The 273,781-nt window shown below is 47.3% G+C and overlaps 5 protein-coding genes across 6 annotated transcripts; 3 read left to right on the forward strand and 2 right to left on the reverse strand.

Moving 5' to 3' along the window:
* The first annotated feature begins 5,272 nt into the window (after positions 1–5,272).
* Positions 5,273–27,568, forward strand: RHBDF2 (rhomboid 5 homolog 2). Its single transcript, XM_065415713.1, has 17 exons — positions 5,273–5,401; positions 6,124–6,251; positions 10,639–10,831; positions 13,000–13,212; positions 14,690–14,827; positions 16,028–16,153; positions 16,468–16,667; positions 17,264–17,375; positions 18,417–18,491; positions 19,099–19,260; positions 20,822–20,928; positions 21,692–21,755; positions 22,081–22,175; positions 22,835–22,910; positions 23,580–23,680; positions 24,174–24,327; positions 27,149–27,568. Exons 1-17 carry the CDS (start codon positions 5,273–5,275, stop codon positions 27,566–27,568), a joined length of 2,493 nt encoding a protein of 830 aa, XP_065271785.1.
* Positions 27,569–34,461: 6,893 nt separating this feature from the next.
* AANAT (aralkylamine N-acetyltransferase) lies at positions 34,462–39,259 on the reverse strand. Its single transcript, XM_065416179.1, has 3 exons — positions 39,103–39,259; positions 36,154–36,308; positions 34,462–34,767 (listed from the first exon to the last, which is right to left on the reverse strand). The coding sequence occupies exons 1-3, from the start codon at positions 39,257–39,259 to the stop codon at positions 34,462–34,464; spliced, it is 618 nt and encodes a 205-aa protein (XP_065272251.1).
* Positions 39,260–62,438: 23,179 nt separating this feature from the next.
* UBE2O (ubiquitin conjugating enzyme E2 O) lies at positions 62,439–156,599 on the forward strand. Its single transcript, XM_065415723.1, has 18 exons — positions 62,439–62,771; positions 118,619–118,678; positions 129,758–129,868; positions 131,024–131,121; positions 132,188–132,251; positions 134,282–134,425; positions 134,746–134,855; positions 135,988–136,138; positions 137,238–137,743; positions 141,362–141,516; positions 144,099–144,211; positions 146,130–146,258; positions 147,812–147,901; positions 150,493–151,153; positions 152,099–152,235; positions 152,871–153,074; positions 153,993–154,050; positions 155,652–156,599. The coding sequence occupies exons 1-18, from the start codon at positions 62,439–62,441 to the stop codon at positions 156,425–156,427; spliced, it is 3,900 nt and encodes a 1,299-aa protein (XP_065271795.1). The 3' UTR covers positions 156,428–156,599.
* Positions 156,600–164,065: 7,466 nt separating this feature from the next.
* SPHK1 (sphingosine kinase 1) lies at positions 164,066–189,491 on the reverse strand. Its single transcript, XM_065415564.1, has 5 exons — positions 188,984–189,491; positions 172,204–172,353; positions 171,324–171,418; positions 170,327–170,442; positions 164,066–165,943 (listed from the first exon to the last, which is right to left on the reverse strand). The coding sequence occupies exons 1-5, from the start codon at positions 189,420–189,422 to the stop codon at positions 165,136–165,138; spliced, it is 1,608 nt and encodes a 535-aa protein (XP_065271636.1). The 5' UTR covers positions 189,423–189,491; the 3' UTR covers positions 164,066–165,135.
* Positions 189,492–226,224: 36,733 nt separating this feature from the next.
* On the forward strand, positions 226,225–268,726 carry PRPSAP1 (phosphoribosyl pyrophosphate synthetase associated protein 1). 2 transcript variants are annotated; one of them, XM_065415388.1, is made up of 11 exons: positions 226,225–226,277; positions 227,491–227,602; positions 239,322–239,374; positions 241,709–241,775; positions 249,730–249,902; positions 250,372–250,487; positions 251,899–251,954; positions 252,787–252,932; positions 262,486–262,556; positions 263,380–263,526; positions 264,973–268,726. In XM_065415388.1, the coding sequence occupies exons 2-11, from the start codon at positions 227,520–227,522 to the stop codon at positions 265,129–265,131; spliced, it is 1,071 nt and encodes a 356-aa protein (XP_065271460.1). In that variant the 5' UTR covers positions 226,225–226,277; positions 227,491–227,519; the 3' UTR covers positions 265,132–268,726. The 2 variants fall into 2 exon arrangements, with proteins under 2 accessions (XP_065271460.1, XP_065271459.1); XM_065415387.1 differs by lacking the exon at positions 226,225–226,277 and having other exon boundaries at positions 226,672–227,602.
* The last annotated feature ends 5,055 nt before the right edge of the window (positions 268,727–273,781 follow it).

A 273,781-nucleotide genomic window follows, 5' to 3' on the forward strand; every position in this document is an offset into this window, starting at 1 on the left:
TCCCTTGGAAGCCCATTCCAGACCTTAACTTCCCTTAGAGTTAGGTTTAGAAAGTTTTTCCTAATATCGAAGTCTCCCTTGCTGCAGATTAAGCCCATTGCTACTTATCCTACCTTCAATGGACATGGAGAACAATCGATCCCCATTCTCTTTATAACCGCCTTTAACACATCTGAAAACGTATCAGGTCCCTGCGCAGTCTTCTCAAACTAAACCATGCCCAGTTCTGTGGGTCTCAAACTTTTTTTTTTTTTTACTGGCGACCCCTTTCACATTGCAAGCCTCTGAATGCGACCCCCCCCATATAAATTAAAATTAAAATTTTAATTATTATAAATTAAAAACATTTTTTTAATATTTAACACCATTATAAATACTGGAGGCAAGCGGGGCTTGGGGTGGAGGTTGACAGCTCACGACCCCCCCATGTAATGACCTCGTGACCCCCTGAGGGGTCCCGACCCCCCGCTTTGAAAACCCCTGTGCTAAGGCCAGATCTATACTATAGACCTATATCCGTATAACGACGTCACCCCTGAGCAATGTAGTTACACCGCTGACCTAACCTCCTCCGCCCCCCTTCCCCCCCCCCCCAGGGTGTAGACAGCACTCTGTCGATGGGAGAGCATCTACTGGCACAGAGGCGGTAGCTCTGTCGGCAGGATAGCGCGGCATGTGAAGACAAGCCCTGACTAATGGAAGCCATTTCTGCTGGGCCTGTGCTGGTTGGTAGCTGTTACTGAGCACTTTCATCATTAGTCTTAAAGCGCTTTCACAAAAGAGGGTAAAAATCATCCCTATTTCAGAGAGGGGGAAAACGACTTGCCCAAGGCCGGGTCCTTGGCAGAGATGGTAACAGAACCCTCCTATGATACCCCAGGCAGTTCCTTTTCCATTGGACCATGCTGCCCGTTCGCCTTCAAATCCTAATTTGTGCAAACCAATGTGCTGAAGACTTTGATCAGAGGGTCTTAGTTTTTAAGACTCCTACAGTAACTGGGCTAATGTATTTCAAAGGCACCCAATCAGCTGAGCGTCCCTGCATTTGTAGCTCTGAGCGTGGGGTTTGCAAGAGGTCAGGATGGGGGTAACACACAATGGATCTGTTGGCTTTTAATTTGGTCTCTTGTCCCACCTTCCAGCTCCAACACTATTTTCTCTTCATTTCTCTTCTCACCCCTTCCCCTCCCCCCTCCCCCCCCCAGCTCCCAAATCCCTGTGCTAGAACCTTGTTTATAAACATACAAGCTAAACTCCACCCATGCTGCTGCCAGCCAGGAACAGAGCAGGCTTAGAACCCCCCTATTCGCTACATGGTCCCCACTAGCACCACTCTAGCTATAAAGAGAGAGCAAGTGATTTTTAACCCTTGCCATTCCCGCTTCAGATCGCGCTGGGCTTAGCCTGCCTGACCTAAATAGTTATGCAAGGAGACCACTTAAAAGCTGCACTGCAAATCCGGCTGACCCACTGCCCACAGCTTTCACCGCTAGTCCCTCCAGGGCATGTTTCCTTGCTTGGACTGAAGGGCCGAGGAAAGTCCCTTGTTACGACAGCTTACAGCCGGCCCGGCTGCGAGCTCTCTCATGCACCTGTGGCAGTGGGCTTACCACAGCTCTCCCTGAGCTGGCTGCTATCATTAACTGTGCTTGGGTAAGTCTGCACCAGGCTGGGATTATGGGCCTATCCTGTTTACATCAAGGGAGCCTGGGGCTAGAGGAGTGCTAGGGTAACCCTTACATCCATCGCACTTGCCCGGGTATCCCCATCGAGTGGCATTCCACCAGTACACACTGGGAGTAGTAGAGAATCCGTCCCATAGACTAGAAGATTTTGCTCTAAAGCATAGAATCCAAATACAGAAGAACGCAGTAGGGCATGGCTGTTCTAGTGCTCCGTTGTTCACAAATTGGTGCAACAGCTCAGACGGCGCTGGCACAATCTCCTGGGAGAGCTGGGGGTAATTCACTGCCCTCGTGAGCAGCTGGGACAGAGGGCTTCCATGCCTCTGGGCTCAGAAAAGGGCTAATGGGGACGATGTACTTTTCTGGCATGTTGTACCAGGATCAGAGAGGGGAGTTCTGAAGCAATGTCAGCTGGATGCTGAGTGTGCTCCCGCTCGTCAGAGGCAGAATCGCAGTGGGACCAGGCCAGAGCGGGGAAGGAGTGCTCTCGTGGGCCAGGCTTTCTCTGCTAGTGAGAACAATGAGCCAGCTGGCAATGCGGCAGCAGCAAGCTGGCAAACACCTGGCTCATGCAGAAGGCAGAGAATGCAAAATGCCTGGTCTCTAATGATCTGCTTTCAAGGCTACTGAACAGAGTTAGGATATTTGTGGGGGGAGGAGAGAGAAATGAGGGGCTGGTAGCACTGACTCCAGGGTCACTAATGCCATGTGTTCAAAAATAGTGAATCAGGCCCCCCAAAATCATGAGATTTGGGGGGGGAGGGAGGAATAAAACGCAAACTTGAGTCGTCTCTTGTCTTTTGAATTTTTAGCCTTTGGGCTCATGCTTGGGTCACGTTTTCAAGTTTTTCTCTGCAGCCAGCAAGGCTAGAAACCGTTTTTATGAATGCAGAGGTTCACAGTAATCCTGTGACTCCAGGAGCTGGGGCTTTAATTAAATCATCAAATGCCACGAGACTCCAAGAGATAACACTGTAATGCATCTCTGCTGGTGCTCCTGAGTCCTACCCAGGGCATCCTCTGCTCACCTGGTCTCTGCCCAGAAGAAGTTCAAATGAAGCAAAAGTGGGCCAGTCCCAAATGAAGGCTCCGTGTCTACTAGGCGTGTGGAGGAAACAGACTAGCTCATTTCAGTCATGTCAGGGTTTGTGTGAGGTGCATGCAGTAACCACTCCTGCTCCTCGGCCCTTTCTCGTATGCGTGTTTGATTTACAGTTCCGTAGTGTTGCTCAAAGTTCATTTTAATGCTAGAGATTTTGCTACCAAACTTCCCACTCATTGCTCTTCCTGATGCTGCTCACTTCTTAAAGTTTCCCCCACCCCGCAGTGGGAGCGTTGGCTGGTTGGTGAGTGGCCTAAATAGCTGCATATGTGCTTCTGCTCTAGGGCACAAAGAGGAGATGTGGGCCCCTGCCCCTAAGAAGCAGCTTCCAATCTAAATAGATACCCCCAGCACTGCACGAGATGGAAAGGGTGGGGGGGCAGAGAAGTGCTATTCCGTGAGTGCACTAAAGGTTTATAGATTACGGCCAGGAGGGACCATTACATCCTAGGACAGCCTGTGCTCGTTACTAGATGTCCCAAAGTCTACACCCATCCTGTGTTTCAAAAGCAAGGGATGCTGACTGCAGAACTGAAGGGCTTCCGTCATGTTGCCTTCAGAGAACAGCCTCTGCAGAGGGAAATGCTCTCTTGTCTCCCCAGACTGAACCTGAAGAGAGCTGGAGGGGACAGCACTGACCCCAGCTAATGGGGAGTTGTGCCATCCCTGTGTTTGTAGTGAATGTGAATGGGCTGCCCGGTACGATGCTGTCTACTCGGCCACCACTCCAGTGTAGCACCCACACCTGGGCTCTCCTCCTTGGGACTTCCTGAAGATGCTCTCCTAGCTGCCTTTGCTGTAGGGTTAGAGTGTCCACACACTTCCATGAGTGTCTACACACTTAGCAGCCATGGAACAGGATTAAATGGTAAATGGAAGCTGAAGCGATGGCTGGCTAAATTCTGCGGTGGTGTAGAGCTTTCTCTCCTGCCCACCCTTCTTTCCTCTTCTTCCCCCCCCCCCTCCTTTGAGAAGGGTAGGTGAGTGACCTTCACCAGCCAGTTTGCTGAGGCTTCTGTTGAGCTGGGAAGAACTTCTACTGTGCGCCCCACACACACCATGTCCCCAGTGCTAGGCTGAGTGATTTTAGCTAGACTGGGGCAGGAGAGACCATAATGTATCATGTTCTTTCACACTCGGTTGCTCCAGATAGAACCGTGGTGTAACCACTCTCACGCTCCTATCCTGACTGACTAGTCCACAGGCCTTTATGGAGATATACCTATCTCATAGAACTGGAAGGGACCCTGAAAGGTCATGGAGTCCATCCAGCCCCCTGCCTTCACTAGCAGGACCAAGTACTGATTTTTGCCCCAGATCCCTAAGTGGCCCCCTCAAGGATAGAACTCACAACCCTGGGTTTAGCAGGCCAATGCTCAAACCACATACCTTACAAACCAGAGATGGCCAAGACTTCTGATGATCCACTCCCTTTCCCTACGAGTGCGCCGGCTCATTCTCTACAGGACACTTTCTGGTGGGAATCTTGCTTTCAATGTCTGGAGAGTCCCACTGCTTCCGTGCGGAGACGATTCCAGAATGGAAATAGGTCTCATGGTCTGAAACTGTTTCTACTATTCAGCTTCAGTGTCCTTTCTTGGTTTCATCTCCTTCCACTGAGCTCAGAGCAATTGCCTAACGTGGGGGTCGTAGTTCTGGACCCACGCCAGGTTAGTTCTTTGAAAACTGGAAGTCTGCTTTGAGTGGGTGTGACTTCCGATGGCTTTCCTGCTGCTATGTTCAAGCTGCGTGTACTGTAATCTGTGCGTAGTCGTCAGCTCACGTTGCCAGGCATGTCTCTAACTCCACAAGCACCTTGGGCTGGAGGCGAACCTCTTCAAAGCCTTTGTCTTTGCTTTGTTGAGCTGCAACGTCCAACCCTCCTGGGCAGCATCGTAAGTCAAAGCGCTTGATAGGACTAGTGGTGGGAGATTTGCCGCATGGTTATGATAAAGAACAGCTTAGACCAGGGGACTAGGAGGTGGGAATCTTGGTTTTTGTTCCTATCTCTGCCACTGAATTGCTGCGTTGGGCAAGTCCGCTTGCTTTTCCCCGTCTGTTACATGGGGATAATGGTGCACGAGTCAGACGTGTTGTGATCTTTGGGTAGCACTTGAGGATCCTTGGATGGAAGTCACTGTAGAAGTGTGAAATGTTGATCTCTCTAGCAGCATATGGCTGAGGAGCAGGGGCTCCCACTGGCCCTCTGGGAAGTGGGTAAAGGAAAGGATTCTGCATGTCTCTCCTTGCAACAAGCACTTAAAGAACTAACGTGCCTCCAGGGGGTCTCCACAGTGCACAGACCCATTAGCGGGTATCTGCGATAAATCCATGAAATGACCATTACCTCACCTTCCCCCTAGAGAGGAGACTGATCAACCTCCTCCCCTGTGCAATCAGCAGTGCGGGCCAAGAAATCTAGGGTCTAACTTCTTTTTTCCCCCCTCTCCTCCCCCTTTAGCCTGAGTAACTCCTCCTGTTTGAGATGTCGTCCAGCGATAAGAATGGGGGCAGCCGGTCGAGCACCAGCAGCAGCCGCCTGCAGAGCAGGAAGCCGCCTGACCTCTCCATTACCATCCCACCGGTGGAGCTACAGGAGGAAAGCAACCCAAAAGTGGTAAGAGGGGGATCCCCGATGTCCCAATGCCTGTTAGTTCCCAGTGACCCAGGAGGGTGTGTTGGGGGAGCAGGGGCTTTCTTTGTAGCAGTGGTAAGGGACTAGGGAATGCTGCTCCACTGGGAGCATGGTCGAGCCCCAGCCCAGCACCCATCTCCTGTCCCATTCTGATTAGATTCAGCCCTGAATGCTGCCGTTTCCCAGGCTGCTGCCCATCTGGTTGCTCAGGATGATGTGCATTGACAGCCCATCTCCAAGGGGTTAGTTGTTCCCCAATTAGCTGCCCGTTATGAAGTGGCTTTACGGGGCTCCCTCCCCACAGCATTGCTCTTCATCCCTTCAGCCAAGGGTTGGGAGCAGGAGCTGTCTAAGGGTCCTGGGATGTGCCAAAGGGTAGGCGGGTGGGGTGGGGGACTCAGTTTTGGATTGGAGTTCTTGAAGCTGCTCCTTGCTTCCCCATGCTGGCAGCACATCTGAACGTGGGACCCTTCTGTCAAGCTCTTAATTTAATTTAAGGTCAAACATAGGGCGTGCCTTGCGCGAACTCGAACATGTACGTAGGGGGGTTGAGCCCTGGTGAGAAGTAGGTCAGTCTCTTGGCTGACAGCTCTGCTCCCCCCCGCCTCCCTTAACAGTGGGTTGTGGGGGGGATCCCAGCTATACACAGAAATGTGTTCCCCTCCCCAGCTCTGCTCCTAACGGCTTGGCTCCCCTTCCAGCCTCTGAAAAACCCAGTGTATCAAAAGAGCGTGAGCCTACAGGAGCCCAGAGGGAAAAGGGATGAGAACGTGTTGGAGAGACGTCCCGGCTTCCACAGACAGACCTCCCTGTCCCAGAGCATCCGCAAGTAAGGAGCATGCAGCACTGGGCGTTACGGCACCAAGTGTCGGACGCTGCAGCACCTGGGGCTGGGCTGTGGGGAGGGGAGTTGAACAGATTTGGCTCCCTGCTTTTCTGGTCTCTGCCCTGGCTGCAGACGACGCGCTGCAGGACCAGGCGTGGAGGTCAAAGCTGCGTGTGTTAGAATCAGGAAGCTGAAATAAGTTAACCAGGTCCCATGTTGGGTTTTCATCTGTTTGTGTTTTGCCCGACTGGTCGCTGTTCCAGGAACAATGCCAGTCTCCTCCATTAGAATTCAAACTTGTGTTTTTCACAGATCAGCGCCAAAAAGCAAGAGGCCGTTTCTCCGTAGTATTTACGTGGGGCTTTCACAGGCGCATTCACTTGTGCTTCTGTTTCAGCACCAAGCGAACAAGCCTGTTCCCAGTGCGGTGCAGGTACCAGCGATGTCGCCAAGAGGTCTGAATTTCTGGCATCCCCTGCTATTGCAGGCCTGGGCCCCTCCAGAGCAGAGGCTGCCAACTGAGCTAAACTATGGCAGGCTTCTGTGGGTGAAGTGGCTAGGCTAGGATCAAAGAACTCCTTTCACTTGTTGTGTGAACAGTTTGAACGTCGCATGCACCGTGTGTGTTCTTAGACCCTTAATGCCACATCCACGCTGCCATCGGGGGCGTGATTGCAGCGCAGGGATCACACTGTAATGCACGTTTGGAATGACGAGCGGTGGCGGCAGAACCTTTGGATGTGAGAGGCCACCTTCCTGGATCCATGTGCAGAGCTCTCCCCAGCCCTCCAGCGCAGGGAGCCCAGAATGAGAGCTGCATTGACAGTGGAGAAACAAGCAGCGACCACAGTCCGGAAGTTTGCAATGGGAAAGCATTTTGGCATTGGGAAATTCACAGTGGGGACCACTCTCATGCAAGTGTATAGCCCCATGAATCGTATCCTGTTACGCAGGACTGAGACTCTCGGCAACATGCAGGGGCTGCTAGTGGATGGATTTGCAGCAGTGGGGTTCCTGAGCTTCAGTAGGGTGATGGACAGCACTCGTATCCCTATTTTGGCACCAGCCCACAGCAACAGAAAGGGCTACTTTTCCGTGATGATGCAAGTGTTGGTGGATCACCAGGGACGCTTCACCAATATCCGTGTGGGTTGGTCAGGGAAGGTGCATGATGCTCACCTCTTTAAGAACGCAGGACTTTCCCAAAAGCTGCAGGCAGGGGCATTCTTTCCTAACTGGCGGATGTTGAAATGCCAGTAGTGATTCTGTGCGACGCAGCCTATCCTCTTTGCTCCCATGGCTTGTGAAGCTGTGCACCAAGGGCTTGCTGTCTGAGAAGACCCATTCTGTCCTGGTGCATTTCCTGCTCCTTGTCCTGCTGGGACTCTCATGCCTTTTTCCTGTCCTCTCTATCTTTCTCCATGCCGTTGGTCATGTTGGCTCTCCAGCCCCCTTTGTTCATGGGCGGATGCGGCATTGACTTGTAGGATCTCTCAGAACGTGTCCTCCCTAGTCCTCTTCTTTCTTCTCCACAAGGCCAGGCATTCTACGTGTGTGGATGGGTCACCCCCTCAATGCCACCAGGTCAAAATAGACCGATGTATCATTACATTTACAGTCACAACAGAAAGGGAAGAACCAACATCAAAACTCCCTCCCCTTATTCCCATAAATCCTTTTCATGAGAAATGCCCGGTGATGGTTGTGCTGTGGAGCACCTCAGCTCAGCCCCGCCCCAGCCATGGTGAGTACGGCCTGCAGGGGCGAGGAGTTGAATTTTCTGTTTCATGAAGCTACAGAATTTCAGCCCCTATTCAGCATGGGTCTGAGTACAGGGCAAGGGCAGTAAATACTGGCACTGGCTTTCACAGGCAGTGGTGGTTTTTGTCTGATATATTTCACTGGGAAGGGGCACAATAGACCAGTGAGCCCAGCTGCTCTTGGTGTCCCAAAGTCACCTGAGCCCATGAGCCTCTGGCCTGTTTCAGTGGTGCTAGTGGGACTCCTCCCAGATGGCCTGGGAAAGTGTCCTGCGGCCATGCCTAGAAACGCTAGGGAGAGGACTGCCTCCCTGACCATTGCATCGCGATCTCCAGGGACATCCCTGTGTTCATAAACAGCTCCTATCCTCCCCTCCCGCTTAACCCAGCAGAGGAATGAAAAGCAGCTGCCTGCTCTTCCCTGCTTGTTGTACTGCTACCTCTTCTCATACAACGAAAAGTCGATAACTTGGGCATGGGCCGGGCACCAGCTTTAAACTTAAACGTAGTAAAGAAAAATGCATGCGTGCACTTCCCCAAGTTCCTTTCCCCTTCATCCGTGGGCTCATCCATGCTCACATGGCGGGACTGGCTAGTCTCCAGCCGAGTATTCAACGGGTCCTGGCTAGCAGCATGGTTGGAGTTCCCTGCTGTGTCCCCTCACCCCCCATGACAGGGATTGCCATCTCAGGCTCCTCGGAGGCATTGGCAGCATTCTGTGAGGTGCTGGTGGGATCTCTGGTGAGCAAGGCATACAATTTATTGTAAAAGCATCAGATCTCCGGTGCAGCACCAACTTGACTGTTGCCCTCCCCAGCCTTGTGGTATCCCTGGCGAAGTTCCTTCACTTTCTCACTGTCCTGCTGCTGATCCCTGTCTGCGTCAGAACTCTTCGCCTGCATTCCCCGTGCAATCTGCTTGTAGATGTCCACGTGTCTGTGGCTGGTCCAAAGTTCTGCCTGCACAGTCTCTTCTCCCCACAGGCCCGGGAGATCCTGTCTACTCCAGGCACACTAGCTTGTCTACTACCTCGTGTGCATGGCGTTGGAATGGTCGTCTGGGCAGCTGCACACTGTGTGATGAAGTGGGACTTTCTGTAATATTTTTATGAATCCCTTGTGTGCCTCAGTTTCCCCTATATGCTGTGGTGTTACCTGGTGAGGGGAAAAGGACTGTTTGCTCTCAGGGCAGGCTCCGAGACATGGGTATTAATGCTGCCTGCCTGGCTGAGCTTGAAATGCGCCCTTTAAAAAAGACTGGCTGAGACCAACCTCCCGTCAATGGAGGATACGAGAGGAGGATGACAAATCCAATCACCCAGGGCATTGACCCCTAGCCACCAAGGACCCAGCAGGAGGCAGATTTCCCCACCTCTCCTCAAGGAAGCTGAGCAATGTTCCCCAGCTGGAGAACAAAGGACTGGAGAGGTGTGAGGTGAGGGGGTAAGAGCTGGCTGCTGGAAGGAGTCGGGGTTCTCATCTGGAAACTGACCCAGGAGGTCAGACCAGAGCCTGAATAATGGCGTTCACCCAGCTTGGCTGGGCTCTGGGCTAACCAGAACGGCCTATGCTTCAACCTTCCTTTCTCTGTGCTACTCTAAGGACTTCACTGTGCTGCAGTTGACTAATAAACTCAACTGGTTTTTGATACCCCTTTGTGTGTGTCCCTGTAAATGCTTGGGGAGGTGTATTAAAATCTGCAGAGTGGACAAGTCTCTAGCAGGGGTCTGTCTCGATTGGACTCGTTGAACAGAGCTCACAGTGTGAAGCTGCAGTGCTGAAGCCCAGAGGTTCAGCAGTAGAAGGCAATGAGGCCACATGGCTCACCCTGTAGGAAGAGAGAGACCCCTTGGGGGTCTGGCACGCTGAAGGGGTCCTCCGAGGATGTTCCGAAGCTGGCGGTGTAGCACTGAGTCTCTGGATCCATGATGCACCCAACAAAGGTGATCAACTAGGTTTGCTCATCCAGGTGGGAAATCAGGAAAAGTCAATTCAAAAATATGCAGTGCTTTTAAAGGGAATGTGGTGGGCTTCCAGTCTCTGAACCCCGGACAGTGGAGTTTACAATTGTGACCAGAGCAGTCACTGTTGCAGGGAATGGGGCATTGTGGGACAGCTGCTGGAGGATCGGTTAGGATCGACACAGGTCGTGCAGTATCTACACTCACTGTGTTGACCTAAGTAAGTCAATTAAGGCTCTACGCCATTCGGAGGTGGAGGGAGACGGTGGGACGGTGGTTTTACTACATTGTCATAATGGGGCACTTACATGAATCGGAGACACATTTGAGTGTAGACACTGGCATAAAGAGGTGCACTGCAAAGCGATTTATGTCAACCTAATTCTAATATTGTAGACCAGGCTCCAGGTGCAATCACACACCCCAGATGCAGTGTGGACAATATCCGAAGTTGCTTACAGCTCTGGAGGTGGTAGTGGTGGTGTCTGAGAGGTGGATGGTGTAAACAGCCCAGAGATGGTCTATGTCAGATACTATTTTGCACTCCAATTCTGTATTTAAACGACTTGCCATGTTCTCTGTCGTGTGGACTTAGTCCCTTTGCACAGCGGCCTTTACATTCCTCCAGCAGAGGTGGGCACTATGTTTCTCTCAACGCTTGCTTCTGCAGGGGGACAGCCCAGTGGTTTGGTGTCAGCAGTGACTGGGAGGGAAAGCGGGAGCACTGGCAACGCAAGAGCCGGCAGCACTGCAGCATGCGATATGGCAAGCTCAAGGCCCCCTACCGAGACATGGAGCTACCCAGTCAGGAGGTGCCCTCCTTCCAAGGCACCGAGTCACCGAAGCCATGCAAGCTGCCCAAGGTAAAACTCTCAGGGGTGTGACGGGTTACCCCCACACACACACCGGGGTGCCACCTGATGTACTGGGGTCCCACTGAGCCTGCCCGTTCCACCAGCCTGGGCTCCCTCACCCTGTCCTGTGCCAGGCCCTCAAGTCTCCTCTGGCACACACCCAGGTAGGGCCACACCCAACTGCAGAAAGACACAGACACTGAGATCAGCTCTGTGTGGGAAGACTGCTCAGGGATTGCCCAGTACTCAAGTGCACAACCCCTTTGCAATGTAAATCCCAAATTGTATTGTCTTGTGCTGCGCAGAAATCTGTACAGCGTAAGCTCATGAAAATTGCCGCCTCCCTCAATGTGGAGGAATATATGCTCTCCCCCTCCCCGTTATGAATTGCACAAACTGGGTTTTAGAAAACAAAACCAGTTTATTAACTACAAAGGATAGATTTGAAGTGATTATAAGAGATAGCAAACCAATCAAAGTAGATTACTGAGCAAATAAAGCAAACATGCAAACTAAGCTCAAGACACTAAAGAAACTGGCTACAAGTAGTAATTTCTCACCCTAAATGTTGCTTTAAGCAGGTTTCAGAGATTCTTGAAGACAAACTTCTTTTGCTTGCAGCTTAGAATTCCAGATATTCCTTTCACAGACCAGACACCCTTTAGCCTGGGTTCAGCTCAGTCTTAGGTGTTTTTAGCAGTCATCTTGGGTAGGGATTCAGTGAAGAACTAACCCTGATTAACTCATTCCTCAGCCTTAAAAAGGTTTTACATATGGTGGGAATCCTTTGTTTCCCAGTTTGACCCCCACACCCTACCAGTGGAAAAATACAGCCGTCCAAGATGGTGTCCAGTACCAGGGTGACATGATCACGTGACCCTGCAGTGTCAAAGCAGCATCCCAGGAAGGTGGGAGATTAGCATCTTCAAAGACCTATTGTTCTCCCTAATGGTTTATTGACGAACCAGCCAGACTGATTGCAAACACTTTTTTGCAATTGATACATAGTCAACGTTCTTAACTTCAGATACAGAAATGATTCATGCAGATAGGATCATCACATTCAGTAAATCATCATCTTTCCAATGACATTGCACATGACCCATCTTGCATAAAACATACCTTAGTTATGCCATATTCATATCATAACAATAACTCTATGAAGAATATGGGGCATCGTGCCACAAGAGGTTTCTCCTGTCTTAGCGCTCACTTTAAATGATTGAAATGGGGATTCCTAGTCTGAGCCTGCCTCTCTGGTCTAGCGTGCAGGGGAGCAGGTGTCTTCAGATCAGACTGTTGGAGATCACTTCAGCAAAGGATTCCCAGAAATGCTGTCTGAGCATAGAATAGCCCTATTGTATGGGACCTGGTCTTATGGCTCAGGCAGTAGAAACTCAGACTTTTAGATCCAGAGGTTCTGGGTTCAGTAGGGTTACCATATTTAAAAATTAAAAAAAGAGGACACTCCACAGGGCCCTGGCCCCGCCCCTGCCCCAACTCCGCCCCTTCCCCGCCCCCTCCCCTGAGCGCCTGCATTCCCCCTCCTCCCTCCCAGCCATGAAACAGCTGCCCGAGCGCTACCGGCTTCGGGCAGCCCCAGACCTCCGGACCCTGCACCCCCGGCCGGGCACTTCCCCTCCCAGGCTCCAGCGGCAGCTGCTGCGTGGTGCTCCCTGACTCCTCGGCTCTGTAAGAGCTGAGCTGCCCGAGCGCTACCGGCTTCGGGCAGCCCCCATGCCTCCGGACCCTGCGCCCCCGGAGCGGAAGTGCCCGGCCGGCAGCGCAGGGTCCAGAGGCATGGGGGCTGCCCGAAGCCGGTAGCGCTCGGGCAGCTCGGCTCTTACAGAGTCAGGGAGCACAGCAGCCGCTGGAGCCCGCTCTAAGGTAAGCCAGGGATGCCGGAAGCTGGGAGTATTTTTCCCGGACATGTTCGGCTTTTTGGAAATTCCCCCCGGACGGGGGTTTGATTACCAAAAAGCCGGACATGTCCGGGAAAAACCGGACGTATGGTAACCCTAGGGTTCAGTCCTGGCAGAAAACCCACTCACAACAGGGTTCACTTGCATAATGCGTATCTTTGTGTCTCCCTTTTCTCTCTTACATTCATGTGCACACGGAGCTGAAAACCGAACCTAGTTCACTAACTTCTGCCTCTCTGTCCATGTGACTCTAAGATCGTAGACCCTTTGGCCAGAGGCCGTCCATTCCGGCATCCGGATGAAGTCGATCGTCCTCGGACCCCTCACCCTGTTCTACCACCCCAGACGCCTGGAGTCCTCTCCCTGACCTCCTTCACCAGCGTGCGGTCGGGCTACACCCGTTTGCCCCGTAGGAAGCGGGAGTCTGTCGCCCACATGAGCTTCAGGGCAGCTGCGGCTATCCTCAAAGTGAGTTCTGCTTGTGAATGCGTTCCCAGCTGAGCTGCTGCCTAGTGAACCTTCCTCAGAGACTCGTCCAGAGCACCCTTATGTCCTGTCCCTTGTGTGTTCTCAAGATCTGAACTGGAGCCCTTACTAAGGTTCTCCCAGGGCTCTGCAAATGCAGTCATTTTTTCCCCCACGACACTTAATGCAAGACCATTTGCCATTGCATTCTGGGACATTTTGCAGACCCCAAAATTTTTGTTTTGATACTTTTGCAAAATGTTTTGTTTGGACAACATACGCAATGTCAATTGACATATTGCAGTGCTTTATTTTAAGTGGAATTTTAGTTAAGAAGTTAAATGGTTTGAGTGAACAATGAACTGTTTTAAGCAAATCAGCGTTGAATGGCAACCCTTAACATGTGAAGATTTTTCTGATTTCATTGCATTAAAACCTAGTCATGGGTGAGTTTCTGCTGGGGCCCATTAGCAGACCTGCTCTGTACTAGAGAATAACCTGGTTTCACAGGCAATATGAGCCAGATGTGGCTCACCTTGTAGACAGAGGTGGTTGAAAATTTTCTGACAAAAGAGTTTTCCATCAGACCATGCTAATTTGACAAAATCACAACACTTTACTGGAATGTGGTGTTTTCACTGACATTTTAAGGGGCCATGATGGAGAATGTTACATTTTGAGAAGGCCAAAATGTTTAGACAAATTTGGAGATTTTAACTTTTGGGCCCGATTTCGGATAAAACCAGATTTCAGAATCTCTCTAAATTTTCTGCAGGATGGAAAGGCCAGTTTTGATTAGCTCTAACCATCGAGTTTGGCGACACTGGCATTTTGAGCTATGTTTTTTAACATGTTCATGTACATTAATATGCAGCAAGGCAGTTAAGCTCTGGAACAGGCTTCCAAGGGAGGTTGTGAAATCCCCATCACTGGAGGTTTTCAAGAACAGGTTGGACAAACACTGTTCATGGATGGTCTCAGTTTGCTTGGTGCTGCTTCAGCACAGGTGGCTGGACCTGGTGACTCTGGAGGTCCATTCCAGCCCCACATTTTTCTGACTCTGTGACTGAGAGTTCTAGTGTGGGCAGGACACACACTTGTTGTTTTTACCTCGAGGCTGGAGTGTGATGGCTGCACTTGCCTTTTTACTGCGTGTTCTAATCTCTGATCCAACGATGAAGGTGTTTGTGTGGCTGGTGCATAATTGGGATTCTGAGGCATGTTATGGAACCATCATTGCTTATGTACTGCTGGGTGCTGGCGGAGGTGCATGCAACACTCTGCAAACCTCCCCAACAGAGATCTGAAATGCTGACGGCTTCCTTCTTTGGGAAATCTGTGTGCAGATTCCCGGCCATCAGGTTAATGCGCTTGGCCTTCAGCCCCAAAACTGCCTCCTGGTCCCCTGCTATAGTTTGGCAAGGTACAGCTTTACTAGTGCATTTCATCACCCAGTGTTTTGCCTTTTCCTCCATGAAAGGGACGTTCAGTTTTGGAGCCCTCGGCATCGAAACAGAGAGGCAACAAGCGGAGCTTCCTGTATCCCAGCATCCCGGATGAGGACATGGTGGATGCTGCAGATACGCTGGACTCCTCATTCTTCAGTAAGGCAAGCATGGTTCCATGGTCTCCTAGCTTCACCCCCTCTCCCCTGCGGCTTTTCCTTGAGGCCGAGTCACCGGGTCTTGGACCCCCTGGGGCTGGTGATGTGAGACCCCGGACTGGCTCTGCTGAGACTCCAGTCTGTGCATGTTGATGGAAACTGGGGCTTCACTTCCCTAGCTGTGAGATTTTGATTTACACCCAGTGTAAATTTCCCCTCTCTTCCCCCCTTTTATTTTAAATCTTTCTGACACTGGTGTATGGCATCCCAGGCTGTTACCTTACAGGTCCCGTGCCCCAGAGAGCTTTTACTGCTTGGGACACTGACCTTGCCTTCTATCGCCCAACACCGAATAATTCCCCCGCCCTCCCAATCACACTCTGTTAAACTTGTTGTTTTCACTGTTTTTTGGGGGGGGGGGTTGCTTAATATGCTGGGAGTGAGTTCAGTTTTGAGTAGCAGGGGGCCCAGAGGCTACAGTCTCTATTCGCAAGCAAAGGGGGAAATGCACCTTAATTATGGTCACTGGTTTCTCCCTACGTACGTCCCATCCCACAGCAGCAACACTCAGCCACATCTACGCTGCGGGGACTAGAGCAGCGTAGCTCTGGCGCGGTAGCTATGCTGGCTCAGCCTTGTCATGTAGACACAGCCCAGAGAATCCCTCTAGCAACCTAGCCACATCTGCACCACGGGCTAGGTCAGCACAGTTATGGCGCTCAGGGATCTAGACTTTCATACCCCTGAATGGTGTAGCAAAGTCAGCTTAAGCTTTAAGCGTGGCCCAGGCCTTCGGTCTGATTTAGATTGTAAGGTGTGCGAGGCTGGGACTGTTTGTACAGCACCTAGCACAAAGGAGCTTCAATCTCCGCTGGTCCTTAGACACAACTGTAATAAAAATTATTGTAATAGAGCGTCTCCAGCGCTGCAGAACCCAGATCTGCTGTAAGTTCTTGGGACAGGAACCATGGCTTTTCCTTGCCCGATTTGTAAGACCCTGTTAGTGCTCAGTGAATCAAGGATCAGATACCACGATGCTGCGCTAAGCATAAATCTCTCCATAGAATTAATGGTTGATCGTCCCCCATCATCCCACAATGGCCCTGTCCTGAAGCCAGGTCTAAGCCAGGAGCAAGTCTGGTTGGAGCACCATCTGGATCACTTCTCTGTCTGAGCTAGGCCATCACCCGTGTGTCTCTGCTGTGTCCCTCACAGATAGATGCGCACGAGGAGATGTATTCCATGCCGGACGAAGTGTTCGAATCGCCACCCCTCTCAGCCGCTTACTTCCAAGGGCTTCCTCCTCTGGACGGCGCCCGATCCTCTGAGGTGGAGCAACCTGTTCTGTGAGTATCGGTTCTGGTTCGGGGCTGTGCCGCAGAGATTTGCCTGGTGCCCCTGAGACTGGACATGTGCTGTCCTGGATATTCTGTTCCTAGGTAGCTTCTGAGCTGGCCCATTGCACTGAATGGTGCTGGGGTGGGGAGCTGGGCTAGATATCCAGCAGGGACTTGGCCCCATCCCTTTCCCTGGCAACTCCTTTCACTTCTGGCACCACTGGCCATGCTGTGATGAGGCCTTGCATGAAAGGGAGTAAAGCATTTAACTCCACCTCTTTGAAGGGAATTGAATGAAATGCTTCTCGCTGCAGGAAGGAAGGTGTCGGGGTCTCGGTGTCGGCAGTCCCCGGTCCTAAGAGAGGCAAGCGGATCGCTTCCAAAGTGAAGCACTTCGCCTTTGACCGCAAGAAGCGATACTACGGGCTGGGGGTGGTGGGCAAGTGGCTGAACAGGACGTACCGCCGGAGCATCAGCAGCGTAGTCCAGTCTCAGCTGGAGAACACAGACAGTCACAGGTGAGGGCCGAGCTCCGGCTGGATGGGGGGGATGCGGTTATAATGGGCCGGGCTGATGCTGGATCCTAGTGCTGCCCCGTATGTAAACGCTGGGCCTGGTTCTTGATGTTGGCTGGCGTGGAGTTACTCCTGATTGACGCCAGGGGAGCGAGATCAGGATCGGGGCCCACACTCAGTGGTTCCAAACATACACAGCAGGGGAGCTCTATTCGCTTAAGTTCCAGTGCCTTTGCGGGCCCCTCATCTCAGCAGATATCCTCCCAGACGAGGAGCTGCGTTGGAGAGTGGGGTGGTCAGGGAAAGGGCTCTGATGACTTGACTTCCATTTTAGTGGTCATGGATGTAAAATATGCCTTGCACTGGGGTTGTGAAATGCTAACTAAGGCAATCCCAACAGCAGCTCGGCCAATGCGCCTCCGAACCCAACCTGCGTATCCCCGTCCTGATCCCCTTCTACATCTGCCCTGCCATGTCCCCGCTGTGTCGGATGTGGGCATCTCCAGCCTGCTGGTTTAACGCGAGTGAAGGCTGGCAGGGACGGAGCTGCTCAGTCTGTGACGAGTGACCCTTGTTTGTGTTTCCCTTCCCCTCCCCAGGCCGTATTTCACCTATTGGCTCACCTTCGTCCATATCATCATCACTCTGCTGGTTATCTGCACGTATGGCATCGCGCCAATCGGGTTTGCCCAGCACGTGACGGCGGAGTTAGTAAGTTTCATCGATACTGGCTGTGCCCATTTTAGGGTCTTGGTGCTGTCTAGCCTATCGGGTCCCTTGGGCTAATGACACCTCTGGCACTGCTTGTCTCTCTGGGGAATCCTGTCTCCAATACCAGGACTCCAGTAGCTGATTTAAAGCAAGTCTGTTGCCCCAGCTCTGCTGAATGCCAGCAAAATGGGGATTATCCCATGCAGGCTTAATTCTCCAGCATCTCTCTATGCGTACAGTTAGCCAGGTGGCTCCCTTTCTCTCCTAGGTACCCAGGCACTGAAAGGAAGGCAGGAATTAAGTTTCCTGGGAAGATGGCCAACACTTATTCTTTCCTGTAATCTATTTTCTCCTCTTAACCTCACAGTCTGGAAAAAGCAGCTCCTTGTCCAGTGGGTGGTAGTACATGTACAGACAGACTTGGATTTCTTTGGGTTTTAAATGGCCTTGGGAGTGATGGGTTACCATGTTTAGCGTCTTTGTGACTCCATATCAAACGTGCTCAGTTTGTGAGCAACAGGAACGTCTTTCCCCCTCCCTGATCGCCCTGAAATCCATCCTGGGATCTTGGTAGCAAGGATGGGCCAGTGGATAAAGCACTGGACTGGGACTTGGGAGACATGAGTCAAATTCCCAGCCCTGCCACTGTCTTCCTGTGTGACCTTGGGCAAGTTACTTGATCGTCTGTTTCTCCTTCTGTAAAATGAGGTAGCACTGCCCTACCTCAGAGGGGTGCTGAGAGGCTAAAATCTAATAATGATCATGAGGTGAGGCTGCACAAGTAGAAAGACTTGAAATGAAGCTGGTCTTCCCTTGCAGGCCAAGTTATTCTCTAAATTACACCTGGGCAACACAATGAAAGCTCATGTGTCGTTAAGAACCTTCACTGTTCTATGAGCCAAAGAGAAGCCAACCTGACTCTTGGATCCCAGGCTGAGTTTGCAGGGCTGGCAGTTGGAAAAATCCATCTTGTTAAACCTTGGGGTGCTTTTTGCTGTGAATTACACCGTGTGACTTTTAAACATTGTGCCCACTTGGCAGGTGCTGAGGAACAAAGGTGTGTATGAGAGTGTGAAGTACATCCAGCAGGAGAACTTCTGGATTGGCCCGGGCTCGGTAAGGGACATGTCTAGGTTGTTTTTTTCCCTCTCCTCCTTTGCCCTGCAGGAGACAGAGGAATTTACACTTTGGTGCAGAGGGAAGGAGAAGCGAGGTTCTGACAGCTGCTGTCCAAACGTCCCCTGCACACCGTTTTATCTAGCAGGTCAGGCCTGACCTATTGCAGCCCCGTGCTGTTCCATCTCTGGGTTCTCTCTCAACTCCCATCTGTGTTGCTGGTAACTTGTTGTGATGTGGCTCAGCCCACTGAGTGCTATAGACTGTGACAGTTCTTGGGGTACCCTGGACTGAGAGCCACCTTGTTACCCCCTAGTCTTGCCTGGGTGTTAGCTCCTCACCCCACCAGACTTTCAGCCACTCGAGTGCTCTCCTCGAGGCTATCCCAGCCCCATCTGCCTTGCAGGATAACAGCAGGTGCACCCAAGTCCCTGGGAAGCACTTCCCTGGGATCCAGCCCCTGACACTGGCTACTCACAGAAATCCCAGCTCCTCTGCCCCAAAGGTGCAGTGTACCCCAGTTTTCCCTTAAACCACCACTCCTGCATAACACACAGCACTTTAATGGCACAAAAAATGGCTTGTATCAAATTGTATTGCGTTTCAGATCGACCTGATCCACCTGGGAGCCAAGTTCTCCCCTTGCATCCGCAAGGACCAGCAGGTTGAGAAGCGCATTCAAAAAGAGAGGGACCAGGAGCGTAACTCGGGCTGCTGCGTCCAAAACGACAACTCGGGCTGCATCCAGACTCAGCGAAAAGACTGTTCGGTGAGTGCGCTCGGCTGCCTAGCGCCTACGGGACCAGGAAACCTCCAGGAATCCCAAGGAGAGCTGCAAGACTAATGCAGGCAGGGCTTTGGGGTGGGTACAGTGCGGGGGAGGGGGAAGACTGACTTCTTGCTGTGATGAGGTCAGGGAAGGAACCAGGAAAGATACCCGCTAGCGAAGAACCAAGAGAGTGGTGAGGTAAGGTGGGGTTTGAGTGTAAAGTGGTGCTGACCTCTGGCCTTGTCTCGTTATAAGTGAGTGTTGTTAGGAATCAGGACCTCCCTTCTGATGGGCACCATTTGCATTTCCTTCCATCTTTGTGCCTAATGCTCTCCGCAAGCTAAGACTCTTAAGTATGAACAATGCAGGAAGCCCACTGTACTTGCCTTATTCTTATGCTTCTGCGTATTAACACTGCGGAGACTACTAGAGAGACAAATGGAAGGAAACTTAAGAGGAGCTCCTCAGATGGGAAGTTCTGATTCAGTTCACGCCATCTCAGGGACCTGATGAACCTGAAAACTAAGAAACTAGACTGGATGTTTCATACCCCTGCTTTATGCAGCTAGCGGGACATGCACCATATTGAATCACTTTCCATGATCACTGCAAGATTAATACCTGCCTAGTATGTGGCATTTTAGATCCCCTCTAATCGTGCTTCTAATTATTAACCCACATCACTTATTTCTTAATTCCTGTACCCATTTGTGTGCTGGGTTACTCTTTTCATGGAATCTTCCATGTTCGCTGCACCAGGCACGATGAGAGAGCAGCAGGTGGTCCTTCTGACCAACTCTGCACCTGGTACTGCTCTTCCTGGCTGCATGCTGCAGAGATGACTTGAAACCTTGTGCATCTACATGCATACTGGTGGTCTTGCACAGCAACTGGCAGTGTGCGGGGCTCTGCTCATTTGGGTGTCATGTCACGTTGCTATGCCACCCGGGGAGGCAAATTCAGTTGCTCTCTGAAGATGTTTTCTTCAAGTTGGCCCACTGGATGGACAGCAGCTAATGTGCTAAGCAGGTTTGTGTTGGGGTCGAACGCTGGCAACAAAGTCGTGAATGACACATGCAAGAAATTAAACACTGTATCGCTGCCATTTAAATAACATGAATTATGACTAGGGGGTGCTGCCACGGATTCTAAGACTTGTGCAATGCTTAAGGGTGATTTCTTGCATCTGATTTCTTTCTCTCACTTTTTAGAGAACATCCTAAATAAAACAAATTGATTTTTAATTCAATGGTTTTTTCCCAATGTGAGTCTTTTTAATGTTGTGATAGCTATCAGCTACAGGGTAGGGGAAAGGGAATTAGGGGGAGCTCACCCAGAGGACAGGAAGCATCTCACTAAAACAGCCATCCAGGAGGCGATATATGATGCCAGGATGGCTCTTCAGCCCAGGCGGGTGGGTGTTTGGTAGTGCAGAGAGGATTGTGAGGTCTGACTGAATAGACCCACGTTTGAATAAGCTGGTTTGAACACATCAAATTTGTGTATCTGTTTAACAACTAAAAAACCCCACTCTCCAAATTCCCGTTCTCTGGAACTGCAGGAGACGTTAGCTACTTTCACAAAGTGGCCAGACTCTAACTCCCCGACGATCCTTGGCAATTCCAGCTGGAAGCGAATGTCCGGGGCTGTATGCCATCAGGATCCCAGGTATGGGCACCTTTCCCGGGAAAGTGGAGGGAACAGGACAGGATGGGTTGTTGAATAGGAATGAGGGATTGGAGGCAGGCCGTGATATGTCTCCATGTCTGCAGGGTGGCTTGAGAACCATATACCATGGGTGGAGGTGGGTGGGTCTTGTGTTCGGTATTTCCAGCTCTACTATAAAAGGGTTGTACTAAGGGAGAATGTTCATGCCCATGGTACCTTGCATCTGAGGATCTCAAAGCACTTTTCCAAACACACGTGCTCTATTTTAAAGATAGGGAAGGAGAGACCGTTAACTGAAACAGTCTTTCCTGAGCGCTCTCAGGAAGTTGGTATCAGCTAGAAGTAGGACCCAGAAGTCCTGACTGCCAGTCTTGTGCTGTAACCATGTCTGTCTGTTTGTCGTAATTAATGGTGAGACGGAAGAGAGATGAATTTACCTATTGGATGTTTACATTTGTGTGCACGTCACCAGGGCCTCTGGGCATGTGACACGGTACACCCAAGAGCACATTAAACTGTCTGTGTTAGGCAGCGCGCAGTCCCCTTCCTTGTACTGCCGCAGTCAGCCTGGACAAGTCTGACACTCCTAGACCAAAGAGAATGAAGTGGGGACTCTGCACTGAGGTGGGAGGGGAGAGAAGCTACCCAGACCCCTACGAGTGCCCGTCAAGGACTGTCAGCGAAAGGCTCTGGGCTGTCAGAGGGTCCCAGACAAAGGGTGCACCAGCAGAACCCTTCCTCACTGATTGCTCCATTCCCACAGGACGTGCGAGGAGCCGGCCTCCACTCCGCCTCACGTCTGGCCAGATGACATTACCAAGTGGCCGGTAAGGAATCTCCAGGGAATATTTTGCTGTTTCCCTTCCCGTTCATCGCCGGAAATGCCCATAGCGTTCTGGGAGGGGCCTCCTGGCCTAGAAAGGCAGAGAAATAAAAGGCACGTGTCTTTTGGCTAAGCTGGGGAATCCTTGTGACCAGAGAAGTGCTAGCTTGGAGAGAGGAAGGCCCTGGATGTAGCATACCCCAGCGTGCTGGGTCTGGGTGGTGGAACTCCCCTTTGCCCGCTGTCCATGAGCACTTGTGCCCTCAGCTGCAGGGACCAGTATGTGCGTCTCTCCCATTCTCTAACCAGTTCTTCACTCTTCCTTTTAGATTTGCACCTATCAAGCCAAAAACAACCACACAGGCTTTTTGCACCTGGACTGTGAGATCAAAGGGAGACCGTGCTGTATCGGTACCAAAGGCAGGTAAGCTGCTCCCATGCTCCTCCAGGCAGCATTCCTGATGCGACTGGACCTTGCCATGCCAGTGGCTAAGCTCCCTATTCTACTCATCGCATTAGTCTTGTGTTACACGGGTAAAGGAGAGGGGAGAGAGCCAAGGGCTCATCTGAGACAACTGCTCTGGACCCAGTGGGGTTAAGCTCATTCCCACTGGCTTTGCATATCTGACTCTGTCGTTATCCCTCTGGGTACATGTAGGATGTCCATGTGCATGGAAACTGCTATTGGACTACTCTGCCCTTGGAGACCAGTGTCCTGGGGCTATGCCTTATCATACGAGGGTTTGCTTCTTCGGTTAACTTCCTTGGGATCTTTCTTGGAAAAGATGCTTCCTTCTGGGACATACCCATTGTTGGCCAGTCATTGACTTAAGGCCCCTGTAGGTCTGCTGTGATGGGCAGAGAGCCCTTCTTGGGAAAGGCAGAAAATGCCACAGTGCATCAAGCCGGGAGCTGAGAGTTTCAGCCAAACCCTTTAAATGCAGCTAGACTAGACTGAACCTGGATAGACTCCTCCATCTTAGCCCTGGGCGGATGGGAGAATAAACAAGGATCTGGGCTTTAAGAGTGAAGGGGAAGGGATCCCTGCATGAAGTGACCCCACCTTGTCCTCCTTTGCGCTAGCTGCGAGATCACTACGCGGGAATACTGCGAGTTCATGCACGGCTACTTCCACGAGGGGGCAACTCTCTGCTCGCAGGTGAGCCAAGCCTGGGGCCGCTGGGTTGGAGAAATGATGCGCGGGGGGGGGGCCCTAACGCTCAGCCTGTGCTTTCCTGAGCTGAATGCTTTGAGCGTTGGCCAATGGTCAGGCTGGCCGTGTATCTCCATGAGACCGCGAGGTGGGGGCCAGCTGCCTTGAAGAGCTGGGCCCGCACACAGCTCGGTGGTGGCTGGGAATAAAAAGGGGTAGATTCTTGCTGGTCCCGGGCAGAGCAATCCTAGGGACGAGGGCGTGCTCTGGGAATGACAAGAGCCTGATCAATAAAGCAGCATCCGGCCCTGAAGCAGCCTGCAATGGTATCGCAGTACCTAGCAGGCAGGAAAATGCACTGCCTGGGAATCAGCTTGGGTGCCAGAGAAGTCCACTCACCCCGTATCTGTGCTGGGCACCCATGCTGCCCTGGTGCTTTGCCCCTTAACTTGTGGGAGTCACGCTCCCCTCTGACCTGACCCATTCATGGTGGGGTTTTCGATGTATGTCGAAGCTGCTTTGCTGGACCTGATCAATAGCCTGAGAACGTGCTTTGCGATGAGTCGGCATCGCCTGTGCTTTTCCTCTCCAGCCTCCGTTCTCCCTAAAGACTCAGATGTGGCTGTGAGCCAGCACTGCTCGTTTCACCCTGTGGCGCTTTCCCTTCCGTTTCAGGTCCATTGCTTGGATGATGTGTGTGGCCTCCTCCCCTTCCTGAACCCAGAAATCCCGGATCAGTTCTACAGACTCTGGCTGTCCCTTTTCCTTCACGCCGGGTAAGAAGCAGGGTGGGTGGGGTGGGGATCCTCCGTTCGTCCAAGAGCCTCCCTTTGCAGCTTTGCCTCTGCCTCTGGCAGGCCCAGTGATGTTCACGCAATCAAACGAAGTGCCCTGGACCAGGGATGCGACTAGCGGTTGGACAGTGGCATGTCCATTGGTTGAGCCACTCTCTCGTTACTCCCTGACGTGACAGATGCTATGGGTAAAGGGTTAATGAAGAACAGCATGAAACTGCATTTCCCCCACCCAGCCTCCAAGAATGAAAATGTGCCTGTCCCTGCACCCAAACGGTCCCCTAGCGTCCTCCTGCAGCTGCCAATCCAGACTCCTCTGCCGGGACACCACTTGTAGGAAATGAGTTAGGTTTTGATTTAGATGAAGCCTGAGTAGCTCTAATCCCTGCTGTGAGTGGGTGATGGAGTGGGGTGAGAGGGAATGGGATAGGTGCAGGGGGTTGCAGACTAAGCATTTGTGTGTGTATTTCCATAGGATAGTTCACTGCCTGGTATCCGTGATCTTCCAGATGACAGTCCTCAGGGATTTGGAGAAACTGGCAGGCTGGCATAGGATCTCAATCATCTTCATCCTCAGCGGCATCACTGGCAACCTGGCCAGTGCCATCTTCCTTCCATACCGAGCAGAGGTAAGGGTGCTCTGAGACTGGGCGGTTTGCCACTGTCTCTCTAGCCCTGCCAGCTTTCGGCACTCTCGCCATCAGAGGCAAAGATCAGAGAGATGGGGCTGTGTAAGTACCCAGCCAGAGATCTAGGGCCTTGCGGGGGAGTGACCGTTAACAGCGTTGTTTAGTGCGGCTGCAAGGTGCTGGTTTGACGTCCCTGTGGGCTGAAGCCCTCTAGCTATCCACAGAGCAGGTACAGCACAGGCTCCAAGTGCACCAGCTGCCCCGCTCTGCCCTGTCGATGGGCCTCAGGCTGCCCCTTCTCTGGGGACCAGCTGTGAGGGTGAAAAAGCCAGGTCAGGCCTTGGCCTCCCTGCTCAGGCTACGAGTCCGAAGCACATGGAATAACTTGGAGACCCAGCAATGGCTTAGTGTGCGGGAACTGCCTGGCGGCTCTGCGTGGCAGGTCCCACGTACACTGGTCCATTCTACCCTCCATACAGTGTGTGATGTGGGGCTGCTCTCGGGTTGGTGGCCTGAGCTCATTTAACATTCTCCCCCGTGGGCATTCAGCCAGCAGCTGTTTTCCCTCGTACCCTTTGCCCTTTCTGTGACTGACGCTGCTCGTCACACCACCCAGCAGCTCAGGGAAGAGCTGAGAGGGCATCTCCGTCGGCTGCTTGTAACAGGCAACCTGGCCCCCGAGCTCCTGGCCCAGACCCGGAACGTGGGCTCGGTAGCCTGTGATGCAAAGGAAATGGATAACGGGATTAGCCACCGCAGCAGGATGGAGAGAGCGGGGAGAGAATTGGTGGTAGCGGTCCAGCTTTCTCGACTGCTTAAACCGATTGCTCTAGCACCTGAGCTGAGAAGGGAGGTTTTGGAGGGATTAATAAGTGACCCCAGTCTGCAAGGCAGCTGCTGCCTTTCGTTCATTCTTCCTCCTCGCTGCTTCCACCCCCCACTGCCCGACCTGTGGGGGGTCTCGCCACCGCACAGCCTTTTGCCCACTCAGAGGTACCTTCCTTCGAGCTGTCTGCCCATTTCCCCACAGGAAAGGGGTGATTACTATAGAGATCAGGTAAAACCACCCACACCTTCTAGGCTCCAAGCCCCTCCCTGGGTAAAGGGGAGAAGAGACAGCAGCATCCCTCTGAGCCATGTCCTTTTACAGCCAAGTGAGAGGTGGGGGTGCTTGGCACCTCCAACTCTAGGCCTCAGCGCCCAGTGCCCCAGTTCAGGATTGGGGCCCCACTGTGCTAGGTGCTGGAGGAGGCGCTTACAGTCGGAGGATGATGGTTTTTAAGGATGCTCTGTAGCTATCTGCTTCGGCACTGACTTTCCAGGTGTAGCTGCCCCTCCGGGGCAGGGGAGTTTATTCTTTCTACTCGGTCATGGCAGTCGGGAGTGGGGGGGGCTTCCTGAACTCTGAACTGCATTGGCGCATACATATGGGGACAGTCGCCCAAGGTGTGAACACCTAGGGTTATAGCTTAGAACTGGTTCCTTTTTAAAACCGGAGTCGACATTGAGTGTAGACTAGTCCAAGGTGAGTAAAGGGCATATTTCAGCTAAACCACACAAATCTTCATCTTTCTCCAGACTCCTTGCTAGTGGGGATCGGGCCTTGATTTCTCTCATCAGTCATAATCCAGGAGTCCTAGGTACAGTAGCCTGATTAAAGAGAGAAAGTCCAATAAAGTTTTCAGTCTGAGTTGCGGCTGACCCATGTGTCCCCTTTACTTCCCTGATGCACTGGGGGTGCAGCCTGGCCCTAATCCACTTCTGTCTCATGTGCAGGGTTTGCACGTGCCACGCCGTCCCATGTACACGCACGTGAGCGTGCATGCACCCTGCGGGTTTACGCACCAGGCAGATGGCTAATCTGTCAGCAGAATTCTGATGGGCTTTGCATCAGATCACACACACGTAATCCCCTTGATTGGGTCTCAGGGTGATTGTTTGAGTTAGCCTGCGGGGCGGGATGGAGGCCGAGCTTGCTGGGGGATGGCTGCTGAGTCACCAAAAGTACTGACTTCTCTGGAAACCAGAGTACTGAACTCTTCTTTTCTATGGCCACTTCCCAGCAGGTCTGAGCAGCCCCAGGCACCAGGGCTCTTGTCCCAAGCCGCCAATGGGAGCATTAGGTTAATTCTTCCTTCCCCGTCCTCGCTGTTCCCCTGCTTCACCTCTGTCATCCCCACCCCTCTGGTGTGCAGAGTAGGGGGAGCATGCTGGTCAGTCCCCTTTGCTGGGTCTCTTCCTGTCTCACCCACCTGCACCAGTAACAGGTTCTGCCCTTGGATGAATCAGGAGCCAGAACAGAATCCAACTCACCCTCCCGTGGCTGTTTGCTGCCTGTGATAAATTACAGGTGTCTTGGGAAAGCTGATCGCTGTGCTAGCTGGATGCACCAAAAGCTGTCTGGAGCGCCATTGGCTTGAGCTGGATATTTGTCTTTAACTTGGTGTCTCTAGCGGTAAAGCAAAAGCAAGTGACAAGACAGAGCCCAGGCCACAGGGGAGCAGTTTATTGCTGTTTCACCTCAGGATTTAAACGAAGGACAGCACGTGTCAAAATAGTTGAATGAGCCCTTGCCGGGGTTTACCTAGTCCCAGCCCTCTGTCTACACACTAGCAGACAAAGCCCGGGAGTGGAAAGAGAGGCACCAAGAGAGCAGTGACTTGCCCAAGGTCATCCAGCAAGTCAGTGGCGGAGCAGGGAATAGAGTCTGGTTCTCCTGATTCCCATGGTGCCCTAACCACTGGACCACATTGCTTTTACTCCTGTAACTGAATTAAGTTTGAGTGGGACCCACTGTAACTCCCATCTTTATCTCCCTCAGGTTGGCCCTGCTGGATCCCAGTTTGGCTTGCTGGCCTGCCTCTTTGTGGAGCTCTTTCAAAGCTGGCAGATCCTAGAGAAGCCCTGGAAGGCTTTTCTGAACCTCTTTGGGATCGTCCTCTTTCTGTTTCTGTGCGGCCTCCTGCCTTGGATCGACAATATCGCCCACATCTTCGGCTTCCTCAGCGGCCTCCTGCTGTCCTTTGCCTTCCTCCCCTACATCACCTTTGGCACCGGGGACAAGTACCGCAAGCGGGCCATGATCATTGTCTCCATGCTGGTCTTTGTGGGTCTCTTTGCGTCCCTGGTGATCTGGCTCTACGTCTACCCCATCAACTGGCACTGGATCGAGTATCTCACCTGCCTGCCCTTCACCAGCAAGTTCTGCGAGAAGTATGACCTGGACCAGGTTTTGCACTGACCCCTCAGCCTGGAGACAGGGCAGGATGGGGCAGAGGTTTTAACATGGAAAGTTGGCACCAGGTGGATTTTCTCAGTGACTGGGAAAGTGACTTCAAATCAGGGTGCAACGGAGAGGGGCGACATTGCTGTTAAGTGCCCCAGTCCTCTTCTCGGCTGTCTAAAGCCATGCAGGATGTTCACTCAGGGCTAGGCCTGCCTCAGAGCCACAGTCTGTCCCTTAGCGCTGGTGCAGGGTGCTGGGCAGGTGCTGTTATTTTGGGAACAAGGGGGGGGAGCTGCCCTGGTTGGTCACTGCTGGATGTGGGAAGGAGTGGAGCTGAACTGACCTGGTTTGCATTTCGTCCGGCCAACATGGGACAGATCTGTCACCCCACATTGAAAAGCCATAATCCCCAGTTGCAGCTGCTGGCCTGGGAGCCCAGCAGCCACTTCACCTGGGAAAGACTCGAACCAAATTGGGAACGTGGGAGACTTTGGTGCTTTTGTTCCATGCTAGGGAAAGGCCTCCAGTGGTGGGCCGTGCTCTGAGGTGATGGCCCCGTGCAGGGACTTGTGTTGCCGAACAGCCCCCTCCAGTGCCTCTCCCTCTCACCCTCCGTGAATCCTTCCATGGCAAAACTGCTGGATCCTTCCTTATGGGACTGAAGCCCCAAGAATGAGGCGTTTCAGGGCTTGCCTTGAAAGCACCTGAATGACACCCCTTGAGCTCGGTCAGCAAAATCTGCCTCTTTTCCTCCCCCTCCCCCCCGCTGCATCTTTCAATGGTCTCCCTTTCCTGACCCGCCCTTCCCTCCTTGTGCCTAATGGCGTGAGATGGGGCTTCACATCCTGTAGCCCCATCCCATCTCAGTGCCTTGCGGGTACTGTGAATCGTACTGTGAAAACGAACCCCTTTTGCAGGGGGCACTTTTTATATGCCAATATTTCTTACCTCCATAAGGCTCTAGAGAAAAACACCAGTGATCAGCCATAGCGCCTGAACCAAGTGCTCACTGGTAAGAGTCCTCAAGTGGTCATTGAGAATACCTGTCATTCTAGCGGCTGCAGTCTGAATGCTGGTGCCTGGCTCAGAGGAAACTGACCGTTTTTTAATGACACTGCTCAGGCTGATGCAGAGTCCGATTTCCAATGTGGCGCATAAGGGCTAATTCTGCCCACTTACTCAAGTTGAGCAGTGCTTTGCTGTGAAAACGGCTCTGTAGCAATCAGTCTGTTTGCATATTTAAGGTACCACTTCAGCCCAAGGAGGGGTGGTGGAATTGGGCCCTCAGCGACACTTATTTTTTCAGTCCCAATCTTCATCATCAAAGTATCCCAACCTTTTTCTGTTTGCTCTTTAAAGTAGTAAAGGCCCCCTTTTTAAAACCATTGATGCTTGGGGATTACATGCAAGGAATAGGATTTTTGAGGCTGGAGTTTTCCTTTGTAAGCACAGAGGAGCAGACTGCATTGAAGCTGGACTTGCCTCCATCTGGCTTGCTACCGGAATCAGTGTGTTCCTAGCTAGGGCGACCAGGAAACTGTCCTAAAGATGAACTAACAGAGTAACATGCTGCTGACAGTTCTGGGTCAGTGTGCATGCGTTTGCTGAGGAAGGCACAAGAAGGGGGGGCATGGATTAGTTAGCAACTGTTACAGCCCCACCTTGCTTCAGACTCTTGGGGTTTCTGAATTCTCCTCTCATATGACATGACTGTCAGAGGGTGATTCTCCACTTTTGCCACAGTATTACCTCTTTCTTTTAACCCACAAGGGGGTGGAGGGGTAGATTTTGGGTGAAAGGAACTGTCGGCTGTCCCTTCAGTGTCCAAATCCTGATCTTGGAAAAGAAAAAGCACCCAGAGAAATACCAAATCTTAGTTTTTTCCTTCTCTTCTAGGGCCCAAGTACAATAACTATCCAGTTAGTAAAAGCATGCCAGATACTATCCTATATGGTTCCATGCTATGTTCCTGTATATTAACTAGGCCATTCGACTCTTTGGGTTACTTGTTAACTTAAAGTTTAATTATCTTGTAACTAGGAGACTTTGGATCTCATGATAGAGAGAAATAACAATTAAGTTCTTAAGCATGGTATTCGGACCACATAGAACTGGGCTTCTGAAGTTACACTGCTGCATTACTGGCTGAGACCTTCTTTTAAAGAAGCAAATACAAGTTCTTTTTAAGTCCTCAATAAATTAAAATGATTCCATCCATGAACAGAAGTGGAAAGTGCCTCCTTTAACACAGACTTGGGAAGCTTTAAGCGCATGTTAATAATGGAAAGACAGAGGCATTCACCTTGGGGTCCCTAGTTCTGATACAGCCTGCGACGGACCATGTTTACCTTCTGGCGGCTGTTCAGTACGTTGCGTGTCATGTGCTGCTGGCTCGCAGCCCTGTGGATATGTATCCACATCACGTGCACCTGCTCAGCAGTGAGGCGAAGGCTTGAATAATGGGTGGAGCCCAAACTGCCATCTCCTGCACAGATGTGGGCTGGGGTTGGGTCAACAATAGAGGAAGCTTGCCCTGCTGCTGCCCATGCTGTACTTCCTCTCTGGCTAGGCAGGGATGTCAGTTAGTTTGAATAATGAATGCCTGGCGTTGCTCGTCTGAGCCATGGCAGCATGTGGGGTCCGTACCTATTGCTCTAAGCACCCTGAAGGCTTGTCTGGCTTATGATCAGCCGTCTCTGTAAACGAAGCAAGGAGATGGGCCCCTTTAGCTCCTACATTTCACAACGATCAAACAGCTTCTCCCATCACACTTGTGCATCTGGAAACCTCTCCCTGGGTTAGCAAACATGAATTGTGCTGGTGCCGGGCCACATGGTGTTCCCAGCGCACTTGGGCTGGGTGGGTGGCTACGTACAGTGTGGGGGGTTTTTTGTTTTGTTTTTTCCATACTGCCTCCAGTCCCACTCTTCTTCCCCCCCCCCCATGCTATTTTATCCAAAACCTGGAGCTCTACCCTGTCATCACTGATGCTTTTAAGTACTGTCTTTCCTTTAATAAATGTGTCTGTATTTAATGAGAAGCGCACAAAGCCCGTTTTCCGGGATCAGTCGCTGCTGCTGGATGGAGGACACTAGGTGGGGGTAGTGACACTTGTTTTGTGACCAGTTGGGGGGAGGGAGGGTGGAATAAACAGAACCAGGGTTGACTCTAAAGCCGAAGCATAAATTCAATGATGGTGAAATACAAATTGTCTAACTCTTCTTAATTAACCTGGCTGTCGTCTTAATTTGTGGCCCTTGAAGGGTCTTGGGTCAGTTACCCTGTAGCAGAACCCACCACTGCTTCCTTAGCTCTTCTCCCAAATGCAGTCATTCTCACTGGGCAGGTGCCCTCATACCACTGCCCAGTGAAGAGAGAACAATGTGGTCTCATTACGACTTGCGTAATTCCTCTCGATGGTACTTAGCAGCTGAGCACCTCTCACTCTAACGTGCCTGGGAGGTAGGGTCATGGGATTATCCCCATTTCACAGGTGGGGGAACTGAGGCACAGAGTCAGTTGCACAAGGTCTCTCAGGAAATCTGTGGTGCAAGGAACTCAACTCAAGTCTTCAAAGATCATAGGCTAGTGCTCTAACCACTGGACCCTCCTTCCTCTCTAGTGTGCTAGACCAGCCTTCCGTGCACTTTATATATGGCTAATGCTGTATCCCAACCCAAAGCTTGCTGGAGTCTCTTCATTGGTGCTACATCAGACCCCATTTAATGGCACGTGGCACTCAAAGGTGACTATCATTTATTTCTCTAGTTGTGGGTTTTCTCACTGACTTGGTCATCTGCAACGGTCTCTTACTGCAGATTCAACAAGGTTTTGCTGTCTGTGAAACTTACTAAGCTACTGAATCCTGGCGCTTGGAGACAATCAAGGGCATTCCAGTGACAAGCCCTATGAGACTTTCACGTGGTTTGTGTCGTTCCTGGACTCTCTTCGGGGGCGTTTACAGTCCCAGAACTCAAGTCTGCCTCGTGTGGTGATAAATGGAGCTGCACTGCCCATCACTGACTAGTGCCAACTGCTTTTTCCTGCTGCTGCCATCTCCCCTTTCTCACATGAAGGCTTTAAATGCTGCCTGCTTTGACTGCCACTAGCAGTCCTTGATGCTTCTGCAGCACCCTTCACGGGAGCAGTCTTCTCCTACAGTGGAAGCTGTCCCCTGTACTATTGGGATCAAGCAGTTGGCCAATTTTTGTACTGCACAGAGAGCCCGGCTTAGGTCCTGTCTGAATTCCATGCTGGTGCAAGTCCACATACAGGCTCTGTGCTTGCTTCTTGGCCAAAGGTCCTGTTATGGGATTTTAAACAAGTGCCTTCATGCGGTAACAGGCTGAGCGGCAGGAGCAGAGCTGCCCCTTAACACAGGCCTAGTTGACACTAGGAAAGATTTGCCCGTGTAGCTTACCAACCAACTCTCCTAGTGTCGACACTGCTTACACTGGCAACACATGCTTTTGCCAGTATAGCTGATACCAGGTCCCCAAACAAAATATCCTGGCGAAAGGACTCTGTCCACACTAGGGCTTTGACTGGTCTAGAAAAACACCACGCTAGGGCTTTGGCTGGTCTCTACCCGACATTACGATAACAGCAACGTTTTCTAGCATAGACCTGGGCGCAGTTTCCCTGCTAAGGACAGAGGGTGGGTTAACTCCAGACAGTGAGCAGGGTCTGGTGGGAGGGGCTGCAGCCGTGGAGCAGGAGTGGGGTGGATGGAAATAATGTCCTTCCTGATTTAAATTCAAACTGCCCCAAGGGTGAGAATGGAGCGGGCAGGCCTGGCCCTGGTGTGGGAGAGCCAGGTATGCTGGGAGCCACCGGCATCCTGCATGTGAAGTGTTACTGTAGTTGTGGTATGCTGCCAGCAGCCCGGACATATGAGAGCGCTCTGATCTGTCCTTCCTTACAAGGGATGTTCCAGAAAGGGCTGCATTTCCTCCGTCCTGCACAAAACAGCTCTCCCCTCCCTTCTGCTGTAAATTCCTAGGATGCTTGTTGGGAAAGGATTGATTTCATTCAGAACAGATTTTTAAACCAAAGTCCAGGCAGGCGAAACTGACTTTGCTTTTCTTGCAAGGGGAGGCTAGGAAGGGGAGACAGGCTGGATATCTTTGGAAAGCAGATAGGGCTTCAGAAGCCCTATGGAAAGGAATGGTGGCACAATTCTCTCCTCAACGACCGCCTCCTAGGCTGCTTCAGAGGGCCAAACAAGGGACGGCAGCAGACTCCAGAGTGAAGGGCTGTCATCCTGCAGTATCCCTGCAGCAAGGGGGTGGGGGAAGGGGGGATTACCTCTCTCCCTTTCACACTCCCTCTTAGCATTAAATGTTCCCTTGTGCCTCAGGCTGGATACTTCCAACCTTCCCTTAGCTTTTAGACTTAGCTAAAACGGCCGGGGGAAGATGCTTTGTGGCCCACTGGCTTTTTGATGTAACTTCTCAAGTGTGCAGACCAAACTCTGCACCCTTCCCTTTGTCTACCGCTGTTACCGGCTGTTGAATTGTGTTCCAGGAAAAAACACGCACACAAGAACCCCATTGGAAAACACAACAAATAAACCCTTTATTTGCTGATGAACAAAAGAACTGACAAACAGCACAGGGTGTTCCCAGGGGCTTTCATATTTCCAGTGAACTAGGATGGCATGAGCTAGTAGCTCTGGTCTATACACAGAACTGGTCCGTGGGATGAGGGAGGGAGTGCGGGCTGATGTACCCTCTTGTTCTGAAGGAATAAACCAAGTGGTGTTGCCACGTTTGGATTTTGCAAAACCCTGTGTGATTATCTGATCAATCTGATGGGAACGACTTTCATCTGTGATTCTCTGGAGCCATTCTAGCAGTGCTTTGGATTTCACTAGATAAGGACCACAAATATATCTTAAAGGGTCTGTTGAAAAAGCTACCCCTTAATAGCCATTTGGGGGTGGGAGTTGATGGGAATGTCTATCCAGTGGTGTAGCCTCCTGGCTGGGCTCTTTAGAGAGCGTTCAGTCCCATGTTATATTTTGCTCTCCCTTAGGCCTTGAGCGTGCTGTGGTTTGGGGACAGTATCTCCTATATTGGGTTGGAAGTTGGTGCCCTAGTCTGTCGGAGCAGGGGTAGCCATCACTGAGCCTACATTATTATGGGATTTCTCACACGTCTGTTGGTTGTCAACCTATAACAGCAGGAGGGCGAGGGAGGAAGGGGACTTGCTGGAGCCTAGCGTAGCTGAATGTATCTCACATATGTACAGAACATACGAGCACGGATTCCATTTAATGCATCACAGCAGAACATGGCAGTGAGCAACTAGCATGAGAAGGCGCGGACGGCTTTTCCCAGCAGAGACCCCAAGAGGTGTCTGCCACATGTTATTGGCCTTGGAGCATTTGATAAAGAAAACAAAAACAGGGAATCAATGAACTGATCCATGTGGTGCTGCTTCTCAAGCAATGTTTTTCCCCCCCTCTATAATTGCATAACATGCTCTCAGAGCTTTATTACTCCCACTGCTGCTTTTAAAGCCAGGGGCTAAAGGGAAGGCTTGCGCTAGCCAGAATTGATGTACCCCTGTCCTGGGGAGGTCAAACTCAACAGCTGTAGCCTTATGGAGCCTGCCTGTTGAGCTCTGGACCGAAGAGGCAAGGGTGCTTACTGTGGTTCTGCTGCCTTTCGCTCCGTATCTGTAAGCTCGATGGCTGGGTCAGCGCTAGGACCAGTTAAGAGGCAAGTGGGCTGGGCCTGGAGCTACTAGTTAAAAGGCAGCCAGCTGGAATACCAGGCAGGCACAAAAGTAAGCAGTGAGCATGGATGCTGCTTGTAAGGAGAGCAGCAGCTCTGTCTCCCTGTATGTGGCTGCCCACCCCTAACATTGCCTGAGAAGCGTCGAAGCTGGGGGAAGGCGCCATCTCAGCAGCCGCTGTTTCTGCGCATGAAGGCGTGGCCGCGCACGGGGTACTGCATCTCGACAAACGCCAGCGAGCCCACGGTGACCTCGCAGGGGCCCCGCACCTTGAAGCCGCACTTCCGGTAGAAGGGGATGAGGAAGTCCTCGCACATCAGCATGGCCCGCCGCACGTAGGGCAGGCAGCGGAGGTACTGCAGGTAGCGCCACATCAGGATGGAGCCCTTGCCCTGCTGGCGGAAGGTGCGGTGCACGGCCAGCGCGTGGATGTGCACGGTGGTGCCACCGGGCTTGTGCAGAGTCAGTGCGTCCTGCCGGGGGAGGGGAGACAGGAAAGCGTGTCAGCTGGCGGTTCGCCCACTGCCGCAGTGCCCTCTCATTCTGTGTCGAGAGCGCTCATTTGACTGGGCTGCAGATGTAATGGGCCAGATCCTCAGCTGGTGTGAATGAGCAGCTTCCATGGGAGTAGGCAGATGCACACCAGCTGCGGCTCTCCCCTGATCTACTGGAGGTGTTGTCCAAGTACAAAGTGCTTTGCAGACAGTACCCAAAGGCTCATGACACCCCTGAATAGATGAAGTCATCCCCATTTCACAGAGGGGGAAACTGAGGCACGAAGCAGTTAGGGCCTGATTGTTCAGTGTTGAGCTCCCAGTCCCCACCCCCCAATCTCCATCTCCAAATGACTATAATTGGAGCTGTGGTTGCTCAGCCCTTCCTGAAAATCAGGTCCTACGTGACTTGCCCAGGGTGCCAGAGAGGCCGTGACAGAGCCAGGCATACGCCCCAGGAGTCCAGCCACCTAGTTTCCTGCTCTAACTGATTAGAGGGTGCTCCTTCCCCTGCAAAGGCTTACAGAACCCTTTCCCTTTTAATTACTTGTAATTGTAAAGAGGTTTTTTTTTTTTAATATTAAACACATTTTAATACCAAAGCAATAACTCTGTTCTACTTATTTTTGTCCTGTAGCAATTAATACTGCAAGAGAGCTCTCTCCAGGAGTGAACTCACTCCAGGATGCTTGTAGAAATCGATTAGCTTGTAAAGTGCTTTGCAGAAGAGAGGCTGAATCAGCAGGAAGTATATTTGTCCCTAGGAGAATGGCCCTGTTTGTATTGCAGTTAATAGTCTGATGGAGTTAACAGTGGGTTGAGTTTGGGCTTTCAATAGTAGCCACGTTGTGAATGAAAGGTGCCGAGGGGGAATTTTTTACCTCTCCGTTTCTAGTCTGTAAGGTGGCAGCCCCTTAGAACAGAGAAGAGGGGATTTGCATATGCAGGGAGCAATACAGAGCCTGCCTTACTCTGGCACTTAGCCAAAGCCCTGTTGCCCCAAGAGTTGTGGATGTCTCTGAAATGGAAAAGCCCTCTTGGCAGATGGGGCTGAACCGTGGCTGCAAAGCTGGAGGGCATTGGAGAAGGGAGTCTCCCCCGCCCCTTTGAAATAAATATAAAAAGGGTGTCTTACAAACTGAACTAATTAGGTACCTGGAGCAGCCCCTGCCCTCCTTCCCTGCACTTGGGTGCTCAGCTCAGCACCCGGGTCACATGCTCCCTTGGAGTAACCCCCAATAACTACAGTCATGCCTATGCGCATTGGACTTCACCCTCTTGTCTCAAAGCTCTGTCGTCGTCCTCTTCATCCCTAGCATGGAAAGGAAATGGAGACAAGATGCAGTAACAGGAGCTGGTTCTTACCTGGCTGAGTTTTTCTTGGTCCCAAAGGGATCCTATAATGAAAGCCACCAGTCGGCCTTCTTCAAACCAGCCAAGCGACAGCTCAGGGCACAGGTTCAGAAAGTGGCGGATCTCATCCAGGTGAAGGGGGCAGTCGCCCGAAACGGAGATAAATGCTAGAGAAGAATAAAAACAAGGCAATGTCAAGAGGGAACAGCCTCTCCTCCCCTAGGCTGGGAGAACCTCAGACTAATTGATGATGGGCTGGGAATTGGAGCTTAACAAACATGAGGGGTGTGAACCAAAGTCCTGGATCCAGGTGCTCATGAACTTTGGGGAAGTTTGAATCCAGATCTGAACTTTGTGGCTCAAGTCAATCTCTCCTTCCAGGAGAAGCCAGAAAGGACTGGGATTCCCCTTCTCACCCATACATCTTCTGTAAGTTACTTCCTTTTAGAAGATGGGCACTTCACACTTGAGAAAGCAAAGCCCTCGGCTCTCCCAAGCCGGAGAACTGTTCTAGGAAGCTGTGCCTGCTCTGTTCTCTGATCAGTACATCTCTGATCTGGGACATTGCTTTAAGGCTCGCTAGTTCACTGTGCTCTCCCTGCGGGTTTTCTGAGTCACTCCTACAGCATTTAGCACGCAATTTAAAACCAGCCACAGATATTTATATAGTTTCAAAGTTCCTGCTAATTGATTTGGAAAACACTGGTCTTGAAATGTTATGATTATCTCTACAGCTTGGGAAATGATCAATAAAAGGGAAAGCTGGTTAGAGGTAAAAGCAGTTTGGGTGGGATATACAAAGGGACTTAGAGGTTGCAACACTGACCCTCCCAGCACCTAACTTTTAGGTGCATCGAAAATCAGAGGCACACCTGGCAATCCACAAAGCCGAGTTAGGCACCGAGATTCCCTATATAATGAACAGGGAGAGCCAGGCGCCCTAGACTGGGATCCACAAAGCCAGCATGCTCAGAGCGGAGCTGCCTAACGTAGTCAATGGGCGATTCCGATGAGAGAAGTGTGCGCTAAGCCCCACTCCTCTTGGACATAGGTGCTCTGCAGCCCTGAGGTAGGTGCCTATCTCTGCTGGTGATCCCCGAACAGCAACGGGGCACCTGCCTCGCCCAATACCAAACAGCTGGAGGTCCCTACCTCTCGGGAGCGCTCTAACCACTGGGCTACAGAATCATTGTCTCTCTCTGGCCCAAGACTGAGAGAATGATTCTGCAGTCCAGTTATACGGTGGTCAGTATGATCACCATTACCTCTTCCAGCTGGATTTTGAATGGGACCAGATCTGGGAGGCAGCCTCTGAGCACGCCTACTGGATTGGGTGCCGAATGCCTGTCCTCCCTTGATTCATGAATTGCTCTGGGGCTTAGGCAGGACATGCCTGGAGGAACACAGCAGTGCACATGCTTAGAGGCAGAAACAGGTGCCTAGGGAACTTTTGCTCTGAAAACATAGGCCCTGAGTGAATTTAGGGAGTTTTGTGCATCACAGGGAAGCCAAAACTGGGATTTAGGTGCCTAAGTCTTGAGTTTAGGTACGTCAGTATCTGTGGCTCTGAGCCTTTGTGTTTAGGGTTTGAGAATGCGGGAAGTATATATTGCCTTCTGGTAAGAGCTATGGTAGTTATCTCCCTCTGCTCTGGGCTCCTCCCAGCTTTGATTTCCAGGCCTGGTTCTCTGTTGTCCTGTATCTCGTGCAGGCATTTACACCTGTGCAAAGGAGATCAGCATGGAAGTATTTACATCCACTTTGTTCTCCCTTTGCACGGGTGTAAATGACACGATGGAGAATCTGGTCTTGTCGTCACTAGTAGAAACCCCTCCCTTCTACACGGCAGGTGGCAAGTTCTCATTGGAACATTACAGGCTTATGCCAGGATGTCTCTTGCCGTTGGCCATTGCTGACTGTTGCATGGAAATTACTCCCCCTTCTCTAGCAGGTTTGCTGGCTTTCCTTTGAAATTTATCGCAAGAGGGAACAAAGGGCCAAACTCAGCCCAGACCCGAGTGGTGATGGGGTCCATGGTTTGCAGGTCTTGCAGACCCAGAGAAATCTCATGAGAAGAACTAGGCTAGCTACAAATGCTCTTGGCTCCAATGAGCACTTGATCTGTAACTCTCGGGTTCGAAGACTGAAAAATTGATTCTGACTAATCTGTTTGTATCCCAGCTGGCTTCAGTGTTCAGTGTCGGAAGCGCACAGCAAGGAGAGAACACCCCACTTGGAGGAAAAGGGTTATTTGTTCCCAGTGGAATCTGGCCCTACTGACCCTGCTATGGTGAAAAGCCCTTCCTAGGGCAGGATAAGAGGGCCAAGTGCTTTCTAATGTACCCCAAGGCGCATGCTGCTTTCCTTGCTGCAGGGAGCCTCTCTGCACAGTGGTGCTGGTATGTGAATAAACGTGACTTCAGTGTGGCTCTGTGGAGTCTAGGAATTTTGCTATTGACTCCACTGGGACCAGGAACAGCCCTTAAGTGGGTTCCACCCTATAACACCTGGCTTCCAGCACACCTAAAGCTGCCTCCACCTCTGATTCTCCCTGTCCTTGTGGGAAGACGGGGGAGTGCTGGCTGGCTTTATCGGGGGAAGGTGAGTTTTCAAATACCCTCGCAAACAGATTGACTGACTGGGGCTTGTAACAGATCTGACACTAAAGACGCTGGGGGAGAGGTAAACGGGTCACTCATTCTCTCTTTCCATTTGTGTCTCCATTGCTACTTGGTTAGCTCTGTAAAGCACTTTGGGCCCCAGCTTCTAAGACAGATGCTATAACGACTCTCCGCTGTTCCTGCCTGCGGTGCTAAGCCCTGGTCCCCTGCAGAAGGAGGGACATTTCCACTTGCACGCCAGCGCCAGGTGTATTTCTGAATTAAGGCCTGGGGCAGTACTGTGGTTTCTTTGGCTGAGCAGGACTGAGGCAGATAGCTAGTGGGGAAGGAGGGCTCTTACCTTCTCTCTCAATCTCAAATACGCTGATTGCATCCTCGGGAGTGAGGCACCGGAACTCGCTGGCGGGAAGCGTGTGGCGGCGTTGGCGTCCGGGCGAGCTCCGCGGAGGCCTCAGGTGAATGGGCTTCAGGAAAGGCAAGGCGCTGATCACGGACATCCTCCGTTATTTCTGGTGTCCTCCGTAAACTTCTCCTCCGTTTGGCCACCGGTGTCGTCAGCGAGTCACTATTTCAGTAAATATGCTCCAGCGGGATCAGCCAACCGGCCAAAAATACCTGCCAAGCACATACTGGATTAGGCAGCCTGCCTCCCTCGCTATATATGCACGCCGTGCCCTGCATGAGCCTGCACGGCCACCCAGCCTGTCAGCGCAAACGCGCTCGGGTTCTCAGACATAATCGCCGCCACAATGCAAATGCGGGGCCTGCGCTCACGGCAATGGGGCTCTGGCATGGGACAGGTCACAAAAACAACTCCCACCTGCCAGGCAGCTGAAGCGTAGGAACAAAAGCCAGCCACCTGGCTGCTGAGGCGCTGAGCGCTAATGACAGAGCGGAGGGATGAGAAAGGGCTTTTACAGCCTGGGGCCCAGCCAGCGGGGTTAAGTGGTGAGACGGGCGGGGTTATGCGCTGACGTGAGCGGGGGGAGGGAAAGTGGCTCTAAGGTCACCAAAAAGCTGGATCTGGTGACTCAACAAAGCACGCTTAGGGCCTGATCCTGCCTGGCGCTGAGTCTCTCCTGCTGAGTGTTGAGCACCCACAACTCTCTGGCTTGCGTTGGAGTTCAACCCCTCGCAGGAGACCCTGAGCAGCTTGCAGGATTGGGCCCTTAATGCTGTCAAGCCAATCTTCTGCTTTCTGGGAAGCTCTTATGGTAATCGTGTAATTAACGAGCTGAGTGGAGGGGCTCAGAGCCCAATGCTTTTTCCCCTTTGAGAAGAGGAGGAAGTGGGGTCAAGGCAGGGGGCGAGGGGGGTGGGGAGTGACCCACAATGTGAATGAACTCTGGAGGCACTTGGTCTGGGAGAGAACTTGAGGGTGAACTTTGGAGAGGGTGTCGCTGAAAGAAGGAACCCCCTTCAGCCTATCAGAAAAACCCCTTAGCAGGACAGAGCTCCTGCAAGCAGCTTTCTTAGCTTCAGCAGCTACTGGCAGAAAAATTGCCTATCTGGAGTGTCCATGCCTGGATGAGAAGAGCCACCCCCAAGCAACTGCCTCTTCCTGGAAGTATAGGGCTGGCATTGCCTTCTCTCTTCTCAGGCACACACATTCTGATCTCTGCCCTCTCCTGGGCAGTGCTGCTGAGTGCCCTTTTGTGGGGCAGGTTTGCCCACCTGCTTCCAGACTGCCCCCAGCCTCCTGTGTGCTCCAGTCTGGATTAGTTAAGATGGAGGAAATGCATTTCCTATGGTACAAATGAGCTGCAGATGGAGTGCATATAAAGGCGTGGGCAAATGTCATGTGAATGGGCAGAGAATACACTGGGAAGGGAACAGTATGCACCGGTACAGGCTGTCTTTTGAATCCCCCCAGGCTAGAGGTGACTGTAACTTTTCCAGCATCTGGCCTGTACAGTGTCTGTGTTAGCAGGTTCCCTGGGTAGATTGTCAGGGGCAAGCGGAGTCCACAAGTGACTCCATTAGTGAGGGCAGGTTGAGATGCTGGCATTAGGTCTGTGGCTCTCAGTTGCCAGAGATAAATGGCTGATGGGAAGCTTCAGCTGTTGCTCAGACTTTGGGAGAAATGCTGGAATTTATCTGCAGATGCTGTGTAGCACTGTCTGTAATTATACAGCAGCGGCTACAGGGCCTGCCACTGGAATGCACTGTGGGTTAGCAACAGACGAAAAATCTCCAGCCAATGGTTCCTGTGGCTTCCTGGATTCTCTCCAAAGCTCCTCGGAGTTTGCTCAGCTTTACAGATCGGTTTATCTATCTACACAGATTTCTCTCTCCAGAGATTGCTGAGGTTCTCTAGCGTATACACAGTAGACAATCTGGGCCAAATTCAGGGATGAGCCTAAGCTGTTGTGATGTACATCTATTTCTAGCCCCTTCAGCAGATAACTTACACCAGCGTCGACTCTGCTGTACTTTCTCTGGCTGTGTCTAGACTAGGAAGAACCTGTGGTTTACAACCAGAGAGTTAACACACATTAGCTAAGATGGTGCAACATCCTAATGTAGAGAGGACAAGTTGTAGTATTTTGATGTAGCTGGTTGAGGTGAACCTTAGACACGTCTTTACTCCTCACCTTTGTTTCCCTGCCTGAGAGTCTAATTTAGATGCCAAGGGGTGGGAAGGGAGGAGTGCAGCAGGAAATGCATCTAACTGGTGGGTATAAGTGGAGGTAGATATCATGTAGATATCGGGCCTGGACTAGTAAATTCCTAGGATGGTTTTACAAGGCAGCTTCAGTGAGAGAGCAAATGCTACATGTGTGACTGAGCTATGCAAGGAATAGCAGAGCAGTGAGCGCCCAGCTGGCGGGAGATTAGAAAAGCACAGCACTGCTGGCCGTAGGACCCCAGGTGACGATGTGGTAGGACCTCCCAGCAGTGTGAATCTCCACTCAGACAGGGAGATTTTGAGAATATATTTAAAAGTGATTTCTGTTCCCTTCCAGAGATGAGGCCCTAAACTCAGTCCATCCAAACTCTGAGGAAGTTGGGAGCTGGCTGCAGACACGGATTTGAACTTTGCCACTGGCCCCCAACCCTTTTTATGGGCTTGTAGTGTCCCTCCTAGAGAGGAGACAGGCCTTGGCAGTGGTGAATACAAAGGGAATTCTTTGATGAGGCTGCTGAACTCAGAGCTTGTGGTTATCTCTAGCTCCCAAGTGACTAAACACAGCCAGTTCTGCCTGACTTATCAGGCAGGGTGTACTCTATATAGCCCAACCAAATCCCTAGTTTGGAATAGCCCCAAACTTGTGTGTGTGTGTGTGAGAGAGAGAGATATCAAACCAAATCAATAAAACTATTTGTCAGATCGTTGTACACTAGATACAAGTGTGCAGGAAGTTTGAGCAAATGTCTGATAAATCACTTCTCCCTCAGGCAGAGATCATAGGTAATATTTCCTGAGAGCTGACCCTGTGTAATGCACTTCTGTGCATTCTGAATTATTTGCCAGCTGAATATTATAACGGATTGCTACAACTCTAGTGATAAATATGAGACCAGGTCACTGACTATTATTGTTCGACAGGTGCTGGCCTCCCCTGCCGATTATAGGCTGGCAACAAGCTAATAGGATTTGCAGAAATAACAAAACAAACAAAAGCGCTGCCAGCAGCCACAGTGCATCCAAAATAGGACTGCATGGTGTTATTAGCCAAGTGCTGCTATTTTCTCTAGTTACGGTGAATTGCTATATTTACTATGCGGGGCCTGGGGTGTCTGTGGTGGTTGTTTAATGCAGTCTCTCCACAAATATGCCAGCATCTGAGCTCTGGAAGCAAACTCTGACGACGTGACATTCGTGTGTGTGTGTGTGTGTGTGTGTGTGTGTGTGTGTGTGTGTGTGTGTGTGTGTGTGTGTGTGCGTGCAGTGAGTGTGCTTTGCAGAGCGAAAGAAGAACTGGAGGAGAGATCCGATGAGAGAGCGATTAGGACATTAACTCTCTTAAATCCTGGAGGTCTTTTTACACGTGACGGGAGATTGCTGTGCGGAAGCCTGCAGTGATACCCTTACCACTCTGACTGCTGTGGACAAAGGGTGAAATCCAGGCTCTCTGGAAATCAATGGCAAAACTCCCATGGACTTCAATGAGGCCAGAATTTCACCCTCTGAATTTATAGTAAGAGAACTGCAAAAATGTTCGTGTGCCATTGTCCTTTGTCTAATAGTCACAACCATTTAACACTTGACCCAGGCTATGAACAGACAGACAATGTCTTCTCTAAGCACCCCAGATCTTTTAACTGTGCTTGTTTAAGCCAGGTGCGATCAGGTTTTATTTAAACACTCATTTTATTCCAATGTTCACCTGATTATCATTTTATTTATTATTGTCCTGATCAGCTTGTGAGTTCAATCCTTGAGGGGGCCATTTAGGAATCTGTGGGGGGGGGTGACTTTATTTTTTATTTTTATTTATTTATTTATTTTTTGGTCGGGGACAGTACTTGGTCCTGCTAGTGAAGGCAGGGGACTGGACTAGATGACCTTTCAAGGTCCCTTCCAGTTCTATGAGCTAGGTATATTTCTATCAGTGAGAGTTATTTTCTGTGTATAAATGCAGCTAATTATTTAATGCCTCTGTTGTACATGTCTTTAGAAGTTACTTCTGTTCATCAAGATGTGAGTGTAATAAGGACTGTGAGCCTCTTTGTCCTAATTTAATTCACTCCAAAGATAATTTTAGAAATGGATATTTCATGTTCCTTTGGATCATAGACTAAGTGTAAAATATAGCAATGGCCAAACTACTAGGAGAGGTTACAATGTCTATGGTTTTAATAGTATTTGTAAGATTTACTATTGAATTTTATGGAGTCAATTGTACTGATTGGATTAACCATTTATGGTGATTAATGGTCCAATCAGATATACCCCAGAGGATGCAATAAGAGTTTCTTTAGACTGAAATATACACACCAATGGCTTCATCCTGTGAGGTGCTGAGCTCCTGGAGCAGGTTCTCAGCGCACCCCCAGATCAAGCCCTAGAAAAATATGTAAGTAAATATATAAAGCTAGAGTCTCATCCCCTTACTCACAGTAAGTAACACCTTATTCCATGAGTGGTCCCATTGACATCAGTGGGATTTTTTTGTAGAACAAGGAACTATTTAACGTGAGTAAGGGTTTCAAAATATGGCCCAACGAATCATTAATATTGTATTGGGCCAATTTTGCAGCAGTCATAGGGACTATGGATGTGGGAATTCACTCCCTGTTAATATCTCTCAGTATTTGTGTCATGATAAATTAATTTGTCAATTATTGGTCAGCTCATGCAAGGAACCACTCCATCAGAAATCTTTCCAGCAGTTCTCTGCCCAGTACAGTAGAACCTCAGAGTTACGAACCCCTAGGGAATAAAGGTTGTTCGTAACTCTGAAATGTTCATAACTCCGAAAAAAATGTTCTGGTTGTTCTTTCAAAAGTTTACAACTGAACATTGATTTAATACAGCTTTGAAACTTTACTATGCAGGAGAAAAATGCTGATTTTAACCATCTTAATTTAAATGAAACAAGAACAGAAGCAGTTTTCTTACTTTGTCAATTTTTTTTAACTTTCCCTTTATTTTTTAGTAATTTACGTTTAACACAGTACTGTGCTGTATCTGTGGTTTTTAGTTTGGGGGGTGTGGTGTTTTTTTTTTTTGGGGGGGGGGGGGTTGGTCTCTGTTGCTGCCTGATTGTGTACTTCCAGTTCCAAATGAGATGTGTGGTTGACCGGTCAGTTTGTAACTCTGAGATTTTACTGTACCATATAAAGACACATACAGTATCGCTAATGTTAGGATGTCTGAGGTGGAGACTTTTATAGACAAGGGGTGGGATTTTTCAAAACCACCTAAGGGATTTGGACACTCAATTTTCAATAGAAATTAATGGGAATTCAGCATCTAAATCTGCCAGGCAGCTTTGGAAAGCCCGCCCAAGATCACTACTGGGGACCGTCTAGGACAAAAGTCAGTGATACTGAGAAAAGGCTGCCCTTTTTTTGCTTTCCTTTTCATTCTCTGGTTTGAAATGACATTTTTTGTTTTGAAATGTAAGTTAATTAGTGTAAATGGCTTTTGATCATTTCAAAATGTTTTGACCATTTTTTAATTTAAAAAGTGAAACATTTCAATTTTTTTAAGGACTTCCAGTTTGCTAAAATTGTCAAGATTTTGACTTTTTTGTTAAAATTCAGGCTGGGAAAATTTGTCAATCTCAAATGTTCATGGGATGGGGAAACCATTTCCCACCCAGCTCTATCATTATCCCATTTCAAACTTGGGGAAACTGAGGCATGCAGCAGTGACATGACTTGCCCAAGGCTGAACATGTAAATATTATCTCTTACTTACATTCATGTACTGAAGGAATCTAAACGTTCATATAGTACATGGAGATGCATGTGCCCATGCATAAATAAACCAGCATGCTCATAATACACACTGACAGGCAACTCAAGCCAATGTTTTCTTTATTCTATTGTGTACATCTATTTGGATTGGGGTTTGAATGCTCAGACCTTTTAGAAACCTTGAGGGTTTGTTTGCATGGCAAACCACAATTTTAGGTCTGAAAATTCTGTGACGTTGTGCAGTCTACATGGTTTTATAAAAACATGATAATAAGTGAATATAATGTAACTGGGATAGTTTTATAAAAAAATTGATAATAAGTGACTATAATGCAAATGGGATATGCTTTGTGCAAAAGGTCTCTTGTAAGGTATCATTACAAAGTTCATAAGCTACTGAGTGTGATCATCCTATTTGTAGAAATGTACCACTCTTGTATCTAAAACTAGAAATATAAAATGTAACTCTGAGGGCCTATTGTAATTATGTAAAGTGTGGGCCATTAATGATGGTTTGGAATCTTGATGACTCCCATTGTCTGCAGATGGCTGTTTACCTGTGAGTCTCCCTGTATATGTGTGTGCTGGCAAGTGAGTAATGAAGTCTTGCAGTGACATGTGATCATGTCACCTGAACTGGAATCCATCTTTAACCTGGTGCTTTTCCAGTGAGGGGAGGGGGTGGAAACCCAGAGGGACAAAGGGTTCCCGCCTTATGCAAAAGATATATAAAGGGGTGGAAGAGAACGGAGAGGGAGAGGAGCCATCATGGAGAATCCCCTAGATAACACCTAAGCTGGAACAAAAGCTGTACCAGGGGAAAGAATTGTGCCCAGGCCTGGAAGGTGTCCAGTCTGAGAAAAACTTACTGAAGCATCTCTGAGGGTGAGATTATCTGTATTTAGTTTGATTAGGCATAGATTTGCGCATTTTATTTTATTTTGCTTGTGACTTACTTTGTTCTGTCTGTTACTACTTTGAACCACTTAAATCCTACTGTCTGTATTTAATAAAATCACTTTTTATTTAGTAATTTACTCAGAGTATGTATTAATACCTGGGGGAGCAAACAACTGTGCATATCTCTCTATCAGTGTTATAGAGGGCGAACAATTTGAGTTTGCCCTGCATAAACTTTATGCAGGGTAAAACGGATTTATCTGGGTTTAGACCCCATTGGGAGTTGGGCATCTGAGTGCTAAAGACAAGCACACTCCTGTGAGCTGGTTTTCAGGTAAACTTGCAGCTTTGGGACAAGCGATCCAGACCCTGAGTCTTTGTTAGAGCAGACTGGAGTGTCTGGCTCAGCAAGACAGGGTGCTGGAATCCTGAGCTGGCAGGGAAAACAGAAGCAGGGGTAGTCTTTGCACATTGGGTGGCAGCTCCCAAGGGGGTTTCTGTGATCCAACCCGTCACAGTGGCGTAGTCGAGCAGGATCTGTGCACAGCTGATTGCTTTGAGATACTGGTAGTGATTTTAAGTGAGTTTTAAGTGTGGTGGCTGGAGAACAGACAAAGTGGTTACTGGTATTTTCTGTTTGCTTATTTCGGGAAAGGAAATTAGGGACAGAAAAGGAAGCAAAATAAGTAAGAATGAAGATCAAAAGAAGCTAAAACTACACAAGTTGCAAATTGCCCAGAAAGACTGAACAATGGGCGCTGGAAATGTCTCTGTTAACTAAGAAGCCCCTGAGCTGAGTACATCTCAGTTTCAGTGAACTGCAGATGGGTGTGGCCCAACCTCTGTCTGTGCTGAAGCTGACTGGAGTGTCTAACCTAGCAAGACAGGAGGGGAGGGGTGCCTGTTATGGCAGGAGGGTGTTCTCTGTGGTATCCCAGCTCATCAAGTGATGGTCTCAAGGGAAAACAAATGGAAATTGATGTACAATTTGCCTGGAAAAAGGCTGACCTGGAAAAAGAAAAGGCTGCCCACCAGCCTGGACTTAAGAGACAAAGCAAGTAAGACCCAGAAGCATGACCTGGCTGTAATGGAGTGGAAGAGGTGCACAGAGACATGTATCCTGGAGCTGGAAGTTGGGGTCCTGGTGACTGCTGCGGTGGGAACAAACCCCAAGGACTCTAGCTGGAAGCAAACCCAACCTGAGTGAAAGGGGGGGGATTTTGCTGGCCAGCGAAAGGTCCCTCATAGCTGGTAGCTGTGAGCCTACAGCTGGGTCAGGGTCTCTTTCCCTTTTGGGGGACACAGGAGTGTCTGCCCAGTAGGGGAGCCCAAAAACGAATTTTAGGTATACTGCCTCCGCCATGGTCAGTGTCCAAGTCTCTGGCAGTAAGTTCAGGAGGAGGGTGTGACGTTGTGCAGTCTACATGGTTTTATAAAAACATGATAATAAGTGAATATAATGTAACTGGGATAGTTTTATAAAAAAATTGATAATAAGTGACTATAATGCAAATGGGATATGCTTTGTGCAAAAGGTCTCTTGTAAGGTATCATTACAAAGCTCATAAGCTACTGAGTGTGATCATCCTATTTGTAGAAATGTACCACTCTTGTATCTAAAACTAGAAATATAAAATGTAACTCTGAGGGCCTATTGTAATTATGTAAAGTGTGGGCCATTAATGATGGTTTGGAATCTTGATGACTCCCATTGTCTGCAGATGGCTGTTTACCTGTGAGTCTCCCTGTATATGTGTGTGCTGGCAAGTGAGTAATGAAGTCTTGCAGTGACATGTGATCATGTCACCTGAACTGGAATCCATCTTTAACCTGGTGCTTTTCCAGTGAGGGGAGGGGGTGGAAACCCAGAGGGACAAAGGGTTCCCGCCTTATGCAAAAGATAAATAAAGGGGTGGAAGAGAACGGAGAGGGAGAGGAGCCATCATGGAGAATCCCCTAGATAACACCTAAGCTGGAACAAAAGCTGTACCAGGGGAAAGAATTGTGCCCAGGCCTGGAAGGTGTCCAGTCTGAGAAAAACTTACTGAAGCATCTCTGAGGGTGAGATTATCTGTATTTAGTTTGATTAGGCATAGATTTGCGCATTTTATTTTATTTTGCTTGTGACTGACTTTGTTCTGTCTGTTACTACTTTGAACCACTTAAATCCTACTGTCTGTATTTAATAAAATCACTTTTTATTTAGTAATTTACTCAGAGTATGTATTAATACCTGGGGGAGCAAACAACTGTGCATATCTCTCTATCAGTGTTATAGAGGGCGAACAATTTATGAGTTTGCCCTGCATAAACTTTATGCAGGGTAAAACGGATTTATCTGGGTTTAGACCCCATTGGGAGTTGGGCATCTGAGTGCTAAAGACAAGCACACTCCTGTGAGCTGGTTTTCAGGTAAACTTGCAGCTTTGGGACAAGCGATCCAGACCCTGAGTCTTTGTTAGAGCAGACTGGAGTGTCTGGCTCAGCAAGACAGGGTGCTGGAATCCTGAGCTGGCAGGGAAAACAGAAGCAGGGGTAGTCTTTGCACATTGGGTGGCAGCTCCCAAGGGGGTTTCTGTGATCCAACCCGTCACAAATTCTTCTTCCAGTAAAGCCCTGTCTATTCCCAGATCTAAAATGTGGAGTTTTCACTGCAAAGACTCATCACACTCAGATTTTAAAAGTGTGTGTGTGCGGGGGGGGGGGGGGGGGGGAGAGTATGGTGGGATCCACATTCTAATCAAAGTCTATGCAAGCAAATTTTAATTTAACAAAGCTCCATGCTCTACAAGACAATGCACCATGTGCAATTATAGGAAAGTAGGATGGCCTCTTTAAAGGCTGCTTTCCACTCTAGAAAATCAGTACCCCACGTATTACAATAGAAATGCAGACAATTACCTGTAGGTGTGTGTGGAATACGGTTTCTTGTAAGAACTCCGAAAGTTGTTCTTCTGGATGGCGTGGTCTGGTCTTGCAGTCTTCCTGCCAGTGGAGAGAGGAGAAAACAGACAGCAGTGAATTTTGACCTGCCTACTGCTTTTAGTCTGCTGTGACTTACAAAGCTCTTGCTTATATATTTGTTATTTATAGAGCACGTGATGAAATTTTAAGAAGTTTATAAACCCTGATGAGTCACAGAGAAAGGTGAGAGGCTTTAAGGTGACATGCCAGCAAAAGCATCCTATGAGGCTTTTCTTTCCTGGCGTGATTGTCTGCAGGGGGATAAAGCATTTTAGCTGATTGCTAGATACTCAGTGCTGCTTGCATGTCTCAGGTAGATAGAGCCAATGACTAGATGCATAGCTAGAAAACATGAAATAATACATCAATATGTAATACAATTAGGGTCTGATCTAGATTCATTTGAAGTCACTTTACATTTATTTAAACAGGCTTCGCACCCTTAAATGAGCTAAATTCAGCCAGGGTGAAAGCGGATGTAACTTCATTGCTTTTGGTGCAATCACAGACTGCAGCTGCATCACAGACTGGGGCTGCATTTGACCCAGTGGGTTTAAGAAAAGTAGTGTTCTTTGCAGAGCTTTTAGCCATCAGGCAATCGCTGTGTTTTGGCTGTAGGCAAATACAGGTAGAATAGTTTATCAATCCCCAGCAAAGCAAGAAATGGACTAGTGTGACTTACAAAATGAAATACAGGGAGTCCAAGTTTACTCTGACTTACGTGAAAAGATAACACTATTGAAGCCATGGCAGTCATGCTGCTGTAAAACCAGCATGAGAGAGATCAGAATTTGGTCCAGTCCTAGGAAAGCAGAACCATGAACATGTTACCAGGCTTGGATTGTGAAAAGAGAAGCATCAGGAAATTAGTAGCACTTAGGGGCAGGAGGGTTGTTTTCAGACTAAAACTACTTATACAGCAGCATCAGTCTGCAAGATGCTTTACAAAACACACAGACAAATGGCCAGACGTGGCTCTCGACGCTGGTGTCAACCTGGAGTAACTCGAATGATGTCAATAGAGTTACAATGATGTAAAATTTGTGAAATCAGAATCAGACTTAAGGATTCTGCCCTAAGGAGCTTACAATTTAAGGAGCAAGGCTGCAGTGAGATTTATTGCATGAGTAAAGTCATCAGGATTTTGCCCTCCTAGAGGCAAGACAAGGTAGCATAAAGGAAGGTACCTGCAAGTAGATCAGCAACAACTCATGGGCCAGATCCTGTTTGGAATTAGTTGATGTAAAAATGAAGTGACTCCATTAAAGTCAATAGTGTAACACTAATGTAAAACAGGAGTAATGGAGAGCAGAACTTGGCTCCATAGGTGCCTAAAGAAAAGCTGGAGGAGGTCAGGATGTGTTTAACTTCCAAGTCTCAATCAAAGTGACCCCCAGCATAAACCATTTTTCTCTTTTAGTATTTTTGATAGAATCCAAACAGAAATACAACCCAACCCACACCCAACCAGTAGAAAACAAAATGTTCAGCAACTAGCACTAAAAATAACCAACCTACCCCCATTACAAATAAACAGAACAGGGCATGTTGGAAGGTGGTTAAAGCCATCCTGCTTTCCATGGTACAGAGACAGTTTGTATTTTACCAGGGTGTTTTGAATCAGTCCCTTTCTCCCTGTTGCTATCTAGCAGCTGTGGAGGGGTCAAAAACTCTATTAGAATCGGAGCACTGGAAATTTACAGAGATTTACATATTTAGCAGCTCCCACAGCGTCTTCAAAGGGCCCAGAGATGTTATTTTTGCATCTGTTTGCAACCATTCTTTGTCCATTGGTCCAGCCACTTAGCCAGCCGGCAGTTTTGTTTATAATTTGGGGTTGCGGGGGAGAAGGAAAGAATTACGTCACTTTTATTGTCATCACTTTGGAATTAACTGACCTATAAATTCAGCCTCCAGTCTCCAAGGGGTCTCATCTGCCATAATGATCTATGCACCTTTCTTCCCTTCTCTGCTGTAATGCATTATGATACCCATGAGGATTTAAGCAGCTTTTAAGATTTGCAGTGTAACAGTATCTTGCTGTAACAGGGCAGATCTGCCACTGAGAGGGGTTCCGATGATGTAATATTTCTACTTTGCGTTTCATTGGCCAGCGTGTTTTTACTTTATAACCTGCGCAGATACAGAGAGTATAGTTGGAATGAACCAACTATCCAGCTTTCCTGCTTGTGTAATTGAATTTAGCACCTAATAAAGCTGTAGGCTAAATTTTCTGCTGGTGTAAACCGATGCAGTAGCATTGATGCCAATGATGTGCCAGTTTATGCCAGTGGAGAATTTGCTCTAATGATTGTTTTTCTAACTCTCCTCCAGACTTTTAATGACCATTTCTCCAAAACACAGCATGGGGTTGTCAGTATCACTTGATTGCTTGTTACTGCAATAAATTCACAGCAGCACACCAGGCTTGGAGTGTATTCAATGCATTTAAAGATTCCCTAGGATTGCTGCTTAGTAGTTGAAGAGGCTGCCCCATGCCTGTATGCTTTTTTTTTTCTGGGCAGCACAACTGAAGCAGTCAAACAACGTATTTGATGCAGGAAAGTCAGAACTTCATTGGTCCATATCTTTGGAGTCCTATTTGCTTAGCTGGATTCCACTTTCCAAAAGCTGCTTTCCTGCAGGCAAAAGGGGGGAGGGAGGTATGCACCCCACAAATCATTGTGCAGGGCACAGCTGAAGATCAGCCTAGAGAAGAGTCCCACTAGGTTTGTCAGTCCCTGTCTCCATTATTCTGGCTCAGCCTATGAGATGTGGTGGCAGGCTCAGTTCTGGGTCTTGAAAGTTTGGTTGTAAGATGTTTTTTAAGAATTTTTTCTGGCTTGGAAATCCCTCCCTACCTCTTCCCTCTCTTTCAGTGGCCTGATTCACCATCTAATGCTCCAGGGCAAATTCCTAAGGAAGCCAACCCTAGTGGGGAAAGGGCAATTCAGTGGCTGGGCTATGTACCATTGTGCAGGAGACCCCTGGGTGGTCTCTGCATAGGCAGAGACTGAGCTCTGTCCTGACCGATGGCCAGTTAAAGGGTGGTACTGATGAACTAGAGACAAGCCCATCCTGTCATCATTAACTGATCCAACGATGGTCATGATTCAGGGACAAGGGCCCAAAAATCGGGACAGTTTTGTCCATTTCTGCCTAAACTAAGCAAGGGAAGCCGCTTCAACACAAACCAATATCCAGTCCAGGTATCCTCCTTTACAGGGCCCCAGTGAACTGGAGTGAGCGCCTCTTTCTCTTCTCCCCAGGGCCCGGGCACCAACCGATTGGCCTCATTTGCTTTTCTCTCCCAGGCCAGAGTAGTTGAACTAGGTCATAGTGAACTCAAGGTACAACCTAGGTAGTTGAGGAGGAGAGGGGTTGCTGCAGGCTGAAGAGGAGCCCCTGGAGGGAAAGTAGAGAAGGGTTTGCAGGAGAGCTGGGCCATAAACCAAAACTCTGAATCTGAGCCCCCAAAACTTCAGGACAATTTGGTTTTAAGTTAAAACTTTGGGACATGGGCTTGGCTCTAATTATTACTGGGTCATCCTGCATCTTATACAAGCAGAGCAGGTCACCTGCGACTAGTGCCTGGGCCCAGTGTCAATGCACGTATTACTTTGAGTGAGCTCGATGCTAGAAGGAGGCAGATGAACTGGTACAGAGCGCCACCTACTGAGGAAGCTAAATTCACCAGCAGGATTAAAACCAGTGAATATCCCCAGTGACCCCATTTCCAGGAGTTTGTTTTATAAACTTTTCATCAGGTGTGCACATGCGCGCACACACACAAAAGTGTGTGTTTAAATCTATCCCTGGCCACGCATGAAGTAATACCCAACTGGGGAGACTCGGCTTTTATAATAAATGTAGTCAGTGACTCAGGCTGGTAGAAGGTATCTGGTTGCAGGGGTGTCAGTGTGAGTCTTCGAAACAAGCAAAGCATGAGCAGTGAAGTAAAGGCAGCCTACTACCCCTGCATCCCTCAACCAAGGCTCTCAGGGCCTTCAACCCTGACCCACAAGGGTCGCTCTAACTGCAAGAGAAGAAATCTGTTCCATTGTCCACGTGGTTTGAGCATTGGCCTGCTAAACCCAGGGTTGTGAGTTCAATTCTTGAGGGGGCCATTTAGGGATCAGGGGGGGGAAATAGTTGGGGGGTTGGTCCTGGTTTGAGCAGGGGGTTAGACTAGATGACCTCCTGAGGTCCCTTCCAACCCTGATATTCTATGATTGATTGAGTCTTGGAGCATTCTGCTGAGCCTGCCAACCTGGTGCTAATGGTTTTCATACGTAACAGTGTGTAGTTCTGCTCACCTCACAGTAGTTCTGTCCTCGGCTACAGATCTGAACCAGAGTCATAAGCGCCTGCTAAGCCAGTGCTTGTAAGTTGTGATGACTGTGAGCCCATCAGTGCAGGAGTGGGGATGTTTATAATTTGCTTATATATGCCAAAATCCTCCCCTCTCTTCCACTTTCATATCAGCTATGCAGCGGGAGTTGGACAGAAAACACCAGCAGGCAGTGCAGCATGTGCGTGCCACAGAGTACAGGTCCTTGCAGGTTCCTGGTGCAGTGGTCCTTGGGGATGGAGCCAGGGCTCTATGTAGCAGTAGAGCCTCCAGTTCATCCCCCTCCTATGGAGATTTCTCCAGCCATTAGGATGGAGTAGGGATGCAGAGCAACTCTGCATCCTGGCATGGGACCCTTGTCATGTCCAGAATGTCACCATGATCAGCCCAGCTACTCAGGCTGGCACTGGGAAGACAAGTTGGGCCATGGCTATGCATAGTGCTTTACAGGCATGGACCACAACAAAGTCCTTGCACCAAAGAGCTTCACAGTTGTGTGGGCCTGTCTCTACTTCTATGAAGTCAATGAAAGTTGAATCACTTACTTCAATAGGAGCAAAATCAGACCCTAAACTACACCTGCGACAATCCACCCTTTAACATGTGTCAAACACAGTGAACAGGTCCTGGCTGGGATGCTCTCTCATAGGTGGCAATTTGAAGTTAAATGCCTGTCATCCTTTCTGTAAGTGGGGATCCCTGTCCTCTGACATTCTCTTAAAATGCAGGCAATGGAACAGCCAGGCAGGCAGATAATGTGACCTGTTATCTCTGATCACTATTTATCCTACTACATTTTCCTGTATGGCTAGAGGTGGCCATTGTAGATACACCTCTACCCCGATATAACGCGACCCAATATAACATGAATTCGGATATAACGCAGTAAAGCAGCGCTCCGGGGGGGGCAGGGCTGTGCACTCTGGTAGATCAAAGCAAGTTCGATATAACGTGGTTTCACCCCTATAACATGGTAAGATTTTTTGGCTCCTGAGGACAGCGTTATATCTAGGTAGAGGTGTAGTTACAATGAGCTGCCAATTTACATTGGCCACAAGATGGCACAAGAGTGTTTTTTATGGTACAGAAGATGTCAACATAAGTTGCTCAGCAAGAGAAATAAGGAACAAAATCTTGGCAAACATAAATTGGCTTTTCATTGCCTCCTTATTATGCTCTTCATAATAAGGCTGCCCATTGATATCAGACTCCCACTGCCATCAGGGTCCATTGTAAATTTCTCCTGTGAAATGCATCCCTTGCTGTAACACACACACACAAGCCTGATTCCCATGAGCAGCCTTATCGAGGAAGCCCTGGCCTTTGTACACAGCCATTAATTTGACCTGGGGAACCAACACTCAAAGTAATACTGTATTAAGTCTGGGTCAGTTTCTCTACTGGTGCAAACTGGAGCAGCTCCACTGAAGTCAGTTTACACCAGCAATGTGCCAATTTACACCAACGGGGAATTGACCCACTTCCTAATGGTAAATAAACTTGGCATTTACTTAACTCTATGTAACTATCTGCATTTCTAATGCACTCGTCAGTGTAGTATCCAGGCTCCAGAAATATGAAGCCTGTCTTGATTTTACGTCACCTTTGTGCAGAGGCCAAGGATGGTGATAGCTTATATGCAAGGATCCAACAGCACTTTAAAAACATTAGTCAACCACACCTTGACACCACCCCCATTACAGTAGGTAAGTATTTTAATAGGCGTGGGCGTTTTGAGCCACAATGAGGTTCTGGCCACCATTTTCTAAAATGGCTACTGATTTCAAGGTGTCTCCATGTTTCGATGCCCAGCTTTACGTGCTTCATTTTCAGAAATGCTGAGTGATCACAACTCCAGCTGAGGTACATGGGCATTGCAGGTCCTCAGCTGTTCTGAAAATTGGTCCTGAAATGTTTTAATGTGGGTACCTACAAAAGTGACAAGCCCAAAATCAGTGGCCATTTTTTACCACATTGATCTGACTTACCCAAGATTCTCCAGTAAGTCATTGGCAGAGTTAGGAATTGAGCCCAGGAGTCCTAATGCCCACTCCCCTAATCTACTAGTGGAACATCCTTCTTGCACTGTTCTAGGACCAAGGATGCTATGCAGCTGCATGCCATCTTTGACGCAGCTCAAACACTGGACTGTAGAGTCACAAACCAAAGGGGAGCTGCTCTTTACTGACATGAGAAGTTCAATTCCAACTAAGAGCACCTCAGAGGCACACTTAAAAGTACAGTGCAGAAATATGCATAGCACTCAACTACTATGTACATAAGTAAATTGTCCTGATTTGGTCCCTTTAAAATGCACGTCTTGCTACTCTGGTTAGTTGCATAATTTGACGACTTGACTCAAACGGCTATTTGCAACCTGAAGTCCAAAATCTGCTCTCCAGAATGTAATCACTCAGCATAAGGGCAGAGTCCAAACAGACTCAAGATTTATGTCTATTAATTATTTTTTGTGTAATACAGCCCTCAGTATGTGCGGTCAATGGAAGCTGGGAAGTGTCCCTGGAGTGGATAAAATGTTGCAACATGAAAACCTTTGCTGCAAGGGCAAGAAGAATGTAAGCACTAACTGGAGTGCAAACCCCTAACTAGGCCAGCAAGAGGGCATTTTTCACTCTTTAAAGGGCCTCATCCTGCTTCCTCTCTGACATCAAAGGCAACCCACCCTGCTAATTTCAAAGGGAGCAGGATTGTCCCATAATTGTTCCATCTATGTGCCCATTAAGGGGTGGCAAGTGGTCATGCTCAGAAGATGGCTGCACTGTATATACAAGCCAGCAATACACTCCACTCCATTCCCTTTCCCACCGCTATCACAATGGAGTGATCTATATGGGGCACTGTCCGCTCAAAGTGAGAGGCTTGGGAATGTCCAAGATCTGACTGAGCATCATCTCTGAGTGTTTTATCACTGAGTTTATACCGGCTTCCCACCCACCTTGCTCTGTGTGCAAATAATTAGCAATTTTCTCACTCTCATAGATCTCTAGGCATGTCCCTGCCCTCCACAGTACATAGATGGAAGTTCCACGTGGTTAGCAGGCTCTGAGCCCACCTTGTCCATATTATGAACATTTTGTATCAACATGACATATACAAGAGAGTTAAAATTTCTTTCCCAATTGGTGCTGTCCTTTCCCACTCAGAAAACAATGATTCCCTCCATCTTCTCTCTGTTCATGATGGAATCAAGATTAATGCTGAAAGCTCAGAGTCGCTCCTAGGAGCTACAACAACAGAACTATACCCCACCTTGTTAAAATGCTACATTCCTTCACTTTAGGGGACAGAAATTAGGCCCGAGTTTGGGGCCAGCAGAACTTGGCACAGGCCTTGGCACAGGACCTGAGGGGAGGTGGCTTTCCATCTTTGCAGCGCCCTGATTTTGAGATAACTGGGGATCATTTTGTCCCCAGGCATAAACTAGAGCAGCCCAAATGTAGTGGTGGTTATTATGACTGTTATCTGTTTGTATTATTGGAGCACTTAGAAGACCTAGTCGTGGCCAGGACCCCACGGTGCTAGATGCTGTACAGAACAAAAAGCCAGTCCCTGCCTCAAAAGGCTTACCTTGCAGCCCATGCCCCCAGGGGCCATGCTGGCAGCTGGCAATAGCTGACACAGCAATGCTCTGGCTATGCCCTTTTCACCCCCAACCACACCCAGGGGAATTCCCGGGTGGCGGGTTAAAACGGCTTTATGGACACCTTGCATTGCCAGAGCTGTGCAAAAGAATCCTGATGGACCTGAGAACTGGGCCCAGAGGGTTGGAGTGCTGATCTCAGTCACGTTGTGGTAAATCCAGAGGAACGCTGGCAATGATTATTCCACATTTACGGTAGTCTGACCGGGAGCAGAATGTGCCCCAAAGCCTCTAGAACAAACGTGCACACAAAGTTACGTTCCATCAATAGAATCTGTTTGCGCAACCTCAAAAAGTGCACAGTCAGTCCCTGGGCCTGATGATGTCAGGGGGTCCTGCTCTCCTGCCGGGGGCACTAGAAACATGGAGGAGACTGGCAGCGTTGATTTTATTTTTAAAGCTACGTTTCTAGCCCTTTTCTTTGGTACAACTCTTGGAAATGTAAACCAATCACTCCAGTTGAAGAGCTGGGCTTCACTCCGCAGCAGGCGGCACAATGAGTCGGTCAGATGTGGAGTGTATCCCAAAGATTCATCTCACTAACCCTTCCCACCATCCTTCAGTCAGCCCTGCACATACCGGTGTGATTCTGCTGCACAGAAATTGGTTCTGTCTGAGTAAGGAGCAGACAAAATAGTTTTGCAAGCCTGCCCAAATATTCTAAAGCCACATTGGCAAGTGGAAACTTTTACACCTTCCACAGTTAGGCCATTAAAATCCTTTAAGGACCTATTTAGCAGCGATCCCAATGAGCTCAGAGAAGACCTAGTTAAAGACATTGAATCCAAATATTGAACTCATAATGAGACTTCTAAGAGCCATTAAACAACATAATGCTTCCGCATTGACTGGGGAGCTTCTGACCACCTGTTAATGGCACATGAAAGCCCCAGAGGGCTCTGGACTCACACAGAGCTATTCTATTCTATTCTATGCAGGGTCTTACTGTAGTAGCTGTACAGCATTAAGCAATGTGACTAACATCTCCCATGTTTTTTCTCTCAACCTCTCTTCAGGGAGAGAAATATGTACAGTGGAGAGTTTTGGTTTGGAATGTATTGACTTACTTTATGTATATGTTTTATGTTAGAGAAGGCAAGGTCAAAGAAACGTGCCGGCATTTGGAGCAGAAGATGGTGAGGTTTGGGATGGCCATTAGTCCCTGAGGGGAGTTAATTCCACAGACTTTGGCCGGCCGATAAGAATGCTCTGTCTCCTGCACAGACAAGTTTAAACTAGGTGTAGGGAGTGCCCTTGTGCCAGAGAAGCAACCACAGTCTTCATCCCAGAGCTGTCAGCAAACTTTTAGATACCCTGAGCCCAGCCCACTGAGCACCTGGAAGTTAAGAGCCTGATTTAATTTCCTTTACAGTCAATGGAAAGACTCCCATTAGGCAGGCACTGTGGACTTGTGGATAAGAGTGAGGAGACCTAGTTCTCATCCCAGCTCTGCTATCTGACCTCTCTATACCTCCCACCCTTTGTCTACCTTGTCTAATTAGATAGTAAGCTCTGGGAGGAGGGGCTGTCTCTCACAATGTGTTTGTACAGCACCTAGCATCATGGGGCCTGGATCGCAGCTGTAGCCTCTAAATACTCATGTAATACAAATAATAGATAATAATTACGTTGGTGGGCTTTGCCTTGCTTCTGCAGGATCTGAGCAACCTCCTAACCCAGATGCCACTAGGAGGCTGAGTGGTGGATAGGTCAGCTATAGCAGGGGCTAATGTACAGAACATGGCTTTCTGGGAGAACCTCAAGAGCTGGGCTGGGGTGGGAAGGGTGGCTCTAAGCAAATTTAACATACACTCGCAGAAAAAAATAAAACCTGCAGCCGCTCCTCACACCCACTCCTCAAAATAGAGAGCTCCCAACACCTGTCCTGCTCACAAACACCAGCCCTTGTCAACCCCCTTTCTCCCCCCAAACCCAGATAAGCTTCATAGTGCTGCTGAGGGTCAACAGATTTGGGATACTGCAGCTCAATGTGCAGAGTAAATTCCAAAGGTGAGGGCTCCTCCTGGGGAACACCCTGCTCGGAGCTCCCGCAATTAACTTGTGGCTCATCCGGCTGGCCCACCGCCATTAGCGTATCAGGGGCAGTAATGCCCATGGAGAGAGGCAGGCTCTCAAGCAGGAAGGTCCCAAGCTGTTTAGTGCGTTATAGCTCAAACGTAACCCGTAAAGCTGCTCCCAGAGACCCAGAGTCAGTCACACACCTCCTACAGTACTGGCCTCAGGAGCTCACAGCGATTTGGAGAAGAGTAGCCATAGTCCAGCAGGCGAACCCAAGAGCTGGGTGCACCAGAGGCACAACACACCAGCCAGCCACAGATGACAAGAAAGCCTGCTTAGTGGAGGAGATGGGGCACTGACTACAATGGTGTGCAGAGAGAGGGGAGGTGAGAAGAGGACAAGGATTGTAGAGCCCTGACTGATCGCATCTCCCCTGCTGTCTGTAGGCTGGGAAGCAGCAGGGGTAGGGAAGCTGCACATCAGGAGGTCGGGCCGATAGTGGAGAAGGACAGATAGGGTGCACAGAGGAGCTCTTTGCATAGTGGTGGGCCAGCAGCAAGAAGCAGCTATCCTCATAGGTAGGAGAGCACAGTATGCTGGTACACAGCAGGACTGACCAGGAAAGGGCTAGAAAGGTGAGCGGGGCGGAGGACATAGATACACCTACCCACCCATGTCTCATTTTCCCACCCTGTTTCCCTTCTGTATTTGTGTTGCCAGTCTTTTTTATTTCCTTTTCCATTCAGTGCCATATATATACAGATGCAGCATCAACATCTGAGTCTGTACAAGCCTTACAATGGGGCTGCAAGGTGATGCCACAGATACCCAGGGACGCTTCCTTAGCTCTCGTCCCCTAATGCCCCTACTCTACTTGCGCTACATTGATGACATCTTCATCATCTGGACCCATGGAAAAGAAGCCCTTGAGGAATTCCACCATGATTTCAATAATTTCCATCCCACCATCAACCTCAGCCTAGATCAATCCACACAAGCGGTCCATTTCCTGGACACTACTGTGCTAATAAGCGATGGTCACATAAATACCACCCTATACCGGAAACCTACTGACCGCTACACTTACCTACATGCCTCTAGCTTCCATCCAGGACGCACCACACGATCCATTGTCTACAGCCAAGCTCTAAGATATAACCGCATTTGCTCCAATCCCTCAGATAGAGACAAGCACCTCCAAGATCTCTATCAAGCATTCTTAAAACTACAATACCCACCTGCTGAAGTGAAAAAACAGATTGACAGAGCCAGACGAGTACCCAGAAGTCACCTCCTACAAGACAGGGCCAACAAAGAAAATAACAGAACACCACTAGCTGTCACCTTCAGCCCCCAACTAAAACCTCTCCAGCGCATCATCAGAGATCTACAACCTATCCTGAAAGATGATCCTTTACTCTCACAGATCTTGGGAGACAGACCTGTCCTCGCTTACAGACAACCCCCCAACCTAAAGCAAATACTCACCAGCAACCACACATCACTGAACAAAAACACTGACCCAGGAACCTATCCTTGTAACAAAGCCCGATGCCAACTCTGTCCACATATCTATTCAAGTGACATCATCATAGGGTCTAATCACATCAGCCATACCATCAGGGGCTCGTTCACCTGCACATCTACCAATGTGATATATGCCATCATGTGCCAGCAATGCCCCTCTGCCATGTACATTGGCCAAACCGGACAGTCTCTACGCAAAAGAATTAATGGACACAAATCTGATATCAGGAATCATAATACTCAAAAACCAGTGGGAGAACACTTTAACCTGTCTGGCCATTCTATGACAGACCTGCGGGTGGCTATCTTAAAACAGAAAAACTTCAAAAACAGACTCCAACGAGAGACTGCTGAGCTGGAATTGATATGCAAACTAGACACAATCAACACAGGATTAAATAAAGACTGGGAATGGCTGAGCCATTGCAAACATTGAATCTATCTCCCCTTGTAAGTATTTTCACACTTGCTTCTTATCAAACTGTCTGTACTGAGCTATCTTGATTATCACTTCAAAAGTTTTTTTTCTCTTACTTAATTGGCCTCTCAGAGTTGGTAAGACAACTCCCACCTGTTCATGCTCTCTGTATGTGTGTATATATATCTCCTCAATATATGTTCCATTCTATATGCATCCGAAGAAGTGGGCTGTAGCCCATGAAAGCTTATGCTCTAATAAATTTGTTAGTCTCTAAGGTGCCACAAGTACTCCTGTTCTTTTTCCAGGGACCAAAGTGACCAGATAAAAAGACCCAGAGCTGCTCCCTTGACAACTTAGCTGAGGCCCTTTTCCTGCTTGAAACAAAATCTTAAGAACACTGAATTAGGAAAAGCAAAAAAATGCATATGAAGCCAATAGGTATAAGTGCTGCTTCCCCGAGGAACAGCAGGGCAAGGAGAGAAGGAAATGGGAACTTTGAAGTAGACCCTAAAGCTAGAGTTACTCAGTTTCACTGGAATGCATTTAAACTGTGTGTGCTGGGTGCCCTGGTATCTGGAAACTAGATGATTTTCCTCTGAGAAGCAGCATGGTTTTGAGGCCTTGCTCATGGGGTTGGTGACTAGAGGCCTGGGCTCTATTCCTGCCTCTGCCACTGACTTGCTGTGTAACCTTAGACAAGTCACTTCAGGCCTTTGTTTCCCTTCTTGCCCTTTGTCTGTCTTTTCTATTGAGAGTGTGAACTCTTTTAGGCCAGGCACTGTCTCTCACCACGTGTACATACAGCATCTAGCACAAGGGGGCTTCAATCTTGGTTGGGGCCTCGAGAGATAATTGATAATAATTAATCCCCGGGAAGGCGGAGGAGAGGGTTAATTAGCCCTTTGGAAAGCACCTTGAAACTATCCTTAGCAGCACCATCATCTTTCTTCCTCTCCTCTTCTTCCCATTCTTTCCCTTCACTCCTCCCACACTTTCCCTTTCCCTCTCCACTGCCTTCCCTCTGTCCCTCCCTCCTCTCCCATCCCCTCCTGCTTTTCCCTCCTCTCCCATCCCCTTATTTCTCCTCCTCATCCCTCCATCCTCTCATCTTCTTTCCTCACCTCCTCTCCCTCCATCCCTCCCACCCTCCTCTCCCTCCATCCTCTCATCTTCTTTCCTCTCCTCCTCTCCCCTCCATCCCTCCCACCCTCCTCTCCCTCCATCCTCTCATCTTCTTTCCTCTCCTCCTCTCCCCTCCATCCCATCCTTCTCTCCCTGCATCCCTCCCTCCTTTCGCCGCCCCGCCCCCGCAGCATCCGGCTCCCCGGCGGTGGGCGGGGCCAAGGTGCCGGACCCCGCCCCCGGGCAGTGACTGCGCCTCGGCTCGGGCCTCCTCCCTCCCTGCCTGTCCGCTGCCGGCGGCCGCTCGCTCGCTCGCTCTCCCCGCGCCGCTGCCCGAGAGCCATGGCGGACCAGCCCGCAGAGCCGGCCCCGGCCCCGGGGCCCCCCGCCCCCGCCGGCGGCTCGCAGCGCCTGCTCTTCTCTCACGACCTGGTGTCGGGCCGCTACCGGGGCTCGGTGCGCTTCGGCCTGGTGCGCCTCATCCACGGCGAGGACTCCGACTCGGAGGAGGACGAGGGCGGCCGCGGCGCCGGGGCCGGCAGCTCGGGGGGCTCGGAGTGCGGGGGCCCCGGGGCCGGCGGGGCCGAGGAGAGCCGGGCCAGCCCCCTGCGCCGCGGCTACGTGCGGGTCCAGTGGTACCCGGAGGGCATCAAGCAGCACGTCAAGGAGACCAAGGTGAGCGGCTCATCTGCATCTCATTTGCATGCGCGAGGGGCCGCCGGGCTCGGCCGCGCCCACCCGGGCTCGCCCGCGCCCACCCGGGCTCGCCCCCCGCGTGGAAACGGTGCAGCCCAGGGCCTGGCCCGGCAGCTGCACCCCGCGCCTTCGTGCTCTGCCCCCCTGCAGCCGCCAGCCCCCCTCGGGAATCCCCGGACCTCTGCACTGGCTTCCCGGGGCTGCCGGTCCTCGCGATCATCGCCCCTAACCTTGATGGCTCCATGGAGCTCCTCAGTCATGTGCGCCCTCTGCCCCGCATGCAGCCGCTCATGCGGGGGTGCTGAGAGCCGTTGAGCCAAACTGCAAATCCTGTATAGGATGGAAACCACTGCAAGCCAGCGCCTGCTGCAGCACCCCTAGTTCCAGCACCTATGCGCTCATGACATTTGGCATAATTGCATAGCATACTCTGCTCAGGGACGCCGGTTGTAACAACAAAGGGATTGTGACTTCCTAGGGGCAGGGGCCTTATCCACCAATTGCCATGCTAGCCTGTGGGGTTATGCAGATGGTAAGATGCCAAAGGCACAGCTGTCTCTTAATGGGAAAACGTATCTTGCAATTATTCCTAATCTCAAAAGGCACTTTAGTATGGGATTGATATTATTCCTTATTACTATAATCTGTTCTCTCTTGTTGGACATTTCATTGGCCTCTTATGTATGCTAATTTTGTTGGGATTGAAATATATTTCCCTTCTTTCAGGAGGCTTTAAAGGCAGTAATTAAATCTCCTTGCCTCTCTAACCTGGAGAGGCTACAGCTGTTATCTGCATAGAGGAGATCAAAATGTAGCTGTTTCATTTGGATTTTGGTTTAAATTTAAAATAATCCTAAAAAGTCCAGAAAACTGGTAAAGGCATTGTCTGTGAAGGTGAATTAAACAGTGCCTGGTAATAGATTCTCTCTTCTTTGGGGAGAAGTGGGTGCACTATGTATTTTTTAAAAACCTCAACATAGGGGAGTTAACTGCTAAGTACAATAGCTTTGGACAGTTAAAGATTTCAGTGTGACATAGTGGTGTACAGACATGAAGTGGATTCATGGATTTGCACTTTTTTTCTGAATGATTATTCCTATCAGTCTTGCACATGTTAATTTGTGACCTTTCATTATCATTCAAAGGCTGCAAGGTGTGAGTGTTTGAGGTCTGGTTTAGAATACTCCCACTTCCCAAAGTTAGTCTAGTGCTGGGTTTTACGCACAGTGACTGACAATACTTGGGAGACAAAAGAGAGAGAGGGCAGTCTAACATAATACAAAGGGGCCTGGGATGAATGGGTGTCACACAGAACAGAAGGCCTGTGCTATCATCAAAACAGAAAGAGGCTGCATGTTATTTTATGGTGGTAAGTGAAGATATGAGTCTCTTAGCACAATCTTTTACCCGCCTCCTCAAAAATCATGCAACAGAAGTCTGTTGAAGAAAACAATGCATTTGTAATTCCAGTAGAAATTGGTAGGATCACACAACACTAATAAGTAGAGCCAAATGTAGATTGTATTGTCACTAGGCATGTTGAATCTTGTTTAAAATATATGAAAAATGAATAAGGTATATCCACAATATCTCTTTTAAAAAAATAAAAATAAAAAAAATCCCAAACCCTCATTTTGGATTTGTGGTCCTTAAGTGAGAGTGATTGCTTTTCAAATAAAATCTTCGGCCAAAATTTTTAAATTCGGTGCCTAAAGTTAACCTTTCAAATTCATTTGGAAACTCCTTAAATCAGGGCTCTTGGAATATGTAAATATGGATTTAGGAGTCTAACATTAAGCTCTCAGATTTCAAAATGTTAGCCTTGTTATATTTATATCACATTGCAATATGGAAAACACAGAAGTCCTGAAAGTAACAGAATTCAAAGGAGACCACTTAAATGAGTAGCTCCTTTCCTTTTCCTTTTATAGTCATATAGCTTCAGTGAGGGTGTAAGACTATACAGGTAATATGCAGAAGTGCCCAGATTGTCCTATTGACTTTCCATTTGAAAATCTGCCCCAATGACAAAATTGATGGGAACGTCAGGTACAAGATGGACTGCAATTTAATTTTGGTTAAAAACAGTATCTTACATAAACCTGAGACCAATAGAAGTATAGCCATGAAATAATTTTTTTTGCTATAAACAGTTTTTAAAATAATCTTCCCAGTATTTCTTCTAACTCAAACATTGCACTGTTAATAGGTGAGAACTGAAATGTTAAACTGACACATCAACTCTTCGTTGTCTAAGCTAAGAGAGATGCAAAATGTAAACGCCACATAATTGTTGTTGGGAGGAGAACATTAATTGCCATTTTAATAGTTTATGATGTTAGTAACCAACTGTAGGCAAGGGTATCTAATTTTTAATACAACGTTGAGTCTGACTCTTGCAAAGGTACCTCTAGCTGTGAGGTTGCAAATTTCACTTTCTTTGAAAGTATTTGACTTGATTACCTAAAGCCTGATAACATTAAATCATGGATTTGAGATTAAAATTCTTCTCCACTCTCCTCCCAGTTCTTTTGAAAGCCTACTTTTCTTACTGTTGGTCAGTTTTGCAACGGAGAGGGACTAGAGATAGTCTCAAGGCTTAGAGTCAGCAGACTGGATTCTTTATTCCAGCTCTGCCATTGACCACTTATGACCATGAGCAAGTCACTTGGGGGATGTCTGCATGGAGTAGCTGTGAGCAGTAGGGAGTTGTTTGAAACAGCACTACGTAAAAGTGCACTAGGGAAGTTTTAACGGGCAGTAGCAGGGTCTGAATGGTCGGATTAATGCACAGTGTAATAGTGTGCTTGAGAAATCATGTCCCCATAGTGCATTACCCTAGCATGTAGAACTGCTTTTGGTTTATGCCTCAGTGTCCTTATGTGGAAATGTGGACACTCCTCTACCTCACACAGATGTTGTGAGGTTTAATTAATTGATGTGTGTAAAGCACTTTAAGATCTTTAGATAGGAGCTCTTTCAGTGTAAAATAATATTACTGGCAAGTGCACGCATTTAGCACCAGAGAGGGCAGAAATCCAGAAAAGGCTCTTGTAGCAACATATAAGGATAGCAGAAAATAAATAACCACTAACTTCTTATGCAAATGTGGAAAGTTGCAATGCTGTTCTCTAAACTACATAACCAGGCAACCTGAATTAGAAGCCTACCACCATTCCTAACTTGTTAGGGAATAGACAGTGATAACAAACTAATCTTTTCCATTCCTGATCCTAGCTAGGTTGGCTTTCCTGTGCTTACATTTTGTGGCAGTAAATGTTGCAGACCAGTGTTTGCTTGGATTTAAATGATTTCCTGCATTAATACCAAGTTTAGTAAAATTATCCTTTTACAACAGAATGTGAATTTAGGACCTATGGTAACGAATGAAGACCCTTTGGCCTCACCATTGGAACAAGTACATTAAGCTTGCTTATTACTTATTTGATTCCTAAATATGGTTATTTTCCTAAATCGGTTTCGTGAGTAGTATCAGTAGCAAGGTTCTTCTCTGGTGGCATAGACTCTGGCATTCACACCAGATTTTTATATTTTACCTCTTCCTGCTCCTTTCAAGCCTGCCTTCCTGTCCTCTGCACGTAATCTCAGGCACTGAAACAATTTAAAAATCTTCGTTGCTGAATAGCCAAAAAATCTCCGGTGTTGGGAGCATGCATCTTATCTGTGTCCTGGCTTATCGTCAACCCCTTCTTAAAATCATGTAGCAAAACTTGAATTGCCCTCCTTGCTGATTTAAGCTGCACATGCACTGTCTTCACATTGAACGTAATTCTTGCTCTGTGTACATTATATTTAATTTGCCATCCTAAAGAGAGAGAGCCATTGCTGACTGGCATCAGTGTCTGAAAGTTGCAGCAGCCACTTTCCTAGCAAAGTAATCACAAACATTTTGAATCCAGTCTAACTTTCATTTCAAGAGTTTCTCCCCCAATAAGAACATAAGAATGGCCCTACTGGGTCAGACCAAGGGTCCATCTAGCCCAGTATCCTGTCTTCCGACAGTGGCCAGCACCAGGTGCCCCAGCGGGAATGAACAGAACAGGTAATGATCAAGTGATCCATCCCCTGTCGCCCATTCCCACCTTCTGGCAAACAGAGGCTAGGGATACCATTCCTGCCCATCCTGGCTAATAGCCATTGATGGACCTATCCTCTATGAATTTATCTAGTTCTTTTTTGAACCCTGTTATGGTCTTGGCCTTCACAACATCCTCTGGCAAGGAGTTCCACAGGTTGACTGTGCATTGTGTGAAGAAATACTTCCTTTTATTTGTTTTAAACCTGCTGCCTATTAATTTCATTTGGTGATCCCTAGTTCTTGTGTTATGAGAAGTGATAAACAACACTTCCTTATTTACTTTCTCTGTACCAGTCATGATTTTATAGACCTCAATCATATCTCCCCTTAGCCATCTCTTTTCCAAGGTGAAAAGTCTGTCTTATTAATCGCACCTCATACGGAAGCCGTTCCATACCCTAATCATTTTTGTGCCCTTTTCTGAACCTTTTCCAATTCCAATATATCTTTTTTGGGATGGGGCGACCACATCTGCACACAGTACTCAAGATTCAGAGTGGTAGCCGTGTTAGTCTGTATCAGCAAAAAGGAGGAGGAGTACTTGTGGCACCTTAGAGACTAACAAATTTATTAACTAACTTGTTTGTTATTTACTAACAAATTTGTTAGTCTCTAAGGTGCCACAAATATTCAAGATGTGGGCCTGCCATGGATTTATATAGAGGCAACCTGGTATTTTCTGTCCTATTATCTATCCCTTTCTTAATTATTCCCAGCATTCTGTTCGCTTTTTGGACTGCCGCTGCACATTGAGTGGATGTTTTCAGAGAACTATCCACAATGACTCCAAGATCTTTCTTGAGTGGTAACAGCTAATTTAGACCCCATCATTTTATATGTATAGTTGGGATTATGCTTTCCAATGTGCATTACTTTGCATTTATCAACATTGAATTTCATCTGCCATTTTGTTGCCCAGTCACACAGTTTTGAGAGATCCTTTTGTATGCATTTAGGAAAGGTAGTGAGCGAAAATGCATAAGTGTATTTAATGTTAATAAGTACTTCGTGATCCATTTAAAAATACTTTCCCCTTCTCTTATCATCTTTCATCCCAGAATCTCAAAGCTCTTTTCACCCTCTGATCTTCACAAAGCCTGGTATTCCTGTTTTCTAGATGGGGAAAATGAGGCTGAGTTCACAGGAGGTCTGATCTCCTGACTTCCAGTTCTGTGCTCTAATCACTAGACAATGCCTACTCCACAGTAGTAAAAGAGGCATACAACTGTCTTACTGCATCTACCTTCATGCCAAGGGAGATGGGTTAGTGCTGTTCTAGATTCCCCCCCCCCCCCCCCCCTCAAGTGACAAATAATAGTGCTAGTTTGTTTTTTCAATTATCATGCTCAGCATGGGTTATTGGCAATGAAAAAAAATCCATTCCAATATTGCCTCGTAATAGCACTGGTACTGCATGTCCTTATTGTGTAGGTCAGGAGTATGCTGATAGAGTAGCTTTTCGCAAAAATTTATGGGGATCCAGGACTGGAACAGCAGGGTCCAGGTACAGTGACAGAACTGTGTTGGAAGTTTGTGTTCTGGTGCTAGTGAAGCTAACGAGTTAGTACTGCAATTTGCTCTAAGTTTTTTATTGTTGCTGCTGTTCCATTCAGAACTGCACTGGAAACAGATTCTAGCTAGCAAGCCTCTTCAGTGTTAATTCAGTGACTGTTCAGTCTTGTTGACGTCAGATAACTTCTTGTTTTCTTTAGTTACCCCTGAAGTCTCATTGCAGATCCAACTCTGCTTCCATCCCACACAGTTCTCCTGTACCCTCCCACTATTTATTACTATAATTTCTTGACCTCAAATGCTGTCATGAATATGAGGCAGGAAAACTTTTTTTAAAGAAATGAGTCTGATTTATTTCAAAACTTCTTTTTGTTTGGATTCTGTCCCTTAGTTATCTGTTTTGATTTAAACTTTTAAACTACCATGGTTCCGTATTTGCACTGTGAGGAATAAAAGTTTCCTATTTAGTGGAGGTCTATGCTGTCGCTTCTCTTTATCCCTCTTGTAGTTGGTATCAAACTTATCTTTTGAGACCCAAATATATAAGAATGGCCATACAGGTTCAGATTAATAGTCTATCCATCTAGCCCAGTATCCTGTTTTCCGACAGTGGCCAGTGCCAGATGCTTCAGAGGGAGTGAACAGAACAGGGCAGCTTATCAAGCGATCCATCCCTGAAGTCTGGAATCTGTACTTCTTATTGTAAATGAGTCGGTGGTAATGGTCTGGTCCTGTGAGGTTATGGGGTGCCATAGCTTCAACAGGAATTAAGGCTGCAGAGTATGGAACAGCCCTTGTGAGCTGCATCCTAAATTCTGAGTAATGTGGCTAGTTGTAGAAAATGTACTTGCCATCCATTAGCAAGGGGCAACATGATGAGAAGGTGCCCACCGCTTCTTCTAGGATAAACGTGCAGCAACCCTCTTCCCCCCAACCCCTTTCCCTCCCCGCACTCTGTGCTTTGCAGTTTTTCTCTCCAGTCTAATTCAGATCATGCAGTATGGGTTATTTAGGTGTTAATCGTGGCTAGAGTGTTGGTATGTGATACATAACCATGATTGATGGATAAAAAATTAAGAGCCTGCGAAACCTTCCATCTTCAAAGGCAGCCGGCATGTTTTTCTGTTTAGAAATTCATAGATGTAGAGTATTTTAGCTTTTAACAGGTAAAGATGGATGGTTCTGGGTCACATACGTATGATTTCTTGTCAGGCACCATGAATAAATGCTGATCGCTGTGCTGAATTGTAGTTTTGATGCGGTACGCAAATGTAATACCCCATAACCATTATTACTGGTTTTTATTGAGCAGGGAAAGCTGTATCTAACCCTCTCTTGCTTCTGACATTTCAGTTGGTCTCTCTGGGGATTTCGGAGGAACCACCTGACATTCACAGTGGTTAGAGAAGAGGAGAAGGCTTACTGGAATTTTTGCAGTTCTGGGAAAAATTGATTCACTTTAGTGGATAGCTTGTTCCAACCCTCTGAATATCTATTACAAAGTTATTTGCAATTGACTTGAGTGTCCATTTTGCTCTGCAAGTTGAAGACTTTGATTCATTTGACTCTGGCTATATAGACAAAAGGTATGTCTACACTATGGAGACTATGGCTGTGTCAACGCTACGGCATAGCTATGTCTGCATAACTAGGCGGGCATAACTCCATTGTGTAGATGCAATTTTGCTGACAGAAGGGTTTTTCCTGTGGTGTACGAACATCACATCCCCAAATGAAGTTAGCTATGTCGACAGACGCCCTCTTCAATAGCTGCTGTGGTCAGGACTGTGTGGTCAGGGGTGTAGTTTTTTTGACTGATGTAGCTATGCTGATACAATCTTTCAGTGTAGACCAGGCCTCGGGGATCATCACAAGTATTTTATAATAAAAATGAAACCGTGTGTAGCCTGCAATATCAAAACCACTTAAATAACAGCTAGCATTTTTCCATGAGGGGTTATTTTGAGACATTAAGGATAGGAAAATAATATAGTATGAAGTGCATGGAAGTGGTGGAATTATAGGCAACCCAAGAAATCCATACATAATTATGCCAAACTGCATCCATTTTTTTTTTTTTTAATATTTATAAAATCTTTCATCAGGGAAATGCATTGAAATGCAGCATCTCTTTTCTAGTGTTGATTCTGCAGCAAATCAGCTGCATTCACCACGACATACAGTTAACTGAAAAATAATATCCATTTGTTAAGTTCCCATAACTACTAAAAATGAAAAATAACTTCAACATTTGTTAAATGTCCAATGAGACAAGAGAATGAAAATCCAGTCCAGCCGTTAAAGTACTTTCCTACGTGAATGAGGCTTTTGCTGCAACTCTCATAAGAAATCCTCCTTCATTTACATTATGCAAGTCAGAGAGCAGGCTGCCACCGACAAGCAGTTTAAAGCAGCTCTGAAAATTTAATTTTGTCATCTCTCCTGGAGAATCTGCATTGAATTCAAACTGCAGAATTTTTCTGACAGATGCTTTTGAGGACAAGATTTCACTTGTTTTCCTCCCCTTCCACCACCTTTCCGTATCCCTCCCTCAGATCCCCCTTCTTGTCAAAAAAAAGAGACATAATTTTAATGTTTGGTGTCTGTGTTGGCGCTAGGAGCAATGTTAATAACTGACATTTGCAAAGCTAAAAGCCTCATCCCACTTGACTGTTTAATTACTTGAGGGATTTCAAAGGCTCTGAAGGTTGACAACACCTTCCTGAAATGCTGGCTAGGAAGAACCTGCTTCATTGTTTCCACTCTGCCTGTTCCCTCCCCACCATGTGCTTCTTTTTTCTTAAAATGGAACATCATCATCTTAGAAAACAACATTCTTCTCTGAAATCTTTGTACCTACTATTACACAGTACATTTACAGTTACTAGAACTGAAAGACGAGAGAGACTAGCTTTTTCAGTTTTGCTTTGTGCATTTGCCAGAATTTGAATGTGTAATTCAGTTTTGCTGTTTCCCCAGTACAGTTTTTCTCCCATTTGTGGAGGTCTGTCTTTAACATAGTCATAAAGAGGGAAGAAAAACACTTTTAAAAATAGTATTATGTGATTCTGAAACCACAATAATTGTTAGGAGGCTCCTTAAAAAAAAAAAAAAAAAAAAAAAAAAAGATTTCAAGTTGACAGTTTAAATAGCAAATAAATGTAAATATAAATAAATACATAAAAATCCTACTTGCCATTTCCCATCGCCATTTCACCTACATGTACGTTCACAGCTTTTTGCCTGGATGTTTGCTTTATATTTATCAGAGACTTCATTCTTTGACAAGTCAGGATATTACAGCAGTTTAAAAGGGACTCTACCAACTTGACTTTTGTGAAATTGACTAACTCCAGAAAAAGTCATTTCCCCATATTTCACTCCCGTTAAATACTGTTGTCCTTTTAAAATTCCATCTTTTTTGAGATGTATAAGGGTTTTTCTTCTCTCCTGTTGATGGTTATAACTAGGGCCCTACCAAATTCGTGGTCCATTTTGGTCAATGTCACAGTCAATGGACTTTAAAAATCGTAAATTTCATGATTTCAGATATTTAAATCAGAAATGTCATGGTGTTGTAACTGTAGGAGTCCTGACCCAACTCTGAAGGCAGGAGTGCAGAAGTAAGGGTGGCATCATATGGTATTGCCACCTTTACTTCTCCACTGCTGCTGGCAGGGCGCTGCCTTCAGAGCTGGGTGCCTGGCCAGCAGCCGCAGCTCTCCAGCCACCCTGCTCTGAAGGCAGCGCAGAAGTAAGGGTGGCAATACCGCGACCCTCCTACAATAACCTTCCAGCCCTTCTCCCCCCCCCCCCCCCCCATGACCCTCTTTTGGATCAGGACCCCAAGTTTGAGAAACGCTGGTTCCCCCTGTGAAATCTGTATAGTATAGTGTAAAAGTACACAAAAGACCAGATTTCACAGTCCGTGATGCATTTTTCACGGTGGTGAATTTGGTGGGGCCCTAGTTATAATGGTATTTTCAGAAAGAGAGAAGCTGACTATTTAGGGGCTACAGCGAAATTGGCTATAAAGGAAGTACTGTCAAATGCACCAAATAAACTGAAAAAATAAGGTTTGTTTTTGCTAACTTCTTTCAGCTATAGTGTTCTTGGAGGTTACGGATAACTATAGTAGGTACAGGTTTCAGAGGGATAGCCGTGTTAGTCTTTATCAGCATAAACAACGAGGAGTCCTTGTGGCACCTTAGAGACTAACAAATTTATTTGGGCATAAGCTTTCGTGGGCTATAACCCACTTCCTCAGATGCATGGAGTGAAAAATACAGTAGGCAGGTATAAATTTAATGCATATGAAAAGATAGGAGTTGCCTTACCAAGTGAGGGGTCCAGTGCTAACGAGGCCAATTCAATCCGTGTGGATGTGCCCCATTCCCAACAGTTGACAAGAAGGGGTGAATATCAACAGGGAAAATTACTTTTTGCAGTGATCCAGCCACTCCCAGTCTTTATTCAGGCCTAATTTGATGGTGTCCAGTTTGCAAATTAATTCCAGTTCTTCAGTTTCTCGTTGAAGTCTGCTTTTGAAGTCTTTTTGTTGAAGAATGGTCACTTTTAAGTCTGTTATTGAGTGTTCGGGGAGATTGAAGTGCTCTCCTACTGGTTTTTGAATGTTACAATTCTTGATGTCTGATTTGTGTCCATTTATTCTTTTGCGTAGAGACTGTCCGGTTTGGCCAGTGTACCTAGCAGAGGGGCATTGCTGGCACATGATGGCATATACAACATTTTCAGAAAAATGTGATTTCCTCTCCCCCTCCCCCACCCCACGATTGGCAGGTTTCTCTTGAAAGGATTAATGCATTTAAATCATAAGTGCTTTATATACTATACATGCAAGGATCACTGCAGCTACCTCATGGGTAAAGCATGTTAGTTGTTTAACAGCAATACTCCAACAATTCAGGGAAAGAAGTGACAAATAATACCTGATTTAACACAAAACTGTGAAGGGGGATTTCTACTATGTTGCATGTAATTACCCTGGCCAGAAAGTAGGGTACCAGTTGGAATTTAAGAACTGAGTGAAAATTTGTTCAAGTACAGCAGTGCTGACATTTTCACATGGTGACTCTGAAAGTCCCTATGACAGCCATGAGGCACAACCAGGATGTGACTGTGCCACTTACGTATTGTAGTACAGGAATCTAATGTCCTTGGTGTGTGTGGTTACCTTCATTCCTGACTTGAATGCAGAGTCAGAACTGGTTTCTGGGTTTGCTTTCTCCATCTTAGCTTGTTTTGGATCTTCCTTCAGAACCTAGCTGTGTATTGAAACAAATAGGCCATAAAGCTATAATAATAACAAAGTTACGGTGTGTTGGCTATGTCTGTACAGCAATAAAAGCTGCACTGAGCCTTGTCTCCGGACTGCAGAGTTACGGGCTCATTGCTTTAAGACATTGTCAGATTCTCTGTGGAGCTTGAGCAAAGTGAAACCCTCATTGAAAGTTTAACCACTGGATGAAAATCTTCTCTATAAAAATACTGGAATAGACACCTCTATAACTCCTACAAATCCATTTTGGACACTGACAAACCAATTTGTAGTGGGGAAGAATGTAGAAATTTGGCTTTTGTTATGTGCAGTTCAGCTACTCTAAAGGAGATATGCCGGGTAAGCACTGAATTCAATATTTTTTCCCCTTTCACAGGATAGCCATTCTTACAAATAGGAAGGTTAAAAGCACAAGGCCAAGAGGGTCAGATTTTAAAAATCTGTTAAAACTACAGATTTTTTCCAAAGAAATCATCCATTTTATGTCTAATTTGTTTTCACTGTGGGCGCACATAGGTAAGTGTACGTACATGCTATTAACTTTAAATACGTTAAGAGCATTCATGTGTTCAGCATTATTGGCATCCTCTAGCGAAAGGAATAATAACCTGTTGGAATGGGGACATTTATTGGCTAGTAAGCCAATTGAGGCAGTGACCTCATCTCCTTCTGTGTCTTATACAAGGCCAGGCATTGGCATTTAATAACAAATGAATAATTAGAAACGCAATCAAATACTGCTTTGTCCTCTGTATACCTTTCTTTATAGGACCTGCAGACTTTTATGAGGTTTTTACCCTTTGTGTGTCTAGTTTCCAGCACTTGTGTACCCCAGATTAATTATATGTAGGTGTATTGAGGGACAGATGAACACAAAGCTGGAAAGCTCATTTGTCTTGTGTATTTTTCAGCATTTGGCCAAGACTTTCAAAATTGGGTGCCTACGGTTAGGCTCCTAAACAAGTGGCCCAGTTTTTAAAGGTTTTGAGCAGCCACCCACCCTTGGGGATCACACGGTGCTGCTGGGTGCTGAGCCCTTTTGAAAATTGTGCCATTTATTTAGGGTCCTAAATATGGATTTAGTCCCAATTTTAGGCCTCCAGTTCTAAAAATCATGGCCTTTGTTTTCTTTGTCGCAGTTCTGGGTGCCGCTGCCCGGTATGAAATGGCCGAACACGGTATGAAGATCAGGAACTGTGGGAAAGCTGGGGAGGGGAAGGGAGAGTAATCAGTATCACACTAAACCTTCTGTTAAGTCTGTGAGCTTTTTCCCCCCAGTACACCTCTACCCCGATATAACGCGATCCGATATAACACTAATTCGGATATAATGTGGTAAAGCAGTGCTCGGGGGGGGGGGGGGGGGTGCGCACTCCGGCGGATCAAAGCAAGTTCGATATAATGTGGTTTCACCTATAACGCGGTAAGATTTTTTGGCTCCCGAGGACAGCGTTATATTGGAGTAGAGGTGTAGTAAATTTTAAACAGAAAACTCTCTTCAGTTTGCATTTGCGATGCTATCATTTCACAGCCTCCGTTCATGTCTCTTTTCTGAGATGAACAGAAACCAAATGGCTCTGGCATTGCTCCATTAAGCAGCAGCTATTTTATAGCATAAAAATTGCACCACTTGCAGTTCCTTATTCAGCACACATCAGACACTGCTTAGGTGATAAGTTCTTATCGCTTCTTGTGATGTTGATGCTCCTTTTATGAAGGATGGGGCTCTGACTGGTAAAGAGGCTAGATAGGGAGAAGCAAAGACCAGGAGGGAAGAGGGCTAATTAATTGCCAGGTAAAAGAGAAGGTCTCAACTCTGTTCTTTAGATTGAAGCAGGGGATTTTTTACTGGCTTAGTTCATCATTTTTATTAAAAATAACTGGGCAGTATTTCCATCACATTCAGTGGAAGATGAAGCTCCTGCTTAGAGTAAAATACATTAGTGCTAGAAGGAGCTGGAATTAGTTCCATCATGACTTCTTTTTAACCTACTTTTCAAAAGACACTATTCTAATTTTCTTGAGAATGAAAGAGGATTATATGTACGAATCATTTTTGTTTTAAGAAATAGGGTTCTGTTTCTCTGCTGATAATGATACTTAGTGCTTACTTAGCACTTTTAATCTTCAAAGCATTTTCCAAACACTAATATCGCAGGACCTCTGTGGCCATTTCTCCATTTGGGAAACGTGGCAAAAATGTCCCAGTATTGCTCACACTACTTCTGTCAGGTGGTATTAGCGATATTGGGAGCCCTAATGAAGCTGGGCTGCTCTTGTGTTAAGTACTCTGTTCATTAGACCTGCTCTAAGCGGGTTAGACAGCATGGTAATAAAAACACCTGCAAACTGCACCTGAGCTGTATTAATTTCAGGAAACTTTTTGAAAATCCTCAGTGCAGAGACAGCCAGAGACTTCTGTTCTGGACATATTATCCCTCCTCCATGACTTCCATAGCACATCGGATCACATGCTGTGTAGGTGCAGCCTGTTGCCACTACACAATCACAGTCTACGTTCAGGTTTTAGGGGTTATCCTTACTGATTCTGGAGCTCAGATCACCTTTGCAAAGGTCTGTTCTTTTGCTGTGATGAGTAACTTTTTAAGACTAGCAAGTAAACGCTCGTGATGATTGGTAATGGGGAAAAATGCTAAAGAATAGGCAAGGATACTTTTGTGTGGTCTAGAAAACTTTTATGACAATTTTGGAAGGCTGTCTCAAACATTTTGTATTAGAAATGTATTCAGTAATGTGTAATAGGCCGTTAACTTCTGGAAGGATGTTTAATACCTTCAAGGTCTTTTATAGAATCCAAGAGGTATTAAGAATCTATCTTAGTCACTAGTTAAATGAACTGATTGTAGAGCTTAGCCCTGAGTGTAAGTGTGGTGAAGCACAATCATAACTAACATATCTACGATGACTTCTCTGACCAGAATGGACACTATTATTTTTCTTCAGCATGCTAAGGTCCACAGATCTGTTACAATGGGGTGTTCAGCTTGCTTGCCATGTGAAGGCAGAATCAAACCGGTCAGTCATGGGCAGCAGGGGAATGCCCCACCCTCTTGACATCCTTGTCTCCTCCTTCTCCCTCCGCCCCCAGCAGTTCTGTCTCCCCAGCATCAGGCAGCTCAGCCAGAACTTTACTAAAGGAAAGGTCAACATTTTATTTTAAATATCCAACTTAACATTTTGCCTCATCATTTATCTGTCTAATTCCCAGCAGCGTCCCAGACTGCGTTTGCCTTTTACGGAGATTGTCCTCTCATCTCTGCTTCCCCTTCTGTTTTTGAAGTTAGGAGCTTTCTCTGAGATCCAGTATTGTACTCAGGACAGAGTAGTCATGTCTCCAGTACTGAGATCAGCCATGTAGCTACCATCTATAAATTCACCAAATTTGAAATTTGGGTCATCCAATATTTAGCCAGTGCCATTTTTGTTGGAAGTCTTCTCCACATCCTAATCCCCAGGGGAAGATAGAGGATGTATATTGTATGTAAACATTCACAAATACAGTATATAAGGAACGATTCTGCTTCCCATCCTGAAGTCATACTGCTGTGAAAATCCTGTTGTAACAGATCTGTGGACCTTAGCATGAATAACAGTGGGAAAAGAGGTGTGCTTACCAGAAAATGTCCTTACTTTGAGTAACAATGTCCACAGGTGCAGCCCACCCCGGAGACAAATGGATCATCCAGAATAAAGAGGGAAATTGACATCCAAAGATTTGGGTTTGGTTTGTTTGGGGGGGATTTCCCATGCTTTGTAATAAGAGAAATCATTGTGCTTTTTTTCTCAATGTATATTTAACACAAATTCTGTAGTTAGGGAAAGTAGATCTGAATGGTCCTGGCTGTGGAAATTATCTGAACTTGGAGAAACTCCAGGGGCAGGCCATTCCCCTGCTGCCAGTGGCTCACAGGTCTGGTTCTGGCCCTGAGCTGCAAGCTGGCTAAAGTACCCATTGTGATGAATCTGTGGACCTTTATTTCTCAAAGAGGTGAAATTTTCATGTAAGCTGAGATGAAATTTTCCTATTCCGAACCATAGTTTGTAGCCTGGTTTGCTGAGCATTCTTCAAAGGGGAAAAAAAATCCCTGTCCATACTGGTCAGAGAAACTACTAGAACTCTACTTGACTAGCACTTGACTAACATTCAAGTCCAACATTTGATAATACCTAAACAAGCAATCTGCTCTCTCTCATACAATAACCACTGAGTGTTGGGAAGGTGTGAGGAGCTGCAGATTAGCTGCAGAAGTGGGAATTCTGAGAAAATAATAGTTGTTGACATATGTGCTCTTCATTTGTCTGCTCATCTTTGGGTACGATGAGCTCAGAGGGTATGCGTGTGTGTGACTCCTCTTCCCTATCCTCTAGTCGTTTCCCAGTTCTGGTGTAATTAAAAAGGAGATGGCAAAATGATCATGAAAGAAGGGAGTTAGCCATAAAGGATTACCCAAATGCATGGGTAACTGGTGAGGTACCATGCAGCATCGGAATGGGAGAGAATAATCAAACCCAATGCACAAATATTTACCCCATACCTTAAGCATCTGCGTCCTAAACCATCTTCTTAATACATTTGTTTAATTAAGATATCAAACTAATCTGCTAATCCTAGCTAAAAGATGTTTGGTGTCTCTTTGCATATCCACCAAAGCTGTGAACCTGTTGCCATCTATCGTTGTTTCCATGAAAGCTACACAGATTTTTGTTTTTGTAGTGGCTTATTGTATTGGTCGTACAGTTTTACAATAACCATCTATTCGCCCAGAACATCTACTGACGCATGTTGCTGAATTAGTTTATCACCTGCTCTTTGGTCTCCCAGACTAGAAAGTTCCTGTTTAGTTTTATGTGGGGTTAGAAATTTGTCCTGTACCAACACAAGATGTCCTTTAGTTCACAAAGTAAATCTGCCCTGTAATGGCTATCGTGGTAAAGTGTTAAGCCCTGGATAGGTTATTCTGCTGTAACAAAATGATGAAAAGGGCTGCATTTTTTTTTTTTAATTTTTTTTTTTGGTTGTGAATAATGGGTTGTCTTAATGCCTGATTCTCTGCTGCCTTCCACCTTGTATAAACATGAATACCAGTGGAAAATGGGCGTTAAATGCTACAGTGGATATAAATGAATGGAGAATTTCTGATTTGATAGCATTTCGCATCCTCTCTGCATTTGTAAGGCCGAGTAGAATTGGTCTATTAAAGTATAAAGCTCAAATCATTGAGATAGTTGATGCCACAGGGACTTGTGCAGCCTTTCATTTCCTGCACTTCTTTTCCTTTTGTCTAAGAACAAGTTGTTTCCAGTTCAGTATTCAACACCACTTCTGTCAGGGTAATATATCTTTATCGTCAAGAGGGATTGATTCGATGATCTAATAGATTTTGTGTGACTGTGCTCTTAATGGAGGACTCTAATAACTAATATGGTAATAAATAACAGGAACATGCTACCGCTTCAGAAACTCTTATCCTTGTTTGTATATCTAAAGCTCCTTAATTAGGTGAGAGAAGAAAAATGCAAAAAGTGTGAGAGAAACAGTCTCTTCAAAATCTTTCAGCATTGATGCTTTTAAGGTTTGGGAAAAGTTCTGGCCTTTCCTTAATCAAGCTGTGGCTGTTTTCTCCATTCTCCATGGCATAAGTTAAAGCCAAAGAGTCAGCCCTATATATTAGTCTCAATTTACTGGCTTTTTTTCACAGTTGAATTATGTCTTTCATTAGCATAGTGAACGTGGCATTAGTTCAATGTCCTGTTAATTCAACATATTCTGTTATTTAATTGGCGTTCCTATGGAAAAAACGCAATGTGCATTTAGACTTAATTTAATCTCTTCCACTGTGATGCTTTGGCTTCCCCTTTGTTTTTGCCCCACGCAGCTGCTTTTTCTTCAGATTATTGCAGTCTTTGTGATTAAGGCATGCATGACCATGAAAGCAAGGCGGTTTTACAGAGAAAATACTCTTATCTTTGAACTCCCATAGCGGGCTTATTCAGCGCAAAGCAGCTGGAATGAGGCTGGACTTTTTGTCATCCTGGGAGAGACCGTCAGGAGTTGCAGATGCAGTCAAAAAGGTTGTGATAGCCCTACCTGCCTAAATCTGGAAAGTATCTGACAGCCCTAGCAACAGCCAATGTGGTATACGCCACAGATCACTCACCCTGTCTAGAGGAGTACAGTTGGTGTATGTGGCTCATCGCTTAAAGAGAGATGCAATCAGCATACATTTTGACTTTTTTGCCCTTTTTTTTTTCTCTCTAATTTGTTTGCCTTGATCTCCTCTTAATCTGTCATTGATGGGTAGTGCTGGTCGCTACCTGCTGGCAGGAGAACTGCAGTGAGAAACTCTCAGTGAAAGTACTGAATGGGGCTGGCCACTAGAGGTGATTACATGGCTGACTCCTTATTCCTGCTGCCATCCCAAGAAAATCCACTGAAAACGATCACTATTTTACTTTTTGAATGGTGTACGTTTCCAGCTAAGTGTGGCTCATGGATTCAGTTGACCAGAGAGGGGTCACAAAAGCAGTGGAGAGAGCTCTTTCTCTAGAGACTTGAGAGCTCTCCAACATGAGTCTCCACAATTGGTGAGGGCATTTTGTAATAACACTAAGCAGATATTCATGCAGCCTCACTTCTGTGCACTGCAGATCAATCTCTCCTCTATGCCAAAAGCAATGTGTTGGCTTAATGGATTTATGTAACAGCCACAGGAATGAAAGGTCCCAAGACCTTTGTAAGACATTCTGTTTGTGCTGGAGGTTTTCTATGAGCTTTGCGGGAGAGCTGCATTTATGAGATTCTGTCCATTGATGCCAAGAACATTCCCTGAAAGGTTGGAATTGATCGGATCCAGTGTTCCAAAGTTATCGCGTTGCATCGAAATGGACAAATGCCATCAAGGTGAACATAGGGCTTTGGATCACTGGCCATTGAGGAGGCGTTGGTATGTGCAATCGGGCAATTCAATGAACAAATGTCCTTTTGGTTATTTTTCCTAATATATTTCCAGTCGTCTGGGTGAACTCTGCTTTCAAGTGTAGCAGAATTCAGGTAAACTTTGTTGTTCTTGGACAAGGTAAAAGTGGGGAATTTTTCATATGCTTCCCTGTTGGGGCAGATGCTGTTCTGGGCAAGCTTCCCACACACTGCTGCTGTATCTCACTCATCCCTGACTCTCAGCATTGCTTCTGTTCCCATCCTGGGCCTTTCTGGAGAAGAGACTGCCTGTCATGTTAAGTTGTGCAGTGGTTTTGCAATATGAACAAATGTCCGCTAGGGACTAGGATGAAACAGTTGCATGTATTTTCATTTATGACCTAAAAGCCATGATTTAAACTCTGGCCTTTAGAGGTGAAACATTAGTACATTAACCCATCTTGGCATCAGTACATTTTAACAAGGGTGTGTGTTGGGGGGAGGGAGTGAAGGACACACCACTGAAACATCAATTGTGTGTAAACAGCATACAGAGTGTTTGAGAAGCTATAATGTGGCAGGAGCTGACCATCTATATCTTTTGTCAGATCAAGGTGTTACCTTGCTTTGCATCATAGGTCTTTCAGACTATGCAACTATTGATCAGTCTTCCTTTATGGATTCTGTTTTGAAACGTAAATGCTTTCTTCATGCATTTAAAGCCCTGCACGGATACAAAATTTGTATCTGCATCCGATCCGTGATCCGGAAACACAGTGCGTGGATATCTGCGGATGTAAAGTGGATATCTGCAGATTTGCAGGACTCTACATGCAGTTGAAGCATCTGTGTTCCTTTCCCAAAAAATGCTTTTGTGCATTGCACTGCTGGATATGGATTGATTTCCTCTAATAGAATGACTTGTATTCTCAGGGAAAGCTAAACTTCTCCAATTCCACTACTTTGTGGTAAGTTCTAGGTTTTTTGTGAATCATGGAAGTGTGGTCTCTTTGCGTGCTCAGATTGTCAGTAATATCTGATGGTGTGCTTTTCAATTCAGTATTATTTTCCATAATTCTTCATCATTTCACAATTGCTCTCTGAAAATGGGTGCCAGGGTTTTACGTTTATTCCTTACCAAAATATTTTTTCCTCCATCCTGTGTGCGCACTGTGGGCGTGGGCTACAGATGGTCAATTTCCTTTTTTTTTTCCTCCCCCAGAATGAGACTTGTAATGTGCCTTGGTTCATTCTACAATTCAGGTGTTGGACTTTGCAAAAATATCCATGTGGTTAGTGTGTGTGGTGGAAGAGGAGGGGGACTGAGTTTTTCGGTTTTTTTGTTTCTATAGCTTTCTGAAATTACTAAAATACTTCAAGACAGAAGAGAAGGGTGCTATCATTTACAACAATAAACAATATTAGAGGAAAAATAATGGCTTCAAATTGATAATGTCACATTTAAAGTTGCCTCATCAAAAGCTTCATCTGCTTAAAGTAACTTAGTTGTTGGGGTTTTTTAAGATACAGGTTTCAGCTTTAAGCAAAATGTTGGTTTTGATTTTCAGGGTACTGCTGTTCAAACATACTGTGCTAGCCTCGGTACTGTGGACGCACTCCGCCGAATTCACGTGCTTTATACACCGAATGTATAAAATTGCTTCCGAAAATTCGAATAGAATAATTTCGAATTAATTTCGTACTGTAGACGTACCCTTAGATATATTTTGTGTCTCAGGGAGCTAGAGGAGAACTTCATTGCGTGAAGCATCTTTCTTCGATTGCAGTGATGGCAGGTGGTCTTATTAAACAGGCTGATAAGATACTAGCAAAGTCTCCAATGGGCTAAGCTAATTCATTTATGAAAATGTTTAGAAGTGTTTATGTTGTCCTAGTTGTGACTTATCAAGAAAACTTACCACTGACCTCTGTGCATATAGTGACCATAGAATTTAAATATGATTCTGAAACATTGCTATGGCAGACGATTTAACTTTGTGATTCAAACACTGACGGACGATCGTATTCTGTATGGCCAGTGTTTCTTTTTATGTGTAGCTGAATCATAATGGGAGTCCAATTATTTCTGTTAATAACAAGTTATCTGTAGAAATTAACTCTGAACTGAAACTACCTCTAGAGGAATTACGAACTTACTGTCAAAACAAACATTTTTTTGCATGGAGCGCCTAAAAAGGATAAGAGTAGATTTGGAGGCTGCTTATTTTCACAGTGGCAAAGAAATTCAACACTTCTTGAAAGGCAGCTCAGCCAGACAGCTTGCTCTTTGGTAGGTAGAGAGTACAGCTCTTCCCTTAGAAATCTGTAAGACAGCGACTCCATGCTCAGTTCATAGTTTTGCTAACTGGTATTCAAACGTCAATTGATGCAGTGCTTTGAAGAGGGGTGATAAAGGTGGCTGAGAGGTGCTACTGGTAATCTTCCCTAACCTTTCCAAGGTCCCAATTGATGACGGTGTCGTCGGTCATAGATCAAACAGAGAAGGAGAAATTTTCCTTACTATGTCAATTTAAATTTGCCCCCAAATTTATATATTTTTAAAAGCTTGCTTTACAGCCTTATGGCCAATAGAATATTACAGTGGATTTAAAAATTTTTTTTTTAACATTCTGCTGTAGTTGATTGGAAACCAAATGTTGCAAGGTTGAGAGCCTGAAAGTGAAATTAACTTTGCATTTCAGTGGGACCATGCTGAAGGAAATGCAAAATGTAAACAAGCATAAATAGCAACTAGTAAATTTGGCTTAAAAAACTTCCACCTCTCTTGCTTTAAGATGGTGGTGTCTTGTAAATGCGTTCGATCACACTGTGGTTAAGTTGACAGTGGCCCTTGAATATGTTCCACACCAATTCAAGCTTCATTCCACAAAGTCTTCTCTAAAAAGTTAGATTGAAGTTTAATTATAAAGTTTGTTAATTATTTTCCATGTTCTGCTGCTTTGAACTTTAATCTAAAAGCTCTGTGAGCTAGTTAACAGTTTACATACACAGGTTGATGCCTATTTAAGATCCACGTGTACTGTCTCCTCCTGTTAGAGATCTTCCATACTGATCCAGATGCTTGGGTATCTCCAAAGACAAAGTGAAAAAGTAAGGAAAATTCCCCTGTTTTTAGTGGGAAATAAGGGAAATGGCCATTTTCCTCATTCATATCCTGTCCAGGCTGATGGTGCTTAGCACTCAGTGTCTGAGCTGAAATGAATTGGTGAATCTCTGCAGTTCTAGCAGACAGCTATCCATCACAAAGCCACAACCACCACAGCTGGCATTAATTAAAGTCTTGGTTGCAGACCCAGTAAGGAGCCAAAGGATTTACTTGGTAATGTGTCCCCCACCACTGAATGGTAGCCATACCCGAGGTGGAACTTCAGGTAGCTTACGTGAGGAAAAACATACCCTCTGCTCCTCCTAGGTGAGAAAACTAAGAATTGCTTAGCCTATCCTTCAGTTAAAACCTGAGTAAACTCCCTATCCAATTCTGAGTCCTTCAAGGAGACCTCCAGCAAAATCAGGGGAGACTTGATTTGATTGTTGTACCTTAGAACTATCTCACTGTAAGAGACTTTACATCAGTGGTCCCCAACCTTTTCCGTGGGGCGGGCGCCGGATGACTACCCGCCAAGGACCGTGGCCGCCAGACAAGCAGCTGCCGAAATGCCGCCGTGAAGCGGCAACGTCAAGAGGCGTCGCCGCTGAAATGCCGCCGTGAAGCAGCGTCATCAAGAGGTGTTGCTGCTGAACTGCCGCCGAAATTCGGTGGCATTTTGGCGGTAGCTGTTCTTGACATTGCCACTTCACGGCGGCATTTCGGCAGCTGCTTGTCCGGCAGCCAGTAGGCGGGCGCACATGGATGCCCCAGCGGGCACCATGGCGCCCGCGGGCACCGCGTTGGGGACCCCTGCTTTACATCATAAAAAACAAGGGGAGACATACCCTAAATTAATAATTAAGAGATTAAAGGAAATCATCTTCAAGATGACTTACAAAGTGGAAGAAATGGGTCTGTCTTCACTACCAACGTTAAAGTGCTTGTTTTAACGTGGTTGTGTAGTCGCGGCACCAGCACTGGGAGAGAGCTCTCCCAGCGCTGTAAAGAAACCACCCCCACGAGGGGAGTAGCTACAAGTGCTGGGAGAGCGGCTCCTAGCGCTGGTGCACTGTCTACACTGCCACTTTACAGCGCTGAAATTTGCAGCGCTCAGGTGGGTGTTTTTTCACACCCCTGAGCGAGAAAGTTGCAGCGCTGTAAAGTGGCAGTGTAGACAAGGCCTTAGTAACCCCTTGTTCTCATTCTGGGCCAACATAAAAAGGAGAGGCCGGTCACTTTTTTCCTATACCCCTGATAATCTCATATCTGTTAAATCTCCCCAAACAAACTCATTTCTATGCAACATAATCTTAGTTTCTTTTGCAGTCTCATTGTGTGCATATCCTATTCCCTATTATCATCTGCTCTCTGTGCATCTCTTGGTTTTACCTGCTTAGTTTACTAACACAAACAAGGGCTATTTTTACTGCTGTCAGTGCTGTTGAGTCCAAGCCGTGGCAGAGCTGTTATGCATCACGCATCAACAAAACTGCTAACAAGGTTCTGACACATCCAAAATCTTTATTGCTTGTGGGGGTGCGTGAGGCAGAAAAATGGTTTGTTTTACCTTGTAAAACTGGCTGTATATAGGTGTCTTTTTTTTGAGAGAGAGATTTTTTTTAAATGCTATAAACTTGATACGAGATTGTAGCAATACATTGGGCAACCTGTATACATCGATCACTAGACCGAACAGATTGAAAGGTGAAATTTCTTAACTGCATCATATGTATCTCGTCAGCTTGTCAGTGCCACATTGAAGCACTTGGGAATGAACCATTGTCCCTGCAGGTTAGCGCATCATGGCAAGGCTGTTTCTCAGGGGTAGTGTGGGACTGATAGTGCAGGTGAAAGCATGCTGGATTGGGTCTCTGGATTAGATCTTTGATTGGGCCCAGAGACACTTTAGACCCTGAGAGTAGTTTAATGCCATTTCTTTCTAGCTTGAGTCTGCTCTGCCTCTCTTTATGCTGACTCCTATTGTGATGGAGGGTTTGTGAGGTGGAAGGCATCTAGAGGGGGCGGTCTGGTGTGGAGGTAACCAGCAGGGAAACCCAAACTAGCCCTCTGTCCCAATAGCCAGAAACTCCTCATCCCTGTTGTTAGTGCCCCCTATATTTACACCTTAGTAACTTTAATTGGGGGTGGGGGGGGAGCTGCTAATATACACCTCTACCCCAATATAACGCGACCCGATATAACACAAATTCTGATATAACGCGGTAAAGCAGTGCTCCCGGGGGGGGGCTGCGCACTCCGGTGGATCAAAGCAAGTTCGATGTAACTCGGTTTCACCTATAATGCAGTAAAAAAAATTTGGCTCCCGAGGACAGCGTTATATCGAGGTAGAGGTGTATATACCCCTCCCCTCAGTGTCTGCGTTGATTATTTCCTCTCTGGATGTAGAAATGATCATTAACATTGCGGCAACCCTCACTCTTCTAAATTTCTAGTAGTCCCTTCACATTGCAAATACAGAGGACAATAAAACTGCGATCTCCCCCTCCTGCCACACCCCCCCCCCCACTAGTTTTGGTGTCGTCCTCCGATTTAAACCTGGTTGAATTTACACCCCCAAAAAAGTCAAGAAGCAGCCACACAGTGCAAAGAGGTGCTTGGCAGTTTTGTGTTTAGTTGATCAAAACAGCTTCAGCAGGTACCAGGAGAGTTTGGGAGTAGGCTACCACTGCCCTAGAGCTTTCTTTGAAGACTTGCCAGTTGCTTAAACACTGTGACCTGGAAGTGTTTTAAGTAGCGTTTTGTGTTGCTAAACATCATTGCTCACCTTGGAACCTTCAGGACAAGTCTGAGGACTGATTAAATCAGTGCTGCAGATGAGCGATCTTGGGAGCCAAGTACATAGTCCTAGGGAAGTTCATAAAATAAAGGAGTTTTGAATAGATTTCAGTGTGATCACAGTCCAAAGTGTGGTATCAGGTGGCCTTTCATTTTGTTAATCCCTCATGAGACCCTCCTCGCAAGGGAGAGACTGCTTTATACATGTTATTTAATACATCACAAACATACACAGTGAAGGCCAATCAGCTACGTCAGACCTTCAGTTTTGGCTACAACAAGCCAAAAATGGCACATGTGGTTCTTTTCAAGACTGTGAGGTTAGTCTCCTAAAAAATGGTTCCCCTCATTTGCTGGCATCCCTGCATGTGTATTCCTAGCCTGTAGGTCTGATGGCAGGACTCAGAAGGAAAGCAGTGAGGTGTGAAGCACCATTAAGTACCTTGCAGGATAAGCCTGATGTAGCATGTATGGCTGGCTGTGTAACCTAGGCATTGCTCATGGGTAATGAGAAACGAATATGCGCTGATTAATAAAGTGGAAACAAAGCTGGTGTCGAGGGGGAGGGGAATGGCTCTCTGTGTCCTAAGAATGAATCCATGATGCCCATAGCAGTATAATCTATAACGAGTGAGATCTTTTCTGATAAGAGGCATAAAAAAATGTCTGGCAGGACGACTGCGATCCCTGTCAGCAGTGAGCCTAAGGCTGATAGTTATATTATGCAGGTATTCTCAGTCAAGAACCTTTCAATACAGGAATTGCATCAGGAGACTTTTGCCTTTAGTGTGTAGTGGGAGAACAAAGAGCATGTGAAAGCACATCACTTTATATTCATAGTAAAAAACGCATTCTTGGTCATTACCTTTTGTGTACGTACGCTGTTGCGTACTTGTAAATCCTCCGTGCTGAGTTTCATGTGCAATGTAGTACTACTATTTCTATAGTATCTTCTGTCAGACTAGTGAGTATCTCAAAGTGCTGTACAAATTAAACCTCTCCTCAACCCACATGAGAGAGTAAAGTATTATTTACATTTTTTTTAATAATGAGGAATCTGAGGTATGGGGATTGCCATGTGCAATGTCTTCCAGGGAAGTCCACGGTAGAGAGCGGGAATAGGTGACTCAGTAAGCAACATCCTTGCAATGTCTTCCAGGGAAGTCCACGGTAGAGAGCGGGAATAGGTGACTCAGTAGGTAACATCCTTGCCCAATCAGAACTGAACCAATGCTCCTGATGGTGGTGCTATGGACAAGGAGCCCTTAGAGGCGCGCTCTTTCAGATGAGACCAACAAAAGCCTTGACCTCCACAGTGTAAAGGGGGTTAGTCTATATATCTTGGCCAAATTCCACTTAGGCCATTACTTTCTGCCATCTTCTGTTCCTCCTGCTGTTTCAGATGGGTATGGCACTGTGTTCATCGTGTCCTGTCTTGTTCTGTTGTTTAATAATGCACAACAACACTGCACAGCTCCCACATTCCACCCCTGTGATGGCTGCATGTCAGTGGTTGTGGAATTGGTTCCTTTGCATATGTTATTAGTAAAGCATGCTGGGATCTTTCTGGATAAAAGGGGGCATATAAATGCAGCATGATGTTGATTGGGCTGGCTTGGCCTGCTTAGTTGTAGCACTATATGATACCCAGGCCATATTTAAGAGCTTGAGCAAGCAGACATGCACACTGGTAGAGTTAGTGGTGAAAATGTATTTCACATATACCTTAATAATGAGGGAGGCACTCAGGAGTGACGCCCCATAAAACACAGCTTGAGAATGACTAACCAACATAGACCTTTCTAGAACACAGCTCAAGATTTATATTGATGTAACTAACTCTTCCTGCACTTTTTTTTTTTTTTTTTTTTACTGATGCAACTAAGTTTATGCTGTGTGGCCCTTCAGATGACCTTGAAACACACTATCCAATAATATTACTGCTTTTCCCCATATGTTGTGACATCAGCAACCCTGTCAACCTCTCGGGTATTAGTAGGATGCTCATCACTGGAGCATTCAGATGCTGCCTTTAAACTACCCCTCCTTCAATCCCACCCCGTTGCACTATGAGCAGAAGGTCCAGGGAGGAGGTAGCGGAGCACATCAACTGTTGGGTAGAGAGGACTTTCTTCATCTTCTCTTGTAAGGTTAATATTTATAGTGTTAGAGTAGACTCACAAAAATTGTTTGTTATCGCTCAGGTGCTTCAACTGGGTTGTGATGGTCTGAAATCCTTTACATGGCACCTGTATAACACATAATAAAGAAACTGGGCTTAAAGTATTCACTTTCTTACTCTGTGCATGCATAGTAGCATATCTTCACAAAATAAGTTACTTTAGGAAATAAATATCAAGCGATTTATCTGTTCCACGAAATATGGGACTTCCCCATCAAGGATAACTGACTCTCAGCTTAGGAACGTGAAATGCATTTTGCAGAACATGGTTATTGATTAGTTGTTCTCCCGGCTGCTTTTATTCTTCATAGTGTGGATGCAAAGACATCCAGATACACAAAGCATGTAGTTGGATGCCTGCCACTGTAGGGGCATGGGATCAGGTGGCTTTGTAACTGATTAGTTGCATCATTTGTCTTTAGAAGCAGCTTTTATTTCTGGTTAAAATATTCCTGGTCCCATGAGGGTGTAGTGCAGTTGTAATGCAAGACTGAGTATTGCAGCAGTACTAGGAATCAAGTACACTTCTGTTCTGAAAAGGGACTGTGTAAAAATGGCCCCTTTTACTGAATAGATCTGCTTCCTATGTGTAATTGGTGTCAGAGCTGCTGACTTCACGGAGAAACAAGCTTTGGCTGCTTTTTACCCATGTTGCCTGCAATGTGCACTTCTAAGGCATCAGCAACAGAATTGCTTACTAAGTTCCATGCAGTGTTGTTTTAGCTATGTTGGTCCCAGGATATTAGAGTGACCAGCTGGGTGAGGTAATACCTTCTGTTCAAGTTGGTCCAGTAAAAGATATTACCTCAGCCACCTTGTCTGTCTTACTAAGTTCCAATCAATTACACCTGTGCAAATCTATGAAGGAAATGGGGTTGCATAAAAGGGAAAGAATCCAGCTTGACTCAGATCTCAGGTTGCGTTTACAGGACTGGCAGTTAGAAAAAAAAAAATGGCAAGCTGAGCACATTTGATAGGGAACAATTGAGAGGCAATAAATGTGGGACCTCATGATGCTATTTTTAGTGTCCGCAGAGTAGAACTGTACTTTAACATAAGGGGTAGCGTTTAACTTTTTCCTTTCATCTTAGAACGCAGTGAGCTCTGTTGCTGTAGGGGACAACAGATGCAAATGTGATTAGCCTTCTAGTGTCTGTTACTCAAAATTTATATACAAAAAATGCCTGTTCTGAGTGCTTAAACAAATTCTTATGGATGCCCTGCTGGCCCATTAGGCGGATCATAGGAGTGAATTTAAGGTTTTAAGTGTGACACCATCCACCCTCAGTCTTAATGTTGACTCCAGTCAGAAAATTCTGCAATCTAATCAAGTCTACCGTTGATAAGTCTAGGAAGGTGATAGTAAAGTGGGCAGCTCAGAGTCTCTTCCTGAGGAAACCCACTCCTCTCTGTTGCAAAGACTTTGACATGTAAGAATGTAAGATTGCTATTTTCTCTCATGGCATAGAAATCTGCTTCAGCCTTAACGTAACCCGTTAACTGACTTTCATGAGACTTAGGGCATGGCTATACTGCAGTCATGGTGTGCGATTGTAGCTTGAATAGACCTACCTTAGCTGGCTTGGGTGCCAGGGCCGTGAAGCTGTGGCAGCACTAGCGTTTGCTCAGGCCCCCCCAGAACCCTGGATAATTACTCGCAGGGCTAGATCGTGCTGAGGTGAACATTGCTGCAGCCTCAGCGCTAGGTGAAACCTGAACTAGCTTTGTCTACACAAGCTGCAGTTGCTCTTCGGGACTGTACCATAGACATGTCCCTTGGTTCCTAAGTGCCTAAGTCACTTTAAAAATCGGATTTAGGCCTTTTGGAAAACATTCCCCATGAGCTGCAAGTGCGATGCCGCTGGTAGACTGCATTTCCATTGGAGCTCCCAGAAAGAGATTGAGGCTTAGTGTCTCCAGCAGCATTGCATGCATGTGTGTTTGGAGTTCCCTACTTCCCATGTACTGTGCACAGAGATAAAAACAAGGTTGGCAGAAGTTAGCCTGCACGGGAGAGGTGTTTGTCATTAAACTCTGGGTATAGTTGGGGGGGGGGGGGGGAGAGGGATTTAATATTTTAGCTTTGAACGGGTTTCAGCGATGTCTGAATTCATTGTTGCTTCTATGGTGCCCATGTCCCTTGGTAACTATTTACAGCAGTGTATATCTCCACATTTTACTACTGCAGACTGTCTTTCTTTCTGTATTTTGTTCTGGCAACTCTGTTAACCATCAGAAAGAGCTCCTTGAACCATAATTTTGAAAACCACTGTTCCATCAGGCACTCTGCTGAATGACTTGGAGTGGATACCTTTAGAATATCTGGGGAATGAGAATACTTTTCCTTTCTTTGTTGGAAACACCACTGTGTGAAAATAGTATCTCTCATTGGAGTGTTGGCCCTTTATGCAAATCTAAAAAGCTAGGGGTGAAGTGGAAGAAAACTTTTAAGTCTAGAAGGCGCCTGTAAGGTGAGTTGAGGCTGTCACTTCAGCTTTCTAATGCAAAGCAGAAGCCTTGGGCTTTGGCTGTGAGAAGAAGGAACAGTCAAATTTACTGATATTATTAAAAGGGGGAGACAGCATCTTCCTACACTTCGTGTCCATCAGAAAGAAGCAGTTCATCGGAAGCTATTCAGTTTCATGGTCCTGTTGTCGCAGTGAAACGTTTGTGGCATAATTGGGGACAACGCAGGCGAGGTTCAGGAGTTAGTAAGGGATGTTATAGGTCAGGATGGAGGTGCACTGGCAGAGCTGTGATGGTTTAAGAATAGAACACCAAGGGGAGCTGCAGGTCAGGATTGCGGTACATTGGTAGAGCTGCCTGTGTACGTACACACAGTGGTTGGGGGGCTCGGAACAAGAATGGTGCAGATTGGGACCCTTCCTGCACTGTTGTTATCTTGAGTCATCACGATCAATACCTCTCTTCCATGAATATTAAAAATCACTGCCTAAAAGATTAAGAAACCTTGTGTGGCTATTTCTATATTATATCTTTGATGTTACCAGTACCTGCATTACTTGACCCCCAGTTGTTGCAGGGAACTTAGTGCTGTTTTCTTCCTTAACATAACAGAAAAAGCACAAATGGCCTGCTGGGGGATGGAGACAACGAATGAAAGCGCTATTTGTGAAAAACGTTTTCATCTTTCCTTAGCCAGTTCCCAGGTGGCAAATACATCTCCTGAATACAAAGCAATGTAGCAGTGCAGGGGCTGCAGAACTTAAGTGCTGAATGTGGCAATTGAGCTCTGATAGCCCAGCAGTCCTGCCCATGGCTTCAATATTTTGTCCTCTTGCACATCTTTTCTTTTTCTTTCTTCTCTTTCATAACCGCCAGTACAGCATTGTGTGTGTGTGTGAGAGAGGAGAGTTGAAACTCTTTCAGTGATCCGAAATTGCAGCTGAGGTTTTTCCAGGCAATGATGCAATTGTGCTGCATTGTCCCAGTAGCTTTCACACACGAGTCTGCAGTGAGCTAGGGGAGTGGCTTTCTGTTTTTCCGGGAATTAGACACATGCATTGAGTATGCACATTGTCACTGGGCTTCAGAGAGCTGCTGCCTGTAGGATTCCAGAGCTTGCTTGACATTTTGTCTTTTAAAACTCATGAAAGGTTTGTTTTAACCTAATAGCTGCCTTTTGAATTCAGCCCCTGCTGTGCTACCTTTGCAGAAAGCCTCTAACAGAACATCTCTTTGGAAATCGCTGATGGAGGAAACAGTCTTGCCGCTGCTGCTGCTATTATTAATTGACATTGCAGTAGCATCCTAAGGCACCTCTTAGGATTGGGGTCCATTTTTGCTAGGCATTGTACAAACAGGAGAGACCTGAGGGATGATCTTAGAGACCCTCAGTAGCTGCTGTCTTTGGCCCCTACGCTGCCTGATGTGTACAGTATAGCAGTGTCACACCTGCATTGCGAACTAGACTTCACCATGACCCGAAGCCAAGCTCTTAGGTTGTAAAAGGTAATGACTGTCCTACACAAGGAAATTTCTGTTTTTAACTCAGAGAATCTATCTTAACCCATATGCACTTCATTGAGTGGATTGTTTTGCCCTAACTCAGGGTTTGTCAGCTTCACTGTCCTACTATGTAATTGAACAACAAGATTGCACAATGCTTTTTTGTGAGATGATAGTATCTCACACCATTGAAGCATATTAACCCAGAATAATTCCCTAGATATTCACTTCCTGGACTGGCCTCATTTCTGAAATGGACTTTAGAAGAGAAACTGTCAGCCCCAAGTACTTGCTGCCCTGTATTCACTTTGCAGATTGTAGCATGACACAGCTTTTGTTATGGTCTCAGCTAGATTTATTTATATATTGCTGTTCAGTGTTACTGTTTCTCTCTCTCTCTAACACCGGCTTCACAAAACAGTACTTCTAAATAAATGAAAATGGTAATCCTAGCTGGGTATGCTAGCAACTAGACTAGCGGCCAGGTCAAAATTTGGTCTTTTAAGCAGCATGAAAAGCCTAGATCCACACATTGCTGAATGTGGAGGTTTGCAAGCAGTATCCATTCTTTCTGAAAGTTAGAGGTGTTTGGATTCAACCCATCTGAGGTTTGAGCTGCAAATAGGTCTGAACCAGTTTGGAGTTTCGATTCAATTCTGTCTCTGAAGAACTTAAACCAGAATAAATTATTTAGATCAAATGCTGGGTTTTTTTTTTTCTTTGTAGGGGTAAGAACCAAGGAGTTCGGGAAATGTAAAATGTGTGTTTGGGGAATTGTTGATTCAGAGATGTTCATGGGGCCCCATGTGAAGGGGAAGGAACAGTGGGCTTTATTACACTAGCCCAAGGGTTCGCAAACTTAATTGCACCGTGACCCTCTTCTGACAACAAAAATTACTACACGACCTCAGGGGGCCTGAGCTTGCCCAAACCCCGCCACCCCAGGCAGGGGGGCCAAAACCAAAGGGCTGCAGCCCCAGGCAAGGGGCCTGTAACCTGAGCCCTGCCACCCAGGGCTGAAGCTATCAGGCTTCAGCTTGAAACCCCGGGCTTCGGCCCCGCACCCTATCAAGTCTAATGCTAGCCCTGGCGACCCCATTAAAATGGGGTCATGACCCACTTTGGGGTCCCAGCCCACAGTTTGAGAACCGCTGCTAGCCATTTGATGTCAAACCTGTACTTACAGGTGTGGCATTCCTGCCATCCGGCCAAAGAGCTCTGGGTGTGTTCAGAATTTTAAACAGCTTCATAAATAAAATGCTGTTCAGAAGGTCTAGATAAATGTATATCTTTCCTACCCTTCGAACATATACCACAGGAAATGGGCAGGGTGGAACCTAACCTAACCTAACCTGACACGCTGTCTCATTTCTGACTTCCAGTCTCTGATCCTGATATGTTTGGGAGGAGAATGGGTAAATCTGCTGCTTAAAAAAACAGAACAAAACCCAAACTATTCATTGCCTCTTTTCAGTCTAGTTTTACAGATTTGCTCCTGAAGTGTGATATATCTTCAGTAAAGCGTATAAATCTAAAATTATATGAGAGTGCATATTAGAGGCAAGAAATGCAGTGTAGCTGATGCTCCCAAGCAATGAGATTGGTAAACATGAATGTTTATACCTCATTAAGGCATCCCAAGATCAGTCTGCCTCTCCCCTGACTTCTTGTTCTCATATAGGCTGTGTGCAGAATGTGCTGCCTTTGAATAATTGTTCACAATTAGAGGCTAATTTAAATGGCTCTTCTGTAGTCACAGCAGCAGCGCACGAGCCAACCAATTTGAAAATGGACATGGTGATTTTTTTTCAGTTGACACATCTCCCTTTTGCTGTTCCAAAGCTGTTTGTAAGGTGGATTCTTGCTGCAAATTAGCAGTGAGTGTGCCCACGCAACGTTCACGTTACTGGGGCCATATCTTTCAAAATAACCAAACAGCTTAGCTTCCCAGTGCATGTGTGTACTGGGGGAGGGGAATTAATTGTGAACAAAGTGATATTTTGGTTAAACAAAACCCTATTGTTTTGTTTGAAAAAGGGTTTGGGTGGAAACAATCACAAACATGGTTTGGGTAAAACATGTGCGAAGTGGGCCAGTGTTTAGCAATATTTTTTATTTATATAACACTCTTTCCTCCATCTCTCAAAGGTGAGTAAACCTAATTAGCTGCACTGCACAGATGAGGTAGAATATTTAAATATCTGTCCATGTTGATCTGACAATCCAGTTTTTGTGTTAACAGCTTTTCTTTGACTTGTCCTAGGAGGTAGATCAGTTCAGGTGCAGTTCAAATCACTGTCTTGCTGTGCTTTGCAATGGTGTCTCACACTTATCAGATGGGCGGGTGCTAGATGACTTTTTATGATTAGATTTAGTCACCAAACTGAGTGCTGGTATCAGAGCAATTCACCACAAGGGCAGAAAGCCCTTGCATAATAACTGGCTTCTTCCCCCTCTGCTTTTAAGCCAGAGTGTGTGTACTTCAAAGTTCCTTTTTGCTTCAGGTAGATGGATGTGCTGCAAGAAAGATTTGTCCACACCCCAAGGCGGAATGATATTTAAACCATAAAGTAATAGCAAAGGCAATGAATGCAAAAAGTCAAGATTCCAGAGGCTGAAAAATTTCCCCAACTCACGCTCAAAACTCATGGCCAGATTTTCTCTTTTAGAATAAATCTTCTCTGTTGTTCAAAAAATGTTTCCTAATACAATATCTGCAGATTATCTCCCTGCCCTTCCCCATCCAGGTTTCAATCGACACTGCCAAATAAATATTACCTTCACTTCTAGATGTTGACTAAGGTATCTGAACCAGACTTGAGGCTTCCACAGCTGTGTTCTTCAGTCCCATTCAAATCAGGATAATATTACCAAATTGGCCTGGGTTTCTGGCTTAAGCAGGTGGGGTGCAGTGCAGTTTCCCTGTCTTACGGTACCATCCGATCAGTCGTGGCTGGGATTTCTAGCCTTCTTTTCAGAATAGGTTCTTGGTAGGTTTTGCTGTTGCTGTGCCAATGTTGAGACGGCCTTACCATGGAAAAAAGCGCTGACCCATATACAGGTGAAATGGTGTTTCTGCCTCTCTACTAACCATCTTCCTCCTGTGTCTATCTTTGTAAACGGAAATCTTTTGTAGATTTTTTTTTTAATCTTAGTTAAGTAACATAGTGCCATCTAGTGCTGGAGTGCTGGTCTTAAGAATTATAGAGAACCACGATCAAGGAGAGCACGTAGGAGAGAGACTACTTCAGTTGCCCTGCTCTTTTAGGAGAACCCTTGCTTTTTGAACCTGTCCCCTCCTACCAGCAGGGCACTTGATAGGAAGAGATTCGTTAGATCTGTTTTGATGTGGCTTGGGTGGCTAGGCAGTTGATCTCCCCTTCCTATTTTTTTGAATAAAGAATAGCGCTTTCATGCTCTCCTGCTTTCACATGTTCTCTCTTGGTATATGCTTGGAAGGATGGATTAGATTGGTATTGGTAAATGTCAGTAAACTTCTCTTTCACTGTATATACACACAAACCCGTGAAAAGACATTTCCATTGATGATGATTGAAATATACAGATAGGCAAAGTCAGAAAAATGCTGCTTGAGAACCTATTAAAGTTTGGTTTAAGGATATTTACTTTGTGTATTTTTACATGTGATGTAGACAACTTGTGTTTTAACAGTTATAAAATTTTAACTTTTTGAATCTCCATGTCTTCTATCATTGAATAATTGTCTGACCCTCCCATAATTTCCTGCAACTGTGGAAATTTAAATTGATAAAAATGCTTAAAAATAAATATTGATGTTCTGTCAAAATTATAAAATGAAAATACATTGAATTCTGTCAGATCTATATTATATCAACCCCCCCCCACACACACACAAGTGTGTGAATGTGTGTATGATTTAAAATATAGAAACCCATATTTGGGGGTGAGGTGGCAATACTATATATAAAAATAACAGGTCTTCAAAGAATCCGTGTTTTCCTGGAGAAGAATGAATGCTTTTATAATCCTTTTTGTCCAGGAAAATGTTATATAACTTACATTAAAAATCCTGTATGTACTACTTAATTTTATATGGTGTCTTTTTATATACACTGTGTATCCCACCACACTTGGAAGTATAAATACAGAGAAGGGAGAGAATTTAAGGAAGACTTCTTTTGTATCGTCTTCAATGCCTGACTACTTAGCTTCCTCTGACTTTCTTTTTATGTAGCTGACAACATTCTCAAAGGAGTCCCCATAGGACTCATAGTAGCCCTTTTCATTGAGTCTTCTGTAACCAGATATTTACTATTCTGTAGTCCCACATACAGTTGTCTGAGTCTCAGCTGTTCATACATCCTCTTTCTGTGTATAGTTAGTCTTGAGCTCCCTCTTCTCCAGAAAGAAGTGGATCCCTGTAACAGAATTGCCTCCTCCTCCCCACTCGCACATTCAACAACCCGATTTTATAATCTGGCTCAGTAGGACCACCTGATAGAAAAAAGATTAGCTGACAGGGATTTCAGCTACACTGGTAGGAAATTGGAGAAGGGTTACAGAAATAGTTTGGCTCTTCTTAATTGTGATTGATGCTGTCCTTGTCTGGGCAGTTGGTTGCCTAGTAGAAAGCAAGAGACCTTTTTCTGGTACCTTGTCGTCTCGGGCTGGAGCTGGCACTCTGAGCACTACCTGTTTATACGACTTTGCCTGTCCTTCAGTGTCTGCTACCCAAGAATCTCAAAGCACTCCACAGGAATTAGTGAGTTACTGTGCACTGCCCCTTTGAAGTGGATAAGTAATACTCTGCCCGTTTCGCGTATGGCAAAACTGAGACCGTCTAAGAGGCTTGCCCAAGGCCACACTGTGGATTTGTGACAGGGCAGAGAATAGTCCTGACTCCCACCCCAGCGTCTAACCAAAAGGACCAAAAGGTCTCTCTTACAGGCAATGAATTAGTTACCTTTATCCCTGGATGCCCACTAACCTCTCCTATGGGCACACAGCCTCTTTCTTGCAAAGAGTGGTAGCCTTTGGCTTGACCTTGCAGCTAGACCTATCCTCACTGGTAACTTCAAAATGTGTTGTTTCTGACTTAGATTAGAAGTACACCCGTGGCGCTGTATGAAACAGTCATCTTCTAGGCAACATGCCAGTGACTTGACCTTCTTGTGTCACTACATAAAAATAGTTGAATGCTCCTTTGGTTCCGAGCCCCCAAGCCTTGCTTATTGTAAAACATGCTTTCATCCCAGGTATCTGTCACACATACCAGTTTAGATCTGGGCTTTCCACCTTGTGTAACTAGTGATGCCTCAAGTCACACCCCTACATCCTGATGGGGCTCAGGCAAGTATGTATTTGCTGTTCAGATATGATGCCCTTGGGTTGTTTGTAGTAACTATTACCAATGTTTGCAACTATTCCTACTAATGGGTCAGAGGAAGGGCAAGTAGAGCCCACAAAGGCAGAGCCTATTTAGATTGTTTAAACCAGACAATGCAATGCCAAAGTATTCTTGTTTAGTTATTTCAGATTGACTGGAAAAGGTGGGAGGTTATATTAAGAACTCTGCATTCATGATTGTCGTCTGAGTAGAATGAAGGAAAGGGTTAATAAACAATCTTGATTTGGCTTTTCCACCTTCTTTGAACACATGAGCTCACTGCTTCCTTCATCATGTCCCATTCTGAGTTTCATGCCTTGTTTTTCTCCCTATGCTTGGAAAATTCTCCCACTTATTGTCTGCGCAGAGCAATCTCTTCTCTTTCTTTAAATAACACAAGTATCCCCTACTATCTTGTTCTGCATGCTTTCCCTTACCCAAATTATTGCCTCATGGTTTGCCTTGACTCCTAGATTGTGAGTTCATTGGGCCAGGGAATGCACCTTGCTCTATTTTCAAATGTGTCTTATAAATTTGCAGAGATATGGAAATGGTTAATTACCAGTATAATAAATACATTTGACAGCTCCAGACAAGGGACATAAGTGACAATTCATGTTAAAGCTTGATTCCCTTGCCACAGAGCTCGGCGTATACACAGTTTATAATTAAAACTGATGCGTGAACTTTGTCTCTTCTGAGCTACTGCCATAGGAAATAGAGATGGGAGTTGATGATTTGCTTAGATATTTGAGAGGGCAGAGAAGTTTACTACCTTTCTTGAAAAAGGAAGAACATGGGGAAGGCATCTTCTAAATCAAACGATCAAAAAGTTCTTTCCCACAAATGTCACTATTTCTATTGCTGTAGTTCCTAGGTACCCCAGTCATGGACCAGGTTCTAGGCACTGTATAAACAGAACAAAAAGTTGGTCCTTATGAGTCCCTTGGGACAGGGACTCTCTCTGTTCTGTGTTTGTATAGCATCTAGGACAGCGAGGTCCTGGTCCATGACTATTAGTAAGGTTCCTAGGTGCTAATATAATACAAAGATTATTAGTAGTAATAAGTATAAAGCAAAATGTATGGCTGGGACATTTGAATGAATTCAAAGAAACTAGAAAATATATCAATATAATATACACGCCGAGCTCTCTGTCAAGGGAATCCAGCTTTAACATGAATTGTCACTTATGTCCCTTGTCTGGACTTGTCAAATGTATTTTATACTGGTAACTAACCATTTCCATATGTCAAAAAATGGCCATCTAGAGCAGTGGTTCTCAACCAGGGGTACGCAGAGGTCTTCTAGGGGGTACATCAACTCATTTAGCTATTTGGTTACTGTACTATGGGTAATATGTTGATAGGAAAGACTGAGCTTGTTTAGTCTGAAGAGAAGAGTAAGAAGGGTCTTGAGCAATGGATACAATTTAAACCAATCACGTGCTCCGTGAATTTAAAAGGCAGTCAATTTAAAACTTCCAGATCTTTCTTCATGAAATGTGGAGGTCACCTGTCAAACATGCCATCTTGGGATAGTATAAAGACTGATGGTGTGGCTGAAGTTTAAAAAGATCAGTATAAGTGACCATCCTAGAACACGGGCAGTTATGCAAGCTAAAGACAGTATTATAGAGTTAGCTATTCAAATCTGTTTTTTCATATCTGCTGATCACCAGTGAGTGTCAGGATTCTCTTGTCTCAATTCCCTCCCCCTCTCCCTGCATATTATTTCATAAATGACTCTTGGAAGGTAGGAAGTGTTACCTGCCTATGGGGGCAGAATACTAAACCAGGTGGGCCTATAATTTGATCTAACACAACAACTTGTGAGTGTTTCTTTGGGAGAGTCCTTTTGCAGACTGTTTGAAAATGTTACATGTCTAAAATGTAAAACACAGTTCATACTACTTTGTTGTAATTGGCATGTCTTGTGGCTTTCATACTGAAAAATGCCTACTTCGTGATGCTGCTTGTGTGAAACTGACTGTCAGAAATTATAAACAGGTTCAGACTCTGCTTCCCTGATGACCAGGGGAACTGTACTGTATTAAAATCCATTTTAAGGGGGACTTTGTAATGCAAAAAGGGAGGGAGGCAGTTGGGGTATCTAACTCCCCTGTATGCATTTTGAAAATCTCCCCTGTGGATTATCCAGTCATTACGGAATCTTTTTTTACATCTGTTAAGGAAGCCACAAGTGGAGGCATGTTCTCTGACACTGGTCTCCTACAGTGCGTTTCAAGCAATGACACTTTTTGAGGTAGATGTCCACTGTCTTTGGGTGGGTTGGGTGTGTTTTTAAAACAACTGATCCTTGGGCACTTTGTAAATCTGTTTAATTTTAGCAGAGCTCCTTTGGAATGGGTCTGCTGGCCCTGGGCATCACCTGAAGACTCTAGTGTGGCTCCAGACTCAGCCATAGAAGAGAGCATGTTTAAATCTGTCTCAGCTCTCATCCATCTGAGGTTACGCTTCAACGTCACCTCCTGTAAAACAGTGTTTTGCATTGATCACTTGGCTGTCTGGCCAGCTTCTGTATGCTTCGAATTGATTAAAAAAAAAAAATTAAAATCCCCTTGTGCTTTAGGAGCATCATAATGTTTGGCTGCTTTTCACTTAAACATGGAGTAAGCACTGTCTAGTGAAAACCACTTTAGGACTCAAGTAGGGAGCTTAGCATTCCCAGATGATGGACCCTGAGAAATAGTCAGTTGGTAGGTCTGGGATACCTTGTATTTGAGATCATTAATGCAGGATATCTCTGCCAAAGATTTTTGTGTTTAATAAAACAAACAAACCCTTCCTACAGCTTTAACAAGAGGCTTTCAGTTACAGTACTTTGAGATACCTGAGTGAGGGGCACTTTTACAAAGTGTAAAGTGTTCTCTGTCCCCACTTTGCAGATTGGATCAATTGTTGTGCCTCAGTTTCCTAAAATCACACTAACCCAGAGTCAGAGCTGGGAACTCAGCTCAGATCTCCTGATTCCCAAGGTGTGAGATCAGAACAGGAAGCTGCCTCCTAGTGTCTTGTCAAACACTTAGGGCTTGGCTACAGTTAAAATGCTGCAGTGGCGCAGTTGTAGGGCTTCAGTGAAAACGCTACCTATGCTAATGGGAGGGGGTTCTCCTGTCAACATGGACAACCCACCTCCCAGAGAGGCGGTAGCTAGTTTGACGGGAGAATTCTTCTAGCACTGTCTACACTAGGGTTTTAACTGCGTCGCTCAGGGGTGTGGATTTTTCACACTCCTGAGTGATGTAGTTATACCGACCTACTTTCCTAGTGTAGACCAGACCTTAATCCGGGAGAGATCTGGAGCCTTATTCCAGGAGGGTACAATATATTTCAAATAAACAGACTGTGGTACTAGAGCAGACTTTGAGCTTCTCACCTGGAATAGGTTGCAGGTGAGCCCCAGAGTAGATATTTGTGTCCTGCAGGAATAATCTGGAGATGCCACTGCCTATAACTCCTCAATCAGTCAATGGGGGGAGCATTATTCACACTCTTGTGTAGCTTAATGGCTCCCAGCTTGTTATAATCCTCCAACTTCAGACCCATCGGCTTATAAGATTCCAGTTTCAGACAGTATTTGTTTTTTCCAATGGTCTGGTTAGCTTCCCTCCATAAGCCCCCTTCCCCAAATACACAACCATCCACCCCCTCAGGACACAGTGTGTTAGGAGTGAAGCTAACCTGAGCCACTTCTAGGATTGTATAGAACGCTGGCCGAAAAAAACTGTGTGGAGTTGGTGACATGAAGATTTCTGGTTGATCCTCTTAATGTTCAAAATTATCCACAAAATGTTCAGCTCTGCCACTTTCTCCCACATAGTCATAGAATTGAAGGCCAGAAAGGGGACCTCTAGATCATCTAATCTGACCTCCTATGAATCATCGGCCTCCAAAGCCACCCAGCACCCACTCACTGAACTCACCTTTCTCCCTTTTCCCTAATTTTTTGGCAAATGTTTCCTCTGTGATACAATGGGGTCCGTGTAACACAAGTGTCTCTCTAAAGGGAAGTAACTTAAGATACAAAAGGGGGAAATAGAGCACATGCCATGAAATAACAGACACACTGTATAAGTATCTCTGACATAACATTACTAGCTACACATTATTATTAAATCCCATTAGAAACTTCTGTTTCAGTAGCTCCTGGTGCTTCAGACCAAACTTGGAATCTTCGTTGTCTAACTTTATGCATTCAGACCTATGTTTAGGGCAGCTAAATAGCTGTGTTAAGCACCGAAGTGCTAATTTAGGCACCTATATATGAATTTAAATAAACACTTGGAAATCTAAAACAGCTGTTTAGAAGGATCAGTGTGAATTTTGGTGACTAAAGTTAGATAACAAAGATTGAAAATTCAGTCCCAATTGCTGCTCTATTTAGCATCTTTAAATTTGGATTTAGGAGTCTCGTTTTAGTAGCCAAATTTTGAAAACTTGGCCCTTACCTCCCACCCATCTTCTTGTGTGTCAAAGATGGGAAAATTATGGATCTAAGTGAGCATGTCACCGTAAAGACTTGCAAGGAGACCCGCTCCTCCCATATTAGCCCAAAGACACAAAACCAAGGTCACTTATATTCAAGCATTGTTACCTGCCCAATTTAGGGCTCTCTCTCCTCTCCTTTGGGGTGCAATGGCCCTCTATGGGTTAACGGGACCTTGTCCCAATAAAGGAGCCTTTATCACACATTAAACATTCTTAAACTTGTACATGTATTTATTGACAATCAACAATTAATCAGCAGAATACACACGCAAAGCATCTAGTGTTCACCACTCCTAATAAAGCAGACAGCTGTCTCCCAATGGCTGGTCAGGATCCGATCTCGTCCGGGGCTTTGGCTTCCAGACAGTCTTTGGTCTTGAGCTGTATCCCAGAGTTAAGTTCCTATGAGCTCGTTTCCTGACCCTCATTATATAGTTAACAAGAAGATTTCCCTTATCTATGCCATTACCAATTATTTTACTCAAAGCATAGCTATGCAAAAACACTAGCCAGTCATTTTCACTATATAAAAATTCACATGCTTAAGACTGCCTACTCATTAACGTTTGTGTTTTTCAAAGTTAGCAAAAGCTTCTCAAGGTCTGCTTATCTTTATGCTTCATTAGTGGATTACGTTTGCAACAGCAAAACCTTATACTTTATATAATCAGGAAGAAGCTGCAGAAACTCGATGCTAGCTTGTCCATTCTCTCCCATTCTCATGACATTGTGAATATATAGCTATCCCTGTTAGTAATGCTGCAGCTGATATTTTTCTTTCTGTCTGTCAAGGCCAAATTCTCCTGACTCTGTAGTTTTTGTTTTCAACTTATGATGGCTAAACATAAAAGATGGCTGCAGGTTATGCTAAGTCCATACACAAGAAGGCTGCGGGGCATGTCAAGTCCAGGCCTCTCGTTTATAGCATTTGGTGACATTCACACAGTTTAGAATAGTGATGTCTGAATTAAGACAGAAGGGGGGATAGTTTTTTGGGGGGAAGGTTGGAAGAAAGAGGTGGAATGCATGTACTTCGGTGGGTTCTGGGATCCCAGTAAGGATTTTTTTGGAAGGGCAGCAGATTGAGGAAGGAGGGTATTTATTTCTGAAAGTTGCTTTGATATCCTTGTAGCACCTGCCCAGCAGGGAGCAGAGGGTCAATTACATTGAATAGCTTCAGAGCTGGCTGTCAGAGTAGCTGCCTACTTGGGAAAGAAGCACTGTTTCTAGCACAACCCCCTCTGGAAAAAGCTTGGCTTTCATGAATTTTTAACTGCAGGAAGAGGCACCGTGTTTGGGGGATGGAGTTAATTGAAAAGTGGGGCAAGAAAGAGTTGGAGGATGAGGGTACGGGGGCTGAAAGAACGAACAAGGCAGATTCAGGGTCCTCGTTTTCTGGTGTTATCAGGGAGAGCACTGCAATACTTTACCTGTTGCTGCAGTAGACTCTTTCCCAAATCTTTGTTGCTAACTTGATTTTTTTTTTTTCCCCCGCTAGCCTTGGAACTACAGGTTTCCATGGCAACTTCAGAGGTGCTGAGTATATTATACCCCTTAAAAATAAAAATGCAAATGGGGATGGCTGGATATTTTTAACTGGGGCAGTGACCTGGAGGGACATCCAGAGGAGGCACGTTAGTTTTTAATTTTTGATATGGTTACAGCATATCGATTTGCTAAGATCTGCATTCCATGCAGGAAAACCTGCTTGGAGGAGACTAAAACCATGGAAATTAGAACTAGAAAAAGTCAACAGACAATCCAGGCTGCCTTTCCCGGGGTCAGGGCAGGATTGTCCATTGGCGGATAAATAAAGATGAGGACTGATATGGATGGTGACACAATAAAGCTACTGTATCCTCACTTAGCCTCACACTTTTCATGGAAATTCTGGAACAATAGTAAATTCTAAATGTAACTGATTCTTTCTCTCCTCTTCTTTCATTTCACTAACAATGAAAGCTTATCATCCCCCCGCACAAAACATACTTGTCCACCCTTTCTTTAGGTGTCTGAGCAAGATTTACGTGTATTTAGCAAGAGTGCTTGAAACTGATTTTTTTTAAAGGCCATGACACAAGATGATGGAGTAGGGGTGGGGCAAAGCACCAGGCCATGTGAAAGGAAGGAGAAATAGAGATGGCCAGTGCAGGTCAGAACTTGGCTTACTAGCATTCTTGTTGGTGATATCATTTACTTAATTTCACTTCAGACCAAACTAATAGAAATAGTTGCAGTAAAATAAAAGTTGGATGGGAAGAACCGATTCACTCATCTATCCCATCACCATCCCAGACAGTACGTAACTGTTCTTTACAGTATATTTTGTAGAGTTTCTGCTAAAAACAGCCAGTCTCCTTGTTTTTCAGGTGTGGGAGGAAAATGCCTCGCATTTTCTTTTTATGAAAGGCTGCCATCTGCCCTTAGGTTCTAAAGAAGGATCTTTCTTATTTTCTTCTCACTGCTGCTCCTCCATTTTAACATTTATATTTCCAGAGTTAATTCTCCTTGCATATAATAAAATATGCATGCTCCGACACTAACTAGTGGGTATAATCAAGACTGGTTATTTTCTCTCCACCTTTTTATTGCAGCACACTCCTTGTTATACCTGACGTAACTACATATGACGTTTGTGTTACCTGAATTTTTTGCTGGTGAAAGGATGGGGGCTGAAGTCTCAGCTTGGGTAGCATCAAGGGCAAGTTGCCACCTTATTGTCATCCCTGCTAGTTTCCAAACTCCTAAATTGGAGAGCATCTCTGTAAGGGTAGTTCAATCTCCAGGACCCACTTGGTCAGTGGCTCTTCCCCTCTGAGCCTACGAGAGGTGCAGTTGTGGTGTCTTTTTGTGATGTGAGTGCCGGTCCATTAGTAGACGAAAAGAAACAATTCACTTTCCGTAGGATGCATTTGTTCTTAATACTGTTGCTTGTTTCTCCAGGTTAAGCTTGTTCTCTAGCTTGAAAATCTCACTTCATCCTGAACAGAGAACAGACTATTCAGTATTATCATGTGTGACAGTGTTGCCTGCTTATAGTGAACACTTGCTTTGCAGCTGCCACTCTTCGTGGTTGTCTTTTTTTTTTTCTCATGCAGAAATACTTTTCACTTTATCCCTGTGGAAACTGTGAAGTTAAAATATCCCATCACTGCCCCAAGGGGCGAAAAGGCAAATGTCATGTATTTGTGTATATGTATGTGTGCATGCATTTCCCCCTGTATTTTGATTGGATAACGAGTGACCACTTAGACTGCGCGCACCCCCCCCCCCCCCCCCCCGCAAATATATCAGTGGAGAAAGTGTCATTGTGGTAGTGAAATTCCAAGCATAACCAAAGTACTATCTTGAAAATTTAGTTATATTCAAAATGTAGGCACTTGTTGATTTTTAAGCATATGAGAGTGTGTCCTATTTGAGAGCACTCTCTGAGGACTTGTATCACTTTTGTGTATCAAATAAACACACAGGTTATTTTGTTTGAGTACCAACAGAGCTAGTTGTTCAAAAAACAATCTCAATAGCATTTCTATTAAGGAAATATTTGCTGTTTATGGCTTCAAAATAGATCGCTACTTTACCTGACACAATTCTTGGCACTTGTGGCTCTTCTGAATCATCCAAACAAATTGCTCTCCTTTGATCTGTTAACATACAGGGTGGCTGGCTGAGAGGAAATCTCATTAGCTTTAATGAGTTAAGTGGTTAAATCTCGTGCATCGCAATGTGCATTTAACCCTAGCGTATCCGGAGTAGTCTACAAAGACCAGGAGGTACTTTTTAAGAAGTTGTGCATATGGTAACAAACAACTCAGGTTTTTAAACTGGAATAAATTGTGTCATAAATATCAGCTGTTAACTTGCTGCTGAAAGTAAGTGATGAAATGATTTGTATTCCTCCCACTCTATCGTCGTCCCCTCCCCCCCCCTCCAAAAGGGCAAAGTGTTATCAGACCTGGAAAAAGATGTTGCAGACTAGCATTTCGCTGCTAAAATGAGGATGGTGCCTTTTTGGCTATGGATTTTCTGCGAAGCTCAAAGTCAGGTATATTACATGGTGCTGAGGCCTTGGCTACACTGGCGCTGTACAGCGTTGCAACTTGCTGCGCTCAGGGGTGTGAAAACGCCCCTCCCCCCCCCCCCGAGCGCAGCGAGTGCAGCGCTGTAAAGCACCAGTGCAGCGCTGCACGCTCGCTCGCAGCGCTGCAAGCTACTCCCCTCGGAGAGTTGGAGTACATACAGCGCTGCGAGAGCTCTCTTGCAGCGCTGGTGGCGCGACTACACTCGCGCTTCCCAAGTGTAGCCAAGGAGAGTGCTGTCAATCTGGGACAAAGCATCTGACTAGTGGAGCTGAATGCCAGGGCTACTCAGGAATATCAAAGCAGGTGCCTATTCAAGGAATTGCTATTTCAGATTCCTACTGGCATTATCAAGGCATGTGACTTGAATGCAGAAGCCTCATCACCATATTGATTTTCATAGAGCCAGGGCCGGCTCCAGGCACCAGGCAACCAAGCTGGTGCTTGGGGCGGCACCTGGAGGGGGGCGGCGCGGCGCTCGGGCCGCGGGGGAGAGCGGGGCCACAACCGGGGTCGCCGCCCTCCCCCCGGCGCTCTGGCCGCCCTCTCCCCCCCGCGCCCTCCCCCAGCTGCCGGGGGGAGAGCCGAGCCCCAGCCGGGGCTCGCCGCCCTCTCGCCGCCCTGCCCCCGCCGGGGCTCGCCGCCCTGCCCCCGGCACTCTGGCCGCCAGGGGGGGGGAGCCGAGCCCCCGCCGGGGCTCGCTGCCCTCCTCCCAGGGCTCCGGCCGCCCTCCCCTCCGGCGCCCTCCCCCCGGCCGCCGGGGCTCGCCGCCCTCCCCCCCCCCCCCCACGCCCTGCCCCCGGCCGCCGGGGGGAGAGCGGAGCCCCCGCCGGGGCTCGCCGCCCTGCCCCCGCCCGGGCTCGCCGCAGTGCCCCCGGCGCTCTGGCCGCCAGGGGGGGGGAGCCGAGCCCCCGCCGGGGCTCGCTGCCCTCCTCCCAGGGCTCCGGCCGCCCTTCCCTCTGGCGCCCTCCCCCCGCCGGGGCTCGCCGCCCCCCCCCCCCCCGGGCTCCGCCCCCCCCGCGGGGGAGGGGGGGCGGAGGCTTTTTTGCCTGGGGCGGCAAAAAAGCCAGAGCCGGCCCTGCATAGAGCGACATATAGCGAATGAGATGTAGGTTTAAAAGTACTCTAAATATTTAGTTACTTACTTTGACTGAGGGGCTATACTTCAGTTGAAGACAGTATTGGTCTGCTAGGCACAAATAGAGGAGGAGAAGGAGAGAGAGGAAACTTGAGTGAGCTGAATATCGGGTATTCACAAAAAGGCATCCTATTTTTAATCTTTTTTTATTATTATTATTTTTTATTTGGTCTTATCTGGGATTTGGTAGTCTTCCCTGTAATGACAGATTTTCTAAATATTGTGATAGGATGTCAGGTGCTGGAATCCTGCATGTAGATGTAGCACTACTTTGCTCACTCATCCTGGCAACCAAACCAGGTTCATCTTATTGGCTGCACTAGAGAATTATAAAATAGTTGAGCTTTGCTTAGGGCAGAGAGTTTTAGAATCAGGGACAGAGATGAGCTGCAGAGAGCAACTCTTGTGCATTGTATTTTAAGAAGGATCTGAAGATGAGGCTGTTTTTATTTAAGTTAACAGTGAAGAAAAATCCCAGGAAGGATGTATATTCAGGCCACTTCGTTCTTGAGTTTGTGTGTGTGTAAACTGTTAGGAGCAGGCTGGGACCAATATTCGTTTGCAACTTCTTATTGTAATAAATTTATGCAACGTTTAAGTTCGATCACTCTTGCTTGACATAACATCCTGTCACAATTGGGGATCTACCAGACACTATATTTAATAACAAAGAAGTGTGATTTAGTAAGTAATGTTTAATTTATGTTGTGGTGTTTTTCAACACCAGTGTCATTGCAATTAAATACTCTAATTCACGTTAAAATATAAGCGTAAATGGTACACTCTGAATAACAGAATAAGTTAATTCTTTAGAATATCAGAGTGCAGTTTATGGTTGAGTATTTATTGGAATGTAAACACTGTAATTACCTGTGGTTTATTGTTAAAATAACTGTGTACTTACGGTACCTTTTCAGTGAAGAATTTCTAACAGCTTTATAAAAACTTAACCCTCAATACTCCTGAGAGTAGGGGGGAGGAGATATCTCAAAGAGGCATAAGAAATTAACATGCTCAAAGATATATAGTGGTGGTGTTCTGACTCCCAGTCCCGTTTTAACCATTCAGCTCAGTATAGTTAATTGTGTGTTACTTTATGGGTTTTCAGTAAAATATGACAGTACATCCTAGGATGTTTGGTTCCAGCACTTGCCCTTAGATTACAAATTTTTGACTAAATCGCTAATCCAAGCCTCAGGCTACAGCTTGGATTTCTACCAAATGCCGATGAAGCAGTATTGAATTTTGGGATCGAGATTGATTGGGGAAAAGCAGTTCATAGCTTTCAAGGTCAAAAGGGACCATTCGTCTGACCTCCTGTATAATATAAGCCATAGAACATCCCAAAATAGTTTCTAGAGCATATATTCTAGAGCAATCTTGATTTTAAAGTTGTCAGTGAAGGAGAATCCACAACAACCCTTGGCAAAAACGAGGAGTCCCGTGGCACCTTAAAGACTAACTGATTTATTTGGGCATAAGCTTTTGCGGGTAAAAAAACCCCCACTTCTCCACGAAAGCTTATGCCCAAATAAATCTGTTAATCTTTAAAGTGCCACCGGACTCCTCTTTGTTTTTGTGCATACAGACTAACATGACTACCCCTCTGATACTTGGAACCCTTGGCAAGTTTTTTCCAATAGCTGGATAGATGATGCAGTGTTAAAAGTTTGTCTTGAGAGTAATCTGCTAATCAGTGGTTCTATCCTCAGTTCTTGTAGATTCCAGAACACTTGTCCAAAATGGCCGTAATGGACATTTTCAGGGATGAAAATGCTGTACGGACAATAGTTAATGTGCCTTCTCAACACCTCTGGAAACTACGTTGGTATTCCCATGTTTAACTGAGATTGTAATCTGTCTAAGGGCAGGTCCACACTGGGGCGGGGCATCGATCTAGGAAACGCAACTTCAGCTACGAGAATAGCGTAGCTGAAGTCGACGTTTCCTAGATCGAACTAAATTTACTTACTGCGGGTCCACGCGGCGCAGGCAGGCTCCCCTGTCGACAGCGCTTCCTCCTCTCGGCGAGCAGGAGTTCCGCAGTCGACGGGGGAGCGCTTCTGGGATCGATCTATCGCGTCCAGATGAGACGCGATAAATCAATCCCAGAAGATCGATCTCTACCCGCCGAATTGGGCGGGTAGTGTGGACCAGCCCTTAGGCTGCATTAGATCATTGGCAGAACTGGTGTTAGAAGTACCTGTCTCTTACTACTACGTTTAGTCCACCAAACCACGTTGCCTCATCCCCTCCCTGACTCAGTTCAGTGAGTTCTGATGCCCAAGGCTGTGTGTGAGCTATTGTTGAGCATGTAATGGTTGTTCGACTACTCCATTTGCTACCACAGTTGCTTTGGAACTAATTTCTAACTCATTACTGTAAAGTGCTTTGAGAAGCCTGGAGTCTGAAAGGTGATATATATGAACAAATCTTAGCCTCTGCTTTTAATGCTGTGTTCTGATACAAGAATGTTATCTGGCCTGGGACTGCTGAGTGAAACAGAGGGCATAAACAATGTCTCATATATTGTAGATGATGACTTCTTAATGTTGAGATGAGTTCCTGTCTGCATCCTGTAAAACTTGCCCATACCGGTATTGCCCTGGCCTCTTCTTTTGTCATTCAGTGTTGCACGCATTCTAAAACAATATGCATTTCCTCACCTTTTGGGGGCAAAGCCAGACTTTGAGGCACCTGCTCCCCTACTTGGTGTAAACTTTGCTTGTGCCAATCAGAAATGAACACAAACAGGTTTTGGGCCCCGTCCCCTATGACACTTCTATGATGTCATAGTTGGTACTTTATGGGCCTGCCTGCCATGTGCAGGCAGGGAGAGGAGAAAGAAAAACGAATCCTGTGTATCCTGTGTACACCCGTTACCGACCCTGATCACCTCGAAGCCTCTCTCTCAGCTCATGTGTTTCAAACAGAGTTTCTACGTTTGCCGGTCGTTATGCGTTGGTTTGTATTTGTAAGTATCAGTTATTACTAATTGCTGCATCTTTGTTTATAAATATTGTTAGTAGATATTTTAGTCATTGTGTGTTTTAAGTTTCATTAACTCTATTAGCTAATCAAACGCTGCTCCCTTACCCCTTGTAATTATCCCCAATAAAACTTTAAATTGATTAATTTTAGTTGTGTGTGTGTGTGTGTGTGTGTGTGTGTGTGTGTGTGTGTGTGTGTGTGTGTGTGTGTCTGCAGTTTGCATCGTGACCCATACTCTCCTTGCATCCCTTACCAATATAGTCTATTGCCACGTGCAGCCTGGTAAATAACAGGCCTGCATTTTCTTTCACCCCTGCGTGCCTGTGGCAATCCACATGGCGTCACGAACAGGATGCAAGGGAGTTGGGCCATGCCCGTGGCACGCTGCAGACCGCGCAGATGATGAAACTGAACAGTTCCAACATTTGCAGTTTCACCTTTTTACTAGCCAAAATTCGACTGATCCAAAAATAGAATGGATCTGTTCCCTTGGCTCGGGTAAAACTCTAAAAGGCTATACTGTACAATTAACCCTGGCAGATACGGGATGCCTCCTTCGGTGCCACCCGAGCTTTAGGTGTCAGCCAGTCGATTGTTCCCTACAGCCTCAGTGCACGGAGACTGTGGAGAACCTCGGTGCTGCAGATCCCTCTCAGCTTTGGAGAGAGTGTAGCCGCATTGTTAGAAAATCCGGAGGTACCGTTTCCAAATTGATTCCCCCACCTCGGGTAATACCTGCTGATCCGGCGCACAAATTATTATGCCAGATGATAAAAGAATTAGATTTAATTAAGAAAACCAAAAAATTGCGACCCGATGAATATAAATCTGAGGATGTTTCCACTGTCCTGTTTAGCATGATATGCAAGGCCCTCGATCTGTGCTCTGTCCTCCACGGGGGCACAATGTTTGCAGCTAAACAGGCAGCCCCAGGCTCTCCTAAAGATGATAATGAGGAGAAGACAGAAAAGGTAGAGCCCATCACTACCTCCCCCTCCCCAAGTCCCTCTCAGAAAATTTTGCCACCCCCATATGAAGCTCCTAAAACTCCTCTGTATCCAGCTCTGCCAACGGCCCCAGAATTTACTGAATCTGAAACTGTAGCAGAAGCTTTGCCTATTGCGATAACTAAAACTAAAATAGATGCACAAACAGGCAACACCACGCAGGTTACTGAACTGCGAACACGTATTAAGGCCGAACTTAAAGAGTTTTTAAAGGAAACGCAACGAAAAGCCGATGAGGCACCAATGGTTTGGGTCGGGCGGCTAGCCTTAGAACACGGAGCAGAATGGGTGGACCGTGAGGAGGCTGGCATCTTAGCCAAAACGGCCAATTGGGCATGAGGCTTCCCGGGTCATGCTTTATTAAATAATCGCATTTGGCCACTTACCACCCCGGCAGCTGCCATTTTAGCAATGCAAGGCAGTTTTAAAGGATTGTATATCCCCCCGGGAGCCTTAGTTACTCCACACGATTTAATATGGGCAATCGCAGGAGCTTCCATAGCCCTGTGGGATCCACTACAAAACCCACTTTAACTGTTCAACAGCAATTGGTGGCCACACCCTTTATACATGTTACTGATCCCACCCAAATTCCTGTCTCAGCAGAGGCAGTTGATTTAGCATTAGAAGCTGCCCCTGGAGCTGACACCGGTGCCATGCTGCACTTGCATGCGGCTGTTCGCAGATCCATCTTAATGTTATTTGAAGTAGTTAGTAAAATTAAGTTGTCACTGCCGCCCCCGCCTGTTGTCCTCCCAGTTGATTCGCCACCAAAAGACCCTCCAAAGAGTCAGTTTAATCCCCAAAAATATCCTGAGCGAACTAAAGCTGAACAGGCATGATTTGGCTTCCTTCTTAACAAAGGAATCCCCAAAGAAGCCCTGCGTAAAATGTCAGACCAAGAACAGCAAAATATAGCCGAACAGCTAGGCTGGAAAAATTGAGAGGACTATGTTAGGTCAAAAAACGAATAGGGGCCGGATGCTGCCCGGCCCAAATTAAAGATCCCACCGATGAACGCCCATACGCCACCCTGTTAGTTAACGGTGACACTCCCACCTCCTTTTTATTAGACACTGGAGCTCAAGTTAGCATTATTGAGCCCAACATTCCCCACTGTCCTACTGGCTCCTTTATGTTTGTTCAAGGCCTCAGTGCAGTACAAGAAAAACCCGTGGTTTGGGTTAAAATTGCCCACGAAAAATACGTAAGAAAAATAAAAGCCTTGTTAGGATCAAAAAATCTGCTAGGTGTCTCAGATATTAAAAAATTTAAACTGCATAATCAAATTCTGCAAACCCTCCCTATAACCGTAGGCGATCATTCCCCCTATACCCCCGAAGTAGTTAACTCCCAGCCATGGAAATTTTCCCCTATCCCCACAAAATCCGAAGGGCTTCCCCTTATTGAAGCTTTGCTCACTCAGCTTCTAGAAGAGAAAAAAATAGAAAGGGTTACTGCATCCACCTTTCTGTCCGCGGGTTGGGGTATTCCCAAGCCCGGCGATCCCTCTAAATATCGCCTTGTCATTGATTATAGACAAGCTAACAGCCATGTAAAGCCTATTGCATTTTCCAGCTCTGTCACCATTCCAGAAATACAGCGGCAACTAAGCGATGCAAGTAATCAGTGGGCATGTACTCTTGATTTAAAAGATATGTTTTACCAAATCCCACTCCAGGACACACAAGGAATCTTAAATTTTGCTTTTAAGGGCGTCCAATATAAATGGAAAGTCTGCCCACAGGGGTTCTGTAATTCACCTGCACTTGCATCGTCCCATCTCAATATCACATTACAAAAGGTAAAACCCCTACAGGATGTGTCCGTGTTAGCCTATGTAGATGATATTGTCATTTGTGGGCCCAATCCACAAGCAGTTCAAAGTACCACCCAAATGATAATAGATGCATTAGAAGCAGATGGGTGGCAAATTAACAAAACAAAGAGCCACCTGCAGGCCAGCCAGCAATTCTCATTCTTGGGACTCCATTTCACTCCCACCACTCACACACAAGCCCCAGCCAGCGTATTAGACCCTTGGACAGAAGCCCCTCCAAAAAATAAACGAGAGCTTCAGCAGCTACTAGGTCTCCTTAATTATCACCGCCAATATATTCCGGCGCAATTAATTTCTAACCTAGAAATCCTACAAAGCTCTCTCTCTTCTAAACGCTCCCGAGAAGTGTGGAATGCATCAGCACAAAAAAGCTTAGAGAAGCTAGCTGGCTGGTTCGCCTCTAACCCCCCCCCCCCCCCCCCGCCCGTTTTAATTCCCAAGAACCCCTCAACATTAATTTGTTTATCACAAAACACCATGTAGGGTTCACTGTATTGCAACATGGTAATGCCATTTACAATTGGGCCCATCGCCTGTCTGGACCCCAGTATAACTATGGTCTGGTGGGAAAAATGCTACTGGCTGCGTCCAGTGCTCGTCACTGGTCCCAAGTCCCTATCCCAGGTACCTTGTCTGGACCACGTGTTCATTTAATCCCGTGGCTTACAAGTACCTCTCCACCCGAGTTTCATGGCACTACTCGCACCTGGCAGCTTCTATGTTTCCAGGTTGAGGTAGCTTGGCAGGCATGGACCCTAACTCCCAGCGATAACATCTTAGCCCCCCCATCTCACCAACCGTTATGCATTGAAGCAAAATATAATCCTTGGGTTGTGTCTGACGGGGGCACCTCACCATCCCCTAGGGCGGGAGTTCTTTGTTCCACATGTAATTACTTTAATGTGCAGTTACTGCCCCCCTCCTGCTCCGCACAAGAATGCGAAGTGCAGGGCGTTCTTTTAGCTGCCCAGCATGTTGCTAATGCCCACTCTGCCAACAAGCAAGTTGTTTTAGGTATCGATTCTCAATTTTGTTTAGATATTTTAATTGAGCAAGCCTCTCCCTCAGCTTTTGTTAAAATGTGGGACCAAATTTTTGCCCTAATTCGTAAATTCTCTCACCCTTGGTTCGTTACGCACTGTCCCTCTCATCGACCAGACTCTAACCCCCTGCATTCCAGTCTTGATCAAAGAATGAGAGAGGTCTCCCAAGTTCATATGGCAAATCCCGCCCCACAGGCCGACCCGCTGTTGCGCTGGCTCCACGAAGAATGGGGACACTTACCACCCACAAAATTGTACGGCCTGTTATCTGGCTTTTCTAACCAAAAGCCTGACGTTAGCCGCAGTCAGTGCGAGCTCATTGTTCAGTCCTGCTTGCAGTGTGTGCAGGTAAAAACTATGAATCGTCCCCGATATGAGCGCTCTGCATACGCTGCAGAACACTTTGCCCCAGGTAGTACGTGGCAAATTGACTTAATAGGACCCCTGCCAAGTGCTCGTCGTTTTCCAAAAGCCTTAGTTACTGTAGATCTGGGGTCTCGGCAAACTTTTTGTGTCCCTCTTACTAAAACCAATGCTGCTTCTGTCGCTGTGGCTCTTAAGCAAACAGCAGCTGCCTGGGGCACTCCCACTGAAGTCCAAGCAGATGGTGGGCCACCCTTTACCAGCAAAAGCATTGAACAGCTCATTTTTGGATGGGGGGCTTCCCTTCACATCCATACTAAATATCATCCTCAAAGCAATGGTGTGGTGGAGCGAAAAATCGCAGTCCTTAAGACTATGCTGCGAACAGCAAACCCCAACCCTGATTTTAAAAACTGGAGCTCATTTTTACCCCAGGTACTTATCGCACTCAACAAAAGTTACTCTCGCTGGCCTCACATTTCACCTACACCTAAGCCGCCTTGGTCCCCCGTGTCTAACACCGGCCAACTGGTTTGGCTTACAGAACCCCAAGCCTCTGGCCATCAAGAACCTATAAAAGCCACCATTCTCCGGGCCGGCAAGTACCCTAACACCTACTTAGTGGCTACAAGTACCCCCGGTGACAAGCTAGTTCATCATAACTGGCTCAGCAAATGTAGTTCTTAATAAACAAACTAATGCCCCTGAGCAGGGCTCGCATTATTCTCTTTTACAGGTTATGCTGCTCTCCCTCACAACATCTTTGCCCACGGAGTCCTTAGGAGAAGGTGGACTACAAACCTGGTTCGCCGCCTACTGGGTGAAGGAGGTCAGCGGAAACCAGTCCCTGTCAGCGCTGAGTCCAGAAGATTGTCTTGTTTGCTCCACTCAGTTCTCACCTAAATATCCATTACCCTTTCAATTTGTACCAATAGTTTATAATTTTTCTTCATTTAATATTTCTAGTGTGAATTGTTCTTCCCCCTATGTGCAGTGGGCTGCTTCTAGTGTTTGGAATAATTGTTCTTCACAATTTAATTCTTATGTGTTTCCAGTTCTTAATGCTTCAGGTCGAAGTGATCATAGCTTTCCTTTAATTGAGAGTATTAAAGTTCCAGCATCTCATTGTTGGGTTTTTGTTGGTAATAGTTTAACCCCAGCCCCTACTTGGGTTGGTACTTATTCTAATTGTTCTATGTGGAGTTTCTCTTATGCTAATACCTCCCTAACTAAACCCACTCTTAATTTTACCTATCCCCCTCCCATTAATTGTTCTTATCGTCTTAATTATAATATTTTTTTTGGAACCTTCTATACCTCCATAACACATACGTATCTGTTTCATGCCCAGCATATGCATCATGCTGAGGCTGCATGTATCAATCGTGCATCCAGCTTTTATTCTGTAACCAATAATGGGTGGAGCCATACCACAGTTTCTTCCTTAAGACCCGGTCATTTTTGGATTTGCGGTAATGTTGCATTTGCTGTGCTTCCTCCCAATCCCTCGGGTATATGCAACATTGGCACCCTGTATCTACAGGGCGGAGGTATTTATACCTTGCCATCTAGCCACCGACACCATCATAGTACCCACTCTTTTTGGACTCGTTTGCAAACAGCAGCTTCCTCCCTCGCCTCCTCTATTGTTAGTTTTAACCCTGTTGGTTATATGATGTTACGTGATCAAGTGCTGTTTCAATCCCTTGCTATTGAAATGCTTGCTAATACTACGGGCAAGGGCCTCTCCTTAATTAATCAGCAGTTAAATTCCCTTGTTCAGTATACTATTCAAAATAGATTAATGATTCAATATTCGTTACAATCTTCCTCATTTTGTACTAAATTTGCTGAAGTATATCCCGACTTTGCTGATAAATGCTGCGTTTCTTTGCCTTCTATTTCTCCTAATTTGTCCTCAATTGTTAAAGACCTGCAAACGTTGAGCTCTACTGTCCGAGAGTCCTTCCAGTTTTGGTCATGGCTCGATTGGCTTGGCCTTGCGCCCTACAAATCCTATTTCCAATCCCTGTTTGTGTCCCTTCTAGTTGGGCTCGCTCTTCTCTGTCTCGGATGTGCCTTCATTAAAGCCTGCATTCACAAGTTTGTTGCCTCGGCCTACATCGCTTCCACCCCCCAAAGCGCATCCCCTCGTAGGTGGGAATGAGGAGTCGGACTCGGAAGTTTAGGTTTTCGGCCTAACTATTTCGGCCAGGGCACGGGGGCATGTTGAGATGAGTTCCTGTCTGCATCCTGTAAAACTTGCCCATACCGGTATTGCCCTGGCCTCTTCTTTTGTCATTCAGTGTTGCACGCATTCTAAAACAATATGCATTTCCTCACCTTTTGGGGGCGAAGCCAGACTTTGAGGCACCTGCTCCCCTACTTGGTGTAAACTTTGCTTGTGCCAATCAGAAATGAACACAAACAGGTTTTGGGCCCCGTCCCCTATGACACTTCTATGATGTCATAGTTGGTACTTTATGGGCCTGCCTGCCATGTGCAGGCAGGGAGAGGAGAAAGAAAAACGAATCCTGTGTATCCTGTGTACACCCGTTACCGACCCTGATCACCTCGAAGCCTCTCTCTCAGCTCACGTGTTTCAAACAGAGTTTCTACGTTTGCCGGTCGTTATGCGTTTGTTTGTATTTGTAAGTATCAGTTATTACTAATTGCTGCATCTTTGTTTATAAATATTGTTAGTAGATATTTTAGTCATTGTGTGTTTTAAGTTTCATTAACTCTATTAGCTAATCAAACGCTGCTCCCTTACCCCTTGTAATTATCCCCAATAAAACTTTAAATTGATTAATTTTAGTTGTGTGTGTGTGTGTGTGTGTCTGCAGTTTGCATCGTGACCCATACTCTCCTTGCATCCCTTACCAATATAGTCTATTGCCAGGTGCAGCCTGGTAAATAACAGGCCTGCATTTTCTTTCGCCCCTGCGTGCCCGTGGCAATCCACACTTAACATTTTTTTGCTGCAGGGCTAGAGAATCTCTGCACTTGACTGGTTTTAAGGGAGCGTTTGCTGCGATAGGGAAGCACAGTGTAACAAATCACATCCCTAGCTAGTTAAGATTTGGCTTTCCAAGAGCTGCACAAGACGCTCTTGGCTAAATGGGATTACCACAGAGTTTTGGGGTATTGTGTGTGATGCTTGACTGGTTAGATGAATAGTGCAGGACAAAGGGGAACTGCCCTATGTGATCTACTTTCACCCCCCTCTCCACCAAAGGATACTGAAATATGGGTTGGGAGAGCCAGGAACTGAGTCAAAATTTCTGTGTCCTATTCCTGGTGTTGCAGCGTAATTGATTTGCAGCAAAACTATGGACAGGTCACGTAATTGCCGTGTTTCAGAGCTACAAAATGGGTATAATGCCTTCCTTGAAAGGTGCTGAGAGGGTTAATCCAGTGTCTATAAAAGCACTTTGCGAGCCTCTGCTGAAATGCCCTATATTCCAGAAGCATGAAGTATTAACAGCTAAATAGACTATTTCACTTACTTTGTCCTAGTTTTTCACCAAATGTTGTCTGAGGTCACTAAACCTGGTCTCTTTTTTTCCCCCTCTTCTCCTAGCTGAAGCTTGAGGATCGCTCAGTCGTCCCTCGGGATGTGGTCAGACACATGAGCTCAAATGTAAGTGCTGCTTTTAAAAGATCATGATACTGCTGCATGGATATCTAAGATGGGCCAAAACACCTAAATTGAAGTCAAACACACCCAGAAAGTATCCAACAGCTTCATTTTTTAGTGTATTAACAGATACAGTGTTATCCTTTGATAGCAAACTGTGGTTAGAAATGTGGTATCGATCATAGTGCATAACTGAAAGAGATGGAGGTCTCTTGAGTAGGTGAGGCTGATAATCTCTCATAATTGAACAAAAAGCTTGCCTATCCTCTGAGCTTTAAATTTAAAGGATGAGTGTCCCTGTACCCATAATGGTGAAGCATCCCACATAGAGCATAAGAACGGCCATACTGGGTAAGACCAAAGATCCAGCAAGCCCAGTATCTTGTCTCTGTCAGTGGCTTCAGAAGGAATGAACAAAACAGGGCAATTTATCGAGTGATCCATCCTCTGTCGTCCAGTCCCAGCTTCTGGCAGTTGGAGATTTAGGGACATCTAGGGCATGGGGTTGTGTCCCATCTTGGCTAATAGTCTTTGACAGACCTATTCGTCATGAACTTATCTAATTATTTTTTGAACCCAGTTATACTCTTGGTCTTCACAACATCCCCTGGCAACAAGTTCCACAGGGTGACTGTGCATTGTGTGAAGAAATACTTCCTTTTGTTTGTTTTAAACCTGTTGCCTGTTAATGTCATCGGGTGACCCCTTAGTTCTTGTGTTATGTAAAGGGGTAAATAATACTTCCTTATTCACTTTCTCCACACCATTTGTGATTTGATAGACCTCTATCAGAACCCTCCTTAGTCATGTCTGTTCTAAAATGAACAGTTCCAGGCCAGGTTTACACTACACGTTTACTTCCATGTAGCTACATCACTCAGGGGTGTGAAAAATCCGAACCCCTGAGCGACGTAGTTATACTGACCTTAACCCCCTGCGTAGACAGCAGCTGTGTTGTCAACATAGCTACCACCTCTCACGGAGGTGAAGTTATTAAGCCGATGGGAGAGCTCTCTCCCATCAGCTTAGAGTGTCTTCATCAGAAGCACTACAGTGGTGCAGCTACATTGGTGCAGTTGCGCTGATGCAAGTTTCTAGTGTAGACCTGTCCCCCGTCTTTTTAATCTCTCCTCATATGGAAGCTGTTCCGTACCCCTAATAGTTTTTGTTGCCTTTCTCTGCATCTTTTCCATTTCTGATGTATCTTTTTTGTGATGAGGTGACCAAAACTGCACACAGTGTTCAAGGTGTGGACATGCCATGGGTTTATATAGTGGCATTATGATATTTGTCGTCTTATCTGTCTCATTCCTAACATTCTTTTGGCTTTTTTTGACTGCCGCTGCACATAGAATGGATGTTTTCAGGGAATTATCCACAGTGACTCCAAGATCTTTTTCTTGAGTGATAACAGCTAATGTACACTCCATCATTTTGTATGTATACTTGGAGGATTGTTTTCCAAAGTGCATTACTTTATTACTTTACACTTACCAGCATTAAATTTAACCTGCCATTTTGTTGCCCAGTCACCCAATTTTGTGAGATCCCTTTGTGACTTTTCACAGTCAGCTTTGGACTTAACTATCTTGAGTAATTTAGTATTGTCTGCAAATGTTTCCACCTCACTGTTCACCCTTTTTTCGAGATCACTTATGAATATGTTGAACAGCACTGGTCCCAGTACAGCTCCATGGGGGAACCCTGCTATTTACCTCTCTCTATTGTGAAAACTGACTATTTATTCCTACCCTTTTGTTTCCTATCTTTTAACCAGTTACTGATCCATGAGAGGACCTTCCCTCTTATCCCATGACTGCTTACTTTGCTTAAGAGCCTTTGGTGAGGCACCTTGTCAAAGGCTTTCTGAAAGTCCAACTACACTATATCCACTGGATCACCCTGGTCCACATGCTTGTTGACTCCTTTGGAGAATTCTAATAGCTTGGTGAGGCATGATTTCCCTTTACAAAGCCATATTGACTTCTCCCCAGCATATCGTGTTTATCTGTGTCTGATGATTTTGTTCTTTACTATAGTTTCAATCAATTTGCCTAGTGCTTAAGTTAAGTTTACTGGGCTATAATTGCCAGGATCACCTCTGAAGCTTTTTAAAAAAAAATTCAGCATTATATTAGCTACCCTCCAGTCATCTGTACCAAGGCCGATTTAAGCAATAGGTTACATACTACGGTTAGTAGTTCTGCAATTTTATATTGGAGTTCCTTCAGAAACCTTGGTTGAATATCATCTGGTCCTGGTGACTTATTACTGATTACTTTATCGCTTTGTTCCAAAACCACCTCTACTGATGCCTCAGTCTGGGACAAATCCTCAGATTTGTCACCTAAAAAGAATGGCTCAGGTGTGGGGATCTACCCCATAACCTCTGCAGTGAACATGATGCAAAGAAAGCCTTTAGCTTCTCCGCAATAGCCTGGTCTTCCTCAAGTGCTCTCTTAGCACCTTGATCATCAAGTGGCCCCTCTGACTGTTTGGCAGGTATCCTGCTTCTGCTTTACTTAATAAAAAGGTTGCTGTCAGTTTTTGTGTGCTTGGCTAGTTGCTCTTCAGAATCTTTCTTGGTCTGCCTTATTATAGTTTTACAATTGCCTTGCCAGAGTTTATGCTCCTTTCTATTTTCCTCACTAGGATTTGACTTCCAATTTTAATGGATGCCTTTTTGCCTCTAGCCACCTCTTTTACTCTGCTGTTTAGCCATGGTGGTATTTGTTTGGTCCTCTTACTATTTGTTTTTTTAATTTGGGGCATACATTTAGTTTGAGCCTCTGTTTATAGTATTTTTAAATAGTATCCATGCCACTTGCAGGCATTTCAGCCTTGTGATTGTTTCTTTAAATTTCCATTTAACTAGCTTCCTCTTTTTTATGTGGTTCCCTTTTTTAAGTTAAATGCAACCATGGTGGGTTTCTCTGCCATTTCCCCCCCTACAAGGATGTTAAATTTAATTACAGGATGGTCCCTATTACCAAGCATTTCAGCTCTGTGCAAATCTTGGACCCGATCCTGTGCTTCATTTAGGACTAATTCAAGAATTACCTCCCCCATTGTGGGTTGCAGGGCAAGCTGCTGCAAGAAGCAGTCATTTAATGTGTCTAGAAATTTTATCTCTGCATTCCGTCCTGAGGTGACACATACCCAGTCAATATGAGGATAGTTGAAATCCCCCATTATTATTGCACTTTCTGCCTTCGTAGGCTCTTTAATCTTCTTGAGGATTTCACAGTCACTGTCCTGGTCATGTGGTCAGTAGTCTGTTCCTACTGCTAAACTCTTACTGTTCAAGCATGGAATTTCTATCCATAGAGATTCTGTGGTAAAGTTTGATTCATTTAAGATTTTGATCTTTGACTTTAGGCTTTCTTTCACATATGGTGCCACTCCCCCACCAGTGCAACCTAGTCTGTCATTCCTATGTATTTTGTACCCTGGTATTACCGTATCCCATTGATTATCCTCATTCCACCAAGTTTTCGTGATGCCTATTATATCAATTTCCTCATTTAATGCCAGGCACTCTAGTTCACCCATCTTAGTATTTAGACTTCTAGCATTTGTATATAAGCATTTGTACGTTTCGGCAATATTCAGTTGTTTGCCTTCATGCGTGATATTTAAGTGGGACTCTTTTACACTCGCCCATGGGGCGGCAGTGGAGGTGGTGCAGAATGCTCTTTGGAAGCAGCAATTCACTCGACACTTTACCTTTACACCCACCTTGGTGTGTGCTGGAGCATTAATCGGAGACTGTGCCATAGGAGCTGACCCAGCATTGGAGCAACATGAAAGCTTCCAATACCATGTTGAGGGTAAGGTGTATGACTCTCGCTTCTAGTGTCTGGACTTCAAAGGTTGGGTTTTTGTTTTTGTGAGTGGGGGATAGGGGCAAAGGTGAAGTGGGAATCCCACACTGTGTGAGGTTTGTACCATAGGCTCTCCCATTTTCCCAGCTCACCTGAAGCGGTCTCATCTGCACATACGGTTACATTTCTTGCTTTGAAACCTGTAGATCTCCTGCCTTTTCACATTCTAGGCACAGAATTCCCAAGCCATCTCAGAGGTGTCCCCCTGAACTTAGCTCAAGTCTTGTCCATCACATGCAACACTCTTGCTGTTTTGCAAGGGGAGACTTGTTTCATTATCAAGTTTAAGCCAGTACAGTAGTTCCACATACTGGCTGAATCACCTCTCTAGGTACTGCTGCTGAGCCTAGCCACATTAAAATTCATCCTGTGCCTGGTACCTTTTTACAAGACTAGCAGAGTCAGCGTTGGAGACATATTACCATAAAACTCTTTCATGACCGTTATCCATTGGAAGTAAAATTTCCAAGGATCTGGTGTAGCAGTTGCAATGGAAACGCGGAGTTTTGTGGTGCAGTTAGCATAACTTACCGTGTTCCTGAATGGGAAGAAGTGTCTCTTGAGAGATCTTTCAAAATAGATCTCTAGTGAGTGCTCTCTGTCCATCTGACCCCAGAAAACAGGTATGAAAACTCCGGGCATGTCTACACTTACCTCTGGAGCGATCGATCGAGTGGGGGTCAATTTATCGCGTCTAGTGAAGACGCGATAAATTGACTGCCCAGCGCTCTCCCATCCACTCCGGTACTCCACCGCAGTGAGAGGCATAGGCGGAGTCGACGGGGGAGCGTCAGCAGCCGACCTACCGCAGTGAAGACACCGCGGTAAGTAGCTCTAAGTACGTCAACTTCAGCTATGCTATTTTCGTAGCTGAAGTTGCGTAACTTAGACCGACTTAGCTTGCCCCGCCCCCCCCACTGTAGACCAGGCCTCCATGGGCTCTTGAGCCAAGACGTAGCTAAAGTGTCCAGCAGAGCCAGTTCAGCAGAATGGAGCTGGTGCTTAAACAGCAGATCACAAGCGTTTCTCTTCCCTGATGCTGTTTTAAGTCCTAGTTGCCATGTTGTAAAACATGACAGCACTAGCACTCAGTCGGAGATGTGTGGATTTGATTGCATTAGGGGAATATCAAGGATGTTCAATATCCATCCTCAAATGAGCCATGAGATCTCTAGGAATTTAGCTAGCCTGGCAGTCTTTTGCAGTTGCTAACTCCTGCCCTACTTATTCTGATGTGTATTTTCTCTCAACTTCCCCTTCAATGTCAGACCCACTGGTGGTGTGGTGAGAGAGACAGCTGGCCACTAACTTTATCCCAAGTGGTATGACCTGTATATGTGATAGAGGGGTGATTAAGGCCACATTCCAGCATCTGGCAGTAAATGGGCACTGTTGCATTTCACTTTCACTCTGAGGGACACTCACTGACAAGTTTTCCTTTTGTTTACCCTCTGTTGCTTTTTTTTTTTTTTTTTCTTTTTTTTTTTAACACCATCTTCCTAGAAGCTTGAAGTGATTTGTTTCTACTGGTATTTCTCCCCTCCTCCCCCCCTCCCCCCGCCTTGGCAAATGTAGATGCACGTTTTCTGTCCTGTCACATTTTCCTTCCTGAATGAGCTGAGGATAATATGCTGTCTCACTTATTTCGTGTGTGTGCTAATGTGTGATGCCTTACTGTGCCAAAACTACTATCTTGCACACTGTCACCTCTGGTGTAGATCTGAGCATTTAACTACCTGCCGTCACTTGACCCTTTCCAATATGTGGCTGGTCTTAATTTTTCATTGATGGCATGGTGAGCTTTTTTTTAAAAAAAAAATGCAACCAACACAAGCCATTTTCTTCTCTTCCTAGCCTTTCTTACAGCTGTTTTGGATGGGACAGTGAATTGGACAAAGGAGAGACTTCCCCATCACAAACTTGAGCATTTCTCCGGCATGATATGTGCTGTGGGGACAACGATGGACGCACAGGAATGTGTTCATTGCAACAAAGGGTGCTTGACTCATCTAGCGCTAAGGACTCAGTTAAGCTGTGATTGATCGTGTGCTAAAGAGCACAGTGCTGGATTTCCAGTTCCATCCATTCATCACTGGCTCATGAGAAATTGATTTTAGAATGGAACAGTGAAATCTTGACTCTTCATTTTCCTGTGACCTTCCCCTTTATCTGGAATAGAATAGAATAGAACAGAACAGGGCACAGTTCCACCTGACTGAGGCTGACCGTGGGGAGGCTTGGGGGAAATCTATAGTTAAAGCCCTGTATTATAGCACGAGACACATGCTGGCTTGGTCTCATTTTGAAAATGATTCACTCAGCCCCATTCTAACCTGATGGAATGAATCAGCAGAAAAAGTTGCAGTCAGCAGGTTCTGCTCCTCAAGGATTAGTGTCTCCGTAACTGTGCCTTAGTGGGTCACAACTGAGGATGCCAAATTCAGGACGAACTGCTGAGAAATAGGGCAAACACAACCCAAAACTGTTGGTTATTCTTTTGTAACATATACCAAACCAGCCACAAAAGTAAACTCCTGTTTCACCACACTGGCTAACAAGAAAACATAAAGGCAGTTTCCTCAGGCATTCCAGTTCTTATATCACCATCAAAAACACTGGATTCAGAGACGAGTGGTTCTTTACAACCAGTCTCATAAAATAATAGGCTCTTCTGATCCCAAAGAACCAGCCACACACCCAGGTCAATATATAATTTAGATCTTACCCAAAAATCATGCTGGTGCCAATCCTTTAGTATCTAAAATCTAAAGGTTTATTCATAAGAAAGAAAGAAAGAAAGGTAGGTGAGAGTTGAAATTGGTTAAAGGAATCAATTCATACAGTAATGGCAAAGTTCTTGGTTCAGGCTTGTAGCAGTGATGGAATAAACTGCTGGCTTAAGTCAAGTCTTTGGAATACATCCACAGCTTGGATGGGTCATTCAGTCCTTTGTTCAAAGCTTCAGTTTGTAGCAAAGTTCCTCCAGAGGTAAGAAACAGGATTGAAGACCAAATGGATGTGTTTCCAGGGCCTTTTATAGCTTTTGCCATGTGGAGGGTATCCCATTGTTCTTACTGTGGAAAATTACAGCAACAAGATGGAGTTTGGAGTCACGTGGGCAAGTCCCATGTCCATGCATTTTGCCTAGTCACAGCAGGAAATTCCATTAAGTGTAGATGGGCATCTCCCATGGTCCATTGTCAGTTAAATGTTCTTTTGATGGGCCACTCCATTTGAATAGTCCCTCCAAGATGTGCTGGCTAGCTACCTTGTGGGCGTTACCCCAGGAGCAAACATTTGAAATCCAAGTATAGAGCCAGTACTTTATAACTTCAAATACAAAAATGATATATGCATATACAGAAAGCATAATCATAACCAGCAAATCATAACCTTATCATAGGCACCTCACTTGACAACCTTTGTACATTATTTGCTGCAAATATAGAACAGTGGTTGCAACAATGATCTATATGGTCTTATTTTAATCAGATAACGTCACAGTGTCATAGTAAAATAAGTTAAGAACATCCAAGCAAATGGAGGGGAGGTGCTGAGGAAGGATGGCACAGATGGGGGGTGTGTGTGTGTCCTGGTGTTCTCCCAAAGTCACTCTCTCTCCTGTACAGCCACTTACAGCCCTGCTTCTGAGCACCTGTCCAAGGGGAGGGACAAGCTGAATTAAGCCACGCAGTGATTTAAAACGAGATCTGTAGATGACAAAATATGAAGGTTCCAAAGTGGGCCACCTTAAAGTCTCTTATCTGCTAAAACAAGTAGGCTTGCCCATTTGAAGACTTGGTTTCTCATACCTTAGGCCAGCGTGGACTGGGAGCGCTATGGTGGATGCATATTCACTTTGAGTTAGCAGGAGCTTCCTGCTGACTGACCCAAGAACCATCACTGACTCTGAAAGGAGTCTCCACCATAGAGGGGCTTGGGAAGAGGGGAATGGAAAACTGGAGGAGGTAGGTGTAATACAGTGGGATTCTGGTGGAACCTCCTGCCTTGTCCTTGGCTGGAATTGTGTATGGAGAAATCCCAATTGAAAATACAAAGAAAAAATTGAACAACTTGTTTTGAAAACACTTGTTTCTGTAATCTCGCTGCATCCAATGCAGCAGCAGCAGCGGCTTTTTGCCTCATCTGAGCAGAGCAATAAGGTTGAGCCTATCTCTGTAACAAGCTCAGCACAGGACTGCTGCTAAGCAATCTCCACGCTTCATCTGCTGATCCTCTGTTCTCTCAATAGCAGTGTTAGTCATGAGACCCCTGGAAATAGTCAGAGAGCGGAGGCAGGGGACCAGGGCACATAGCCAGACACTGGCAGGCTTGCTGTGTAATGCAGAGTCCCTGCTTTATACCACAGGGGCTGCCTTTCCAGTTCAGTATTTTAATGTGATGTGCCTTGTAAAGCTTTGGTCAGTGAGTGGGAAATGGGCATGGTATGAGACAGACTAAACCAGCAGAGAATTCTCTGAACTACTTCTTATGATTTCATCATTTTTTGGTGGTTGGCGGATAAATGTTATTCATCAAGTACAGTGAAGGCATTTCTATGTCACCTATTGATAAGATGTTGAGTGTACTATTGTACCTTTTCCATTAGAAATGAAGGACGGGAGAGGGACCCCGAGATGATTTGGTAGAAATTGCAGCCTCTAGAACATAATGCTTTATTGGTTCCTAGAACACTCCTGGCATGCACTGTCTGATGCACAAAAATCACGTCTTCTGAGACGAGTGAAATTCTGAAATGTTCATCATAAACCAACATTTTCAGGTTCTTTTACCTGGAATTACTAAGTAAAAACTAGAAACAAAAGTATTAAATGATAAGGAACAAGATCATTGGGGTTATCAAATCTAAGATCATTCTGGGGAAGAGCAGAGGCAAGTAGTCGGATGCAAAATAATGAGCCACTGCAGTTGAGTTCCTAAAGATGAGACTTGCTGTCCAGGCCTTGTTTGTCCTGTGGCTTGAACTAAGCTAGCAGTAGCTGTCTTGGAAAAAAGTTGAGCATAGCTCTGGCAAAGCTATGCTTAAGTCTTTGAATGCAGTTGTTGACAGCACGGTTTCGCTGCCTGTGGTAGTCAGGGTTTTTTGTTGGAGAGCTGTGCTAGTCCAGTCAAACTACAGATCCTATGAAGTATGTATCCTAGTTCTGCACAATCAGTGGTGTATCTGGGAGATGCTCCCCCAACCCAGCCACTAGGGGTGCAGGGGTCGGCAACCTTTCAGAAGTGGTGTGCCAAGTCTTCATGTATTCACTCTAATTTAAGGTTTCGCATGCCAGTCATACATTTGAACGTTTTTAGAAGGTCTCTTTCTATAAGTCTATAATATATAACTAAACTATTGTGGTATGTAAAGTAAATAAGGTTTTTAAAATGTTGAAGAAACTTCATTTAAAATTAAATTAAAATGCAGAGCCCCCCGGACCAGTGGCCAGGACCCGGGCAGTGTGAGTGCCACTGAAAATCAGCTCGCGTGCCGCCTTCGGCACACGTGCCATAGATTGCCTACCCCTGCTCTAGTGTGAAGGAGTAGCTGTAGTTTGTGAAGCAGGTGTACAAAACACATCACTCCTGCCTTGGTCTCTGCCTGTGTAGCACTTCTTATGCTGTCTCCTACATACGTTCCTGAGTAATGCTGGCACCGTTATGCTAGGGAGAAGAGCAAAGATGTGCTGTTGCCAACACACATTATAGGGGTGGAGATAAATGAGCTTCCCTCCCTAGATGGCCCTCCTCTTGGCTGCCTGGAGGAGAACCGATAAATGATTTATCTCCCTGCATCTCACTGCCTCAAGCCCTGTATTCTGCCTAGGAGGGATGGAAGGGAATCCAGACAGCTCTGATTCATTTGCTGAGCAATCTATTCAAATATTATCCTGGACTATCCCCGTCTGTATTTGTGAAGGGGTTCTTCCTATGACTGGCTGTCCCTGAGACCTGGCAGAGTGAACTGAGCACCGAAAAACGTGTGGATTTTTAGAAAGCTGCATGTGGCGCTAGATGCAGGGCTTGAGTAAATAAATCTGTTAGGACAGAATGTTTGTGGAATGAGCTAGCTCATTCAGTACTTGCGCGGCATCAGCTCTTCAAAGTGTGCATTCGCTTGTTTCCATTAATAGTAGACCTTGATGTTTGAGATAAGGACAGCTACTGAAGCCAATGAGAGCAATGCATTCTCCACGCCATCCCTTAGTCAGGTTTTGTAATGGACTATGGTCATTAACATATAAAACTATTGATTGTGTCAGGAGGGCAGAGTAGCTGCTGAGTTTGACAATGTTTGGGTTCGCTTCTCTTCCTTGGAGGGCTAAACCATATGTATGTGAAATGCGTACATGTTACTGCAGAACCCTTTCTAAAGGCTCACATCTAGAGCTTAGCCTTTTTTTAACTGAAGATTTGATCATTGGTCCCTCCCCACTAAAAAGTGAGTGAGGGTAGATAATGTTTTTTGATTGGACCAACAAGTAAGTTATTTGGCTTGAAATCTTGTGACTTAATACATTTGGCCCAGTGAAAGATGCCAGATTATCTATTGCACTGGCTGCCAGCTGTAGGCGAAGTAAAATATATAAAATGTGTTGAATAGGAAACTCTTGAGTAAAAAGGCAACAGTTTTATAGCTTCTTGGCATCTGGCACTCATGCTCTGCCCTCTGTTTGGAGCTTTACCTGTGGGAGAAAATCTTGTTGAGTCGCAGTGAATTGTTAGGTTGAGCGTGACAATAACAGTTCACCATTTATCTGGGAGCCAAGGTACAGGGGACCCAAGTGCTAAACTGATGAACAAGCAGCAACGGTTTTACTTCACCAAGTGAACTAGCTGTCTCTTTATACAAGCAGAGGCAGGAATTCATAGGTTGCTGCAGCAACAGCCAGTTAAAATTATAACTGGGAAGAAGGGTGGGTTTTTTGTTTTTTTTAACCTACCCCCCCGCACCCAATCCTTGACTTCAGACTGCTTTAAATCTCTGTGTGCAGTGATCCCACCAGAACTGGGTTATTGGGAGAAACTTGCACTGCTTCTGCCAGTGCTGTCTGCTCTGAGGATAAATACAGGGTTTCACCCTCCAGGGCTGTCAGTTCTGCACCTTTCACCTGCATGCAGCTGACATACAACTTGAGAATTTTCCCTGGTTACCGACCCTTTCCCCCCACCCCCTCTCTCTTTGCATTTTCAGGACAGCCAGTGCGGGACTGTAATCGATGTAAACATAGAGTGTGCTGTGAAGCTGGTCGGAACCAACTGTATCCTCTATCCTGTCAACAGCAAAGACCTACAGCATATCTGGGTGAGAATGCAGCCACACTCCTTCCCCTCTCCTCCCAGGGGAGCTAGGGGGTTGGTACCTCGCAGGGATGGTGTTGTACCCCAGGCAAGCAGTGCCCCTCGCAAGATGGACACTTCAGTGTTTTGTTGTCCACCTGTGACTTGGCTTTATTCTAAATCAACCAGAAATGTCCTTATTGCTGGAGGGAGGTGTAGCATACAACCCCTTCCCTCTTGTGTTTCTGATCGTACTGCTAGATCCCGTTAGACTGAGAAGACTGTCAGTATTGAATGGTCTGAGACGCTTCTGCGTTGTGATTAGCTGATGTGATCACCTGACCCTGGCAGTCCCATGACAACGGTACAGTCCTGAGCTGCAACACATAGTTACTATATCAACAGGTTACAGAAATGTTTAAAAGAGCAAATTTATTTTTTATTTTTTTTGGGTCCAGCTGAAGGAGACTGTCATACCTGGTTTTCCCTGCAGACCTGGTTTTGAGTGGGTGGGTGATTGCAAGACGATAAATTGAAGGCGAAGATTTTCCCTGTTCGTTTCCTTCATTGAGTTGAGAAAATAGACTTGAAACAAGCATCTTTCCCTCCTTTCCCCCACCCCTACATAAATGGCTGTAATGTGAAGCCTTTCTAAAGTGATGAGGAATGTTGCAACCCTTCTGCAGAGATATGCTTTTGTGGGTGGCAGCTACAGGGAGGTTTTCCTGCAAAAGGACATGAGCGTCTCTTCTCTGGTTGGAATAACATGCCCACGAAGGTGAAACTGATCATACTCTGCACTGCTTTACCCAATGTATGCAGGTGCTACACAAGGTTTCCTTTGCACAGCTCTGGCCAATCCACCTTATAAATAATGTGCAAAGCAATTTACAGATAGAGTAAGACCGTTTTTTCTCTGCTGTTTACGGTCTAAGAAAAAGTCAAGAAAGAGACCAAGCTGTTTCCATTACCTAGAGAATGCAGGTATCGATCAGGCCACTTTTTGCATGCAAAGCATGCACTTCTACAGTATATCTCAATTCCAACTTGCAGCAGCCCTGCTGTTTCAGTCCTGGGCCGTTTTGAGCAGAAGAGATCGCTGGGCAGTCTGCATTGTGTGTTGTTTACATGATAGTTCAAGGAATTAGGTTGCATTTTACAGTTTTTGTTTTTTCCTTAGCCATTTATGTACGGCGACTACATAGCCTTTGACTGTTGGCTAGGGAAAGTCTATGACTTAAAGAACCAAGTCATCCTGAAGCTCTCCAATGGAGCCAGGTACTTTTCTGAACCAGAACATCCCCTTTACCTTTGGGTGTGGTAACCATAGTCTCTTTTAAAAGTACTATAAGCATGCGTGGCATCTCACTCGTGCAGCCATTATTCTGGTGACAGCAGGTCTTGTGCTCACGTTATTTTAACCACAGGTGAGAACACATTTGGGGCAAGAAGGGGTGTAAAAGTATATATCGGATAGTTGGCAGCTCTGTTATCCCTTAGATGAAGCAAAGCTAATCCCTGACAATATTATGATCCAGAACATAGTCCAGGAAAGGTTTGCGGAGCTTGTAGTTAGAAAAAAACTCTTTTAAACTAAGCACATTTTGACATTGAGTCTTTGAGAGACAATAAATAAGGAACCCCACAGCACTAATTTTGAGCCTCTTTTTCAGAGGAAAAGCAAATCATTCTGGAGATATTACAGTTTATGTAATCTGTAAAAAGCGCCATATTTTTCATAGAGTCTTCACATCAGCAAATTATTGGAAATCCCACCTTAGGTCTCATTTCAGAAAAGAGATATGCCCAAAACCATTCATTAGCTTTCCAGAGCTTGGGTTCCAGCACTGCTCTGAAACAGCTGTGAGTTATGAGTGTTCAGGTTCCTAGTAGGCAAAAGACTTCCACCCAACAGCCCACTTCCCTCATAGATTTCATGTGCTCAGTTATGCTTTTTAAAGTGGAGTAGTGTTTACCCAGCTCTCATCTAAAACCAGGGGACTCACTTTACCCTGGAAAGGACCAGCAGTGTGCTGCAAACGCACACAGGTGTTTCATAGAGTTTAAATCCAGAAAGGGACCTTTAGATAATCTAGTCTGACCTTCTATATAACACAAGTCATTAATTTTCACCCAGATACCCTTATGTTAAACTCAAAGACTTGAGTTAAACATTCTAAACTGTGTCCCACAGGCAGAGGACGGGAGAAACCAAGATGCCACCAATGCCTGAGGGCCCTGCAATGGCAGAGATGCCCAGATGATAGATATAGGTGGTGCTGTTGAGGTGGCTGACCTCACCATTGCACGGTCTGTCTCCCAACTCTTGTCTTTGTTTTTCCAGGTGTTCTATGAGCACAGAAGATGGAGCAAAGCTCTATGATGTCTGCCCTCATGTCAGTGACTCAGTAAGTTTCTGGTCCTCTGCAGAATTTTTTTTAGAATCAGCCCAGAACTGGTCTTTTTTTTTTTAATATAAGTTTCTGCAGGAAGAAAATGTGACTTTGCCTCAATAACTTGTATTAGCCCTACAATTTAAATACCAAGTTGCTGAAAATGTTTTGCTAGATTTCCCCCCCCCATATATATATATATATATGGAGGGAGCACTTTAGCAGGACACCAATTTAAAAGCACACTACCGTCTGGTAGTAGTTGTACTTGTTAGTGTTACAAGTAGCATGAGAGATCACTAACTGAAAGAAGCTAGTGGACAAAGTACCTTTTCAAGTGTCTTACACAAAGTACAGTTGGTTTCGCTGATCCTCATTATAGTCACCCTGCTTGAAAAGACCCTAATTAACATCAACAGAGGATGGAAGAACCCTTCTAAAAATGTTTGATGGAATAACAAAAAAGCATGCCATTTTAAGGGTGCTCTGTCAGAAACCAGAATGTTTCTAAATTAATTTTTTAAAATGAAATGGATGGTATCCCTCTCTAATCCTGACCTGCATCACTTTTTTTGCTATTTTAGTGGACACTGCTGTTCTTGCTGAATTGTCCCAGACTGTGCGCTCTGGAGAGTTGTCTACTAGTAATCAGACCGAGACCACAAAATCCACTGTGTGATAGATTTAAACCTTCAGAAGCTGTGCAGTAATTTGCTTTTCCTCTTAGACCCTGTCAGCAAGACGTTACTGGGTACTGTTCTAAAGTTTCTTTATTGATGGATATGGCTGTAGGAATTGCCTACAGTGTAAAGGTTCTTTATTTTGTTGATACAGTTGGCCTCATCCTATGGAAATTCTGCCAGCATTCTAGAGTTAGGCAAAATCCTAGTGACCTGCCACCAGATTCCTTAAAGAATGTGATGTCTCTGCTGAAGACCAAGTGGTGTGTCCGTTTAATGTGGTGTCTTTTCCTAAGGGAGTTCATCCTCCATGGACTGAGGAGAGTCTCAATCTAATTGCTATCCAATATCTCAAACATCTGAGCCCAAAGTGTAAATTGCTTCTGAATGCAAAACAAGTTCAGCCTCTTTACTATATCTTGGCCTACATTTTTCAGCGGTGACTGGTGATTTTGGGTGCCCAATGTGAGATGCCCTTAAAGGAGCAGGATTTCCAGAGCATGGCTTTTTGTACTTCCTCAGAATTAGGCCTCTGAAGTTCAAGGTGCGTCCAGCTGAGGCACCCAGAATCACAAGTCACTTTTGAAAACGTCTCTCCTTTTGTTCTTTCTCGCTACCGTTAAGTTAGTGCTCAATATTCCTATACGTATTCTTGGCACTTATGATTTATATCCTACAGCACTAATCTTACGTACCCTTGACAAGTTACAAGATTTTAAATGATGATCAGTACAAAAATTCGATCACATGAATCAGATTGCTATCTAAAACCTCTGAGCCATGCTTGGCGTCACCCCAATTGTCATGAACAAAGATTGTCCCATAAGGTAAATGGCTAGTTCCTAGCCAAAAAACTATGAATATTAAGTAAATCCACCTAACTGGGCCTTCAGGTACATGTGCAATATTACTCCCATTTTGCAACAGGGGAAGCAGAGGAAGAGAAGTTCAGTGATTTGCCAGAAGCCACTAATGTCCCTGTGAGAGCAGGTGTAAGAAATCTGGGGTTCCTGTTGCCCACCCCAGTGCTTAGACCACACTGTTTGTTACTAAGAACATTTGCATGAAATCAAGATAATTGTTTTTTGAGAGTACCTCTGCCTCTTCCCCACTAAATTGAAATCCCTTGTTTGTGTATGTGTGATATTCACTGTGTTGCTATAGAAACTGATGTGATGACTTCAGCAAAGGAATGATGCATAGACGCAAGGGGACTTGCAAACAGGTCTCTTCGCTTACAGATATCCTTAGTGATCAAGAACGAGGGAAGAGAAATGCGGAAATCCCATGTCATCACAACAGAATGTTTTCAGGCATCAGCTGCTCTCTGACACACAGTTCCCTTATGCTGCCTTTTTCTTTCAGGGCCTTTTCTTTGATGACTCATATGGCTTTTATCCTGGGCAAGTCCTCATTGGTCCCTCAAAAGTCTTCTCCAGTGTGCAGTGGCTTTCAGGTGTGAAGCCCGTCCTGAGCACAAAGAGCAAGTTCAGAGTGGTGGTGGAAGAGGTTAGTGAGCAGACACATGGCTACTTACTGTGGGAACGGGGACAATCTTCCGGGAAGAACTGGAACCCCCTGAGACATTAGTTGTTGTATTTTGAGCACTACAGGAGCATGATGAATGCAATTAACTCTTACTCAGTGCGGAAGCACAATTAGAAGCCGCCCACGGCTGGTTTTCTTAAAAATCCAGGGGCTAGGTCCAGCCATCTAGAAGCGAAAACCATTTTCCGTGTTGAAAATCCATAGGCTTTGGAATCTGATTCAGTAAAGTTCCTGGAAAAAGTGACATTCTCCTTCCCCTTCCTCTCTGCTTCATTTTTCAGGTCCAAGTGGTGGAACTAAAGGTTACTTGGATCACTAAAAGTTTCTGTCCTGGAGGTACTGACAGTGTAAGTCCCCCACCTTCGGTAATCACGCAGGAGAACTTGTCCAGGTGAGATCTGCTTAAAGTACCCGTGTTCCCCACCATCCTAAGATGCCAGGGCAGTCAGTGGGTAACCTGCCCTTCTCCCAGCAGATAGACATAAGAAATCCAACTTTGTCATCAGCACCCTACATAGGGAGCTTTACTCCAGCCATTTCCTGTCTCCCAGCAGAAGGGGAGCATCATCTGACTGGCTAGTGCAGGTTTTTAGTTGAATGGCAGAAGGGCTGGCATCACAAGCTCTCCTCCGATATGCATCCGAAGAAGTGGGTTGTAGCCCACGAAAGCTTATGATCTAATAAATTTGTTAGTCTCTAAGGTGCCACAAGTACTCCTGTTATTTTTGCGGATACAGACTAACACGGCTGCTACTCTGAAATCCGATAGAAGTGTTCCCCAGCTGAACAGCAGGAGAAAGCAGCCAACTTCCTCTTCCCCTTCTGTCCGTCATTTAGCTGCAGTGGACTGAACCTTTGAATCCTACAGCTCCAAACTCTATTTCAGAAATGGGAAGGGAAGGCAGCTAACATTGCTTGGCCAGCCAAGGAGCTGTGCCAGTGTTGAGGAGCATCTGATGCCCCCTGCAGGCCATAGGGTATTTGTGTTGGCCATACGGTACTCCGTTGAAGTGAGGAAAAGAGGGTAGGTGAGTTTTGTAACTCTGTAGGAGAACAGAGCAGTGCAGTCCCATCTGAAGGTAGCTTCAGGAGCAGGAGTTCTCAGCCTACGGAAAGAAAAAGCAAATACCAACTATTAACGCCTATTTTTAATTCTCTCTGGGAGGTTGACAAGAGTAACTAGCCCTTGTATGTGGAGGAGGTGGCTACTCTCTTCTCCTCCCAGTTCCCAGGTAGCCTGGAAATACCCTATAGCTCTTCCCTTACATCTCTGGGTGTGTATGAGAGAGACTAAAGAACTCTAGTCTCCTGGGAAACGTTGGTTGTAATGCAAAATTGTTCCCATTTTAATTAGTGCCACCCACATGGACCGCGCATACGTCAGCATATGTACAAGACTGGTGTGCATATGCTGATGCACCCGCTACCCATGTGAAGGTACTACTCATCGCTAGGGTGTTCATTATCTCTTGCTCTGAGGCTGACCAGGGAGGTGACGGTTTTCATCTTCTCACTCTTAACAGAGTAAAGCGTCTGGGGTGCTTCGACCATGCACAGAGGCAGCTCGGGGAAAGATGCCTCTACGTATTTCCTGCCAAAGTGGAACCTGCAAAAATCACTTGTGAATGCCCAGAGAGAAACTGTGTTCTGGGGGAAGGATCAGTCGCCAAGAAGGTGTGTTCCCAGGAAAGTGATGGGCTAGCTTAGCTGGCAGTGTGAGAGGCGGGTACTTGGACGACTTGTATTTCAAACACATCTGCTTGAGTGGTTGGGATTCATGTAGCCTGGATTTTAAATGCTCCTTTTAAAACCTAAATCTTCCCATAAAAGTCACATGGTATAGGAAATGTGACCCAGTAAAGTGTAACGGCTCGGTAGTGCTTAGTCATGTCACCTTGTGCAAGGATCCTATCGCATAGAGCTGAGCAGGTTTGGGCTGGATCAGTTACTTGGATGAGGCCCTCTGGGAACACCTACATGGTGCAGGAAGTGGGGTTAGCCGTACAGTTGGTGGCATTCTTTTCTCTGCAGCACTACAAAGCCAGTGCCATAGCAAAGTGCCAGCAGGCAACTGTGGTGTTAGAGGTGCCATTTTTTCGGCATAATATTGAAGTCCTGACCACTTGGGCCATTAAAGAACCCTTTTTTTTTTTTTTTTTTTTTTTTTTTTTTTGCATAACTTTAGGGATGTTAAACTTTGGTTTCCTAGCAGAATCTTACTCTGGTCACTTAAATCTCCAGTACAGCAACACATTGGGAAAAGCATTCATTTCCTGTGCTGAACTGTCTTGTGTTGACCAAGAACTAAGTGCCATGTACCATCCAAGGGTAGCTGCATTTCAGTGGCAAGGAGAGGAGCCGCCTATGTAGCTTTGTACATTCCATTTAGTTAATTTTGTAAAGTTTCTTAGTGCCTTTTATTATGAAAGCTCCTATATAAACTGAATATAGTTTTATTAGAGCCATCGGAACTGGATTTTCCACCTGGACTCTTGCATAGTCATGTAAATACCCAGTGCCCTAGCCAACGTCCCCTGCTCTTCGTAAAACTATTTATATTCTCCCTGGCTGCTGCCTGTGCTAGTACGGTAACTCCATTAGCAATAGCTCATTGCTTTGTAAAATGCTCTGAGATAGGTGGAGTGTGAAAAGGGCCAAAGAGGGTCACATTGTAGTCTGTACATAGTCCCTCCTGTTGGCTGTGTAACGTGTTTGCTGTGTGCACAGGCACCCAGACTCCAGTTTATTTACTGGCCAGCATTGCTCTCTCTAGGTGAGGAGATTGCTGAAAAAACAGATTGTGAAGATCATGTCATGCACCCCAGATTCTCAGGGTACCAATGAACCGCCCGATGGAGAGTCTACTGCAGCGGCTGACCAAAAATCGGAAGAACTTAAAACCAGATCCAAATGTGAACTAGGGGACTCTGCCAATGGCACACTAAACCTGGGGGAGATCAAGGAGGAGCAGCCTGAAGAAATGGGAAAGGAGACTTCTTGCACAGCAGCGGGGCGACAGCAGCAGCCACCTTTCCTGTTGAAAGATGATGGGTCACCTGACTACAGGCTCCAGTCAATGGAACAAGATGCTGATGATGAGGCAGCCGACGACACGGATGACACCAGCTCTGTGACCTCTTCGGCCAGCTCCACTGCCTCTTCCCAGAGTGGCAGCGGCATAGGGCGCAAGAAGAGCATTCCCCTCTCTATCAAAAACTTGAAGCGGAAGCATAAGAAGAAGAAGACGAAGATCTCCAGGGAGTTTAAACCAGGAGACAGGTAGGTTCAGATTTCTATCCCCAGTCAATCACCTTGCTAAAGCTTCCCTTCTCTGAATTCTCAAATGCACACACAAGTTCGGGTAAGCATGGAGCTCCGGCTGAGTGTCCTTTTGCACATTGTGTGAGAGCACGGCTTGGGAGTAACAAACAGTTGTTACCTTCTGATGGCTGTCCAGTGCCCATTGTGAAATGTGTTTTGGTTTCAGTCTACCTGCGGATGGAAAGGTGTCCACATCACATACAATCAATACTGTCCTATTCCAGTAGTGCCTAGAGGCCTCAACTAAGCGTAGTCCCCTGTGCATACAGAGAGGAAGAGGTGATACTGCTCCAAAGAGCTTCGTCTAAATACAACATTAAATGATGCCCTTGTTGGCAGTTCAGCAAAGAGGCCAAGGAGGGATGGAGATGGAGACTGAACTCTGTCCAGTCACCTTTAAATAATCCCTCCAGAACAGCACTGAGGGACATTGTCAGGGGCTGTGGAGGAGTCTGCCTTTTCATGGCCCGTACTATACCTGTTCTGCAGTCTCAGGACTGTTGAATTAGCATCTTTCACTAGTACCAGATTCATATACAGACGCTCCCCGGGTTACGCAAACCCGACTTACGCAACTCCGCACTTACGGGGAAAATTCCATACGTTCCGTAAGCTTTTTTTTTTTTTTTTTTTTTTTTTTTTTTGGTGCGTAATTGTTGGGTATACATTCCTGACTTACGCAAAATTCGACTTACGCAAGGCATTCCGGAACGGAATGCTTGCGTAAGTCGGGGACCGTCTGTACAGAATTTTAAAAACCGCAGCACGAGAGCACTGGGGAAATAAGTCTGTCGGCATCCAGGGAGTTAACATAATCCATGCTTCAAACACCCCTTTTTGGCAGTAAATGTAGATACTTGGATGAGAATCTCCTCAGAGAGGAGTAAGTGAGCTGTGAGGATGAGGGAGATCCGGTAGCACAGAAGTAATGTGGGAAACAATATACTTCAGTCACTGTTCATTCGATTATCTCCATTTGCTTCAGTATAAGTGGAGCATTGTCGCTCTGGAATACTTTCCCAAAGCCTGGGAGAAGCGTTCCAAAGCATTGGAGCTCAGGGGAGCAGTGTTAAAGTGGGCAAGATGAAAGGCACCAGAAGGGCGTAGGATTTTCTGGAAATAGTATCAGTAAGTATGTAGCCTCTATTTCCCTCACACACACAACTTCTATCTTTCTAGTGCAGTTGAAGGGGGTCCCAGATGGGCAGCTTTGATAGCTGATTGCAGCTGACATGAAGAAGGCAGTGGACAGGGACCTGTTTTTTATCTAAGCTGTGGACAGATGGCTCCATTGCAAGGCAAACATATAGAACATAGTCCCTGGGGCTCTTTGAAGACATGACATTGCTGCAAGGAGAGTGTAAAAAGTTACTTTTTGTAGAGCATGAAACCCTAGATGGCACTTAAAGGGGTTATATGGCAGCTGGGTCATTAACCACCATGAAATGCCCTGGGTGTCTCAGTACTGCTTGAATAACCAGACAGAAAACTGATGAGACTTTGTAGGCACAACAGCTGAAATGCTGTTGGAAAGGGTGAAGTGAATGGAACGTACATGTTGCATTGGCTCGATGCAGCTGGAGTACCAGATCTGATGGGTCAGCCACATGGGTGCCTCTAACTGCATGAAAGCAATACAGCCTGTAACGTTCGCTTAGTTTGTTAAATGCGTATGGCTTTATCGGGGCAGCATCTGAAGCTTTTGTGGGTGCCACTAAGGGATTCCATTGCCACCTCCTTTCATTTCAACAGCAATTAACTCCTTTAAAAAGGTTAAAACTGTCTTCCTATTATAAACCTTCCTTTCAACACCGACCCTCCAACTTCCCCATAAAGAAACAAGTCCCCCTGAAATGTCACATGCCACATATCTCCTCCCATGGTAGAATTTTTCTGAGACGTTCTGCTGTTGACTCTCTAAAAAAGGAAATCCTATTGTATTTATTTATTTGCCCATTACAGCTTCCAATATCTCCATACTTTTATTGGCTTTAATAAGGAGAGATGTTCAAAAGCCGTAAAGATGTATCTGAAAAATAGCATGTGATTGAGTGTACCCTGCACTGTGGGAGGCATGGATGGGGTTAACTAAGGGTTTGCTGGAATAGTGCTATAAAAAGGTGCTGTACCGCTTCCCCTGAGGTGGAAGAAGAGGCGTTTGCCCAGCCACGGGGTCCAGAAGCAAGGAGGAACTGGGAAACTGCCCATCCGTCTATACTACTTGCAAGAGATTTTGTACGTTAAGGATGAATAAAGCTAATCTTCTCAACAGTATGCATCCAGTAGCATATTGCCATTACCGAACAAAATGGGGGCAGAGTTAAGGCTTGATGGGATGATTGAATGATTCTAGGGCAATGGGGACTTGGCTGGATCCCTTACCCGTTCATTTTCAGGCTCACTAATATTTGCCAGGAGAGGATTAACCTGTAGAATTTTTGTGAAGTGTAACTTCTAGGGATGTTCATTGGATCCTATTGGAACTTGCTTTCATTCTTAATTCTTCTTCGGCAAAGGTTTCCGTTAGGGAATATTAAACATAAATGTCCAGTAGCTTGGTCACTAATTTAATATTTTATTAAAGGTCTGAGTATAGCCTCTAGCAAAAGTAGCTTGGCACCGTTGCTCCATAGATTTTGCTAACCTGATCCAAATCAGGAATGCTGTTCAGTGTGGTTCTTTGTATGGCAGTATGTGCACCCATGGGTGTATTTGAGTAAAGAAAACTGTGCACTGTAGCAAATGCTTCTGAATTGGCGGTGGGAAGGGTATGTGTGATTAGGAGGTTTAAAAACGAGAGGGGGCAGGAAGATGAGACCCTCATGTCCAAAACAGGATTGTTCTATGCTTGGGTTTGTCTTTATGCAGTAGAAGTGATCATATGTGAGAGTGGCCAGGAAGTAAAGTTTTTGTTGTCTTTAAACTGAACACCCTTCTGCTTTTCAAAGGAAGAGGCAGTGTCAAATCTGTCTCCAAAGGGCTGAGATATAATATGCAGCTTTAGTCTTCCTTTTCATCCCCATGGCCCCAGCTTCAAAGATTTCTCAGAACTTTCTACAGACTCCAGATAGAAGGCACTTCAAGCCTTTGGAACCTAAGATTTTTCCCTACTGAAGTCCCCCATCTCACCCCTCTTCCAGCTGGTGTGCAGCTTCATGTGCTCTAGTATCTCTGTAAATTTGCTCCTGTGAGAGTGAAATGAGTGTGGCATTTACTTCCTGAAATACAGACTTACAAAGGGAAAAAGTTATCACTTCAGATCTGTGGTGAATGAAAATCTGTCCCATAAATGGGCATACAGGCATATCTGAACCCAGTCAGCCTGAGTATTGGTTCCTGACCTTAAAACCCCATCTCTTGCCTTACTGGTGCCAGGTGTGAAACATGGGTGCCCATTTGAACTTTGAGTGTTTGGCAGCCCAGATTTTCCTACCGTTGCTCTGTGCACTTAGCTTTGGCTGCTTGTTTTGGGGCAAGCCCCCAAAATGGGTCAAGTCAGTTGGCAGAGGGGTCTGCTTATTCTCTTCTGCTCTCTGCGGGTGGCAGCTTCATTTAAGCTCTGTCTTTTACGTTCAGAGTTGCTGTAGAAGTGGTGACCACGATGACTTCGGCTGATGTGATGTGGCAGGATGGCACTGTGGAGACCAATATTCGTTCCAACGAGTTGTTTCCAGTCCATCATCTGGACAACAATGAGTTTTGCCCTGGGGACTTCGTGGTGGACAAAAGAGGTACTGGGTGAAAGATATGCTCTGGGAGAAAAAACAAATCATTTTTTTGTTACAAGGAATAAGAGAGCTTTGCAATTGTCTATTTTGGTTTGGATTTTTAAAATGTGCATATGATGTTGCAGGTGCCTGAGCAGTTAAAATCAATAACACTTACCCCCAAAAAATCCAATGACTTCAATCTACTCTGAAAGTGCTTTTCAGATATTAATGAGTCTGGCCTCACGAGCCCTTTGGGAGGTGGGCAGAGTAGTGTCTGTGTTCTGCAGACAGGGATGCTGAGACACAGAGCTTAAGTGACTTGCCCAAGGTCACACACTGAGTCAGTGATAGAGGTGGGACTAGAACCCAAATCTCCAGACTCCCCAGCCTGTACTTTTGCCATGAGACCATCCTTTGCACTCCAGTGCTATCCTTTTGCTTTTTGTTTTCTAGTACAGTATAAAATCAGTTATTGCACCCCCTCTATTTAAGTGCAAATGTGTAGTAAGAAACAAGCACTTAAATATGGCTCAGGTAACTCTACATATACATAGCAAAGAGTCCTGTGGCACCTTATAGACTAACAGACGTATTGGAGCATGAGCTTTCGTGGGTGAATACCCACTTTCGTCGGATGCACCCACGAAAGCTCATGCTCCAATACGTCTGTTAGTCTATAAGGTGCCACAGGACTCTTTGCTGCTTTTACAGATCCAGACTAACCTGGCTACCCCCCTGATACTCTACATATACATAGTTTGTAGGCTTTAAAGAACTTTTATTATATAGGGCTGAACCTGTGTGAAATAAATGGGGATGAGTTGGATTTGCCAGCTTTCTGTTAGCACACAACCAGTCTCCCCTTTCCCTGAGAACCCTAAAGGATCGCTCTTGATCTGAGGACACCCTTTTTACTTGCCTGCCCCGGCACTAGAGCAATGAAGGAATGAATCGCACACAGTTTAGCTTTACCTGGATGGCCTTCCCAACAAGGTTCTCACACTACTATATTTATCTAAAGAGTTTTCTGTGATTAAAAGTGGCTTTTTTCTTCCTCTTTCCTCACAAGAAACAAACCAATCAAACCCCACCAAAAGTAGGGGAGCGTCTCACTTTTGAGTTTCCCAAGGCTTAGGAGCTAAGTAACGGTTCTAAGAGACACAACTCTCTGCAGGAGTTCAGTGCTCGTGAATGTGAAGGACGAATGGCGCTTGGCTTAGCTTGAAACAACTGCATGCATCTCCCTCTTCCCTAGCAGCAGTTTAGGGCCTCCATCGAATCTAGATTCTCCAGACAGTGATGAGCGCAGTATGGCAGAGCAGCCTCAGGGCTCTTTTAATAAAAAAAAACAAAAAACTTTAATCCTCTTCATCCTCTTCCCCCATAGGTAGGAGTAAATTGTTCTAATTGTAGTGCTTTTGTTGGGGGCAAGGGATTGTTTCTAATTGTTGGGTCTATAATATATATAGTTGGAAAGCTGTGTCAGAGATGAGTGTTGTGTTCACTTTTACCAGTGGTCATTGTTAGAGCCCTGTGCGGATACTGAATTTGAATCCGCAGCCGATATCCGCAGATTTGCAGGCTCTAGTCATTGTATCTCATTCCTCGGGCTGGAGATGCTGTGTCCTTGTGGGTTAGGCATTGCTTGTGGAAGCAAGAGATGGAGGCTGAGACGTCCAAAGTTGCATAGGGGAAACGAGCATCTAGATCTCATTAATTTCTAGTAAATTGTCAGGCCCAGGTTCTAGTTTTGTCTGACAAATTTCTAGGAATTCCTGCCTCCTCCTTCACCTCCCTTCCCTGCCAATCACCCCCCAGAAAACCCCACAACCTGCTGCAGGCAAAGCTCTTTATAACTTGGAAAGAGAGAGGAATCAAACTCCATAAAGCCCACTGAGGAGTTTTATTGCCAGTAAGTTTTACATGGAAGGTGTTGACGGCAGACGCAGTCCAAGTCCAACTTCTGTGAAAGGTTGTTCCCTGCACACAGGTCTCCCCTTATTGACTGACAGTTTCGTTGTTCCAGTGGAACATAGCTGTTGTGGGAAATCATGATCATGGAGGAAGAGACGCCTTGTAGCTACGGCCCATCCCAGGCAGCCCTCTTGGCCCATCAGTACCCACACTTGAATTGGACTCTTTGGCTCTTCATTGAATAGTGTAGAGAGCAGAGCATCAAGGTGAATTGGCCACTGATCAGGCACTGCAAGTCCCCACAGACAAGTGTGCTCACCCCGGATCTCTCTCCCCACCCTCTGGCTAGATGGCCCTGTAAAGTTACGACTCTTCCCTTACTTGCTCAAAATACCCCAGCTCAGTTGTTGCTTCCATCCTGGCATTGCACCCGGGCGAAGGATGCGGTCACAATTTGACAGTTGGCAACCCCTAGCTCTAATGTAACAAGATCCAGCCTCCTGATTTCCCTGTCTCAGGCGGAGCTGCTGGGCTGTAATGCCTCGCAGTAAAGCCAAAGGCGACTTCCCCTGGTGCTGCTGCAAGAAAGATCAAACAAAGCTTATTGATCAGACTAAAGAGTTGAGAACAGTCGCTGTTGGTCCAGCTTTTCACTTGGATATTTTCCTCCTTTCCACCCTGACCAAAAGCTCAAACCTCCCAGGACCCTGCTGTGTACGGAGTGGTGCAGTCAGGCGACCACATCGGCCGCACCTGTATGGTGAAGTGGTTCAAGCTGAAGGCCAGCGGAGACGATGTCGAGGTAGGTGAAGCAGCTTGCGAGGAGTGAAGTACACCACAGCGCTTACTCTGTACGCTTCCGCCCTGAAATAAGTCACCTTTGGGATTAGGGGAGTGGGGCATGTTACTGCTCTGGTGTTAGACTGGTTATGGGGACATTTTTCTCTGCACGCCTCTTGAGGCAGCACAAAGTGTACATGTAGCTACACGCAGCCGTGAAAAGCAGGCCACGTCGACACTGGGGGTGTAGCTACGTGTGTCAGTGAAAAGCTCTGGCAGAGGGGAAAGGCTTCAGCAGTGGGGAGGAAGTGGGACACCACATGGCTGAAAATAGCAGCATGGGGGGAAGGTAGGGCTTGGGTGAGGAGAGAGCCGTGTAGGGTACATACCCGCTCCCTTCAGGTGTGTCTGTGCTCTACTCGCCTGTCCACACTGCTACTTAAACCATGCTGGGGGGGCTACCCAAGTATATACTCTACACACCACCAAAAGAAGCATGCAGTGTAGACGTAGCCTGTGTTTCTGCGGGTGGTGACCTGGCACAGAGCAGACGTGTTCAAAGACTTGCACACCCCATCATCCTGGAGCAGCTGGTTTTTTCCCTTCAGTTATCCATGAATTTCTGTCCTTGTACATGCTTGCCATCTCTAGCCTTTGGCCAGGAGAGAGGCTGGTGCTGAAACAAGCAACCACAGTAGATTTCTCAAAGCTTTGGTGCTGGGCCTCTGATTTGTTCCACCTCTGCTAGTTGGCAGAGAAGCCCATCGCTCAGTGGTTGTCCGAAACCCCATGAGAGCGCTCTTGACCCTTCACCCCCATTTACAGACCGCATCCTCCTCCCCCATCACGTGCAGGAGCTCAGAGCATTTCACCTTGCAGGCTCCTGTTAGGTTGTGGGCAAGTTGGAGGAGTGCTGCCATGGCCCCTCTAAACCAGGCTCGTTCTCCCTTTACCCCTCCTGCGGGGTGGTGCATGCGGCATAAGTGACCAGGGCTAGTTCACGCTTAGAACGAAATCTCAGGCTATGTCTACACAACATCACTTACAGCGGCACAACTGCACCGATGCAGCGGCACCGCTGTAGCGCTTCTGGTGAAGGTGCTCTAAGCCGATGGGAGAGAGCTCTCGGGTCGGCTTAATATTGCCTGCCTCCATGAGTGGCGGTAGCTATGTTGGTGGGAGAAGTGCTGGGAGAAGCACTCTCCACACCTGCGCTTAGGTCGGTATAATTTACATTGCTCAAGTATAGCTTATGTGGTGTAGTCACACCTCTGAATGACGGAAGTTATACCAAAGTAATTTGTAGTGTAGACGTAACCTCCGACTGCCCCAGAGACACATTCCTGTGTCTAACCAATTCCTCGTGCCAGTAAATAGTGGTGCTTTTCTCAGAGCGAAAGCAAAGGTGAGCCGCCTTGGGGAGGTGGGGTGGGGGGAATGCTATTTCCTATTTAAAGTGATGAGCCTTTTATCCAACCCTCCTACCAGATGTCATGGTTCAGATATCATGGAACCTGTATCCAGAATAAATCCTGTCTTCTCTGGCTCGGCTCAGCTCACCCTTTAGCTCTTTTTGTGAAGGCTGGATGTTCACAGGGGCTGTACAATGTTTCCCATTGGCTCATGATTCACACAGCATAAAACCTAAGAGAAAAGGTGAGGATGAACTGGGTGAAAAGACAGGACGCTAATTTACCCCTTAGTACCTTTTCTGAGGTGGCGCATGTAATATCAAATAGCAGAGCACAGCAGCAGGCACCAGCTGTGAAAGCAGAAGAATGAGGGAAAGAGTTAGCAGCGCATGGTCACAAGATGTCAAGTGGCCACCGGAGCTGGGAACCAAACTGCAGATGCAGGAAGTATTTTAAGTGTCAAAAACAGAATCTAGAAATCAGTACAATAGTTTGACGCTAACGCGCGTGTGTTCTCTCCAATGCCAGCTGATGGGGGAGGAAGAGGATGTGAGTGTGTATGATATTGCCGATCACCCCGACTTCCGCTTCCGAACCACCGACATTGTGATTCGCATTGGCAATGCCGAGGAGGGAGCCTTGGCCAAGGAAGATGAGGTGAGTCTCAGGCATGCTCATGTTGCCCGAAGCAGCCTCCAGTCATCTTAGCTGGGATCTCCTAAGAGAGTTGGATTCCCCAAGTCCCATTTGGGCACCTAGTGACCACAATCTTCTTTGAAAATCCCAGCCTCTCGTGTTGCCTGATGCCGCTGCATTTTCTGCCCCCAGCTTAGCCTGAAAGGTCCCATGTGTACAAGGCACTTGTCCACCTTGGACAGAGTCAAAGGGCACTGGGATGAAGATATAAACCTGGAGGCCTAAGTAGGCACAATCTCGGATTTTAACTGAGGTCGCACTGAAGTCCTCTTTGCCAGGGTGAAACATGGGTTAAACCTGCCCTGAAAGTCAAAGCAACTGGAACCAAAAATGAAGAATGAATTTTGTTTGAGTTAATTTAAATCCAGCAAGTATCTGTGTAGGGATCCCACACTGGGTTTTAAGTATCACTTCTAAGATGGAAAGTCCAGGGCGGCCCCAAACAAAGGGAGATTGAAGATCAGTTTGTCTATAGCTAGTGACGTTTGTTCTGCCTTGAGAAATAAGGCTGTTATTGTTATAAACTGAATGTACATGTTTAAGTTGGATTAAGGAGTCAGGAGAGGTCTGAGGGGGACCTCCCTTTTGGAAAGAACGTGAGCTGTTCACTGGTAGTGGGCCTCCTTAAGGCTGCAGGTCTTGCAGACCCTAGAAGTGACTCTTACACTAACAGAGGGTAGCAGACGCAGGGTAGAAGTGTAGGAAGACTTCTCAGCTCTCTGATAGGCCAAGTAGCAGTAGCATGTCTAAGCTCCAGCAGCATGAAATGCACATCTAAAGCTGCTCACCTGGCCTGTATAAACTTTGTTCCAGCTTAAGAAGCTATTTATTCCGAATGCACTAAACGTGGGGTTTAAAAAGCCGAATGTGGCATGTTTGGCGTTTCAGCCTCAGAGCTCGAGGGCCAGCCTGAGCTGCAACTTCAAAGCACTGTCTACGCAGCTGTCTTTAGCGCATGAGTGCGAGCCCCTCTACTCTGATCCCGTCAGCCTAGGCGGGGCGGCTGGCTGCCATGGGCTAGGTAGACAGGCCCCAGCTCTCATAGAAGTGCTGGGCTCCGGGAACAAACTGCAGAGTTTGTGTGTCTTCCTTCAACTGAGCTGGCTCAAAATCAAAATTCTTAGAACTACCACTAGATGTCCCCCTAAGCCAAAGAAATGGTGGTAGGATCCCATTTACAGCCATCTAAGCAATCAAAAATATTTTCCATACTCACGGGTTGGAGCTTTATAATGTTGTTGTTGGTCAGAAGTAATCATATAATATGATTCACCGTTTCCTGAGGTGGTGACTTTCTAGTGTCCAAGGTAGTTTTTCATGGAAACATTTCCCCACTAAATAGAATCCCAGCAGCCTGGTTGCTCCTGCTGCAGCCCATGGTTTCACTGCGTTCCCACGCCAAAAGCTTGTTTACCTGCCTCAGTTACCTGGAGAAAAGCGATTTCTCAAAGCCTTCATTCTCTGTACTTAAGAAAGAGGTGGTGATATTTGGTTTGCTGCTCTTGTTCCCATAGCCCTCGGTAGGACAGGTGGCTCGCGTTGATGTCAGCAGCAAAGTAGAAGTAGTCTGGGCTGATAATTCCAAGACCATTATTCTGCCTCAGGTAAGGTGCTCCTGTCTGGATGCAAAAATACTGCTGGAGTCTGTGTAAATGAATCTTATTATGTTTCCTCCTTCTCCTTTTACCTTCACCCCCGTGTGATGGGGGGATTTCCCACTCCTGTAATCCTAGACATACAAGTGCTTGGTCTTGTTTGGTCTCTCCCTTTTCTTGAAAACTAACTTTGAATTTGATGACCTCTTTTCGTGGCTCCTGAGTGTTGAGAAGATGGGGTTGTCTAGATTGTTACTATAGAGCCAGATTCCCACCCCCCAGTGTATGCCCACAGCTCTACCAATGACCCTCTTTCCTGACCTGTAGCACCCCAGTAATCCAATCATGGGGCTTCCATGCAATTATTGTGTGAGAAAGTTCTGTCCACAGAGATCTGCCAGTGACCCTCACTCGAGCCCAGGCACCGCTCTGTTTTGCTAACGCATCACAGTCTGCCCTGAAACCCCTGCTATTCTAGCTCTAGACCATTGCTGAGCTATTGCACTAAATTAGATGGTAGTACTTGATGTGTGGATCTGGACTAGAACCACTAAATGGTGACCTAACCTAGGACTCGATCCCAAATCTCTCCCCAGAGGAACAGTTAGAGGTGAGCACAGTGCAAAAACCAAGAAAGACAACGCATTAATCCACTGCCTAATGAACCACTTTACTTTGTCTTCCACATCTTTGTTTCCAGGTTCTTTGAGCTCTCTTCGAATGCCTGTCTTTACCTACCTTTTAGTCCCGTCTCTCCTCTCCTCGTCTTTTTTAGTGACGACAGATATTCTAAAGAAAATAGAATACCTGCCTTTGTAGGGTCCCATCCCCTATCAGAGCAGCACCGAACACATCGCTTCTCTTGCTACAGAAGCTCATTCATGTGCAGAAAGCAGTTGTTGATCAAGACTTTAAAAAAAAAAAAGAAAAAAAAAACCCTCAAGCAGCTCTGCATTAATTACAATGCCTGCACTATGGAAATGGAAGAGGATGTTACAAAGCAGTCTGCTGTCTCCCTTCCCCCTATTGTCACATGTGACCGGATCACAGGCAGAATCAAAGGTCTGGTGTGTGCTCCACAAAGAGCTGCTCTCACACCGCGCCTCTGCAGCAAGCTGTGTCACTCCGTTCCCTGGGATTCTGTCTGAACATGTAATTACAGGACTTGGGTGAATGTCGAGATCCTAAGTTATCTGTTGAGAACTGTAATTTTCGTTTCTGTGCGTGTGCCAGAGACTAGCTGGTTGGGCACTTTCAGTGGATCTAAAAATAACCATGAAGATGGCATAACTGGCTGACAAAGTAGCCTTTCGACTCAGATTTGGGGTAGGCCACAAGAGCAGGAAGTCTGGTGGCCTTGGTCTAGGTCCCCAGGATCTAATCTTAGCTGGCACTTAGTTATTGAGTGGCCTGCGACTGGCATAACTGTGCTGGTGCAGGTGGGGATTTTGAGGCTCCTTGGCAGAGCTCTGTGTGGAGAGCTTGTACAGCACATCTGCACGCCTGGCTTTTAGCTACTGTGATCAGTGTGTGTCTTTTTATGAGCTGTATGGGTTTTATGCAACATCACTTGAACTTTCAGAAGTTCAGGATTAAAACTTCCCATCGTACAAACCTCTTTAATACACCTTACAAACTACTTTTTGTCCTGGAGCTATCCATTAGGTTTTCTTCCCACCCCCCAGATGGCAAACGGGGGGGATAGATGAGTCGAATTTGTATCTGAGTTGATACATTTTCATGTCTGCTTTGCAAGGCTGTCTTTGAGAAATGTAACACACACAGAAGTCCCCTGAAACTTAGAGCTGCAAGAATGGAGGTGGAGGGGGAGGGGTTGTGATGGAGTTTGGGAAAGCTAGACTCTCAGGGTACATAGTGAAGAGGGGTAGGGAGAAAGCACATTTATAAAAGAGTCAGGTCAGCAATTCTAGTAAGGCTTCCTTATCCCAATTAAACCTTAAAAAGAGACAGTGAAGTACAGTGGTTGGAGACTATTCATAGCAGAGCGCCAATAGCAGTTACAATGTGCCACACAAGAAGATAATGAAACATGCGCATTCTAGCTAGTTCAGGCATTGTTTCTGTAGATGCATGGAATGCAGACACAGCCAAGCTGGGGTATTGTATTCATACAGCAGCTGGCTCAGTTGCAAAAACAGAAATACAAATTTGACATGTTAACACCTGCAAAATTTGTGTGGGGTTCAGAAAGCTGGGACTTCAGTCTTGCAGTTCTAGCATGCATGCTCTCTCTGGTCTGCAACGGAAGCCCCAGCTTTTGGGACAGCTGTGTTCTTTCTAAAACTGACCCGGCTATTCCCAAACACCCTATTTTCCGGGGGGAGGGGGGAATGCTGATTCAGAACCCAGATCACAGGAGCTTCATAAGTGCAGGACTCAGCTCAGATAGAATGCACCTTACATAGATAAAGGAAAAATTGCCTTTTGGGGAGATTTTGGTGTTGCTAGGATCACTGTTTCTAACTGTCGGTTTCCTTTTAACAGTAGAGACTGATTTATCTCCATCCAAGATGGCCGTAAATAAAGCATGTGGATTTCAGCCCTATACCACCTCACTACTTTGTTTTTGATTCCTTTAGCACTTGTACAACATAGAATCGGAGATCGAAGAATCTGACTATGATTCTGTAGATGGCAGCACCAGCGGGGCATCCTCCGATGAATGGGAGGATGAGAGCGATAGCTGGGAGACGGACAACGGCCTTATGGAAGACGACCACCCAAAAACTGAAGAGCCGGAGCCTGAGGAGCCTGTAGCGGAAGAGGTGAAAAAAGTAGAGGAACAAGTGCAGGGTGCCGTGGCTATGGCGGTTGCTGATCTAACTGCAGAGAAAGCTGGGAAAGAGGGAGCACCAAAAAGTTTCCGAGAGCTGAAGGAGGCCATCAAGATCTTAGAGAGCCTGAAGAACATGACTGTGGAGCAGCTGCTGACGGGCTCTCCCACTTCGCCGACAGTAGAGCCCGAAAAGCCCACCCGGGAGAAGAAGTTCTTGGACGACATCAAAAAGCTGCAGGAGAATCTGAAGAAGACCCTGGATAATGTGGCCATTGTGGAGGAGGAGAAGATGGAAGCTATGGTGGAGACGGAGAAGAAAGAAGAAAAAGCTGAGGCGCAGACGCCGGTGAGGTCGGAGTGGCCTAGTGAGACCCCAGTGCTCTGCCAGCAGAGCGGAGGCAAGCCTGGAGTCACCTTCACAAGTGCCAAGGGGGAGGTCTTCTCTGTGCTGGAATATGCCCCAGGTGAGTGTGACACCTTGGGGCTAGACTAACTCTTCCACTGCCTTCCCCATTGAGACTCCTGTGCCCCAGCAGGAGTCCCCTGCAGTCACTCCCCCTCTCTCAATGGCCCTGCTTCTAGGAGAAGGGGAGAAGCATTACCCACCTGGAATTCGTAAGTCACTTAGGAAGGGGCAATTAAAGAGGGCTCCTATCTGTAGAGGAGTCTGGTCTGGGAAGTGACCCTGGGTCTCTTGCATTTGTAGTACAGGTTCCCTTTCTTTCCCCTTTTGGCTGTTCTGACTTGGATGCTCTGCAGCAGTGTGCGCTGTAGGAATCCCTTGCCTCAAAGATTGGCGCTAAGGCTGTTGCGATCCACAACCGACCAGCATGAAAACCTCGTTGCAACCAAGTTTGAAATGAGCTTTTCTTGGCTGGGGGAAGGTGGAGGGCTGGAGGGTGAGAAGCAGAATGGAGACAGCTGATGTTCTTGTATCGATTGTGCCTCTGAGTGCAGTGGTCCTTGTTGACTCAAACCAACTTTCACCTGCCAGAAATAAACAAGATTGCCTTGTTCTGTGGTGCATCGGTGACAGCACAGCTTCAGATATCTGGCAAACCGATCATCCTGGACAGGTCAGCTGGGAAAACGTACCCAACCTCTGCTTTGAGCCTGTAGCTGTGGAGAAAAAGGTGCTATTAACACAGCTCTTCGGCTGAGGTGTAAATTCTTGCCCAGAAGTGGTTGCAGCGTAGTGGCTGTAGCGCCTTGCTGCTAACTCATGGCTTGAAATCTCCTATAACAATACAGCCACGTTTCCCCAGCTTCACTGACCAGTATCTTCTCTCTCTCCTCCCCATGACACTGGGCGCAATTGTTGGGAGGGAAAAAACTTCCCTTTGAAGGCGTTTGATTTTGGAGGAGGGTTTTCTGTAATCTGATGGGTTGTAATGCCCCTCACTCCTTAGATACCCACGCCTTTAAGAAAATGGAGTTCCAACCACCAGAAGCCAAGAAGTTCTTCAGCACAGTGAGGAAAGAAATGGCATTGCTGGCGACCTCTCTGCCTGATGGCATCATGGTCAAGACGTTTGAAGACAGAATGGCAAGTCCATGTGCTCCAGTCTGTTTGTGTGTTAGCAAAGTGACTGGGCGTCGCCTGATCGTTAAGGCTCAGGAGGGAGTTCCAGACTTAATCCCCTATTCTGAGCTGTCAAGGCATCTACACTTGGCTGAAGTTTATAATTACAGTAAATTGGCTCCCCTTTGCATTTCCAGGAGCCCTGGTAATAAACAACGAGTAGGTGGGAATCTGATACTAGAATTACTTCACCAAATAAACCTGGGCTGTGTAATTAGGCTAAGCAAGGAGCATGATCGGGTGGAGAGCCAACAAGGCAGCGGGCGTAGCCAGTCGTGGAGTGGAACCCCTTTGAAATCCTGTTTCAGATCACACATCCGGGCCAGCAGGATGGAAGTGTGATGGGTGAAGTTCAGTCTCTCTCAAGTGAAAGACCACAGCCCAAAGCTAGCACCCGCAGGAGATCTGCGAGGCTTGAGCTAGTTCTCCAAGTCCCCAGTTAGTGTTAAGCTAATTAAAGCCTCTATCTCTTCCTTCCCCACACCCCAAACTCAGCTCTGCCTTGTTACCAGGGCTTGCCTCTTTTCCTTGGACAGAAGGCAGCCCTGGCATTCACTCTAGCCCTTGCCTGTTTGTGCTCATATCTCCTCTCTTCACAGGATCTCTTCTCAGCACTTATTAAAGGACCCACACGCACTCCTTACGAAGACGGCCTCTTCTTGTTCGATATCCAGTTACCCAACATCTACCCGGCTGTCCCCCCTCTCTTCCGCTACCTCTCCCAGTGCAGCGGGAGACTGAACCCCAACCTGTACGACAACGGCAAGGTTTGCGTCAGCCTTCTGGGGACCTGGATAGGAAAGGTAATGCTGTCTTCAATCTCTTTGCATGGCACGTGGCTTTTAAACGGAGCCAGACTTCCGCCACTAGGCAGCGGTGTTTGCGGCTTCCCGCTGGCCCCAGAGGCATGACAGTTTTCCAGTTCAGAGAGCAAATGGGAATGAGGGTCTATGCTGTGTGCTGGTCCTGTCTGCATTGGGCTTGACCCAGGCCTGCTAGTCTGGGTTTGAACTCTGGATAGATGGAAGGAGTAGACAGAGCCAAAGGGTAGTGTTTGAGAGAGGTTTTGAAAGAGTGTCTCAAAACCCACGGTTGTCCCTGGAAGATGAGCTGTGGACTGGCTAGTATTAGCCACAGGCCCCTGTTGGGACTGAGGGTGTGCGCAGGGATCATAGTGTGAACAGGGGTCATTCTCCTACCCTTTGAGACTTGGCCTTTTTTTTTGCCTTCTCTGCGGTGAGCAGCCGAGGCATGCTGGAAACAGGCTTAGCAAAGACATGGGGGGCACAGTGAGTTTAGGGGTGGGAGGGTCTCTCATTCCTGTTTGGGCACCACAATAAATATCCAGCCATTGACACAATCAGCAGGGCTGGTGCAGGCCCCACCTGAGACCCCAGTTCTGGAGCAGCAGGGCGGGTGCTGCATACCTGGATTAAGGTGAACAAGCAGCTGTCCAGGGGAAGCTTCCACAGTATCTGCCCAGCCTGAAGCCAGTGCAGTCGGCCCATCATTGTACCCGCAGACCTTTAAAATAGGTGTGCACAAATGCAGCTGGGGTCGGGCCCAGGCAGCAAATGTTGGCGTGCACCTTGATCACTATAAGCTGCAGTCTGAGGACTGTCACCTCCCTTGTTTTCTGTGTTAAATGCTGACCAGAACGGATGCTGCTTTCGCTGTTGCTCGTGACAAGCTGTCCGTGATAACTTGTATGTGTGTTCCAGGGCACAGAACGGTGGACCAGCAAATCCAGCCTTCTCCAGGTGCTCATCTCTATCCAAGGTAAATGCAGCTGCAGAGCCGGAGGGGGGTGGAGGGACACTGAGAGACCCCCCCTGCCTTGTTGGGCTGTGTGAAGGAGCACACTTTCCCATCTCAGAGCAGCAGGGGCAAGCTGTTACCCATCCCTCTGTCTTTGGCTGCCTTCCATCCCTGTAACTTTCCCTCACCCCATTCCCCTCTGCAAGAGCAGGCCTTGCTAGCCCTTCGCTTGTTGCCCTGTGCCTGGGAAGGTGAACCACAGCCGCCTCCAGCCAGCTGCTAATGCCTAAAAAAGCTCCTAAGAGGCAGGTCCTGAGGTTGCTGCTGAGCCTGGGTCCTTCTCTTTATAGGCAGTGAGTCACCAGCCTCGCCAGCATCTGGTTTATTTTTGCCCACGTCAGTTGTGTTTACACTGGTTCCTAAACTGCTCTGTGGGCTTTTGAAAGGAAGCACAGGTATGCCCAAGCCCTGCAGCACTGACTTGCCTGACCAAGACAGCCGGTAATGCTAAACCCTGCTTGGAAACTCTCTAGCAAGCAGTCTGCTGTCCAGAAAGGCCAGGGCCTGACTTGGGAGTATTTAGTCTATGGTATTTGATCTCTCAGCCCTCTGGGTGTCTCTTCCCAGAACAGAAAGGCTGTTTCTTGTCTACAGAGCCGATAATCCCCCAACCTCTTCTTGCGAACTTCTCTGGATTACCAGAGAGATTTGTTAATGCTGCGAGCTCAGCCTCAGACCTCTCCTTTCTGTTGCCTGGTCGTGGGAAAAATGTCATGACCCCACCGTCAGGAGCATTAAAGCAGTCGGGGGCATTGCCAGCAGGGTGGCGCTGGCTGTGTCATCACCACACCCAGGCAGAACAACCAGCCTAAAATGTCAACCGGAGAGAACTTGGTGTGGGTGACTTGCCCGCGGCTGTGCCAGAGACAGTGGCTGGAAAGGAAAAGGACAAAAGTAAATGTGGCCCAGTCGGCGCTAAAAGCAGCTTTGGGTGTCACTTTAAGGAATGGTTTGATTCTGTTACAACACTTTTTTTTCATGCGTTTGGCCCTGAAAAGTGGGGAGCTAAACACAGCGCAGGCAAGGCCTGTGAAATATTTCCCCCTTCACCAACTCTTCCGGTGCCCCTCTGTCCTGGCAGTGCACCATGTCCCTCACCCATGCTGAGCTAGCATCTGTACCTGTTACTAGTCCAGTCATGGGCTTCTCCCAAGCGGAGGCCATTCACTGTAGGTGTTCCTGTAGACTGAAAAATGCCCACCAGCCCCTGCCAGGAGGCCACCAGACCTGTTCTCACAAGTGTCCCAAGCAGCGTCAGAGGCCGGATGAAATGCTGGCGCAGCAGCTAGACATGCACCTGCCCGGATTGCCACACGTTACCAGTCCAGCATGGCAACCTTGCTCTGCTGCTCCCTCTGCCTGCACCCCTGCTTGCCATCTTTGTGCTGCAGGGGTCGAGATGGCAGCAGCCGAAGCTGGAGGGAGCTTCCTGGTGGGGAGGGCAGTGATAGATTGAGGCCTCAGCACCCTTCAGCAAAGGCAGAGCCCAGCAGCTCTCCCTTTAGGTCACAGGTCAGTGTGAGGTTTCCGTTTAACTCTTCGCTCTCCCTCTCTCCTGGCAGGACTGATCCTAGTGAATGAGCCCTATTACAACGAGGCAGGGTTCGACAGCGACCGGGGCCTTCAGGAAGGCTACGAGAACAGCCGCTGCTACAACGAGATGGCCTTGATCCGCGTGGTCCAGTCCATGATGCAGATGCTGCGCAAGCCGGTGGAGGTCTTCGAGCACGAGATCCGCGAGCACTTCCGCTGCAATGGCTGGCGCCTGGTCTACCGGATAGAGTCCTGGCTAGAGACTAACGAGCTGGTGGAAAGGAGCCATGAGCAGCCCAATGGGGCTGATTCCTCCTCTCTCCTTTCTGTTTGTGGCACCCTGGCCGAGAGCCCGGTTGACAGTATGGGATTTCAGGGCGAGTACAGCAGCCCCTTGGAGCAGGAGCTGGGGGCAGCGGCGGCGGCCGAATTTTCCGACTTGGCGCTAGAAGGGAAGGAGGAGCTGGAAGACTCTGGATGTGGAGCCTCGACGCTCGCGCCCAGCGACGGCCATCAGTATTCAGACTCCGAGAGCACGGGCCACGCCAGAGGGCTCACCCTGGCGAGAGACCTAACGGACGAGTGTAAAGCCGCCCAGGACGCTGCCTCGCAGCCTAGTGTGAAACCAAAGAAAAGGAGAAAGAGCTACAGGAGTTTCCTCCCCGAGAAGAGTGGTTACCCTGACATCGGCTTTCCCCTCTTCCCCCTGTCCAAGGGGTTCATTAAAAGCATCCGTGGTGTCTTGCAGCAGTACCGGGCTGCCTTAGTAGAGGCCAATATCCCTGAGTGGAGAGAGGACAAGTGAAACGTCGGGTTAGGGGCAGACAGATGCAGAAGAGAAGGGGAAAGCAGCAAGGAAAGCAGCAAACGCTGTTCCCAATAAACTGGCGTTGCTCGTTCCCGGCTCTCTTCCCCAGTTGGGTGTGTTTATAAAGAAGGCAGTAGCCCAAATAGCTCATTTCTGGCTCTTTACTTCTCCCAACCCCTCCCCCATTCCTCATGTTCATTTGATCCTGAAGTGTAAGGAGTTGTGAGCCTACCAAAGCAGTCTTGCAGCTGGGACCCTCTGTGCTCTTTGGTCCCCGGGCACCTCTCTGTGCACAGTGGGCTCCACTCCCTGGCTGCTATGTCTGACCCCAGTTGGGATTCAGCCCTAAAGGTATGGTTACTGTGGTATCCGGTGCTGAGAGGCCGTGTCCTCCCAGTCCTTCCATTTCCCTTCACTACCACGTCTTGTGGCTTTCATGAAGTCTGTTCCAGCTTGAGAATACTTTGACATTAGACTCTGGTTGCATCAAAGTCTCCTGCTCCCTACAGGGGTGCCTTCCCGTAGCTGGTCACTGGCAGATTCTCAGCTCACCCACTCCTTTGTTTGGTACTTAAGGTGCAGAGATGAAGTGCTACACAGGCTCCTGTTCAGCCCTGGGCAATACCCTGGGGTTTCCCTGTGGTCCTAGCCCTCTGATCTCTCGCCTGGAAGTAATTTCTCCAAAATAGTAAACACATTTCCACTCCCCGTCCTCGCCAGACCTGCTTGCACTTTGCAAACGTACACGAGTCAGCTTCCTGCTGGCACTATTCCATCCAGCAGGAGCCTGGGAGCCCCATGTGCATTGCTTCAGCTCATGTCCGATTGATCAGCGGCAAAGGTGGATCTAGGGTAGATGATGTAGCTTCTGTGTGGATGTTAAACCTAGTGCCGCTGATGCTTCTGCACCACTTCAGCTGTTGATAAATTTCTCAGGCTACAGCTGTTCCTGAGACTAGATCACAAGTATAGACCTGTACCTGTGCGGGTGTGACTTCACTCCTGCTGCGGCAGCACGGGCTGCAGTAGGACACCGCATCTTTAACAAACACAGCTTTCACTGTGTGAGCCACTACTCATCCCCAGCCCTGCACGGGCCGGGAGCCAGCAGCATTGGAGACCTTGCATGTACATCTGTAATGCTATCTACGGTGCTGCCGGGTAGCTATAGGAAACGGCTAGTGGGACATGTGTGCGATAGCGGAGAGGGGTTTACACTGAGTACTTTGAAGGGGGTATGATGAAAGCAGTGACTCTCTGGGGGCATCCTAGTCAGGGTGTCTGCAGCTTGCTTTTAGTGCTTTCTGTGCACTGCTGGAGACCCCCGACCAAGCCCGGCTAGATTTGTCAGGAGTCGAGCCTGACAACAAGCTCCCATCCAACGTAGATGAGAGAAGCCCGTTTTCTGCCACAGAGGTGGGCCAGCTGTGTCCTTCCCAGCCGATGAAACTAGCTAGCGATGCCAGGCTTCCACACAGAAGCAATAGCTAGGCTTCTCATTCAGCGTGGCTAGTAAAGATGGGAAATAAGGCTAATTCCTCACAGGAAACCAAACCCAATTCCTCCTTGCCAGCTCTCCCGCCACTGTTACCCCTGCCAAAGCCAGGGGCTGTCGGGGTTCTGAATTCAAAGCTGAGGGCGGAAGCGTCAGGAGGCCGTCTCGCTGCGTTTGCAAAGTGCTCCCGGCTGCCTGGATGGGTTTGGAGCTAGACTGCCCATTATCCACTGGAAGAAATTTGATAAGGGCCGTTTCCTGGTCCCATTGAGTACATCCAGCCTGGGGTCGGACTTCCCCGCTGGAGCAGTGTGCCACTGGGACTGGGTCTCTCACACTCTGGTCTCCACGTCAGCACTGCAGAGTCCTCCGCACTAGCTGCCACGATTGCTCAGGAGAGCTGCAGGTCTGGATTAGGGAGCTGTGGGGGTGGCTGCATGTTAGGCTTGAGCAGCAGTAGCATTGGGGGTGGGGGTCTGATGCAGTAGTTCCTGGCTGTCCTCCAGACTAGCCAGCATTTAATGAGCAAGAAAACGGACTCCAGTGTCAAAGGGCAGGGGTGGGACGCTAACTGACGTTGTCCTTTGGGGGTGAGTGAGGCATCTGGGGCAGGGGGTTGTTCCACACATTGCTAGACGTCTTACTCATTGTACTGAAGGCCAGACGACGACTTAACAGACTCATTTCCTTCGGTGTGTCACTGCATTCCTCTCTCTGCAAAGGGACGGGGGAGGAGGAGTTGACAAGTTGCTTATTAGAAAGACACAAGTAGAGAACAGAATCTGCTCACGTGCCTGGGAGTCTCTAGCATTGCCCACCCACACAACACACACTCTGTCTAGTTGTTTCTCTTTATCTTCTCCTGGAAGGGTGGAGGGGACTAGAGTAGCCATAGCAAATGCCAGCTGTAGGAGCTGATCTGCTTGGAGGAAGGTGGTGGGAGAAGAGGTGCCATTTGTGAGAGCCAGGCTGACTGTGCCAGATGAGTCCTTCCCCCTCCCAAGAAGTCTGCCTCTCTAATCATAACCAAGAGCTTTGCACAGGATCCTGGAGTTTTCAGCTGGGAAAGCTCTTGCTTATTGGCCTTGGGGAGGTGGGGGGTAGGGGGGGAGGCTCTCCTGTCCCTTAATAGCATTGCTGGAGTTTTCCTAGCTCTTCGGAGCTGTCTGTCCCTAATTGAGATGCGCACAGAGGTTTACAAGTTTTCTACGCTTTTGATCATGTGAAGCTCCGGGGCTGAGATTGCTGTTGAGCACACTGCAGCGATGTCATTTTTTTTTGGTGTACGTATGTAATATTTAAAGGTTTAAAAACAAAATTTAAAAAGGCAAAACCTTAAAAAAAAAAATTGAAAAAAAAACCACACAAAAAGCCAAAGCATGATGCATATTGTTAGCCTTAAAACTGGCTACCTGACACTGCGATGTACAAATAAGAACAGCCTGTAACTGTTTGAAGTGCTGGGGAGGGGCGGGGAAGAAATATTACAAAATCAGTTTGTAGCCTTGATTCTGTACAGTATTTAAAAACAAACAATGGAACTGACTATTACCGAGGCCATGCTTAGAGGTGTGTTGTTCACGTGCAGATGTGAATGCTGGGTTGCTTACCATATATGTATAAAGTGCTGTGTGACTTACTTTTTTTTTTTACCTGCAAAAATTTTTTTTGGTTTGGCTAATGAAGATGTAATAAAGGAGAAAAAGGTGATTTGCCATTAAATTGTGCCTCTGTGAATAGCTCTGGTTGTGCTTTTTTTATTCTTCCCTGTGTGGTGAGTATATCACATGCAACAGAACTAAAGATCCTGCCGCCTTCATTCAGACTGAGGAGGTTCTTACTCTGCTCTCGAAATCACCACCACTGCCAGTGGGCAGTGCGTGGACTGGGACTCGGGAGACCTGAGTTCTGCTGGCTCGCTCACTGGCCTGCTTGGGTGACTTCGGGCAAGTCATTTCCCCTCTTTGTACCTCAGTGTCTCCATCTGTGAAGTGCTTTGAAATCTACTGATGAAAAGTGCTATCTAAGAGCTGGGTTTTTACTATCCTCGGTGGAGCCAGTGTGAGGAAAGGTGGCAGACTCTAGCCCTGAGGAAGCTTCGTTAACTGCTCTGTAGCTGACTGGTGCACCTAGGGGCCGATGGAAAGCCCTCTGAGGACAATGGGCGTCTTTCGATGGGCTTTGGATAAGGCTCTTCATTTATACAAGGTTCAGGAAGAGCAGCTTTTCTGTCCAGTAGTTAAGGTAACACCAGGATCCGACAACCTCACACAAGTTCAGCTAGTCTGGTGATGGGGTCTGAGATGCCAGCTTGTCACCCCTACCTAGCTTGTTCAGATCTAACTTAAACTTGCAGTAACCTGAAAGCTACCACATGTCAGCTGTTTATGGACTGATGTGAAATGAGTAGGTTTGCCCAGCTGCCAGTGGACACATGCCCACATCCTAAACTACCATTGTGGATAGGACCTCAGCTGGCGACCTTATCAGAGAGGCCAAGGACAGAATGTCCATGGAGCGTGAGGAGGCCCTTCAGAGCAGTGAGATCAGGAAGCAGTCGGTGGAAGCTTGCACCTCTTTGGAAAGAAGGTTTCAGCCGTCAGTGCTGCTGTTGCAACCCATTCATGACCCCAACAATCAACTTGCCCTTGCCAAGCTTATCTTTCAGTCCCTAGGACAATGTAGGAGCTGTGTTTAGAGACCTTGGTACTGCTTGGGCACAGTGCGGTGAACTGAGGCTGAACGACTCAAACCTTCTGACCTAATGGAATGGGGTGACGTCTTGGCTCCCACCACCAAAAAAGCGAAGCTGAGAGGGGCTCGTGGGTGGTGCCCAGGCCTGGAATTTAGGAAGTCTCAGGTTCTAATCCTGGCTCTTCTGTTGATTTTGTGACTTTGGGCGCAAATCCCTGAATCTCACAAGGCTTCAGTTTCCCCCATGCTGCAGAATGGGAATATGGCATTCTGCTCTGGGACGGTGGTGGACTTGTGTTCTGTGTAAGTACTGTTTTTTAAAGGGCGGTGACTGAACAGGTGTGGTTAGAAAAGATTTAAAGGGACAGTCAGGCAGCAGGGACAAGGGTCAAGGACATGAGGAGAAACCAAAGCAGAAATGAAGTACATGTGAACCTTAATGACTGCCATGAGAGTTCAGAGCACCATTTAACAGCTCCGCACTCTGCTCAGATCACCTTAAGTGTAGGATGCTATGGCAGGAGCTGGAGTGCTGCGGTTTAATGGCACTTGCTGTAGGCTGCAACTGCGGTAGCAAGACTAGTTTAGTTTTATATAGTCATCTTCGGAGAGGAGGGAGGTCTGTTCCTAGGCAGCTATTGCCAGGGGCCTACCTTAATGAATGAACCATGGCCAGGTCGGGTGTACACCCGCACAGGCACGCTGCAGGAAGCAGGAGGCTCGGATGGCTCTTCTTGTAAAGGTAACACCAGGGGTATTACGGGGTGGGGAGGGGGGGAAGGCTACTCAAGGGAGGCTAGGAAACCTCCAGGGAGTGGGTGGGTAACTTTGACATGCAATAGGACACGAGCCTCCCTTTTTTTGTGCTGCACAGTCTGACAGCTCAGCTCTGAGACAACGAGCTGCTGCTACTGCAGGCAAGGAGCTTTACGCTCCTGAAGCAGAAACCTCAGAGTGGATGCAAACAGCTGGTGGTTCTTAATGGGCACACACAAATGGGGGACACAATGCTGATGGCCTTAAGCCTCATGGCTTTACCTGCAGCATGCACTACCATTTCCTCAGCAGGGACCTACCATTTAAGAGGAGTTTGCACAGTCTCAATTGCCAACTTGTTGGTTACCAAATTCCAGACAATTGACTCTGGGCTAAAAGATGAGGGTGCTAGATTAGCAGGCCTAGGGGACAGGATGGCTGCTGTAAAACAAGACTCAAAGCACCTGGGGCAAACTTTGGAAACTATAGGACCTGGAATGCCATCTGCAGAGAAGCTGCGGCTGTAGAGTTCTAGGCCAGGCAAGTGCCTATGCAGGGGTCCCTTGAAAATCAAATCAAGGGAAAGACCAAGGGTTTAGGAATCCAGGAACTTCCTGAAAAACTTGTGGATTTACAAAATAAAATTCCAGAGCTGCTGGAGCTGGACATGCAGGAAAAGCCTGTATGTGCCTGTGTGGTGGAATTCTCCAGAGAGAATCTTTCAGACACTAAACCAGAACTAAGCCTGCAACAGTGGTGTAGGGGAGACGTTTCTACAGGCAGACCTGATCATCTGCTGAAGGGCACATGCTATTGATTGTTCCTGACAACCTAATCGCCCAACAATGGAGGAAGGAATTAGACGCAGTTAAAGTGTTTAGACCAGAGCATCACTGCATCCATTTGTACACCCGCCCCAATACCATATGAAAAGGTACCTCCCCCCCCCACCCCTTATTTTGGGATATGGGTCCTGTTTGTTGCCTGCCTTGCTGGAGTGAAAATAACTCTGAGCTCCGTTTGATCATGACTGGCTGGCAAACAATTAGACTTTTCTTTCCCTGCTTTAGGATCCTAATTGCATAATTTGCAGATGAATAAATGTGAACAGCAGCTGCTGTCTGCGGTTCCTCTGTCATGGCTGAACATTCTAAATCCGGGTTTGTTACTGTCGCTTTAGATCAAAAATTAGCGGCAACCAAAAAACTGGTGTCACCATATGAAATGGGTATAATCAGCACTTGGTCGCTGCTCAGTCTGCCTGCACAGCCAGCCCTTTCCCACGAGCGTTTGTCTGTTTAGATCACGTACCTGCACAGTGCTGAAAGTCACAGCATGCTTCAGCTGGACTGTGGATGTGATGAGTGTATTGCTACCTAACCCAACCCATGCAATGTGGGCCATGGACATGAATGCTGTCTAGGTTTTCATAAGGCTGCCCATCACTGTGGTATCTGACCACCAAGGAGTGCTACGCAGTGTGACTTTAACTGTGTGATTATTGTAACATTTCTGATTGTTTTTAGCCTACTTTTCCAAAAATGTTTCTAGAGAAACAGCTGTTGGACTAGATTGGTCGTTTTCCCCTCTACAGTTAAAACCATATAAACTCAATGGACCCTGCAAAATTAATTTTTTTAATACCTTGGACTGGGATGACACCACCTCTCGGCCCATCATGAGTCATCCCAGCCCGTCCCTACGCCGGAGAATAAAGGGATTGTCTAGAGGCTGACTGGGATTTTGTGCAAATAGATTCATAGATTCATAGATTCTAGGACTGGAAGGGACCTCGAGAGGTCATCGAGTCCAGTCCCCTGCCCTCATGGCAGGACCAAATACTGTCTAGACCATCCCTGATAGACATTTATCTAACCTACTCTTAAATATCTCCAGAGATGGAGATTCCACAACCTCCCTAGGCAATTTATTCCAGTGTTTAACCACCCTGACAGTTAGGAACTTTTTCCTAATGTCCAACCTAGACCTCCCTTGCTGCAGTTTAAGCCCATTGCTTCTTGTTCTATCCTTAGAGGCTAAGGTGAACAAGTTTTCTCCCTCCTCCTTATGACACCCTTTTAGATACCTGAAAACTGCTATCATGTCCCCTCTCAGTCTTCTCTTTTCCAAACTAAACAAACCCAATTCTTTCAGGGTCATGAACCCTTCCTGGCCATCCCACGTTGATGTTGGTGAAACGTCCCTTGTGATCCACCAGTGCTTGCAGCACCATTGAAAAGTACCCCTTGCGGTTTACGTACTGGCTGCCCTGTTGTTCTGGTGCCAAGATAGGGATATGGGTTCCATCTATCACCCCACCACAGTTAGGGAATCCCAGTGCAGCAAAGCCATCCACTATGACCTGCACATTTCCCAGATTCACTACCTTTGGTAGCAGCAGCTCAGTGATTGCTTTGGCTACTTGCATCACAGCAGCCCCAACAGTAGATTTGCCCACTCCAAATTGATTCCTGACTGACCGGTAGCTGTCTGGCATTGCAAGGTTCCACAGGTCTATCGCCACTAGGGCTGCTCTCATCTTGGTATTCTGGGGCTTCAGGGCAGGGGAAAGCAAGTCACGAAGTTCCATGAAAGTGCCCTTACGCATGCGAAAGTTTCGCAGTCACTGGGAATTGTCCCACAGCTGCAACACTATGCGGTCCCTGCCAAGAGGCAGTGCATTTTGGAGCAATTCGCCCACAGCCCCTTGCTGGCGAAATAGGAAAGCGATAACCCCTGAGCTGCTGCTGCTCCAAGAAACTTTATTGCTTATTACACCACAGCAATACCAGGGAGGAAACAGTCCAACCTGGGAGTTCCAGGTGCTTAGGTTTGCAATGAAAGCAGAGTGCCCACCATGTAACAGCCAAGGCCGCCTGTTTTGGAAAAGCTAGATCTTTATTGTCTCATTTTAAGAATAAACTCTGTCTCCATGGAGCTTTTGGTAGAAATATTTTCTTTAAAAAATATTGGTTCATTGTAACAAATGTTGGCCCTAGAAGTTTATAGTGGAGCCAGTTCTCATTTCCCCACTGGCCCTAGGGACTTGGTGCCCACTGTATTTGCTGGTGCTGAAGCAGTGCTCCGTCTCTGTGGCACTCTGCTCCTGGGGGAAAGGGTAGCGCTCTTGTGCCTTTAGTGTATAGTTGAGCTGTGGGAAGGGAGCAGACTGGCTTTGTCCTTGTGGGGAACCTAGGAACAGAAATGCAGGGGAGGCCTGTACTGCGGAGAGCCTGGGTTGGCGAGTCATCTGCGGAGTCCCTTGCAAAGATAGGCTGATCTGGAAGCAGAGAAGAGAAGCAGCCCAGCACTTAGACTGGGGGGGGTGGGAGAAATATCCTTGCAGCTGCTAAGCTGACCTGGAAAGCGCTGTACCTGTATTCAGGCACCATCACATGCCACCCACTGCTCAGGAGTCACCTGTGTCCCATAGGAGCTTCCTGACACAGGGGGCAGGCCAGGCTGTGAGTATCCCTCCCCCACCCTCAAACTAATTAACCAAACCTCTTAGTGCTTGGCCCATAGTGCCTGCGATCAGGCAGGAAAAGGACTGCGGTGGGGGTGGGACTCGGGAGGCTGGGCAGAGCAAGGGGAACAAGAGACCCCTGTGAACTATTCCAGAGGAGGAGAGAGGAGCGGGCTGGAGAAGACACTGAGTGGCAGGAGGTCTCTGCAGTGGTCCTTGCCTGTCCTCCCTCACTGCACCCCAGGGATGCACATGGTCAAAATCCTTTTTGAAGCGGTTTATTTGGCAGGTGGCTCAGGAGCCACTGATGATCCTGCCGAGTTGGTCGTGCACCTGGCCCTGCACTGGCTCACACACCAGCGGCTCGCCGTCCACCGTCATGAGCCCGGTGGAAGCAAAGGGCTCCAGCCGGAAGGCCCTCACGGGGAGGTAGTGAAGGTAGGGGCAGTTCAGGTCCAGGTGGGTCCCCTTCTCCATGGCTAGGAAGAGTTTGAGCAGCCCCAGCCGGGAGACCCCGGCTTTCAGGTAGAAGAGGTGCATGGAGCCATCGTGAAGCTTGGCCGTGGGGGCCATGGTGAAGTCAGCGCCCAAGTGCGACTGGTAGATGGCGAAAATGGAGATAAACTCCTCCTCAGGCACAACGGTCCAGTGCTTTGGGACTGGCTGGTCGAAGGGGACCAGGAGAGGGTCCTCTGGCCAGGACCCCTCGTGAGGGGGCCGTGGCACTCCCAGCGCAGGCTGAGGGAGGATGTGGAGGGGGCGACCGTTGCTGCATGGCACGTGGTGGCTATTCTGCTCTGAAGGGCTGCCGGGGGCTGAGGAGGACATCTCTACGGGCAGGTAGGAGAGGCGGCCCTTGTAGACCTTCAACCCGGCCAGCTGCTGGATGGTGCCCACGGTGAAGCGGGCTTTGCCCAGTTGGCGGTACTTCTCGCTGGCGATGTCCACGTCGGAGATGAAGCCCCAGCCGAAGCTGAGGAAGGAGTAGAGGCGCTTGCCAGAGGCCGTGCTCAGGGAGACCAGGTCCATGGGGGCATACAGGCCTTTGCAGAGGAAATAGGTGCAATTGGTCAGCAGCTCCTCCTTGAAGGCCTGCGTGTTGCTGTAACAGAGACAAAAGCAGGCAGATCTGTTGAGCTGGGACCCTCACCTTGTCCGAGGCACGCTCCAGTGGTCGGCGTGGGGGAGGGACTCTCGGGGACACACCCCACCCCCCCCGCCCCCGGGAACTGACGCTGACTCGCTGTGCGACTCCAGGCAAATCCCTGCAGCTCCAGGGCGCCCCCTTTGGCTGAGGAAGACACTGCAATTGCAAAATGTCACTAAGTATCATTGGAACGTGACTAGAGCCAGTGGGGGTTTCAAAGGTCCCCACCTGCTTGGAATCAACGCGATCCTCTGTCTACCACCAGAGGAAAAGTCTCCTAGAAACTCCACGGGATGGGTTTAAAACCCAGCTCCCCTGGCTTGTGCCCCTTTGCTCAGACTCAGCTAGTGCTTCCACCCGTTCTTTTCCTGGCCAGCCAGCCGGAAGAACCCCTCTTGGGCTGACCAGCTCACAACACTCCACAAACGGAAGCCTCACTGACCCCCATTTGCTCCCCTTGGAGAAGCCGTTCTCCGTAGGCTGCGCCCCGCTTTGTTAGAGACTCCAGCAGCAAGGGGGGGGGGGGCAGTTGGCCAGGCACAGGGTTTGCTTGGTGCCGTTGTTTGCAAGGCCCTGCAGCCCAGCCTGGCAGAGGCACGGCCCTAGATAACCAGATGCAAGAGGAGCGGACAGCAGCGCACCGCTGTTGTCAGACTGTCAGGAGCGATCTGCCAGCACGAGCGAGAGTGGCCCGAGCCAGGAAGGGAGCCAGGCTCCAAGGCATGGCAGACAAGAAGCCCCATGGGCCACTGGTATGTGTAACCTCGGTCGTCGTTAACACTGTCCAGAGCACTGCTTTAGTCTGGCTCGGGGCACCGAAGGGCCTGTCCCCCAATGACACTGCGACTGGGAGCGCATCGTTGGCATGGATGGATCTGTAGTGGCAGCTGCCCTGCCTAGAACAGCAGAGCTCTGCCTACCGGCTCTCATTCGGGCCCTCACACCACGTCCAGGACATGCCCTGGCCACTGGAGAACAAGGGTGGCTGGCTAGGAGGCTGGGCTATTTACACACGCAATGGGGACTCTGCAAGGTCTTGTTTTAGGTATCCTTTGCTCCCCTCCACATTGGCCCAAATCCACGTTGTTAGGGGCCCAGTGGCCGCTCTGATACCCCGGCATGGCTCACCCAGGAGCTAGCTGCCTGCCAGGGGGCAGAGGGGGCTGCTTAGAAGGAAGGAGGGTTTGCAGCTCCTGGGAGCTTGAATCAGCTCAGAGCCAGTAGATGGAGCAAGTCACATCCACCCTCATTTCTGCTGGGAACCCCCTTCCACTAACTCCTGCTCCGCAGTCCCTGCTCCTGCTATGGGAGGCCGGGCAGAGCTGGGCAGTGGGCATGGAGCTCGGAGCAGCTTTGCGCAGGAAGCCAGCCCAGGCAGCAGCAGAAAAAAGGCAGATGGGGGAGTGTCCCCCCCTTCCCTGGCTGGTAGGGGAGGGGGCAGGGTCTTACTTTGGGAATGCAAGTGGCTCCTTGTGGGGTCTTTTGGTCCTATCAGCTCCCGTTACCCTGCTGCTGGCTGTCCTGTCTCCAGGCGCAGCAGCGGTGGCAGCTGAGGGGGCCTGGCAGAGGCTTTGTTCTTGGTGCTGATGTAAAAGGCAGGCAGGGCTCTGGGTGACCGGGAGAGGGGGGGCTGGTGAATGCTGGAGGGGTCAGGGGCTGAGCTCTTTGGAAGCTCAGGGTCTAAGCGTTACAATGGTGGGTGCTGAGCACCTTGGCAAATCTGGCCTTTATGCAGGTGTCGAGCTCGGCGCTGGGCTCGCCAACGGCCGCCTGTGAATGGAGCCCCGGGGAGGGGTTTGCTGAAGGAAAGCGGCTGGCTAGGAAGTGGTTTATATTGGAGTGAGAGCAAAGGGCCCTTTTCCATTTTAAAAAACGTATTTTAATTGGTTTTGACCACTTTAAAAACCACTATTGAAATGGCAACGGCCACACTTGCTTTGGGCTTTGTGTTCAAAGGGAGCTAGTGCTTGGCCCAACCCAACTTGTTATAAAACTTCTGCCCAGTTTTATCTCCGCCCCGGAACGGACTGGGTTTGTGGCAAGCTCCCCTCAGCTACTGTCGCCACACACACAGCTTAGCGTTGTTCTTGAAGGAAGGCAGAACTTGGCCCAAACCACTATGTACTCTGGTGCAAGCCTAGCTCGGCCTGCTCCAGGCAGCAGCTTCCCAGTGTCTCACCCAGTGATGCCAAAGCACTTTGCATGGCACAGGCAAATATCACCTCCAGTCTACTAGGGGAAACTGAGGCAGAGAATGGTAAAGTAACTTGCCCAGGATTCTGCACAGGGAACACAACTCCCCTACCTCCCCGAGTGGGGGCTGGAAGGAAAGTCCAGATGGGGAAAGAGAGAGAGCCAGGCCCAGGCCTAAGGAGGGTGCGGAGAAGGGGGGTGGATCCGTCACCACACTAGGCTGAGTCTCCTCTGTTGGGGAGCCAGCTGCACACTCAGCTAAAGCCAGTGCCAGGCTGGGAATTGCTCTGTGCAGGGGCGAGAGCCATTCCCAGGGGACGTGAGGAGCGTCTGGTCTTCCTCTGCCCCTGCACCCCCTCTGACTGGAGGGAGCAGCCGGGGTGGGGGAGGGGACCCATGTGTTCTCAGGAGCACCTATCTTCAGAGACCGGGGAGCTAGGACCGGGCATTGTCTGGGAGCAGTCAGGTGGCTGAGCAGCGTGGCTGTGAAAGCAAAGCCGCCCGTTCGTGCCCCCACCCGTAGCGCTGTGCAGGGGCAAAGGCCAGAGCTGAGAATGGCAGTTTCATCACGAGACGAGACACATGAGCCAAGGGCTGCCAGTTCAACTGCCTCTGCGTGCCCCTCCCCCTGCCCTTCTCTCTACCCCAGCTATGCCAGGAGCCGGAGCGTCTCCACCCCATCTCGCCAGGGCAAGCCCCCAGTGCCCCTGAGCTGTCAGCGCGGGCAGGGGAGGCTCAGGCACAGCTGGGTTTGGTCTCGGCCCTGGTGCTTCCCCAAAGGAGACATTCACGTGGGGAGCCGAGGCAGGGTCAGGGAAAAGAGGATCATAAAACAGGGGGGTAAAAATAAAAGGGTGAGTGGAAGCCATGAGAGCTGGGCTCTGCCCCCACCCTGCTGTGTGACCTTGGGCAACTCACTTCCTCTCTGGCCTCTGATCTACCCCGTGCCATTTTTCTGTGCTGCCTAGGTAGAGTGCAGACTCTCTGGGGCTTGTTGGACTCTCCCTGTGCACATGGGTAGCACTGAGCCCAGCACTAACAATAATCTCAAGCTCTCTTACCCCACTTTTCATCCGTAGCTCTCCGCAAGCTTTTCATTATCCCCATTTTACAGATGGGGGAAACTGAGGCACAGGACCGTGAAATGACTTGCCCAAGGTCACCCAGCATGTCAGTGGCAGAGCCAAGCATAGGGCCCGGGTCTGTTGAGTCCTGTGCTCCATCCATGTGGCCCCACTGCTTCAAAGGCCCCCTGCTCTGAATGGGGACCTCCCTCTAGCTGCTACTGAAATGCAAATAATCCTCCCCTCAAAGCCACCAATTGGGGTCGCTCCAAAAGGTCACCAGCCCTGAAAGGGTGGGGGGGGGGGTACTACCCCCAGCCGACTGTGGGATTAGGAGTAGCAGGGAGGTTGAAGCATGCAGCCATTCTTTGATGCTGTTAGAGCAGGAAGGGCTGGGTGACTTCGCCGGGGGGAGTTTGGATGGTAACGTCTCTCCGTCCGGAGCAAGCCCTGTCTGTGCTCTCCTTGCACGTGGGGACAGACAAATAGTGATCACACCCTGTGGGGGAGCCCGCGGCTGCTGCGTAGCTCTTGGCCGTGGCTCTAACCCGGCTTTTCTGTCCCCGCAGGCCCCAGGAATGCCCAGCTGGGCCACACGCCTGCGAAGCTGGCAATTGCTCCAGGGGGCCTTAGCTTTGCACTTTGCTTTTCACGGGGGCAGAGCTAAACTCCGCCCTCTCGCCCACCCACACAACCTCACTGGGCAGAATCCAGCCCTCACTAGCTGCCTTAGCCAGGCTCCAGCAGCCCGAGGCTGCTAGGAATGGTGCCAGCCACATGGCAGATGGCACCAAAGGCTGGGGCCTGGGAGTAGCTCTTACCAGTGGACAGTCCCTGTGGTTAGACAGGCTGCCCTTGGGGGAAGCCCTTTGCAGTCATTTCAACTAGTTTCCTGTCTGCTGAAGTCAGCTTCAATGGTGTAAGGAGGTTTACAAGGTCTCGGGCGAACGTGACTGCCCCTCTGTCAGCGGGCTTCCCTGCCAGGGGCCTGCTCCACTCTCCACGGTGTGCCCCTTCCCCGAGTAGCCAGCGGTGAGAACTCAGCGAGCAGGGCCTGGGCCGGCGGCTGAGAAGCCCTTACCCAGCGTAGTGGTTGATGGAAGCGGCCAGGGCGTTCCCAGAGCCCCCGGGCAGGGTGCAGAGAGGCTTCTTGATGGCGGCCTGCCAGTCCTGACGCTCCATCAGGCCGTTCACCACCTGCGGGGACAGAGCCACACAGCTGGCAGCTTCCCAGAGACAGCAGCCCCATCCTGGTCCTGGCCGCTCTGGGGGAAGGGGAAGGGAATGGACCAGAGGGAGCCAGGGGGTCTCCGCTCTGGGAGGGGCAACACAGCCCCCTGCTCCAGCTGCTCATGCCCACCCCGGCCAGGGAAGCCTGAGAAGGTTTTGGGTGCCACCTCCTCTCCTTCGGTGCCTCTGGCAGCTGCCCAGCTTGGCTCCAGGGCACAAGCAGCAGAACCAGGAACTATTTGTCTCTGGTGTCTTTTCTCCTTCTTAGCCATTGACAGTGGTGGGGAGGGCAGCGTGAGAGCGTGCCCCAGCCAGGTACAGTGACCATCCAGCCCATGTCCCGCTGCTGCTCCTCCGTCCCGCCCTGCAGCGCCGCCTGCTGTTCCAGCCATGTGCCCCACATGCACACACCCTCCCTCCTGCCCCCCTCCGGGCCTGCAGCTCCCTCTTCTTCCAGGCCTATCCTTCCCTGCCACTGCCCTTCAGTCCTGACCTACTTCTCCTCCCCATTCCAGGCCTGGGGCTCCCCGGGGAGACAGGGCTCCCAGGGGAGACAGGGCCACCTGTGCTGTTTGGGCCTGAGGCTGCTGCCCAGAGACTCACCGTCCCCCCATCCCCCCAGGATCTGAGCCGCCATCCACGCCCGGCTCTCTGTTCTCCACCTACGCTCCCACGTCGAACTCTGAGGAGGCACAGAGACAAGCTCTGCACCCCCAGCCTCTGCCCGGGGGCAGCCACACTCCCTTTGCCCAACTGCCACGGTGTAAAGGAAGGCCAGGCCCAAGGGACTGGCTCGTCTCCTAGCTGCCAGCATAACAGCTGCCCTTGCTTCCTGGCCGTCTCCTCACCTCATACAGCAGGCCATCCCCGGCCAGGACGGCCACAGCGTCCCACTGGGATAAATCTCCGGCCCGCACCAGCTCACGGGCGTGATTCGGCCTCTCTGGGGAGAGAAATACAGAGCTGCTGGCAGTGGGGGTAACCATGGGCTGCCGGGAATCGGCATGGTTTCCTCTCCTTGCACAGCCCTTGGAGACAGGAGGGCCCAGCCTTCCCTGGAACAAGAGGCATCAGCCACAGGATGTCACTTGGGCTTCCCAACCCAGGCTCCCAGAATCGGAGCCAGCTGGCAAGAGCCTAGCCTGGCCTGGGAGCCAGGGAGAGACCCACCAAGCCAAGAGGAGGAGTTCTCATGGCCAAGGGCACACAAACCATTGCTCCTAAGCTGTGGACCCCTGTAGGCCCCCAGGAAGGCTTCATGGGTGCATGGGAGAATGACACTCCCAGCATCTCCCCCTGCCTAGCTCTCCTCCCTCTGCTGCCACCCTTGAGTTCTCCTTGCTGCCAGGTGGGATTGCCACACCAGAGGGGAGGGTTCCCTCTTCTCCTGCTTCTTGCCCCCTTCTGTTCATTTGAATACTGTGCATCCATTGGTCAAATTTAAATGAGTTGCACTGTATTTGCATATTACAAGGCAGGACTGGTTGAGACACTCCCAGCTGGAGAGTTCCTGATGTTACCTGGCAGGGAGGTGGGCAGAGAGGTAGAAATGAAGGGCCATCAGCTGCTATCCCAGGCTACACAGCCAGCCATGCAGGGAGAGCTCAGCCAGACAGAAGTCCCCTACCCAGCGAAATGCCCTCCCCTCCGCCTGGCAGCGAGGGGCCCCTAGGAGGCAGCCTGGGCAAGGCAGAACCCGCTGGGTGGCTGCAGCGGGAGCAGACTTACCGGTCACAAAGAGGGTGAAGGCTACGTCGGCCTCGGCCAGCATTGGCTGCACTAGGGAGCGGAACAGCTGCAGCGCGTGCCCCGTTCCGCTCTGGGGGTTCAGCAGCACCAGGACATGGCAGGGCCGCGGCAAGAGTCCCCACGTCACCCCTGGACAGAGACGAGAGAGGAGAGATTCATCAACGCTGGCGGTGCCTCTCCTGAGCTTGCCGCGTTGGCCGAACCCGGCACAGCTCCCCTGGCCAGGCTGGGAATGGGTCAGATGAGACCCGAGGAGGCTTCCTCAGCCCAAGTTGTCAGGAACCCGACACAGCTGTCCCCAGCCTGGGGGAGAGCCCTGTGCCTTAGCGGCTCAGGCTGCTCACTAGTACTGGCAGCTGAAGGCTGCTCAGACCTGACACCCAGTTCCACAGACCCTCAGGGCTGGGTCAGCAACTCTGGAGACGGATGTCCTTCTCCACAGCACGGCTGGCCCCAGTCCCACATCAGCCAGCCTGGGGGGTAGTCAGCCCCCATGCACCATGCAGTCCTGAGCCAGCCAGCCAGTGCCAGGTGTTTCAAATCTAGTCAAACTAAATGAGGAGGGAGGAGCTTGTGTTACTGCTGGGAGAGTTTGCTGGCTGGGCTCTGCTTTGGGGGGTTATTTGTTTTCTGCTGGCTGGTTTCCTTCTCCTCTTATCCCTTGTAGGATGCTGAGGCAGATAGAGTCTGTCTAGGCCCATTCCCGGAGGGAAGAGATCCCTCCACAGAGCCCAGCTGGCTCCCCATCCCTAGGCTTATGCAGTGGAACACGTACAGCTCATCCCCCGGGGTAAGAACCGCTGGGCCACGGGCAGGTGAGTAGCGATCAGGGATTCACCATCGGGGTGGATTGAGGGTAATGGTTGTGGGGCAGGTGGGTGGAGAGCTGGGACTAATTGAGGTGTGTATGTTACTGTGAATGTCCCATACCTCGCAGGAGCTTGGGAAAGGTAGCCACCTCCCTGCAGCACTAGCCCCAGCCAGTGGCATGGTCAGAACATTGATGGCTTGCTGCGGGGGGGTGTTTAGGTGCCATGTGATGGGCACCCACGCTAACCTTTCTGTGCTGCATGGGGTCTGCCGGAGGGGAGGAGCCACGCATCAGACACTGTGAAACTGCTGGTAAAAGTTTAAAGAAAACAAGTCTGAATGAAACTTGATTTGGGATGGCGTTCCTGTGCCTTTGCTAAGCTGGGGGAGGGGTGCAGGGCATGGCAGGCACCAGTCAAGTATCACTGGAGCTGCTCTCGGGCCTGCGAGGAAGTGGTTTGATGGATGGTGCTCGGAGCGGTCAGTGACTGGTGGGCAGCGTGGCTGTGGGATGGTGCTAGGAGCACTGGTTGAACTGGTGCAGCCACAATGCCAGCATTGCTCCTCTGAGCAGGGGTGCAGGCTGGGGGGATTAGGAGAGCGGCTGGGGACTAGTGCGTTTGCACCGGCAGGTGGCATGTCTGAACTATTAAAAGCTCTTGTGGATGAGAGCATCTTACAAGCATGGCAGAGGCCCAGACCGCACCTGCTCTAGTGTAGACAAGGCTCAGCAGCAGAGTTTCTATGGTCACCCAGGGCCAGGGAGAATAGGGTCCCTTGCTGCGTTTTTGGTTTCTTTAAATACAGTCATTTCATATGGAAGCAAAAGGGTGGCCTGGAAGACAGCCTTCCCACATAGATTCCTGGGCGACCACCCTTGGCTGTGAAAAGCGCCCCCCCTCCCCTTGCGCCAGCAACTCTGCCTTCCCCATTTCAAAACCACAGCTCATTGCCTTTGGTTGGAGCTACAGCGCGAGGGTGTTCACGGCTATTTTATCAGTGGTAGGACTGAGCAGCACAGTCCTCTCCTCCAACCTACAGCGATGCTAGGCAGGGGGAAGTACTGTGCAATGCTGGCTGAGCCATCTCCACGGTGGCGCAGGCGTTTAGGATTGTCTTTGATCCCTGCAGTTTCCCCCTTCCAGGTGAGCAGCACGCGTTGCCAGGCCCAGAGAATAAAGCACTCCTAAAACCCTGGAGCTGCTGAATGCAGCCTTCCTGCTGTGCGCACACTCGCTCGCTCTCTCTCACACATTTTTCTGTGCATCCTGCAAGAGACGCGACTGGACACTAGACCAATGTTCACAACCCCGAGTGTTCCCTCTGGCTCAAGGGACAGGTCACAAATCAAAAGCTGCAGCCAGGCCAGCACTAGACACGCAAGTTCTTCTTCCCTCTCCTCGGCCTGTGACCGGGAGCAGCTCCCACCTGCTGCACGCTTGGCAAGTGGAAGAGGAAGGAAGGCGGGAGAGAGAGAAGGCTTTTGTTTGTGCAAAGCTTGCTGGGGGCTGGGCTGGAGGCCGCTCTGGGCCTAGTGAGACTGAAATCCTTGCAGAAAACACAGAGCTCATTAGCCATAGGGAAGAGAGCGGCGACGAAAGCTGCCATTTGTATTCATCCCCAGCAATTTCCCAGTCTCGTTCCCAATGGAATAGGTCCGGAGAGAGAGGGACCCGTGGCAGATGCTTATCGTTCACCTTGTAGTTATTAGTCTCTGGGTTCTCGCTTCGGTTCCATGAGATAAGGCCCCATCTACACTGTAATTACACCTGAGTGAGGAGATGCCATTGTCACCTGTCCTGCTCATCACACTGTTCCAGCATTGAGCCGGACCTTAAACGTGGCCACTAACTAAACTCAGTGACTAGGATTGACGTGGCTTTAAGTGGGGTCTCTAAGCGTGTTACTGTCTCATAAGGCCCACACTTCAGGTGCTGTCCTCATTACAGATTGCAACAGCGTTGTAAGCAGGTCTTGTCACTGTGGTCTGGAGGGCTCATAAAGCCCTCGCTAAAGAAAATGACGCTTGAAATGTGGCTGTGAAATCTGGGCAAGAAAAAGGTGTTACCATGGCAGGGTCGTGACGAGGTGGACAGGAAAAGAAACTCAGGTGGTACAGAAGGGCAGAGTGATATTACAGGCGTAACACCGAGCTCTTAGGTCTGTTCAGCTGCAGATCGTAAAGTGCTTTACAAAGGAGTTAAGTATCATCATCATCCGCACTGCACACATGGGAAACTGAGGCACAGGGAGGCCAAGTGACTTACCGACGGTCACCCAGGGGCCATGGCAGAGCTGGGACTAGAACCCAGGTCTTTTGACTCCCAGGCCAATGCTGCAGCTGCTTGGCCTCTGGTACTTGTGTGGCACCTACTGGGGGTACCCAAAGCAGGGGGGGGGGGGAAGTATTGCTCTCACTTTGGTAGAGGGGGAAAACAGGCCAAGAGGGCGAGGGGCTGGTTTTCAGCAGTGCTGAACAACTCCAGGTGACTTCGCTGAGAATGGAGAGGGTTCAATACGCCCACACCTTGACTCTGGTGTGCAGTTCTGGTCACCCCATCTCCAAAAAGGTATCTTAGAATTGGACAAGGTACAGAGAAGGGCCACAAAAGACATGGGGTCTGGAACAGCTCCCAGATGAGGAGCAATTAAAGACTGGGACTTTTCAGCTCGGAAAAGAGAAGATTCAGGAGGGATATGATTGAGGTCTATAAAATTATGACTGGTGTGGAGAAAGTAAATAAGGAAGTGTTATGTGAAGGGGTAAATAGCACAAGTACTAGGGAGTCACCCAATGTAATTAATAGGCAGCAGGTTTAAAACAAACACGAGGAAGTATTTCTTCACACAACGCACAGTCAACCTGTGGAACTCCTTGCCAAACGATGTTGTGAAGGCCAAAACTAGAATGGGGTTCAAAAAAGAACTAGAGAAGTTCATGGAGGATAGGTCCATCAATGGCTATCGGCCAGGGCCGCAATTCCATGCTCTGGGTGTCTGATTGCCAGAAGCTGGGAGTGGATGAGAGGGGAGGGTTCACTTGATTGCTCTGTTCTATTCGTTCTCTCCAAACACCTGGCACTGGTCACTGCTGAAAGACAAAATACTGGGCTGGCTAGACCATTGGTCTGACCCATTATGGCCGTTCTTATGTTCAGTACCTCTGCAAATCAGGCCCTCAGTGACCTTGCTGTAGGTCACACAGTAAGTCAGTGGCAAACCGTGTCCTGCCTTTCATTTCCTGCTCTTCCCACCAGTCCTTGTTGCTGTGCGGGTCTGGGCTGAGTGTTGTATGGTGTGGAGGCTGGATGGGCAGCCTGCAGGCTCCAGTTCAAGCCCTGCAGAACAGATCTATTGTTAACTAATGCAACAGCCTCTCGGTTCCCCCCCGCCCCCATGACTCCATCACTGCTGCCTTGTGCCGTCTCTGGCTGCAGGCTCAGGCCTTCGTAGAGGGCCATAAAGTCCAGCGGAGACTTGAGTGATTCAAGCCACAGACTAGGTCAAGTGCTGGGAGAACCTAGCCGTAGTCGATAGAGCGGCTTCATAGAGCAGTGCACGCTGGAGAAGGGGAAGGTGGTTCAATGTACGAGAATGGTGAGTGCTGATCAGCCAGGCTGAAGCACAGCTGGGGCTGGCCACCATGGATAGGCCAGCTGGGGGATACAGTGTGCTTTAAGCCAACAGGGTGAACAAAGCTGGAACGTTGTTTTTAACCTAGCCACGCTAGCTAGCCCAAGCTATGCCCCAGCCCAGTGCCGCCACCACCACACTAAGTCCTGTGGCTGGGGGGCTAAGCTGTTCATTACACAGAGGTTATCCTCTTCCTCCTCCAGGCAGGCACTACCCTCCTCTCTGCGCCGCATTCTCCCCTCCAGCACAGGAATAACTCCCATGGACCCACTGAATCCTACAGGAGGGGCTAAGCGGGTCCCTGGGGGTCCAGCTCTAGGATCTAGTTTACAAAGCTGCGACAATGCATTTATCTCTGGGCAGTCAGGGAAGCTGCTGGTGACGGTGCAGCGCAGCTAAACTTGAGAGCCAGCAAATTCTAGACTGTTTAGGGTGATAAAGTGAAAAGCAGCATAAACTGGGGGCATGTCTTGGCCCCTTTCTCTCCCTTCCCCCTCCTGATAAGCTGCTCCGGAGCCTGTGATGGGATCTGTGAAATCTCCTCTACCCCAAGGGGAGAAATTCAAAGGAAAGAGAGCAACAAGGTAACACCTTCCATAAGCGCCTGACATTTGCATTTAACCCAGATGAACAAGATGCTTGCTGTAAATACCAGTGAATAATTAAACAAATGAAACCAAGCTGAGCTTGGAGATGTGCAGAAACTTCCTGGCTTTCTCTGTCAACAGGTCACATTTCAGAGTGAATTCACTGGAGCTGCGATGGCTCTCCTATTGAGTTTGCTTTCCTTGAACATGGTTAGTGTATGGATGGGGCCCATCTACCCTACAGGCCTGAACTATCTTCGAACCATGTCCCGAGTGAGGGGTAGGGAAACCAGCCATATTGGCCCTGCGTCTCTGAACCTGGTAGAAGTGGCAGTGTGGATCTGTATAGCTAGGTGCTTATATCCCCATTTTACAGATAGGGAGATGAGACAGAAGTGTTCAGAGCTCCTGGGGATTTAGACACTCCACTTTCTGAAGTTAATAGGAATCGTGTGTCTAAATCCCTTGAGTGGCTTTGGAAAAAGTCTCAGCCCAACTGACTTGCTCCAGGGCACACAAGGAGTCTGTGGCAGAGCTGTGGGCTGAATCCAGATCTCCTGAGTCTCAGGTCGGTGCCTTAACTACTAAGCCCTCCTTTCCCCTCCTAGATAGCCATTCTCCACAGCAAGCGCTGTAGGATAGTGACACGTGACTCATAGTTCTCTGACTCAAGCTCAGATTTCCTGACCACCACAGAGAGAGAGAGAGAGAGAGAGAAGACGGATATTGCCAGAAATATTTGCTTTGTCATGTTCTGTGAAAGCTAGTCACCAAGGAAGCAGCCCACGTTGCACAGCTGGGGAACTCAGGCATGGTTCTGTACAAACAAATCCGCCAACCTTACGGACCGGTCTACGCTCCAGACTCAACAGTGTCAGCCAGGGGAGAGTGTGTTTAAAGCAGGTCTGGGCAGCCCTGGCATTCCAGGGTTGGGGGTGTGGGGTGGGGAGACGGACACTAGACTGAGTTACAGCCGTGTTAGTCTGTATCTGCAAAAAGAACAGGAGTACTTGTGGCACCTTAAAGACTAACAAAAGCTTATGCTCAAATACATTTGTTAGTCTCTAAGGTGCCACAAGTACTCCTGTTCTTTTAGTCTGAGTTAAAAACCTCACCCTAACTGGAGCACAGTTTAAACACACACGCTGGCTTTCCACCGCAAGAGGAGTCTACACAGCTTTAGGGGTAGAAGGCCTCTTCTCCCCGCCCCCCCAGAGGAGGCTGGCGCTAGTCGATGCCGTATTGATGGGGTGGGCGTCTAATACCGATTTACAATTTCTCTCTCGTCACCTCACCCCTGCGCCCCTTTCTCACCGCGTCTCCTTAGCGAGACACAACCGCAACCGCGTTCCGGTTGGGGACGAACTCGCGCATGTGGCTTGACAGACGGTGACGCTCCCAGGCGTGGGATTCCCATACAATGCACTCTCGTGATCTCCAGGGGGACATCAGGTCTGGTCCAAAACACTTGCAGCACATAATTGAAGCCCCTCTGTGGGGGCAGGCCCACCGGTCGGGCCAGAGCTGGGGCGGTCTGCCCACCCGGCTGTGTCCGAGGTGCCTTTTGTTTATACGCCGTGGGTGAAATCCTGGCCCCACTGAAGCCTTAGGGAGTTTTGTCGTGCGTCTCGCTGGGGCTAGGATTTGACTCTGGGGCCTTCTCTACAGCGTGGCCTTGTTCACACAGGAGAGTTTTGCTGGCGTAGCTAAACCAGCAAAACCCTCTAGTGTGGATGTGGCTCTATTGGTATTAGAGTGCTTATACCAATCCAGCTTGTGCCGGCTCAGGGCACTGGCATAAGCATTGCCGGTATAAGTTATACTGGTATAACTGCATCCACACAAGGCTTTTACCAGCATGGCTCCGTCGGTAAAGCTTTTTCAGTGTGGCCCAGGTTTGAGACTAATGTACAATTTACAGACTTCTACCAGCCCAGCTGTGTGGGTCTGGGGCATGTGGGGGGTGATCCCTGACCCACAGAGTGGGGCTAGCAGAAGCCCCTTGGTTAGATGCAGTTATACTGGCAAATTGCTGCCGGTACAGCTTGTTTTGCTCGTGGCGGTGGCTTTACTAGATGGATATAAAACGCAGCATTGTCAGCATAGCTGTGTCCACATAGGGGCTCTTTGCTGGGAGAGCACACCCGTGTTCCTGTACCGGTGCAGCGCTCCCAGTGTCGTCATGGGCTTACAGGCAAAGACTGAGCTTTCTGGGATAGGCAACAGGCCCCCCTGTGCAGCTGTACAGTGCACAACGGGGGCATCAAGCTCAGTCAGCGTCTCTCGCCACTACAATCAAAGCCTGAATGTCTGAGTGCGTTCCTCAGTGACTGGGGGCCGTGTGTGACAGCACGCGTTCGGCTATTCACGCCTGGAGCTGGGGCTGCGAGTAAGCTGTGCAGACAAAGGCAGAACCAGGAGGAGGAGGATAGAACCCGCCACTGTGCATGTGCCAGTCCTCAGCTGTGCCATGGGGGGGGGGGGGGGGGACTCCCTCTTGATCAGCTGCCTCTGCACAGCCGGAGACTTGGTGACCCTTGTTACTGAGAGCGCTCTCCAAGGCTGGCTCATAAATAGCAGCCCCACCCTGCCTCCACCCCGCCCAGGCTTGTGCCAAGGGATTTCGGGAAGCAGCTGGTTGGCCCCGCCCTCTGGTGCTCATTATCAGTTCTGAACAGACACCCTTCTGCATAGAAGAGGTGCAGGGACCAACATGCTTTTCCCTTTGCTGGGGCCCCTCATCTGGGGCCCCTCATCAGCCTCCGCAGAGCAGAATAGAACCCCATCAGAGTGGGAGGAGGACTCTATTGCAGCTAGTCGGATACACTAATCTATGACCCCGGCTTGTTCTCCCCTGAATTTGATTTTGCTTTTTCCTCAGAGGGGTTTTGCTTTGCTTCTCTTGAAAATGAGGTTCCATTAGCACTGGTCCAACGCTGCCAAAGCTCATGATATTTGGGGTCTTCATAAAGCCCCAGCTCCTGGAGTCAGGTGATTGAGAATCTCAAATTTCATTGACAGAGTGAGAGTTTAGCTCCCGTGGCTGTGGAGAAATGCCAAGAAATGTGACGCGACGACACCATAAAGGCTCAGAAACCAGAAGGCCAAGAAAAAGAGCCCAAATACTTAGAATCATAGAAGATTAGGGTTGGAAGAGACCTCAGGAGGTCATCTACTCCAACCCCCTGCTCAAAGCAGGACCAACCCCAACTAAATCATCCCAGCCAGGGCTTTGTCAAGCCAGACCTTACTTATTGTTTTTAAAAAAAAAATCTCATGCTTTTTAAGCCGATCTCATAATTTGGGGGGGGCCTGACTCATGCTCATTGAATGCGTGGGCTTGGCAATGCTGCTGCTTCGATTCAGGCATTCGGCTCCATTAGTCCAGCTCTCCCCCCAGCACGGGGTGCCCACCTGTGCTAAATCGTGGGTGGCATGGGGACATGCCTAGGAGGAGACCCCATAGGTTTTGAAGAAGTGGCCCTGTTCACAATTGGCTCTTAGGAGTCCAGAAGGGAAAGATGGGCAGTGGGGGTAAAAAGGAGGTGGCCACGGTCCTAGGCAGCCTACGTTCTGACCTTGCTGTGGTTGTACTTTTATGGAACTTGCTTTCACCCCGATCGCAGCGTCCCGAACCTCTTAGCACTTGCCTGGGGGAAACTGCAACAGCAAAGTCCCCATGCTGGCAGAGGAACGGCCGAGGTGGGAGGTGGCCAGGATCCCTCTGCTGAGCCCTTCCAGGGCATGAGAGAAGAATGTGGCCATGACAAGCAGCTAGAAGGTACTTCGAGTCACTGGCATGGGGGTCTGGCTATTGATGGGCCTTGCCAGCAGTAGCAGACCATGGAGGGACATTACAGGTGTATCGGATTGTGGAGGCCTCTGTGTCTCCCTCCCCTCCATCGCTCAGAAGGCGGGGTGGTGAAAGATGCCAGGATTTGATGTGAAGATACTACCCCAGCAGGACCCTTCGGCACACCAAGATCTAAGAGATGCTCACAGGAAACTACAAGATTTCAACAGCCTCCCTTTCTCTTGAGTAACTCTGGGACAAAGGGCACATCTGACGTCCCAGCAGGAGAGAGACATACATCTGGCAGCCTGGTTCCTCTTTCGGGGATCAGATTAGAAGAACAGCCGGCAAGCTGAGTGTGCATCAGCAGACAGAGGCTGAGTCAGGGGAGGTATGTCTGCCCTTTCAGAGAGCCGGCTGATTTTCCTTCACCCCCTTCAATCACAACCGTCACACTGAGAAACCGCTGGGTGCAAAGTTCAGTCTGCCTCCCTTTCTCTGAAAGAAACTGGCTTCTCTGTGTAAGAAAGAAATGAACTGCTAGGCTCACCAGCGGGCAGCAATGCCCCTATTGAGATCCTCATGTGGCCCCATCTCCGCAGTAGGAGAGCGCCAGTGATCTAGCATTTAAAGTATCTACCACAAAAATAGTTCCACAACAGAGTGTGAAACTCTGCAGGGTGGGGAATGAGAATCAAAGCAACAATAAGGCACGTCAATATCACAGCGATGGCCGCGGTGAGGCTCCTGGATTAGATGGGAATTGAGAACAGAGTATAGTCTGGTACTACTTTGTATTATGAGTGCTCCTAGGACCACATTATGCTAGGTGCTGCATGAACACAGAACAAAAAGACGGGCCCTGCCCAAAGTCCTTGCAGTCTACTGCCAGTGGCAGCTGGAGCAGCGCCAGGGCAAAGGGGGGAGACTTTCTGGGGCCCTGACTCAGCAAGGGATTTCAGCACACATCTAAGCACGTGAGTCATCCCCAAAGCCACATGCTTAAATGCCTCGCTGAGTCAGCTGTCGATCCTGGCCAGAGTTTTCAGGCATGACTAGTGATTTGGGGGGGCTTCATTTCCTGGGTGCCCAACTGGAGATGTTTTAAGGGGGGGATTGGCTTTCAGAGCAGGCGGGTGAGTACTCGGCATTGTCTGAAAATCTGGCCCCATTTCAGGTGTCCAATTGGGCACCCAAAGTCACTGGCCACTTTTCAAAACCTTGGCACCTGTATTTAAGAAACGTGTTAAAACGCAGCTCAGGCACTGATCTAGCAGGGGGCAGACTGGGCCAAATCCTGATGGAAGGGGATTCAGAGGGAGCCGTGTCTGATGAACTGAGCTTGGGTGCGGCTTTGAGCCCAGCTCCCTTGCGTATGTAGACAGGGCTGCGGTGGGAATGTGCTAGAATAGGGAGCACCGCCTCCCTTCCCCCGTCACCCCCATTGTAAGTTTGGGAGCATTCAGCCTCTTGGCACTCTGCGATGGTAGCAGGGGGCCTGGAAAGCTCCTGAAGAGCTGCCACTCGCTGCAGCTCCCCGGCATTTTTACAGTAAGCAGATTGGGGCAGGGACCCTGTTTGGCTGTGCGTGTTTGTGTGCAGAAAGCGACTCTGGTCTGTGAGCGGAGCAGCTGGCCACTATAAACAAACGCCAAGCCAGCTCCTGACCCGAAAGCTGAGCTTGTGAGCGGTTCGCGAATCCCTCCAGTCACAGGCGGGGCTAGTGAAATACCATCACCTTGCACCAAGGCACTACACCGCGAGGACGTCTCGATGCAACATCGCTGCATCTCGCGAGTGGTTTCAGACGCTGGCCTCAGGCCAGCGGGTCTCAATGCGAACACCTCCAGGTTATCAGGGTGGAGTTTGCTCCACTAGGCAGTGCAGGGTGATGGCACTCCCGGGGAACATGCAGTGTCATTGTCGAAAGCTGTTTTGTCAGAGGACTTTTGTACTTGGAGAGATTTTTTTGAATGTCCTGTTTTCTTTAACAGTAAAGTGCACCCTTGCCCCTTCTGCAGCCCTCAATGCTGGGGGGTGGGGGGAGGGACAGGTCTGTGCCATGTCTGAAGAGGGCAATTAAAGGAATTATAAATGTTGGGGAAATGCCAGTTTTGCTCTGTGGGGGTGAAGTTCACCCCTGTGCTGAAAGTGAAGTGCTGGCTTCCTGCATGGGCGTGGGAGGTAACCTCCTCCTGAGAGAGCCTCATGGGCTCCTCTGACAGGAGGACAGCTGTCCAGTCATACCCCAATACTGATCAGTACAAAAATCGCACACTGCTCAGGAGTTGTGTGCCACTATCCTTATCTCTCCCAGCTCTCCAAGGTGCAAACTTCCAGATATACATGTGTGCGTCTGTGAATGCAACATATTGTAGCATGGGGCACCATCTACCATTTGTAGATGGTTGTTCTCAAAGTGGCGAGGTTTGCAACTCCTAGGGGCTCTCGGCAAATAATTTAAAAATCCATTGATTTCTTAGCCCTTTTCTACACATTTCCCTTCAGCGTTTGACACTGAGCCCCTGCTCCTGCAATGATCTCCACGCAAGCCAAACGGTATCACACTGGTACATAGGAACCACAAACAGGCAGGATCATGTTACTTGTTAGTACAATGGGGCCCTCAGCCCTGTTTGGGTTCCCTAGGTGTTGCTGGAACAGAAATCATCAATAGTAAGTGGAATCGGTTTCTTTGTCCAAGCCGGGTGAAAGATGCAAAGTAAATAAACAGCACAAATAGCAAGAGGTAAATTACCTTTTTGAAAACCTTGTCTCTAAGAATAAGGTGTTACAGAAGGAATTGTTTTTAAATGTGTTCTAATTTGAAAATGTCCTCTTAAAAATATTCACACTTTTTTTTTTTTAAATCACACATTAAACACCCTTTCCCCTTAGGCTACTAATAACACCTCTAATTATTAAGAAGGGGGGGAAAGTTTTAAAACTTCTACTCAGTTTACTTTGGGCTGCATAAGCCAATGAAATCTGGTTCTTAATGCTGCAGTGTTTGGACAACAAACAGCCGGGGAACTGCTTTAACAAACGTTTCCATTGGAATTTTATGTATCTGTTTTTAGAGCTCAGGAAATATTTGCTGTTAGCCTTAGGTTTTGGAAAAGATGCTTTTGGAAATACAAATCTAAAGAGACACAGTCAACTCACATTGGGCCCAGTGGTTAAACACACTAATGATCATTTCAAAGTCTGATCATTGTGACTGGATATGTAAATAAATGAACTGGTGCATATAACTGAATCGCTGATCAGTCAGATAGATTTACACAGATCTAGCCAAATTCAGCCCTGATGTAACTTCACTGAAGACAATGGAATTAAGCCAGGAATGGATGTGGCCTTTTATATTCCTGAGATTTGGATTTAAATGGATCCAGCACCCATCACGTTGGCATCTGATCATCATAGCAAACTGAAAACAAAACCTAGGAATATGTTACCTGCCGCTCCTAACAAACAACGTGCTGCTAGCCATCCCCGGGCACTGCCACACAGATCTCACGCAATGGCATGCCCGCTCATGAGGGAGATGCTTGATTAAATACATGTCTCTCAACATGCACCGAAAGTCCCAAAATTTGGGAGTGGACAGATCCAGAGCAGATGACCCTCCCTTGAGAATCCCTGGCTACAAGCGCTTATGCATTTAACGCTGGGATCTGACTGCAAGAAGGCCCCAGGCCATTGGGGTGAAAAGAAATTCGCTGGGAAAAAGAATTAAAGCCCCTTTATGGCAGCAAATGCCAAGTTACAGCTTACAGAGCAACAGTTACTCTACCACGTTACTTCTACCCATTAAACATATGGCATGTGCAAGGAAAGACAAACCCTACATGTGCACAAGGGATGCAACATACATCTGTTGGGACAACCAGAGCCAGAATAAACCAGGCCTCACCTACTCAATCCCCACACCTCCAGCTTTGGAGGGTGGGAGACACTTCAGAGAGACAGAAACAAAAGGATCCCACCCCTATCACCAGCTCCGAAGCAGTGACTACGTTTGGATTCTCTCGCTTTCACAGCAGAAAGGTCAATGCTAGAAACCTCCTCTATCCCCCAGTCTGTCACTTCATGAACTGAATTACAGCCAAGTGTTCTGGGCACACAGTCAGCTGCCATCTCTCTCTCTGTCTGTCGCTCCCTTTCACCGTCTCCCCTCGCACACGCTTCCCCTCGGGGAGATCTGTCGCAAAGGCCGAGGCAGTGGTAGCATCACCGCCCACGCAGGAGGGGAGGCAAAGCCGGGGCCTCCTAACTAGAGTGCCTCTCCACCGCAGCGGAGCAAGAGGCACGTCTTATACACACCAGCCAGTCTTTCCTTCTGGCCCCTATGGAGCCGGGGGAGGGGCAGTGCTCAGAAATACGGAGTCATGAAACGAAGAACTGGGACGCGATCTTTAAACAGTCGCAGGATTTCAGCGATTCCTCCTGCTCCGTCAGCTTCTGCGGGGTCTTTCAGCGTGGCTCTGTCCCACGTTGCACCCTTAGATGGGTGGGCTCGCCGATGAGCAGTGGCACCAAGCTAGCCTTTCATCGGGGACAGCTCTGGCACCAACAAGCGGGACATTTAACCTGTGATAGGTAAGGGCCCGATCCTGCATGCTGCTAAAACCCCCAACTCATTCGACTTTAAGTGGAGCGTGGGAGGCAGCCTGGCACCTTTCAGGATCAGGGCCTGATTTCTATGTGATTTCTGCTGTACAAACTTCAGCCAGCGTAGCCCACAGAGATAATGCTCGCTTACATTCTACAGAAATGTGTTGAAATGTAAGTAGGCCCAAAAATCTAGCTCCTAACAATAGGCTTGACAATAGCTGGTAAAATTGGAGTGACGTGAAATGAGAGAGTTCAGAGGCCAGCTACAGATAAGTTCGGCCGTAACCCCAGGGCCTGTCATAAACATGTTTTGGTCCTCGCTGGTTATTACAAGTGTTTCGGAAAGCGCTATCTGTATTGATAGTTACTGGTCTGGCTTTTACGCAGATGTTAATTAAGACGGTGCTCAATGTTAAATAGCCAATGAGGGAGTAGCAATATTTAATGATGGCAGCGGAAATACAGATATGGTAAAAGTTGGATTTAATGTTAACTCATGGGGAGCATGATTAGAATTGATTATGCAAAGGGTAGCATACGGATTTGAGATAGGCATGCCCGTCCACCATCACAAAAAGGGCTGTACTCACTTTCCATCCAGGGACTGATCACCCCTGGGTGCACTGTTCGTCTCAGAGTGGGAGTATCAAGCCAGTGTGTGGGGACACTGCGATGCTTGTTTGCTTTATTTTATTTTAAATAAAGTCTTTAATTTTATCACTCGTCATGTCAGGCTCAGTCCTCCGCTAAATTTAGTTATCTGGAACCGCCTAGAGGCTCAGATGCTAAAGAATTCAGGTTGGTTTCATCCCTTATCTTTGAACTACAAACACATAAACCAAGGGTTATTCCTGGACCCTGGGGGAAAAGCTCCAAGAGCAGAAGGAACCTGCTCTGTGTTGGCTTCCAAACTCCCTCTCTGGAGGAGGTTTCTGGGTTAACCAGCTGCAGAGCCGCCTCATGCCCCCGCTTCTTTAAGTGTTGGTGGAAGGTGCTGGATTAGCAGCCCTGGAAAGCCAAGGCCCTTCTCCCTACAGCACTGATGGCAACAGCCTGGCTTTTCCCCTCACTGCCCCTGCCCCTCAGCCATGCTCTCTGGCCCAAGAGAGCCAGCCAGGCAGCCAATTGCAGCGATGGTGTTGGGAGGTGGACACTTGCCCATTAGGAATTGGCCTGAGACCACGAATCTGATTTCGCCTGGGCCACTCAACAGCCTTTGTACGTCTTGATCGCTGCTAATCTGGGCTGGATTTGTGCCCGTGACCTAGAACGGAGAGGCTCGTTTCTATTAATAGCCCTGAGCTAGTCACCGTGCCCTTCCCCCTCCCAGCAAGCACGCAGTTCGCAGGAGAACGAGACCGTGACAGATCCTAGGGAACTGTTGTGAAAGGGAGAGCCCTGGGATTCGCACCGTGAAGTGCAGTGTATGGATGGCTCCGTGGGACACCCCCTCTGGGAAGAGGATTTGCGGACACTGGCGAAAGGCAGCTGATTTCCCAGGGCTGGCCTCTCCCTTTCCAGCCTCGTCACATGATGGATGTCGTACAAAATTAGACCCTGAGGGACATAAGATAGGTGAAAGCCCAGAAGAACTAGCTGAAGGCAACGCGACTCAATGTCACAACTAGCGTGTAGTTCAGTGCACCAGACAAGCTCACTTAGACACATGGAGGCTTCCAGTGGGCCCCAGCCTCTCGAGAGGGCATCAACGTACGTGGTGTCCCGCGGGGAAAGCAAAGGTGCTTGGAGAATAGCCTTGCGGGGCAGAGGAAGGTAGCCACGTGCGGTGTTAGCCCAAGGAATTTTGCTGTAATCTGCACAATCATTCAGCCCATCTGCAGTCACTAGGTAAACACTGCACTGCCCTGGGTAGATTAGCAATTGCAACTGTTACAGCTTTCTACAGTGTCTCTGAGGTGCAGTCGGTCTGGAGGCTCTCGCTGTGGGTAGCTGATAAGACTCAATATGAGGATGAGGAGCTGCCACATTTCCCAGGTCCAAGAGGGGCAGGAAGGTGGCTGGAAGATCAGGCAGCAGCCCTTTCTCCAGAGACTCTCGCAGAGCTTTTAACTGTCCTGAGATCATGGGGGTTACTTTAGCCCCCCAAGTCATGTGGAAATGGGGACTTGGTTCCAGGACAGCAGAGCTCACTGCTGCTCGCTCTCTACATTTCTAGAACACCTGTTGTCCGAGGGGATCCCAAAGCATCTGACACACATGAATGAGGCGATTGTCCAAGCACATATTTTGAACACAGGCCCGAGCTGCAAAGTTTGGATGTGGATCCAAACTATTCCAAATAGCACAGATTCCCTCAGGCCAATGCTATGCGCAGCCGTCTCTGTACTATACAATGTGAAACCTGGATCCCTGAGATAAGACTCTTCCTCTTACCCCAGCCCGTGTACCTAAGTAGGCGCAGCACAACTTTGAATCAAGCAGGGGCAAGAGAAGTGTGTGTGTGTGTGTGGGGGGGGTGTTGTTTTTCTCCCTCTGGAGTTTCCAGCAGAGGAAACCAGCATTGCTTTAAACATGCCCCTGCAGCTGGATGCAAAGCAGCAAGTGATGGAAGCCTAATAAGTAGGAACAAGAGGACAAGGCAAATTGACACCCGCGGCCCACTCATCTCCTGGGCACCCTGGCTAGGCTGGTCAGACAGGTTTGGGGCTGGGAGAGGACAAGGCTGAGGCTCCCAGGAGTTCCTGAGTCTCATCCATTGGGTGTTACACCTCTTTCTAGCCCTTCCTCCTCCTCCCCCTCCCCCCCCCCCAGCGAACCCAGAAAATGGGAGGGGCTTGCACCTGTCTGTTCCCTCAGCCCCCATTCACGCCACCTGCCAGGCAGACGCGGAACTGAGGTGCCAAGCGACACACTTCGGGCTTTGCTCTTTCATCAGGCCGGGGCCCCACTTCGCAAGCCCCCCGGGGCCCCTGTCTGGGCAGGCCCAGCTGCTCGGGCGCCCTGCACCGCCAGCCCCAGAGCAGGGCAGGCAAAGCCCAGCGGGACACGTGCTAGAACCCAGGGGGAAGAGTTGAGGGGAAGCCAACTTCCTAAAGGGGCGCTGGAGCAGCCGGCAAAGGCCTGGGGCCTGCAGGGGGCGGGGAGCTGGGACAGGGGAAGCTCCCGAGTGCAAGTGAATTTACTTTTGCTCAACTTCTGAGTCAAGTTTACAAGCGATAAAGCCGGGGGGGGGGAGGAGTGCCTTTCCCGCATAGAAACCCGCTCAGAGAGCATTGATCACTCCTACTCCGCACGTCCCTAGAAAGTGGGGGGTGACTTTGAGCCCCCCTCCCCTTGCTCGCCTTCCCCAGGCACTTACCTTCCTGTCGGGGTACCCTGGGCGCAGCCAGCTCCCTAATCTTCCCAGCCCACGTCTCCGCCAGCTTCAGATTGTCCTCCGGCTCCTGGGCCACGCACACGCGGAAAGTCCTGGCGAGGCGCTGCCTGGAGGGCGAGGCGTCCCACCAGCCCTTGCGGAAGGGGTAGCAGAAGACGGAGAAGTAGGCGGCCGGCTCCGGCTGGGGCTCCCGGCCGGCGAAGGCAGAGCAGCCGATGCAGTCCGCCAGCTTCAGCGCGGCGCCCGGGCCGGCCGGCGCGGAGCCGACCCGCTGCATGCGCAGCTCCCGGCCGCGAGTGAGACTCAGCGCGTAGCTCATCTTGGGAGCGGGGTCCAGCAGCGCGAACACCCCGTGGAGCAAAACTTCGGCGGAGTCGCTCTGCGGGGAGCTTGCCCCGGGGCCCGGCTGCCCGTCCTCCATCGCTGGCTCATTTAGCGGCTGGTCCAGCAGCACCTGATGGGGCAGAGAGAGAGGCAGAGCCGCCGCCGCCGCTGCTGTCACTTGCAGGGACTGCCCCTGCTGCTGGAGCGCGAGCGGCTCTGACACCGGGCGGGATGGCTCTGGAGCCCGCGCGACCTACTCTCGGCTGACACCCGGCGGTGTCTCTAGGGCACGGCAGTGTTTCTGGTTTCATTCATAAAGAACTAGGGACTATCAACCATTTACCAGGCCAGGAACTGATTCCCAACAGCTGCTGGACAAGTTGCACCAATAGCGGCAGTAGGGTGACCAGATGTCCCGATTTTATAGACCCCGCAGAAGCTGGGGATTTTTTCTTATATAGGCCTATTACCCCCCACTTCCATCCTGATTTTTTACATTTGTTGTCTGGTTACCATCCTGCCTCTTAAAAGGAGTGGAGCAGGTGTGATCTAGGGGGTTAAAGTGCAGGGCCGGGTGTCAGGAGAGCCGGGCTGCCTTCCTGCTTCAGATTTGCTGTGATACCCCGTTCAAGTGACTTCACTGCGCTGTGCCTCAGTTTCCCTATATTTAAAATTGGGGAGAATATTTATTAATTTATTAGTATTGCAGTACCACCTAGTAGGCGCCCCAGTCAGGGACCTCCATTGTGCTAGGTGCTGTACAAAAAGACAAAAATCCCTGCCTCCCAAAAGCTTTCAGTAATACCCGCCTTTGTCAAGTACTATGAGAAAGTGCAGGGCACATTTTAAGAGGTTCGGCATGTGGTGCATGATTGCGGGCACTGGAAGGGCAGACGTACGCAAGGCAGAGAAAAAAGACCTTGGATGGAGGATGTGGTATCCTGAGTGGATCAAAAGGACTATTCATCCACAAAGAGATTAGCAGAGGATCATACAAAATGGGCTACCATGGCTGCAAACCTCCAGTAATGGAGATGCCGCATAAAAAGATGAGATTCTCACCTTTCTATAGACAAAGAGCAACCATAAACGTTGTGGTCTATTGCTTTGATTTGACGTTAAGGGGACCAACAGTAAAGTCTCTCTAGAAGAGAACAAAATGTGAGTGTCTCCTCTGCATAGAACTGCTCACAAAACAGCTGCCAGTCTCAGGGCAAGTCTACACTTAAAATGCTGCATCGGTGCTTCTGCTTCTGTAGGGCGTTCATGAAGATGCTCTAAGCCGATTGGAGAAAGCGTAGTTAATCCACCTCTCTGAGAGGCGGTAGCACTCTGTCGGCTGTGGGGTGACCAGACAGCCAGTGTAAAAAATCGGGATGGGGGTGGGGGGTAATAGGAGCCTATAGAAGAAAAAGACCCCTAAAAGGAGGTGTAAGGGCGTGGCCCAGAGAACAGCGCGATGGGCTGGGATCCTGCAGCAAGAGGCTATGCCCCGATCCAGACGGGTAGAGCACAAGAGCCGGTGACCAGGAGAAATTAACCCAGGGCAAGCGGAATGAGACTGGATGGAGGGAGTGACTGAAAAACGATCAGGACTAGTTTGGGGAAAGAGGTAACATATCTGAGGAATGTGAACCCATGGTGGTTTACCCTGCCCTGAGCTGATATGCTAATTGTCATCCCAGGCACCCATCCCTCTAATTATTACCTGGAGGAGGAAGGCGAAAGATTGTCAGTTGGCCTGATTCTGATCTCGCCTACACTTGTAACTCCACTGGCTCCGTGATGTGCACAGATGTGAGAGGAGAACCAGCCTCATAGAATCATAGAATATCAGAGTTGGAAGGGACCTCAGGAGGTCATCTAGTCCAACCCCCTGCTCAAAGCAGGACCAATCCCCAACTAAATCATCCCAGCCAGGACTTTGTCAAGCCTGACCTTAAAAACCTCTAAGGAAGGAGAGATTCCACCACCTCCCTAGGTAACCCATTCCAGTGCTTCACCACCCTCCTAGTGAAAAAGTTTTTCCTAATCTCCAACCTAAACCTCCCCCAAGGAGTCTCTGAGGCAAGTGTGTGAGGGCATTTCTGAGCTTAGAGCAGGGGTCAGCAACGTTCGGCACGCGGCTCGCCAGGGTAAGCACCCTGGCGGGCCGGGCCAGTTTTATTTACCTGCTGACGCGGCAGGTTCGGCCGATCGCGGCCCCCACTGGCCGCGGTTCGCCGTCCCGGGCCAATGGGGGCGGGGAGAAGCGGCGCGGGCAAGCGATGTGCTGGCCACAGCTTCTCGCCGCCCCCATTGGCCCGGGACAGCGAACCGCGGCCAGTGGGGGCCGCGATCGGCCGAACCTGCCGCGTCAGCAGGTAAATAAAACTGGCCCGGCCCGCCAGGGTGCTTACCCTGGCGAGCCGCGTGCCGAACGTTGCCGACCCCTGGCTTAGAGTGAGGATATAGAGTAGGGTGCTCTGCTTCTCCTAAAGGGAGCTCCCTGTATCAACAGAGCAGTTTGGGCTTTAAAGGAAGAATGGACAGTATTGTAAGACTGGTGATCACAGGGTATTCTACACTGCAGTGTAAGCCCACGGTTAGTGGGACTCGAGTCAGCTGACTTGTGCTAGGGAACCCTGCCCTTGTGCGTCTACATTGTGTTTTAACCCTATGTTAAGACTTTTCTAACCTGTGCTTGAATCTAGGGCCCTGGCATCCACACTGCAGCACGCAGACCAGAGGCCCTGGTGCCCCACCTCCACCCCAAATGTGGCCACTCTAGCAGTGCACTGTGGGAACACTTCACTGCCCGCCCCGCACGCTACAGGAAGTTGGAAGCAGCTGGCTTTGCAAAAGGCTTGATGGTTCGCTCTCCCTTGCAAACCCAGGAGGCTCGCCGATAGTGTGCTTGCAGATCAGTGATCAGAAGAGAATGGGTTAACGCGACCTGAGCTGCAAAGGGGCGTGGCTTCCATTGAGGAGTGGATTGCAGATTGTTGGGATAGAGAAGACTGAGGAAGTTATCCCACAATGGGGCATTTCCAACTGACTCCTGGGACCCAAGTCAAGCAGAGCTGCATCTACACTGCAGAGAAATAGGGCTTGGACTCCAGGTCCCGGCTTAACTCAAGCTTGGACGCTCCAGTCCTGCAGGGTCCTTGGACCTTGAGCCTGAGCTCTGGGTTAGCACAATTGCAGTGTAGACACAAGGGGGGGTAGGCTTGAGCCTGGGCTGAGGCATGGGCGTACACTGCAGTGTAGACATACCCTAAGGCTCTAGAACCTGCGAGGTAGGAGGGTCCCAGCGCTCGGGATGCAGCCCAAGCCCAGAAGTCTACATAGCAATGAAACAGCCCCGCAGCCTGAGCTTGCAGGTGTCTAGTTGCTGTGTAGACATAACCTAAGACTCCTATAGCCAAGTCTCATGGTTAGTGAGCTCTCTCTCTCCCCTGCCCCCCAAGGCCCAGATCCCAAGGGCGTTACCTTTCTAAATACCTTTGCGGATATGGGCCTCAGTCCGTATGAGAGATGGATTCTAGCTAGCCCTGGGCCTCTGACCTACTTTAGAGGGAACAAGTCCTATGTGCTTAACATGAAACTGCTCCAGTTTCATTTTGATCCTAATCTCTGGCTGCAGTTCCCACCAGTAAGATTTTCCAGCCTTCACAGGCTATTTGATGTTAACAGATCCTCTGGCTAGTTACACTTGGGGGATTTTTCCCACATTAAAATTGGAGCAGGTTATGCTGTCTCACTGCTCTGGTAGGAAAATGTGCTTGGAGGTAGCTACATAAATATAGGAGAGACTCTTTCATTTGGAGGACTACACTTTAAAAATAGCCTGTTTGGTGCCATGAGGCAAAGTACCAGCAAACTTAATACATAAATAAACCAATCCAAGGTAAGATAAAGATAGGAAATCTCTCCTACTGATCTTCCTCTGATCTTCCTCTGTCTGAGGGAATCTAGGCTAGTGATTAAGTGCAGACAACTGGGAACCGTGGCTTCTGTGTTGCATTCTGCCCCCGATTTAGTGCGACTTTGGGCATGTCACTTAACCTACCCATCTGGTAAATAAGGGATAATGTTCATCTCTAAGGAATGTTGTCAGGCTTAAGTGTTTGTCAAATACTCTGAGATCCTCTGTAAAGTCTTAGCAGCATAAGCTCTTGAGAAAGGAAACCTCCTAAGAATTGATAATGCAGAGAGACAAATTTTTCCTGGTCCCTTAAAAATGACTAAACAGCTATTTGCTTCCTCTCAGGAAATTCTCCAGGCCTCACCGGAGGAAACGATGTAACCTTTATAACTATTTCCAGCAGGTGTTGCACTGTGATTGAGGGTGTTTACTTTGGTTTTGGTTTTTCTCTTATTACCATTTTACGTACATATTTCTGCAGCTATGGAATTCCCTGTTTCCTGTCTGTGCCAGTACTGTCCCTAAATGTAGCCATCCGACAGTTAAATCTCTATTGATTTGCCTGTTTGTTGTGTTCTGGCACCAGCTCCCTGTGTGGTAGGGTGACCAGACAGCAAATGTGAAAAATCGGGACGGGGGTGGGGGGTAATAGCAGCCTATATAAGAAAAAGACCCAAAAATCGGGACTGTCCCTATAAAATCAGGACATCTGGTCACCCTACTGTGTGGGGAAGGAGAAAATGTCATTAGTGACTTCACCACGTACCCTGTCTAAACAAAGTCTAAAGATGATTAGGTGCAGTACAAACTTCTTAGTGATCAGTTAGCAGCCTGATGTGATTTAACCAGATACTGTCATTGGGGTTGAACCAGGGTTCAAAATCCATCCTCTAGTCTGGGTTGCTTCTACCTAGAACAAGGTGAAATTTTTTGGCTAAAAAAGTCAGATTCTGGTCACCCGAAACATTTTGTAAATTCATGTGAAATTCGCCAAATTGTTTCAGTTTAAAAAAAAAACTGGAAAAAATCAAAATGTTTCATTTTGACATTTTCGAAACAAGAAGTTTTGATATTTCGATCTGAAATGACTTTTTGTTTTGAAATTTACTTCCATTTTTTTAAGTTAAAACATTTTGTTTCAGGTAAAGCAAAATGTTCTGTTGGACCCAAAACAATTCTTTCCTCCGTCTTCAGTTTCCTGAAAAATCCAGGAAACAAACCTTGTTTCTGGTTGACCCGAAATGAGGTTGGTTTGTTTGGGCAGCGAACTGAAAATCAGTCATTCACACTGCTCTGCTCCGACCTGGAATTGCTTTAGGAAAGGGGGAGGGGACGGTCTTATGGCTAAAACACAGGACTGGGGATTTGGATTCTGCCATTGACTGGGTTCTGCCATGTGACCATGGGCTGCCTTGTGCCTTACATTTCCCACCTGTAAAATGGGGTTAATAGCTTCCTCTAAGTATTAATATAAGGCTTTAAAGTGACCTGCAAAGGGTTTTTAAAAACATGGAGCTTGTATCCTTTTTTTGCTGCTTTATAGGAGAGAAGTTGGAGGCCAGGCAGGCATGGGAGGGGTTCAGAAAAGGACAAGCAAGGAGGAAAAGGAAGTAGGATGCAGCAAATCAGTGAGCCAGTGGAGGAGAAAATGACCACACAGAGGCAAGAGAAGATAGGAGGCAGTAGCCAGTTTGCTGCAGCCAGGTCCCAGCCAGTGAAGAAGGCTCAGCAATGTGAGGGAAACGGTCTATATGGGCATCTAGACCTTATTCAAAAGTGAATTATTTTTATTCCTTAAGTGAGTTCCATCCTGATAAGCTTTTTAAAGTACGTTTTTTTTTATCCAGATGAAAACTCTCAAAGAGAAGCTGTATGACTTATGTCTGCCTAGTTCCTAAATATGAAGATAATTAAACTGTCTTGTTTGTGCGATGAGATTACTAAATTGTCTGATCTGTGAGACAACGATGATATCTGGCTATAAACTGTCCAACTTATTTTTAATTTTGCAGGTGAATTAATGTTGAGTGGCTGCTGGTTGCTAAAACAATGAGGAGTCCTTGTGGCACCTTAGAGACTAACAAATTTATTTGGGCATAAGCTTTCGTGGGCTAGACCCACTTCATCAGATGCATGGAGTGGAAAATACAGTAGGCAGGTATAAATATACAGCACATGAAAAGATGGGAGTTGCCTTACCAAGTGCGGGGTCAGTGCTAACGAGGCCAATACAATCAGGGTGGATGTGGCCTGTTCCCAACAGTTGACAAGAAGAGGTGAATATCAGCAGAGGGATATTGCTAGAGTCTTTTAAATCTGTTACTTTTCTAGGATTTGCGCTACATTTGGGGTAAGCTGGTGATATAATGTCATCTCGAGACCTTTACATGAAGGCACACTCATGCCAGCTTCCTTAAAAGTGATCTCCGGTCTGCATTTTTGATATTTTGTGGGAGAGTTCGCAAACATACAGTCTCAGTGTGCAAACATCCAATACTGTATTTAGTAACTGCTGGCTTAAGCAGGACTTTTCCAAGGCGATACTAGCTAGTGATGATTTAATTGGACCCTGATTGGACCAAGTTGCCTGGTTCCAAGGTCGACCTCACACCTGACTTGTCTGAAGGCCGAGGGAGGTACGTGCCCCCGGTTTAAACAGCCCTGAACCGTCTGACAAAGCTACTCAGGAAAGTGTGTTCCATGTTCTAACAGTCCTAAGAAATTCAGTCTGTCTCATGCACATTTTGGTCTGTGAGAGCTGTCCACACTCTGCTTCTCCAAGTTCTTTAGGGCCTGTATTGTGACATCTCTGTTCCTGGGCGGGGGAGAAGGGTTAACCACCACAGAGGAATTGAAATTGACGGAGGCAGCTTTGTAATTGGCTGGGAGGTTGTGGTACAGAGAGTGAACAATCATTTGGTTTTGGTATCAAAATACTTTACTAGCTCCAAATGGCAGATCTGACTGACTTGGGTAAACATTTTTAATTGGGGGTTATTAACAAGCGGGCGGCCACCTCCTTAAATCGCTTCTTAGGAGCCGTACAGGTTCTATACTACATAGATTCTTACACTGCGCCCATCACCATGGTGTCTGAGCGCCTGCTGGTAGTGCGTTAAGCAATGGGACTAATGTCTGTCACAAGTTTGTTGTTCTGAATTGATGGTTGTTTGTATTGATTTAATTCCAGCCCAGTATGCTGCTAACTTATGGAATTGACCTTGATTCATTAGCTCCATTGTTTTAGTCTTAGTTTAGTATTGTGAGCGGTATCTTAGCTTGGGTGAAAAGTTCTCGGGTTTATTTTTGTTTAATAGCTTTAATAAAACATGTTTCTTTCACTACGTACCCTGGGCTCAGGATCCTTGAGGAGCCAGGTGGGTATTAGCCAGTCAGCACAAAAAGCCCAACCAGCCTCCATCAGTTACTCTTTGGTTCTCCCAGCATGCAGCAGGGCTGCCCAGAGAGGGGGGCAAGTGGGGTAATTTGCCCCAGGCCCCACAGGGGCCCCCATGAGAATATAGTATTCTATAGTATTGCAACTTTTTTTTATGGAAGGGGCCCCCGAAATTGCTTTGCCCCAGGCCCCCTGAATCCTCTGGGCGGCCCTGGCATGCAGCTCCTCCCAGGCCCTTACTCCCCTAGCAAGACAGCAATAGCAGACTTCCCCATGCCAAGGCAAACAACATGGGGCACCTCTTCCTCACTGCCCTAGACTGTGAGAGCGCACCAGGCCACCCCCATGGTATGCCATCTGGCCCAGGGAACATCAACTCTTTCTGGGCCCAGTCCTGCCAGGGGCTGAGTGCCCTCAGGAGAGCTGCTCAGAGCTTTGCTGTAGGTACTTGGCGCCTTGCAGCCTTGGGCGCACGACTCTCTGCTGCCTTGCACCTGTTTGCAGCCCTGTGCAAAGCGGGTGTAAAATGCTTCTGCTGGTGGGAGTGAGCAGAAAATTCCGACCTGCTGGTGCGTCATGCTCTCTTTGCTCTGGGTAAATAGCAATGCACAGTGCAAGGCAGCACAGAACCCAGCCCATAGGCTTCTCCTCCCTGCTAGCTGCATAGAGCAGTGGAAGGAGATAAACAATTAACTAATCCCTTCTGGAATGCAGCACCTCCCGCTGGGATCAGTGCTGCATTCCTGGCAGAGCCCAGCTAGGTTCCACTTTAGGCTGGGAAGATTAGCTACCTTCGATGACATTGTATCTACTAGGGCTCCCCTTTAACCCAGGGCACAATGGTGGTTGTCCTGCTGGTACAGATGAGGATGAGAGGAGGGGACTGCAAGTAGCAGTGAGTGGTCAACTCCTGGCTCCTCTACTGGGGGCTTTCCCACGCTGTGCAGCAGCAGATGTTGAACTCCGTGGATCCTGTCCACACCAGTGAGATCCCTTTTAAATGCAGATTGAGGTGGGGAGCTGGGGGAAAGCCGTGGTGCTGGCCATGGTCACATGAGGCAGGATTTTCTGTTGTAGACACCACCAAAGTCCATTGAAGTGCCCTGAATCATGCTGGGGTTTTCACTGCCATCACTACCGGTGAAATTTCTCTGCAGTTTCACTGTGTATCATCTGTAAAGCCCCATAGGAAGGAAAGGTGCTCTAATGTGGTGTGTGTGGTTGCCCTCTCGTGGGCGGGCCATGTAGAGGATAAGCGAGATAGATCTCTTCTAGCTCGGGTGGCAGGCTGGTGGTTTGGGAACTGCAGGGCCCAGCTCCTCCAACAGTGTAGGTTTATAGAGCCGTTGTGTCTTATCTGCTGTGTGCGGTATATGTAAATGTAAGATATTGTATAGAAGAGGGAGTTTGCAAAGGTCAGAAATTATTTCCAAAATAAACTCTGCCTAGATTCTTTCAGTGGTAGCTCTCAAAGTGCTTCACATAGGAGGTGAAGTGTCATTTCCATTTTGCAGATGGGAAAACGGAGGCATAGGGGATGAAATGACTTACCCAAAGTCATGCAAGAGGCCAGTTTTAGAGGTGGAATTTGACAGCTCCTTCCTCCCCCGTGTCTCCTAACCCCCAAATCCGGTGGATGGGACACTGACCACAGTGCCTGCTAGTGACAAACTGACCCCACCCCCTGGAAGTATTCCTAGGTGTGGGTATTGAATTCACAGTTCTCTACAGGAGAATTCAGAGGGGCATCTCTGGCTGAGAGGGCTTTGTACGGACTCCCCTTGCCGCTGCCTTTGCTCTTAACCCCTTAGCGTTCCAGAGAGTTCAGCCTGCTCTGACAAAATCCATCTGCTGACGCATCTCGGCTCCTCTTGTGACTTGTGTCTCTCGCTGTCCAGCTGGGTGCCAGATTGCTGGAGACAGTTGATTGTGCAGTTGCACGCTGGAGCCGGGGGCAGGGTTGCCCTAGGGGAAGAGGTGTGCATAGGGACAGGGTCCCTCGTGCAGCCTGCTTCAGTTTAATATGGAATGTTTCTGTTGCCTCTGTTTTGAGCAGGGAACTGGGATCGCAAGCACTGCAGTCATTTTTTTTATGCTCTGTAGGTCTCTCAAGGTAGAGCCTAAACAATTTGAACGTTGCCTTGAGGATTTGGTGGCTGGGAAGGGCTTGCAGGGCTGAGCTGGAAGCAGAAGCCAGCTGCAGTAGTGGAAACTTTCCAGCAAAGATTCTGCTGGAGCAGGCAATACTGATTGGAACCCTTCCCATGGCAGGCCAGGACCTAGGTAAGCTCAACAGGACTGACTGCCCCTCCAGAGGGCCTGCAGCTTGGGTCTTATACTGTCTGTTGGCACACACCCATGAACAGCTGATTCCATTCCCTGCTCTCTATGGGCCCCCCGGATCTTTTACCTACCCCGCCCCCCTTAGTCTTTGAGTCCCATACCTCTACTCTTTAGACGGAGTAACAGAGAAGAATCATAGGCGCCGACTCCGTGGGTGCTCCGGGGCTGGAGCACCCATAGGAAAAAAATGGTGGGTGCTGAGCATCCACCAGCAGCCCCCATATCAGAACCTCCCCCTCCCCCTAGCGCCTCCTGCCCACTGGTGGGCCCCACCGATCAGCGCCTCCCCCTCCTTCCCAGTGCCTACCACCTGTCGCAGATCAGCTGTTTTGTGGTGTTAGGAGGCGCTGGGGAGGAGATGGGAGGAGCGAGGGTGCAGCGTGCTTGGGGGAGGGGACAGGGAAAGGGCGGGGCGGGAAGAAGCGGGGCAGGGGCGGAGTGGGGTTGGGAAGAAGCAGGGTGGGGTCATGGGGGAAGGGGTGGAGTGGGGCGGGGCCTGGGCAGAACCAGGGGGAGCATCACCTGGCAGATTAGAAACTTGGGGCCTATCAGAAGAATAGTTTTGTGACTAAGGCCTGGTCTACACTGGGGGGGGGGGGGGAGGATCGACCTAAGATATGCAACTTCAGCTATGAGAATAGCGTAGCTGAAGTCGACATATCTTAGGTCGACTTACCTCGCGTCCTCCCGGCACTCCCCCGTCGACTCCACTTCTGCCTCTCGCCGCGGAGTACAGGAGTCGACGCCAGAGCGATAGGGGATCGATTTATCGCGTCTACACTAAATTGATCCCTGATAGATCGATCACTACCCACCGATCCGGCGGGTCGTGTAGACGTACCCTTAGACACAAGGCCTGGAATCAGGACACTTGGGCTCTATTGATGACTCTGCCACTGATCTGCTGTGTGACCTTGGTCAAATCACTGCTCTGTCTCTGGTTCCGCCATCTGTCCAAGAAGGGATGATAGCTCGCTGGAGCAGTGTGAGGTCACTATGGTGAAAAAGTGCCATTGTGCTACCCAAAGACAATATATAAAATAACTAGTCCATTTTGAGTGTGCATAGGGACGGGCTGGGGACAAGAAACAAGTCCTAGAATTGGAGTGTGCATGTCCCAATCAAAGACAGTCCTTGGGAAGCAGAGACGAATGGGAACACTTCTCTGGCTCCCTACATTGAAGCCAGGTTCTGCAGCTGCAATTGTAAATCCCATCCTGATTTAAGTCATGTCCCAGACACACCCTGCCTAGCAGATTAATTCATTGTGGCTTTGACATTGTCCAGAGCATGAAGCCCAGAACAGGGCACCAGAAGTGCCGGTAGCTATAGAAAGCCTAGCTGGTTCTTCCTGGTTAATGAGTTACTCCGGAATCTTTGTGGGGTCAGTCTCAACCCATGGAAATACTACGACTCAGCGTTCCAAAGCCCAGGCACGTCTGTTTTGTCTTTGGTAACTGGCCTGCGGTGACCTCACACACTCCCATCCACTCATAGGACCCTGCTTGTTAGCCACTGTGGCTCACCCCACACGTCAAACAAATTAATAAACCTTGTAGTCAGAGGCCAGAGCTGCTGAGCCCACATGATCCCTAGAGACATTTTTCTTACGAAAAATAGAAACTTTCAGTAGAGCCGGTGCATGTGATTTCCCTGTAACTGTTTCCTTTTATGGTACAAATCGAGAACTGAACTGTACGTATGGTTCAGGGCTGAATCAGAGAGCAGAGATCTCCAGCAACACGAACCACCTGGCTTTCCCAGGGTTTGTTGGTTCCAATCATACGTTTTGTACAGCTCGGTTCTTGCAAACCTGAATACTGCTGGCAGTGTTTCTAGTGGAACTTAACATCAACGCCCCACTACAGCACTTGTAACCCAGAGGAAGAGAGAGACCCAGGTGACTACCAGTCTAAGTGCTGGTGTGGGTGGGTTAGTGTGAGGGAGCAGGGGAATGGGGAGGGGAGGCTGCCAGGTGTAAGTGATGCCTTTTTCTCTTTTGTTTCACATGGGTCCTTTGCACTCGGTTTTGCATTTCAGGATCAAATGATTAATTCACTGTGACACTCAGCCACACCCACTAAGCCTGGGCTGTTTGCAGGGTGACTATAACTCGGGCCAAGCTTGTTCAAAGCGTGACCTGGATCTGCTGAAAGGGGTGAGAAGCTGCTCACCGGGCACCTGGCCTGCGTTTCATGAGTGATTCCAGACCCAGGGATCTGGATAAGGTGTCTGCCCTCCCCACCAGGAGAAGCACTAAAGGACCAGCAGCATCTAGGCACCTAGGTACAAAACCATCCCTATACACAGAATAAAAAAGTAAACCCTACAGCCAAACATCTTCTGACTTCACTAACTTGGGCTAGCAGGGCAAAGTTTGGCTCACTGAATAGTATTAAGAGGTGTGGGGTTACAGGAAACTACTCTGCAAGATTCATTCACATGTGAAATTCAATGAATAAGCCTTTCCCCCCCCTCCGTGAACTCCTTAGTATTCTAAAAATCCAAAAAAATCCCCCAACCAGCATGTGTCTGTTCAGTAAATAATTCCGCCGCCAACCAGTCAGTGACACAGAACCCAGATAAGCCTTGTTCAAAGGAGCTAAACCTGCTTAAACCCAGTGCTGCTACCTGACCTCCCCCTCCTAATCCGGCCTGTCTGATAACGAAATAATAAACTCTTGTGAATCTCAGCATTGCTTTCCATGCTGATGGTGCTGACGAGGAGGTCTCTGCACTGTACAAGGCAGGGAACTTGGAGAGTCAATAACCCGCAAGGAAACAGAATCACTTCTTGAGTTGGCCACAAAGGTAAAACATGATTGTCCCAATTTCCAAAAAGAAAGGAATGAAGCTGATGTCCTCCCATCTTTTCCAGTGGGCAGCACAAAAGCGACTGACTCTATGAAATGCTCACGTTGGCTTTCCCACCAGCGCTCCCACCAGCTCAGCAGTGGGAACTCTAATGTAGGGGACCCACAGGTGTTTTAAAGCCACATCTCACCTGCTCAGAGCAAATCAATACAACATGGTGCTTAAAATGCTGCTGGCAGCTGCCCCCTTGTTTATCCTAAGGCTCCTGGCTGTGGAGATGAAGCAGCAGTAGCAATGGTGGGGAAATCATAGCAAAGAAATCCCAGTGTAGACACAGCTGAAGGTAGTGCAGCCTCTCTGACCCCATTAGGGGCCCATTGGAGCCTCCACCCTGTACTGAGTCTGCTGTCACAGTGGTGCCAATTACTGCTAGTTATCATAATAGGCTCCTTGGCGTGATGTGGATGCCCATCCCCCGGGGATTGAAACCACCAATTAATTTCACACAGAGCCTGATCCAAGTCCCACTGGAGTTAATGGGAGTCGGTACATTGGCTTCATGGGATGGAGGATCAGTCCCATCCAGAAAGGCACAAAGAAATGGTGATCTAGAGGTAAAATACAACCACAAATCTTAAAACAAACAAAGGAAGGTTCTGAATGTTTTAATTTCCAGTCTAGTGTTCCACTAAACCTTGCTCCCAGCAAACATAAGGGGTATTTAGTCATCATGGCTTTTGGATATGAGAGTCCAGATGGTCCAAACTGATTCAGGAAAATCTTCATCTCCATTGTTTTGTCTGCAGTGGAAATACACCGCTACCTCGATATAACGCGACCCGATATAACATGAATTTGGATATAACGCGGTAAAGCAGCGCTCCGGGGGGGCGGGGCTGCGCACTCCGGCGGATCAAAGCAAGTTCAATATAATGCGGTTTCACCTATAACACGGTAAGATTTTTTGGCTCCCGAGGACGTTATATCGAGGTAGAGGTGTAGCAAGGTCTGCAGTCTGAGGGAGATGTCAGTGCCACCTCTCCTATTGGCAGCCTCTGTGAGATGTGCTGTGCCTGTGGTGGGTGGAGGCAGCTAATCTGAGGGCAAAGTCCAATGAGTCAGTTGGGAGCCACCAAATCAGACAGTTAAATGAAGGAAACTGTTGGTAGTAGAATGGCTGCCCTGTAACTGCTGCATGGGAGAGCCCTGGAGCGTCCCGCTGCACTGTAAGTCCCTGTTGCTATCTTTTCCCTATAAGGGTCTTTGAAAGGTCCAGGCCACAAAGGGATGGGGAAAACTGAGAATGAGAAAATTCCCCTGAGAGGAGCAAGTTGTTCTGTTCCTTTGCTGCTCACTGTGACTACCATTGCACAAGGCACTGGGGAGACCTCACCTGGATCCTGTGTGCTGTTCTGGTCTCTCATGTTTAAGAAAGATGAACTCAAACTGGAACAGGTGCAGCGAAGGGCTACTGGGATGATCAGAGGAATGGAAAACCTACCTAATGAGAGGAGACTCAAAGAGCTTGGCTTGTGTAGTCTAACCACACAAAGGCTGAGGGGACATATGATTGCGCTCTATAAATTCATCAGCGGGACAAACACCAGGGAGGGAGAGGAGTTATTTAAGTTAAGCACTAATGTGGACACAAGAACAAATGCATATAAACTGGTCATCAACAAGTTTAGGCTCAACATTAGGCGAAGGTTTCTAACCATCAGAGGAGCGAAGCTCTGGATCAGCTTCCCAAGGGGAGCAGTGGGGACAAAAAACCTCACTGGCTTCCAGACTGAGCTTGACAAGTCATGGCGCTGCTGAGGTGGGTCAGAATTGAACCAGCAATCTCTGGGGAAAAGTCTCCCAATCCTATAGCCAAACTGCAGCTGTTTTAGCTGAACATATCCCCCGACAATGGGGCCAAAGCGCCCTTGTGACTGGAGAGTCTAAATTGGTTAGAGGTTTCTTCATTCATGAATCTTGGACACAAGGGTCTACGCAGGAGCCACATGTGCTTAGGAGCTCTTCATCCTAAACTGCCGTTTGAAATGATCCTAAAGAAAACCTCCAGCTGGTGCCTAACAGCCAGGGGCGTTTACAGCAGAGAAAGGATTGCTTTAGTTTGTAACAGGAAGAAGAAAGAGAGATCCATGTGGACGGACAGCCATATTTAAAATAAGATAAAAATCTGAGCCCATCTTAACCTATTTGTAAATAATTTGGTGGTGCGGTTGGCTTTTGTTTCCACAGAACTCAAAAGGCCAAACAGTTTGGAAACTATGATGAAAGAAATTTGCTCTTGACCAAGAATCAAAGGGCCAGATTCTGCAACCCTTACTCAAGGGAGTATCCTCTTTGATGTCAATGGCACTGCTTGCCTTAGTGAGGGCTACTCTGCATGAGTAGGGGTTGCAGAAACTGGTCTAGCATGAAAAGACGATGATGATGCTGAAGAAGCCTTAACTATAGTAACCCCATATCTGTACATCATGTAAAGAGTATTTGAGGGAATGGAGTGCCTCTAGTATAAAATGTATTTATAGGCACCAGACGCTGGGGTGAATATAAATAGAGATGAGCTTGAATCACGAAGCTTGGATCTGAAACTGAATCATAATTTCAACTTTCCCCCAGTTGGTCTGAGGTTGAGTGGTGGAGTCTTGCAGTCCAAAGCCCTATAAAAATAAACCAGAGTTGCAGCATTTGGATCCTGAATGAAACTCCCTCAAAGTCCAGGGGATTGGGATCTCTGGTTTTAATTTGGGGGTTCACCAATTCTGAAGGGAATGGCAATGAACCGCTACTGTGCAGTGCTTGAAGATGAAGGTTTCCCAGAGGGACGAGATATTTGCTTGCTATCACCTTCAATGCCAGTAGGGACTTCCCATCGTCTCCCTTGAAATTACTCTAAGGTTATGTCTACACTATGAAATTAGGTCGATTTTATAGAAGTCAATTTTTTATAATTCGATTTTATTCAGTCTATTGCATATGTCCACACTAAGTGCATTAAGTCGGCGGAGTGCGTCCTCACTACCGCGGCTAGCATTGACTTACAGAGCAGTGCACTGTGGGTAGCTATCCCACAGTTCCCACAGTCTCCGCTGCCCACTGGAATTCTGGGTTAAGCTCCCAATGCCTGATGGGGCAAAAACTTTGTCGCGGGTGGTTTTGGGTACATGTCATCAGGCCCCCCCCTCCCTCACTCCCTCCTTCCGTGAAAGCAATGGCAGACAATTGTTTCGCGCCTTTTTTCCGGGGTCCCGTCAGCCGGACCCGCTCAGCCTGCCACCTGCTTGGATGATTGGAACCGCAGGCAGGCAGCGGGCTGAGTGGGCCGGCGGACGGAGCCCCAGACCGGCAGCGGGCTGTGCGGCTCAGCCTGCTGCCAGTCTGGGGCTCCGTCCGCCGGCTCCTGCCAGCCGGGGTCCCGCTCAGCCCCACTCAGCTGGCAGACCTCGGTGAAGTCGATCAGGGGTGCCTGGACAGACAGTCTATCCTCCTCTTAGAGCACCGAATGGGAGTGACTCCAGGTCATTCTCTTCTTTAAGTTTCATCTCATGGAGATTCAGTCCTGCCTGGAATATCATGCGAGCTGGAGGCTTCTGCCTCAGGCTGCTCTCCCAGCCAGCAGCACCGCGCGGTTGCACCTATCCCAGCCTGCCCCTTCCTCCCATGGCTCATGAAGCCTGGACAGTAGTAAGGAGCAGTTCAACTTATGGAATGACAAATCCAGAACGAAGGATTGCACTCTATGGGCCACGTTAAGATTCTTTCAGAGTCCTAGATAGCATTTAGTCCCTATAAAAGGCTTCATGAAAATTTCCCCCCGCCCCTAACAAAAATATTAATTTATCAGAGCAGCTGAAAGGGTAAGGAACCCGGGACTATAACTTAGAGAGAGCTTCCATATTATTTAACTCATAATTGATATAATTCAAAGTAAAATTTCACAGCGCGGTCTGTTCTAAGACTAAAAATGCAGGAGGGGAGTCAGAAAAAGGAACAGTGCCCTGTTTCCACCCAGTTTTGGGCCGGGGATGTTTTGTGTGTTAGGTGAACATGATCACCACGATACTACGGGGCTTTCATGTGTTAGGGGAATGTGATAACCGCTACACTACGGGGCTTCTCTTTTTTTGCCACAGACTTTGCTGAATGCACAGGAAAGTTTTCTCTAGCTACAGAAGCTACCTAAGGCAATGTTTATATCTATGGCCTTCCTGCTCACAAAGCGGTCATGCCCCTGCCCAAGGCTGACACAGCGCGGAGTGCATGTGACACAGCGACCTGGCTCGGGCAGGATCGCTAGCGAGGCATGATACTTTTGCCATTAAACAAACACAGCAATTCTTTCCTGGCCTCTGCCACTGAATGCCTTCATGCATTACGCTGTGCCCTATCAGTGCGGGAGGACTGCCTGAGCTCGGAAAACATGCCATCGCGAGTGTGTTTTTTTGGCTTTCTAATCTGCGATAACCTCAGGGATGGAGATAATAGGGGGAGTGTAGAAAAATTCTGGGGGGACTGCATGGTCACCTGTGCTGCAGAGTTCGCCACGCTGGCCAAACAGGAAAGGAAATTCAAAAGTTCCCAGGGCTTTTCCTGTGTACCTGTCTAGTGCATCTGAGTTCAGTGTTGTCCAGAGCATCACAATGGAGCACTCTGGGATAACTCCTGGAGGCCAATACCGTCGAATTGCGTCCACACTACCCCAAATTCGATCCGGCGATGTCGATTTCAGCGCTAATCCCCTCATCGGGGAGGAGTACAGAAATAGATTTTAAGAGCCCTTTAAGTCGACAAAAATGCCTTAGTCGTGTGGACGGGTGCAGGGTTAAATCGATCTAACGCTGCTAAATTCGACCTAAACTCATAGTGAAGACCAGGGCCAAGAAACAAGGAGATCCAGAGCTCTGTATGTCACCAGCTTCGTTAAATATGGAGAATCAAAGGTGATCTATTAGCATAGTTCCACTTTGGGGTGGTTCTGGTAGACGTGAGATGTGTTCTGATGGGTTTTGCTTTTTAGAGAGAACTTCTGCACAGAGCAGCGTATTTGCTGAAGTGGCACCCATGACAGTGAGGGTGGGGTTGATGTGGCTCTTTGGATTGCCATTTCAGGGCCATTCAGTGTCACTACAGACACCGAAGGAGAATGAGGAAAGCAAGGGATACTGGATTTTAGGAGTTGGTGCTCCCAGCTGCTGGCAGTCACTTCTAGCTATCACAGGTATTTCTATGGTGCCCATCGATACTGTTGTATCTAACCTGGTGGCTGAACTCTGTGACTTTGTCCTCACCCACAACTATTTCACATTTGGGGACAATGTATACCTTCAAGTCAGCGGCACTGCTATGGGTACCCGCATGGCCCCACAGTATGCCAACATTTTTATGGCTGACTTAGAACAACGCTTCCTTAGCTCTCATCCCCTAACGCCCCTACTCTACTTGTGCTACATTGATGACATCTTCATCATCTGGACCCATGGAAAAGAAGCCCTTGAGGAATTCCATCATGATTTCAATAATTTCCATCCCACCATCAACCTCAGCCTAGATCAATACACACAAGCGGTCCATTTCCTGGACACTACTGTGCTAATAAGCGATGGTCACATAAATACCACCCTATACCGGAAACCTACTGACCGCTACACTTACCTACATACCTCCAGCTTCCATCCAGGACACACCACACGTTCCATTGTCTACAGCCAAGCTCTAAGCTATAACCGCATTTGCTCCAATCCCTCAGACAGAGACAAGCACCTACAAGATCTCTATCAAGCATTCTTAAAACTACAATACCCACCTGCTGAAGTGAAAAAACAGATTGACAGAGCCAGACGAGTACCCAGAAGTCTCCTCCTACAAGACAGGCCCAACAAAGAAAATAACAGAACACCACTAGCTGTCACCTTCAGCCCCCAACTAAAACCTCTCCAGTGCATCATCAAAGATCTACAACCTATCCTGAAAGATGATCCCTCACTCTCACAGATCTTGGGAGACAGACCTGTCCTCGCTTACAGACAACCCTCCAACCTAAAGCAAATACTCACCAGCAACCACACATCACTGAACAAAAACACTGACCCAGGATCCTATCCTTGTAACAAAGCCCGATGCCAACTCTGTCCACATATCTATTCAAGTGACATCATCATAGGACCTAATCACATCAGCCATACCATCAGGGGCTCATTCACCTGCACATCTACCAATGTGATATATGCCATCATGTGCCAGCAATGCCCCTCTGCCATGTACATTGGCCAAACCGGACAGTCTCTACACAAAAGAATTAATGGACACAAATCTGACATCAGGAATCATAATACTCAAAAACCAGTGGGAGAACACTTTAACCTGTCTGGTCATTCAATGACAGACCTGCGGGTGGCTATTTTACAACAGAAAAACTTCAAAAACAGACTCCAACGAGAGACTGCTGAGCTGGAATTGATATGCAAACTAGATACAATCAATTTAGGATTGAATAAGGACTGGGAATGGCTGAGCCATTACAAACATTGAATCTATCTCCCCTTGTAAGTATTCTCACACTTCTTATCAAACTGTCTGTACTGGGCTATCTTGATTATCACTTCAAAAGTTTTTTTCCCTCTTACTTAATTGGCCTCTCAGAGTTGGTAAGACAACTCCCACCTGTTCATGCTCTCTGTATGTGTGTATATATATCTCCTCAATATATGTTCCATTCTATATGCATCCGAAGAAGTGGGCTGTAGCCCATGAAAGCTTATGCTCTAATAAATTTGTTAGTCTCTAAGGTGCCACAAGTATTCCTGTTCTTTTTGAGGATACAGACTAACACGGCTGCTACTCTGAAACCTATCTGAGGTTTTACCTGTTCAGTGTAATGAAGAGGGAGGAGGCAGGCTTGGGGTGGGGTGTGACATCAGACATATAATAGGGTTTCTTTTCCCTTGCTGTGTAGTCTAGCTCCCCTTGGTGGCTGTTGGGGAGAAATAGTATTGCTTGCTTAAGGTCACATGATCTAGTTTAAAACCAATGGCATTGTCTAGATTTAAAAAAAAGAGGGTTAAACTACATAGTGAGACAGTGTTCCCTAGTGGATAGAGCACTAGCTGGGACTTGGGAGCTCTAGGGTGTCTTTCTGGCTCTGCCACTGGCCTGCTTGGGAAGATCACTTTCCCTTCCTGGGCCTCAGTTTTTTCCCCACCTGTTTAATAACAATAATGATGCTTACCTCTCTTTGTAAAGTGCTTTGAGATCTGCTGCTGAAAGGTGCTAGGTGTTATTTCTATATGTCTGTTAGACTTAGCCCTTATAGCACTGTTCATCTCAAAGCACTTTGCAAAGATGAGTAGGAATCATTGGCCCCACTTTACGGGATGGGGAAACTGAGGCACGGAAAGCTAAGTGACTTGCCCAGGGTTACCAAGCACTCCTTGGTAGAGTTGGGAATGGATGCTAGGACTCCTGGCTCCCATTTCTAATCCATTAGACCATGTCACTTCCTATTTTATATATATATACACAACATGCCAAATCCAGCCCAAGGGTAATTCCACTGGCTTTACAGGTGTTCATTTGGCTCCATACTGTGTGTTTTAAATGAAAAGCGGGTGTCTCTCTTCTGAGGGCTAATTCAGACCCTTCTTCTTGGCTTTTGGGCTAAAATCAAGCCTAAGATCCATGTGATATGTCTGGAAGATTACGTGTCTGTCCTGCCCCAGGGGGAAGATCACCTGTTCATCTTGATGCGTCTACAACCATGATATCCTTTTCTATGTGCAGTTGCTGGGGCCTATTTTTGAGGCATGCTGCTGCCCCCTTGAGGAGGTTCTGTGCAGCTGCTTCTTGAAGTTCATTTCACCTCAGCTAGGAAACCCAAAGAGATGACTTTCCCCTAAAGCAAGAAGCTTGGTAAGAAAGGGAGTGGATGGTCCATTACATCCCAAGAATGGGATGCATGAAGACATCCTGGGGGGTAAAAAACAGCTTTCCAAGAGCTTATGCAAAAGTACTTGCTTTGTTTTCTAATTTGTGTTCCTAAAATAACTTGCTTCCCTCCCCCTCCCCAGAGCTCTTCCTTTTGAAGGTCAACATTTGCAAATTAGTGATGTTCTTAATTGCAGCATCTTGGCCACAAGGTGACCATGACTGATGTTAGATGATTGTGTCCCTCAGCAAGGGGAGAGGACATTGAGGGTTGTTCCTTCTAAATGAGAAGGTTTGCTATTATTGTAACATTCATGAGCTCAACCCTCTGTATTCAGAAGGGGGAGAATACTGGCAGCAAGGGGGGTTTCTCTGACCTGACAAGCAGAGAGTGCAGTGATTCAGACTGGATTTGAGGGTTCTCATTGCTTGTTGCCCTAAAGCCCAGATTAGCGTAGCATGCCTGGCTGCATTAGAACAAGTTATTAAAAATGCTATTTTCTCCTTCAAGGCAATCAGCAAATCCAGGCAGCTGATCCCATTGGCTTTCTTTTTTTAAACCTAAAATCTGAAAACAAATCAGCGTGTGGAGCCGAGATTTCTGTGTCTCTCTCTGAATATATGGAGGGATAAGCAGGGACAAAATAACCTGATCAAGTGATGCCTGAGTGAAAGACCCAAAACAATATCTTGGGTAAGGGAAGAGAAGGCAGAGGTGCTCCTAGGAAACTCCAGGGGACACAGGAGAAGGGACATGGCTGGAACAATCATCTCTGCTATTGCAGGTTTCTGACTGCAGTGTGAAAAGGGCATCTTGGGCCACAGGCAAGGATGTGAGGATCAAGGGCTTCGATGTAGAGCTATTGATGCCTATTTCTGTTACACCAAAGTATTTAAAATGCTAGCAGATCTGTAACCCCTTAAATGGCTCGAGCCAATGTTTAAAGTATTGGTATGTCCAGAAAAGTGCCTCTATAAAAGTGCAAAAATAACAGGAGTACTTGTGGCACCTTAGAGACTAACAAATTTATTAGAGCATAAGCTTTCGTGGGCTACAACCCACTTCTTCGGATGCATATAGAGTGAACCATATATTGAGGAGATATATATACACACACATACAGAGAGCATGAACAGGTGGGAGTTGTCTTACCAACTCTGAGAGGCCAATTAAGTAAGAGGAAAAAAAACTTTTGAAGTGATAATCAAGATGGCTCAGTACAGACAGTTTGATAAGAAGCAAGTGTGAAAATACTTACAAGGGGAGATAGATTCAATGTTTGTAATGGCTCAGCCATTCCCAATCCCTATTTAGCCCTGAGTTGATTGTGTCTAGTTTGCATATCAATTCCAGCTCAGCAGTCTCTCGTTGGAGTCTGTTTTTGAAGTTTTTCTGTTTTAAGATAGCCACCCGCAGGTCTGTCAAAGAATGGCCAGACAGGTTAAAGTGTTCTCCCACTGGTTTTTGAGTATTATGATTCCTGATGTCAGATTTGTGTCCATTAATTCTTTTGCGTAGAGACTGTCCAGTTTGGCCAATGTACATGGCAGAGGGGCATTGCTGGCACATGATGGCATATATCACATTGGTAGATGTGCAGGTGAACGAGCCACAGATGGTATGGCTGATGTGATTAGGCCCTATGATGGTGTCACTTGAATAGATATGTGGACAGAGTTGGCATCGGGCTTTGTTACAAGGATAGGTTCCTGGGTCAGTGTTTTTGTTCAGTGATGTGTGGTTGCTGGTGAGTATTTGCTTTAGGTTGGGGGGTTGTCTGTAAGCGAGGACAGGTCTGTCTCCCAAGATCTGTGAGAGTAAAGGATCATCTTTCAGGATAGGTTGTAGATCTCTGATGATGCGCTGGAGAGGTTTTAGTTGGGGGCTGAAGGTGACAGCTAGTGGTGTTCTGTTATTTTCTTTGTTGGCCCTGTCTTGTAGGAGGTGACTTCTGGGTACTCGTCTGGCTCTGTCAATCTGTTTTTTCACTTCAGCAGGTGGGTATTGTAGTTTTAAGAATGCTTGATAGAGATCTTGTAGGTGCTTGTCTCTATCTGAGGGATTGGAGCAAATGCGGTTATATCTTAGAGCTTGGCTGTAGACAATGGATCTATAAAAGTGGACCTTCTCGCTCAGTATCTCTGTTCCCTGTTTGTCTTTGAGTCACATCAATTCATTTTATTGACACAACTAAACTGTTACTCTTCTTAGCATCACAAGGGAAGATGATTTTGTGGTTAAGGCACGAGACCGGGTTGGTCTCCATTCCTGGCTCTGCCACTGACTTCTTGTGTGGCCTTGGGCAAGTCACTTTAATCTCTCTGGGCCTCAGCTTCCTATATATAAAATAGGGACGATAAGCCTTCCTTTGTCTGTCTTGTCTGTTTAGACTGTAATCTCTTTGGGGTAGCATTGTTTCCGATTATGTGTCTATACAGTGCCTAGGACAATGGGGCCAGGCCTCCAGACATGGTGGTAATACAAACAAAAAGCTGATGCTGCTAGAGGAAAGTGAGTGAGCTGGAGCCTATCCTGACTTGTACAAACATAACCCAGCCACTGAATCCTAATCATGGCACGTTTCTTACCAAGGATGATGGAAGGGGAACAATGAGCCTGATTCGGGGTCAGATTCTAGGTTATCTGTCATGGAACGGTAGTACAGTACATAGCTGGCTGGGATGTAGTAAGCTGGAAAGGGGGAGGACATGAACTGGTGCTGTAGTTACAGTTAAATTCCACCAAATGTCACAATGAGGGGAAATGTGATGTAATTGACCAAGAGACCCGTAATCCCACTGCCCGGGGCAGGGAGAAGTGGGGAAAGATCTGCCTTGATTGTCCCAGTCAGTCAAGATACCCTTCCTGCGTGCTGGCTTCATTAGGGGCTGTGTCCCTCAGGGATCACCTTACTGCATCTGATCACACGCCAGTGTCTAGGACCCTTGGGACATTTTCAAGCCTCTATGCACTGTTTAAACCTATGGCTAGTACCATATAGATCCTCCTTATCCTACCCTTGGGATCAGGGAATGCAGGGGAGTATGGGGCCTCCTCCTTGTACACCGTATTCACATTATTTCCAAGGAAGACTCAACACCTCTCAATGTGGACTTTAAAATGCTCAATAAAGCCTGCGTCGGGAACTGAGCGCTCACACTCTGGGGAAGGGAGGGTCTCATGTCATGTCACCTTCCAGGTGACTAAACAGTGTTGACAGATGCCAAAGGGAATCCAGCCCTCCTCAGAGCTTCACAAGTCTAGAGCAGGTCCCTGCCCTGAGGAGTCTACAGTTTGGTTCAGGAATACAGATTGAAGAATGGCCACAGACAAAACGGGGAAACTGTAGCAAAACAACGGTTGCAATGGTAGGAGAGCATTATTATTATTATTATTTATTGTGTGTATTATCGGAGCACCTAGAAACCCCAGTCCTGGACCGGGACCCCATTTTGCTAAGCACTGTACAAACAGAACCAAAAGACCGTCTCTGCCCCAAGGAGCTTCCAGTCTAACTACAAGACGAGAGATACTAGATGGATATAGACAGACGAGGGAGTACAAGTGGACAACAGGATGATATTGGTCAGCATGGCAGGCAGTGTGATTAGCCATCATGGGGTTACATTACTGTAAAGTCCCGGCACTAAGGGTTGAGGGGACAAAATGGGATAAGAGGGCAGGATCATCAGGGCACAGAACAGACTCTTTATTCTGTGCAGGTTTCTACACTGCGCTCCTCTGAGCACTTTAGTCCTTGGGGTGGTTTTTCTAGTGGTGGTATTAAGCCCCAGTGTGATGGGACATGCCCCCATCCCACTGATAGGAAGGTTAATGAGTGTGCCTGCCGGACATGCGCCACATGGCGAAAGCGAGTGTAAAAAGGTGAAACTGGCCTTGGAAAGGGGGAGTTTGCCTAGGAGTAAGGAGGCTGCTGGGGAGCTCCAGTAGAAGGGGAGCCTAGCTACAGGCAATGGCTAGCTTTTCCTCCCCATCTCCACTTGGATTGGGCAAACTGACATTACAAGGGAAGCAGGAGGGCTGCTTCCTGCCGGTGACCTGTGGCGGGACTGGGAAGTGCCTCCTGGGACTACAGGCAAAAGAGCTGTAATTGGACTCTGAAAAGACCCTGGAAGTCGGCTGAACTCCTGCGGGGACCAATGAGATTGCCTAGGAGTGGCAAGTGACTCAACAAGCCCACGGCCAAGACCACCCTGATGGTTGGTCAACTTCACCTTGGAATGCCATGTTTGAAACCCACGGCAGGAGGATAGAGTGACCAACACTCTGTAAAACTAGAGACAAATGAAGATCAAATGTAGCCTGGATCAACAACAAAACCAAACCCCTCATGTACTCTTGGGCTGAGAAGGGGAAGCTCCACAAACACTACAGAGGATTGCAGGTGACATGTATTAGCAGGAGATTTGAGCCAAGAAATGAGCTGGCCCCGATTCGCTGATCTATCACTTCCTCAGGTTCAAATCCCAGGATTGATGGTACATCAGATAACTGAGGACTTGGCAGGCCACAGGCCTATATATGTCTGAGTACCCTCAACCCCCACAGACTTAGTGGGGTGGAGAGCTCTCAGCACCATGCAGGACCAGGACCTGGACCATGGCTTGGCTTGCAAGGATACATTTAAAAAATGAATTTCAAATGACCCTGTTGACATTTGTTCCCAACCTTTCCTTTGATTTCTATCATCTGACGCTCTCGACTGACCAGAAAATTAAAACCATTTAAGCTAGTAAGTATTTTAGAGCCCCTGACTAGAAATTCATTTGTCCAGGTCTGACAATGAATATTGTAAAATCTAGAGAGACGAGGTGGGTGAGGTTAGGTAATACCTTTGACTGGACCTGGTGAGAGAGACAAGCTTTCGAGCTACACAGAGTTCTTCTTCAGGTCTGAGAAACATAGTGTCACAGCTACATAGAAGGTGGAACAGATTGTTTAGCATAAGTAGTTAGCACGTATTTCACGGGACCATTCAAGGTGAAGCTCGGTGTAAGCTCCAAAGCTTGTCTCTCTCACCAACAAAAGTTGGTCCAATAAAAAATATTACCTAATATCCTGGGATCAGCACAGCTACAACAACACAGTGTGCATTGTAAAATCTATTTCTGAATCTCGACTTTTCCACTCATTACAGCTTCGAACAAACTCCAGAGACTGGATCTCTGTGGGAGATTCACTGCATGCAAATTCTCAAAACAGACCTGACTTGGCACTGGGCCTTGGGTTGCTTCTCGGCCGAGGGTTAATGTCATCCTCTATTAGCCCACAAGTAGCGTAAAAAAACCCAAGCTTCCCCTCTCTTTGTGATATTTGATTTAACCATTGGTACCCCTCTCCCCCAATAGGTTTTTAGGTGGAGGGAGAAATTGACTATTACTGATACTTAAAATCTAATCCAGGCAATAGTCAATAGGGGGACTATGGGCCAAATCCAGACCACCAGACACTTTTGAATGGACCCCAAAATCTTTTTATTTACTTATTATTAATTATTATTATTATTGTTGTTGTTATCATTTTTTTATTATTTTATCTGGAGTCTTGACCTTGACTATACCTTGACCAAGACATTTGAACCTTTACAAAAAATAATTGGCTACCCCTGATCTAACCCTTTCCAAGCTCATTTAGTGTGGTGAATACACAATGCCTCCTCCTGAACCAAAGGCGGGCTGTTAGTGGCAGGTGTGGTCACATTTGGATGAGGGACCAAACTGAAGTCACACCTGCACTGCAGTGAACTTAGCCTGAGGTTCTGTTTTAAGCCATTGTCTGTGAGAACAGATGCAGCGGCAGTGTATCAAACCGCTCTCCTTGTCATTGACATTAGAGATGGAGCATGCTAGCAGTGTTTGGAGAGAAACAGCATTTAACTAACCAACAGTAATGCATGTCTGCTCCAGGGAACCTGAGACTGGAAGAGACACTGCAGCTACTGGCTAAATATAGTGTTCCTGAAAAGAGACAATGCAGTGGAAAGCAGAGAGACAATGGCCTATAATGGGGCTTTTCTGCATCCTAACCCTTAGCATGCCAGCACTTTCCACACTGCCCACTGCATGAATACTTAGGAGGATGGTGAAGAATTATACGGATCTGCGTTCTCCAAAGAGTCTTAAAAGAATACTGGCAAAGTTGGCAGGTCCTGAATGAGACCCCTCTTTTCAATTCTTGTGTAACTGCAAAACCATGCTGTAACTCATAGACTCATAGACTTTAAGGTCAGAAGGGACCAATATGGTCATCTAGTCTGACCTCCCGCATGATGCAGGCCACAAAAGCTGACCCACCCACAACAGAATCTTTCAGCCTGCGACCCCTGCCCTATGCTGCGGAGGAAGGCGAAAAACCTCCAGGGCCTCTGCCAATCTACCCTGGAGGAAAATTCCTTCCCGACCCCAAATATGGCGATCAGCAGAACCCCGAGCATACAGGCAAGATTCTACAGCCGGACCCTCATTTTACCCGCGATGGCACGTTAATGCCTAATTGACTAAAATCACGTTATCCCTTCAAACCATTCCCTCCATAAACTTATCTAGCCTAATCTTGAAGCCAGAAAGGTCTTTCGCCCCCACCGTTTCCCTCGGAAGGCTGTTCCAAAATTTCACCCCTCTGACGGTTAGAAACCTTCTTCTAATTTCAAGCCTAAGCTTCCCCACGGCCAGTTTATATCCATTCGTTCTCATGTCCACATTACTACTGAGCTGAAATAATTCCTCTCCCTCCTTGGTATTAATCCCTTTGATATATTTAAAGAGAGCAATCATATCCCCCCTCAGCCTTCTTTTGGTTAGGCTAAACAAACCGAGCTCCTCGAGTCTCCTTTCATAGGAAAGGTTTTCCATTCCTCGGATCATCCTAGTGGCCCTTCTCTGTACCCGTTCCAGTTTGAGTTCATCCTTTTTAAACATAGGAGACCAGAACCGCACACAGTACTCCAAATGAGGTCTCACCAGCGCCTTGTATAACGGAAGCAGCACCTCCCTGTCCCTACTAGAAATACCTCGCCTAACGCATCCCAAAATCGCATTAGCTTTTTTCACAGCCACGTCACATTGCCGACTCATAGTCATCCTGCGATCAACCAGGACTCCGAGGTCCTTCTCCTCCTCCGTCACTTCCAACCTATGTGTCCCTAACTTATAACTAAAATTTTTATTAGTCATCCCTAAATGCATCACCTTACACTTCTCACTATTAAATCTCATCCTATTATTGTTACTCCAATTTACAAGGTCATCCAAGTCTCCCTGCAGAATATCCCGATCCTTCTCCGAATTGGCAATACCTCCCAACTTTGTGTCATCCGCAAACTTTATCAGCCCACTCCTACATTCGGTTCCGAGGTCAGTAACGAATAGATTGAATAAAATCGGACCCAAAACCGAACCTTGAGGAACCCCACTGGTGACCTCCGTCCAACCCGACAGTTCACCTTTCAATACTACCCGCTGCAGTCTCCCCTTTAACCAGTTCTTTATCCACCTCTGGAATTTCATATCGATCCCCATCTTTTCCAATTTAACCAATAATTCCTCGTGCGGCACAGTATCAAACGCTTTACTAAAATCGAGGTAAATTAAATCCACCGCATTTCCTTTATCTAGAAGGTCTGTTACTGTTACTGTCTGCATGTTGTCCAGAAAAATAGGCCAGTAGCTAATAGGCCCAGTTGTATAATAATGAACTTACCTAATGGCTGTGTTGGAAAACTGTCAGGAAAACCTACTGCCCAGGACAAAAAACATTTGGTGCTACCCCTCCAATGAGGATAATAAAATTAATGCTCTTTTACTTGCCCATCAACTGAAAACCAATTACTTGCCCTAGAGAAGTGGGTGGGTAGAATTTTGCGAGGTTCTATTGCAATAGAAAATTTATTATGCATACTTAAATATCAAATAAATCCTTCAGGACCCAATCCTGTGACAGGCTGAGTCCCTTGATCTACCCCCAGGGGAGCTGAGGGTGCCTGGTACTTTGCAGTATCTGATGTTTCTCAGGCCAGTTCCCGAGACAGAAACATACCCGGCACAGAAACCAATGCCCCAACTGGCAGTTTACGTTGTTGGCAGCCTCAGCACAGAGGTCAAGAATTGAAAGAGACATGGAGACTGGCACGGAGACCAATTGTAGTGCTTCGAGGTTTTGTAGCCTGCAGGTCAGGACTGAGGCAAAAGTCAAGGATAGAGAGAGGTTTTTCTACGGGACCCATGGGACTGGCAACCTTCAGGACTGTCCTTTAGTGCCTCTCACAGCACTAAGCTCCTATGGGAAAGTGATTTAGAGGAACAAACGAATCATCCCAGCAGGATAGGCCAATCTGCACTCACCCCTGAATTCCTTTATTGGCTGCCCATCACATTTAAATTCCTCAAAGCCCACAAATTCTGCGTGTCTATATCTTGGATACTGTCTCCTATTCCATCCGTCCCTTGACCCCTCTGCTCCGGTCAGTATTTGAACCCGAGCTGCTAGGCCAGGGGTGGGCAAACTATGGCCCGCGGGCTAGATCCGGCCTGCCAGGTGTTTTAATCCGGCCCTCGAGCTCTGGAAGGGTCGGGGTCGGGGTCTGCTCCACGCGGCTCCTGGAAGCAGCAGCATGGCCCCCCTCCAGCTCCTACGCATAGGGGCAGCCAGGGGGCTCCACTCTACATGCTGCCCCTGCCCCAAGCGCTGCCCCCGCAGCTCCCATTGGCTAGGAACCGCAGCCAATGGGAGCTGCAGGGGCAGTGCCTGCGGACAAGGCAGAGCGCAGAGCCGCCTGGCCACACCTCCGCATAGGAGCCAGAGTGGGGACATGCTGCTACTTCCGGGAGCCGCTTGAGGTAAGAACCGCTCGGAGCACCACCCTCCTACACCCCAAACTCCTCATCCCCAGCCCCATCCCAGAGCCCTCACCCCCACCCCTGCACCCCACTCCTCTGCCTCAGCCCAGAGCCCTCTCCTGCACCCTGAACTCCTCATTTCTGGCCCCACTCCGGAGCCCACACCCCCAACCAGAGCCCTCACCCCCTCCTGCACCCTAACCCCAATTTTGTGAGCATTCATGGTCCGCCATACAATTTCTATTCCCAGATGTGGCCCTTGGGCCAAAAAGTTTGCCCACCCCCATCCTAGGGCAACCTGTCTGTGCTGGGAATGACACAGTGAAGGCAGGGAACTGTCCAGCCTGGGAATACGCCGGGCAGAAGGGCGAGATGTGTGTTTCCACCCAAGAGAGGCAACAGCTGGGGAGCTAAAAGCCAAGAGCAGGTGCTCTGGCTGGACCACTGAGGGGGAATACAGGTGCAGTTGCCCTGACCTCTGACAAACGTGTCTAGCAGTGGTGTCTTAGCCAGAGATGACACTGATGATGGCTTTGATGGAGAAATGTTTTCAGTCCTATGTGTCAAGGCTAACCTCCGTAGGATTAGCCAATGTCACTGTCTTTTGTTTTATGTAAGCAATGCAACCCTGTGCTAAACTATAATTTAAAATGTTGATTTTTGTAAACATTTTCTGGAATATATCTCTACATAACTGTTCTAGGTTTGTCATGTTTGGTACTATTGTGTTTGTGGGAGAAAGGGCTTTCGGATGATACCCAACTTGACCCATTTCTAACAACACTGTACTATCAAAACTTCCACCAACCAGAGGACCTGGAGCTGGAAGCCGGGGGACAGCAAGTCCCCCCCATGCGACAGAGGGTGACGCCATTGACATTATGATTCTGTAGATTTTTATTAATTGAATGACACCCCCCTTACTTGTTACTTGTTCATGTAATGAGATTTTACTGCCTTGTGCTCCCAGACTAAATCCCCGCCCCTTTCTCCAAAGCCTGGGAGAATAGGTCGACTTTGCAATATGCCTTGAGGGTCAACAGAAGTGGGCTCTATCAGACCAAGAGTGGGGAGGTGAGTTCCAGAGCTAGGGGCCCTCCTTGCTTTCTGCCTCAGCCTCTCTCTCTGGTCTTGTCTGTTCTCAGTTTGTGTCATCCCTCTCTCACGCACAGTCACTGCACCTGTTTAAGTGTTTTAAGTGTGGCCTCCTTAACTGTCCCGGATATCTATCTTAAATGAAGGTCTCGTATGCACACATCAGTTTGAATGTGGTTTCAACTCAACCCCTAACAAGGTTTCACGGGCTGACCAGTCTTCAGTCCCTGTTCTTTCCCTGTCCCATTCCTATCTCCCTACATTTTACCATGCTGTACCCTAGGTGTGCCATACCAATCCCTGTTCAAGACCGCTAACCCCACTCTTCACTCATTTCCTCTTAAAAACCCACTTCTTCTCCAAAGCCTTAAAAACCAGTTCATCGCTGTACAAGGAAGAACCCAAAAAGCCCTACTAGGGCTCTGAATTCCCTCTTCTAAATTCCCCAGTATATACAACCCTCAGGGTTGCTGAGCTCTTCGGAGAAGGGTTGGTCTTTGTGTCTTGTACAGCACCAAGCACATTGTGGACACTAAACAGCCATCAACAATAGGGAAATCTTTCCTCAGAGTCCAGTCTGCCACTTTGTGGCAGGACTTCACCATCCAGACAGGCTCAATCAGATCAACTTTGTTTGCCAGGACAAATTATCACTATTTCCAGCCTTCCAGAGTCACCTCAGCTCCTGCATGCCAGGCTGCCAGTGATCAGTTTCAGACATCACCTTCCCCATGCGTCCCCCTGCTCTCATCCCCCTTTCATTCACACTAGCATAGCAATAATTAACAGGGAGTCTGCACTCACTCCCTGTCTCTGAGTGAAACAAGGCCTGCTATAGTTTCACAACAAACAAACCCCGGAGTGCAGAATGAGCAACAGAACCCTGTATTTTGGGCTTGCAAACTGAAGCAGCTGTCTCCGGGACCATGCGCAAGTGTATCACTACAGCTTTGCTGCCGGTCAACATCCTGCATGCAAATAAAGAGTGCTACAGACGTAGAAGAGAGTTTTGTATAGACTCTGGACCTGTGTGGGACCTGGCTTCCTTTGGGAGCGCCTTTCTCCTGGTGTGAATAATAATAACTAGCTCTGACCATGGGCTTTTCAGCAATAGATGTGCATGACTTCTACACATCTACATTATCAATAACAATACCTCGCTTTCAGAGAGTGTTAGTCAGCAATAGATCTCAAAGTGCTTTAAAGGAAGCCGAGAGGGGAAGTGACTTGCTGCCACTGACCTGCTGGGTGAGCTTGGGCAGAGCTGCAAAGAGTTCTCCAGAGTCCCAGCTCCGTGCTCTATTTACAAGGTCTCTTCGCCTCCCCGGGTGACACCCGAGCAGCGGAAGCACTCAAGCTGGCAGACCCTTGCTTTAAATGGAAGGGCATTGTCGGGGGGGGGGGGGGGTTGGCCTTCAACTCTGGAACTCACCTCCCCACTCTTGGTCTGACAGAGCCTGGGTCTGTTGACCTTCAAGGCACACTGCCCAGCCTAGCTATGCTCCCAGGTTTTGGGGAAAGGGGTGGAATTGAAGGAGTCAAGAGTGGGCAATTCCGAACCCTGAATGGGTGAAGAGTTCTTCAATCTCTGATGCACAGAGAGCAATGGTGGCTGGAAAATTCAGAGAAAGCTGAGGCAAGCCATCATTGAAGAGACATTTGAAAGAGCAGTTACTAGAGTCTTTTGCTACCACAGTCTTAGAGACCCATCATTAAAATTACATGCAATTAAGGATTTAAAGAAATAGGGTCGGCACCCTTTGCTACTTCTTTAAGATGAAGGCTGTGGGCTCTGTCCCTTTGCTAACCTTTGCCCTTAGGCCTAGCTCAGGCACAGCTAATGAGGGGCTAGAACACCCAGAGACAATGACCCTTCCTAGTGTAGGAGATCTTTGAAAACCCAGTGTGATGACTTGAGCTTTCACTAGAACTGCATTTCCAAAAATGTAGCTTTTCTATAGGTACGTCTATACTACAATAACCCCCCCGTGGCAGCGAGTCTCAGAGCCCGGGTCAAGTGACACAGGCTCATGGAGCTTGCACTTACAGGCCTAAAAAAAGTAGTGTAGATGTTCCTGCTTGGGCTGGAACCTGATCTCCGAGACCCACCTCCCGTCGCTGGGTTTCACAGCCCGGGCTCCAGCCTAAGTAGGAATGTCTACCCTGTTATTTTCAGCCTCAGCGGGTGAGCCCGAGCAGTTGACCTGGACTTTGACACTTGCTGCCCTGCGTTTGTTTGGTTTTTTGGCAGTTGCGATCCCTTGTCAAAGGGACGTTTGCTCAGTGGGAACTTAGTAGTGCTGACAGAGCAGAAGCCACAAGGGGAGGAAATTGGGCATGCTCTCCTGCAGTAACATATTTGGAGGGGAAGAGCAGTGTGGAGTTACCTAATACCCACCCTCATTCCTCCCTTCCAGCCCTCAACAGTTCCTCCCTGATCAGTGGAAGGAACACCAGTCTGTCCTGCCCCAACCAGGCTACTGCTTCTAAAGAAGGGAGGGCAGAGCAGTGCAGGAGAGTGTGGAGAGGAAAAGAGGGTCAAAGCTGCGTAGGGTTGCAACTGTCTAATCGCACAAACCCAAACACCCTTGCCCCGCCCCTTCTCCGAGGCCCTGCCCCCACTCCAGCCCCCTTCCCTCCATTGCTCGCTCTCCCCCACCCTCACTCACTTTCACCGGGCTGGGGCAGGAGATTGGGGTGCGGGAGGGCGGTCGGGGTGCAGGCTCCAAGAGGGAGTTTGGGTGCAGGAGGGGGCTGAGGCAGGGGGTTGGGGTGCAGGAGGTAGTTTGGGTGCAGAAGGGGGTTCCAACCTGGGGCAGGTGGTTCAGGGTGCAGGCTCTGGGAATGAGTTTGGGTGCGGGAGGGGGCTCAGGACTGTGCAGGGTGGGTTCAGGCTCTGGGAGAGAATTTGAGTGCGGGAGGAGGCTCAGGGCTGGGGCAGAGGGTTGAGGTGCAGGAGGGGATTCGGGGTGCAGACTCCGGCTGGGTGGTGCTTACCTTAGGTGGCTCCCGGAAGCAGTGGCATGTCCGGCAGTGGCTCCTAGGCTCACGGGCGGCCAGGCAGCTGTGTGCGCTGTCCCTACCTGCAAGCACCGCCCCCGCAGCTCCCATTGGCCGCGGTTCCCCATTCCTGGCCAATGGGAGTTGCGGAGGCAGTGCTTGGGGCGGAGGCAGTGCGCAGAGATGCCCTGGCCGTGCCTCCGCCTACGAGCCTTTGCCGGACATGTCGCTGCTTCCGGGAGCGGCATGGAGCCAGGGCAAGTAGGGAGCCTGCCTTAGCCCCATTGTGCCGCCTGACTTTTAGCGGCCTAAAATCTCCCGGATTGTCTTCAGTAGCCTCCCGGAGATCGAGCCCGATTTTGGGAGACTCCTGGCCAAACCGGGAGGGTTGGCAACCCTAAAGCTGCGTGGTGTGGGAGGTAAAGGGGGCTTCAGCTCTGACCCGCCAAGCCTCTCCCCATATCTATGTCCTGCAATGTTTGTTCCCTCTTCAAAATACGCCTCAACTGACTCCATGTTAGTGCTTGCATTCTCTGTCTAGCTCCTCAATCTGTGGGGCTACACCAAAACCAGCTCTGCCCGGGGGATGGAGGAGAAGAGTGGGCAGGAAGGATCTGTGCGGGCCAGACCAACGGCTGGGAAGCGAAGGGGTGATGCAGAGGCAGTGAAAGGACTAACGTGCATCCAGTGTCTTCTGTGGCTGGTCCAGTCATGGCCAAGAAGCCAGAGGCAGTGGAGGGGGACACCTGGGCTGTGGTAAATGAACATGGTGAGAAATTATTTAAAACAAACAAACAACCCCAAGGAAATTAACTGCCCCAGAACTTTGTGAATGCCGAGTTAGAGCTCAAACCTCTGAAACCAGAAAGTGAAGGGTTAAGGTAACACAAATGTAAACCCCTGAAAACCGGGAAATACAGAGACAAGGCACATATGAGTCCTGCAATTCAACCTTAACTCTGCCCTCCCTGAGCCATGCCCCAATATGCCAGTAACACCCATATTATCACTCTGCCCTTACAGATGCTACAGCCCATTCTGGGAACAAAGCACTCGAGCACTGTAGGACAAAGTCCTTCTCTTTACTGAAGCAAAACTTGTTTCATTCAAACACTCAACACACAAACCTACTCCACACAAACCACCCCAGATTTGCAGAGTAGGAGGCTGAAGGGAAGGGAAGCCATCTGTGTCGTTCCCACTCCCCCACAAATGTCCCTGTCTCTCAACAATTTCTCCCCACAACTGCTCCACCAGGGCAACCTCCTTCACCCTCGCCCTGAGGATTTCTTCTGAGACATACATTCCTTTCACTTACCCTCTCATTGATCCCTGGAGACCACTGACATTTAGGCCACCAGACTGATGGCAATCCCTGAGGCAAGATCAGATCTCATCTTTCACAGTAACAACTCTGCCAATCTGCTCCAACTACTCCCTCCACCTAACAGCAGTCGGAACACACATGCAGGTAAGTGCTGGAATTCAGAGCTGTAGAACACTGGACAAACAATGGAACATTCTCTTAGTCATTCCTTGTGTCTACTTATTATGGCAAGCCCCCTTACTGAGCCTATGGAGGAAGGATGGGCCAGTGGTTGGGGGCCTTGTATAGGAATTGGGAGACCCTTGTTCAATACTGGAGCATGGGAGCTCAGGTTAAGTGGCTGCTTAATTGCAGCTTGGGCTAGAGCAGGGGTGGGCAAACTTTTTGGTCCGAGGACCACATCAGGGAACAGAAATTGTATGGCAGGCCACGAATGCTCACAAAATTGGGGTTGGGGTGCAGGCTATGGGGTGGGGCTGGGGATGAGGAATTTGGGATGCAGGAGGGTGCTCCAGGCTGGGATTGAGGGGTTTGGAGAGCGGGAGGGGAGTTGGGGCATGGGGAGAAACTCAGGGGGTGCAGGCTCCAAGCAGCGCTTACCTCAAGCGGCTCCCGGAAGCAGTGGCCTGTCCCATCTCCGGCTCCTACACAGAGGCGCGGCCAGGTGGCTCTGCACGCTGCCCCGTCTGCAGGCACCACCCCTGCAGCTCCCACTCGAGTGCCGGAGGGGGCCATTGGAGTGGGTAGGAGCCGGAGTGGGGCCAAGCCACGACTTACGGGAGCCGCATGGTGCGGCCCCGACCCAGCGCTCCGGCCGGAGTCCCAGAGCAGCAAAAGAGCCTGGGAACCCGAGTCAGCTGGCATGAGCCCATCGCAAGTTTTCATTGCAGTGTACCTGAGTCTCTCTGTGCCTCAATTCCCCATCTGTAAAAGGGGGGTAGTAGCGTTGCCCTATTTCACGGGGCAACGTGAGGACAACTGGATCAAAGATTGTGAGGTGCTCACATACCCAGAGGGGGCACCTTGACAGATAGAATCTCTCAGTGGCCCTGCCAGCTCCAGGGAGTTCAGTTTGTATTGTGGAGGTGATGTGTGTATTTTAACTTTGCATGTCCTGGTTTTCAGAGGTTTGAGTGTAGCTAAACGTGATGTTCTGGAAGGGCATGAGACACCACCTGGCAACTTTGACTCTGGGTTAATGAAACTTTGGGACAGTTTATAACCGGGAGCAGCTAGTACAAACACAATTTTAAAAACAAAGGGGATGGGACTAGATAAGTCAGGGAAGCCTTGCACAATACTTTTAGTGCAAGGTTGAACATTCTCTTTGTACAGGGTTTTATTTTTTGCCATTCTTCCTTCTGCTACAGGCATCCTGGGAGATTTTGTGTCGCTCAGTCTCACGACAGGGTGGGGGAGTGGATCTTTACAGCGATCACCGAGGTGGGAGTACATTTTCTGGAGGGAATCTGGGCTGGCACGTTTCGCAAGAGGATGGAGGGTGGGATGAGGAACCTGTCCTCTCCCTTCAGTGTTGCTGGTTCCAATCCAGTGCAGGACCAGGGCACGTACATCCCTGCCAGGCGGCTCTTTGGTGGGGTGTGTGATGAGTTTGGTGGGTCTCAGGCCAGTCCCGCCAGTGGGCAGTGTTAGCTGCAAGGCAAGCCACCAGCCAGGGCAGCAGGGCACTGAGACCAGGAACCCCAAGGCAAGGCAGGGCAGGGCACTTAAACCAGGGACCCCAGCAAGGTCCCCCTCCCCTGCTACCCTAACCCCTCACAGGCGCCTCTGCACAGTCTGCAAACGGTTCCACCCATCCTGGGCCACCCGGCCCCGCCTCCTCTCCCACAGCCCGCTCCCTCTACCATAGAGGCTGCGGTGAGCGTGATTACAGAGCGCCTGCTCCCTCCCTTCCGTTGAGCCTCCAGCCCGGCGGCCATCTTGGCTCCGGGAAGCGAAGCCATAACCACAGGGCGGGGAAATAAACGGCCCCAACTGCGCCGCCCGGAGGTAGAACTCAGCCTAGGCTTCTTCCTATCTTATCCCCTCCTTAGGGGCCGGTCAGGTGGAGGATAACCGAGGTCCACCTCCATCGGTATCGATAATAGTTTAATGCCCTCACTCAAGATGGCTGAGCGGAAGGGGGAGGAGGAGGAGGAAGGGCTGGAGGTCTATTTAGAAAATGGCTGCCGAAGTGAGGCGGCGCTCTAGCCTGGTAGCTCGGTGATCGTGCCAGCAAGTTGGCGGAGAGGGGGAGCGAGCGAGCAGGCGGGCGCGCGCAGTGAGTCGGGGTCGGACGTGATCCTCGAGGCGGTTGCGGCCGGCGGCGGGACGGGCTCGCGGGGCGGCGGCAGCAGCAGCGCCGGATCTGCCTGAGGGGACCCTCCCAGCCTGATCTTAAAGGGACTCACTCGCCTGACTGCCCCTCGGCAGCCGCCCCGAGCCTAGGGGCCCCTCCCCCTTATTACCCCCAGCTCTTCCTAGGACCCTCCCCTTACTGCCCCCGGCCTAGGGGGCCGTCCTGCCTTATTGCCCCCGCTCCTCCCTCTCTTAGCCTACGGGCCCCTCCCCCTTACTGCCCCCAGCTCTTCCTAGGACCCTTCCCTTACTGCTCCCGGCCTAGGGGCCGCCACCCTATTGCCCCCCCCCCCCTTGGCGGCCTAAGCGGCGCCTCACCTCGTTGCCCCTCTTAGCCCCACTCTGCCCCTTTCTTATCCGGGGAGGGGGGCTCTTGTTCTCTCCTGCCCACGCTTTTGGGGGGCTGTTTGTGGGTCCCCTGCTCCCTGGGGCCGTCTCCCCCTCCCCCCAGGTCCCTTGGCCTCTATTGTCCAGGGGGCACCTCAGCTGTCTCGCCTGAGATTCTCTCTCTCTCTCCCCCTCGGTCCTGTGTTTAAACTTGCTCCCTTCCCCCCTTGCTTCCCCCCCACCTTGCATCGGCTTCTCTGAGCTTGCCCCAGGGGACGCAGCCTCTCCCGCTCTTCCCCCGTAACTTGGATTTCAACCCCCGGGAGCTGCAGCCTCTCCCTCGGGTGGCTGTTTTCGCCTCTCCCCCCTCCCGTGTCTTGTTTGAGCCATAGACTCCCCGCTCCAGCCCGCCCACCCAAACTAGAAGCAAAAGGCCGAGCTTTCGGCTGCTCCGGGCGTGCTGAGTTTGGCCCCTGTATGCTCAGGGAGGAATTCTTTCTTCTCCCACAGGTGGCGGTTTGTAGGGGTGGTGGACAAAGAGTTAATCCCGGGCTGACTGGTCCCTTTTTGAACTCCCTTTGGAGACTGCCAGGTGGCCATCCGAGCCTGCTGCAACTGCTGCTTTTTTATTTTATTTTTTCCCTTTCTTTTATACGCCAGTAGCAGTGGGCTATGGAGATCCTCGCTTGCTGAGGGCTCACCCATCTCCCCTCCCACCCCCTAAGGGGCGGTGATAGCGGTTGAGAGGTGGAAAAGGATGCCAAGAAAGCTGTTGTTGCCTTACAAATCTGTTTTTTCTCACTTTCGAGCTCCAAGGGGTTTGCATGATTCCTTGGCAATGAATGCAGCCAGAAGTGGCTACCGGGTCTTCTCGGCGAATTCCACAGCAGCCTGCACCGAGCTGGCAAAGACGATCACAGAGTAAGTCTCCTATTTCAACTTTGTTTCTTTACCCTTGTGCTCGCCATTAGTTGGGAGAGGCTTGCTTCAAATTAGTTCAAAAGGACATCCTGTTAAAAATCATATTACAAAAAATCCCTTCCTTAACTATGTTACTAACACCTCCTTACATGATTAAAACTGCAATCATTTAAAAAAATCGAATTTACTTTTCCTTGTTAATGCTGACGGTTGGCAACAAGTTTAAATAACGAAAGTAGACCAGTTGGTTTAACTGCTTGTAGTTAATTTCACTTTCAGGTTCCTATCGCCCTGCTGCAAAGGTTGGACTGCAGCAGAGAAATACTGAGAATTTTGTGTAGACTTAAATTGAAATTAGTGATGTATGTAACTGGTCTGGGGGATGCTTTTTAAAAAATATCTACTGAATTCTTTTTTGAGATGCATAATTATGATTTTGCTGTTTGAAAGCTTCAGCATTTACTAGAATGAGCAGCGTGCTCTGAGCTCATTCCTATTTCTTTACTAAACCCAATAGGACACTCGAGTGTATGCTAATAAAAAGTCAGCTACACCCAATTTTTAGGAGGAGTGGAAGAGGTGGCAATGTATGCTACCAAAAAAAAAAAAAGTTTAAGGACAGGTGTGTGCTTGTTCCTTAAGCCCACTTCCTAGGCAGAATTTGGTCTTGATTCAGTGGAGAAATATTTTTAAGTCCTGTTTGCTGGGATACTTAGCTTATCAAAACCTAGCTACAAAATGTGCTTTTGAGTATGACTCGTTTATAAAATGTAACACACACACATTTGTACTTTTCTTCTTTCTATCATTTGCTTTGAGTTAAGTTGGCTTTAAATAGGATACAGTGCGTGGGAGCTTTCTGATATCAAAGTGGCTTTCCTAAGGAGTGGGCATTTGTTTAAAGTTGAGCAGGGTGCAGCTGTCATCATCAAATTGGTTTTGGTCTCTTCTCCACTTACTCTTAGGTTCCAGTCCACAATTTATAACCAACTCAAAATTGGGTGGGGGGACCCAGTGCTTGTTTTTTAGTAATAGTGTCTTCACTGATGCACAGAGGCAGCTTATCTCTAGGGGATATATAACACAGAGATATTGGCAAATGCAGGTGTGCTGTGAACTTGGAGTACTGACAGAGACAGCTTGGCTAGTTGAATGGCTTGTCTAGCTTGTTAAATAAACCTTGTCCTGTACTTAACACAAATAATCTCCTTTAAACTGAATGTGTGGTGTGTTTGGGGTCAATGATCTTGGGTGTTCCAGGGATGGGTGGAGATGTTGGCTTGTGTATTTGTGGGTGGAGTGTATCTTTTTAAAAGAAAAAGGCGAAATGCTTAATTTTCTTTCCACAAAGCTGTTTCTAATATTCTCAAGCACATAGCTATACAATATATATAGTATAGAGGTTTTGAATATTTTTTTATCCTTACAAACTTCATTTTAGTGCAACAAATGGATCGTGCTTTTACCTACGCCTATTCTGTTACCTTAAAAATCTCTCTCTTGAACCTGGTATTCTGCAAACAGATCCTCTAGGGTGAGGAAGCAGCTTCCAAAGTCTTCAGTATTTGAATATTAAGCGTCTGACCTCGGTTCACCAGTTCTTTGGGCTTTTTTTTTTTTTTTTAAATGACTCAACTTCCGCTGAAAGATGTAGTGGGGGATAATATAGGACCTTTCACCTTTGCAGGATTATGGCTTCCAAAGGTCAGGAAGCATAACTGTGTATGTAGCACATACTTACCAAGTTCACTTTCATCGGCTTTCCTATCTTATTTGATCAGGCAGAGATGTATGTGAAGATTTAACGATGTCTGGAACTTCATCCTTGCATATAGGAACATAGCTGCCCCCAGAGAATATATAACCATAATCCACTGGATGGCTTCCAGTGACATTTTGGAAAAAAGCCCCCTTCTTTTGTGCCTACAGCCTAATGTATTAAATTACAAAGGTTGAGCTATTGGTAGTATTAAGTCAATATTCTTATATGCATTCATTGTTTAAAGTGACAATCCCAAAACATATACGTAACCCTAGGAGGAAATAGGCTCAGAGTAGTTAGAAATGGCAAAGACCTGCTGGAGTTAAGTAATCATTTTCAAAGGCAATTTGCAAGTATTTTGTACTGACTTCCCCCAGTAGGTCGTGGGACCACTTCAGCATACTTATAACATTTACCTTGTTTTTTCAGGTTGCAAAAGATGCATGACTGCTGGCTTCCCACTCACTGTGATATCCCAGCAGGCAGTCTACTGGGGATGTCAGTTGCACCTTTGAATAGGGTTGGAGCAGGCTTATAAGGGTGAGTTTGTCATCTAATATTGTGTGTTTTCTTTAAAGTTTTTTTGTGAGACCCTTTAGAATAAGATTTAAAAGAACTTTAAAACAACACGCAATATTAAGAAAGAGTGACTTAAATGTACTCCCCATATGCAAGCTCTGTCACTCTTCATTTGTGCAGAGAATGAGCCCAGCAGAATTGATTATCATGCTGGATTATCACACTAAATGGGAGCCAGCAATTAAATGGACTTGGGGGGGGGGGGGGGTAGACGGGCTGGGAAGAGTGTGGAGTCTGCACATTGCAACTGTTAAAAGCGGGAGGTAAGTGAACTTTGGAAATGTGATGAAATATTCCTTGAATCTGTTGGGGGATTTCAGTACCTAAACTACAAATTAAGCTGTATTTAACCTGCAAATATTAACTTTAGGTTCTCTGTTTTAACTCTTTCACTAAGAGTAGTGGAAGTACACGAGTAGACCCACTTTATTCTCTCTTGCAGTTTAGAGAATGTGCGGAATATTTCAAAAGATTAAATGTTAAGCATCTGGCTTTTGTATTCTCCCAAGAATGAAACTCTCAAGGTTCAAATACCCACTTTATGCACACATAGCAAGTTTAGAGTTTTAAGATCCTCTGCTACTGACACCTACATTGCTAATGTATGATGAGTGAGTAAATGACAGATTTAGCTTTAACTTTGAATTTCCATAACTTTTCATTGGCTTATGTTTGACAGTGCTGGAGATAAGCATATGCTATATCATGAATGACTTAATATCTTGTAAAACTTCCTTTTTAAACAACAAAGACGCTTCAGTTACAGCAGTACAATTCTGCACCCCCCACCCCCAAAGCTACCCTATAGACTCTCCTGCATCTCAGATAAACTTGTGGGGTTTTTTTACTGTTGGGTTTGGGTTTTTTTTTTAAATCCCTTTCCTGGACTGATGGCTTGTGTGTCACATTGTAGCTAGGAGAACCTGTGTAGCCTGATTTTAAGCCTCCTTTGGAAAATTCCAATTTTTGTAAGAGACAGATGGTTCCTTGACCATTGCAGCTCTAGTGGGCACTGCATTCAGAGGTAGTAACATCTGCTCTACCAACAAAACAATTTAAATATTGGAGCACCACAGATGCACTTGGATCTTATTCTCTGATTGCAGAAAGTATTTCATGCAGAGGATACAAATGCTATGTACCACTCATCACTCTTTTAGCTGAGAGGAGGAGTTGAAGTCTGCTAATGCCTACCAAATGCATGAGAATGCCAGTGTGTTCTGGAATGAGGTACTACCATTAACCCTGTGCATACTGCAGATGTGTGTGTGTATAGATCAGCATTCATTTGTCTCTAAGTATGGAAAATGATGGGGATCTAAAGACAGAAAGAAAATTGTGAGCATAAACAGAATGGACTAATAAGGATAGGATTAAAAATGGGAGTTCTGATCTTTGTGTGATCATAGTGAGCCCTGTACACAACCCCTTTAAACCAGAGAAGTGCTCCTAGCTCGTGAGCAACTCTCTTTAGCTGAAGGAGGCAGTACTATTGGGTTCCAGAAAAAAGCTGTATCCAGCCCTCCTTGCAGGGGTCTCTTGGAGAAGGCTAAAGCAAAAGAGTGGATGATGTGGGGGAATCAGAGTACAGATCCACAGGGCTGCTAGTTTCATGCTCCCTGGCCTCTGTGTACCATCTGTCTTTATTTGTCCCGGAATAGGAGGAGTGGGGAACAGCACCTACTCTCCTTCATGCTAGAACATGAAGACTCACTGCAGGACGGTACCAAATCTCAGAGAATAAAACTGCATTGGTGCCCTAGGACAAAAGGAGGTAAACTGATAACTGAAGGATGGCAGGCGGTGTCAGGAAAGAATGTAAAATGAGTGCAGCATTGTTCTTTGCTGGAATGTCACTGCCCAGCCTGGAGTATAGGGTTTTGAGGCACCTTGAGAGGGAGTTTCTGGGTGACTTGGATGGAGTTAGTAGCCTTACCAAACAGGAATTTATTTTGCATAATGCTTCTCTGCTTGCTTTCTCTCACACATTAGGGGAACTTCACTCATGAGTAATAGACTGGAAAGGGCAAGGGAGAATCTGCATAACATATGCTAATGGTTCAACTGTTTGATTATCATCCTGACTAGAACAAATGATGCCCACGAGGCTTCATCCTGAGAGGTGCTGAGCACCTGCAGCTTCTGATGATTTGAGTGGAAGTTGCAGGTGCTTAGCTTCTTTCAAGTCTGCAGTTATGTGTAGAGCCCTGTGGGGATACAAAAATTTGGATCCGCACCAGCACCCTCTAGAGCAGCGGTTCTTGAACTGTGGGTTGGGACCCCAAAGTGGGTCACAACCCTGTTTTAATGGGGTCACCAGGGCTGGCATTAATTTTGCTGGGTCCCAGGGCTGAAGCCTGAGGCATGGGGCCAAAGCCCCACTGCCCGGGGTGGCGGGGCCGTTATAGGCCCCCTGCCTGGGGCTGAAGCCCTTGGGCTTTGGCCCCGGTGTGGTGGGGCTTGGGTGGGCTCAGGCTTCGGTCCCCCCTCTCTTGGGGTCATGCAGTAATTTTTTTTGCAGAAGTGGGTTGCGGTGGAATGAAGTTGGAGAACTGCTGCTCTCAACCGGGCATCAGTGGTTTCAGGGGGTCCCTGGGCCCTATGGGCAGAAGCCTGGAGCCCTGGCGCAGGGGTGGGGCTGGAGCACTGCGGGAGGACCCCTGAAACGACCCCCCATTAAGAACTGCTGCGCTAGAGCCGTGCATGGATTAAAAAAAAATTGGATTCGATCCGCATAGATGGTAAACAATACAGCTGCATCTGCGGATATAAAGCAGATATCCACGAATTTGCATGGCTCTAGTTATGTGAGGGGAAAAGTCAGGCTTGTATCCTTGAGATAATAGGACTTACTCAGATATGTGAGCTGATCACATGAAACCTAATCTCTGTGTGTATAGTAGGAAAACTATCTACTGTTTGTCTTTCCCCTTTCACCCATTCAAAATCAAGAGAAATCAGACGACTTGTTGCAGGGTTGCTCTTGCACTAGAAAGAATGGCTGACTGTAGACTGTATTTAGAAGTTTTACAGGAGGCAGCTCATGCCCAGGCTATGGATTTCTTTGCCCTCTGCTATCCTGGTCATAGGGCACAGTCACTCCCATTCAGTCAGCCCAAGCATGGTCTACAATCCGTAGCACTCCAGGCAATTTTGAACAAACTGTGGCCTTTTTTGGTGTCTCACTGAGTAGAGGCTAATGAAGAGGTGTTGTCACCAGGAGGTCAGTGTCAGGATGAAATTATATTCTGGTTGGGAGGTTTCAGCTGCAAATATAAACAGCATTTTCTCTTTAATTTCAATGTTAAATCCTGATTTACATTGAGGCTTGAATGTAAATTATGTGGAGATAATTTTCCATGCGCATTTGGTGTGTCTGTCATAGAGTGGAGGAAGCAAATGCAGAAGGTATAATCCTCCCCATGCTAACTCATCTGTGAAAAGTCTTTGTACACCTAATTATAAAAAATGAAGAAAACTCCCAAACTAACCTGTTGCTTGTGGTAAGGATCTGTATTGTTTTACCTGGTCATATAGATGAAGTACCATCAAGCAGAGGCTGTTACTGTCTTCTCTCAGTTGTTACTGTTTTATAGGGCACAGAATTGTGCAAGGTGCTTCACAGGAGACAGATAAAACCCCTACCTGAAAGAGTTTAAAATCTGAATTGTAAGTAGGACTCGACAAATAAAAATGACAGGTTGTAGGAAATGTGTGGACAGAAGCCCACCATGCTATTAGTTTAAAATATCTTCAGTATAATCTAGAAAGAAAGGGAAAGGTGTATTTTACAGTGCTGCGGAATTCACCCCGTGCTGCAGAGTTGTACTCCAGAATCTCAGCTCTCACTTTAAAAACAAAACAAAAACCTCAAACGTGAACCTAGCATAAACCAATGTGGTGGTGTCTGCCTGAGTTTGGAAAAGGCCTGAATCAGCTGAGAGGTGTGCACTGCCACATTCTATCTCAGGGCTCCGTGGAATTCAACATTTTCCTGCAATGCCACAAAGATCAGTGTCTTTGTTGCAGAATTTGCCATTTTGCTGTAGCCAGGCATCTGACATCTTGTTTTGTATGTCCGCCCTTCTGGGAGCTGTTCTCCATCTTCCAGCACAAGGTGGAGTTAACTGGATTAGTGCATGCTCCCTGCACTGTTCCATGGAGCCAGGCAGCAGAGGTTCACCTTGTAGCCAAGAATTGGGGAGCCAGAATTGTAGGCTGATGAGTTGAATTGCTTGGAGAACAGTGCAGCGGCCAAGGCAGGGACCCAGAGAGGTGAGCTGCTGATGCTACAAGATTCTTGCTTCCCTGACACATCTGGGGAGGGAGGTTGTGAGACAGGTAACCTGGATAACACTGGGAGAGCTGATGCCTGGGAAATGGAGCCAGGCCACCTGCACAGCATAGCGAAGAAGCCCATTCTTGAAAATAATAACTTTACATCAATGAATATTTTCAATTATGAGCTGTTGAGGATGAGATGAGAATGGAGGGTAATCCAGAGTATTGGAATAAATTCACATTGCCACTGAAAGTAGGGGTTGCTGTCACAAAATTGTAGATGGGGGATTTGGTACCATCTTGGCATGGAGTTAACAGGGCCTTGACTGTAACACTTACACTGCAATTAAACACCATGTCTGTCTTGTGTCAGCTGACTTGGGCTATGGGGACTGTAAAATTGAAGTGTAGATGTTCAGGCTCATGCTCGTGCCCCTGGGACCTCAACAACCCTGCACCTCCAGGTGCTTTTCCCCCTTATGACTGGAGGGGTGTTAATGAGCTACTTCACCTTGAATGGTCCCTTAAAATGTATTATCTACTTATGCTAAACAATCTGTTCTACTTTGTATTTAGCTGTGACACTGAGCATGTTTCCCAGGCCTGAAGAAGAGCTCTGTATAAGCTCAGAAACTTGTCTATCTCACCAACACAAGTTGGTCCAATAAAAGATACTGCCTCACCCACCTTGTCTCTCTAACTATAAGTTTATTCCGTAAGGCCATATTCTACCCTGGACCTTTGTGCAAACCTCCTGTTGACATAAATGATAGTAAGTAATTCTGTGGAATTCAGTCCTCTCCAGAGGGAGTCTGACATCGCCCTTGCCCCCACCTCTGCCTTTAAGGGGTAAACAAGCAACTGATAACAGCCTTGACTAGATCAGGGTTCTATCAGCATCCTTTTAGGACAGAGTTGGAGACTGAGGTTTTAGCTACACAAGTGTGCAGAAACTGATTTTACGAAATCAATATAACTCCTTTGTGTAGAAACACTTAAGCCAACTTAGGCTAGGTCTACACTACCCGCCTGAATCGGCGGGTAGAAGTCGATCTCTCGGGGATTGAATTATCGCGTCTCGTCAGGATGCGACAATCGATCCCCGAATCGATGCTCTTACTCCACCAGCGGACGTGGGAGTAAGCGCCCGTCGACTGGGAGCCGCGGAGGTCGATTTTGCCGCCGTCCTCACAGCGGGGTAAGTTGGCTCCGATACATCGAATTCAGCTACGCTATTCGCGTAGCTGAATTTGCGTATCTTAAATCGACCCCCCCCGTAGTGAAGACCTGCCCTTAGAGTACTTTATATCAACTCAGTTTAAGTAATAAAGGCCTGAATCTGCCTGAACTGCCTGGATTTTATGAAACCATTGGTTGGTGGGCTCTGTACACCATCACTGCAGATCAGGTGTCTAACTACTGAGAAAAAGCTGTACAAATAATAGTCTATGTATTAAAAAAAGGTAACTTGAAATGCAACTCTTGCCTTCTCCAGTGTTTCCCAGCAGTCAATGCTTTAGGTAGGGTTTGTGGGCTGATGACAGTATCCCAGTATCCACAAGTGTGTTCTCAATACTTTTACTTTCTCTTGTCCTGTTGGCTAAACCCAGGCTGCACCAGTTCAGTTACACTGAAAGTTAACTCTCTGGCCATCACTTGTTCAGGGAGCTAACTTGCCTTCTTTTAGCCTCTTATTTCAGCAGCACAGAACTTAGCTTGCATCGTCTACTCTATTAATTCTGAAGCAACAGGCTCTTGTTTCCTGCTCTGTGTAACTGGGCTCTTGCCAGTGCAACCTCTCAAAGCATGGCAAACCTTCTCTTTATTTCTCTTACACTATGCAGTGTTGAATCTGCCACTTTCCAAATGGCATTTTGCTAAGATCTTTCCAGCTAAAGTATTTTAAAGGCTTCCCGTATGCTTATATTGCTTACTATCCTTAGATCAGTGGTTGGCTACAGGTGTCTGGGTGACAGTCTCTTTAGCAGAACACCTTTTCCAAATGGAGAAAGTAGAATAAATTGCCTGTTTGTGAAGTCAGAATTCATGCATCTCCAAAAAATGGTTGTGTGAATTTCTGTGCACTCATGGAAGAAAGAGCTTGCATCTTTTTTCCAATGCTTTGGGGTTTTTGGGTTTTTTTGTTTTTGTTTTTGTTTTTTTTGTTCTCTAGATTTTGAGTTGAATCTCTCAGTAGCAGGCCAAACCTCCATGGTTTTAAGTTTCAGGCTTTGTCGTCAGGAGGGCTGCAGAATCCCATCAGGCTACAAAATGGAAGCTAATGCTCTACAGGTCTTTCAACTGAAGGACTTGCATTTGCTGAGACAGCCTGACAGCTCTCCATTCAGGTTTATCAGAGCTTGGCTGTGCATAGCAAGCTGCCGGCTTTAGGTTGAAGCAGTGATACTTAGAAGGGAGCTACCTTGTTATTGGGTAACAAACTTTGCTAGGTCACTGCAGGCTGCTGTGTCCCTTTCGTTAGGAGTTAGGACCCATGTCTTGTCTGCCTGCACTCTTAAGCAGTTAGCATGCTCCACTGGACAGGACACAGAACTGGGATTCATCTCTGGATTCTGTTCCTGGTTCTGCTGCTGACTAATACTAAGAGTGCAATGGGAAAGTTACTTAAACTCTCTGCCTCAGTTTCCCAATCTGCAAAATAGGGATAAGGGATATCTTCCTTTGTAAAGTACTTCAATATGCATGGTTGAAAAGCAATATAATAGCAATACATGTGGACCCCGGACAGTAATAAAAACTGGAGACATTCACCTTCCTTTCCTACCCTTTAATAATACCACAGACTGATAGTACCACCTAGTGTTGTCCTTCAAATGAGACAGTAAATAGAATTCCCTTGTGTCCAATGCAGGTGGCAGTTCAAAATCCAAATAAAACCTACAGAGTAGGCGAAAACCACAGTATCCTAGCCACCAGCTCCTTTTCAGTACATCTCTGGCTATATGTGACCTTTTGAAGACGAAGCCATTTTTAGACACTTGAGCACCTTATAAATGAATGTCTGCACCATCACTGCACTTCACCACCACCCCCTCATCCTACACAGCTAATTATGGTATCTTTTTTTGGCTGTAGGCCATTGGCAATAAAAATTGTGGCTAGAACAGGCTTGTGACACAAGCATGAAGATAATTGTGTTCTCAAAAATAAGCTTTATTTTGAGGTTTGTTTCCTAACTGCAGTATTTATGCAAAAATCCATGAAACTAACAGGAAAACCTGTGTGTTAAAAGAATGTATTTACTAGATACAAAACTACAACTGGTCATTCAGTGAATAATCCTTTTCATTGAAAAGCCTGAAAGAGCCATGAATATTTGGGGCTGAATCTAACTACCCTGTGACTCAGCTGAGCTGAAACACACACTTGTGCAGAATAGAGCATCTACATGTCATTGAGATATCTTAGGCCTTGGCTACACCGGTGCTTTACAGCGCTGCAACTTTCTTGCTCAGGGGTGTGAAAAAACACCCCCCTGAGCTCAGCAAGTTATAGCGCTGTAAAGCGCCAGTGTAAACAGTGCCCCAGCGCTGTAAGCTAATCCCTTCGGGGAGGTGGAGTACCTGCAGCGCTGGGACAGCTCTCCCAGCGCTGGCGCCGTGACCAAACTCGCACTTCAAAGCACTCCCGCGGCAGCGCTTTGGAGTTTCGAGTGTAGCCAAGCCCTTAGCTGAGCATTCTAGATGAATTATACCTGTAATCAGATATCTTTTAAACAAATTATCTTCTAGTATAGTTAAATTTTAAATACAGCAAATTAATTTGGAAATATGTTAAATACACACACAATGTAATGAAACCTACTTCGTAAAATAATGGAGTCCTTCTACACTGTAGTAAAAACCTGCCACACAGCAGCTGCTGGTTTGGGTTAGCTGTCTTGGGCTGTGAGGCTGTAAAATTGCAGTGTAGACATTTGAGTTTGGGCTAGAGCCCAGGTTCTAAGACACTGACGGGGAGGGTGCCAGGGCCTGGGCTCCAGCCCAAGCCCGAACATCTACACTCCAGTTTTATAGCCCCACAGCCTGAGCCAGCTGGCCCAGGCCAGCCACAGGTCTTTTACTGCAGTGTCAACATACCCCTAAGAGGCTTGTTAAAAGGATCTTTAGTATATAACAGTAGGTAGAATTCTAACAGTTATGTTTTGTATTCTGTGTATCTGTACATAAAAAATAGATGCCTTTAATTGACTTCTTGCTAATGGACGGTTTTAGTTTTATGTATTTCTGACATCAGAAAAATGCAAAAAGTAATCTGAAAAATCAGAAAACTTTATTTGAAAATGAAACCAATCCAAACAGGTGAGTGGGACCCTGGAAGGATGGCAAGGGAAGATGGGTCAGTGGGGTGAATTTTTAAAAGTGTGTTAATGTGTTGCGAAGAAGCACACAAACTCAACGTACAGTTCTATTCTGAGGTTGAAATCTCCTAGCTCTGGATTTTTTCATAGACCCCAGTGTGGGTATTAATCTTATGTGCAGTTGGGGCAGGTATACTAGGTCAGTAATAAGGAATGTGTACAAGACTCTTGCAGTCATTTGGGTTCTATCCCATTTCATTTTAAAATGTGTATTTTCTGGCTGAGAGTACACTTCATTCTGTACCATTGGAGATATAGCATCTGATAAATCTGAAAAGACTATTCTTGCTATATCATTAATCTGCAGCCAAACAGTCTGCCCCAGCACTGCTTTTGCCTCCTACCATACTGTTTATAACATTAAAGTAAACAAGTAACTTGGCAGGGGAATGATGGTAGCATTCATGAAGAGACTAGATAATTTGTATGGCCTTTTTTAATACCTTCACAAGTAAAGAGCTTTGAGAGTCACATTTAATACACCTGGCTTTTAAAATAAGTCTTAAATTGAACATTGCAGCTTGCATTTTTTTTTTACTAAATTCTCCATTTGGTAATTTGATAAATGATTTACACATGCTGTAATTTTTATTTGATACTATGTTGTATAAGGCTAAACTTCATGTGGTGAGCCATTTAATACCTCAGAACATCAATGCTTTAGAAAACAAACCAATTTAATCTATTTTTAACCCTCTCCTCCCCCTTTTTATCAGGCGTCTTGGTGTTGAGTTGGGAAAATCTGCGGTGTACCAGGAAACCAATGGAGGTGAGTCAGTGTTACTGTGCTTGCAAGCCTGTCTCACTATTACATTTAGAAATTAACTAGTGGTAAATCTGCTAACCAAACTTGTGTAATAAGGGACCAGGTAACAGAAACATTATAGGGAAAAGGACAATCTTGTGTTTTTAAGTCAGGAGATCATTCCTATTCCTGCCTCTGCTAAACTTCCTGTATGACCTTAGGCAAGTCAATAAATTGGTCCGTGCCTCAGTTTCCCCATCTATAAAAGACTGGGTGATCTCTCTACCAGTGCTGTCCTCTCAGTCTAGAGAATGCAAATTCAAAGAGTTACCCAAAGAGGGTCCTAGAAGTTGCATATGAATGGCCATACTGGGTGAGACCAATGGTCCATTTAGCCCAGTATCCTGTCTTCCCACAGTGGCCAATGCCAGGTGATTCAGAGGGAATGAACAGAACAGGTAATCATCAAGTGGTCCATCCCCTGTCGCCCATTCCCAGCTTCTGGCAAATAGAGGCTAGGCACTAGGAACACTTTAGAGCATGGTTTTGCATCCCTGTCCATCCTGACTAATAGTCATCGATGGACCTATCCTCCATGAATTATCTATTTATTTTTTGAACCCTGTTCAACTTTATCTCTTATTTAAAAGTATTTGGGCACCTGTCTTCAACCATCTGAGGGCTTTGTTGAAACAAATGTGTTTATTAGCCCAAAAAAAGAGCTCAGTGGCCTAGCTGCAATTTAGCATTTCAATTCTCCACTGCCATTTTTGTACAGAGGAGTAAGTAGAAACAGGAGGAATGATTGAAGTGGAAGTCTATACAATGAGTTTCTAAACTGGCAAGGGACTCTGATGGACCGTTACGGAAAGGATCCCATCTGAAGAATTCCTTATCTGTTAGGGAGCCGGGCCCAAACCAGATTGAAATGGAGCAAGGACCACCCAGCTGACCTCAGTTGCCTTGTGGTACATAGAATGATGTACACTGTTATAAGTATCTCCAGTCCTAGGACAATAAATGTTTTATATGTCCGCAATAAGACCTTGCAGTATATCTGTTGGCTTGCTTATTTGCCACAACAGTGAGGAACGTTCAGCCAGTTTTGCATTGAAACACCCCAAGAAGAGGTTATCGTCACTGGGTGCTGATTCAGTCCTGAGCAGTCAAAATATGGATATTTTAAGCTATTGGGATTTCAGTTGCTGCCCTTATACAGTTATAGAGCATCATCCATAACTCCTTGTGCTTTCAGGTTTTGCTCTTCAATCTGTGCAGACTGCCATTGTAACTTATGGTGACTGATTGAGTGACTCTTTCTGCATGAGTCTTGGCTCATGCTCGCTGTCTTTTGAGTTTACTGTGATATAACCTTTAAATTGGGACATTTGCTTCAGGGTACAGATTCATCCTTCAGCACTGCACAGCAAATCATTATCTCTTTGAGCTAAATCCCTTTAAGTTCTCACAATTGCCCAAATAATTGGACTTTGAATTTCACAACCTGCTAAACCTGCCCCATCTTTCTCTCCCCTTCCCACCAACTTAGCCTTTTATTTTATCATGAATGTATGGAAAAAGAGTGCTTGAAAAGTCTTCCTACGCTAGTAGTATTGTTCTGGCTTGCAGAGCTGGTTCATTAGTTGGCTTATTGTAACTTGAAATTTGAGTGGCGAGGGAGAGATGGTTTAAGTGGAGACTTTGATTTCTGACCTGAAACTCACTCTCTCTCCAATTGGGGGAGAGTGTCTGCTTACTTCAAAAGCAAAACAAAAGATGCTTTGAATTCTGTACTGCATTTTATTGTGTACTAGCCTGTAAGCACAGTGCTAACCTCGCCCTAAGATATAGAAGGGCTTATTCCCCTGTTCATAAAATGCTATAGGCTGTTACATGTATGATATTTCTTTGTTCACTGAGTGTGGTGTTGACAGCTACCATCAGCAAGAGAAAGGAAATAGAAAACCTCCGGACAGCTTTATGCTTCTTTGGAGGTAAAACAACCTGTAGGAGTTGAGTAGTTCTCTGCCTCCCCCCACCCCCCATGTAAAGTTATTGCAGTTCAGCCTAATTCTCCCTCTGTTTATTACATCCCATTGTAACTACAAATATCTCAATGCTACATCATGCAAACTCCTTGGTTCCCGAGAGCAGCCTTGTGGAAAATCCAGCCGGCTCACTTGTTTTATGAGCTGATATGTAAATTTTCTCTGTGTAGATTGGGTGGGTTTTAAAACTCCATTGCTTTATCTGGCCCTTATTCCTGACCTGCTGGGAAAAGTTGCTATTAATGTGCTGCCTTATCTGCTTCATTCCCAAGCAGCAGCTTAGGGCTGACTATTTTTCTGTCATCTTCAGAAACAAGAGTTGAAATAAAAGAATCTGTCCGGGGCCATGATATCTTCATTATACAGACAATACCCAGGTAGGTACTTTCTGGCTTAATTTAAATCTGTGATCATGAGGATCCCGTCCACTGGAGTGTGCTTTGAATGTCCAGCTCAGTAGATTTGTTCTGAGGTTTCGGATCTACTTGCTTACAATAATTGTGTGTTTTTACTAGTGCTGCTGCCTTGATGTCCATTTCTGTTGGGAGGGTGGTGTTTTGCTGTCAAAATTCCCAGTGGATCAGTTGATTGTACCACAATCAGCTGAGAAGCTTTTCATCGGATAGGCTAAGTGTGCCACTTCAAGCAACAACAAATAAAACTGATGGCTGTGAATGAAAACTTGTCTGTTCTGTGCTATGTTGTCCTTGCAGACTCTATTGCTCAGTGATTTTGATTGGCACTTCCATTTCAGGATGTGTAATTTCCTCTGCCTTCCAATTACCAAGCAGCAGAGCTAGCAACAATAGGGGCTGTTGCTTTCATTACAGGTTGAATTACTCTTTCCTTTCCTTTGATTGTAATGATGTGAAACTGAATTAATGTTGAAGCTCTGACTGCTTCCTGTGCTTCCACAACATTGTACCATTCCATTCTGGCTCTTGGGTAGGCCTTAGGGTAGGGGTGGGCAAACTACGGCCCGGAGGCTGCATCCGGCCCTTCAGACGATTTAAACCGGCCCTTGAGCTCCTGCCGGGGAGTGGGGTTCAGGGCTTGCCCCCGCTCCGCACGGCTCCCAGAAGCAGCAGCATGTCCCCACTCTGGCTCCTACGCATAGGGGCAGCCAGGGGGCTCCGCACGCTGCCCCCGCCCCAAGCGCCGCCGCTGCAGCTCCCATTGGCAGCCGATGGGAGCTGCAGGGGCGGCGTCTGCGGATGGGGCAGCGCACAGAGCCGCCTGGCTACGCCTCCGTGTAGGAGCCGGTGTGGGGACATGCCACTGCTTCCTGGAGCTGCTTGAGGTAAGCGCTGCCCGGAGCCTGCAACCCTTACCCCCTCCAGCGCCCCAACCCCCTGCCCTAGCCCTGATCCCCCTCCTACCCTCCAAACCCCTCGATCTCATCCTCCTGCACCCCAGAGCCCACGCGGCCAGCCGGAGCCCTTACCCCCCCACCCTGCCCCAGCCCAGAGCTCCCTCCTGCACACTGAACTCCTCATTTCTGGCCCCACCCCAGAGCCTGCACCCCCAGCGGGTGACCTAAACCCCTCCCGCACCCCAATCCCCAATTTTGTGAGCATTATGACCTGCCATACAATTTCCATACCCAGATGTGGCCCTTGGACCACAAAGTTTGCCCATCTGTGCTTTAGGGCATTCCTCCTCAGGTGGGTCTACTTGTTTTCTAGGTTGGACTATACTGGCTTTGGGTTAGGAGGGCAAAGAAATACTGAAAGTCATGATGGGCTTAGAAAACCATCCACTACCCTGAGAATCTTGCTTGATTCCGGTAGAATAGGTGGATAGATGAAGTGTCAGCGAAGGCAAAGAGCTGAGTTTGAAGGTGTGCACTCATTGCTTGTTTCTTGCCAAGTGATTAGTGCAGTCAGTGAAAATCAGCGCTGGAGTATCTTTAAAAAAAAAAAAAAGGTAGTTGAAGTTAGGTCTCATACTATTCTTAAAGATGCAAAATTACCAGAGGTGAATATTGCATTGTTATTGGCGAGCAAAGTGAAAAAACTCATGTGCTTTCAGGGCTTTGCCCCAAGTTGCACATTCTGTTGTTGCATTGCTCACCAGCACTCAAGAACAAATTGATGGTGGAACATCTTATGAGCAGAAGCCTCTTCCAGTCTGCTCTGCAAACACAGTCCATATACTAAACAAGTCCAAATCATCCCCTTCCTAAGGCTTCATTAATAAAAATATCAATGACAACATAAGATCAGCTTGAATCTTTTCCCCAGGGTTGGCTGCTCTGAGGGTTCTTTTCTCAAAACTATTCAGCCTATACCTTAGATAGTCTATTCCCAGAAAAGCCATTCTCGCATCACTTACCTACAGGTGAGGAAATGAGCCTCCTCCCCGATTGATTAACCAGACCCACTATTTTTCCCCAGCAGGATCAAAACCTGCTAATAGAATGGGGGTGTTTGGGCAAACACTGCTGATTATATAAAACTGAGACAGCTGACGGATTTTAGTCGGGGAAATGACAACTCAAAATTTGAGCAGGCAGTAACTTAGGAGAAAACACAAATGTCTCACTAATTGTTGTCAACTTGTCAAGAATTTTGCCCTTCCCCAGACCTGACTTGATCATTCCAGTCTAAAAAATCTCTGCTCTTTTATCTTTGAATGAGTGTTGAAAGGACTTGTCCTCCAAATGAGCAGCCACTGTGATGCAGACAGGGTTCTTTATTCTTCAGCTTCATGTGTGCTTCACTGCGTTGCTTAGAGAGGACAAGCTGAAGGTTGTCTCCATTCTGCAGTAGATTTTAAGTCCACCAAGCAGGAGTGTGAGGAGAGGAAGTGAATGGATTATTGTTTAGCAACTTCCCATCTTGACAGACTCCTCAGCAGCACAAAACTTGATATTAAAATATTGTTCAAATACTATGTAATCATGCTGTAAGTAATAAAGATGGAAGAGTTGATAGTAAATTGAGATACCAGAAGCTAAGGTGAAGGTAGTGGGGTGTGAATGGAATGAGCTGCCAGGCTCCAGGAGTGTTGTTAAATGTTGCATAGTAGAATTACTCTTCTGTTGAGCTAGTTGTTTAGCCATGTCACTGGGTGCTCTACCCACCTTTGGAGCGCCTCCTTCTGGCTGCATCTGGGGATTAGCTCTGCCAGGCTGACACCCCTTTCTACAGTTGTACTTTGTCACTCTGTGTTTTGGGACACAACTTGTCCTGCTTCGTGGCTTGGCTCGCTGGCCAGGTCCCTGTAGTTTTCCCTTCCAGGGCAGGCTGCGTTCTCAAAGACTCTTGAGATCCACTGTCCCAGACAGTCTTCCCTTTCACTGCCCCTTAATGGTGCCACTTCTCCAGTGTCTGGCAAGGGAAGCCAGGCTCGCCGTCTACACTGTATTTCAGCCTAGGGACTCTGCACAGACCTCGACTGCTTGTTGTAATCTTAAGCCTTGCTGCTGTATCCCTGGGCTGCTTCCTACTTTGCCTTCTTTCACCCTGAGTGACTGCACCCTCTCTCTCTCTCTCTCTCTCTCTGCAGCCCCCTTTTACTCTCAGCTATTGGGCTTTATACAGGCCCTCTTGTTCCTGTGCAGCTGAACGTCCTCTTTATCGCTCCCTGGCTCCTTCTCCCGGTGCAGCCTATGCAGTTAGTTGACCCACCTTAACCCCATCAGGCCTTGTGTGGGATGGACACCCCATCACAAACCGCTAGAATAAATAACTTTGTGAATTTCACAAGGAAAGGTTGGAAAATCACAAAGGCTCCAGACTGCAGGAGTAATGGTGAAAGATAAAATATACTGTAAACAGGGAAACTGTTTAGATGCAGAGGCCATTCAGGAGGAGGTATATAGGCTAAGGCGTAAGAGCTGAGTGCGTAAATATGATTCATGGTGATAATCAAAAAATCCAGGGGTAATACAGTTTGTTGAACAACTTTGGTGCAGGCCCTTAGGGAATGAGTAGTAGTGCAGTACTTCCTCCAGAAAGGAGGGATGGCATAGACATAAGGAGGCAAAGGTGACAAGCCACGTAAATGAGTTTATTGCTTTTGTGCAATCTACTAAATTATTTACTCACCACAGTAGTTTCTCTTCTCCTTCCTCAGTTCTGTTCTGTTTGTCATATATGGGGTGGTTTCCTGAAAAGGAGAACCTAGCCACTGTCACGAAAGCCTTCAAAATCAGTGGTACTCAACCCTCATCTGTTTGTGTTTTTGTTTTTTTCCCCCCTGTGTTGTAAGAGTATAATTCAAGAGAAGGTGGTATAAAACATAAAGTTCCAAAGTGACCTTTAAACATGGGTTTTGTTTTTGTTTTTTAAAGCCAAAAATGTAACACCGATAGCATCTTTCTCTCACCTCCCAGCCCCACTGACATGGCTATGCCACTGAAGGAAATAAATGGTTCTTTGTTAGTTTGCCTTTCTGAGAGGCAGGGGGTTGTTTTATATAATTCTTGGCTGGGTGTTTCATCGCAAACAAAGCTTTCTTGTGTCTAAGTACCATTGTATATGCAGGCTGATGGAGCCAGCAGGCTAACAAATACTCAGAATGTTCACGAAGAACCATAAATAGAGGTTCATTTCCAGAGGACAGGGGAAGTAATGGAGATAAAGAAATGGGACTAGATAGTTGTAGAACACTTGACAAGCAAGAAACAAATCAGAAGTTGAATGGAATGTCACTTTGACAACTCTTGGTCTCAGTGCTCTCAGGGACGGTACCCTGGTGTTCAGGGGGAAAGTGGAACTCAGTGTGGTCAGAATGCTGTGACTGGATGAAGGGCAGTAATCAGTAGCCTGAGATGCCTGCAGTGGCTTCTGTGGAGCTGCAATAGACTTGTGGAAGACAGAACTTCATGAGTAGAGCCCTGCGCAGATACAAAAATGTGGAGCCACATCCGCCAGGATCAACCCACAATCCGCTAGCCGTCTTTTACCTGTATCCACAGTAGCAAGCTGTCTCACAAGGGCTAGCGAGGGGGAGAGGAGGGAGCAAGTGGGGGGGGCGGGGTCTTGCAGGGAAGAGGCAGCTTGAGGTTGGGGACCAGGGGTAAGGGGCAGCACAGGAGTGGGGTCTCAAGGAGAAGGGGCGGCGCGGGGAGGAGGGGCTGGGGGGGAAGGGGCATTGCGTGCTCCTGCCGGGGGGTTCACAAGCGACAGCACATGGCGGCAGCAGCAGTGCGTGTTGCACAGTGGGGCTGCCCAGGATCTGGCAGGATGGGTCTGCGACTGGGAGCACAGCCAGTGCTGCCATGATGGGGACGCTGGCGCTGCCCGAGGGGCCTGAGCTGCTGGACAGGAAGCAGTGCGGTGAGTGGGTGCTGGACAGCCCCAATTCTGACCTGCCACCCAACCCCAGCCACTGGCTCTGCCGCCAACCCCGAGCACCTGCGCCCCCCGGGCTGCCCAAGCCAGATGCTGCAGCCCAGGCACCGCTAGTGAGTAGAGCCCTGCGCAGTGGTATCTGCATCCTATCCACTAGCCGCAAAAGTGGTCCACGGATATGACATGGATATCTGCGGATTTGCAGGGCTCTATTCCTGGGAGTCTCAGAGTTGAGGTTTTATCATGACATTCCTCTTGCCCAGCATAGCTGCAATGTGCAGGAGGTCAGACGATGATCATGATGGTCCCTTCTGACCCTAATGACAGCTGGTTCACTTAGCTTTACTTGTTTAGGCTCTGTCACCAAATGACTACACAACTGTTCTGTACCCCACAAAAGCAGGCATATGTGGGGTGAAGATTGGTGACCTATTGCAGGACTGATTTATAATTTGAGATTTTGCCCATGATAGCTGGTATAATAGGGTGGGTAAGGTTGTCTTTGTTCTGAGGATATTACTGGATTTTCCACCCTGTGGTGCATATATTTTCCACAAGGCTCTAAATTGTCTTTCAGTCCTGAGTAGCTGAGTCAAAGCTTATTGGCAGGATAGGATAGAATGTTTGGTGAACAAGCCCACCATATTCAGTTGAAAGCAACACAGTGCTAGAAAGTCTCCTCATCCAAACTGGGCTCAAGGGAAGATTTGTGTAGTTAAAGCATAGCTGTCCAGTCAACATGGCAAAAGTTAGGCAAGATGAGTCTTTCTCACAGACCTCTGTCATGATCTGTGAATGTTTCACATACTGTACACCACTGTTTCCATGGGTCTACCCAATAGAAGCTGTTGCTTGGGGGGGTTTAGCACTGATAGGGTGATTTGATGCAGCCTGCCTCTCATTTCCTGAAAACATGAGTAGCACAGCGATGCTGGCCTCCAAGCAAAATATCACGTCTGCACGGCTTGGAGCTGGGCAAGGGAGGGGAAGTCACTTGTTGCCTTAAAATGTTCAATGTAAATGTAAAATGTTCCATGATTCAGATCCTAACTTAACTATACAGGCTGCAAAGGATGACATATTAGTTACAAAATCATTGCCCTCCAAAACGTTCAGTGTGAAATGTTAATTGTTGCAACAGTAATAGAATGCATCTTGTTTCTGGGCAGTGATGGAAGCAAGAGAAAAATCCCCAAAAGGATGTATTACAACAGGGGTATTAAACTAGAGATAGAAAATCTGATCTGTAGAACTAGAGATTCAAGGTCTTGTTCCTTGCATGCATGTTAGTTCCTGTGTGTAGAGCCCTGCAAACGCGTGCATATCTGCTTAATATCCGCAGACCATTTTTGCGGATAGTGCGTCGGATGCAGATACAACCATGCAGGTCTCTACTCACTGGTGGCACCTGGCCCGCGGCGTCTGGCTCGGGCAGCCTGGGAGGCGCAGCAGGTCGGGGTCAGGGCTGTCCAGCACCCGCTTGCCATGCTGCTTCCTGTCCAGCAGCTCGGGCCCCTCAGGCAGCGCTGGCTGCATTCCCAGGCCTATCCCGCTGGCTCCTGGCCCGGCCGGCCCGGCACCCCTCCGCTCCACTGTGATGCAACACGCACTGCTGCTGTCGCTCGTGAGCCCAAGGGAGCAGAACACGATGCGATGCCCCTTCCCCAGCCCCCGCCCCACCCCTTCTCCTTGAGACACTGCCCTCGCGCTGTCCCTTACCCCCAGTCCCCACCCTTGCCCTGCCTCTTCCCTGCAAGACCCCACCCCCCCTCGCTAGCTAGCCCTTGTGAGGTGTGAGACAGCTTGCTGCTGAGGGTGCGGATGTGGATACAGGTAAAAGTTGGATTGCAGATCGGATCGTGGTTGATCCTGGCGGATGCAGATCCACTTTTTTATATCTACGCAGGGCTCTACCTATGTCCTTTAGTTCTTAGGAAGTAGCTTGTAATTATGATCCGGTTCTTACTGTGTGTTCTGCTGGCACACTCTCTCTCTTAGGTGGAAAAATGGATATTGTAGATACCAAGGCTAGATGAGACCACCTTGATCATCTAGTCTGACCTCCTGTATAACGTAGGCCATAGAACTTCCCCGAAATAATACCTGTTTGAAATAAAGCATATATATTAGAAAAAATCATGTTGGGGGGAGTTTGTTAAATATATGTTGTCAGAACTTGTGGCCTAAGACCTGATCTCTCTTCTTTGAGAGTATCTCAAGAGACACTGGTTCATGGGATCTATACACACTGCTGTGACCAGAAGATCCAACTTCTTTATCATGGTCCTCTGTAATGCAATTTGAGCCTTCAGAGCTTCCTGTTTCTCACAGTAAAGCTCATTTACATTTTCACCTCTAACAATGAGCAAAACAAAATACTAACATAGAGATCAATGAAGTATTAGAGAAAGATATCACTTTGATACTTTCTGGAAGAAACTTTTTCTTCCAGACAAAGTTACAGCAGGGTGTGTTGATCTAAGATAATTTGTTTCTATGTAAAACCAACTGCCACATGTAGAACAAATTCCCTCCTTTTAGGCACCTTGACAAGCATTGAGTTATTATACCACTAAGTTCCATAGCAAAAATAGCATAAATAGTAACAATGAACTTCTGCGTAAGAGAGCTTGATCTGTTGTTAAAGTTGATTGAAGATCTATGGTTTTAAGTATATTTAACTCAACAAATGCCACGAGCAGAACCTCATTTTCTCTATAGCTGACAGCCTGAGCAGTAAAAGGTGTGGAAGGTTGTAAACAAGAAAAAGGAAGGGATAAGAGTTAAGTGTGGGAAGTGGTAGCTCTCAATTCCACTTTGGTAGCTCAGTGGGCTACTGAGCTACAAGCAAGTTTAGCTTTATCAAATCACATGTGACATTCATAGCAACAAAAATTGAGGGTTTATCCAAAAAAGGCTCAAAGCAAATTACTTTTTGAACACTAAGCAAAGAAGCTAGAGACTGTGGGAGGGAATTGTTATCAGAGTTCTTCTACACTAATATTTGGAATGGTTTTCAAACCTCTCTTAGAGATGTGAACACTGCTGTAATGGAATTGTTGATAATGGCTTATGCACTGAAGACTTCCTGCGCCAGGAATATTATTGGGGTCATCCCTTACTTCCCCTATAGCAAACAAAGCAAAATGAGGAAGAGGGGCTCCATAGTCTGCAAACTGCTAGCTTCTATGCTGGCCAAAGCAGGTGAGTGTGTCGTGCAAGGAGGCAGCAGGAATTTTAGCCTCTATAACTTGTTCAACTACCATGCACCCCTGGGAATCAACTGCCCTTCCCTACCTCCCCCCTCACACTTGGGGACTTGTCCCCAAGTCCTCGGCCTACGTTGGGGGAACTAACATTTGTTCAGCTGTCTTTTTACAGTTGTATCTGGGGATGATTCACAAATATCTGATTAGGAATGCTGTATTGATCTGCCTATGCTATGCTCTTTCTGGTGCTGTGTTTTTTATAATAGTGTGGCTGGTTGTCAGTACTTGCTTCAAAGCTTTTTCTTCTACCAGCTTATACATCTGTTAAAATGTGGCATACAATATATTGACATAGGATAATTTAGAGACCATGAAATTTGGAGACGCACAGATTATATATTCCAGAAATTGTATCAGAGGATAGGAGAGGCTATTTGGTGATTCACTCTTTTTTGCGTTTTTAGGTTTAACACACATTATCACTATGGATCTTCATCAAAAGGAAATCCAAGGCTTCTTCAGCTTTCCAGTAGACAACTTAAGGGCATCCCCTTTCTTGCTTCAGTATATACAGGAAGAAGTAAGGTTACTCTAGTTTTATCTATACTTGTTTGCATTTAACCTGTACTTGACATGATATAGCATTGTTCATTCTGTTGCTTACACAAGAATTGTTTTGTTGGGCTAGACTGATGGTCAGTCTGTTCCTGTAGTCTGTTTCTGACCGAGAACAATACCAAATGCTTTCCAGGAAAGTGTGAAATAGACCAAATTGTGCAATACTGTAGCAGGTTGGAAACTATTTCCTGATCAAAACTGGAGATAAGGCCATGCTCTGAAGTATGAATTTCATTGTTTTAGACAATTGTTTTCTTAGTGTCATTTGAGATACTGTTCTTACTCATGCCTTTAATCATTTTAAAATCCTATTAAGCTGTTTCTCTCACTGTGAAGTGGATGGTTTGGTGAGCTGAATTATAGCTGGACTTTATGCTATACTGTTTCCAGCAGTGCTATGCAAAGGTGTGGAGGCAATTTGTTTTATTTAGATATTCAGAAAGTATGATCTGGATCCCAGCAAAATCATGCAGACTGCAAGAGTGATGCTTTTTAGTAGAGTGCCCAGGATCTCTGGAATAGCACGTTTAAATGCTGGCAGAATCAACTCATCCCTTCATTCAGGATAAGTAGAGTACAGTGCATCTTCCATGTCTGGCCCTTTCCTTAAGTTGTCTTTGGACCAAAAAAAAAATATTTTCCCATCTCTTTCCCCCCACCCCCACCCCCCGTTCTCATGCAGTATATGCTGTGAACCACTTGACTTCTGCCCTCCATTTCAGGGTATGTCTACACTGGAGCTGGAAGTGTAACTTCTGTCTCTGGTAGATACACTCATGCTTGCTCTGATCAAGCTAGTGCACTTCTGTTTCTAGTGCATCTGCTTGTGCTGGGCCAGGCTTGCCAACCCTAAGTATTCAAGCAGTTAGCCTATCTTGCCACTTGTGCCACCATGGCTACACTTCTGTCATTAGCACGCTAGCTCAATCGGAGCTAGTGTAGGTATGTCTGCATCCAATGTAGATGTACCCAAAGAAGTAGCTGCGTTTGGCAGTGTGCACTTTGTACAGTTGTTGAAGCCAATAAAGAAAGGTGGTGTAGAACTACAAAATGTCTTTTTAGTAGTGAGTTCCATGACCTAATTGTATTGCATGAAGAATTCTGAGTATTAAAGTTTAATTTGAGTACTGTGTCCTATTGTGGGGCAGGTTATATACAAATGCCTGACTGCCCTTCTTTATATCACTGGTGTTAGCATGGAATTATCTCCTTTTATTAGTACTACAGCATGAGGTTCCCCAACTGTTGCACTTGATTGTAAAGATGTGTAGACAATTGTTGTTCCTAACTCATTACAATTTGGGTGAACAAGTACTGTACCTAGTACTAGACTCACTACTTACATGTTAGTAATCTTTTTCTTTTTAATCCAGATTCCAGATTACAGAAATGCAGTTATTGTTGCCAAATCCCCTGATGCAGCGAAAAGGTAAATAGACTCTTCCTGGCTGTCAGGGTGTACATTTGATAAAACCTGCTGTGATCTGGTAGTATGGAGTACATGTCGAAATGCAGAGTCTCCTAACTGAGACAGTAAACTTGTCTGTCAAACTGTTTTGCAGTAAAATGCTGGATTCAAACTTAGTGCTGCCAACCTTTGAGGTGCAAGTGTCTGGATTGTCACACAACTGACCTTTGCACTTGGCGGGGAAATGCCCAGATTTAGAGCTCCCAACAGCTGGCGTATTGAGCAGTTTCTATTTACCTGGGTATTCGAGAATGTCTGAGCTTCTCACACATTTAAGGAGTCATAGAGCCAGTACTGGGCACAGTCAGATTACATAGTCACACCTGTTGCCTCTATCCAATGCTAATGTGGAGATTGCCATTAGGAGGAAGTGGCACCTAGCCCATGGCCCACACCATGGTACAGTGGTGGTTGCCGTAAGGGTCTGTGTTTGAATCAGCAGGCCTGAGAAGGCAGTGGCAGTCAGCTTGTCATAGGGAGAGGATGCGGAGGAACACCAAGAACCTCCTGGTGATGGAATGGCGAGGTAGAGAAGAGGGGAGGTACTGGGCGTTGGGCTATTTGAAGAAGATGGGTTTGAAAAGGCAGTTCTTCCCTAGCACCAATCCTACACATTTTGCTAGGAAGTGGAAGGAGCTTGTCTGGAAGTTGAGTGGCACAGTGGTAGAGTCCTAAATTCCCTGTTGATTGTAGGCAAGGATTAAACATGTGTGATTAAAAAGTATACCAAGCCAGAGGGCCTTTCCAGAGGTGTTCTCATGTATCCCTCTAACCTGTTCTGGTTTTCATGCAGGGCTCAGTCTTATGCCGAGAGACTGCGTCTGGGACTAGCAGTGATCCATGGAGAGGCTCAGTGTACGGAGCAGGACATGGATGACGGCCGCCACTCTCCCCCAACTGTCAAAAATGCCACTGTGCACTCTGGCCTAGAGCTGCCCTGTAAGATTAGCACTCCGTCTCCATTTAACTTTTGATCAATGGGGGAAGGCATGGTGATGGGAACTTGCTGTCTGCTTCATTTTACTGATATAAACCAGGGGTTCTCAAATTGGGGGTCAGGACTCCTCAGGGGGTTGCGAGGTTATTACATGGGGGGTCGCGAGCTGTCAGCCTCAATTCCAAACCCCGCTTTGCCTCCAGCATTTATAATGGTGTTAAATTTATAAAAAAAAAAAAAGTTTTTAATTTATATGGGGGGGTCGCACTCACAGGCTTGCTGTGTGAAAGGGGTCACCAGTACAAAAGTTTGAGAACCACTGATATAAACTATACCAGTGCAACTTCTCATGTAGACAAGGTTGAAGTTAGATCTGAAGACCTTGTCTACACTGAGGTCTTTGTCAAATCTCCCACTGTTACACTAGTCCCAGTGCAGCTTCAGCTGGCGTTAGTGCCGGGAGAATGTGACAAACATCAATGTAGAGACAGCATTTATTCATCAGTGAGTGGCAAAATTATTCATGTTAATGAAATAAACTTGACTTCTAACCATCTTATTGAAATACCAAAGGGAAATTTGCAAGGGAATAGCCACTGAGCTGAGAGATTGTTGGGTGGGTAGCCCTTTTCTCCTTTTGGGTGCAGTCTTTTTTTTGTTTGTTTTTTTGGCTGCTGTCCTTTGAATGTGGAGGCTGTGCCCTAGAACTACAGCAGCCTTTATAATAGCCTTGTCCGTACTGGGAACAAAACCTTGCTAGTTAGTGTCATTTAGATATTGTTTCTGGGAGCATTCTAATGTGACTTGTTTGGTCAGTATGAATAAGGGTCTTTCTAAGAACTTTTGGAACTCAGAATGCTACCTTGTATGCTCTCTCTATCCTCACCCTTGTATTAGCCGGCAGCACAGTTTTATAATGTTGTTTTTAGGTCCAGAATCCTAAAAAAACTGTTCTAAGGAACTATGCTACTATCCTGCTAGCAACATCAGGATTCAAACAGTGGTAGCAGTACTGATAAGGGGAAAAAAATCCAACTGTTTCCCTTCCCTCTTAGCTGTCCAGGTACATGTTTTTGGGCCCTAAGGTTAGGGTTTAGAGTCATGGATGCGTTGTGTGTGTATGTATGTGAGACTAGAGCAAGGTGGAGGGTGGGGAGGAAAGCGGGGGAGGAGACATGGACAGGTACCTCAGCTGCAGAAAGCAACATTCCATCAAGCAGATTAGCTCAGTGATATCTGTCTCTGCAGAGGTTACCAATAGCGTAGATGGTCCAGTGCTTGCAGAATGATAATGAACACATAACCAAGAGAGTGTGTTCCTCTCTTGTCCTTGATGTGATGTTTAGAGATCAACATCCTTCATGCATTAGCTAGTTACGATGCTGAGACAAAGTGGGTACAAAGGAAATTGTCATTGTCACAAGTGTTAGTATAACAAGTACACACTTAAAGGACATATTGAAGCTAGCAGGAGTCTCTTCTTGGCTTCTGACAGCAAATGTTAGTCTATGATTTTTGTCCTCTTGCAAGCATTTTTCCTTCCTGTTTCTAATGGGAACTGAAATTTAACATAGGTGCTTTGGTCTGTTTCCTTGATTCCGAGGTATGGGTGGAATTTTTTTACTCGTTAGTATAACTAGAGTATTACTCCTGAGGGAATTCTGTGCCTAAAAATGATGCGCACATTTTAAAATTCTGCAAATTTTATTTGTTAATAAATAAATGTGGCTCCAGCATGGCAGTGGGGCGCACAGGCCACTGGCTGCATTGAGGTGGGAGATCACCCTGAAGCCCCCACCTCCCACGGTATAGGGACTTGGCAGTGAGGCTGCACATGACCCTGACACAGTGCAAGAGCTGGGCCTGCCGCAGAAACACCCCAGGACCCTGCCCCTCTGCACCAGGTATGGGTGGGCAGGCTCATCCCAGCAGGATCCAAGTGTGGAGGGGCTTAGTGTGGGGAGATCCAGGTGTGGGGTGAGAGGTTTCTGTGTGGGGCAATCTGGGTGCAGGCGCTTCAGTGGGAGATCTGGATGCACAGAGGCTTGTTGTGGGGTTCTGGGTGCAGGGGCAATGGGACGCTGCAGGGGATCCAGGTGAAGGTGGTTGGGGCTCGGGGGGTGGGGGGGGCTGGGTATGGGCAGATGGGGCTTGGCAGGGGGTTCTGGGTGTGTGGGGTCCAGTGGGGAGTGGTGGTCCTGGTGCTGAGTGGAGTGGGGCTTGATGGGGTGGGGGTCCAGGTGCAGCTGGTCGGGGATCAGTGGGGTGGGGGTCTGGGTGTGAGCGGCTCGTTGGAGGGGTCCGGGTGTAGCGCTTGTCAGGGTGAGAGTTCAATGGGCCTGCTTAACGGAGGAGCCCCAGCTACTGCTGAGGAGATGCCACATGCTGGGCTCCTACTTCCCCCTGTGATGCCCCTATCCCCTTTTCTTCTCTATCCCCTTCCCCTCACTCCCACATTCCTCTCCCCCTGCCCTATTCCACCTCCTCTTCTCCCCCCCCCCCCTTACCCAGCCCCACTGCAGAATAGAAAACAGGAAGGCTCCCAGCACACAGAAGGGAAGCACCACTGGCACAGGACCCAGGCGGCACCGTTCAGCTGCAGAGTCAGCTGTGCGGGGACCCAGACAGCCTCTGTCAACTGGGCAGCTCTCCGCTTGCAGAATGAGGGGGGGCAGTGGCATGTAACCCTCTGTGCCCCCTAAAAAACTGCATTCATGGTCCCCACCCACCCCCACGTGGCTTCCCTACTGTTTTCTGCAGGGAAACATAGGAAATCTGCAGGGGGAAGTGGGGGGTGGGTGGGTTCTGTGGGTGCACAGTCCCGCAGAATCCCCCCAGGGATAGAGCATGTAGATCTTGCGTCAAGGCTTACGTGGATGGTGATTGCAGATTTTAAAGAACTTGAAAATCCAAAGAGATTCTTTATCAGATAATAAGTCTTCAAATACATTAAGGGCTGTAATAAACAGGACTGTGGTCAGTTGTTCGCCATGTCCACTGAAGGTAGGACAGGAATTAATGGGTGTAATCGACAGCAAGGGAGATTTAGGTTAGATATTAAGAAAAATTTTCTAACTATAAGGATAGTTAAGCTCTGGAATAGGTTACCAGGGGAGATTGTGGAATCCCCCTCATTGGAGGTTTTTAAGATCAGGTTGGACAAACACTTGTCAGGGTTGGTCTACGTTTACTTGATCTTGTCTCAGTGCAGGGGGCTGGACTTGATGACCTCCCCAGGTCCCTTTCAGCCCTACATTTGTGATTCTGTAACAGACTTAAGGTAGATCAGATTTGCGGCTTAAATTGAGTGCTCCTTAATGGTAGCCTGCACATAGGTTTGTCCAATCTGGTTTCAGGGGAGAAATGTTTTCAGTCCATTGTTATCAAGACATGAGCTCAGCTGGTGTTTCTCACCTTCCTCCTTATTTATCTATCCTAGAAATTTGATGCCTGACTAATTAATTACCTTGCATTCTTCAGTGCCTGAAACACAAATGTAAAACAATCAAATTATGCTACTCTGAAGTTGACTAAAAAGGGGAAACATAGGGTCAATTTCTGGGGTGAGCCTTGCTCCTTGCCTGTAGTGCTTCTATGTAAATTATTTGTTGATTCTCTGCAGCCTTTGAGTCTTACTTGCTACCTGGTTTTGAGCAAGTGCTGGGCTCTGTTAGCTAGGCTACAAAACAACAAAGAAGTATCTGTTTCACGAAAAATCCATGAAGTCTGTAATTTGTAGCGAGTACCATGTATTTGCTCTTCACTGTGCTAAAATTAAAGTGCAGTTGGAGTTAGGAAAAGTGGCATATTGAGGTCCTGTATCGATCCTCTGACTCTTCCTGATCCAATTAGTTCTGTTTACAAGTCCAGAGGTTTTTCCAAAATGCCACTTCAGCAAAACCCTTAGGTTCTGAATAACGCTGGATTTTTTTTTCTTCCTCTTGCACCAGTAACAAAAATAACCGGACATGGAAGTTTCCTGCTAGTTTTGATGGTGAAGCAGAATAGAATCTAACTAGCTCTCCTACAGTGTTATAAAACATAGCATACACTACTAACCTAGAACTTGGGTTCCCTTGAGCCAAAAGGGTCAGAAAATGTCCTTAGTTGCCAAAGGAGGGAGCAAAGTCTCCAGAATTACATCCTTGATTCTGTAGAAGCCCCTCTGGATATAAGGTAGGCACTAGAAAGTTGGGGTATTCCTGGGAAGGAGCCGCTCACCTGGACATATGCTCCTTTCTGTAGAGCGTGGATTTCCCACCAGAAATCGGTGCAGAACTTCCAGTTTTGTGAGCTAGAGTGGTGGTTGAACAGACAGAATGGTGTCTGTGTCCAAGGCTATATCTACACTGCAGCTGGGAAGTATAATGCTCAGCTCCGGTAGACGTACATAACTAGCTGTGATAGAGTTAGTGCTCTAAAAACAGCAGTGTGGTCACTGCAGCTCAGACTAGCCACGCAAGTACAACCCTGTCTGAGATACTAGATATGTAGTCGGGGCTAGCCCAAGCTGCTGCCTTTGCCTCCACAGTCATGCTGCTGTTTTTAGTGTGTGAGCTTGAACAGAGCTAGCGTGTGACTGTCTGCCCAAGCTGGGAATTACGCCTCTCAGGTGCAGTGTGGATGTGACCTAAGTGGGAGTAGGACTCAGAGACCTACATGGAGATGCATGGCCTTCTGCAAAGATAACTATGGTCCATGCAGTTGTGGGTGGGCTTCCTAGTGGGTCAGCTGGCCTTAGCCACATTTACTCTTGGCCCAAACACCAGCTCCTATGGGACTATTTGCCTTTACTTCATGGGTCCTGCTCCTGGTTCATGTTTTACCCTCCTGCCAGAGAGCATCGCAGGACCCACTGTCTGTTTGACTCAGCGACACATGGGAAAGTTATATTGTATTAAAGTGCCATAGTTGGACACTTTTTACTGCACTTCTTAAACTGCTCTGCTAAAAATTCAAAATACCAGAAACCTTTGAGCCCTTAATACAGGACATCCCTATAAGGCTGTTCTGTTTTGTATTTGTAGCTGTTTATGGAGCCTTTGTGTTCAAGCTTGTTGTGCTTTAACAAATGCACATAAGTTTGTGCTTGCCGACTCTCCCTTCTGAAAATGTGTGTAACATGTTAAATCGTTCAGGTAGCCTTTTGGCTTGCTACCAGATGTATGTAAGCAATATGCCACTCAAACCAACAACCAGGCTGTCATAAGCAAAGGCACTAGGGTAAAAAAACTGAGTGAACTTGTGGGCCTTTTTCCTCTTCTGTATTTAGAATGGGGGCGTAAAAAAAAAAATCTGTACTCATCTAGATGCATCACTTTGCATAACTATTTGTCATTGGTTCTTCTGTTGTCCTGTTGTAAATACAGCATTATTTTACTTGGTGAATGTAAGTTTAACACACACAAACTGTGATAACTTTTTGTTGCCTCTGAACTGAAGCCACCACAAGATTCCTTAAAAAGTATTGGCCACTGAATGAGAACAGCAAGTTTGAGCACAAGTTAATGCCATTTCCTTATGCCAGATGAAATGATTTTTTTAACTCTTAATGAAGTGTGATAATTGTATCCAGCACTTAAATCAGAGGAATAAGCCTTTACAAAGATTAGGGCTTTTTGCTGAGCAATTGGGTTTTTCCACATATTCTCTGAAACATTTTTCATGTTCCTATTTATAAAAATGACTACTCTTCATTTGGTGTATGACCCTTTAAAAATATATATATACTAGAAACGCTAAAACCAGCTTCCTGACTCTTCAGAAGCAGTTGCAGTCCTTGGACCAGACTTTGATCTTGGTTACATCCCTGTAAATATAATTAATTAGAGTGACTCTGGGCTTACACCAGAGTAACTGATATCCAAGTCTGGCCTACTTTTTTTTAAACTTTGTTTGCCTCTTTCAGCTACATAGAAACAAAGGTTTTGTACCTGGGAGGAAAATGTTCACTTACTATTTAGAGCAATTTTTCAAGCCACCATCTCCCAGCAGTTCTGACTTGTAAATGTCACTATGACTAAGGTTTTTGGAGAAGGAGAAACTGACCACAATGACTTCGGCATGTTTTTTACCTCACACTGGAGCAATCGAAGTTCTTTTGAGATTTGATGTGGTTATGGGTGGATATTGGCTTGCAATTTTTTTTTTCTTTTCTTTACAGAGCTAATTGATCAAGAAAAAGGGAGAACAGCTCTTTAGGAATCGGGTAGGTCTACATGCTGCCTACCCTACTTTAAAAAAAAATATAAAAAAATATATAGCATTTAAATGTAGAGAAGGAAGGAAGGACACTAATTGCTGCTAATATTGGTAGCTGACTGTCAAAACTCTGAGCATAGTTTGGAGATGAAATTACTGGTAAGGAATGCTTCATTTGTTATGCAATGCAAAGGTGCAAACTCCAGATGAAGAGTTACATGTTTGCCAGTAAAATAGTGCTGAATTTCAACTCTAAGATCCATTCACCATCCTTCTGAAAGGAATTCTCTCTGGCCTGTCTGCTGTAAGCAGAACCCTGTTCATCTCTGGAATGTATGTTAAGGTTGGGATGGGAGCCAGATTTAATCCTTTGGGCATTTGATAACTCAGTCCTTCCTACCAAGAGTTTTGTTATCTAAACTAGATTAATAATTAATCAAAACTGGTAGGTAGGGCCTGCAGTTGAAATATTTTAGCCTGCTTATCTCTTGTGAAGTTTAATCCTGGTTTATTAAGAGTACCCTTCCTCCTGCCCTCCCCTTTACATGAGAACTGTTTTTTTCCCTTTACACTCTTGTCTCTCTATGTATTGGCAAGCAAGCTGTAGAAAACAATTCTAGAGCGACTCTGGAATCTCTGCTTCAAAGAGCACTTCAGTTAGGACTCAGGCTAGCTGCCTAACTGAGATGTTAAACTAAAATTCAGCACTGACTGACTTATTCTGTTCAAAACATAAATCTTTGGCCTTTTTAAAATTTGAGTAAGGTTTAAAGGAAAATGAGTCCTTTACATGAGACTCCTTACACTATACTGTTTTATATGCTTCATGTAGTAGCCGTATACATTTGAAACTGTGGTCCCCATAAATCACATTTATCGTACACCTAAATCTACCTCACCTATACTCTGCCACATATCCACCTCTGCCAAAGCTACTAACATTCCAAACTACAGAGTATCTTAGACATCATTTTAAGACTATTCTATTAGTCTGTGCAAGAGGGGTATTTTCAGTCAGTTTAAGGTGAGATATCCTGATCCAGTATGACTAAAAGTGATTTCCTTACCATTAGCTTAAAATCCCTTTTTTTGGTAATAGGATAAGGCTTTTCTTTCTGCCCTGGTAGAATGCTAGGTATTAGACAAGTGCATACATTTTGTAACAATATATTCAAAACATTATTTTTTAGGTGTCTGAAAGTTCTTAACTTTTCTGAAGCCTGTACAGTTGAATCATAGTAATTGAAGCACCTATCTTTACAGTGGGAGACTATGAAAAAGTGAAGTTTATTTTAAAATACTCTAATCCCTTCAATCATTTCTAAAGGAGTTATGTAAAAGGTGTTGCATATGTAGAATTTTGAATGGGGTAATATGAAAGTTTTCATGATGGGCTTGCTTGGGCTGATATGTATCACTTCCTTACTACTGCATTTGAGCAACGATTCATGCCATTTAAATCCATTCACCAGATTCATGCAATATACATTTCATACCCTTAGATATCCTTTTTGTGTCATACACATGCCCTGAGACTTTTGTGTTATAAATCAAAATGTTCATTGTCAGGAGAGGGACTTCTTAAATGTACTTGGCTCAAGGGTGGCCAATCGTTGCCCAGGTGAGGGATTTATTAACAATTTGCCAGCAGTCTGAGGGCCACATCCAGTTTGTGAAGCAGATGGCTGTCTGGCTTGTCTTTAAATTCAGAATATAAGTGCAGAGTAGACAGTACATATCAGCATGTGATGCTCCACCTTGATATTGACACTGCTTGCCTCAAGATGGAGCGTTTCCTGTTGGTACATGTAGTTTCTGCATGCCACAGATCCATATGAAAGTACAGCTCTTTGAAGTGTGTCGGAGGGGTGGGAGGGTGGAGGCGGAGAGCGATTGGCACCTTCTTACTCAACGAATCTGATCCTTTTATATGTCATCTACAGAATTTAGTAATAAGTGTATTTAGTGCTTTTTACTCCTGTGTTGGGTTTGTAATGCTAAGTTTGAGCTGGATTTTGTTTGTCCTTCTTTTGAACACTTAATTACAAAATTCAGCTACTGAAAGCAATGAACATATTCAGGGGCGTCCTTAGGATTTATGGTGCCCTATGCAGTATTATTAAACTGGTGCCCCTATGCCCAATGGCATCCCAGGCTCGCATGTGTATAAGGGTGGTCTTTTGAAGGATTTATTTAAAAAACTATGTCTGAGGATCCAAGCATTTAAGGCTAAAGATGAATACTCAGATTGTGCATCTAAAAATCTATGCAAGGATTTCTTAGAGATGTGATTTTATAATCTTCAGCAACACACTAATGAAATATTTTTAAAGCAAATTTTAAACTAAGGTCCTGTAGACTAACGTGTTCTGAGTAAATATTACAGTAATGCACAACTGTTATCGTCAGTAAATTCAGAAACTGACAGTATATACCTGGGGGTTGGCAAATGCCTGTTAAATGGCTTCATTACCACTTGAATGGCTCTTTCACTGTTTTAATGTTGTGCTGATAGGTCTGGCAGGCTGGGGGCTTTTTCACTTTTAAGTACTAGATCCTCTCCAGAGGAAGACTCACCAGGCTGCAGCAATCAGCTGTGGTGGGAGCCTGCAGGAAGGGTAGAACAGGGATAGGAAGAGGTGGAAGGGTGGACAGCAAGACTCAGGGGTGCCCCAAATTTTCGGGTGCGTATGCCTAAGGACGGCCCTGAACATATGCAGGTGTCATAAAGGGTCTTTTCTGGTCTGCAGGACACTTTATTGGGGATAGAGGAGAAGGAAAGAACCCAGCTTGAGTCTCAGATCCCCAGATCAATTTGCATGGCTAGCAATTAGAAAACTACCTCTTGCAACCAGGGACATTTGATAATATCCTTTAAGGAAGCTAAATGTGGAAGCCCACAACACCATTTTTAGTCACTTTTTGGAGCAGAAGTGCGCTTTAAGATGAGAATAGCACCACTGCTTGAGCTGCACTTGGACCAACAGCTGCATCACAGCTGCCTTGACAAGGAATTTTAAGTCATTTAAAGGGAAAAAAATGCTAAGCACCAGCTGGCTCAGTTGAAGTGAGTGTGAGATGCAGGTGCTTGATGCCTCTGGAAATCACTCTTAATTTCTTATTAAGCTCCTCTACTTCTCCCTTTTTAAAGTGATTTATAAAATTGAAGTTCTGTGGGGTCTTATGGGGTATATACATATAAATTGCAAGAAGTGATGCACGTGTATATTAAACTTGATGCACCAAGGTTTAATTGAAAAAAGTGGGAGCCTGTCCTGCAGTGCAATAAATGGATATATGCATGTAGTAATACTGCCATGTATGGAATCTAACTAGGCTTTGCTTTGTTTTTAGTGATGATGGCCAAAGAGAAGCCACCAATAACTGTAGTCGGAGATGTTGGGGGAAGAATCGCCATCATTGTGGTACGAGACTTAAAGAGCAGTGGGGTGGGATCTTTTTCTCCAGCCCATCTCTAAATATTTATGCCTCCGTGTAGCTGGGATTTCTGTTCTGGAGTAGAAATGACACGACACTATTGTGTCAGAACATGAATGTTCACATTCCATCCTCTCCTCAACTCTCTCCAGCTTTCCTGTGTATCTAAATAGGAAAGACAGACAGACCCTGTTAATATCCAGTGTTCAGCTCTGTGTTCAAAACGTGGGGATGTGGACCCTCAAATTTTCCTGCCCAGTTACACCAGAACCCAAAAATGAATACCTCCAAATGGAAATCACTTGCTGCTGGTCTCCATTCATCCTGCTGAACTGCTGTTGAGATGGGTGGCATGGGGTTTTGGTATCATTGAGAGGATAGATAGTCTTCTCCTGTAGATACAAGACTGAAAGTCCAAGACCCTTCTGGGTTCTAGTCCCAGTTCTGCCACAAATGTCCTGTGTGACCTTGAGTAAGTCAGAATCTCAGTGCCTCACAATTCCCTTTCATTAAAATGGGACTCCTTCTATACCTCACATTGGAGCTGAGATTTAAGTCATTGTGTGAGAGGCACTCGGATACTACAGTGGTGAGAACTATAAAAATATCTGCAAATAAATAAAATTACATTAATTATCAGAGCTGGTGTATTCTGCCTGGGTGTATAAAGGATCTTCAGCAGTAGTCAAGATAGACCCTAACTTCCTCAAATATATACAGACTCTGCTGCTATAGATGTGAAGAGATCAAAGTCTGTCTTCTTTCAAGTGGTAACTTCTTGGTTCTGATTGTGGGGTTTGTTTCTCTTAGGATGATATTATTGATGATGTGGAAAGCTTTGTAGCAGCTGCAGAAATCCTGAAAGAGCGTGGTGCTTACAAGATTTTTGTGATGGCCACTCATGGAATCTTATCTGCAGATGCACCCCGTCTAATCGAGGAATCCGCAGTCGATGAGGTATGTCACTGCTGCTTGTCTTGTGGAGATGGGAAAAGGTTGGATGGTGGCCACATGGATTCAGGAACTAGCTTTTTGCCTCTAGACAGCAAGGTTCCAGGTCACAGTTGTAAAATGACTTTCATCACAGACTGTTACCTAGTAAAAATTGTATCACAAAACCAACCAACATACAATTCAGCATGCAATTAACGTTACCTATTCTGACTGGGACTGGGTATGGGATGATTTTTCAAAGCTTTATTTGGGGTAAGTTTAGCCTCTGCTTGCACTGAATAGCTTTTACCTGAGACTAATGTTAATTTTTCCATGAGTGAAACAATTAATCAAATTTACATATATTTGAGAGGAAAATAAAGCTGGTCTTTGCTAGATGACAAGATAGATCCAGGAGTGAAAGTAATGGGGACATTAAATGAGGCTTCTAATATAGTTATCAGAAATGGGTTGTTATCCATTTTTTTTAGAAGCTCAGAATGGAAAATCTCATTTAGCTCAAAGGCATATGGCCCCTTAAGAGTCTGTCCTCTATGTAGCAGAGAGTCCTGTGGCACCTTGTAGACTAACAGACATATAGGAGCATGAGCTTTCGTGGGTGAATACCCACTTCTTCGGATGCATGGGTATTCACCCACGAAAGCTCATGCTCCTATATGTCTGTTAGTCTATAAGGTGCCACAGGACTCTTTGCTGCTTTTACAGATCCAGACTAACACGGCTACCCCTTTGATACTTGTCCTCTATGTAGATTTCCCATCTACATATAAACTTATTAATACCTATCTGGATGGAGGGTCTAAAGCACAGCCACCATTGGAAATTATGCTGAGTTGCCTTAATAAAGGAGCCTTTGGCACCAGACAGTCTGGGAGAGAAACTCTGTTTAGGGGACAGTCCCCCCTCTGAATTTTATGGCATTTGTTTTAATAGCCAAACTTCTCCAAAGGGCAGACTTCACCTATTTTATTGGTACAGTGAGCTGGTACAGTGAGTCTGCATCCTTTGCTATCCTCTAGCAAAACCATTCACATGGTTGCTTCTCCATCACATCCCATGTGCATGTGTTTGCTTTCCTGTAATATTTATTTTACTTTTCTCTGCCTCTCCTGTCTGGCCATGGACTTTGTGGGGTATTATTGGATCAAGCCATCAAATATTCCACCCTGAGTGGTCAAGAACCTGATGTAATCAGACTTGCTAGTCCACGTGGAGGAACTTCATGCAGAGCATTACTGATGTTGGCCCTTTCTTCAAATGATCAGCCTTGGAAAATCTGTCATTTCAATCATATAATATTAGTGATATTTACACCTACCCCAAAACCTCTAACTACCCAGAGAAACTTCAGTTACAACTGATTTTCAGAGTTATTCTTAGGTAGCTGTTAAATCTGAATTGATGTGTTGGTGGCAGTTTTAATGTTCTTTCCTTTCTATCTCTATGCAGGTGGTGGTGACCAACACAGTTCCTCATGAAGTTCAGAAGCTGCAGTGCCCCAAGATAAAGACTGTGGATATCAGTTTGATCCTCTCTGAAGCCATCCGACGAATCCACAATGGGGAGTCCATGGCTTATCTCTTCCGCAACATCACCGTGGATGACTAGATTGCAATGTTGCCCTTGTCCTGGGTTTCCTGAAGAGAAGGAAATGTGCATGAAAATGCAATGCCATAAATTATAGACATAACACAACTGTTTCTTCTGCTAGAGGGAGGGTGTAGGATGTTTAAGGACTGAAGCCACGAGATTGAATAGCAAAAGTAAAATTGAACAGCCCTGATACCTGCGGCCTCTTCTGTTCACCTTGCAGGGAGGATTACATTTTATTTCTGATCAGGAAATAGAGAGGCTTTGAATTGTAAGTAAAAGTTGCCTGAAAGCTATTTAGTGTCTGCCTCTCACCCTTTAAAACAAAGCTGTAGTCTCATGAGAGGGGAATCTGGAAGTCTTGTTGCTGCACATGGACTGATGAAGTAAAGATTTTGATGCTGCTTCTAGTCTATGGATTGACTATAGAATACAGAAGGGAACACTTCATTTAAGCTGCCTGGGCAAGTAGGGTGCTGCCTGTAGTGTTGATGTGCAGAAACCCCCCGTGCCAACTTTTGTAGCCTTTTCTAATTTCATTTATTCAGCATAGGTTTATTTTTATGAAGTTATTGGCTGTAAGTATATTCAACAGTGGCAGCCTAGAATGACCCAGTGGCAGTTAAATCCTTAAGTAAATTAGATTTGTCGGTGTTTGTAACAACTTAAATATATTTATCTCAGCAGGAGTGGGAACATAATAGTAGAATATGTCAACCTTTATCTCTAGAGCCTTGGATTTTTGTCACAACTCCATGGCAAGTAATGTGAGTTTGATCCCTGCTGGAACACTTGTCTACATTGAAAATTAAGCACAATTTGTGATTTTTGGCTGTTGGCTCAGAAGTTGCCTGGGATTGATATACCCTGGCAGAATTGTATGAGGGAAACTTTGCATGTCTGCCTCAGAGATGACTATACTTTCTGAAACTCTAATGTTCAAAAAGCTAAAAAGCATAGGATTTTTATTTTGGACCTTTTCCCTGTGAACAGCTGCCATTTTGGTCTGTTGTTGTAAATATGTTAAATACATTGACGAGGCAGCCCTGTAAAGTAAAAGAAAATGTAGATGCTTTAAACCTGTTTTCTGAAACACCCATTGAACTCCTGCCTCTAGACAGAGAGGCCTTGTTGCTTGCTCCTTTTCCAAGTGACGCACCTCCTTGGCTGTTGGCAAGGAGTATATGGCTGGGAAAGCAACCCTAGTGAATTGTGATGAGTTTTGCTGGGCTGTAATAAGATCCAAGGGCATATTCCAAAAACATCCGCCATGTAGGAGGTCAGGTCAATATGCACACTACCAAAACCTAGAATATTTTCAACTTGGCTCTGTGATCAGTAGTTTGAGGCTATTGCTTGGGAGAAGACAGTGCAGATTGCTTTGTCCAGCAGGGGTTTGTTTATAGTATTACTTGCCCTTCAACTTCTACCTACATATTTCACTCCCACTTCAATGTACAACAAATTCTAAAAGTGTCAAAGAGCATGTGTTTATGCTGGGAGTCCTGGAAGAGCCTTGAATGTTCAGCAAACAAAAGGTCCTCAGTAGAGTGAAGTGCATATTCTAGAACTAGCTTCCTATCTCATAGCCACTGAGCATGTATGGAACTATGGATTCAGGAGCACCTTGCCTTCTCTCTGGAATCCAGCTGCTGATCTGTACCTCCAGACTGAATCTTCTTGTAAGCAATATACGGGACTGTTCTTAATTTAGTGACTTTGTTCACTAAGTATTAGAAAAAGTCACAACTATACTCCATTACCATGACTTTATGTATGTGGCTCCTCAGGGCTGCTGACAGTTATATTTTAACATGGTACCGTACTTTAAGTATTATTGAAGGGATTGACTGACAAGCATGTATGTGAAGAAATCATAAATACTCATGTCCCGTTGTTCTTAATTAGTACTAGGCTACAGCTGTTCCTAGTGATAGCCAGTTTTACAAACATGAAAACATTCTGTCCTCATATCCCCTTTTAATTACTTTAAGGTAGACCCTACCCTGGGTGAAGTGGCCCAGTTCATTAGTCGGCTGCCCTCTCGCCTCAGATTCGTCTCTGTTCAAATCTTGTCGTGGGACACAAGTCAGAATGAATTTGACTGGGCCATAGTCATAAATCGGTCACATCACAAAATCCCAACCAGTTTGGTCCAGTTGGCAGCCTGTGCTCACAAGGCCGAGAATGGCAATATGAGAGATTGCAAATGAGGATTAAAATGCATCAGAAGAGCTCCATGGAAGCGTGCAGTGCATCTGCCTGAACTATAGCTGGCTTGGCACTGAACTTAACTGAGTCTCTTTTTTAATGTCATGGAATCCAGCCCTGGTGGCTGCCATCATTGCAGGGTGTGCGGTCAGGTTTTTGAGATGAAGGCCTCTCCCACCCAGTTTCCTCTGCCTTTTGAAAGACTTGATTATTGTTATGGCTTTGCCAGTTATCAGAGTTGGGGTTTAGGGGGCCTTGTAGGATTTAGTTTCCTATAGCAGTGGTGCCATTCAGAAAGTCTTGATCTATCTGCCCATGTTATTTTTATTCCCATCCCATCTCCTGTGTTCTCCCTCTAACTCAACCCTGATATTAAAAAGCAATAAATTTAGATTTCCTGTTTTGGTTTTAAACTCCTGAAAATTTAAATGTTCTATTCTTGTAAAACAGAAAATTGGCCTATTCTTTTCTCAACCCACCATCTGCCACTTTTCTCAGAAGTTATGGGGAGAGGTTAATGATCTAAATAGCTACATGATGGCATTACTTTGAGAGTTGATTTTAAGGTGAAGGAGGCTGGGGGGACGGGGAGTTCTCATTTGTTTGTTTGCTGATAGATCACTCAGGTTCTAAACAGTCTTCCCAAGTTTCTCGGAGTATTTTACTTTTGAGAATTATTTAGCAGCATGTGTAAAATATATGCATTTATGTTCCCCTCCTACATTTTACCACGTTGACATGGCTTTTTACTTCAGGATGTCATGGAATTCCTAGAAGTCCATTTAGTAATGTGTTTAGCATCCACTTTCTGAAACCACCCTCAATTGAGGCCATAGGAAGAGTGAAGATCCTTCATGCCCTTGTTTGATATCTCAAAAAACGGAGAGAAGCTCAGTTTAAATTGCACAGTACTGGAGAGGAAGCAGTTTAAACTGAGCTTCCGTTCTCCCAAATTCAAACTTTCAAAATGGTCTTGGTGGCTTATAAATGTCTGCTTTCTGCACATGTCTTAAATCTCCATTAGGGTTGTAGTTAGATAATGTCTAACGAAGAAGAGCCTTTCCAAATTGAATCTCTCAGTGTGCAAGCTGCTTTAGAATTATACTTATGTCTTTGCAGTCTGCATTGAAGTGAGTAAAGGACATAGGAGAAGGTAATGAAAGCCCTGGGGCACCTCTTTCTTGCAGATGTATTTATGTTCATGCATTTTTCCTGTCCAGGGCAGAGTGAAAACAGCTGTGTGGTTGGCATATATGTATAGACTTCATAAAATCTGCTTGATCTAGATTATGCTGTTAGCTAATTTCTTTGGAAAAAGTGACATGAGCACTCATGCTTGTGTCTGTTAGAAAGCCGTAGAGAAATTCCCAGAGTGGATGCTAATAAACTCTACATTTTCAACTGAGCGTTTCTCTGAAATTTATTGCAAAAAGCACTCCAATGGCCCAGACACAAGCCTGCTGAGTATGCATAGTATCACTATTTGCATTGGTTCCATTACACCTTTCTTGGGCCTTTAGCTCTGTGACACATGAAGCTTATGATCACCATAAGGATTTGATGCCTATGATATTCTAATGCCATTAGAGCTCCTTTGAGCTAAGGCACATCATAGTGCAGAGCAATAGGGGACGATTCTTACAAAGCAAAACATTCAGTAACGGATCAAATTCAGGAAGACCATAGCGCGTGTGTGTATATATGTGTGTGTGTGTGTGTGTGTGTGTGTGTATATATATATATATATATATATATATATCTCCCCCGTACTAAACTTCATGGTCACAGCTGTCTAATCCTCTACAGGGTCAAAGTCCAGCTAACTTATTTTAAGTCCGTAGGGTGGAAAGTATTTTCTACATCTTTTGTGCCTTTGCAAAGAATTGTACTACCCTCCTTGCAGATGGTGCCTGTATTAAGTCATCTGTGCTAGCAGGTGTAATGCCTGTCAGATGACGGAAATAATTTATTTCGGTCATGGCTTTTCTTTTTGATCCTAGAGCAAGGAATCCTGCCCGAGGTTTTGAGTCTCCAACCAATCAAACTTCTTCATGTTTATGCTGGATGAGCTGCCCGACATGGAAACTGACCTCTGCTACAGCGACAACAGCATTAGTAGAGACAGTTGCAGTTCAGGGTTTGTCGTCTTCCTGGTGCTAATTTTAATCTCTACGTACGCCCATGCAGATCAGCCTGGCTGGGTCATGTGGGCATGATTCTGAACCCTTTGCTTGCACTGAGTAGTGTTTACTCAAGCAATAGTCCCTTTGACTTGAAGGGGGACCATTCAAAAGTTCAGTATACATAATGGATTGCAGAACAAGGCTCTTTAATGGTACAGCAGCATGGCAAGCAGAAACCTGCGGCAGCAAGTCTGAGCCTGGGGCTATGCACTCAGGCTCCCGCTCTGGTGTTAAAAATCGCTGTATAGACACATGGGCTCTGAGGAGCATCACATGAGCCAGTCTGTAGACCCATCTCTGAGACTTGCTTGCTGTAGATTCACACCTTGGCTGGCTATGCACTAACTCGCCATGTAGACAAGCCCGAAGAGTTAGTTACCCCAGGGACTAAACGCCACTTAAACTTTTAATACAGACGTTATGTGGTGCAAAGGGCCCTGGGTAGCTTCTTTGCACTAGGTTAAACTTCACTCTAATGTTGACAATCACTTCTGCAGCTTTATTTTGATTTCATTGCTAGTAATAAGCCTTTCCTGTACCTGCATGTCTATTGGAAAGGTGTGTGGCTTTGAGTAATTTCCATAAATATGTGCAAGAAAAAATAACTCAGGGTGAACGTATATGGTTTATACTATACGATGCTAAGGCTTGTGTAATCTCCCCAAGGGCCTCCTGCTGTAGAGCTATAGGTTAAGCTGATACGGCATGATCCTGCATTTGTTAGTATACCTGGGTTAGGAGCCTTAAGCCTTTTCCGTTTTTAAAGGGGGGGGTCCTGTGTTTTCTTTTGAACGAGACTTGGCTACTGCTCTTTCCTACTAATGGTCGTCCTTGAGAACTTCCAGTTCAGTGACTAAGCAAATACCAAGACCATGGAGGGGAAGAGGGAAGGATCTCACTGCAGTAATTCTCCCTGTTATAAAAGAGGCTTTGTTTAAATGAGTGCGGTAGCAGAGGAGCCTGCCTTGGGTTTGTCTCTCCAGCCATCTGTGCAGTATATGGAAGTGGTGAGCCTGAAACTTCAGGAGAGGAAACTTGGCTTATTTTAGTTTTTATTAATGCATGGCAATAGTGATGCCTAGAACAGAGTCAGATATTTGGGAAGGTGATGGAAGCAGTATTTTATCTCCACAGGCTCTGTGCATGGTCCCTGAGCACCTGTTTCTGCTAAAATTACCATGATAAATGACAGTTTCAGAGGGGTAGCCGTGCTAGTCTGTATCTGCAAAAACAACAAGGAGTCTTTGTGGCACCTTAGAGACTAACAAATTTATTTGGGCATACGTTTTCGTGGGCTAAAACCCACTTCATCAGATGCATGGAGTTCACTCCATGCATCTGATGAAGTGGGTTTTAGCCCACGAAAGCTTATGCCCAAATAAATGTTAGTCTCTAAGGTGCCATGATAAATGAGTAATATTGATGCTCAAATTGTTGTCAATAAGGTACAGAATTAATACCCTCTTCAGAGGGAGGTACTTATTTCTATAAACTGCACCAAGAGGCCCCAATCAGGAGCCATGGTTTTGTTGTGTTACACACTGTAAAGAGGGTGTCCTAAAGTTCTTATGATCTTGGTTAATGACAAGATGCCACAGGTGCATGAAACAAATGGCAGTGGGGGGGGGGGGGGGTTTACTGGAGGATGAGGCAACAATATGAACATGACCAGCTGTTCCTGCAATGCAGCTCTTTGCCTGCCTAGCCACCAAATGGCAGTAAGGAGACTTTGCTGTGCCTGCAGATCTACTGCATGGAGGACGTGCAGAAAAAACACCGTAGGGCTTAGGGGTATGATTTATACTGAATGTTACCTGTGCTAAGACACAGGCAAGTGGCAGAAGTCTGAAGTCAATCGCACCTTCTGAGTGTTTGTTCCGGGCAGGTTGGCTTCCATCTTAGGAAGAGGACTTGGTGTTGGATGACTGGAAAGTTTTCTACAAACAGCAATGCCTGAAAAACACCTTCTAATGAAAGTATAAATTGTATAAAAGCAGATGGGGCTATCCCTAAAGTGGTGGTATACGTATCGTGAGCTATCCTTTCAATCTGCCCAGGGAAATCTGCTTGGGGAACTTTTTCTAACCAAAACCCCTGAGTTACTGCTATTTTAATGACTGCACATTAGATGGTCCCTGCCCCAAAGCATTTTATTTTTTACTTCTGTAAAGCAGGTTAAAACAGGGGAAGGCTCATCCTGAGGTTTAGGGCCCTGTGCTAAGACTTGACCTTGGGCAAGATACTGAATCTCTGTGTCTCCATTCCCCTTTGCTGAAATGAGGATTTCCTTACCTGTGACTGCTGTGAGAACCAGTTCATTAACATTAGGGTGGTGCTCAGATACTATCGTGACTGGGGCCATAGACCTACTGTGACAGTGAAATTCAGATCAAATGTTTGAACCTAGCAAAATCTCGGTTGTAGGGGTGGGAGAGGAGACGTCCAGATGGCAGTTTTTGGCTCAGCCTGTTATAACCCTGCCCAGGGGTTTGGAGAGAACACCTGCCCCTCTCTCACACACACACACTCCCCATTAAACTTCACTTTGTGCTCAAGCACTTCTGCACTGAGGACTACGTGAGGTTGGTTCGCTGGTTTTTTAAATATCCTTAGTATAGTCTCATTTGTAGAAAAGAGATTAGTTTCCCCTTCTACTTTTCTGCAACCTCTCTGTGCTATGGATGACCAGTCTGGTTAGAAGAACAGAAAACACAGAAGCCTCTGTATCCCTGTCCCCTCTCTTTTGGGAGGGCTGCAAGCAAGCAGCTGTCAGAACTCAATATTACTCTACAGTGGATGTTCGTAAGTGGGGGTAAGTGCTTTCCCTCACTGAGTATAGACCGTCATGGGGAGATGTTCACCTCTGGCCTTGGCTACACTGGCGCTGTACAGCACTGCAACTTGCTGCGCTCAGGGGTGTGAAAACGCCCCCCCCCCCGAGCGCAGTTTGTGCAGCGCTGTAAAGCGCCAGTGTAATCAGCGCCTGCAGCGCTGCACGCTCCCTCGCAGTGCTGCAAGCTACTCCCCTCGGAGAGGTGGAGTACTTACAGCGCTGCAAGCGAGCTCTCGCAGCACTGGCGGCGCGACTACACTCGCGCTTCACAGCGCTGTGAATCTCCAAGTGTAGCCAAGGCCTCTTCTGTTTCATGTGGTGTGCTGACATCTGCTGGATGTTGAGGCTCTGTCCTGATAAAACCACTGACTTTTTTTTTTTTTTTTTTTTAATGCGTTGAAAGTAATAACCCAGCTGGGATCCATCTTAGCCTGGAGGGCCTTGATACAATATGGAAATGAGATTTAAAGAGCACTTCATGTAATACCTTTATGCAGGGGAGTTACTTAAGCTAGAATCTGGCTCCTCGCATGTGCGGTAGGGCCAGAATGTTTGGCTTGCATTCATTTCCTAATACTCCATGTGAGTGAGGCTGGCATCTGTGCATCTTTCATTCGGTGTTGAAGCTAATGGGTTCTAGTCTTGGGGAAAACTGAAAATGGAAGTCCCTTTCCTATCAATATTTAATCCATGTGCACACAGAATAACTGTTCCCTGCCTTGGGCCTGGGTGGAGCAGTTGTAAAAACGCACATCCTATCACAACTCTCCCCTCAGCTTTGCACTTACCTAGCAACCCGAAGGGACGATGACTCATGGAAGACTGTCGTAAGGTTAAAGTGACGACAAGTGGGATTGGAGCCAGGAAAATAGTTGGAATGTCTCTGAAAATATTTTCCCCCATCACATTACTAACTACATCATTTTCACTGTCCAAGAAAACAGTCCTGCTTGAAGAAACTGAACTACACTGTCCAGCCTTGCATGCAGGGCCGGCTCCAGGCACCAGCCCACCAAGCTTGTGCTTGGGGCGGCACCTGGAGGGGGGCGGCACAGCGCTCCAGCTGCCGGGGAGAGTGGGGCCACGGCCGGGCTGGCCGCCCTCCCCCAGGCACTCTGGCTGCCCTCCCCCCCGCCGCAGGGGGGAGAGCGGCGAGCCCTGGCTGGGGCTCGCCGCCCTCTCCCCGCCCTGCCCCCTGCGCTCTGGACGCCGGGGGGAGAACGGAGCCCCGGCCGGGGCTCGCTGCTCTGGCCGCCGGGGGGGGGGGGGAGCCGAGCCCCGGCCAGGGCTCGCCGCCCTCCCCCCCAGCCGCCGGGGGGAGAGCGGAGCCCCCGCCGGGGCTCGCCGCCCTCCTCCTAGGGCTCCGGCGGCCCTCCCCCCCGGCCAGCAGGTCCAATTGCTGCAGCTCCCCACGCAGGCGGGCCACGCCCTGGGCCAGCTG

The sequence above is a fragment of the Emys orbicularis genome, chromosome 13 (assembly GCF_028017835.1).
Source record: "Emys orbicularis isolate rEmyOrb1 chromosome 13, rEmyOrb1.hap1, whole genome shotgun sequence".
Classification (NCBI taxonomy): Eukaryota; Metazoa; Chordata; order Testudines; family Emydidae; genus Emys; species Emys orbicularis.

Excerpts from the sequence above, each read along its gene's own strand:
- PRPSAP1 (XM_065415387.1), top strand. The coding sequence starts at position 227,439 with ATGCCAAGAAAGCTGTTGTTGCCTTACAAATCTGTTTTTTCTCACTTT. Across the intron at positions 251,955-252,786 it reads TCCCCTGATGCAGCGAAAAG|GGCTCAGTCTTATGCCGAGA; the intron begins GTAAATAGACTC and ends GTTTTCATGCAG. Across the intron at positions 252,933-262,485 it reads CTCTGGCCTAGAGCTGCCCT|TGATGATGGCCAAAGAGAAG; the intron begins GTAAGATTAGCA and ends CTTTGTTTTTAG.
- RHBDF2 (XM_065415713.1), top strand. The coding sequence starts at position 5,273 with ATGTCGTCCAGCGATAAGAATGGGGGCAGCCGGTCGAGCACCAGCAGC. Across the intron at positions 16,154-16,467 it reads CCTCTGAGGTGGAGCAACCT|GAAGGTGTCGGGGTCTCGGT; the intron begins GTTCTGTGAGTA and ends CGCTGCAGGAAG. Across the intron at positions 22,176-22,834 it reads TGTATCGGTACCAAAGGCAG|CTGCGAGATCACTACGCGGG; the intron begins GTAAGCTGCTCC and ends CCTTTGCGCTAG.
- UBE2O (XM_065415723.1), top strand. The coding sequence starts at position 62,439 with ATGGCGGACCAGCCCGCAGAGCCGGCCCCGGCCCCGGGGCCCCCCGCC. Across the intron at positions 129,869-131,023 it reads AAGACCTACAGCATATCTGG|CCATTTATGTACGGCGACTA; the intron begins GTGAGAATGCAG and ends TTTTTTCCTTAG. Across the intron at positions 134,856-135,987 it reads ACGCAGGAGAACTTGTCCAG|AGTAAAGCGTCTGGGGTGCT; the intron begins GTGAGATCTGCT and ends CACTCTTAACAG.
- AANAT (XM_065416179.1), bottom strand. The coding sequence starts at position 39,259 with ATGTCCGTGATCAGCGCCTTGCCTTTCCTGAAGCCCATTCACCTGAGG. Across the intron at positions 36,309-39,102 it reads ATTTGAGATTGAGAGAGAAG|CATTTATCTCCGTTTCGGGC; the intron begins GTAAGAGCCCTC and ends ATTCTTCTCTAG. Across the intron at positions 34,768-36,153 it reads ACCAAGAAAAACTCAGCCAG|GACGCACTGACTCTGCACAA; the intron begins GTAAGAACCAGC and ends CTCCCCCGGCAG.
- SPHK1 (XM_065415564.1), bottom strand. The coding sequence starts at position 189,422 with ATGGAGGACGGGCAGCCGGGCCCCGGGGCAAGCTCCCCGCAGAGCGAC. Across the intron at positions 171,419-172,203 it reads CTTCACCCTCTTTGTGACCG|AGAGGCCGAATCACGCCCGT; the intron begins GTAAGTCTGCTC and ends TTCTCTCCCCAG. Across the intron at positions 170,443-171,323 it reads GGGATGGCCTGCTGTATGAG|GTGGTGAACGGCCTGATGGA; the intron begins GTGAGGAGACGG and ends CTGTCCCCGCAG.